The sequence below is a fragment of the Anomaloglossus baeobatrachus genome, chromosome 2, assembly GCF_048569485.1.
Source record: "Anomaloglossus baeobatrachus isolate aAnoBae1 chromosome 2, aAnoBae1.hap1, whole genome shotgun sequence".
In the NCBI taxonomy this organism is placed as follows: Eukaryota; Metazoa; Chordata; class Amphibia; order Anura; family Aromobatidae; genus Anomaloglossus; species Anomaloglossus baeobatrachus.
The window spans coordinates 785639960-785874024 of NC_134354.1; the positions used below are offsets into that span (position 1 = coordinate 785639960).

The 234065-nt window shown below is 48.1% G+C and overlaps 2 protein-coding genes across 7 annotated transcripts in view; one reads left to right on the top strand and one right to left on the bottom strand.

The window, feature by feature from the left end:
- The first annotated feature begins 74411 nt into the window (after positions 1-74411).
- PLEKHB1 (pleckstrin homology domain containing B1) lies at positions 74412-220472 on the top strand. 6 transcript variants are annotated; one of them, XM_075337622.1, is made up of 8 exons: positions 154338-154386; positions 154905-154959; positions 169380-169434; positions 169520-169672; positions 201701-201803; positions 208150-208189; positions 219281-219380; positions 219843-220471. In XM_075337622.1, exons 3-8 carry the CDS (start codon positions 169398-169400, stop codon positions 219974-219976), a joined length of 567 nt encoding a protein of 188 aa, XP_075193737.1. In that variant the 5' UTR covers positions 154338-154386; positions 154905-154959; positions 169380-169397; the 3' UTR covers positions 219977-220471. The 6 variants fall into 6 exon arrangements, with proteins under 6 accessions (XP_075193735.1, XP_075193734.1, XP_075193737.1 ...); XM_075337623.1 differs by lacking the exon at positions 154338-154386 and adding an exon at positions 167757-167798 and having other exon boundaries at positions 154756-154959; XM_075337620.1 differs by lacking the exons at positions 154338-154386; positions 154905-154959 and adding an exon at positions 74412-74536 and having other exon boundaries at positions 219843-220472.
- Positions 220473-230471: 9999 nt separating this feature from the next.
- The window catches only part of RAB6A (RAB6A, member RAS oncogene family), a 12561-nt gene continuing 8967 nt past the window's right edge, over positions 230472-234065 (bottom strand). The window contains exons 2-5 of the mRNA XM_075333989.1: positions 233759-233957; positions 233517-233610; positions 233093-233159; positions 230472-231868 (exon numbers count right to left, since the gene is read on the bottom strand). Coding sequence (XP_075190104.1) covers positions 231804-231868; positions 233093-233159; positions 233517-233610; positions 233759-233957 — 425 coding nt within the window. The 3' untranslated portion in view covers positions 230472-231803. The remainder of the gene's footprint in view (positions 231869-233092; positions 233160-233516; positions 233611-233758; positions 233958-234065) is intronic.

Here is a 234065-nt window from a genome sequence, read left to right on the forward strand (position 1 = left end):
TGCGGCATCCAATCCACCTGCAATCCTCCCGGCCAGCATTCCTCCTCACCGACGCCAGCGACCGTGCGCTAATCACCTGCACCGCCAGCCGCCACATCGTGTAAACAAGAGCCAGCACAATGGGGGGATAGAAGATGAAGACAATGCAAAGAGGGGGACAGGGGCGGACGTTGCCTCCTATGGATGCATATCAATATCCAAAAAGGACACCGAAATGAGGAATATACAAACACTTCCACCATAACTCCAACCGGACAAGGACCACCCTCTACGAGCGGCTCATCGAGGGTCTTATCCTGCAAAAATAAGGTCTTTCCAAAAGCACAATGGTTTTACTGTAAATATTAATGAGGCATCCTTGGAAAAGGTGATCAATATCTGATCGGTGAGGATCAGACAGCGGCCGACCGATCAGCGGGGAAACCAGCAGAGCGCCAGACAGCGGCCGACCGATCAGCGGGGAAACCAGCAGAGCGCCAGACAGCGGCCGACCGATCAGCGGGAAACCAGCAGAGCGCCAGACAGCGGCCGACCGATCAGCGGGAAACCAGCAGAGCGCCAGACAGCGGCCGACCGATCAGCGGGGAAACCAGCAGAGCGCCAGACAGCGGCCGACCGATCAGCGGGGAAACCAGCAGAGCGCCAGACAGCGGCCGACCGATCAGCGGGGAAACCAGCAGAGCGCCAGACAGCGGCCGACCGATCAGCGGGGAAACCAGCAGAGCGCCAGACAGCGGCCGACCGATCAGCGGGGAAACCAGCAGAGCGCCAGACAGCGGCCGACCGATCAGCGGGGAAACCAGCAGAGCGCCAGACAGCAGCCGACCGACCAGCGGGGAAACCAGCAGAGCGCCAGACAGATATATATATATATATATATATAAAAAATACATACATACATAAATAAATTGGCCTTTTAAAATATTTAAAAAATGTTGGTGGAGGTGGGCTCTTACACAATAATAATAATAATAATAATAAGCTACAAAAATCAAGATGCAGCCTAAAATATCAGGGTAAACCATGATTGAGCGTGAAGATTGTAAAGCTCCAGTGGAGAAAATGTATAATATATATATATATATATATATATATATATATATATAAAAAAAAAGCGGAGAATGGGAGAAAGGGCCGCCGGGCCCAGGGGAGAAGGGTAAAAAAGGTCCCAGTGTCAACTTTTGGGAGCAATCAGTTGATAAAACGAGTTCCCCTCTATTAGGGCAGTGGACAAATATCTTGAAGAGGTTGTCCAAGCAAAAAGATATACATTACCCAGGGGCTGGATAAGGCTGCTTTCACACATCCGGTTTTTGCTGAGTGACACAATACGGCGCTCTGCAGAAAAAACACAACCGTTTTGGGTTTTTTTGACGCCGGTTGCATTTTTTTTCTGCATAGACTTGCATTAGCGCCGTATTGTGTTGCATGGCCTTGTGTCCGGTTTTTGCCGGATGCGGCATATTTAGCCCATGCGGCAGCCAGATGGAACATTGCCTGGCACTTTTTTTGTGCGGCGAAAAAAAACGCATCGCTCCGGATCTGGCGCGATTTACAATGCAAGCCTATGGCCGCCGGATGAGGTTTTTTTGCACTGCACATGCTCTGTATCAAGCCGCATCCGTCAAAAAACAGACGGGCTGCATGGAAAAACTTATGCAACGGATCCGTTTTTTTCGCCGCATCCGTTGCATAGGTTTTTGAGCCGGATTGAGCCGCACTGCAAAAAACGGAGGTGTGAAAGCAGCCTTATGTGAAAGTAACAAAATCCGTCCCCCCGTCTCCTCCTGGATTCAGCGCAGGTCAGTCTGTGGCTTGCATCAGCTGTGATGACCGGGCCATACATCTGACCACAGGACCGCTGCAGAGGGTTTACTGAAGACGTGATTGAACTCACCGCTGCAGCCCATCACAAGAAGCAGCGGTCCTTTGGCTGGTTAAAAGGTGCAGTCACCGTAGATCATGGAGGGTGAGAGACAAGTAGTACTTATTCTTGTCATTTTACAGAATCCAACCGCTATATAAATGAGCTCAACAGCCCCTTTAAATCAAAAGGCCTTCAGGTCAGGAGACCCCCAGTGAGGCCATGAACCGCTGCTGTGTGCACGCAGCCCGAAAAGGAGGAACGTGATGGGAGAAGTCATATGACACTCAAGATGGTACTAAACCACAATCCTGTGCAGCTCGCCTAACACTATTGTAGCAGGAGGGAGAGCGCTGCCGTATATCACACCCAATTGTTTCACATGGTCTGAAACTTTCCAGGTCACAGGCGTCAGGAAGAATAATACTACACAACTGTTATCTATAGCGAAAAGCGAAACACTAGATGTATCAAGAAGGTCATAGGACCAAAAAGATATCAGCCTAGACTGGCACTACAGAAGAAGGGACGACTAGTGATGAGCGGGCACTACCATGCTCAGTACTGGCAACTAGTGATGAGCGGGCACTACCATGCTTAGTACTGGTAACTAGTGATGAGCGGGCACTACCATGCTCAGTACTGGCAACTAGTGATGAGCGGGCACTACCATGCTTAGTACTGGTAACTAGTGATGCTTTTTGAGTACCCGAGCATGGTAGTGCCCGCTCATCACTAGTTACCAGTACTGAGCACCCGAGCATGGTAGTGCCCGCTCATCACTAGTTACCAGTACTGAGCACCCGAGCATGGTAGTGCCCGCTCATCACTAGTTACCAGTACTGAGCACCTGAGCATGGTAGTGCCCGCTCATCACTAGTTACCAGTACTGAGCACCCGAGCATGGTAGTGCCCGCTCATCACTAGTTACCAGTACTGAGCTCCCGAGCATGGTAGTGCCCGCTCATCACTAGTTACCAGTACTGAGCACCCGAGCATGGTAGTGCCCGCTCATCACTAGTTACCAGTACTGAGCACCCGAGCATGGTAGTGCCCGCTCATCACTAGTTACGAGTACTGAGCACCCGAGCATGGTAGTGCCCGCTCATCACTAGTTACGAGTACTGAGCACCCGAGCATGGTAGTGCCCGCTCATCACTAGTTACGAGTACTGAGCACACGAGCATGGTAGTGCCCGCTCATCACTAGTTACCAGTACTGAGCACCCGAGCATGGTAGTGCCCGCTCATCACTAGTGAAGACATAAGACAAATCACAAGATGTGATATTTACATCTTTATTCCGGTGTTGATCTTGGAGGGTTGCTCTAGATTTATACCTTGCGCTGATCAGACACTTTAACAGAGACACCGATCCTTTCAGCATTTGAGCTTCTCGGTATGGAAATTAGACACACGATCACATACTGTAGCCGAAAATTAGGTCATCAGTTTCATGGCGAATGAGGAAATAGTGATCTGAGCGACTCAGAGCAAGACTTGGCATCAGAATAGATGAAACGAGGACTTCAAGAACTTCTCGTGATGCGGTGAGATTATATAGAGATTGGTGGGATCTAAGTAAATAAATTTTTTTTAAAAAAAAACAGCGAAGGAGGACACTGTAGATGTAAACGAGATTACCAAAAGGATCAGAGGAGAAAGTGAAGAATCGTTCTGAAGAACAGGTGATGTACGGTCAAGAAAATCTAGACTGGACACATTGCTGGCGTCCAAAAGAACAACTCATCCTTCCTTAGGTGGTAATGTTTAACCTGGTTCTCCGCTGTTATGGCTCAAGTCAGCTGGAGACATGGTCATCACATTTCAGCCATACATCTGTGACTCCATGAGGGGTTCCTTTTCAATACCGGAAAAATGAGATTCGGCTAATCCCCCCGTTCCTTGCCCCAAGACTGAGCCACAGACTTCAGTTGTCCTAATCATACAGCTTGGTCTTTCTTTGTCCCTATTAAGCCTCGATATCGGAACCATCTCCTGGTCAGATGAATCCAGATTTCTGTTACACCATGCTGCTTGGAAGGTCGGAATTTGGAGCAGGTGGCAAAAATTGGTGACCCCAGATTGGTGGGAATGGAGTAATGCTGAAGGGGGAAGATCTTCTCTTGGTGCACCCTGGCACCTCGAGGTCTTGTGGATGGATGTTTGGACACCAGTGATTACCTAAGCCTTGTAGCCGACCAAGTTCATCCCTTCATGGCAGCCATGTATCCTACGGCAGAAGGACAACACACCGCACCACGAGGGGCGAACATTTATAAATTGTTTCCAGGTACATGACAGAGTTTTCCCTAAATTGACAACATTTCCAGCCCCCAAAATGTTCGTCTTGTAGAGCATTTCTTGGACGTGGAAGAGCACATCGGTACCTCCACCTAATTATCCTGTCCGCATGGGTCAATATTCCCATTGGAAATTACTCATTGATGAATGCCAGCGGTTCTGAAGGCTAAAAAAGGTCCAACGTGCAACTTGAAGGACGTCTCTAAGGTCTGTGTGACGTCCGTTTTCACACATACCGGAGACCCATTAAATTCAGTGGGTTTGCGCACATGTCCATGTTTTCAGACGGACCATATGGGGCACAGGCATGTCTGTGTGCTCCACATAGAGACATGTCAGTTTTTTCCGGCAGCACGGGTGTCACACGGACCGCACACTGATGTGCTCCATGTGACACGTACCGGAGAAAATACGTGTCACAAAAATAAAGAATTTTTATATTTGCTAGTGTCATGTAGAGCTGTTGAAGGGACTTCATCCCCCTCTTCTTCACCAGCCACAGGTCGTCATGGCGATTATCTGATTGGCCTGGAAGCTTAAGGTATTTATGACTTTGGGTGATGGTAGAACCAAAGCCAAAAGCTGCAGAGAAAGACAATTCTTTGTAATTTTGGCGGGAAAACTCCCAAAGCAGGTTTTGAAGTGCGACTTTAATGCTAGAAAGATGAAAAACACATTGCCAGAATCCCTGCGTCGTGCGGAACCCAGCGCACCGTCTCACCTGACGAGGAGATCGACGGAATCACGACAAATTAGTATTGGCCAGTAAAATTGTGCTAGAGGCGTTGTGTTTGGTATCAATGTAACTGTAAAATCGAGATATTAAATATGACGCTAATATCTTTCACCTGTGTGACCCAGGGGCAAAGATATGAAAAACCCTAGAATTATGGAACTTTGTGACCATCTCAAGCCCAGCCCACAAGTGACTGTAAAATGATGTCACAGGCAAGGGGGGCTAGCAAGAGCATAAGAGACAGTTCCTGTCTTGGGGGGCTCAGTCAGCACGAGGAGGGCATCATGAAGGGTGATGCTGGCCGATTCTAACATCTCTTGGAGCCCCTCCCTCCATAAGCAGACGTCACTTCTATGGCAGAAGCTTAGTAAGTTTCACGTTTATACCTTTTATTTTAATGTAACTGTTATGCCGTAATGTGTATTGTTCCCTTTTGTAAATTCCTGTATATTCTTTAAACACTGCCTATTTTCGGATTAAATATATAAAAATTTAAGAGTTTCTTTCCTTATGCTTTATATACGAATCCAAAACCCCGAAGGGCCTTATGCTATCTGAAACGGGTTCCCAGCTACCTGTAGAAAGTCTGGGTGGTGGCAGCGTAATTGTTATTGCATAGAATTATTGGAGTGCTATCATTAAGGGTACCGAGGTATATAAATATTCCATTAGCAGGAATCAGAGATATACATTTACCCTTGCTGTGAGACCTCCAATATTTGGCATTATCAGCTCAGCAGCCTCATCTTATGCATTGTCCTGCAGTACCAAAAGTGGCCTGCAGACAAGGGGGGCGCTAGAGTAGTCGTGTGTAACAAATCAGTGAACAGCTGCGGATTTCTGAGGGACTTCCCCGCCTGTTCCTGACAAATTGGTGGCAAGCGGTGGGATATATAAAGCATTAGTGATCTGGTTTGAGCAATCATCCCTGTCACTAAAAACTTGCAAAAGTTTTGAGGATTGAACTCAGTGTTTAAATATACCTGGAACAATACTGTACGTGTAGCAGTTACCCCCTCCCCTTCTCTCTTGTTTTCTATCCTATCTTTTATTTGGCAATTATGGAGGCTGTGTCAGAAGCCTGGTACAATCAGCAGAAGAAGGAAGTTCTTGCTGCACTCTGCAGATCCAAGTTGATTGATGGCCATGGCAAAACGAGGCAAGACCTCATTAAAGAACTTTTACAATGGGACGCAGAGCACGTTCATTCCCCCAGTGCTGGAGAAGAGGAGGCAAGCCAAGCCCAGGATAGTGCTTCTGCAGAGTCCCCACCATCAACTGCAAGCCAGAGCAGTGACCGGGGCAACATGGACTCTTTCCTGAAGATGGCTCTACAACAATTCGCTGCAGATGACCGGCAGGGACGGCTAAGCCTCATTCAGCAATATCGAGAGGCTGAGAGAGCCGAGCGAGAGGCTGAGAGAGCCGAGCGAGAGGCTGAGAGAGCCGAGCGAGAGGCTGAGAGAGCCGAGCGAGAGGCTGAGAGAGCCGAGCGAGAGGCTGAGAGAGCCGAGCGAGAGGCTGAGAGAGCCGAGCGAGAGGCTGAGAGAGCCGAGCGAGAGGCTGAGAGAGCCGAGCGAGAGGCTGAGAGAGCCGAGCGAGAGGCTGAGAGAGCCGAGCGAGAGGCTGAGAGAGCCGAGCGAGAGGCTGAGAGAGCCGAGCGCCAGGCTCAGGCCGAGCGAGAGGCTGAGAGAGCCGAGCGAGAGGCTGAGAGAGCCGAGCGAGAGGCTGAGAGAGCCGAGCGAGAGGCTGAGAGAGCCGAGCGAGAGCGCCAAGCCCAGAGAGACCATGAATTGAATATCCTCAAAGCCCGGCAGCAGACATCTTCCTCACTAAACGGTGAGTCCAATAATGCCAGCAGCTTTAAGCCCCGACCGGAGCACTTTCTTGTGATGGACAAGGACGGGGATTTGGACACCTTTCTGAGGGGATTTGAAAAGACTTGCTTGCAGTACCAGTTGCCCTCATCACAATGGGCACAATACTTAACCCCAGGGCTGCGAGGCAAGGCCCTGGACGCGTTTGCCAGTCTCCCTCAAGAGCAGAGTGGAGACTATGGGGCCATAAAGCAGGCCCTAGTACGGAAGTATCAGCTGACTCCGGAGGTGTACCGAAAAAAATTCCGGACCCTCCAGCTCGGACCTCATGACAGCTACAGCGATTTGGAGGGTGGGCTCCAGCGCACCTTTGACCAGTGGATCCAAGGACTGTCCGTTACAACCTTTGAGGAGTTAAAGGACCTCATGGTGAAGGACCAACTCCTACATGTCTGTCCTGTGGAGGTTCGACAGTTTGTTATGGACCGAGAGCCCAAGGAGGCCTCAAAAGCAGCCCAGATTGCCGACGCCTATGTGGCCAACCGTGCATCGGAGGTGCGGAAGCCGTCCACCACTAGCTGGAAAGGGGGTAAGATGACAACTACAACCACCCCTGCCCCTACCAGCCGACCTCCCGTAGGTCCTGTTTCATCCACCAGTGCCCGGCCCACCTCTGACACTCGCAGGTGTTTTTCCTGCAACCTGCCTGGACACCTCAGCTCTGGTTGCCCAGAGAGGCAGAAGAGGAACCCCACATCCAAGGCCCAAGGGCCTACTGGAACTGTCCTGTTGGCAAGGAAGGCGGGTGGTAGGGCCTGCGAAAACCTACACCCCGTCACCGTAGGCGGAACCCCCACTGTGGGGCTCAAGGACACTGGGGCCGACAGAACACTGGTCCGCCCTGAACTGGTACCCCCTGAAAACTTTATCCCGGGAAAACTCCTGACTGTCGCCTTGGCGGGGGGTGTCCACCAATCCTTCCCAATGGCCCTGATTCCCCTCGACTGGGGTGCTGGGAGAGGGTTGAGGGAAGTGGGGGTGGATGAACATCTACCAACCAATGTTTTATTGGGGACTGATCTGGGGCGATTAGTTGCACAATTTCTCCCTGATGATCCTCCCGAATCCGAAAAGTCATGTGATACAAATGTTGTTGATAAGTCATGTGATGCAAATGTTAATGATAAGTCATGCGACCCGAATGCGGATACCCAGAACGTAATTACAAATGTTGTGCATGGTAATAAAGTGGAGGTTTGTACAGGGGAACTCAGCCATGCCACGCGGCAGGGTGACGTGGCTGAGAACGACCCCAAGGTAGCAAGTGTCTGTGCTGACAGAGATGGAGGCAGACATGAGAACCACGAGGACAGTGGTCAAATGCAGCTGAGCAGTGTCACAGCGGACAGTGACACAGCCAGTAGTACCTGTCAGGCTGATGGGGAAGAGTGGTTATTCCCCGGGGAGACAGCCTTCGTCGGTGCTGTCACCCGCAGTCAGAGTGCCCAGAACGCAAATGAAACCCTGCCTTCTGACACCTCTTCACCCCGAGGGATAACGGAACTGGTGATGGACCCAGAGCAGGTCCCAGAGGGTCCCGGTGAGGTTGGAACCTTAACGTCACTTTTGGCTGCCTCTAGCCAAGAGTTTCAGGTGGCTCTACGAACTGATGCCAGTCTAGAGACGTTAAGGGACCTCGCAGAGAAGCCCTCTTCCGAGACCGATAAGGAGAAGGTATTCTGGGACCAGGGAAAGTTGTACCGGGAGACAATTCCCTGTAACCCCCAACAAGAGTGGCTGAAGGAAAAACAGCTGGTGGTGCCTCACCGCTTTAGGAGTGAGTTGCTGCGGATTGCCCATGAGATCCCACTCGCCGGACACTTGGGGGTTAGCAAAACCAAGGCCCGGCTGTCTCACCACTTCTATTGGCCCAAAATGGGGACAGATGTTGCCAACTACTGCCGCTCCTGTATCACATGTCAAAGAGTGGGAAAGTCAGGGCCTGCTCCCAAAGCTCCCCTGATCTCTTTGCCGGTGATAGAGGAGCCTTTCCAGAGGGTCGCTGTGGACATTGTCGGGCCTCTGGCCGTCCCCAGCAGCTCTGGAAAACGGTTCGTCCTTACTGTGGTAGACTATGCTACCCGGTATCCGGAGGCAGTGGCTCTGTCCTCAGTTAGAGCCGATAAGGTGGCAGATGCCCTCTTGATCATATTCTCCCGAGTAGGATTTCCCAGGGAGATGCTTACCGACCAGGGGACTCAGTTCATGTCTCGTCTAATGGAGGCTCTCTGTAAGAAAATGCAGGTGCGGCATCTGATATCAAGCGCTTATCACCCACAGACCAATGGTTTGTGTGAGCGATTTAATGGTACACTTAAGCAGATGCTTAAGATGCTGGTTGAGTCACATGGACGCGACTGGGAGCGGTATCTCTCACACCTGCTGTTTGCCTACAGAGAGGTACCACAGGCCTCAACGGGGTTTTCCCCCTTCGAGCTCCTGTATGGCAGACGAGTCCGGGGGCCTCTTGGTCTGGTAAGGGAATCCTGGGAAGAGGAACTGAATTCCCCAGAAGTGTCCGTTGTGGAGTATGTCATTCGGCTCCGTGACAAAATGCAGTCAATGACGCAGATGGTGCATGAGAATATGGCGCAAGCCCAGGCCAGCCAGAAGCGATGGTACGACCAACACGCTCGAGAGCGGGTGTACGAAGTGGGTCAGAAGGTGTGGGTCCTAGTCCCAATGACCCAGAACAAGCTTCAGGCGGCCTGGGAGGGTCCATACCTGGTGCATCAGCGCCTCAATGATGTAAACTACGTGGTCACCATCGACCATGCCAGGAAGAGGCAAAAGGTCTTCCATGTCAACATGATGAAAGCTCATCATGACAGGGAAGCCTTTGCCCTTCCTGTGTGTAGTCTTCCTGAGGAAGGCGAAAGTGAAGTCTTGGTGGACTTGCTCGCCTCGGCCCGGGATGGAGGGTCGATCGAGGAGGCGGCATTCAACCCACAGCTATCCTTGGACCAAAAGTCCCAGCTGCGGGAGGTATTCCGGCCCTACCTGATGACCTTCACGAATGTCCCAGGGAAGACATCCCTAGCCACCCACCAGGTGGACACAGGGAGTCATTCCCCAGTTCGTCAACCCCCATACCGTGTCTCCCTAGAGGTACAAAAGGACATAAAAAGGGAGATCGATGAAATGCTAGTCCTGGGAGTGATCCAGAGGTCCAAAAGTGCATGGGCCTCGCCTGTAGTCTTGGTTCCCAAAAAGGACCGGACAACCCGGTTTTGTGTGGACTACAGGAGGCTAAATGCAATCACAGCACCCGATGCGTACCCAATGCCACGCATCGACGAGTTACTGGATTGCTTAGCCGGGGCCCAGTACCTGACCATCATGGACCTGAGTCGAGGGTACTGGCAGATTCCTATGTCCAAGGAAGCACAGGAAAGGTCCGCCTTCATCACCCCATTCGGGCTGTATGAATCCCTTGTCATGCCCTTTGGCATGAGAAATGCTCCTGCCACTTTCCAGCGATTGGTCGACCAGCTGCTCGAGGGACTAGGAGGGTTTGCAGTAGCTTACCTGGATGACATTGCCATCTTTAGTCCCACTTGGGAGGAACACCTGGGGCACCTGGAACAGGTGCTCAGGCGGATCCAAAGCGCTGGTCTGACTATAAAGCCAGGGAAGTGTCAGATCGGCATGACTGAGGTACAGTACCTTGGACACAGAGTGGGTGGCGGGACCCTGAAACCAGAGCCAGGGAAGGTTGATGCCATCACCTCCTGGCCTACCCCCAAGTCAAAGAAGCAGGTGATGTCCTTCTTGGGTACGGCAGGGTACTATAGGAAGTTCGTTCCTAACTATAGTGCTCTTGCTAAGCCGTTGACGGACCTCACCAAAAAGAAGCTACCGCAAGTAGTCACCTGGACAGATGACTGTGAACGGTCCTTCAGGGCACTAAAAGCTGCCCTCGCCAGTTCCCCAATCCTACAAGCTCCGGACTTCACCCGACGGTTCATAGTTCAGACAGATGCCAGTGCGTTTGGCCTTGGTGCAGTACTCAGCCAGGTAAATGGGAAGGGAGAAGAGCATCCGGTGATGTTTCTCAGCCGCAAGCTCTTATCCCGGGAAGTGGCCTACGCCACTGTGGAGAAGGAGTGCCTCTCTATAGTGTGGGCCCTGCGGAAACTGCAGCCCTACCTATATGGACGCAACTTCACCATAGTGACAGACCACAACCCTCTCAGCTGGCTACATCGGGTGGCCGGCGACAATGGTAAGCTACTGCGGTGGAGCTTGGCACTACAGCAGTATGACTTTACCATTCAACACAGGAAGGGTGTTGAGCATGGCAACGCTGATGGGCTGTCCCGGCAGGGGGATGCCAGCGAGGTAGGCTTAGGAGACGATTGGCAAATCAATCTCCCATGCTACCTCAAAAAGGGGGAGGTGTCATGTAGAGCTGTTGAAGGGACTTCATCCCCCTCTTCTTCACCAGCCACAGGTCGTCATGGCGATTATCTGATTGGCCTGGAAGCTTAAGGTATTTATGACTTTGGGTGATGGTAGAACCAAAGCCAAAAGCTGCAGAGAAAGACAATTCTTTGTAATATTGGCGGGAAAACTCCCAAAGCAGGTTTTGAAGTGCGACTTTAATGCTAGAAAGATGAAAAACACATTGCCAGAATCCCTGCGTCGTGCGGAACCAGCGCACCGTCTCACCTGACGAGGAGATCGACGGAATCACGACAAATTAGTATTGGCCAGTAAAATTGTGCTAGAGGCGTTGTGTTTGGTATCAATGTAACTGTAAAATCGAGATATTAAATATGACGCTAATATCTTTCACCTGTGTGACCCAGGGGCAAAGATATGAAAAACCCTAGAATTATGGAACTTTGTGACCATCTCAAGCCCAGCCCACAAGTGACTGTAAAATGATGTCACAGGCAAGGGGGGCTAGCAAGAGCATAAGAGACAGTTCCTGTCTTGGGGGGCTCAGTCAGCACGAGGAGGGCATCATGAAGGGTGATGCTGGCCGATTCTAACATCTCTTGGAGCCCCTCCCTCCATAAGCAGACGTCACTTCTATGGCAGAAGCTTAGTAAGTTTCACGTTTATACCTTTTATTTTAATGTAACTGTTATGCCGTAATGTGTATTGTTCCCTTTTGTAAATTCCTGTATATTCTTTAAACACTGCCTATTTTCGGATTAAATATATAAAAATTTAAGAGTTTCTTTCCTTATGCTTTATATACGAATCCAAAACCCCGAAGGGCCTTATGCTATCTGAAACGGGTTCCCAGCTACCTGTAGAAAGTCTGGGTGGTGGCAGCGTAATTGTTATTGCATAGAATTATTGGAGTGCTATCATTAAGGGTACCGAGGTATATAAATATTCCATTAGCAGGAATCAGAGATATACATTTACCCTTGCTGTGAGACCTCCAATATTTGGCATTATCAGCTCAGCAGCCTCATCTTATGCATTGTCCTGCAGTACCAAAAGTGGCCTGCAGACAAGGGGGGCGCTAGAGAGTAGTCGTGTGTAACAAATCAGTGAACAGCTGCGGATTTCTGAGGGACTTCCCCGCCTGTTCCTGACAGCTAGTCTCTGCTGTTGCTTCCGGGCCCGCTCATTATGCTCATCAGATTGCAGGAACCTGTGAGGACCCAAATTAGAATAATGTTGGCCCGGAAAACCATCTAATGTGTATGGGGCCTTCCAACACCCTCTAACAGGATTGGGCATGTTGATTTTTCAGGAAAAGAAGGGAGGTGCACAGAGGAGCCCGGCAGAGAGGTTGAAGGAGGTCCCGGACCAACGAAGGACGGAAAGGGAAAGGGAAGGAGGTCCCGGACCAACGAAGGACGGAAAGGGAAAGGGAAGGAGGTCCCGGAAAGGGAAAGGGAAAGGGAAGGAGGTCCCGGAAAGGGAAAGGGAAAGGGAAAGGGAAAGGAGGTCCCGGACCAACGAAGGACGGAAAGGGAAAGGGAAGGAGGTCCCGGACCAACGAAGGACGGAAAGGGAAAGGGAAGGAGGTCCGGAAAGGGAAAGGGAAAGGGAAGGAGGTCCCGGAAAGGGAAAGGGAAAGGGAAGGGAAGGAGGTCCCGGACCAACGAAGGACGGGAAGGAAAGGGAAGGGAAGGAGGTCCCGGACCAACGAAGGACGGGAAGGAAAAGGAAGGGAAGGAGGTCCCGGACCAACGAAGGACGGGAAGGAAAGGGAAGGGAAGGAGGTCCCGGACCAATGAAGGACGGGAAGGAAAGGGAAGGGAAGGAGGTCCCGGACCAATGAAGGACGGGAAGGAAAGGGAAGGGAAGGAGGTCCCGGACCAACGAAGGACGGGAAGGAAAGGGAAGGGAAGGAGGTCCCGGACCAACAAAGGACGGGAAGGGAAGGAAAGGGAAGGAGGTCCCGGACCAACAAATGACGGGAAGGGAAGGAAAGGGAAGGAGGTCCCGGACCAACGAAGGACGGGAAGGAAAGGGAAAGGAAGGATGTCCCGGACCAACGAAGGACGGAAGGGAAGGAAAGGGAAAGGGAAAGGAAGGAGGTCCCGGACCAACGAAGGACGGGAAGGAAAGGAAAGGGAAAGGAAGGGAAGGGAAGGGAAGGAGGTCCCGGACCAACGAAGGACGGGAAGGGAAGGGAAGGAGGTCCCGGACCAACGAAGGACGGGAAGGAAAGGGAAGGGAAGGAGGTCCCGGACCAACGAAGGACGGGAAGGGAAGGGAAGGGAAGGAGGTCCCGGACCAACGAAGGACGGGAAGGGAAGGGAAGGGAAGGAGGTCCCGGACCAACGAAGGACGGGAAGGAAAGGGAAGGGAAGGAGGTCCCGGACCAATGAAGGACGGGAAGGAAAGGGAAGGGAAGGAGGTCCCGGACCAATGAAGGACGGGAAGGAAAGGGAAGGGAAGGAGGTCCCGGACCAACGAAGGACGGGAAGGAAAGGGAAGGGAAGGAGGTCCCGGACCAACGAAGGACGGGAAGGAAAGGAAGGGAAGGAGGTCCCGGACCAACAAAGGACGGGAAGGGAAGGAAAGGGAAGGAGGTCCCGGACCAACAAATGACGGGAAGGGAAGGAAAGGGAAGGAGGTCCCGGACCAACGAAGGACGGGAAGGAAAGGGAAAGGAAGGATGTCCCGGACCAACGAAGGACGGGAAGGGAAGGAAAGGGAAAGGGAAAGGAAGGAGGTCCCGGACCAACGAAGGACGGGAAGGAAAGGAAAGGGAAAGGAAGGGAAGGGAAGGGAAGGAGGTCCCGGACCAACGAAGGACGGGAAGGGAAGGGAAGGAGGTCCCGGACCAACGAAGGACGGGAAGGAAAGGGAAGGGAAGGAGGTCCCGGACCAACGAAGGACGGGAAGGGAAGGGAAGGGAAGGAGGTCCCGGACCAACGAAGGACGGGAAGGGAAGGGAAGGGAAGGAGGTCCCGGACCAACGAAGGACGGGAAGGAAAGGGAAGGGAAGGAGGTCCCGGACCAACGAAGGACGGGAAGGAAAGGGAAGAGAAGGAGGTCCCGGACCAATGAAGGACGGGAAGGAAAGGGAAGAGAAGGAGGTCCCGGACCAACGAAGGACGGGAAGGGAAGGGAAGGGAAGGAGGTCCCGGACCAACGAAGGACAGGAAGGCAAGGCAAGGGAAGGAGGTCCCGGACCAACGAAGGGACGGGAAGGGAAGGGAAGGGAAGGGAAGGGAAGGAAAGGGAAAGGAAGGAAAGGGAAGGGAAGGAGGTCCCGGACCAACAAAGGACGGGAAGGGAAGGAAGGGAAGGAGGTCCCGGACCAACGAAGGACGGGAAGGAAAGGGAAGGGAAGGAGGTCCCGGACCAACGAAGGACGGGAAGGAAAGGGAAGAGAAGGAGGTCCCGGACCAATGAAGGACGGGAAGGAAAGGGAAGAGAAGGAGGTCCCGGACCAATGAAGGACGGGAAGGGAAGGGAAGGGAAGGGAAGGGAAGGGAAGGGAAGGAGGTCCCGGACCAACGAAGGACGGGAAGGGAAGGGAAGGAGGTCCCGGACCAACGAAGGACGGGAAGGGAAGGGAAGGAAAGGGAAAGGGAAAGGAAGGAAAGGGAAGGGAAGGAGGTCCCGGACCAACAAAGGACGGGAAGGAAAGGGAAGGAGGTCCCGGACCAACGAAGGACGGGAAGGGAAGGGAAGGGAAGGGGAGGTCCCGGACCAACGAAGGACGGGAAGGAAAGGGAAGGGAAGGAGGTCCCGGACCAACGAAGGACGGGAAGGAAAGGGAAGGGAAGGAGGTCCCGGACCAACGAAGGACGGGAAGGGAAGGGAAGGGAAGGAGGTCCCGGACCAACGAAGGACGGGAAGGAAAGGGAAGGGAAGGAGGTCCCGGACCAACGAAGGACGGGAAGGAAAGGGAAGAGAAGGAGGTCCCGGACCAATGAAGGACGGGAAGGAAAGGGAAGAGAAGGAGGTCCCGGACCAATGAAGGACGGGAAGGGAAGGGAAGGGAAGGGAAGGGAAGGGAAGGAGGTCCCGGACCAACGAAGGACAGGAAGGCAAGGCAAGGGAAGGAGGTCCCGGACCAACGAAGGACGGGAAGGGAAGGGAAGGGAAGGGAAGGGAAGGGAAGGAAAGGGAAAGGAAGGAAAGGGAAGGGAAGGAGGTCCCGGACCAACAAAGGACGGGAAGGGAAGGGAAGGGAAGGGAAGGGAAGGAGGTCCCGGACCAACGAAGGACGGGAAGGAAAGGGAAGGGAAGGAGGTCCCGGACCAACGAAGGACGGGAAGGAAAGGGAAGAGAAGGAGGTCCCGGACCAATGAAGGACGGGAAGGAAAGGGAAGAGAAGGAGGTCCCGGACCAATGAAGGACGGGAAGGGAAGGGAAGGGAAGGGAAGGGAAGGAGGTCCCGGACCAACGAAGGACGGGAAGGGAAGGGAAGGAGGTCCCGGACCAACGAAGGACGGGAAGGGAAGGGAAGGAAAGGGAAAGGGAAAGGAAGGAAAGGGAAGGGAAGGAGGTCCCGGACCAACAAAAGGACGGGAAGGGAAGGAAAGGGAAGGAGGTCCGGACCAACAAATGACGGGAAGGGAAGGAAAGGGAAGGAGGTCCCGGACCAACGAAGGACGGGAAGGAAAGGGAAAGGAAGGATGTCCCGGACCAACGAAGGAAGGGAAGGAAAGGGAAAGGGAAAGGAAGGAGGTCCCGGACCAACGAAGGATGGGAAGGAAAGGAAAGGGAAAGGAAGGGAAGGAAAGGGAAAGGGAAGGGAAGGGAAGGAGGTCCCGGACCAACGAAGGACGGGAAGGAAAGGAAAGGGAAAGGAAGGAAAGGAAAGGGAAAGGAAGGATGTCCCGGACCAACGAAGGACGGGAAGGGAAGGAAAGGGAAAGGGAAAGGAAGGAGGTCCCGGACCAACGAAGGATGGGAAGGAAAGGAAAGGGAAAGGAAGGGAAGGAAAGGGAAAGGGAAAGGGAAGGAGGTCCCGGACCAACGAAGGACGGGAAGGAAAGGGAAAGGAAGGAGGTCCCGGACCAACGAAGGACAGGAAGGGAAGGAAAGGGAAAGGAAGGAGGTCCCGGACCAACGAAGGACGGGAAGGAAAGGAAGGGAAGGAGGTCCCGGACCAACGAAGGACGGGAAGGGAAGGAAAGGGAAGGAGGTCCCGGACCAACGAAGGACGGGAAGGGAAGGGAAGGGAAGGAGGTCCCGGACCAACGAAGGACGGGAAGGGAAGGGAAGGAGGTCCCGGACCAACGAAGGACGGGAAGGAAAGGGAAGGGAAGGAGGTCCCGGACCAACGAAGGACGGGAAGGGAAGGGAAGGAGGTCCCGGACCAACGAAGGACGGGAAGGGAAGGGAAGGAGGTCCCGGACCAACGAAGGACGGGAAGGGAAGGGAAGGAGGTCCCGGACTAACTAAGGACGGGAAGGGAAGGGAAGGGAAGGAGGTCCCGGACCAACGAAGGACGGGAAGGAAAGGGAAGGGAAGGAGGTCCCGGACCAACGAAGGACGGGAAGGAAAGGGAAGGGAAGGAGGTCCCGGACCAACGAAGGACGGGAAGGAAAGGGAAGGGAAGGAGGTCCCGGACCAACGAAGGACGGGAAGGAAAGGGAAGGGAAGGAGGTCCCGGACCAACGAAGGACGGGAAGGGAAGGGAAGGGAAGGGAAGGAGGTCCCGGACCAACGAAGGACGGGAAGGGAAGGGAAGGGAAGGAGGTCCCGGACCAACGAAGGACGGGAAGGGAAGGGAAGGGAAGGAGGTCCCGGACCAACGAAGGACGGGAAGGAAAGGGAAAGGAGGGAGGTCCCGGACCAACGAAGGACGGGAAGGAAAGGTAAAGGAGGGAGGTCCCGGACCAACGAAGGACGGGAAGGAAAGGGAAAGGAGGGAGGTCCCGGACCAACGAAGGACGGGAAGGAAAGGGAAAGGAAGGGAAGGGAAGGAGGTCCCGGACCAACGAAGGACGGGAAGGGAAGGGAAGGAAAGGGAAAGGAAGGGAAGGAAAGGGGAAAGGAAGGATGTCCCGGACCAACGAAGGACGGGAAGGGAAGGAAAGGGAAGGGAAGGAGGTCCCGGACTAACGAAGGACGGGAAGGAAAGGGAGGGGAAGGAGGTCCCGGACCAACGAAGGACGGGAAGGGAAGGAAAGGGAAAGGAGGTCCCGGACCAACGAAGGACGGGGAGGGAAGGAAAGGGAAGGGAAGGAGGTCCCGAACCAACAAAGGACGGGAAGGGAAGGAAAGGGAAGGGAAGGAGGTTCCGGAGCAACGAAGGACGTGAAGGGAAGGAAAGGGAAGGGAAGGAGGTTCCGGAGCAACGAAGGACGGGAAGGGAAGGAAAGGGAAGGGAAGGAGGTTCCGGAGCAACGAAGGACGGGACGGGACGAGATGGGACGGGAAGGGAAGGGGGTCCCGGACCAACGAAGGACGGGAAGGGAAGGAAAGGGAAGGGAAGGAGGTCCCGAACCAACAAAGGACGGGAAGGGAAGGAAAGGGAAAGGGAAAGGAAGGAGGTCCCGGACCAACGAAGGATGGGAAGGAAAGGAAAGGGAAAGGAAGGGAAGGAAAGGGAAAGGGAAAGGGAAGGAGGTCCCGGACCAACGAAGGACGGGAAGGAAAGGGAAGGGAAGGAGGTCCCGGACCAACGAAGGACGGGAAGGGAAGGAAAGGGAAGGAGGTCCCGGACCAACGAAGGACGGGAAGGGAAGGGAAGGGAAGGAGGTCCCGGACCAACGAAGGAAGGGAAGGGAAGGGAAGGGAAGGGAAGGAGGTCCCGGACCAATGAAGGACGGGAAGGGAAGGCAAGGGAAGGGAAGGGAAGGAGGTCCCGGACCAACGAAGGACGGGAAGGAAAGGGAAGGGAAGGAGGTCCCGGACCAACGAAGGACGGGAAGGGAAGGGAAGGAGGTCCCGGACCAACGAAGGACGGGAAGGGAAGGGAAGGAGGTCCCGGACCAACGAAGGACGGGAAGGGAAGGGAAGGAGGTCCCGGACTAACTAAGGACGGGAAGGGAAGGGAAGGGAAGGAGGTCCCGGACCAACAAAGGACGGGAAGGAAAGGGAAGGGAAGGAGGTCCCGGACCAACGAAGGACGGGAAGGAAAGGGAAGGGAAGGAGGTCCCGGACCAACGAAGGACGGGAAGGAAAGGGAAGGGAAGGAGGTCCCGGACCAACGAAGGACGGGAAGGGAAGGGAAGGGAAGGGAAGGAGGTCCCGGACCAACGAAGGACGGGAAGGGAAGGGAAGGGAAGGGAAGGAGGTCCCGGACCAACGAAGGACGGGAAGGAAAGGGAAGGGAAGGAGGTCCCGGACCAACGAAGGACGGGAAGGAAAGGGAAAGGAGGGAGGTCCCGGACCAACGAAGGACGGGAAGGAAAGGGAAAGGAGGGAGGTCCCGGACCAACGAAGGACGGGAAGGAAAGGGAAAGGAAGGGAAGGGAAGGAGGTCCCGGACCAACGAAGGACGGGAAGGGAAGGGAAGGAAAAGGGAAAGGAAGGGAAGGAAAGGGGAAAGGAAGGATGTCCCGGACCAACGAAGGACGGGAAGGGAATGAAAGGGAAGGGAAGGAGGTCCCGGACTAACGAAGGACGGGAAGGAAAGGGAGGGGAAGGAGGTCCCGGACCAACGAAGGACGGGAAGGGAAGGAAAGGGAAAGGAGGTCCCGGACCAACGAAGGACGGGGAGGGAAGGAAAGGGAAGGGAAGGAGGTCCCGAACCAACAAAGGACGGGAAGGGAAGGAAAGGGAAGGGAAGGGAAGGAGGTTCCGGAGCAACGAAGGATGGGACGGGACGGGACGGGAAGGGACGAGATGGGACGGGAAGGGAAGGGAAGGGGGTCCCGGACCAACGAAGGACGGGAAGGGAAGGAAAGGGAAGGGAAGGAGGTCCCGAACCAACAAAGGACGGGAAGGGAAGGAAAGGGAAGGGAAGGAGGTCCCGAACCAACAAAGGACGGGAAGGGAAGGAAAGGGAAGGGAAGGAGGTCCCGAACCAACAAAGGACGGGAAGGGAAGGAAAGGGAAGGGAAGGAGGTCCCGAACCAACAAAGGACGGGAAGGGAAGGAAAGGGAAGGGAAGGAGGTCCCGAACCAACAAAGGACGGGAAGGGAAGGAAAGGGAAGGGAAGGAGGTCCCGAACCAACAAAGGACGGGAAGGGAAGGAAAGGGAAGGGAAGGAGGTCCCGAACCAACAAAGGACGGGAAGGGAAGGAAAGGGAAGGGAAGGAGGTCCCGAACCAACAAAGGACGGGAAGGGAAGGAAAGGGAAGGGAAGGAGGTCCCGAACCAACAAAGGACGGGAAGGGAAGGAAAGGGAAGGGAAGGAGGTCCCGAACCAACAAAGGACGGGAAGGGAAGGAAAGGGAAGGGAAGGAGGTCCCGAACCAACAAAGGACGGGAAGGGAAGGAAAGGGAAGGGAAGGAGGTTCCGGACCAACGAAGGACGGGAAGGGAAGGAAAGGGAAGGAAAGGGAAGGGAAGGGGGTTCCGGACCAACGAAGGACGGGACGGGACGGGACGGGACGGGACGGGACGGGACGGGGGTCCCGGACCAACGAAGGACGGGACGGGACGGGAAGGGAAGGGGGTCCCGGACCAACGAAGGACGGGAAGGAAAGGGAAGGGAAGGAGGTCCCGGACCAACGAAGGACGGGAAGGAAAGGGAAGGGAAGGAGGTCCCGGACCAACGAAGGACGGGAAGGAAAGGAAAAGGGAAGGAGGTCCCGGACCAACGAAGGACGTGAAGGGGGAAGGAGGTCCCGGGTCAACGACGGATAAGAGGGGAAGGAGATACCAGACAAACAACGGATGGGTGGGTAAGGAAGTCCTGGACCAAACGACGGATATAAGCTGAAGGAGACCAGACCAGCATTGAGAAGGGGCTCCTGCAGGAGTCAAAGACTGAGGAGCTTAGTGTAACAACGAGGGTGGAAGGAAAAGAAGAAAGGAGCAGCCTGGACGAGTGATGAGGCACGGATGAAAATGAAATTTACTGTGCAGACACATGAAAAACATCCCAACACTTATCTATATGAAGTGACAATGTCTGATAAATCACATTAGTCCCCTGCAGAAAGAGCACATCCGGAATCTGATTAATCAGCGGCGCTGCAGCCTTGTAGTAATCAAACACGAGTTGTGACAACTCCTCAACAAAATTCCATATATTCAATGCTGTGACCCAATTACCTTACATGAAGCTTAAAGTGGGCTGTCGAGCATTAGAAAAACCAGCGTCCAACACCTGTCTACGGGCTGTGGAGTGAATGCAGCTGCGTGGCGAGACCACACACCCGCCGAAAAGTGCGGCGCTGTTTTAGGAAGAGCACAACATATTTTTTTTTATTATTTATTTTTTTTTAATAAAACTGAACGGCCCCCTAAAGAGAGCGGATATGAAGTGTTCTTCATGTAAAGGGGTTGTCTTATAGGTCAGACCCACAGCTACACTAAAAAGGGGGTTTCTACAATAAGTGAACCTCTTTCACAGATTTTGCAAAAGGAGAAACCATAAGTGGCCATAAAAAAAGGGAATACTCTCCCTTTTATTGTATAAATAAGCCCATGGTGGTCTAAAAAGAAGATCTCCGTTTCCACCAAAGGTTTACTTGGTTCTGTACAAGTGAGGAATCAGGGCTTTGTGATGGCCACTCCAAAACATTGACTTTGTTCTCCTTAAGCCACTGTGTAACCAGTTTGGCAGTAGCTTCGGGTCACTGTCCATTTAGAAGACCCATTTCCGCCCAAGCTGCAAGTTCCTGGCTGCTGTCTTGAGATGTTCTTCAGTATTGCCAAATAATCTTTTTTCCTCATGATGCCATCTATTTTGTGAAGTCACCAGTCCCTCCTGCAGCAAAACAACCCCACAGCATGATTCTGCCGCCCCCGGGTGTCACAGTTGGGATGGGACTTTAGGCCTCAAAGCTTCTCCCTTTTTCCTCCAAACATAACGATGGTCATTACGGACAAACAGGTCAATATTAGTTCGGTCAGACCACAGGACATGTCTCCAGAAATTAAGGCCTTTGTTCCGGTGTGCCTTTGCAAACATTAATCTGTCTTTTTCCTGTTTCTTTTGGAGTAATGGCTTCTTCTTGGCAGAATGACCTTTCAGACCATGATGATACAGTACTTGTTTCACTGTGGATAATAAGACAATCTTACCAGCTTCCTCCAGCATCTTCACAAGGTCTTTTGCTTTTGTTCTTGGGTTGATCTGCACATGTCTGACCAAAGCACGTTCATCTCTGGTGCACAGAACCCGTCTCCTTCCTGAGCGGTGTGATGGCTGGACATTCTCATATCGTTTGTACTTACATATAATTGTTTGTACAGATGAACGAGGCATCTTCAGGTATCGGGAAATTGCCCCCAAGGATGAACCAGACTTGTGCAAGTCCACAATTCTCTTCCTGAGATCTTGGCTGATTTCTTTTGACTTTCCCATGATGTTACACAAAGAAGGAGTGTGCTTCAGGTGTGCATTAAATACATCCACAGGTGTGTCTCTAACTCAGATGTTGCCAATAAACCTATCAGAAGCTTCCAAAGACGTGACATCATATGGGCGGTCCCATATTGTTTAAAGGCACAGTACTCTTAGTGTATGGAAACTTGACTTCACTGAAAATAATAAAAATGCGTGAAAACATTCTCGCTCTCTTATTATTCTGGCATTTGGCAAATAGAAATAATTTTGGTTCCTAATTGACCGAAAACAGGAAAAGTTTATTCTGATTTCATGTCAGATAGTGAGAAAAACCTGCAGATGTGTCATTATAGAGAGTGGATGGAAAACCTGCAGATGTGTCTGTACAGAGAGCAGAGGGAAAAACCCGCCGATGTGTCTGTATAGAGAGCAGAGGGAAAAACCTGCCGATGTGTCTGTATAGAGAGCAGAGGGAAAAACCTGCCGATGTGTCTATATAGAGAGCGGAGGGAAAAACCTGCAGATGTGTCTGTATAGAGAGCAGAGGGAAAAACCTGCCGATGTGTCTGTATAGAGAGCAGAGGGAAAACCCTGCCGATGTGTCTTTATAGAGAACGGAGGGAAACTTCTGGTTTCAACTGTATATATTAGTGGACACCCCCTTTATTGCTATGGAGGCCACCCATGCTCAGCTTATTTTTTGGAGGCACCCAGGTAAAAAAGAAAAGCTGATTTTGCAAAGCGAGCAGCCATCTTGAGCAAAAAGGCCAGCAAAAAACATTTGCAAATATGAATATTGTGGCCATATCTTTGGATATCGGACTTCTCTTTAGCAGAATTCTTTTTTTCCATATTTCGGTGGATTTTATCTGCATGTGATGAGGAACCAGAAGGTGAAATGGGGGAAATCAGCCGCACCGGCGTCTCCTGCAGCACTAGGACAATGTGGAAGTCGCTCTGCCCAAAATAGTCCCGGGCTCGGCAGCAATCACAGGTTCATGTTCACGTCTGCTGCCCTTAGGGGGTAAAATGATGCAGAGAAGAACAGATGGCGCCGGCTTGTAAGCGAGTTGCACCTCTCCAGCCTGTGAGTGCATCATGGCGCGGCTCTCACCATGTGCACAATGCTGCGGCGCCGTCTTTTCATCTCCTGTACATTCAGCAAAAAAAAAAAAAAAAAACACCACGCAGCGGCTGGAACAATGCTAAATCATTTCGGACACGTGCGAGGATCCGGCGAGCGGAGACATCGCCTGTCAGTCTCATCAGCCGCAGATGCGGAATACCAAATGTGATTTTGTTTATCCGCGCACAGAGCATGATGGTTAATTATCCGCTACACTCCAGGTATCCGCGAGCTGCGTTACATTACACGCGGACGCTCCCGGGAGGGCGCACGTTCCAGATTTCCAAGTGTCCTTCAGAGCACAAAGAACCTGACGATTGCAATGTAGTTTATTGAAAGCACATTAAGGAAAAAAAAAAAAAAAAAAAAAAAAATGTGGCTGGTCGAGGAAGGGGGGACGGGGGGGGACGGGGATAAAGCGCACAATGGCGAGAGGTGCAAACACAGCTGTGGTGGAGCCAGAACAAAAGGGCCGGGCAGCGGTAATCGTCAGCCTCTGCAGCAATAGGCGCCATGCACCGTGCATGCTCCGGGGGCAGACATTTCCCACAGTGAGCACAGTGCAGCCTGCGGACGGCTCCGGGTCCAGTGCTGCGCACGCCTCATTAATAATGCACGCGCTTAACACAGATATCCTCCGCTCGGAAGTCAAACGCTTCCTTTCCTCCCGAAGACTCACAAGCATAAGCATTTCTTTCATGTGCCTAATGGAGGAAAACCAGGGTACTACACCTGCGCTCTGCCTGCTCTGAAAGCAGTCTATTGTTCCATGTTATCAGCCAAAGAGAAGCCAGCTGTAACACTGGGTTTGCAATAAAATCCCTGATCCTCTGAAATCAGACATAGCTGGTCCTGGGGAAGGGGCGGAAAATGTGCAACCGAGGGCCCAACAGGGGAGGTCAGGGGGGGAATGAGGTGTGTGAAGAGCTGAGCCCGGCCCCCCAATAACAGAAGGGGGCTGGCTTACCCATAGAGACGAGCGAGCAGCCAGCCCCCGCCACACACTGCCGACGTCGGGCTACATAGATAAACACAAGCCTCAGTACATACGACATGTCACCCGCCGGTCACATCTTCCCTCAAAAAGCACTACAGATGTGCGATACCGGTACCGCCAGGCCCATGCCACACCGGTACCGCCAGGCCCATGCCACACCGGTACCGCCAGGCCCATGCCACACCGGTACCGCCAGGCCCATGCCACACCGGTACCGCCAGGCCCATGCCACACCGGTACCGCCAGGCCCATGCCACACCGGTACCGCCAGGCCCATGCCACACCGGTACCGCCAGGCCCATGCCACACCGGTACCGCCAGGCCCATGCCACACCAAGAAGAGGCTACAGGACGGCCAAACCAGCGTAAGCATGGGTCCAGAGATAAGCGGCGCCATCTAGTGTAAGGACGATCTGACCAAAGTGACGCATACACACCACATCCGAGGTCACCTGGTGTGTAACAGTCTGTCCCTACAGCACCACGCATAGTATATACAGCTCACACCACGCCGCCATATAGTGCCAAATCCTACAAAATACACCACTGCCCAAATATCTCCCCACATACCGCTATACACAACCCCGCAACACACTGCAAACCGCTAGACCCAGCGCAATATCCCCCACACATCCCACCATATCATCAGCATACAGCCCCCCAATGCCCAGCGAGTCCCCTCTGGATACCGATGACGCAGCTTGTCCCCTTGTAATCCTCCATGCCCCCCATACATCCATCGTAGGCCTTGTACCCCTCCGTGTCCCCCCCAATCTCGCCATGCTCCCTCTCACGTACCCAGTATCTCCCTGTGTGCCCCGCACATCGCCATGTCCCCCTGGACATACCCCCCTCCCCCCCGTAGCTCACCGTGTGCCCCCATATCTCACTGTATTTTGCTATGCTCTCCCTGTAAGTCCCCTGCATCTCGCCATGTTCCCCTGTATGTACTTCATATCCTTCCGTTTGCACACTACATCTTGCAGTGTCCACCTGGTACATACCCCACATCTCACTGCATTCCCCCTCCCCCCCTTCATGTACCTACCCCGCATCTCGCCGTGTCCCCCCGTTTGGCCCTAACATGTCGCCATGCTCCCCTGTATGTACCCCATATCCTCCTGTACACACCCCACATCTCGCCATGCCCCCTCCATAAGTACCCCATATCTCGCCGTGTCCACCTGGTACATAACCCACATCCTCCCGTATCTCCCCGTGTTCCCCTGCATCTCTGCGTGTCCCCCCCATACGTACCTCGTATCCCCCAGCAGCCTGCCGTGTCTCCCCGTACATACCTCGTATCTCCCTGTGTTCCCACATATTTACTCCACATCTTGTCGTGTTCCACCATACATACCCAGTATCTCACCGTATCCCCCCCTGTATCTCACCGTATCCCCCCCTGTATCTCACCGTATCCCCCCCTGTATCTCACCGTATCCCCCCCGTATCTCACCGTATCCCCCCCTGTATCTCGCCACAGTACCCCATACGCAGCCTGCCTCTCGCCATCCCCCCGTCCCTACCCCGCATCTTGTTATGTCCCTCCGTACCTACCGAAATCCTTCTGCAGCTCGCCGTGTTCCCCCGCATGCACTGTGCAGCAATCAGTGTTCCACATATTTTGTTGTGTTCCACTGCATCTCTCCATGTTCCCCCCGTACATACCTGTATCTCCCCATATGTACCCCACATCTCGCCGTGTCCCCCGTATCTTAGCACATTCCCCTGTATGTACCCCGCATCTTGCCAGGTCCCCCCAAAGCTTCTTGTGAACCCCTGCATGTACCCCACATCCCAGTGTCCCTCCGTATCTCACCTTGTCCCTCCACATCTCCTCATGTCCCCCCGTAAATACTTCACATGCCACGTCCCCAATGTATGTACCCCATATACCACCGTGTCCCCCCGTACGCAACCCGCTGTGTCCCCCCGTAAGTAACCCGCATCCCGCCGTGTCCCCCCCGTAAGTAACCCGCATCCCGCCGTGTCCCCCCGTAAGTAACCCGCATCCCGCCGTGTCCCCCCCGTAAGTAACCCGCATCCCGCCGTGTCCCCCCCGTAAGTAACCCGCATCCCGCCGTGTCCCCCCCGTAAGTAACCCGCATCCCGCCGTGTCCCCCCCGTAAGTAACCCGCATCCCGCCGTGTCCCCCCCGTAAGTAACCCGCATCCCGCCGTGTCCCCCCCGTAAGTAACCCGCATCCCGCCGTGTCCCCCCCGTAAGTAACCCGCATCCCGCCGTGTCCCCCCCGTAAGTAACCCGCATCCCGCCGTGTCCCCCCCGTAAGTAACCCGCATCCCGCCGTGTCCCCCCCGTAAGTAACCCGCATCCCGCCGTGTCCCCCCCGTAAGTAACCCGCATCCCGCCGTGTCCCCCCCGTAAGTAACCCGCATCCCGCCGTGTCCCCCCCGTAAGTAACCCGCATCCCGCCGTGTCCCCCCCGTAAGTAACCCGCATCCCGCCGTGTCTCCCCCGTAAGTAACCCGCATCCCGCCGTGTCCCCCCCGTAAGTAACCCGCATCCCGCCGTGTCCCCCCGTAAGTAACCCGCATCCCGCCGTGTCCCCCCGTAAGTAACCCGCATCCCGCCGTGTCCCCCCGTAAGTAACCCGCATCCCGCCGTGTCCCCCCCGTAAGTAACCCGCATCCCGCCGTGTCCCCCCCGTAAGTAACCCGCATCCCGCCGTGTCCCCCCCGTAAGTAACCCGCATCCCGCCGTGTCCCCCCCGTAAGTAACCCGCATCCCGCCGTGTCCCCCCCGTAAGTAACCCGCATCCCGCCGTGTCCCCCCCGTAAGTAACCCGCATCCCGCCGTGTCCCCCCCGTAAGTAACCCGCATCCCGCCGTGTCCCCCCCGTAAGTAACCCGCATCCCGCCGTGTCTCCCCCGTAAGTAACCCGCATCCCGCCGTGTCCCCCCCGTAAGTAACCCGCATCCCGCCGTGTCCCCCCGTAAGTAACCCGCATCCCGCCGTGTCCCCCCGTAAGTAACCCGCATCCCGCCGTGTCCCCCCGTAAGTAACCCGCATCCCGCCGTGTCCCCCCGTAAGTAACCCGCATCCCGTGTCCCCCCGTACATACCCAGCATCCCGCCGTATCCCCCAGTACATCCCACCATAAGTAACCTGCATCCCACCGCATCCCCCAGTACGTCCCCAGCATCCCGCCGCGTCCCCCCTGTATGTCCCCAGCATCCCGCCGCGTCCCCCCTGTATGTCCCCAACATCCCGCCGCGTCCCCCCTGTATGTCCCCAGCATCCCGCCGCGTCCCCCCTGTATGTCCCCAGCATCCCGCCGCGTCCCCCCTGTATGTACCCAGCATCCCCCCTGTATGTACCCAGCATCCCGCCGCGTCCCCCCTGTATGTACCCAGTATCCCCCCTGTATGTACCCAGCATCCCGCCGCGTCCCCCCTGTATGTACCCAGCATCCTGCCGTGTCCCCCCTGTATGTACCTCGTATCCTGTCATGTCCCCCCTGTATGAACCCAGCATCCCGCCACGTCCCCCTTGTATGTACCCCATTTCTCACCGTGTCCCCCCTGTACATCCCCCATCCCCCCCGTGTATACCCTCATATGACCTCACACACAATCATAAACACCTTCCCCCTCCACAGCCCCCGGTCCCCTCTATCCTCGCAGCCCCCCGTGACTCCCGGCGCCCCTCCCCCATATTCGCCTCAGTCTCCCCCTCCCCCATCCGCACCCCCAGTCCCTCAAACACTGACCGGTGCGCCGTCCTCGGTGTGCCGGTTCTGTCCTCCGTGTCCCGGTTGTGCTGGTGTCGGCTCCGTCCTCTTCTATGTGTGAGGGATGAAGGAGGAGACGAGCGGGAGGCGGGAAGCTGCGGCCTGTCACCGTGACATCACCTCCGGGTGGGGGAGGAGGAGACCCCGGGGCCGCGGAGGGCTGAGCCTGAAGTGTGGTGGATGGCCCTGCCAGGCCCGAATCTGTGTGGGCCCCTGGTAGATCCCTACTGTATGGGCCCCTGGTAGATCCCTACTGTATGAGCCCCTGATAGAGCCTTACTGTATGGGCCCCTGGTAGATCCCTACTGTAGGAGCCCCTGATAGAGCCTTACTGTATGAGCCCCTGGTAGATCCCTACTGTATGAGCCCCTGGTAGATCCCCACTGTATGAGCCCCTGGTAGATCCCTACTGTATGGGCCCCTGGTAGATCCCTACTGTATGAGCCCCTGGTAGATCCCTACTGTATGGGCCCCTGGTAGATTCCTACTGTATGAGCCCCTGATAGAGCCTTACTGTGTGAGCCCCTGATAGAGCCTTACTGTGTGGGCCCCTGGTAGATCCCTACTGTATGAGCCCCTGATAGAGCCTTACTGTGTGGGCCCCTGGTAGATCCCTACTGTATGGGCCCCTGGTAGATCCCTACTGTATGAGCCCCTGGTAGATATCTACTGTATGGGCCCCTGGTAGATCCCTACTGTATGAGCCCCTGGTAGATCCCCACTGTATGGGCCCCTGGTAGATCCCTACTGTATGAGCCCCTGGTAGATCCCTACTGTATGGGCCCCTGGTAGATCCCTACTGTATGAGCCCCTGGTAGATCCCTACTGTATGGGCTCCTGGTAGATCCCTACTATATGAGCCCCTGGTAGATCCCTACTGTATGGGCCCCTGGTAGATCCCTACTGTATGAGCCCCTGGTAGATCCCCACTGTATGAGCCCCTGATAGAGCCTTACTGTGTGGGCCCCTGGTAGATCCCTACTGTATGAGCCCCTGGTAGATCCCTACTGTATGAGCCCCTGGTAGATCCCTACTGTATGGGCCCCTGGTAGATTCCTACTTATGAGCCCCTGGTAGATCCCCACTGTATGGGCCCCTGGTAGATCCCTACTGTATGAGCCCCTGGTAGATCCCTACTGTATGGGCCCCTGGTAGATCCCTACTGTATGAGCCCCTGGTAGATCCCTACTGTATGGGCTCCTGGTATATCCCTACTGTATGGGCTCCTGGTATATCCCTACTGTATGGGCCCCTGGTAGATCCCTACTGTATGAGCCCCTGGTAGATCCCCACTGTATGAGCCCTTGATAGAGCCTTACTGTGTGGGCCCCTGGTAGATCCCTACTGTATGAGCCCCTGGTAGATCCCTACTGTATGAGCCCCTGGTAGATCCTTATTGTATGGGCTGCTAGTAGATGCCAACCAACTGTATGAGCCCCTGGTAGATCCCTACTGTATGAGCCCCTGATAGAGCCTTACTGTATGGGCCCCTGTAAGATCCCTACTGTATGGGCCCCTGGTAGATCCCCACTGTATGAGCCCCTGATAGAGCCTTACTGTATGGGCTCCTGGTGGTAATAGTGAAGCCATGAGAATGTATGCGCTCTTGGTGGTATAAATTAGTAAAGATATCGGAATGTATGGGCTCCTGGTAGATCACCACTGTATGGGCTCCTGATAGATCCCTAATGTTTGGGCCCCTGATAGAGCCTTACTGTATGGACTCCTGGTAGATTCCCACTGTATGGGCCCCTGGTAGATCCCTACTGTATGGGCCCCTGGTAGATCCCTACTGTATGAGCCCCTGGTAGATCCCCATTGTATGAGCCCCTGATAGAGCCTTACTGTGTGGGCCCCTGGTAGATCCCTACTGTATGAGCCCCTGGTAGATCCCTACTGTATGGGCCCCTGGTAGATCCCTACTGTATGAGCCCCTGGTAGATCCCTACTGTATGGGCCCCTGGTAGATCCCTACTGTATGAGCCCCTGGTAGATCCCCACTGTATGGGCCCCTGGTAGATCCCTACTGTATGAGCCCCTGGTAGATCCCTACTGTATGGGTTCCTGGTAGATCCCTACTGTATGAGCCCCTGGTAGATCCCTACTGTATGGGCTCCTGGTAGATCCCTACTGTATGGGCCCCTGGTAGATCCCTACTGTATGAGCCCCTGGTAGATCCCCACTGTATGAGCCCCTGATAGAGCCTTACTGTGTGGGCCCCTGGTAGATCCCTACTGTATGAGCCCCTGGTAGATCCCTACTGTATGAGCCCCTGGTAAATCCTTATTGTATGGGCTGCTAGTAGATGCCAACCAACTGTATGAGCCCCTGGTAGATCCCTACTGTATGGGCTCCTGGTAGATCCCTACTGTATGGGCCCCTGGTAGATCCCTACTGTATGAGCCCCTGGTAGATCCCCACTGTATAAGCCCTTGATAGAGCTTTACTCTGTGGGCCCCTGGTAGATCCCTACTGTATGAGCCCCTGGTAGATCCCTACTGTATGAGCCCCTGGTAGATCCTTATTGTATGGGCTGCTAGTAGATGCCAACCAACTGTATGAGCCCCTGGAAGATCCCTACTGTATGAGCCCCTGATAGAGCCTTACTGTATGGGCCCCTGTAAGATCCCTACTGTATGGGCCCCTGGTAGATCCCCACTGTATGAGCCCCTGATAGAGCCTTACTGTATGGGCTCCTGGTGGTAATAGTGAAGCCATGATAATGTATGCGCTCTTGGTGGTATAAATTAGTAAAGATATCGGAATGTATGGGCTCCTGGTAGATCACCACTGTATGGGCTCCTGGTAGATCCCTAATGTTTGGGCCCCTGATAGAGCCTTACTGTATGGACTCCTGGTAGATTCCCACTGTATGGGCCCCTGGTAGATCCCTACTGTATGAGCCCCTGGTAGATCCCCATTGTATGAGCCCCTGATAGAGCCTTACTGTGTGGGCCCCTGGTAAATCCCTACTGTATGAGCCCCTGGTAGATCCCTACTGTATGGGCCCCTGGTAGATCCCTACTGTATGAGCCCCTGGTAGATCCCTACTGTATGGGCCCCTGGTAGATCCCTATTGTATGAGCCCCTGGTAGATCCCCACTGTATGGGCCCCTGGTAGATCCCTACTGTATGAGCCCCTGGTAGATCCCTACTGTATGGGTTCCTGGTAGATCCCTACTGTATGAGCCCCTGGTAGATCCCTACTGTATGGGCTCCTGGTAGATCCCTACTGTATGGGCCCCTGGTAGATCCCTACTGTATGAGCCCCTGGTAGATCCCCACTGTATGAGCCCCTGATAGAGCCTTACTGTGTGGGCCCCTGGTAGATCCCTACTGTATGAGCCCCTGGTAGATCCCTACTGTATGAGCCCCTGGTAGATCCTTATTGTATGGGCTGCTAGTAGATGCCAACCAACTGTGTGAGCCCCTGGTAGATCCCTACTGTATGAGCCCCTGATAGAGCCTTACTGTATGGGCCCCTGTAAGATCCCTACTGTATGGGCCCCTGGTAGATCCCCACTGTATGAGCCCCTGATAGAGCCTTACTGTATGGGCTCCTGGTGGTAATAGTGAAGCCATGAGAATGTATGCGCTCTTGGTGGTATAAATTAGTAAAGATATCGGAATGTATGGGCTCCTGGTAGATCACCACTGTATGGGCTCCTGGTAGATCCCTAATGTTTGGGCCCCTGATAGAGCCTTACTGTATGGACTCCTGGTAGATTCCAACTGTATGGGCCCCTGGTAGATCCCCACAGTGTGGGCCCCTGGTAGATCCATATTGTATAGGCTCCTAGTAGATCCCCACTGTATGGGCCCCTGGTATATCCCTACTGTATGGACTCCTGGTAGATCCCTGCTGTATGGGCTCCTGGTAGATCCCTACTGTATGACCCCCGGTAGATCCCTACTGTATGGGCCCCTGGTAGATCCCTACTGTATGGGCTCCTAGTAGATCCCCCACTGTATGAGCCCCTGGTGGATCCCTACTGTATTGGTCCTGGTAGATCACCGCTGTATGGGCTCCTGGTAGACCCCTAATGTTTTGGCCCCTGATAGAGCCTTACTGTATGGGCCCCTGGTAAATCCCTACTGCATGGGTCCTGGTAGATCCACTGTATGGGCTCCTGGTAGATCCCTAATGTTTGGGCCCCTGATAGAACCTTACTGTATGGGCCCCTGGTAGATCCCCACTGTATGGGCCCCTGGTAGATCCTTATTGTATGGGCTCCTAGTAGATCCCCACTGTATGGGCTCCTGGTAGATCCCTACTGTATGGGCTCCTGGTAGATCCCTGCTGTATGGGCCCCTGATAGAGCCTTACTGTATGGGCCCCTAGTAGATCCCTACTGTATAGGCCCCTGGTAGATCACTACTGCATGGGTCCTGGTAGATCACCACTGTATGGGCTCCTGGTAGATCCCTAATATTTGGGCCCCTGATAGAGCCTTGCTGTATTGGCTCCTGGTAGATCCCCACTGTATTGGCCCCTGATAGAGCCTTACTGTATAGGCCCCTGGTAGGTCCCTACTGTATGGGCTCCTGGTGGTATAAATTAGTAAAGATATCAGAATGTGTGGGCTCCTGGTAAATCACTACTGTATGGGCCCCTGGTAGATTCCCACTGCATGGGTCCTGGTAGATCCCTATTGTATGGGCTCCTAGTAGATCCCCACTGTATGGGCCACTGGTAGATTCCTACTTTATGGGCCCCTAGTGGTATAAAATAGTGAAGCCATCAGAATGTATGGGCTCCTGGTGGTATATATTAGGGAGGACATTATTATTATAGCATCATTTATTCCATGGCGCTTTACAAGTGTAAGGGGGTATACATAAAATCAAGTACAATCATGGAAAATACAAGGCACAGACAGGTACAGGAGGAGAGAGGACCCTGCCCGCGAGGGCTCACAGTCTACAGGGAATGGGTGAGGGTACAATAGGTGAGGACAGAGCTGGTTGCACAGTGGTGTACTGGACTGAGGGTTATTGTAGGCTTGTCGAAAGAGGTGGGGCTTCATGTTCCTCTTGAAGCTTTCCACGGTAGGAGAGAGTCTGATATGCTGGGGTAGAGCGTTCCAGAGTATGGGGGAGGCACGGGAGAAATCTTGTATGTGATTGGGGAAATAGGAGATAAGAGAGGAGCAGAGAAGGAGATCTTGTGAGGATCTGAGGTTGCGTGCAGGTAGGTACCGGGAGACTAGGTCACAGATGTAGGGAGGAGACAGGTTGTGCATGGCTTTGTAGGTCATGGTTAATGTTTTGAACTGGAGTCGTTGGCTGATGGGAAGCCAGTGAAGGGATTGGCAGAGTGGCGAAGCTGGGGAATAGCGGGGGGAGAGGTGGATTAAGCGGGCCGCAGAGTTTAGGATAGATTGGAGGGGTGCAAGAGTGTTAGAAGGGAGACCAGAGAGCAGGAGGTTGCAGTAGTCGAGGCGGGAGATGATGAGGACATGCACTAATGTTTTTGCTGATTCTTGGTTAAGGAAAGCACGGATCCGGGAGATATTTTTGAGTTGTAGTCTGCATGAGGTGAAGAGGGCTTGGATGTGTGGCTTGAAGGATAGAGCAGAGTCGAGGGTTACTCCGAGGCAACGAGCTTGTGAGATTGGGGAGAGTGAGCAACCATCAACCTTGATGGAAAGGCTTCTTGGAGATGTTGAGTGACTAGGAGGAAAAACAATGAATTCAGTTTTTGTCCATGCTCGGTATTAGAAATCTTGCAGAGAAGAAGGATGAAATAGCAGACAGACATTGTGGGATTCTGGTTAGTAGGGATGTGATGTCAGGTCCAGAGAGGTAGATCTGCGTATCATGAGCGTAGAGGTGATACTGAAAGCCGTGGGTCTCTATGAGCTGTCCCAGGCCGAAGGTGGAGATGGAGAACAGCAGGGGTCCAAGAACTGAACCTTGGGGAACACCGACAGATAGGGGGCGAGATGAGGAAGTGGTGTGAGAGTGGGAGACGCTGAAGGTCCGGTCTGTTACGTATGAAGAGATCCAAGATAGGGATAAGACTGTGATGCCCAGAGATGAGAGAATCTGTAGTAGAAGGGAATGGTCTACTGTGTCAAAGGCAGAGGACAGGTCCAGGAGGAGGAGGACAGAGTAGTGTAGAAGGCAGAGGACAGGTCCAGGAGGAGGAGGACAGAGTAGTGTCGCTTGGCTTTGGTGGTTAGTAGGTCGTTAGTGACTTTGGCTAGGGCAGTTTCAGTAGAGTGATGTGGTCAGAAGCCAGATTGTAACCGGTCAAAGAGGGAGCAGGATGAGAGGTATGAGGACAATTCAAGATGGACATGTTGTTCCAGTAGTTTTGAGGATAGGGGAGAAGGGATATGGGGTGCTAGCTAGACACAGAGGCTGGGTCAAGGGATCAGAATGTATGGGCTCCTGGGGGTATAAATTAGTGAAGCCATCAGAATGTATGGGCTCCTGGTGGTAAATATTAGTGAGAACATCAGAATGTATTGGCTCCTGGTGGTATATATTAGTGAGGACATCAGAATGTATTGGCTCCTGGTGGTATATATTAGTAATGACATCAGAATGTGTTGCCTCCTGGTGGTATAAATTAGTGAAGCCATCAGAATGTATGGGCTCCTAGTGGTATAAATTAGTGAAGCCATCAGAATGTATGGGCTCCTGGTGGTATAAATTAGTGAAGCCATCAGAATGTATGTGCTCCTTGTGGTATAAATTAGTGAAGCCATCAGAATGTATGTGCTCCTTGTGGTATAAATTAGTGAAGCCATCAGAATGTATGTGCTCCTTGTGGTAAAAATTAGTGAAGACATCAGAATGTTAGGGCTCCTGGTGGTATAAATTAGTAAGGATATCAAAATGTATGGGCTCCTGGTGGCATATATTAGTGAAGCCATCAGAATGTGTGGGCTCCTGGTAGGTCTTATCTGTTGCCCATACATTCTGTCAGTTCACTAGCGATGAGACGGTTCTCTATTGTATGAGCTGCTGTCACGTCATTGGACTCCTAGTAGGTACTCATTTTATGTGCTCCTACCTGTAGATCGGGGTGCACAACATATTTCATTGCAAGGGCCACATTGCATTACTGAACCAATCCCAAGGGTCGAAAAAACTTTAATGGGATACTTACATGAATACATCACCAGAACCACCATCAGTACATTAATACATCACCTGAACCAAGTTTTGAGTATTTGAGGAGGATTTGGAGAGTTTCTGCTCCAAACATATCAGTGTGAAGGACACGCTAACTTAAACTAAGTTTTTGGAGCAGAAACGCCCCAAATCCTCCTCATAATCTCAAATCTCTAAGTTTTGAGGATTTTTAAAGCCATAAAGCATATTATGGATTGCTGCATGTGTACAAAATCAGAACCATCGACAGCACATGAGTGCAGCACCAGAGTCACCATCAGTTCTTGAATGCAACACCAAAACCACCGTCAGTACATGAATGCAGTATCAGACCCACCATCAGTACGTGAGTGCAGCATCAGAACCAATGTCAGTACATGAATGCAGTGACAGAACCATCGTCAGAACATGAAGGCAGCATCAGAATCACCGTCCATACATAAAAGTATTACAAGAACCACCGTCAATACATGAATGAAGCATCCGAACTACCATCAGTACATTAATGCTGCACCAAACCCACCTTCAGTACATGAATGCAGCATCAGAACCACAGTCAGTATACACATGCAGCACCAGAATCATCATCAGTACATGAAGGCAGCACTAGAACCACAATCAGTATATGAATGCAGAGACAGGACCACCATCAGTACATGAATGCAGCGCTGGAACCACCATCAGTATATGAATGCAGAGACTAACCACCATCAGTAGAAGAATGCACCAGTAGAAACACTCAGTAGTAGGGATGAGTGGACCCATGGATGTTCGGGTTCCCTGGGTTTGGCCGGACTTTAGTTAAAAGTTCGGTTCAGTCCTCGAACGTGACCCCGAACCCCACACAAGTCAATGGAGACCTAAACTTCTGTTCTGTAAAATGGCTGTAAAATGGTCGGGGTGCTGCAAAAGGAAACAAAATTGGTGTTGGACAGTGCAAACAAATGTGGATAGGGATATGACTTAAAGGGGTGCTGTCACCATAGCAATCATTGTTACATAGGAAGTAAATAATTAAACTAAACATTTTATCAGTGCCCCCACAGAGACTAAGTTCAGAGTTCCCTTACAGAGCAACAATTGAAAAAAGGCCCCTACAGAGCCCACACAAAGCAAAAAATGTAAGAGTGCTGCCACAGAGCCTGTTTTCACGGTTCCCCCTAAAGTGCCTAAATTTCAGCTTCTGTGGCATACACTACAGCTGCTGCAGTTAAAAACCATATGGTCCGCCAGCTAGCCATGCTACCGCCAGTCTCAGCCCTGTCGCCTTTGGGCACCTCCCCAATACAGTTGATGGAGTGTCCCCTGGTCCCAAAGCGTTTAGTTAAAAAACTTAATGTTCAAAGCAGGCAGCCACAGCTGAATACTGCAGCTAGGAGTGATGGAAGAGGACTCCGTTTCTATTTTCTTTGTTGTCGGTACTTGGGTTATGATTAAGAGGGGGGCTGGTGGAAGCAGAAGCGAAGGAACTGGAAATAAATGGGGCAAACCCATCACCCATTTCGTAGAGACATGTGGACACATACTCTTCCACCATGTTGCTGAAACTCTGCCTTCTGCAAATACAGAACATATCAGATAGTGCTGCTGGATGATGTAGCATGCTGAGGAACGTCCTGTCACCTGCGTGCACCAGAGAAAGGTGTTTCAATACTGTTACACTGTAGCTGTTACAGTTCAAAAGCTGGTCATTGGATTTGGGATCAAGCTGGCGGGTCGCAGCTAGGCTTGGAAGAGTTCCCCCACAGAGCAGCAATTTTCAAAAAAGGCCCCTACATAGCCTGTTTTTAGAGTTAACCCCATAGCTAAGATTGGAAAAGTCCCCCCACAGAGCAACAATTTTAAAAAGGACCCTACATAGCCTGTTTTCACAAATGACTCACACAGCCAAGATTGGCAACAGTTGCTCTGCAGAGCCATAATTTTCAAAAGAGACCCCTAGAGAGCCAGTTTTCAGAGATGACCCACACAGCGAAGATTGTCATAGTTCCTCTACAGAGCAACTATTTAAAAAAGACTCCTTCATAGCCTGTTGTCAGAGGTGACCCACAGCGCCAAGATTGACAGAGTTCCCCCACAGAGCAACAATAAAAAAGGCTCCTACAGAGCCTGTTTTCCCAGTTGACTCACACAGCCAAGGATGACTGAGTTATCCCACAAAGCAGCAATTTTTAAAAAAGGTCCATAGAGAGCCTGTATTCCCAGGTGACCCATACAGCCAAGATTGGCAAAGTTCCCCCACAAAGCAACAATTTTTAAAAAGCCCCCTACATAGCCTGTTTTCCCAGTTAACCCACACAGCCAAGATTGGCAATGTTCCCCTACAGAGCAAGAACTTAAAAAAGCCCCTACATAGCCTATTTTCTTAATTGACCCACACAGTCAAGATTGGCATAGTTCCCCCACAGAGCAAGAACTTAAAAAAGGCCCATACATAGCCTATTTTCCAAGTTGACTCACACAGCCAAGATTGACAGAGTTCCCCCACAGAGTAACAATTTTCAAAAGGGACCGTACAGAGCCTGTTTTCCCAGTTGACCCATACAGTCAAGATTGGCATAGTTCCCCCATAGAGGAACAACTTAAAAAAGTCCCCTACATAGCCTATTTTCTTAGTTGACCCACACAGCCAAGACTGGCATAGTTCCCTCATGTAGCTGCAACGTAAAAAAAAATGCCCCTACATAGCCTATTTTCCAAGATGACCCACATAGCCAACATTGACAGAGTTCAAAACAGAGCAACAATTTTCAAAAAGGCCCCTAGATAGTCTATTTTCAAAGTTGACCCACATAGCCAAGATTGGAAGAGTTCCCTAACAAAGCAACAATTTTCAAAAAACCCATACAGAGCCTGTTTTCCCAGTTGACCTACACAGTCAAGATTGGCAGATTTCCCCCACAGAGCAACAATTTGCAAAAAGCCCCCTACATAACCTGTTTTCCCAGTTGACCCACACAGCCAAGATTTACATAGTTCCCCCATAGAACAACAACTTAAAAAAGGTCACTACATAGCCTATTTTCTTTGCTGACCCACACAGCCAAGACTGGCATAGTTCCGGGGGCAGAGCAGCAACTTAAAAAAGGCCCCTACATAGCCTATTTCCCTAGTTGACCCACACAGCCAAGATTGACAGAGTTCACTCACAGAGCACCAATTTAAAAAAAGGCCCCTACATAGCCTGTTTTCAAAGTTGACCCACACAGTCAAGATCAACAAAGTTCCCCCACACATCAACAATTTTTAAAAAAGACCCTACAGAGCCAGTGTGACGCACTGGCCGGGCCAGGTAGTCACAAATAGGCCCCTGCACTACACCTTTCCCTCACAGGTGACATCAGCCAACCTTCAAAACCCTAGTCACCCCCCTGGCTGGGTAGACACACCAGGGGGCGAAACCAGGTGGTTGGAAGAGGCCCACTAAGGAGTCTGGACAGCCCGGGGGCGGGAAAGTGAGCAGACAAGAGTCAGAATTCAAGTTGGAGAGGAGTGTGGGCTGGAGCTGGGTGCAGCTCCAGCAAAGGCGAATACCCCAAATTGAACGGTGCCAAGGTAGGAGCCCTGGTGCCAGTGGCTAGGAGGCAGACGGCGGTCTCCGTCTGCAGGAGCAGGAAAGACGGCTCGGTGGAACCAAGGTGGACCGGGACAGGGTAGTGGCCCGCCGGTACCGAACCGGGAAACCGACTCGGAAACCTGAGCACACAGGGGGGTACTCGGACCCTGAAGCCGGGACCAGAAGCGACTGGAACCAGTTAATTTACCGATTGAGGCCAGGACTAGAGGTCCTGTCCCACCCAAAGTCCCTTTTAGAAGACAACAGCCCACCGAGGGGGATAGAAGGCCACCGCCAGGGCTCAGAGATCCCACGGGCCAGCAACTGCGGGCAAGGGCTCCTTAGGCCACATCCAGCCGGGAGCGGACTCCTGAAGTTGGAAGCACAGGCAGTCCACCATCTTACAAAGGTGCAGGAGAAAGGCAGAGACCACCAGCAGGGTGGGGGACCAGAACGCAGCCGGCTGCGGGCACCGACCTCCATCACCTTGGTTTACTAGAGACTTGTGTGTTTCCTTCAATAGTGAGTACACCAGCACCCTGCGGTCGCACATCTCCCTGTACCAAAACCCCAACGGGTCCCGGGGCCACAATCCCTGCCCACTGAGGGGTAACAAATTGCTGCATAAAATCTCCGGGTGCCCCATAACTGCAGCGGTGGTGTCCAACCTCACCACGCACCGTGGGTGGCGTCACGAACTTAATACGGCTCAGTTCATACATATACGTCCTACATCCACCACCACTATAACCCCCCCCTTTTTGATTGAAGTGACCGCGAGACCCCCGGGTCCGGAGACCCTCGAGCCACCCACGGAAGGTCCGGATCCGAGCAGCTGGGCTGTTGAGAGCGGGGCGGTACACCTGTTTTCCCCGTTGACCCACATTGCCAAGATTGTCAATGTTCCCCCACAGAGTAACAATTTTCAAAATGGATCCTACAGAGCCTGTTTTCCCAGTTGACCCACACAGTCAAGATTGGATACACTTTTGATTGGTCTTTTGTTAATTGCTTATACTATTTGAACCTGGTCATTTGTATGTTGTATATACTTGATGAAGACCTATATCAGGATGAAACGCTGCTATGACAGAATAAAGTAAATGGATTGAATTTCTCACTCGTGGGGATGCTGTCCAGATTTTTGATTTTGGTATGTTATACTCAGAGTGGATTCCGTGGATTTGACGAGCATCCCTCCTTGCTGGATTATATGCAAGGTTCTACCTGAGGTCCTGCAATCATTGTATTTTTTCAACGGCCGAATATGATGTCCAACAAGAGCACAGTGACTCCATCTGCACCATAAGGCCGGGTTCCCCTGATCAGGGTTTGCAGCGTTTTGGATGCAGCGTATTTCCGCTGCGTCCAAAACGTTGTGTTGTACAGTACGAGCACAGTGGATGGATTTATACAAATTTTCTGCCCGCTGTTCTTCTTTTCTCAGCAGCATGAACTGACCTGCGGTGCAGCTTCTTGAGCAGCAGCATGTCAATTTATGTTGTGGAGGTATCTTCTCCACGTTCCCAGTGTTGGTGTATACTGGTCAGGTCTCTTCTCCACGTTCCCAGTGTTGGTGTATACTGGTCAGGTCTCTTCTCCACGTTCCTAGTGTTGGTGTATACTGGTCAGGTCTCTTCTCCATGTTCCCAGTGTTGGTGTATACTGGTCAGGTCTCTTCTCCATGTTCCCAGTGTTGGTGTATACTGGTCAGGTCTCTTCTCCACGTTTCCAGTGTTGGTGTATACTGGTCAGGTCTCTTCTCCACGTTCCTAGTGTTGGTGTATACTGGTCAGGTCTCTTCTCCATGTTCCCAGTGTTGGTGTATACTGGTCAGGTCTCTTCTCCACGTTCCCAGTGTTGGTGTATACTGGTCAGGTCTCTTCTCTACGTTCCTAGTGTTGGTGTATACTGGTCAGGTCTCTTCTCCACATTCCCAGTGTTGGTGTATACTGGTCAGGTCTCTTCTCCACGTTCCCAGTGTTGGTGTATACTGGTCAGGTCTCTTCTCCACGTTCCCAGTGTTGGTGTATACTGGTCAGGTCTCTTCACCATGTTCCCAGTGTTGGTGTATACTGGTCAGGTCTCTTCTCCACGTTCCCAGTGTTGGTGTATACTGGTCAGGTCTCTTCTCCATGTTCCCAGTGTTGGTGTATACTGGTCAGGTCTCTTCTCCTCGTTCCCAGTGTTGGTGTATACTGGTCAGGTCTCTTCTCCATGTTCCCAGTGTTGGTGTATACTGGTCAGGTCTCTTCTCCACGTTCCCAGTGTTGGTGTATACTGGTCAGGTCTCTTCTCTACGTTCCCAGTGTTGGTGAATACTGGTCAGGTCTCTTCTCTACGTTCCTAGTGTTGGTGTATACTGGTCAGGTCTCTTCTCCACGTTCCCAGTGTTGGAGAATACTGGTCAGGTCTCTTCTCTACGTTCCTAGTGTTGGTGTATACTGGTCAGGTCTCTTTTCCACGTTCCCAGTGTTCGTGTATACTGGTCAGGTCTCTTCTCCATGTTCCCAGTGTTGGTGTATACTGGTCAGGTCTCTTCTCCTTGTTCCCAGTGTTGGTGTATACTGGTCAGGTTTCTTCTCCACGTTCCCAGTGTTGGTGTATACTGGTCAGGTCTCTTCTTCACGTTCCTAGTGTTGGTGTATACTGGTCAGGTCTCTTCCCCACTTTCCCAGTGTTGGAGAATACTGGTCAGGTCTCTTCTCTACGTTCCTAGTGTTGGTGTATACTGGTCAGGTCTCTTCTCTACATTCCCATTGTTGGTATATATTGGTCAGGTCTCTTCTCCACGTTCCCAGTGTTGGTGTATACTGGTCAGGTCTCTTCTCCACGTTCCCAGTGTTGGTGTATACTGGTCAGGTCTCTTCTCCACGTTCCTAGTGTTGGTGTATACTGGTCAGGTCTCTTCTCCATGTTCCCAGTGTTGGTGTATACTGGTCAGGTCTCTTCTCCATGTTCCCAGTGTTGGTGTATACTGGTCAGGTCTCTTCTCCACGTTTCCAGTGTTGGTGTATACTGGTCAGGTCTCTTCTCCACGTTCCTAGTGTTGGTGTATACTGGTCAGGTCTCTTCTCTACGTTCCTAGTGTTGGTGTATACTGGTCAGGTCTCTTCTCCACATTCCCAGTGTTGGTGTATACTGGTCAGGTCTCTTCTCCACGTTCCCAGTGTTGGTGTATACTGGTCAGGTCTCTTCTCCACGTTCCCAGTGTTGGTGTATACTGGTCAGGTCTCTTCTCCATGTTCCCAGTGTTGGTGTATACTGGTCAGGTCTCTTCTCCACGTTCCCAGTGTTGGTGTATACTGGTCAGGTCTCTTCTCCATGTTCCCAGTGTTGGTGTATACTGGTCAGGTCTCTTCTCCTCGTTCCCAGTGTTGGTGTATACTGGTCAGGTCTCTTCTCCATGTTCCCAGTGTTGGTGTATACTGGTCAGGTCTCTTCTCCACGTTCCCAGTGTTGGTGTATACTGGTCAGGTCTCTTCTCTACGTTCCCAGTGTTGGTGAATACTGGTCAGGTCTCTTCTCTACGTTCCTAGTGTTGGTGTATACTGGTCAGGTCTCTTCTCCACGTTCCCAGTGTTGGAGAATACTGGTCAGGTCTCTTCTCTACGTTCCTAGTGTTGGTGTATACTGGTCAGGTCTCTTTTCCACGTTCCCAGTGTTCGTGTATACTGGTCAGGTCTCTTCTCCATGTTCCCAGTGTTGGTGTATACTGGTCAGGTCTCTTCTCCTTGTTCCCAGTGTTGGTGTATACTGGTCAGGTTTCTTCTCCACGTTCCCAGTGTTGGTGTATACTGGTCAGGTCTCTTCTTCACGTTCCTAGTGTTGGTGTATACTGGTCAGGTCTCTTCCCCACTTTCCCAGTGTTGGAGAATACTGGTCAGGTCTCTTCTCTACGTTCCTAGTGTTGGTGTATACTGGTCAGGTCTCTTCTCTACATTCCCATTGTTGGTATATATTGGTCAGGTCTCTTCTCCACGTTCCCAGTGTTGGTGTATACTGGTCAGGTCTCTTCTCCACGTTCCCAGTGTTGGTGTATACTGGTCAGGTCTCTTCTCCACGTTCCCAGTGCTGGTGTATACTGGTCAGGTCTCTTCTCCACGTTCCCAGTGTTGGTGTATACTGGTCAGGTCTCTTCTCCACGTTCCCAGTGTTGGTGTATACTGGTCAGGTCTCTTCTCCACGTTCCCAGTGTTGCTGTATACTGGTCAGGTCTCTTCTCCACGTTCCCAGTGTTGGTGTATACTGGTCAGGTCTCTTCTCCACGTTTCCAGTGTTGGTGTATACTGGTCAGGTCTCTTCTCCACGTTCCTAGTGTTGGTGTATACTGGTCAGGTCTCTTCTCTACGTTCCTAGTGTTGGTGTATACTGGTCAGGTCTCTTCTCCACATTCCCAGTGTTGGTGTACACTGGTCAGGTCTCTTCTCCACGTTCCCAGTGTTGGTGTATACTGGTCAGGTCTCTTCTCCACGTTCCTAGTGTTGGTGTATACTGGTCAGGTCTCTTCTCCACGTTCCCAGTGGTAGTGTATACTGGTCAGGTCTCTTCTCCACATTCCCAGTGTTGGTGTATACTGGTCAGGTCTCTTCTCCACGTTCCCAGTGTTGGTGTATACTGGTCAGGTCTCTTCTCCATGTTCCCAGTGTTGGTGTATACTGGTCAGGTCTCTTCTCCTCGTTCCCAGTGTTGGTGTATACTGGTCAGGTCTCTTCTCCATGTTCCCAGTGTTGGTGTATACTGGTCAGGTCTCTTCTCCACGTTCCCAGTGTTGGTGTATACTGGTCAGGTCTCTTCTCTACGTTCCCAGTGTTGGTGAATACTGGTCAGGTCTCTTCTCTACGTTCCTAGTGTTGGTGTATACTGGTCAGGTCTCTTCTCCACGTTCCCAGTGTTGGAGAATACTGGTCAGGTCTCTTCTCTACGTTCCCAGTGTTGGTGAATACTGGTCAGGTCTCTTCTCTACGTTCCTAGTGTTGGTGTATACTGGTCAGGTCTCTTCTCCCCGTTCCCAGTGTTGGTGTATACTGGTCAGGTCTCTTCTCCACATTCCCAGTGTTGGTGAATACTGGTCAGGTCTCTTCTCTACGTTCCTAGTGTTGGTGTAAACTGGTCAGGTCTCTTCTCCAAGTTCCCAGTGTTGGTGTATACTGGTCAAGTCTGTTCCCCACGTTCCCAGTGTTGGTATATACTGGTCAGGTCTCTTCTCTACGTTCCTAGTGTTGGTGTATACTGGTCAGGTCTCTTCTCCACATTCCCAGTGTTGGTGAATACTGGTCAGGTCTCTTCTCTACGTTCCTAGTGTTGGTGTATACTGGTCAGGTCTCTTCACGTTCCCAGTGTTGGTGTATACTGGTCACGTCTCTTCCCCACGTTCCCAGTGTTGGTATATACTGGTCAGGTCTCTTCCACACGTTCCCAGTGTTGGTGTATACTGGTCAGGTCTCTTCTCCACGTTACTAGTGTTGGTGTATACTGGTCAGGTCTCTTCTCCATGTTCCTAGTGTTGGTGTATACTGGTCAGGTCTCTTCTCCACGTTCCTAGTGTTGGTGTATACTGGTCAGGTCTCTTCTCCACGTTCCTAGTGTTGGTGTTTACTGGACAGGTGTCTTCTCCTTGTTCCCAGTGTTGGTGTATACTGGTCAGCTCTCTTCTCCACGTTCCCAATGTTGGTGTATACTGGTCAGGTCTCTTCCACACGTTCCCAGTGTTGGTGTATACTGGTCAGGTCTTTTCTCCACGTTCCTAGTGTTGGTGTATACTGGTCAGGTCTCTTCTCCATGTTCCCAGTGTTGGTATATACTGGTCAGGTCTCTTCTCCACGTTCCTAGTGTTGGTGTATACTGGTCAGGTCTCTTCTCCACATTCCCAGTGTTGGTATATACTGGTCAGGTCTCTTCTCCACGTTCCTAGTGTTGGTGTATACTGGTCAGGTCTCTTCCACACGTTCCCAGTGTTGGTGTATACTGGTCAGGTCTCTTCTCCACGTTACTAGTGTTGGTGTATACTGCTCAGGTCTCTTCTCCATGTTCCTAGTGTTGGTGTATACTGGTCAGGTCTCTTCTTCACATTCCCAGTGTTGGTGTATACTGGTCAGGTCTCTTCTCCACATTCCCAGTGTTGGTATATACTGGTCAGGTCTCTTCTCCACGTTCCTAGTGTTGGTGTATACTGGTCAGGTCTCTTCTCCACATTCCCAGTGTTGGTGTATACTGGTCAGGTCTCTTCTCCACGTTCCCAGTGTTGGTGTATACTGGTTAGGTCTCTTCTATACATTCCCAGTGTTGGTATATACTGGTCAGGTCTCTTCTCCACGTTCCTAGTGTTGGTGTATACTGGACAGGTGTCTTCTGCTTGTTCCCAGTGTTGGTGTATACTGGTCAGGTCTCTTCTCCACGTTCCCAATGTTGGTGTATACTGGTCAGGTCTCTTCTCCATGTTCCCAGTGTTGGTGTATACTGGTCAGGTCTCTTCTCCACGTTCCCAGTGTTGGTGTATACTTGTCAGGTCTCTTCTCCACGTTCCCAGTGTTGGTGATACTGGTCAGGTCTCTTCCCCACGTTCCCAGTGTTGGTGTATACTGGTCAGGTCTCTTCTCTACATTCCCAGTGTTGGTGTATACTGGTCAGGTCTCTTCCCCACGTTCCCAGTGTTGGTGTATACTGGTCAGGTCTCTTTCACACGTTCCCAGTGTTGGTGTATACTGGTCAGGTCTCTTCCACACGTTCCCAGTGTTGGTGTATACTGGTCAGGTCTCTTCTCCATGTTCCCAGTGTTGGGGTATACTGGTCAGGTCTCTTCTCCACATTCCCAGTGTTGGTGTATACTGGTCAGGTCTCTTCTCCACATTCCCAGTGTTGGTATATACTGGTCAGGTCTCTTCTCCACGTTCCTAGTGTTGGTGTTTACTGGTCAGGTCTCTTCTCCATGTTCCCAGTGTTGGTGTATACTGGTCAGGTCTCTTCTGTACATTCCCAGTGTTGGTATATATTGGTCAGGTCTCTTCTCCATGTTCCCAGTGTTGGTGTATACTGGTCACGTCTCTTCCCCACGTTCCCAGTGTTGGTATATACTGGTCAGGTCTCTTCCACACGTTCCCAGTGATGGTGTATACTGGTCAGGTCTCTTCTCCACGTTACTAGTGTTGGTGTATACTGGTCAGGTCTCTTCTCCATGTTCCCAGTGTTGGTGTATACTGGTCAGGTCTCTTCTCCACATTCCCAGTGTTGGTGTATACTGGTCAGGTCTCTTCTCCACATTCCCAGTTTTGGTATATACTGGTCAGGTCTCTTCTCCACGTTCCTAGTGTTGGTGTATACTGGTCAGGTCTCTTCTCCATGTTCCCAGTGTTGGTATATACTGGTCAGGTTTCTTCTCCACGTTCCTAGTGTTGGTGTATACTGGTCAGGTCTCTTCTCCACATTCCCAGTGTTGGTGTATACTGGTCAGGTCTCTTCTCCACGTTCCCAGTGTTGGTGTATACTGGTCAGGTCTCTTCTCCACGTTCCCAGTGTTGGTGTATACTGGTCAGGTCTCTTCTCCACGTTACCAGTGTTGGTGTATACTGGTCAGGTCTCTTCTCCACATTCCCAGTGTTGGTGTATACTGGTCAGGTCTCTTCTCCATGTTCCCAGTGTTGGTGTATACTGGTCAGGTCTCTTCTTCACATTCCCAGTGTTGGTGTATACTGGTCAGGTCTCTTCTCCACGTTCCCAGTGCTGGTGTATACTGGTCAGGTCTCTTCTCTACGTTCCCAGTGTTGGTGTATACTGGTCAGGTCTCTTCTCCACGTTCCCAGTGTTGGTGTATACTGGTCAGGTCTCTTCTCTACATTCCCATTGTTGGTGAATACTGGTCAGGTCTCTTCTCTACGTTCCTAGTGTTGGTGTATACTGGTCAGGTCTCTTCTCCATGTTCCCAGTGTTGGTGTATACTGGTCAGGTCTCTTCTCTACATTCCCATTGTTGGTGAATACTGGTCAGGTCTCTTCTCTACGTTCCTAGTGTTGGTGTATACTGGTCAGGTCTCTTCTCCATGTTCCCAGTGTTGGTGTATACTGGTCAGGTCTCTTCTCTACGTTCCCAGTGTTGGTGTATACTGGTCAGGTCTCTTCTCCACGTTCCCAGTGTTGGTGTATACTGGTCAGGTCTCTTCTCTACATTCCCATTGTTGGTGAATACTGGTCAGGTCTCTTCTCTACGTTCCTAGTGTTGGTGTATACTGGTCAGGTCTCTTCTCCATGTTCCCAGTGTTGGTGTATACTGGTCAGGTCTCTTCTCTACATTCCCATTGTTGGTGAATACTGGTCAGGTCTCTTCTCTACGTTCCTAGTGTTGGTGTATACTGGTCAGGTCTCTTCTCCATGTTCCCAGTGTTGGTGTATACTGGTCAGGTCTCTTCTCCATGTTCCCAGTGTTGGTAAATACTGGTAAGGTCTCTTCTCTACGTTCCTAGTGTTGGTGTATACTGGTCAGGTCTCTTCTCTACATTCCCAGTGTTGGTATATATTGGTCAGGTCTCTTCTCCACGTTCCCAGTGTTGGTGAATACTGGTCAGGTCTCTTCTCCACGTTCCTAGTGTTGGTGTATACTGGTCAGGTCTCTTCTCCATGTTCCCAGTGTTGGTGTATACTGGTCAGGTCTCTTCTCTACATTCCCAGTGTTGGTGTATACTGGTCAGGTCCCTTCTCTACGTTCCCAGTGTTGGTGTATACTGGTCAGATCTCTTCTACACGTTCCCAGTGTTGGTGTACACTGGTCAGGTTTCTTCTCCATGTTCCCAGTGTTGGTGTATACTGGTCAGGTCTCTTCTCCATGTTCCCAGTGTTGGTGTATACTGGTCAGCTCTCTTCTCCACGTTCCCAGTGTTGGTATATACTGGTCAGGTCTCTTCTCCACGTTCCCAGTGTTGGTATATACTGGTCAGGTCTCTTCTCCACGTTCCCAGTGTTGGTGTATACTGGTCAGGTCACTTCTCCATGTTCCCAGTGTTGGTGTATACTGGTCAGGTCTCTTCTCCACGTTCCTAGTGTTGGTATAAACTTGTCAGGTCTCTTCTCCACATTCCCAGTGTTGGTGTATACTGGTCAGGTCTCTTCCCCACGTTCCCAGTGTTGGTGTATACTGGTCAGGTGTCTTCTCTATATTCTCAGTCTTGATGTATACTGGTCAGGTCTGTTCTCAAGTGTTGGATTAGGTTGAGGTCTGGGGACTCTGGGGACAATCCAGCTCCTCTACTTCATTGTCATTGAACCATCTCTTCTCTAAGCTGTATGGTCGTTGTTCTGCTGGAACGCTATGTCGTCCTTTTCATAAGCATAGTACTTGAATGTATGAAGTATCTCGTCTTGTAGTATACTCACATATAGTTCAGCATTGAGACCACCATCTATCCTGGTCAAGTATCTAACGCCTTTGGCTGTAAACACCCCCGTATCATCAGGCTTCCTCCACAGAACTTGACAGTTCCTTCAGTTTCTCGATCCATTCGCCCTTTCTCCCTTCTTTCTTCCAGACCCATTTCCCCCCTCAGAGCCCTCTATTGACTTTCATCTCATCGCTCCAAATCTCCCGTTTCCAATCTTCTGCATTTCATATTTTTTCGCAAACTCGAGCTGACGCTTCTTATGATGATATTGAAGTCGCGGATTCTTCACCTTTTTTCGGGCCACCATTCCAGACTTGTGTAACGCGCGTCGCCGGTTCTTGCATAGACATCTCTGTCCTCACTATTATGGAGCAGACGAGCCGCCTCCAGTGGCGGGTGTCTCGAGAACTGATAGACCTTGTGATGAGCGACTTGTAGGCTTCGATATTGTGCTGGACGTCACCTCTTGGCTGCTGAATGGATGGATGGGCTTCATATCTTATTCTTCCAGTGATCATGGCCTCACGTGATGCAATTTGGCAGTTTTCTTGGCAGAGAGAGACCTCTATCGATGAGCTGAATGATGCGGTTTCTCATCACTGAGGCGCAGATCCCGAAAAATTAGAACGTTAGGGTTTCTAGGAAAATGGAGACAAAAGTTCATTTTTAATTTTCTGTTTTTGCAAACGTCTGAATTTCTTTTTCACCACATTTTTTTTTCCATCTATGTGGGTAGTGAGTACGGTATTTTGAAACTACAGGTGCCTCACAAAATTTTATATTTTAATGGTACATTTTTTTTTTTTAATTAGTTGTAAATTTGTCAGTTATGCAAGGGTTAATAAGTGAAACTGGACCCCACAATTTATTGCAATTTATTGCAAGTGTGCGGTATAAGTGATAGGGTGGCTTTATTGTTCGGGTCAGTGTGATTACAGTGATAGATTGATATGGGTTTTTTTATGTTTTGCTACACACTAAAAACAATTTTTATATAATAAATATTTTTTTGTTGCCATATTCTGAGAGCTGTAACTTGTTTGTGGACAAACACAACTGTATGAGGGCTTATTTTTTAAGTGTCAGGTTGGAGATTTTTTGGGTACATTTTTGGGGTAGATGATTTTTTTTATTACTTTTTTTCAGATTAAAAAACCTGGCAATTCACTTATTAATTCAAGGATAAACTACAAAAATCCTGTAAAAAAAACCGTATACCCTTTGGTAATAAAATGTCCAGCATAAATTAGACAGTACAAAGTATAATAAGACAAAAACAAAGACCATTCAAAGTCTTGAAGGCTGGGAATACAGAAATAGCATTACAGGAGTATAAAATTCTCAATAGGAAATATAAAATAGAAATCAAGCTATCAAAGATAGCTACTGTGAGGTAGCAGCGTTGCTTGGGCAAAAACGTGAGGCAGTGAGGCAGCAGCGTGTTCACACCAACAGTCTATTTATTGTTGCAGCATAAATAGATCCAATTTCCCACTGTCATAGTCTCTTCCGGATCACAGCCGGTGCATATAGACAAATTCTTTGCATCAAAAAGTCTTGTTCCCTTAGGACCCCGTTAACCGCAGGTTATCTGTGTAAGGTTCTCCTAGGCTCACACTCTTGGCCTGTGTTCACTCCACACAGAGCCAGCCCAGCTCACACGGCATGTGTTAGCTTCACCAAGCCTGGCTCTCAACTGAGACACACCCTGCTGTGCTCTGCATGATTTAAACGAAAATGCCGGACATGAGGATTGCTACAAAACCTGGACTAGGAGGAGGGATCTGTCTCCCTGTTACCCTTTGTGCTATACTCCCAGTAATAGCTATAGCAAACTCAGAGGGTTTCCAGACACATTCTGGGGGACACATAGCGGTCTTCAAATATTACCCCTGTCACTGCCTCACACTACTGAAACAAAAATCATGAAACACATTAAAATAAATCCACAAACATTTTATAAATGCATCAATGCAAAAAAAACAAAAAACAAAAATGGATGGTAATGATGATAATAAGATACATATAGAGGACAAAGCAAAGGCTGAGATAATAAACAGGAACTTTTCATCTATGTTCACCAAGGAACTGAGTGTTCCAAGAATCAGTTAACAAGGCAAAAATTAAACATTGCACCTGATATAACTAAATTAACACAAAAAGATGTACGTCCACGTCTGAGCAAATTAAGTATTGACAAAGCCACCTTGCTAGATGGAGGCAGCCATAGATATTGAGGCAATTGAGCTCAGTAATTGACAGACCGCTCTATCTCATCTTCTTAGATTCTCTTGTCACAAGGTTGGTATCTCAGGATTGGAGGATGGTTGACCTGGTACCAATATTTACGAGATGATGAATCTCGTAACTACCATCCGTTAAGTCTGACATGAGTAGCGTGCAAGGTTTTTGGGGGCATTTTAAGGGATGACATGCAACAATATATTAGAGCGAATAATATAATAACTGACAGACAGCATGGATTCATAAAAGATAAGTCGTGTCTAACCAACCTGTTGGGGTTCTATGAGGGGGTAAGTGCAAACCTGGATATTGGTAATGCAGCTGATGGGATTTATTTGGACTTTGCAAAGGCATTTGATACTGTACCACATAATAGCCTTATACTAAAGCTCCAGAAGCAAGGACTAGGGGAAACTACAGTCATGGCCAAAGGTTTTGAGAATGACACCAAAATGCTATTTTCACATGATCTGTTCCCTCTGGTGTTTAATTGTGTTTGTCTGATGTTTACATCACATACAGAAATATAATTGCAATCATATTATGAGACCAGAAGCTTCTATTGACAGTTAGAATGAGTTACTGCAGCAAGTCAATATTTGCAGTGTTGACCCTTCTTCTTCAGGACCTCTGCAATTCTCCCGGGCAGCTGTCAATCACCTTCTGGAGCAAATCCTGACTGATCGCTGTCCATTCTTGCATAAGCAATGCTTGCATTTTGCCAGAATTTGTTGGTTTTTGTTTATCCACCCGTCTCTTGATGATTGGCCACAAGTTCTCAATGGGGTTAAGATCTGGGGAGTTTCCAGGCCATGGACCCAAAATCTCTATGTTTTGTTCCATGAGCCATTTAGTGATCACCTTTGCTTTATGGCAAGGTGCTCCATCATGCTGGAAAAGGCATTGTTGGGCGCCAAACTGCTCTTGGACAGTTGGGAGAAGTTGCTCTTGGAGGACATTCTGGTGCCATTCTTTATTCATGGCTGTGTTTTTAGGCCAGACTGTGAGTGGTGCGATTCCCTTGGCTGAGAAGCAGCCCCACACATGAATGGTTTCAGGATGCTTAACAGTTGGCATGAGACAAGACTGGTGGTAGCGCTCACCTCTTCTTCTCCTAATAAGCTGTTTTCCAGATGTCCCAAACAATCGAAAAGGGGGTTCATCTGAGAAAATGACTTTCCCCCAGTCCTCAGCAGTCCACTCCCTGCACCTTCTGCAGAATATCAGTCGGTCCCTGATGTTTTTTTTGGAGAGAAGTGGCTTCTTTGCTGCCCTCCTTGAAACCAGGCCTTGCTCAGTCTCCGCCTCACAGTGCGTGCAGAAGTACTCACACCAGCCTGCTGCCATTGCTGCGCTAGCTCGGCACTGCTGGTAGTCCCATCCCGCAGCTGAAACAGTTTTAAGATACGGTCCTGGCGTTTGCTGGTCCTTCTTGGGCGCCCTGGAGCCTTTTTGGCAACCATGGAAGCTCTCTCCTTGAAGTTCTTGATGATGCGATAGATTGTTGACTGAGGTGCAATCTTTGTAGCTGCGATACTCTTCCCTGTTAGGCAATTTTTGTGCAGAGCAATGATGGCTGCACGTGTTTCTTTAGAGATAACCATGGTTAACTGAAGAGAAACAATGATACCAAGCACCAGCCTCCTTTTAAACTGTCCAGTGGTGTCATTCTTACTTAATCATGACTGATTGATCGCCAGCCCTGTCCTCATCAACACCCACACCTGTGTTACTGGAACAATCACTAAAACAATGTTAGCTGCTCCTTTTAAGGCAGGAATGCAATGATGTTGAAATGTGTTTTGGGGGTTGAAGTTCATTTTCTTAGCCAATATTGACTTTGCAAGTAATTGCTGTTAAGCTGATCACTCTTTATGACATTCTGGAGTATATGCAAATTGCCATTAGAAAAACTTAAGCAGTAGACTTTGTAAAAATTAATATGTGTAGCATTCTCAAAACTTTTGGCCATGACTGTATATGCAACTGGGTAAGGAATTGGCTAAAAGATAGGAACAAAGAGTAGTCATAAATGGTGCATTCTCTAATTGGGCTATAGTCAGCAGTGGGGACCGCAGGGATCTGTACTGGGAGTAGTGGGGACCGCAAGGATCTGTACTGGGAGCAGTGGAGACCGCAGGGATCTATATTGGGAGCACTGGGGACCGCAGGGATCTGCACTGGGAGCAGTGGTGACCGTAGGGATCTGTACTGGGAACAGTGGGGGCTGCAGGGATCTGTACTGGGAGCAGTAGGACCGCAGGGATCTGTACTGGGAGCAGTGGAGACCGCAGGGATCTATACTGGGAGCAGTGGGGACCGCATGGATCTGTACTGGGAGCAGTGGTGACCGTAGGGATTTGTCCTGGGATTAATTCTTTTTAATCTCTTTATTAATGACTTTGTGGATGGGATTGATAGTAAAGTGTCAGTCTTTGCCGATGACACCAAACTATGTAGGATATTAAAAACTGACCTAGTTAGTACAATATTACAAAAAGATCTGGATAAGATGTCAGAATGGGCAGACACTCGTCAAATGAGATTTAATGTTGATAAATGTAAGTAATGCACCTAGGACGGAGTAATCCTATAGCTGCGTATACATTAAATGGAAGTAAACTCGGGACTACAGAACAGGAGAAGGACTTGGGTATTCTCATTACAAATAAGCTGAGCAGCAGCATCAATGTCAGGCAGCAGCTGCTAAAGCAAACCAGATTTTAGGGTATAAAAAGAGAGATTAGATCCCGTGATCCCAACGTATTGTTACCCCTCTATAAATCACTTGTAAGGCCACAACTGGAATATGGGATTCAATTTTGGGCTCCACATTTTTAAAATAAGTTAGAATCAATTCAAAGGCGGCAACAAGATTATTACAAGGAATGGAGGCCGCCCGTATGATGAGAGAATGCAAAAGCCGGGCTTGTTTAGCTTACAAAAAGACGTCTCAGAGGAGATCTCATTTATATGTATAAATACATGTGTGGTCAATATAAAGGACTGGCACATGACTTATTTCTTCCAAAGACAGTACTAAGGACCAGGGGGCACTCACTGCGAGTGGAAGAAAAGCGATTCCGGCAGCTAAATAGGAAAGGGTTCTTTACAGTTGGAGCGGTCAGACTGTGGAATGCCGACCACAAGAGGTAGTAATGGCCGATACTATAACAGCTTTTATAAAATGGCTGGATGACTCCTCAGTGCACAACATTGTCGGTTATAAATAATTTTGTGACAAAATGTATAATTGGTGGAGGAAGGTTGAACTAGATGGACCGGGGGCTTTTCAACCCATGTAACTATGTAACTAAACGCTTCAGGTCTTTCATATTTGAAGGCGTCGTCTAGACCTCTCCACAAGTGTTGATGGGGTTTAGATCCGGACTCATTGTGGCCTCTTCAGAACTCTCCAGCGCTTTTTATCTATCTATCTATCTATCTAGCTATCCATTTTTGGGGCTTCTTGAAGTGTTAGGGGTCATTGTCCTGCTGGAAGACCCCTGACATAGGACTATACTCAGCTTTCTGACACTGGGTTCTACATTGCCACAGAAAATCATTGGTAATCTTCAGGTTTCATGATGTCTTGTACACAGTCACCGCACCCAATGCTAGAGGCAGCAAAACAACCAAACATCTCTGACCTCCACCTTGCGTGACTGTAGGTGCTGTGTTTTCTTTGTAGCCTTGTTCCGTTTTCAGTACAGAGCAGAATAATGTGCTTTATCAGAATAAAGCTCTATCTTGGTCTCATCTATCCAAGACGCTTTCCCGAAAGATTTTTGATTACTCACATACATTTTGACTAACTGCAGTTTAGTTTTTTTTGTCTCTGTGTCAGCAGTGGGGTCCTCCTGAGTCTCCCCATATGGTTTAATTTCCTTTCCTTTCGATATGGACGAACATTTTGCCCTGAAACTGATGCCCCTGACCCTGAAGGACGGCTTGACTTTCTTTGAACCTTGCAAAGATTCAGGCAACTTCTCCCCTTTTTATCTGGTTTCAGGTGTGATTTTCATATTGCCCACACCTGTTACTTGTCACAGGGGAGTTTGAACAAGCATCACATGCTGGAAACAAAGTTGTTTACCTGCGATTTTTGAAAGGTGCCCACTAGTGATCAGCGAACCTGAACAGTATAGTTCAGTGTCCGTACCAAACAGCAGATGTTCAGAGTCCCGGACCCAAACATAAACTTCTTTGGGAAGTCCATGTTACAGTTTGGGTTCAACCACCCGGATAATAATAATGAAAAAACAAGCAAAAGGGTTAAAGCAGGAGCAATATACTTACCGAGCCTCCCTGCGGCTTTAACGCTTCTTCCTGGTCCGCTCATCAGTGCTCATACATATTCACTGCTTTCCCAGACCACCTGCGGATCTGATTGGCTGCCGGTAGACCATGCCCCACCCACTCTAACAGCGCATGTGACCTGACAATGTCCCGCACTCCAGTATCAAAACCCTCCTGCCCCCGGCCGCCACTATCACTATTAAAGTGCGGGGCTGTGCCCCACACCCCTCCAGCCCTTTAACACTAACAGTGCCAGCCGGGGGTCGGGGAGTGCGAGGCTGCCCTGCACCCCCTCTACCTGGCCGACACTGTCACTGTTAAAGTGCGGGGCTGTGCTCAGAACCCCCACAGCCGTTTAACAGTGACAGTGCTGGCCAAGGATCAGGGAGTGCGGGGTAGGTCCTCACCCCCTTCTCCTGGTAAGCACTCTCACTGATAAAGTGCGGGGCCGTGCCTAAAACTGCCAGCCAAGGTTCTGGGAGTGCGAGGCAGCCCCAAACCCCCTTCCCCTGGCCAGTACTGTCACTGTTAAAGTGCGGGGCTGTGCCCAGCACCCCACCAGCCCTTTGACATTGATAGTGCCGGCCCAGGGAAAGGGAGTGCAAGACAACCCTGCACCCCCTTCCCCCGGCCATCATTGTCACTGTTACACTGCGGGGCACCAGCCCTAAAACATTGACAGTGCCGGCCCCGGGGAGGGGAGTGTAGGGCTGCCCCAAACTCCCTGCCTGCCACTGTGAGTGTTAAAGGGCTGGCGGGATGCGGGGCATGGCCCTGCACTTTAAGCCAGAGTGCAGTACTCAGGTCACCGAAGGTCATGCCGTGGGAACCTGGGTATGATCTCCGGTGAACTGAGTATCGTCACTGCTACCAGTCGGGTCCCGCTTATCTGTGTTTCCTGGAGCCTGGAGAGATCGGACATGTTCTCGGTCTGTCCAGACTCAGATGTAGCAGAGCCAGGACCATCGTGAGATGTCGTGTGGATTATGGCGGAACTTCAAGGGTCTTTTTGGGGTTAATAAAGATGGGAAAGAGGGTGCTGTATTTTATTTCAATAAAGGATTTTTCTCTGTGTTTATTTCTTTTTATTTATAGAATTAGTGATGGGGGTCTCATAGACCTCAACCCATCACTAATTTTGGTCTTGATGACAGTTGTGCTCTGTCATTAACCCCTTATTACCTAGATTGCCACCACACCAGGGCAATTGGAAAGATCCAGGTAAAGCACCGGTATTGTCGCCTCTAATGGATGCGTCCGTCCTGGGCAGCTGCGGGCTGCTATTCTTAGGCTGGGGGTCCCAATAATCATGGGCTTCTCCAGCCTGAGAATACCAGCCCCAGTTGTCAGGCTTTATCATGGCTGGGTATCAAAATTTGAGGGCACCGCATGCCGTTTTTTTAAATTATTTATTTACCTAACTAAACTAACCCGGCACATCACCTTGAAAATACCATCTCCACCGTCACGCATGGTGGTGGCAGAAACCTGCTGTGGGGAGGATTTTCTTCAGCAGGGGCAGGGAAGATGCTTAGAAATGATGGGAAGATGGATGGGTATAAATACGGTGCAATTCTGGAGGAAAACCTATTAGAGGCTACAGAAGACTTGAGACCGGGGCATAGGTTAACCTTCCAGCAGGACAACGACCCTAAACCTCCTGTGAGACCTTGAATGGAGGGTTTAGATCAGAGCATATTCCTGTATGTGAAGAGCCCAGTCACCGGCCAGACCTAAATCCACCAAAAATCTGTGACAACAGGTGAAAATTGCTGATCACAGACGTCTCCATCCAATCTCACTGAGCAAGAGCGCGTGTGTAAAGAAGGAGAAATGTCACCTCTACATGTGCAAAGCTGGAGAGACCCCAAAGACTCACAGCAGTAACTGCAGAGAAAGGTGGTGCTACAAAAATGTGTCTTTATAGAGAGCGGAGGGAAAAACCTGCAGATGTGTCTGTATAGAGAGCGGAGGGAAAAACCTACATATGTGTCTGTATAGAGAGCGGAGGGAAAAACCTGCAGATGTGTCTATATAGAGAGTGGAGAGAAAAACCTGCAGATCTGTCTTTATAGAAAGCGGAGGGAAAAACCTACATATGTGTCTGTATAGAGAGCTGAGGGAAAAACCTTCAGATGTGTCTGTATAGAGAGCGGAGAGAAAAACCTGCAGATGTGTCTGTATAGAGAGCGGAGAGAAAAACCTGCAGATGTGTCTATATAGAGAGCGGAGGGGAAAACCTGCAGATGTGTCTATATAGAGAGAGGCGGGAAACTGAGAGTTTCAACTGTATATCACATAAGACCCAAATAAAATACATTTAAGATTGTGGGTGTAACATGAAAAAAATGTGTAAAAGTTCATGGGGCATAAATATGACTTCAAGCCACTGCATGTATTAAGCATTATGAGGTTCTGCAGCAGCTGAGGCATGTATTATGGTTGTCTTATTAGCTTATCTCTATGGTTTTCTGTATAGAGAGCGGAGGGAAAAATCTGCAGATGTGTCTGTATAGAGAGCGGAGGGAAACCCTGCAGATGTGTCTGTATAGAGAGCGGAGGGAAAAACCTGCAGATGTGTCTGTATAGAGAGCAGAGGGAAAAACCTGCCGATGTGTCTGTATAGAGAGCGGAGGGAAAAATCTGCAGATGTGTCTGTATAGAGAGCGGAGGGAAAAATCTGCAGATGTGTCTGTATAGAGAGCGGAGGGAAAAATCTGCAGATGTGTCTGTATAGAGAGCGGAGGGAAAACCAGCAGATGTGTCTGTATAGAGAGCGGAGGGAAAACCAGCAGATGTGTCCGTATAGAGAGCGGAGGGAAAAACCTACATATGTGTCTGTATAGAGCGTGGAGGGAAAAACCCTGCAGATGTGTGTGTATAGAGAGCGGAGGGAAACCCTGCAGATGTGTCTGTATAGAGAGCGGAGGAAAAAATCTGCAGATGTGTCTGTATAGAGAGCGTAGAGAAAAATCTGCAGATGTGTCTGTATAGAGAGCGGAGGGAAAAATCTACAGATGTGTCTGTATAGAGAGCGGAGGGAAAAACCTGCAGATGTGTCTGTATAGAGAGCGGAGGGAAAAACCTGCAGATATGTCTGTATAGAGAGCGGAGGGAAAAATCTACAGATGTGTCTGTATAGAGAGCGGAGGGAAAAATCTGCAGATGTGTCTGTATAGAGAGCGGAGGGAAAACCAGCAGATGTGTCTGTATAGAGAGTGGAGGGAAAACCTGCAGATGTGTCTGTATGGAGAGCGGAGAGAAACCAGCAGATGTGTCCGTATAGAGAGCGGAGGGAAAAACCTACATATGTGTCTGTATAGAGCGTGGAGGGAAAAACCTGCAGATGTGTCTGTATAGAGAGTGGAGGGAAAACCTGCAGATGTGTCTGTATAGAGAGCGGAGGGAAAACCAGCAGATGTGTCCGTATAGAGAGCGGAGGGAAAAACCTACATATGTGTCTGTATAGAGCGTGGAGGGAAAAACCTGCAGATGTGTCTGTATAAAGAGCGGAAGGGAAAAACCTGCAGATGTGTCCGTATAGAGAGCGGAGGGAAAAACCTGCAGATGTGTCTTTATAGAGAGGAGGGAAAAACCTGCAGATGTGTCAGTATAGAGAGTAGAGAGAAAAACCTGCAGATGTGTGTGTATAGAGAGCGGAGGGAAAAACCTGCAGATGTGTCTTTATAGAGAGGAGGGAAAAACCTGCAGATGTGTCAGTATAGAGAGTAGAGAGAAAAACCTGCAGATGTGTGTGTATAGAGAGCGGAGGGAAAAACCTGCAGATGTGTCTATATAGAGAGCGGAGAGAAAAACCTGCAGATGTGTCTGTATAGAGAGCAGAGGGAAAAACCTGCAGATGTGTCTGGATAGAGAGCGGAGGGAAAAACCTGCAGATGTGTCTTTATAGAGAGTAGGGAAAAACCTGCAGATGTGTCTATATAAAGAGCGGAGGGAAAAACCTGCAAATGTGTCTGTATAGAGTGGAGGGAAAAACCTGCAAATGTGTCGATATAGAGAGCGGAAGGAAAAAACTGCAGATGTGTCTTTATAGAGAGGAGGGAAAAACCTGCAGCTGTGTCTATATAGAGAGCGGAGGGAAAAACCTGCAGATCTGTCTTTATAGAAAGCGGAGGGAAAAACCTACATATGTGCCTGTACAGAGAGCTGAGGGAAAAACCTGCAGATGTGTCTGTATAGAGAGCGGAGAGAAAAACCTGCAGATGTGTCTATATAGAGAGCGGAGGGGAAAACCTGCAGATGTGTCTATATAGAGAAAGGTGGGAAACTGAGGGTTTCAACTGTATATCACATAAGACCCAAATAAAATACATTTAAGATTGTGGGTGTAACATGAAAAAAATGTGGAAAATTTCATGGGACATAAATATGATTTCAAGCCACTGCATGTATTAAGCATTATGAGGTTCTGCAGCAGCTGAGGCATGTATTATGGTTGTCTTATTAGCTTATCTCTTTATGGTTTTCTGTATAGAGAGCGGAGGGAAAAATCTGCAGATGTGTCTGTATAGAGAGCGGAGGGAAAACCTGCAGATGTGTCTGTATAGAGAGCGGAGGGAAAACCTGCAGATGTGTCTGTATAGAGAGCGGAGGGAAAACCAGCAGATGTGTCCGTATAGAGAGCGGAGGGAAAAATTTACATATGTGTCTGTATAGAGCGTGGAGGGAAAAACCTGCAGATGTGTCTATATAAAGAGTGGAAGGGAAAAACCTGCAGATGTGTCCGTATAGAGAGCGGAGGGAAAAACCTGCAGATGTGTCTATATAGAGAGCGGAGAGAAAAACCTGCAGATGTGTCTGTATAGAGAGCAGAGGGAAAAACCTGCAGATGTGTCCGTATAGAGAGCGGAGGGAAAAACCTACATATGTGTCTGTATAGAGCGTGGAGGGAAAAACCTGCAGATGTGTCTGTATAAAGAGCGGAAGGGAAAAACCTGCAGATGTGTCCGTATAGAGAGTGGAGGGAAAAACCTGCAGATGTGTCTATATAGAGAGCGGAGAGAAAAACCTTCAGATGTGTCTGTATAGAGAGCAGAGGGAAAAACCTGCAGATGTGTCTTTATAGAGAGGAGGGAAAAACCTGCAGATGTGTCTATATAGAGAGCGGAGGGAAAAACCTGCAAATGTGTCTGTATAGAGCGGAGGGAAAAACCTGCAAATGTGTCGATATAGAGAGCGGAAGGAAAAAACTGCAGATGTGTCTTTATAGAAAGCAGAGGGAAAAACCTACATATGTGCCTGTACAGAGAGCTGAGGGAAAAACCTGCAGATGTGTCTGTATAGAGAGCGGAGAGAAAAACCTGCAGATGTGTCTATATAGAGAGCGGAGGGGAAAACCTGCAGATGTGTCTATATAGCGAAAGGCGGGAAACTGAGGGTTTCAACTGTATATCACATAAGACCCAAATAAAATACATTTAAGATTGTGGGTGTAACATGAAAAAAATGTGTAAAAGTTCATGGGGCATAAATATGATTTCAAGCCACTGCATGTATTAAGCATTATGAGGTTCTGCAGCAGCTGAGGCATGTATTATGGTTGTCTTATTAGCTTATCTCTTCATAGTTTTCTGGCTCTGACATCAGATTTACTTCTTTATTAGTCTCTTTATTACACTTATTGTCTGCACTGTGTGAACGCGGCCTGTAGAACTGTCGGCAGCGGACGTCACTCCCGGCCGTTGCTCGATGATCACACGGTTAGTTGCTCCGGATAAACAGCTCCAGCGTTTTAATTATCTTTTTGATTTACCGGTGGAATAAAAGCCCGGGCAGCGTCTCCTCGGGGACGGAGATACCGTTAGTAGGAAGCATTTGCTTTTTAATGCCCTCTGCTTTTTGCGGGACGAGGCCCACATGTCCTGTAACTGCGCGGAGCTCATAACTCAGATGATCAGTCCAGCGGGCGTGTGCCAGGAGCGCAGCCATATATATATATATATATATATATATATATATATATATATATATAGTGTAAACTTACATAGTGTTTGCTTGTTGTCAGTGAATGGAAACATTTTTATTTACATCTGAATGCTGCACTGCTTTTTTCCTACTGCAAAAATTGCAAAAAAAAAGATTTCCGCCTACATGTAAGAGTGTTTCTATTTCACAAAAGCAAGCAGAGATCTTGATAATGTAAATGCAGTATATAAAGCTACATGCTATTCAAGTCCTGCATTCGATATATACTCACAAGCTAGTCAAAAGATGGCGCACATCTCTTGACAGCATGGTTCTTATTGGAATGTGCACATTGCAGTTTCAGACTGGAGGAAGCAAAACCACAAAAGATACAGAAACAAACCAGAATATGTGTTACATCTTAGATGCCTCAAAGTGCCCCCCCTTTTACTCTGATGACAGCTTTACACTCCCTCAAGAAGCTTCACCACAAAGTCACCTGGAATTGCTTCCAATGAGCAGATGATTTAATCAAGAGCTCATGGGTGGAATCTCTGGGCTTCAGGAAGTTTTTTCAGGAGTGTTTTGCAGAGGCAGAGCGATGATATACAGCTCCATACAGTGCTCCATACAGTGCTGAGCTCAAATCTGCAAATGTTCTGAGCCAGAATATGTCAAGAAAGACTCAAGTAAGTAAAAAAAAAGGACAGTCCATCATTAGTTTAAGACATGAACCAGAAAATTGCTATAACCTTGAAGGTATCCGCAAAACCAGGCATAAAAATTATCAATTGATGTGATGAAATTTACTGTCATAAGGATCATCCCAGGAAAGGAAGATGAAGAATTACCTGTGCTGCAGAGGATAAGTTCATCACAGTTATCAGACTCAGAAACCACAAAATGACAGCACCTCAGATATCTTCTCTCATAAATGATGCACAGACATCGACTCGCATCTCAAACTCATCCGTCCATAGCCTTCATGGTCCACTAGTGAGGACTGCAAACAAGAAGAGCCTTGTATGGACCGAGCAACACAAGGAGAGGGTGTTAGATCAGTGGAGATCTGTACTTCCGTCTGATAAGGCAAAATTTGTGATTTTTTATATAAACCACAATGTATTTGTAAGATGCAGGAAAGGTGAGTGGATGGATTCTACGTGTGGTGCCCACTGTGAAGCATGGAGGCGGAGGTGTGATAATGGGGGAGAGCTTTACCAGTGACAGCATTGATGATTTATTCCAAATACAGGGCACACACAGCATTCTTTTCTGACAGTCAACACATCAGCTTTGCATTTGGTGGGAACAGGACTATGACCCAAACCACCTCCAGGATATGTAAGAACAATGTGACCAAGAAGGAGAGGGATGGAGGCTGCTTCAGAGGACATGGCCTCTACAACCACCAACCTAAACCCAATGAAATAGGAAATAAAGAGCAGGGAAGAAATAAAGAGACAACATGAGGATACCCACAGCACAAGAAGCAGCACGCAATATAATCACCAGCAACCTGGGACACAACAGCACACGGACCGGTTTAGCAAAAGCTATAGTCGGTGTGGGAATACAGATTCTACCATCTTAAAAAGGCGGGGAGTAATGATAGGTTTAATGCCTGCTAACTCGATAACTAATGAGCACATAGCTGGTTGACGCCTGAGCCGACATGTGTAACATAGAAACACCAGAGAAACCATAGTGTGGAGTGAAAGAGCCTCTAGTGTGAACAGCATCTGGCACCGCCATGACACTCGGCGAGTTTTGAGCCAAACACCTTGTGACAATACCACAGTAATGTTCCTCTGTTATTCCTCCTAGAAATCTTCAACCTGTTGAACTATAATTCCCAGCATGCTTTGACAGCTGTAAAATTTCAGAAGAGATAAAAACTGAGACTGAGATCTGAAGTGTAGACATTCCCACAGCAGCACAGAGTGTTTAAAGGGTTGCACTGATTCATGGTAATTACTGGTATATACAAGGTGGCAGCCCCGGACACCTTGAGCGAGTGCTTCGCCTTAGGCATCACTTCACAACAAGCTGCCTAAAGTTAATGCAGAATTCATGATTTCCGCTAATGACATGTCTGCCGCTGTGATCAAACGCTGCAGACAGAGGCTGGCTATGCAGAGCGCTGCCGGAGAGGTACAGGATGGGAATGGAAGGGAGAGAGTCACGGGCATTGTCTATGATGCCAGCAAGATAAATGATTCAGACAACACATGGGTTAAACAACAAGCTGGGTTAATTTAGAAGAGTCCGGGCCCATGGAGAAGAGTCCGGGCCCATGAAGAAGAGTCCGGGCCCATGAAGAAGAGACCGGGCCCATGGAGAAGAGTCCGGGCCCATGGAGAAGAGTCCGGGCCCATGGAGAAGAGTCCGGGCCCATGGAGAAGAGACCGGACCCATGGAGAAGAGACCGGACCCATGGAGAAGAGACCGGGCCCATGGAGAAGAGACCGGGCCCATGGAGAAGAGACCGGGCCCATGGAGAAGAGACCGGGCCCATGGAGAAGAGACCGGGCCCATGGAAAAGAGTCCGGGCCCATGGAGAAGAGACCGGGCCCATGGAGAAGAGACCGGGCCCATGGAGAAGAGACCGGGCCCATGGAAAAGAGTCCGGGCCCATGGAGAAGAGTCCGGGCCCATGGAGAAGAGTCCGGGCCCATGGAGAAGAGACCGGGCCCATGGAGAAGAGTTTGTGCACCTGGAAAAGAGTCTGTGCACCTGGAAAAGAGTCTGTGCACCTAGAAAAGAGTCCGTGCACCTGGAAAAGAGTCCGTGCACATGGAAAAGAGTCCGTGCACATGGAAAAGAGTCTGTGCACCTAGAAAAGAGTCCGTGCACCTGGAAAAGAGTCCGTGCACCTGGAAAAGAGTCCGTGCACATGGAAAAGAGTTTGTGCACATGGAAAAGAGTCCGTGCACATGGAAAAGAGTCCGTGTGGGGCACCCCAGTGTCCAGGAGCCACAGTAGTGTTGCCCTCCTCACAGAGGGTGATGCTATGCCTGGAAGCAAGAGGGGGGTCTCCTATGCGAGGTACACCAACAGCCAACAGTTTCCTAACGCCAGGCCAGATGGGGGAGCTCAAGACCTAGTTAGGGAAAGCTTCCCTGTGCATTCTGGCCTGGGGGAGGAGTTAGAGCACACAAGCTCACACAGAAAGTGAAACAAGACAGTTGGAGTGAGGAGAGCAGTGAAGACGGTCGCTGAGGAGGGCTGTAGGAAATAGCCCTCCTCAGGACCGAGCGCAGAGAGCAGGGTACAGAGCCCTAGGGTGTTTGGGTTCTCCAAGTCCCACCAGCAGAATCTGAAGGGCAGGAGACTGAAGGTCTTCTGGCCCACAGAGTGCTCGGAGCACAGCAGCATACTAGAGCCAGGAGCCGTAATAGAAGAAGCGGCACCAGTAAAGGACTCGCGCTGCCTGCCATACAGGTGAGAACCAGGACCAACATAAGGAAGAGGGTCACTGTGCGGCTCCAATCCACAGAGACTCACACACTTAGTGCAACAAGGAAGGCCTCCAACCCACCCGGCAAAGTGAACCCCCTCATTGCTTCCAGGCTGACCGGACCCTCATTATCCTCTGGACCAGACTCCCAGGCCTGTGGTCACATCTGCCAAGTAAAAGTAAAGGAAACTACAGCCCCTGTGTTGTCCTGTTTTTACCGGCATCCTCAGTCCTGCACCCCAACGATAAATCACCAAGACTACTACTCCCATCATCCCTGGGGCCTGAGCTGCACCAACCGAGCTGCGCTACCGTCTGCCCCGGAGGCTACCTCCCACAATGGCGGCTCCTATATTAGCCACAAACCACAGGTGGCGTCACAAATACAAACTCTTCTCCCCTGTAAATATTCCCTTCATCCATCTTTATTGACACCGGCGGGGTCACAGAACCAGGCCTGGCCGCTGTGACATCCCACCCCCTACACCAGCCCAGGGACGAGTAACCCCCCAGACCCCGTGGGCCCATCACGTGCACCTGGACAAGAGTCTGAGCACCTGGGCAAGAGTCCGAGCACCTGGGCAAGAGTCCGAGTACCTGGGCAAGAGTCCGGGCACCTGGAAAAGAGTCCGGGCTCCTGGAAAAGAGTCCGAGCACCTGGAGAAGAGTCCGAGCACCTGGACAAGAGTCCATGCACCTGGACAAGAGTCCAAGCACCTGGACAAGAGTCCATGTGTCGCGGGCGGAGGAGGGGACGCTGCGCTCTCCCACTGCTCGGATCCGGCTGCTGCTGCTCGGTGGTGGCTCGAGCGATGGGCCGGATCCCGGGGACTCGAGCGGCGTTCCTCGCCCGTGAGTGAAAAGGGGATTTTGATTGTGGGGATTTGGTTATTGTCCGTGACGCCACCCACGGTTGTGGTGATATTGGTGACACCACCGCTGCTCTGGACGGGGATCCCAGGGCCCGGTGATGGGGTAGGGGTGGATTGCAGGCGGGTTACGGGGCCTGGTGAGGTGCAGGGTCGCGGGGGCAGCGCTGTGCCGCACGGCACGGTGGTACTCACTCAGCCAATGATGAGGACACAGTTCTCGGTAAAACACACGGCTGGATGGACGGGTCCCACAGACGGCTGCGGTGTTGTTGCTCCCGGCAGGTTGATGGTGACTGCCTTTCCCTGCACCTGTGTACTGTAAACGGTTCCAATGGGTTCCCACCGGTAACCCGCTCCCCAGCTTGGATATGGGCTGGAGGAGCCCCTTTTGCCCGCAGGCTCTGGCCCTGGGAACTTTAGCCTTGGCGGTGACTGTGTTTCCCTCTCTCGGTTGGACGGTTGCCTTCTGTCGGGACTTGGCTGCTGGGAAACCCAGGAGGTTCCCTTCGCTAACGAATTTGGCAAATTCACGGCGACTCCTAGCCTTGCCGGGGTCCGCAAGCCCCTGCCAGATGGTGCTGGCTTTTCTTTGTGTACCGGTCCGTCCACGGTCCTTACAGTAGACTCGGATAGGCCACTCCTGCAGACGGTCACCACCGTCTGCCAACCTTGCTAATCTGTCCGGGCCACACACCCGGACCAACTTCAGTCTGCTCTACTACTTCTTTCCTTCCTCTCACTTCCACTCTCAAACTTAATCTCTTCACTTTTGCCGCCTCCAGGACTGTGAACTCCTCGGTGGGCGGGGCCAACCGGCTGGCCCACCCCCCTGGTGTGAACATCAGCCCCTGGAGGAAGGCAACAAGGGTTTTTGTCTGACTTCGGTGTGCCTGACTGGGAGTGTGGGGTGTGTGGGTGTTGTTCTCTGTGGCCCCTGGCTTGTCCAGGGCGCCACATTTCCCCTTAGTAAAATGCAGACCGTCCGCGGGCTGCCCGTCCATCACCGGTTTTATTTTCACAACTGAAAAAGATAACGGTAAACAGAATACAATCATAATAACATCTTCCCACATCGGGAGGTACTCTTACTTAAAACGTTGCAAATGGTAACAGCTTCCGCTCTCTCCCACCCAAGTAACCTGGCCCTGATGCTGCCCCTAAGCAAATGGGCAACACCCCTTGACCCCAGTCCAGCACAAGTTACCCGAGCGGGTTCTGTCCTTTTCAGGGGACCCACGTCCATGGGGAACCCCTGAAACCCCCAGAGGATCGCCACCGGTGGTGGCTGGGCCCCAGCCTGCTCCACTGCGGGCCCTTCCTCCAATCTGCCTCTCCGGAAGCGGTAACGGTATAGCCACAAAACAACATTTTTTATTTACAAGCCACAAGTTCATGGTTGCCCTGCTAGTTCTCAGGCTTGTCCATAAGGAGTCCCTTATGCAAAACTTGTAGACAGTCCCCACGGGGACCACAGTGCTTCGCAGCCAACGGGCTACCACAAACAAAACTGTAGGGTCCCAACGGAGACTTGCCGTAGGGTCCCGACGAGGACCATCAGCTGGGTCCCAGGGGCCATCCACAACACCTGGCTCCGGTACAACTTCCTCCGCAGCTTTCCCACAGTCCACCACCGAACAGCACGAGCCCCCAACGCCACCCACACACAAGGGTGACACTGTCCCACGGGACTCCATTTTCAGCTGCCGATGATGCTGGTACGACTGCCCCTCCAACCGGACTCCTTAGCCTTGAGGGCCGTCTGGAACGTCAGCAGAGTCCCAATGGGGACCGACAGCAAGGTAACCGGGAACCGCTACCATGCTTGAACATTTCTTACTTCAAGGCCGGCCATTTGCAGGACACTGACCCGCAAAATGCCCCCACTGCCGACAGTACCTGCAGCGCGCTATCCATGTGTCTCCGAAGGCGCGGGTGACGAGCGGGGCCTCATCTCCCGACAGGGACTCCGTATCTTCCCCTGAGCTACTTCCATCTGTCGTCTCCTGTCCCGAGCTGGCTCCACCTGGGTCTTCTGCGCCGCCCGCCATTCCAGTCACAGTCGGGCGGGTTGCCGGGGCAGACACCCTCCCCGCGGCAGGCGGGCCGCTGTCAGCTGCCGCGCGGGGAATTACTGCCGCATTCTCGGGGCCCGCGGCTCCTGCGACCGGAGCAGGGGCTGCAGCCATCTCACCATCCTTTGCCCCCGCGGGCGCCGCCGCTCCATCAGGCGGTTCGGGGCTAGCATCAGACCCGGGAGCCGACATCTTCCATCCCGTTCCCCCTTAGTCTCTTTCCGGCTCCTCCTCTACAGGGGCGGGGTTTTGGCCTTCGCGCCTCCACTACTCGAGGAGACGCTCAAGCGGGAATTCTTCGCGCCCAAGATGGCGGCTTTACAAATTTTTCGGCCGGACACCTCCGGCAGTTACACAAGGCGCACTTCCACCAGTTGGTAGAACGGTAGGATCCTGTTCGTGACGCCAAGTTGTCGCGGGCGGAGGAGGAGACGCTGCGCTCTCCCACTGCTCGGGTCCGGCTGCTGCTGCCGCTGCTGCTCGGTGGTGGCTCAAGCGGTGGGCCGGATCCCGGGGACTCGAGCGGCGTTCCTCGCCCGTGAGTGAAGATGGGATTTTGATTGTGGGGATTTGGTTATTGTCCGTGACGCCACCCACGGTTGTGGTGATATTGGTGACACCACCGCTGCTCTGGACGGGGATCCCGGGAGCGGTGACAGGGAGCAGCTTTGATGTTAGTTCTCCCCTCCGTGGGTAGGGGGTTGGTTGTCCCAGGGCCCGGTGATGGGGTAGTGGTGGATTGCAGGCGGGTTACGGGGCATGGTGAGGTGCAGGGTCGCGGGGGCAGCGCTGTGCCGCACGGCACGGTGGTACTCACTCAGCCAATGATGAGGACACAGTTCTCGGTAAAACACACGGCTGGATGGACGGGTCCCACAGACGGCTGCGGTGTTGTTGCTCCCGGCAGGTTGATGGTGACTGCCTTTCCCTGTACCTGTGTACTGTAAACGGTTCCAATGGGTTCCCACCGGTAACCCGCTCCCCAGCTTGGATATGGACTGGAGGAGCCCCTTTTGCCCGCAGGCTCTGGCCCTGGGAATGTTAGCCTTGGCGGTGACTGTGTTTCCCTCTCTCGGTTGGACGGTTGCCTTCTGTCGGGACTTGGCTGCTGGGAAACCCAGGAGGTTCCCTTCGCTAACGAATTTGGCAAATTCACGGCGACTCCTAGCCTTGCCGGGGTCCGCAAGCCCCTGCCAGATGGTGCTGGCTTCTCTTTGTGTACCGGTCCGGTACCGCCGGGCCGCTGCCCGTCCACGGTCCTTACGGTAGACTCGGATAGGCCACTCCTGCAGACGGTCACCACCGTCTGCCAACCTTGCTAATCTGTCCGGGCCACACACCCGGACCAACTTCAGTCTGCTTTACTACCACTTTCCTTCCTCTCACTCCCACTCTCAAACTTAATCTCTTCACTTTTCCCGCCTCCAGGACTGTGAACTCCTCAGTGGGCGGGGCCAACCGCCTGGCCCACCCCCTGGTGTGAACATCAGCCCCTGGAGGAAGGCAACAAGGGTTTTTGTCTGACTTCGGTGTGCCTGACCGGGAGTGTGGGGTGTGTGGGTGTTGTTCTCTGTGGCCCCTGGCTTGTCCAGGGCGCCACACATGCACCTGGACAAGAGTCCAAGCACCTGGACAAGAGTCCATGCACCTGGACAAGAGTCCATGCACCTGGACAAGAGTCCGGGCACCTGGACAAGAGTCCGGGCACCTGGACAAGAGTCCGGGCACCTGGAAAATAGTCTAAGCACCTGGACAAGAGTCCGAGCACCTGGACAAGAGTCCGAGCACCTGGACAAGAGTCCGGGCACCTGGAAAAGAGTCCGGGCACCTGGAAAAGAGTCTGGGCACCTGGACAAGTGATGAGTCTGGGCACATGGAAAAGAATCTGAGAACAGGAAATAGTTTGGACGCAGTGAGAAGAGTCCAGGCAAAGGGAGAAGAGTCTGGGCAAAGGGAGAAGGGTCCGTGTACTGGGAAGAGTCTGAACTCAGAGAGACGAGTTTGGGCACTGGAAAGAGCCTGGCCACAGACAGGAGAGCCTGGGCATAGTGAAAAGAGCCTGAGCACAGTGAGTAGAGCTTGGTTGGGCACAGGGAGAAGCGTTTGGGCACAGAGAGGAAAGTCCTGGTAGAAAGAGAAGAGCCTGGGCACATGGAGAAAAGTCCAGGTACTGGAAGAAGAGTCTGGGTGCAGGGAGAAGAGTCAAAGCACAGGGAGGAAAGTCCAGGAACAGGGAGGAAAGTCAGGGCACAATAACAGGAGCCAGGACACAGAGAGAAGAGACGGGACACAGGTAGAAGAGTCCTGGCACATGGAGAAGAGTCCGGGTGTAGTGAGAAGAATATAGTGGCATGCCACATGTGTTCAGGCACAGCCAGAAGAATGCAGGCACACAGAAAAGAAACTAGCCATAGGGAAAAGTCCAGGCTGAGGAGGAAAATAGTCCAGGCACAGAAGGAGAAGAGTCTAGGCACTGAAGGAGAAGAGTCCAGGCACAGGAGGAAAAGAGTCCAGGCACAGGAGGAGAAGAGTCCAGGCACAGAAGGAAAAGAGTCCAGGCACTGGAGGAGAAGAGTCCGGGCAGAGGAGGAAAATAGTCCAGGCACAGGAGGAGAAGAGTCCAGGCACAGAAGGAAAAGAGTCCGGGCAGAGGAGGAAAATAGTCCAGGCACAGAAGGAGAAGAGTCTAGGCACTGGAGGAGAAGTGTCCAGGCACAGGAGGAGAATAGTCCAGGCACAGGAGGAGAAGAGTCCAGGCACAGAAGGAGAAGAGTCCAGGCACAGAGGAAGAGACCAGGCACAGGAGGAGAAGAGTCCAGGCACAGAGGAAGAGACCAGGCACAGGAGGAGAAGAGTCCAGGCACAGGAGGAGAATAGTCCAGGTACAGGAGGAGAAGAGTCTAGGCACAGAAGGAGAAGAGTCCAGGCACAGGAGGAGAAGAGTCCAGGCACAGGAGGAGAAGAGTCCAGGCACAGGAGGAGAAGAGTCCAGGCACAGAGGAAGAGACCAGGCACAGGAGGAGAAGAGTCCAGGCACAGGAGGAGAAGAGTCCAGGCACAGGAGGAGAAGAGTCCAGGCACAGAGGAAGAGTCCAGGCTAAGAGCAAGGGACCAGACACAGGAGGAGAAGAGTCCAGGCACAGAGGAAGAGACCAGGCACAGGAGGAGAAGAGTCCAGGCACAGGAGGAGAAGAGTCTAGGCACAGAAGGAGAAGAGTCCAGGCACAGGAGGAGAAGAGTCCAGGCACAGGAGGAGAAGAGTCCAGGCACAGGAGGAGAAGAGTCCAGGCACAGAGGAAGAGTCCATCACAGGGGGAAGAGTCCAGGCACAGGAGGAGAAGAGTCCAGGCACAGGAGGAGAAGAGTCTAGGCACAGAAGGAGAAGAGTCCAGGCACAGGAGGAGAAGAGTCCAGGCACAGGAGGAGAAGAGTCCAGGCACAGGAGGAGAAGAGTCCAGGCACAGGAGGAGAAGAGTCCAGGCACAGAAGGAGAAGAGTCCAGGCACAGAAGGAGAAGAGTCCAGGCACAGGAGGAGAAGAGCCCAGGCACAGGAGGAGAAGAGCCCAGGCACAGGAGGAGAAGAGTCCAGGCACTGGAGGAGAAGTGTCCAGGCACAGAAGGAGAAGAGTCCAGGCAGAGGAGGAAAATAGTCCAGGCACAGAAGGAGAAGAGTCCAGGCACAGAGGAAGAGACCAGGCACAGGAGGAGAAGAGTCCAGGCACAGGAGGAGAAGAGTCCAGGCACAGAAGGAGAAGAGTCCAGGCACAGAGGAAGAGACCAGGCACAGGAGGAGAAGAGTCCAGGCACAGGAGGAGAAGAGTCCAGGCACAGAGGAAGAGACCAGGCACAGGAGGAGAAGAGTCCAGGCACAGGAGGAGAAGAGTCCAGGCACAGGAGGAGAAGAGTCCAGGCACAGAAGGAGAAGAGTCCAGGCACAGAGGAAGAGCCCAGGCACAGGAGGAGAAGAGTCCAGGCACAGGAGGAGAAGAGTCCAGGCACAGAGGAAGAGTCCAGGCACAGGAGGAGAAGAGTCCAGGCACAGAGGAAGAGACCAGGCACAGGAGGAGAAGAGTCCAGGCACAGGAGGAGAAGAGTCCAGGCACAGGAGGAGAAGAGTCCAGGCACAGGAGGAGAAGAGTCCAGGCACAGAGGAAGAGACCAGGCACAGTCGGAGAAGAGTCCAGGCACAGGAGGAGAAGAGTCCAGGCACAGAGGAAGAGACCAGGCACAGGAGGAGAAGAGTCTAGGCACAGAAGGAGAAGAGTCCAGGCACAGGAGGAGAAGAGTCCAGGCACAGAGGAAGAGATCAGGCACAGGAGGAGAAGAGTCCAGGCACAGGAGGAGAAGAGCCCAGGCACAGGAGGAGAAGAGTCAAGGCACAGGAGGAGAAGAGTCCAGGCACAGAGGATGAGACCAGGCACTGGAGGACAGGAGTCCAAGCACAGGAAGAGAAGAGTCCAGGCACAGAGGACAAGACCAGGCACAGGAGGAGAAGAGTCCAGGCACATGAGGAGAAGAGTCCATCACAGGGGGAAGAGTCCAGGCACAGGAGGAGAAGAGTCCAGGCACAGGAAGAGAAGAGTCCAGGCACAGGAGGAGAAGAGTCCAGGCACAGAGGATGAGACCAGGCACTGGAGGAGAGGAGTCCAGGCACAGGAAGAGAAGAGTCCAGGCACAGAGGACGAGACCAGGCACAGGAGGAGAAGAGTCCAGGCACATGAGGAGAAGAGTCCATCACAGGGGGAAGAGTCCAGGCACAGGAGGAGAAGAGTCCAGGCACAGGAGGAGAAGAGTCCAGGCACAGGAGGAGAAGAGTCCAGGCACAGGAGGAGAAGAGTCCAGGCACAGGAGGGGAAAAGTCGTCTAGACACAAAGCAGGGGGGGAGAGTCCAAGCATGGGATGGAGGGGGGGGAGAGTATAGGCGTGTAGGGAGAAAAGTTCAGAGGCACAGTGATAAAAGCAAAGAGTCCAATGGGGTTTCCCTTTGGTCTTTCCAAACCAAGTTCGATTGGATGCCAGTTCTTACCCATTTTGAGTTTAAATACCAGTCAAATAAACCAAGGAATGTGGATATCTGACCGCTGCTCCATGCATCCTCTATGGGGCGGCTTGAAAAAAACAAGCACACAGCTTGGCAGCCTCATAGCGATTGATTGAAGTGCTGGTCCAACATGCTGCGCCATAAAAAGGATAAAAGTCCCACGGTCTTCTCATCGGTATGGGTCCAAGCAGGCAGATACACACCAAATAACAAACTAGAGTCTGATTCCAGCAATGTGTTACTTACTGGGCTGTTTTGGTGTTTCCATAAAGTCAGTGTTTTATAAGCAGGAGATTTTCACTAGTGGACTAGCTGATCCATGTGGCCTGGTCCAGCTGCATCCCAACCACTGATTAGCAGCTTTCTGTCAATATACAGTGAAAAAAAGCTACCAATCAGTGGTGTGGGCAGGGGTTATACACAGCCCATCAATCCAAGCTTTGCTAGATCTTCAGCAGAGAAAATTGTGATCTTATCACAGCTGCTACACCCAGAAAACTAAGTGACACATCACTGGAATCAGGGTCTCTTTCCCTACATTGTGCTGCTGTCAGATTACATAGCAAAATCCTGCTGTCAGATTCCCCTTAATTACGACTCACAAATTAAATGCAGTCCGGTGACAGTGATATTGGATTAATTTATCTAGTCGATAACCTTTTCATAGTAATAACGTATGGTTTTTAGAGTAAGTGTACAGGTAATATAGTGATCACCGCTGACATTATACACAGTAGCTCTGTAGACAATTTATGGTTTAAGTGTACAGGTATTACAATGATCACCAGTGTCATTATACACAGTAGCTCTGTAAATAGTATATAGTTTAAGTGTACAGAATATACAATGATCACCCATTACATTATACACTGGAGCTCTATAGAAAGTATATAGTATAAATATACAGGTAATACAGTGATCACCAGTGTCATTATACACAGTAGCTCTGTATATAGTATATAGTGTAAGTGTACAGAATATACAATGATCACCCATTACATTATACACTGGAGCTCTATAGAAAGTATATAGTATAAATATACAGGTAATACAGTGATCACTAGTGACATTATACACAGGAGCTCTGTATATAGTATAAGTGCACAGATAATACAATGATCACTGTTGACATTATACATAGGCGCTCTGTAGTAAGTATATAGTGTAAGTATACAGGTAATACAGTGATCACTGTGATCTGATCCCAGGTATCTTTTACGCGTTACCAATGTTGGTGTATACTTGTCAATCACTTTGGGGATGTATACAGTTTTTTCTTCACCCACAAGTGTTGGATTGGGTTGAGGTCTGGGGACTGTGGGGAAAATCCAGCTCCTCTACTTCATTGTCATTGACCCATGTCTTCTCCAATCTAACCGTATGATTCGGGTCTTTCTCCTGCTGGAACACTATGTCGTCCTTTTCATACCCATAGTACTGGAGTGTATGAAGTAACTCGTGTTGTAGTATACTCACATATAGCTCAGCATTGAGACCACCATCCATCCTGGTCAAGTATCCAATGCCTTTGGCTGTAAACACCCCCATATCATCAGGCTTCCTTCACTGAACTTGACAGTTCCTTCAGTTTCTCGATCCAATCGTCCCTTTTTCCTCTTGTTTCTTCCAGATGCATTTCCACCATCAGAGCCCTCTATTGACTTTCATCTCATCGCTCCAAATCTCCCGTTTCCAATCTTCTACTGACCAAGTTTTGTACTTTTTTGTAATCTTGAGCCGACTCTTCTTATAACGATATTGAAGTCGCAGCTTCTTCACGTTTTTTCGGGCCACCATTCCAGACCTGTGTAACGCGCGTCGCTCGGGGCTTCATGGACGTCTGTGGTGTCACTATTATGGAGCAGACGAGCCGCCTCCACTGCCGGGGGTCACCAGAACTGATAGACCTTGTGATGAGCGACTTGTTGGCTCCGATATTTTCCCTGGACGTCACTTCTTGGCCTTTGAATGGATGGACGGACGTCATTTCTTATTCTTCCACCTCACCTTTCATGGCCTCACATGATGCAGTTTGGTAATTTTCTTGGCTGAGAGAGACCACTTTCGATGAGCCGAATTATGATGTGCCTCTTTTCTTCATGGCTGCTTCTCGATTCGATCCAGTGACTTTCACTTGGGAATCAAACTAATAATACACTGAGCTATTAGGGAATGTGAGAGCAGGTTGTGATTTGTAGTATACGGGAAGGAAAAAGAGCAAAACAGTAACAATGCAGCAACAGTACAAGAATTTGCAGAACTAATCAAATGCTAAATAGCTGCAAGTCACATTTATGTATGAGATAGCCAAGATGATTGTCTATGAGATGAAGGTCGTCTCACACTCAATGCTGTAGAGGACGGTGAGATATGGAGCCTGAAAGCCAAAAGTGCAAAACATTGTTACCCTTTTGATCATCAATATATTTAAATTAGCTCTTTGACTTTTCAATGGGGTGTTAGTTAACTAGAGTCGTCGGCCCTCCCTGTGGGTATGATAATATGATTTGCACACAGGCTTCGTCATTGCCAGCTCTCGGCAAATCTGTCACCAGTGTGTCACAGCCTGATATGATCTGGGATCAGAAGGTCACAGCATATTCTTCATCGCAGATCTGCTTTAACGCTTTCGAATTGGAGTGTATTTAATTCCATCCGGTATTGATGGGGTTAAGGCTCATTTCTATCTTGCAGTGATCTAACAGGTAGTTGTAATCTAAGCTGCAGCCACTCCCTTCTGCTATAAATATCCACAACTCACTCCACCCTAGGTCAGCTATAGCTCAAACCTTAGCTGTCCATGTTGAAGGAGCCTGTCTATGTAGAGCTGTGGTGTCGCTACAGTTGCAGCTGCAAAGCTCCTGCTGAAGAAGCCTTGGAGAACTCATTGTTGTGTCTTGCCCCTCCTGTTTGTCTTACCTCCCTCGCGTTGTTTTATTTGCAGTGGCGAGACTAGAGTCTCGCTGGACATCACTAGTCATAGTGAGCTCAGGACCAGCGAGGGTCTAGGCACGTGATGGACGATGGGGGGAAGGACCTGTATATGGACGCTATGGATCAGCCTCAGGTGAGTGTTAGGAGGTGACCCGCTCCTCTCCCCCTAGACCCAGGCCACTCCGTTGTATTGTTTCCACAGTGTACCCTGTGTATTGGCGCACTCTTTGGGAGTTTTTATATTTGTATATTTTTGGAAATCCCGATTTTAACTACTGTATATACAAAATGAAATTGTTTTTAGGAGTTTTTCCTTATTTTGCTTAGATTTAAAATGATTACCCCTTTATTATCATTTTTTGTTAACAATAGCTCCCAGTATCTACTAATCATTGTTAAAGACATACTGGGAGTTGTAACTGCTTGTGATAAAATTGTATATGGAGCTCACCTGACATTACAATTGATCACTGTACTAAGCTGGGTGCAATATTCATTTACTGATAGAGGGTCTGGTGATGTATTCATGTGTTTGCGATGGTTGTGATACTGTATTCCTTTACTAATGGATGTTTTAGTGATGTATTTGTTCACTGGTGGTTGTTATGATGTTGTATATCTGTTCTTTTGGTGGTTCTGCTAATGAAGTACTGTGTTTTTGGTGATCCTGGTGCTGTATTCATGTACTGCTGGTTACTCTGGTGATGTATTCGTGTACTGATGGTGGATGTGATGCTGTATTTCTGTAATGAAGGGAGTTCTAGTGATGTTTTCCTGTACTGATGGTGGCTCTGGTAATATATTTCTGTATTTAAATGTAAAGAATCGCACTCACCTTTGTATCGTGGTGATCCGCTGTAGTTCAGTTGGAGCCTTCCAGCCAATCCAACCAATTTATGGGTAATAAAAGTCCATAGAAAAAGAAAAAATAAACTGCATTCTACGTTAAAATATAACTTCTTTTATTCTTTGTAATCCATAAAATTGAATGACACACAGAGTGGCTGTTGACGCATTTCGACTCATCTGAGTCTTAGGCGGGCTTTATACGTTGCGACATCAATTGCTAGCGACACAATTGCTAGCGATCTCCAGCGCGATAGCACCCGCCCCCGTCGCACATGCGATATGTGGTGATTGCTGCCGTAGCAAACATTATCGCTACAGCAGCTTCACACGCACATACCTGCTCGGCGACGTCGCTGTGTCCTCCGAACAATCCCTTCTTCAAGGGGGAGGTGCGTTCGGCATCACAGCGACGTCACTGCGATGTCACTAATTGGCCAGTCAATAGAAGCGGAGGGGCGGAAATGAGTGGACATAACATCCCGCCCACCTTCTCCCTTCTGCATTGCCGTCGGGACGCAGGTAAGGAGATGTTTGTCGCCCCTGCGGGTTTACACACAGCGATGTGTGGAGCTGCAGGAACGACAAACAACATCGTACCTGCGGTCGACCCGACATTATGGAAATGAACGACGTGACACAGATCACTGATTTTCGACGCTTTTGCGATCGTTTACCGTCGCACCTAGGATTTATACGTTGCGATGTCGCTACCGGCGCCGGATGTGCGTCACTAACGACGTGACCCTGATAATATTTCGGAAGCGATGTCGCAAAAGGTAAAGCCCCCCATAGTCGCAGCTAACATTTAAAAAATGTGTTAAACTCCACCCTCCTGTGACATCATGTTTCTGATTAAATTACCAACATCTGTTGGAGGAAATATTTATTTGTATATTAAAATCATTACAAGGAACAAAGATAAATACATTCAAATGACAACTTTTTTAAGGCAATATATAATATAAAGGAAAAAATATGTTTTTTTTATTTCTTATATCAATAATGTATTCTGCTACCATTACTCACATTTTTTTATGTTAGTGCAGACTATGTGTAAAGGGTTGCATTATGTATATATTAAATGTGTACTATCACAATTAATTAAATTTTCTATCTGAAAACCTATGTGTTGTTACCTTAAAAGTCTTAGTTTTGTTGCATGCAAAAAAAATATATTTTTTTTAATGTATTTCTGTACTTTAGGTGGTTCTGGTGATGTATTTCTGTAGTGATAGTGGTTCTGGTGACGTATTCATGTTATGGTGGTTGTGATGCTGTATTTATGAAATGTTGGTGGTTCTGGTGCTGAATTCCTGTACTGAAGGTGGTTCTGGTGATGTATTCCTGTACTGATGCTGGTTCTGGTGATGGTTTCCTGTACTGTTGGTGGTTCTAGTGCTATGCTCATGTAGACATCTGTAACCTGTCAGATAATGTGATACAAGGCTATGATTAAAAAAAAAAAAGTATTGTTTTGTCTGACAAACTAAAGGGAATCTGTCATCTGATACATGCTGCCCAATTCATGGGCTGACAGTTTCCTATTAATGGTTACTATATCTGTATTTATGTTTTTTTACTTCAGCTGGCTAGGACTAGATGTTATTCAGTTCTCAGAAGAAGACCACCAGTTCTTTAAAAATGTATCGTTACTTAACAGCCACTTGATGACAAACATATACATGAGATAGCGGGTACTAACGTCTCGCAGGTTCTTATGCCCACACTGAGTATCTCCATACTCCTTCCATCTTAGCTGTTCCTGTCTTCACTAGTCCTGCTTGTTTCAACCCCACCCAGCTCAAAATCACAGTACAAGTTGTATTGCCAAGATGGCTGAACTTTAGTTTGACGCTTACTGAAGCCTCTGGAACGTCCTCTCGTTGCACCCACTTCATCTCACATTCTATTCCATCCAGGCCTGTCATCTTTAACTAGGTGTCCTGTCTCAAGACTCTTCTCCACTCAGTAATCTAGTCCTCTGGTCAGTGATCTGACCTGTCTTCAACAAAAACTCTGCAACTCTATTTCCTCTCAGTACTCGGGAACTTGCTATCTCTGGCTCCAGTCTCCTCTGCTTCAGGGACACCCACATCATGCGGCCTTATCGACTAATCAGTCCTTGGGTCTGACTCTGTCACACGCTAGGCCCTATCTGATATTGTAACAGGAAACTGTCACTGTCCCTGCATTCTAGCCCCTCCCACTCTGAGCTAGTCCCAACACTTAAGTCTCTTTTGCCCTACTGTCTGGCAAAACATATTCAACACTTATCACAATAATGTACGACATCATACACCTTATACATTACACAACCATAACACAATTGGTGTCTTCAAGGTGGAACGGGGCACTATGTCCATCTCCTTGCAACATGACGACTACTCAAACCACTTATGCTGTGAATAGTAGAGGCCACCAAACTGAATGTTTACAGTGAGTGCAGGAAAACCTAGATTTGTCTCTGCGCTAACCATAAGTGATGGTCAGTGTCATGGAAAAAGCCTGGGAAATCACGCAAAAATCCCACCGCCGTCATCAATTTGTAATGCTTGCAAGGCAAGCAAGGTTTAATTGGACCAAAGGCACCAATCACTGTCCTGGCTGGAGGAGCTTACCTGAATGTCTACCGAGTCTTAACTAAAGCCACTGGAGGTGGAGATAGGTAAACATGATGGTAGGTAGCCGACAAGGGCTGCCCCAGAAGATCACGGTGCCCCCACAGTTGGCACCATGGGTATATATACAAATAGTTTCTCATAGGAGGAGCAGCAGCAGCTGGTAATGTAGGTATGGCTGAAGTGGGTATTTGCGGCAACAGCGGCCAAGATAGGTAGTTGCAGCAGCAGCATCCAGTATCATAGGAGCAGCCGGTGTGGACAATTGCAGCAGGAGCAATAGTAGGTGTGGACAGTTGCAACACTGGAGAGGTCATGCACTGGAACATCAGTAATACAGCACACAGAGTAATAACAACAGCAGCACAAAGGGACCTGAGAACTTGCAATGTTAGGAACACTTTGCCCAGGCACCTCCCTTAAGGGGAGGGTGCCTTAAGTACCAGATCAGCAATAGGCTGAAAGGTACTTCCAGGTTAGGGTGTACTGGCCCTTTAAGAAAAGGGGCGTGTCCAAATGCACTCCCTAAGGACACTCCCAGGAGGCCTGTGCGGCATGTACAGGCCCTGGGAGACAGCAGGGTCCAGGAAAGGAGTAGTCACCGCTGGGTGACTGGGTAGGTGACAGTGCTGGCAGGTAGGACAGTGCGGGGACGCCTATATAGGCTTTACACAATTTGTCATGAACAGCACTCTGCTACAGCCAATCATCAGGACAACGCAAAATTGACCGACAATTGACAGACGAGACAGCGGCTGCTACTTTCACTACTAGGCAGATTATTGATGAACTCACAGCAAGCGTATAGTATACATACAACCGATTCTCACTAATGCAATATATATATGTATACCTCAGTAGTGTCACTGCCAAGCTCCACAATAACCCCAGAAAATGAAATCCTAGCTGCCACCACTATTTGTGTATACAGGCCGCTTGCATAGTCGTTACAGGTAGCGTATGGCTTCAGGGATGCAGAAATAGAGTAAGAGGAACAAAGCTTAAATGTTATATATGCATATATACATATAATATGTTATTAATCAGAAAGGTAGGCAGAGTTTATAAAAATATACAAGAGATGTTACAAAGGGGAATATAACTATACAGTATATACAATTACATAAAATAAAAGGAATAACAAAGGAAAAGTACTAAACTTGTGTCACGGAAACGGCTCAGAGCTAAGAGGACAGAAGAACTCCTTTTAGAAAATATGCAACAATCCTACACAGAAGTGCATCTTGTTAACAACATCTGAAGTAGAAAAGAGGGGAGCCGCAGGATAAACCTGAAACCGAAATCAAGGCACCCAAATAAATCACCAAGGACAAAAAATAGCAGGTAGTGACTCAAAAGCAATATAAACCTATAAAGATATGAGTCAAGAATCCACCAGAAAATTATATGCAAAAGTTTTAATTTATTGAACACATATATGATAAATAGTAAACAGTACAACTCAAGAAGCCCACGCGAAACGCGCATAGGGGTCTTGGAGGGACTTTGCATTGCTGGATCTTTAGGGGATTATGGGTAAGTGCTTTGTCACATTGACATTTTCAGCCCTCTAGCTATGTCACTATATCTGCACCTTACCTTTAGCGGTGGGCCTGGAATTTTCTGAACATATTGAATTTCAGTATTGTTATGCTGCTATTATGCACTTGCACTTTATACCCACCCTATTTATGTATCTTTATCCTGCAATGCCGTGCCCCTCCTCACTTGGTTTCCTTACTGAGCACCCATTTTTGTTGTGTTGTACTGTTTACTATTTATAATATGTGTCCAATAAATTAAACCTTTTGCATATAATTTTCTGGTTCATTCTTGACTCGTATTTCTATAGGTTTATAGAAGTGCATCTTCCAGCATTGAACAAGGCATCAAGTCAAACTTCTGTACTTGTTAAAGAACTGTCACTCCAACATACCATTCCCTCGGTGACCACAGATGAGGCTGGTCATGGAATGTTGATTCCGTCAATAGAAAATTATTGGATCTCATACTTTCAGGATATCTTTGCCCCGGATTGTCCCAGGTGGACGCTATAATGGTCATGTTTCCTATCACAATTTTACTTTTCTATAGAGATGAAACATGGCATGGATAGCAGCACCCATTTGCCTGATTTTAATTTGGAGCTCATAGGCAGGTCTCACCGTTATGTAACAAACATGCATGTCCTCCCCTTGGGATCACAATGCTGAAAATGTGTCTATAATTATTATGCCTGCTACAACCCAAATATTCATAACTGTATGCCGGTTCCACGGAGGCTACTTGATGTCCTTTCAAATTTAGCATAGCTGACTCCAGAAGTGACGCTTCCCAAGCTCTGTATATAAAAAACCCAGCCTGTTTGACTGCTTTACAGCAGATGTACCTAATTCAATTACCTGTCCACACCAGGGGGTCCTACTTCAAGGCTTAACAGGGGTCAGATATACTGTCCATTGCAAGGTCTTGGTTCATTTCCAAATCATATTGACGCCATGGTTTTTAAGACTCATACCATTACATTATGACAGTCAGGAAGGATTACTGCTGCCTAGCTTGTGCTTAAACTGGAAGCCCCTGGACACAAATGCAAAATATGAGATGCATCTGCTATCTCTGCACCGCTATAGCTACACCACAGTCCATACGAGTCCTGACTGGGGATATGGTTTGTGATACTGATGCATCCTCATGCAGGTTCACCAGTCCTATATGCTGAAGAATAGAGCTGTTGTTACTACTGCCCTCTAATGGTCACTGCTGGTAACTACATTGACATCTCCCAGCATGCTGAAAATTGCATGTATTCTTATCACAATTCACATTTGTAACATTCTGCTTCTTCTCGGTGTTAAGTAGACGCTATTCCCTGATCCGTACTCGGAGGCAGCTTTAGGCCAGGACACAACAACAGCAAAATATGGAATTCAAGGACCAACTGGGGCTAAAGCTAATTCCGACAGACAGCCTCGAGCAGATCCCGATTCTGGCCAAGCCGTTACGCCTCCTAAGGGAAGCATTTTATTAAGTGATTCCTCGGCAAAGCATCTGGTCCAGCTGTGATGACAGCGGCGGCTCCTACAGCCGAGGACGGTAATAGCGGATTTCTGCTCAGCGATAGGTGTTTACATGCGGCATCGAGATGGCGAAACCCCCTTTTATGTTGATAGATCAGACAGGTGTCGTCTGAGCGCCGGGAATATATCATGAAATAGGTGAAATAATCAAGCCTAAGGGATGAGCATAAAAAAAAAGAATCGCTTCCAAATTTATCTGTGCCGCTCAATAGAAAAAAGGGTCCACATCTGCGTCAGAGGCTCCAGCGGGCTCCCCGAAACCCGTCATATCTGCCGCATGCAACATGATGGGCAACACAATGCAATGGGCTCGCTATGGGGGTCTACGGAGCCACAGCCAAACCCATCATGTCAGGGACCCACGTACAGTAATTGTCCTTTTTAATAATGTTCCTTCAGTTACATTAGGAGTGTTGCGCACAAAGGGTGTTACAGATTTTTTAAGGATAAGCACACCTCTCGCTCTGCAGACTGTTGTTATGTCAAATTCCCTTCTGCTGAATAATGTGTTGTCTGGATCTCAAGGTTAATGTAGCATCATGACACCGCGCACAGAAAACATTCAGAGAGCGCAGCTTTTGTGGCGCCCTGGACAAGCCAGTACGTCACAGGTACTGCAACAACACACCCCACACCCCGGCTAGGCACATCAAAGTCAGACAAAAATCCTTGTTGCCTCCCTCCAGGGGCCGATGTCCACACCAGGGGGTGGAGCCAGGCGGTTGGCCCCGCCCACCGAGGAGTTCACAGTCCTGGAGGCAGGAAAAGGAAGGCAGTTCAGTTCAGTTTGGAGAGTTGAGGAGTGAAGTGGTAGTGGAGCAGACTGACCGTGTCCGGGTGTGTGGCCCGGGCACATACAGCAAGGTTGGCAGACGGTGGTGACCGTCTGCAGGAGGGGCTGATTGACGTGAACCGAAAGGACCGCGGACGGGCGGTGGCCCGCCGGTACCGGATCGGGGAGCGAAGAGAAGCCAGCACCATTCGGCAGGCCTACGGACCCCGACCAGGCTTGGAGTCGCCGTGGGGCCGGTCAAATCCGTTAGCGAAGGGAACCTCTGGGGTTTCCCAGCAGTCAAGACCCGATTGAAGGCAACCGCTCAACCGTGAAGGGAAATACAGCTACCGCCAAGGCTACAGTTCCCAGGGCCAGAGCCTGCGGGCAAAAGGGGCTCCCTCAGCATCCATCCAAGCTGGGGAGCGGGTTACCGGTGGGAAGCCACCAGAACCGAGAACATAACACAGGTGCAGGGAAAGGCAGTCACCGCCAACCTACCGGGAGAAGAACCACCGCAGCCGTCTGTGGGACCAGTCCATCCAGCCGTTTGTTTTACCGGAGACTTTGCATTCATCATTGGCTGAGTGAGTACCACTGTGCCGTGTGGCACCGCGCTGCCCCCCGCGACCCTGCACCTCACCAGGCCCCGTAACCCACCTGCCATTCCTCCCTCACCGGGCCCCGGGACAACCAACCCCCTACCCACGGAGCGGAAGAACAACATCTAAGCTGCTCCCTGTCATCGCTCCCGGGATCCCCGTGCAGAGCAGCGGTGGTGTCACAACCTCACCACAACTGTGGGAAGCATCACGGACAATAAATCCTAAAAACCATTCCCCTTTTCACTCACGGGCGAGGAGAGCCGCTCGAGTCCCCGGATCCGGCCCACCGCTCGAGCCACCGAGCAGCAAGCGAAGCAGCAGCAGTGCCGGACCCGAGCGTGGTGAGCGCAGCGTCCCCTCCCCGCCCGCGACACTTTCCTAAGGTTACAGCAGGTGATACATTCAGAGAGCGCAGCTTTCCAAAGGTTCCAGCAGGTGATACATTCAGAGAGCGCAGCTTTCCAAAGGTTCCGGCAGATGTTACATATAGAGAGCGCAGCTTTCCCAAGGTTCCGGCAGGACATACATTCAGAGAGCGCAGCTTTCCCAAAGTTCCGGCAGGAGATACATTCAGAGAGCACAGCTTTCCCAAGGTTCCGGCAGGAGAAATATTCAGAGAGCGCAGCTTTCCCAAGGTTCCAGCAGGAGATACATTCAGAGAGCGCAGCTTTCCCAAGGTTCCAGCAGGAGATACATTCAGAGAGCGCCGCTTTCCCAAGGTTCCAGCAGGAGATACATTCAGAGAGCGCAGCTTTCCCAAGGTTCCGGCAGGAAATACATTCAGAGAGCGCAGCTTTCCCAAGGTTCCGGCAGGAGAAACATTCAGAGAGCGCAGCCTTCCCAAGGTTCCAGCAGGAGATACATTCAGAGAGCGCCGCTTTCCCAAGGTTCCAGCAGGAAATACATTCAGAGAGCACAGCTTTCCCAAGGTTCCAGCAGGAAATACATTCAGAGAGCGCCGCTTTCCCAAGGTTCCAGCAGGAAATACATTCAGAGAGCAGCTTTCCCAAGGTTCCAGCAGGAGATACATTCAGAGAGCACAGCTTTCCCAAGGTTCCAGCAGGAGATACATTCAGAGAGCGCCGCTTTCCCAAGGTTCCAGCAGGAGAGACATTCAGAGAGCGCCGCTTTCCCAAGGTTCCAGCAGGAGATACATTCAGAGAGCGCAGATTTCCCAAGGTTCCAGCAGGAGAGACATTCAGAGAGCGCCACTTTCCTAAGGTTCTGGCAGGTGATACATTCAGAGAACGCCGCTTTCCCAAGGTTCTGGCAGGAGATACATTCAGAGAGTGCAGCTTTCCCAAGGGTTCAGCAGGAGATACATTCAGAGAGCGCCGCTTTCCCAAGGTTCCAGCAGGAGATACATTCAGAGAGCGCCGCTTTCCCAAGGTTCCAGCAGGAGATACATTCAGAGAGCGCAGCTTTCCCAAGGTTCCGGCAGGAAATACATTCAGAGAGCGCAGCTTTCCAAAGGTTCCGGCAGGAGAAACATTAAGAGAGTGCAGCCTTCCCAAGGTTCCAGCAGGAGATACATTCAGAGAGCGCCGCTTTCCCAAGGTTCCGGCAGGTGATACATTCAGAGAGCGCAGCTTTCCCAAGGTTCCGGCAGGAAATACATTCAGATAGCACAGCTTTCCCAAGGTTCCGGCAGGAGAAACATACAGAGAGCGCAGCCTTCCCAAGGTTCCAGCAGGAGATACATTCAGAGAGCGCAGCTTTCCCAAGGTTCCAGCAGGAGATACATTCAGAGAGCGCAGCTTTCCCAAGGTTCCAGCAGGAGAGACATTCAGAGAGCGCCACTTTCCTAAGGTTCTGGCAGGAGATACATTCAGAGAGCGCAGCTTTCCCAAGGTTCCAGCAGGAGAGACATTCAGAGAGCGCCGTTTTCCCAAGGTTCCAGCAGGAGATACATTCAGAGAGCGCAGATTTCCCAAGGTTCCAGCAGGAGAGACATTCAGAGAGCGCCACTTTCCTAAGGTTCTGGCAGGTGATAAATTCAGAGAGCGCCGCTTTCCCAAATTTCTGGCCGGAGATACATTCAGAGAGTGCAGCTTTCCCAAGGGTTCAGCAGGAGATACACCCAGAGAGCGCCGCTTTCCCAAGGTTCCGGCAGGTGATACATTCAGAGAGCGCAGCCTTCCCAAGGTTCCGGCAGGAGATACGTTGAGAGAGCGCAGCTTTCCCGAGGTTCCGGCAGGAGATACGTTCAGAGAGTGCAGCTTTCCCAAGGTTCCGGCAGGAGATACGTTCAGAGAGCGCAGCTTTCCCAAGGTTCCGGCAGGAGATACATTCAGAGAGCGCAGCATTCCCAAGGTTCCGGCAGGAGATACGTTCAGAGAGCGCAGCTTTCCCAAGGTTCCGGCAGGAAATACATTCAGAGAGCACAGCTTTCCCAAGGTTCCAGCAGGAGAGACATTCAGAGAGCGCCGTTTTCCCAAAGTTCCAGCAGGAGATACATTCAGAGAGCGCAGATTTCCCAAGGTTCCAGCAGGAGATACATTCAGAGAGCGCAGATTTCCCAAGGTTCCAGCAGGAGAGACATTCAGAGAGCGCCACTTTCCTAAGGTTCTGGCAGGTGATACATTCAGAGAACGCCGCTTTCCCAAGGTTCTGGCAGGAGATACATTCAGAGAGTGCAGCTTTCCCAAGGGTTCAGCAGGAGATACATTCAGAGAGCGCCGCTTTCCCAAGGTTCCAGCAGGAGATACATTCAGAGAGCGCCGCTTTCCCAAGGTTCCAGCAGGAGATACATTCAGAGAGCGCAGCTTTCCCAAGGTTCCGGCAGGAGAAACATTCAGAGAGTGCAGCCTTCCCAAGGTTCCAGCAGGAGATACATTCAGAGAGCGCCGCTTTCCCAAGGTTCCGGCAGGTGATACATTCAGAGAGCGCAGCTTTCCCAAGGTTCCGGCAGGAGAAACATACAGAGAGCGCAGCCTTCCCAAGGTTCCAGCAGGAGATACATTCAGAGAGCGCAGCTTTCCCAAGGTTCCAGCAGGAGATACATTCAGAGAGCGCAGCTTTCCCAAGGTTCCAGCAGGAGAGACATTCAGAGAACGCCGTTTTCCCAAGGTTCCAGCAGGAGATACATTCAGAGAGCGCAGATTTCCCAAGGTTCCAGCAGGAGAGACATTCAGAGAGCGCCACTTTCCTAAGGTTCTGGCAGGTGATAAATTCAGAGAGCGCCGCTTTCCCAAATTTCTGGCCGGAGATACATTCAGAGAGTGCAGCTTTCCCACGGGTTCAGCAGGAGATACACCTAGAGAGCGCCGCTTTCCCAAGGTTCCGGCAGGTGATACATTCAGAGAGCGCAGCCTTCCCAAGGTTCCGGCAGGAGATACGTTGAGAGAGCGCAGCTTTCCCGAGGTTCCGGCAGGAGATACGTTCAGAGAGTGCAGCTTTCCCAAGGTTCCGGCAGGAGATACGTTCAGAGAGCGCAGCTTTCCCAAGGTTCCGGCAGGAGATACATTCAGAGAGCGCAGCTTTCCCAAGGTTCCGGCAGGAAATACATTCAGAGAGCACAGCTTTCCCAAGGTTCCAGCAGGAGAGACATTCAGAGAGCGCCGTTTTCCCAAGGTTCCAGCAGGAGATACATTCAGAGAGCGCAGATTTCCCAAGGTTCCAGCAGGAGAGACATTCAGAGAGCGCCACTTTCCTAAGGTTCTGGCAAGTGATACATTCAGAGAGCGCCGCTTTCCCAAATTTCTGGCAGGAGATACATTCAGAGAGTGCAGCTTTCCCAAGGGTTCAGCAGGAGATACACCCAGAGAGCGCCGCTTTCCCAAGGTTCCGGCAGGTGATACATTCAGAGAGCGCAGCTTTCCCAAGGATTCGGCAGGAGATACGTTGAGAGAGCGCAGCTTTCCCGAGGTTCCGGCAGGAGATACGTTCAGAGAGCGCAGCTTTCCCAAGGTTCCGGCAGGAGATACGTTCAGAGAGCGCAGCTTTCCCAAGGTTCCGGCAGGAGATACATTCAGAGAGCGCAGCATTCCCAAGGTTCCGGCAGGAGATACGTTCAGAGAGCGCAGCTTTCCCAAGGTTCCGGCAGGAAATACATTCAGAGAGCACAGCTTTCCCAAGGTTCCGACAGGAGAAACATTCAGAGAGCGCAGCCTTCCCAAGATTCCAGCAGGAGATACATTCAGAGAGCGCCGCTTTCCCAAGGTTTCAGCAGGAGATACATTCAGAGAGCGCCGCTTTCCCAAAGTTCCGGCAGGCGATACATTTAGAGAGCGCAGCTTTCCCAAGGTTCCAGCAGGAGATACATTCAGAGAGCGCAGCTTTCCCAAGGTTCCAGCAGGAGAGACATTCAGAGAGCGCCGCTTTCCCAAGGTTCCAGCAGGAGATACATTCAGAGAGCGCAGATTTCCCAAGGTTCCAGCAGGAGAGACATTCAGAGAGCGCCACTTTCCTAAGGTTCTGGCAGGAGATACATTCAGAGAGTGCAGCTTTCCCAAGGTTCTGGCAGGAGATACATTCAGAGAGTGCAGCTTTCCCAAGGTTCCGGCAGGAGATACGTTCAGAGAGCGCAGCTTTCCCAAGGTTCCGGCAGGAGATACGTTCAGAGAGCGCAGCTTTCCCAAGGTTCCTGCAGGAGATACATTCAGAGAGCGCAGCATTCCCAAGGTTCCGGCAGGAGATACATTCAGAGAGCGCAGCTTTCCCAAGGTTCCAGCAGGAGAGACATTCAGAGAGCGCCACTTTCCCAAGGTTCCAGCAGGAGATACATTCAGAGAGCGCATATTTCCCAAGGTTCCAGCAGGAGAGACATTCAGAGAGCGCCACTTTCCTAAGGTTCTGGCAGGTGATACATTCAGAGAGCGCCGCTTTCCCAAATTTCTGGCAGGAGATACATTCAGAGAGTGCAGCTTTCCCAAGGGTTCAGCAGGAGATACACCCAGAGAGCGCCGCTTTCCCAAGGTTCCGGCAGGTGATACATTCAGAGAGCGCAGCTTTCCCAAGGTTCCGGCAGGAGATACGTTCAGAGAGCGCAGCTTTCCCGAGGTTCCGGCAGGAGATACGTTCAGAGAGCGCAGCTTTCCCAAGGTTCCGGCAGGAGATACGTTCAGAGAGCGCAGCTTTCCCAAGGTTCCGGCAGGAGATACATTCAGAGAGCGCAGCATTCCCAAGGTTCCGGCAGGAGATACGTTCAGAGAGCGCAGCTTTCCCAAGGTTCCGGCAGGTAATACATTCAGAGAGCACAGCTTTCCCAAGGTTCCGACAGGAGAAACATTCAGAGAGCGCAGCCTTCCCAAGATTCCAGCAGGAGATACATTCAGAGAGCGCCGCTTTCCCAAGGTTTCAGCAGGAGATACATTCAGAGAGCGCCGCTTTCCCAAAGTTCCGGCAGGCGATACATTTAGAGAGCGCAGCTTTCCCAAGGTTCCAGCAGGAGATACATTCAGAGAGCGCAGCTTTCCCAAGGTTCCAGCAGGAGAGACATTCAGAGAGCGCCGCTTTCCCAAGGTTCCAGCAGGAGATACATTCAGAGAGCGCAGATTTCCCAAGGTTCCAGCAGCAGAGACATTCAGAGAGCGCCACTTTCCTAAGGTTCTGGCAGGAGATACATTCAGAGAGTGCAGCTTTCCCAAGGTTCTGGCAGGAGATACATTCAGAGAGTGCAGCTTTCCCAAGGTTCCGGCAGGAGATACGTTCAGAGAGCGCAGCTTTCCCAAGGTTCCGGCAGGAGATACGTTCAGAGAGCGCAGCTTTCCCAAGGTTCCTGCAGGAGATACATTCAGAGAGCGCAGCATTCCCAAGGTTCCGGCAGGAGATACATTCAGAGAGCGCAGCTTTCCCAAGGTTCCTGCAGGAGATACATTCAGAGAGCGCAGCATTCCCAAGGTTCCAGCAGGAGATACATTCACAGAGCGCAGCTTTCCCAAGGTTCCAGCAGGAGAGACATTCAGAGAGCGCCGCTTTCCCAAGGTTCCAGCAGGAGATACATTCAGAGAGCGCAGATTTCCCAAGGTTCCAGCAGGAGAGACATTCAGAGAGCGCCACTTTCCTAAGGTTCTGGCAAGTGATACATACAGAGAGCGCCGCTTTCCCAAATTTCTGGCAGGAGATACATTCAGAGAGTGCAGCTTTCCCAAGGGTTCAGCAGGAGATACACCCAGAGAGCGCCGCTTTCCCAAGGTTCCGGCAGGTGATACATTCAGAGAGCGCAGCTTTCCCAAGGTTCCGGCAGGAGATACGTTGAGAGAGCGCAGCTTTCCCGAGGTTCCGGCACGAGATACGTTCAGAGAGCGCAGCTTTCCCAAGGTTCCGGCAGGAGATACGTTCAGAGAGCGCAGCTTTCCCAAGGTTCCGGCAGGAGATACATTCAGAGAGCGCAGCATTCCCAAGGTTCCGGCAGGAGATACATTCAGAGAGCGCAGCATTCCCAAGGTTCCGGCAGGAGATACGTTCAGAGAGCGCTGCTTTCCCAAGGTTCCGGCAGGAAATACATTCAGAGAGCACAGCTTTCCCAAGGTTCCGACAGGAGAAACATTCAGAGAGCGCAGCCTTCCCAAGATTCCAGCAGGAGATACATTCAGAGAGCGCCGCTTTCCCAAGGTTCCAGCAGGAGATACATTCAGAGAGCGCCGCTTTCCCAAAGTTCCGGCAGGCGATACATTTAGAGAGCGCAGCTTTCCCAAGGTTCCAGCAGGAGATACATTCAGAGAGCGCCACTTTCCTAAGGTTCTGGCAGGAGATACATTCAGAGAGTGCAGCTTTCCCAAGGTTCCAGCAGGAGATACATTCAGAGAGCGCCACTTTCCTAAGGTTCTGGCAGGAGATACATTCAGAGAGCGCAGCTTTCCCAAGGTTCCAGCAGGAGAGACATTCAGAGAGCGTCGCTTTCCCAAGGTTCCAGCAGGAGATACATTCAGAGAGCGCAGATTTACCAAGGTTCCAGCAGGAGAGACATTCAGAGAGCGCCACTTTCCTAAGGTTCTGGCAGGAGATACATTCAGAGAGTGCAGCTTTCCCAAGGTTCTGGCAGGAGATACATTCAGAGAGTGCAGCTTTCCCAAGGTTTCAGCAGGAGATACATCCAGGGAGCGCCGCTATCCCAAGGTTCCGGCAGGTGATACATTCAGAGAGCGCAGCTTTCCCAAGGTTCCGGCAGGAGATACGTTCAGAGAGCGCAGCTTTCCCAAGGTTCCGGCAGGAGATACGTTCAGAGAGCGCAGCTTTCCCAAGGTTCCTGCAGGAGATACATTCAGAGAGCGCAGCATTGCCAAGGTTCCGGCAGGAGATACGTTCAGAGAGCGCAGCTTTCCCAAGGTTCCGGCAGGAGATACATTCAGAGAGCGCAGCTTTCCCAAGGTTCCGGCAGGAGATACATTCAGAGAGCGCAGCTTTCCCAAGGTTCCAGCGGGAGATATGTGGCGCCCTGGACAAGCCAGGTCATCACAGAACTACACCAACACACCCCACACCCCGGTTAGGCACACCAAAGCCAAACACAAAATCCTTGTTGCCTTCCTCCAGGGGCTGATGTCCACACCAGGGGGTGGGCCAGGCGGTTGGTCCCGCCCACCGAGGAGTTTACAGTCCTGGAGGCGGGAAAAGGAGTGAGATCAGATTAGAGTTTGAAGTGGAAGTGAGAGGAAGTAAAGTGGTAGAGGAGCAGTCTGACGGCGTCCGGGTGTGTGGCCCGGACGGAACAGCAAGGTTGGCAGACGGTGGTGACCGTCTGAAGGAGAGGCCAATTAGAGTGAGCCGTAAGGACCGTGGACGGGCGGTGGCCGGGTGGTACCAGACCGGTGAACAAAGAGAAGCCAGCACCATCCGGCAGGGCTTACGGACCCCGACAAGGCTAGGAGTCGCCGTTGAAATTGTCAAATCTGTTAGTGAAGGGAACCTCCGGGGTTTCCCAGCAGTCAAGACCCGATTGAAGGCGACAGCTCAAACCGTAAAGGGAAACACAGTCACCGCCAAGGCTACAGTTCCCAGGGCCAGAGCCTGCGGGCAAAAGGGGCTCCCTCAGCCTCCATCCAAGCTGGTGAGCGGGTTACCGGTGGGAACCCATTGGAACCGTACACACTACACAGGTGCAGGGAAAGGCAGTCACCATCAACCTGCTGGGAGGAGAAACACCGCAGCCGTCTGTGGGACCCGTCCATCCAGCTGTTTGTTTTACCGGAGACTTTACATTCATCATTGGCTGAGTGAGTACCACCGTGCCGTGCGGCACAGCGCTGCCCCCGCGACCCTGCACCTCACCAGGCCTCGTAACCCGCCTGCCATCCATCCCTACCCCTCACCAGGCCCCGGGACAACCAACCCCCCTACCCACGGAGGGAAGAACCAACATCCAAGCTGCTCCCTGTCATCGCTCCCGGGATCCCAGTCCAGAGCAGCGGTGGTGTCACCAATCTCACCACAACCGTGGGTGGCGTCATGGACAATATCCCCAAACCAAACCACCCCCCCCCCTTTCACTCACGGGCGAGGAACGCCGCTCGAGTCCCCGGGATCCGGCCCACTGCTCGAGCCACCACCGAGCAGCAGCAGCAGAGCAGCCGGACCCGAGCAGTGGGTGGGCGCAGCGTCCCCTCCTCTGCCCGCGACAACTTGGCGTCACGAACAGGATCTTACCGCTCTGCCGTCTGGTAGAGGTGCGCCTTGTGATCGCCGGAGGTGTCCGGCCGAAAATTTTGAGAAGCCGCCATTTTGCATTTTGGGCGCGAAAAGTCCCCGCTCGAGCATCTCCTCGAGCAGTGGAGGCGCGAAATTCGAAACCCCGCTCCTGTAGAGGAGGAGCCGGAAAAAGACTAAGGGGGACGGAAACAAGATGTCTGCGCCCGACGGAGCCGCTGGAGGAGCGGTGGTCGCAGCCGCAGTGGCACCCGCGGATGGGAATGGGCCCGCCCAGGTCCCGGCCGCACTGGCGGGAGGTGCCATGGCCCCAGCTCTCGCTCAGGTGATGCCGTTCTCCTTGCCCTATGTGCCCGGAGCTACCTGGCTGCCGCAGTACGATGGGAAACCTTATGCCTTGCAGGTTTTCCGGAAGAAGCTTAGCCCGCTACTGGAACTGTACCCCTTAACTGATAAGCAACATGCAGCGGTAGTGCTGGGGCAGCTAACCGGCGCGGCTGAGCAGGCGGCGGAGACCTGGGCCGAGGGGGACCGGTCCTCTGTAGCCATCATCTTTGAGAAGCTACAGACTGCCTTTGAGACCCATACCGAAGCCGAGCTGCGGATGCAGTTTTACCAATGCCGGCAACGGCCCGTGGATAGCATTCGGGACTACGCCTTGCGTCTGCAAACCGCCCTCCGCACACTGAAGCGGGTAGACACCATCAACGATGCGGACAGCAACAAAATGCTAGTGGAGCAGTTTGTACAGGGGATGAGGTCCTCGGAGGACCGCAAGCAACTTCGGCTCTGGGCCCTAGAACACCCTGATGTGGGCTTTGCCGTGTTAAAGGAACGGGCCATTAAAGCTCTGCAGCCTCCAGCGTCGCAAGTCCCTGAGGTAGCCCCATGGCCAGCTGAGACGGCTCCCGTCGTGGTGGCCCCTGCCCTCCCAACACCTCCGGTACCTGCAACCCCAAGCGGCATGATGGAGGAACTGGCTGCCCAAGTCCGCCACATGGATGGGGACCTCGCCAAGATCCTTGCCGCGCTCCAGCCTCCGACCAGGTCCCAGCCCCCGGCGAAGATGCAGCTCGCCGACAGCCCCGAGGACGTCCCCTGGATGCAGCGGAGAAGGGCCAATGACTCACGGTATGGACCCCCGATTTGTTACAGGTGCAGCAAGCCCGGCCACTACTCCCGACGGTGTCCGTTAAACGAGCAACCCCTGGGGCCACGGGCCAATCCTCAGGAGTAGAACCCTATGGCCCCCCAGACTGGCGGGACCGGTACATCGGAGCGCGACCCATCATCCCCGTGGCAGTGGACGGTATCCCACTGATGGCTCTCCTGGACACTGGATCACAGGTAACCACCATACCATACACTCTCTATCAGCGGTATTGGGGAAAGGACGAACTAGCCCCTACAGACGCCAGTATGACACTGATTGCCGCTGATGGACTCCCATTGACCCAAGTAGGGTACAAACAAGTGGCCATGACTGTGGGACGAGCTGAACTGCAGCACCAGGGAATGATTGTGATAATGAATGAACCCAGTGATCATAACCCGAAAGTAGTGCTAGGGACTAATGTGATGGAGCACTGCATGAGTGACGTGCTGACCCTACTGCAACAGCTGGCCGCCACAGCGGCAGGGAGCCGACAGAGAGCTGTGCAGCATGAGATCCGGGCCCTGATGTATCGACAGCATGTGAACTCGACAGGAGGGGAGATTGGGGGAGTGAGAGTGATGGATGCGGCCCCTTTGATTGTGCCTCCCAGGAGCGAGATGATGATTTGGTGTAGGACCCCAGGGGCGTGACTACCCCGCCATGATAGAGCCCATGCACTCCGAACACTGGCCCACAGTAATGGCCGCCCGAGGGGTGGTAGACATAAAGAAAGGGAGAGTGCCCGTGAGGGTGCTGAACTGCGGGGAGGAAGAGGTCAGGCTTCCCCGGTACGCTACCCTTGCCAAGTTGCTCACTCTAGATCCCCACACCATCCACGAGGCCGTTCCCCCAATCTCACCGCCTACCGCCAGCACTCACCCATCCCAGGGGGAGTTAGACGAGTGGTGCCGAGAGCTACACGTAGGCACTGACGATACCCCTACACATCACAAAGAAGGGGTATACCGGGTGGTACGGGAGTATGAGCGAGTTTTTAGCAAACATCCTCTAGATTTTGGGCAGATTAAAGGGGTCCAACACCACATCCCCACCGGTGAACACCCCCCTATTAAAGAGAGGTACAGGCCTATTCCCCCTGCACACTATCAATGTGCCAAGGACATGTTGAGGAACATGAAGGAGGCAGGGGTTATTAGGGACAGCTGTAGTCCCTGGGCCGCCCCGTTGGTGCTGGTTAAGAAGAAGGATGGCACCATGCGGATGTGTGTGTATTACCGGAAGATTAACCAGATAACGCATAAGGACGCTTACCCTCTGCCCCGCATTGAAGAATCCCTGGCTGCACTGAGAACCGCTAACTACTTTTCCACCCTTGACCTCACCAGCGAGTACTGGCAGGTGGCTGTGGCGCCAGAAGACCGGGAGAAGACTGCATTCGCCACTCCTATGGGACTCTGCGAGTTCAACAGCATGCCGTTCGGGCTGTGCAATGCCCCCGGGACCTTCCAACGGCTGATGGAATGCTGTCTGGGACACCTAAATTTCGAGACAGTCTTGTTGTACTTGGATGATGTGATTGTGTACTCACCGACGTATGAAGCCCACCTGGAGCACCTAGCCGAGGTGTTCGCGTCACTTGCTAAGTATGGGATGAAGTTGAAGCCCTCCAAGTGTCATCTGCTGAAGCCCAGAGTGCAGTACCTTGGACATGTGGTGGGTGCGGAGGGTGTCGCCCCCGACCCCGAGAAAATCACCGCCATCCAGGACTGGCCGAGGCCGACCACGGTGAGGGAAGTGAGGCAGTTCCTGGGCCTGGTGGGGTATTACCGTCGCTTCATCAAGGGGTACACGAAGATGGCTGCCCCCATGCAAGACCTCCTCGTGGGACAGACCAAAGGTGGTAGACCCCTAGGAGCCCCACTGGTGTGGGAAGAAAGGCATGAAGAATCCTTCCGCCAGCTGAGAGCGGCCCTGACCGGAGAAGAAATCCTAGCGTACTCTGATTACAGCCACCCCTTCATCCTCTACACCGATGCCAGCAATGTGGGCTTGGGGGCAGTCCTATCCCAGGTCCAAGACGGAAAGGAAAAAGTGATTGCTTATGCTAGCCGAAAGCTCCGACCGACTGAGAGGAATCCTGAGAACTACAGCTCTTTCAAGCTTGAGCTCCTGGCACTGGTGTGGGCTATCACCGAGCAGTTCCGCCATTACCTGGCAGCAGCTAAGTTCACCGCTTTCACGGAGAATAACCCACTGACCCACCTGGACACAGCCAAGCTGGGCGCGTTGGAGCAGCGGTGGGTGGCCAGGCTAGCCAACTACGATTTCACCATCAAGTACAGGGCCGGCCGTGCCAACGTTAATGCCGATGCACTCTCTTGGATGCCCCACCTGTCGGAAGAGGGGCCCGAGGATGATGACCTCGAAGAGATTGAGTTACCTGCATTTCACCGTCCGTCCACCGAGAAGGTGCATGTCCATCAACAACGGGTGAACCTGGACCCGCTGCCTAGTCAGGAGTGGCAGGAAGCTCAGGGCCAGGCACCCGCTGTCCGCCTGGTCAAGATCCTGGTGGAACAGGGCGCTGCTGGGATAGACCCTGCCTCCCCTGCCGAAGCCCAACGCCTGTGGCGAGAACGGACCCGGCTGTACCTACACCAGGGGAAGTTGTATCGTGAGCTGATTAATCCAAAGACCCATGAGAAGATCCGCCAGCTGGTGATTCCCCAAGCTAACGTGCCCACCGTCCTGCAAGCGTACCAAGATGGTGCTGGGCACTTCGGGTGGAAGAAACTGGAAATGTTGTTAAGAGAGTGGTTCTATTGGAGTGGAATGCATGAATCTGTGGAGACCTGGTGCCGAGAATGTGGCTCTTGCGCGCTGAGAAGGAAAGACGAGGCCAGCCAGAAGGCACCCCTACACCCGATCATTACGCATCAACCGCTGGAGCTGGTTGCCCTGGACCATGTGAAGCTCACCCCCAGCTGAAGTGGGTACACCTACGCTCTAACTATTGTGGACCACTACTCAAGGTTCATGGTGGTTGTCCCAGTCAAAGACCTAACCGGCCGTACCGCCGCTAGAGCGTTCCAGGCTTACTTCTGCCGACCACATGGGTACCCTGAGAAGGTGCTTACCGAAAAAGGTCTGGCCTTTGAAGCGGAGGTATTCCAAGAATTCTGACAGTTGTACGGCTGTAAGAAAATCCGGACCACGGCTTACCATGCCCAAACCAATGGCATGTGTGAAAAGATGAACCACCTGGTCCTGGGCCTCCTTAAGACGTTGCCGCTAGAAGAGCGGAACCTGTGGCCGGAGAAGCTACCTGACTTGGTCGATATGTATAACAACATCCCTTCCAGCTCGACGAAATGCACTCCAGAATACTTGATGAGGGCTCGCCCCGGCAGGCTACCAGTGGATTTAGAAATGGGGTTGGAAGCCCCAGAAGCGCTCCCTTCGACAGCTGAATGGGACACTTGGCGGAGGGTGCAGTACCGACAGATCCAGGAATATGTTGAAAAGAACTTGTGTCGGAGTCGGGGATAACAGGAGCAGAGATTCAACAAGAAGGCGTCTGCTGGTCCCTTCCAGCCTGGAGATGTGGTGCTGAAGTGAAAAAGAAGGACCCACAAGCTGGATGATCAATGGGAACAAACCCCGTATGTAATACAGCCCACAGGATGGGAGAATGGGAAGGCTTACCAGATCAGCCGTGACCAAGGAGGAATTTTGGCCACGGTTTCCCGAGACCATCTAAAGAGGTGCCCACCAGCGTTGAGGGTAGCGGCTGAAACTCCAGTTCCCAGACCGGCGGAGAAAGAAAAGGAGGTAATCCATACCATGATGGGTGATTTTCCGGCAGACTGGCCTACGCAGAACGGCGCGGTGATTCTTCCAGTGATACTGTTCCCACAACCCGTGGATGAGGAAGTAATGGAAGTGATCAACCATGAGCCAGTGCCCAGGGATGAACCTGTACCCAGCTCCCCTACGCCTCCGCCTGTCCCATATGATAGCAGGGAGGAGGAACTGGTTGTTCCCCCTGCCCCATTGCCTGCCACCACTGATACCGGGCCCCAAAGGTCCACTCGTCCCAACCTAGGTAGACCCCCACTTCGGTACAGGGAAACTACTCTTTAGAGGGGGCTTTGTGTGTTGAGAATACCGTTAGAAAGTTTGTGAATGATAAGAATGATTAACCGAAAGTTCACCTGATTTACTACTTTGATTGAACCGGTCGTTGCCGGCAACTGTTGTCCCCGTGGGCACTGTCTATGAACTAATGCATAGAAACTGCTACGGACAAGCCAGAGAATGAGCAGGGCAACCACAAACTTGTGGTATGTAAATAAAAATGTTGGCTTGAAACCGTGACTGCCTCCGGAGAGGCTGATTTGGGAGGATGGGCCTGGAGGAAAGGGATGGCCCAGGCCCCCATTACCGTAACCGGTGACGATCCTCCGGGGGTTCAGGGGTTCCCCATGGACGTGGGTCCCCTGAAAGGGACAGAACCCGCTCGGGCAACTTGGTGCTGGACTGGGGTCAAGGGGTGCTGCCCATTTGCTTAGGGGCAGCATCAGGGCCAGGTTGCTTGGGTGGGAGAAGTGCGGAAGCCGTACCGTTAATAAAGACAACCGTTTAGTAACGTTTAAGAAATGTGCCTCCCGATGTGGGAAGAATGAAAAATGCTTGTGTTTTAAATGTTTTTACCGTTTTATCATTACAGTTAAAAATAAAACCGGTGATGGACGGGCAGCCCGCGGACGGTCTGCATTTTACTAAGGGGGAATGTGGCGCCCTGGACAAGCCAGGTCGTCACAGAACTACACCAACACACCCCACACCCCGGTTAGGCACACCAAAGCCAAACACAAAATCCTTCTTGCCTTCCTCCAGGGGCTGATGTCCACACCAGGGGGTGGGCCAGGCGGATGGTCCCGCCCACCGAGGAGTTCACAGTCCTGGAGGCGGGAAAAGGAGTGAGATCAGATTAGAGTTTGAAGTGGAAGTGAGAGGAAGTAAAGTGGTAGAGGAGCAGTCTGACGGCGTCCGGGTGTGTGGCCCGGACGGAACAGCAAGGTTGGCAGACGGTGGTGACCGTCTGCAGGAGAGGCCGATTAGAGTGAGCCGTAAGGACCGTGGACGGGCGGTGGCCCGGCGGTACCGGACCGGTGAACAAAGAGAAGCCAGCACCATCCGGCAGGGCTTACGGACCCCGACAAGGCTAGGAGTCGCCGTTGAAATTGTCAAATCCGTTAGCGAAGGGAACCTCTGGGGTTTCCCAGCAGTCAAGACCCGATTGAAGGCGACAGCTCAAACCGTAAAGGGAAACACAGTCACCGCCAAGGCTACAGTTCCCAGGGCCAGAGCCTGCGGGCAAAAGGGGCTCCCTCAGACTCCATCCAAGCTGGGGAGCGGGTTACCGGTGGGAACCCATTGGAACCGTACACACTACACAGGTGCAGGGAAAGGCAGTCACCATCAACCTGCCGGAGAAACACCGCAGCCGTCTGTGGGAGCCGTCCATCCAGCCGTTTGTTTTACCGGAGACTTTGCATTCATCATTGGCTGAGTGAGTACCACCGTGCCGTGCGGCACAGCGCTGCCCCCGCGACCCTGCACCTCACCAGGCCTCGTAACCCGCCTGCCATCCATCCCTACCCCTCACCGGGCCCCGGGACAACCAACCCCTCTACCCACGGAGGGAAGAACCAACATCCAAGCTGCTCCCTGTCATCGCTCCCGGGATCCCCGTCCAGAGCAGTGGTGGTGTCACCAATCTCACCACAACCGAATTGGGTGTTGGGATAGTTTATTGTCCGTGACGCCACCCACGGTGGTGGTGATTTGTGGACACCACCGCTGCTCTGTATGGGGATCCCGGGAAGGATGGTATGGAGCAGCCAGTTGTTGTGTTGCCCCTCCGTGGGTAGGGGTTGGTGCTCCCGGGGCCCAGTGGTGAGATGGGTGATGCAGGGCTTGGTGGGCGCAGGGACGCGGGGGCAGCGCTGTGCCTTGCGGCACTGTGGTACTCACTCAGCCTGAGACGATGACACAGTTCTCGGTAAAACACACGGCTGGAAAGACGGTTCCCACGGACGGCTGCACTTGCTTTCCCCAGTAGGTGACGGTGACGGTCCCTCTGTCCTGCACCTATGATGATAATGGTTGCGATGGGTTCCCACCGGTAACCCGCTCCCCGGCTTGGATATGTGCCGGAGGAGCCCTACTTTTGCCCGCAGGCGCTGGCCCTGGGAAACTGGTGCCCTGGCGGTGGCGGTGTCTCCCCTTCACGGTCGGACTGTTGCCTTCAATCGGGACTTGGTTGTTAGGAGACAGACGTCCCCTTCACTGACGGATTTGGCAAATTATGGCGACTCCTAGCCTTGCCGGGATCCGAAAGGCCCCTGCCCTGGTGCTGACTGTTCTTCGTATACTGCTCCAGACCACCGGGTCACCACCCGTCCGCGGTCCTTCCAGCAACCTCCGAGCAGTCCCCCTGCAGACTATCACCGCCGTCTGCTGACCTTGCTGTCACTGTCCGGGGCACACACCCGGACCAACTTCAGGCTTTACAACTGTCACTTTTTACTTGACTTCAGCTTCACTCCTCTACCACTTCACTGTTTACTCCTTCACTACCCTAGCTTAACTCAACTCCTCTAGCCCTCAGCTAGACTTCAACTTCAACTCCTTCCACTTCCTCCTCCAAACTCTATCTGCCTGGTTCTTCCCGCCTCCAGGGCTGTGAACTCCTCGGTGGGCGGAGCCAACCGCCTGGCCCACCCCCTGGTGTGAACATCAGCCCCTGGAGGAAGGCAACAAGGATTTTGGTAGCCTAGGTGTTCCTAACTGGGGTGTAGGGTGTGGTGGTGTTGTGACCTGTGACCCCTGGCTTTCCCAGGGCGTCACAGATACATTCAGGGAGCGCAGCTTTCCCAAGGTTCCAGCATGAGAGACATTCAGAGAGCGCAGCTTTCCCAAGGTTCCAGCAGGAGATACATTCAGAGAGCGCCACTTTCCCAAAGTTCCGGCAGGCGATACATTTAGAGAGCGCAGCTTTCCCAAGGTTCCAGCAGGATACATTCAGAGAGCGCCGCTTTCCCAAGGTTCCAGCAGGAGATACATTCAGAGAGCCCAGCTTTCCCAAGGTTCCGGCAGGAGATACATTCAGAGAGCGCAGCTTTCCCGAGGTTCCAGCAGGAGATACATTCAGAGAGCGCAGCTTTCCCGAGGTTCCAGCAGGAGATACATTCAGAGAGTGCAGCTTTCCCAAGGTTCCAGCAGGAGATACATTCAGAGAGCGCAGCTTTCCCAAGGTTCCGGCAGGAGATACATTCAGAGAGCGCAGCTTTCCCGAGGTTCCAGCAGGAGATACATTCAGAGAGTGCAGCTTTCCCAAGGTTCCAGCAGGAGATACATTCAGAGAGCGCAGCTTTCCCGAGGTTCCAGCAGGAGAGACATTCAGAGAGCGCCGCTTTCCCAAGGTTCCAGCAGGAGATACATTCAGAGAGTGCAGCTTTCCCAAGGTTCCAGCAGGAGATACATTCAGAGAGCGCAGCTTTCCCGAGGTTCCAGCAGGAGATACATTCAGAGAGCGCAGCTTTCCCGAGGTTCCAGCAGGAGATACATTCAGAGAGTGCAGCTTTCCCAAGGTTCCGGCAGGAGATACATTCAGAGAGCGCAGCTTTCCCAAGGTTCCGGCAGGAGATACATTCAGAGAGCGTAGGTGAAACGCCCACGCCGGGGCTTGCAGGGCTCGCACAGTCACCGGGCCGGTGGTATTCGGGGTCAGGCTGTGAGTGGCCCGACCCAGCTTCCGTGACCCCCGGCGGGTTTCAATAAAAAGGAAAGTCCGACCGTCAGTCCGGTGTTACAAGGGGGACGGAAGGAGGGTAACAGGGTCCCTGGGGGTGGGGGGCTTGCCATCGCTCTCCCCCAGGAAACGGTACGGGACGGGGACGGGGGATGCTTGCGTGGTCATTAAGGAGACAGGATGAGTCATGGACTCAGAACAAACTTCATGCTGCAAAAGCTATTAACTCCTTCCTGCCAGTGTGATGTTAGTGTGTGTTGTGGGGACTCTTCTTCCTCCTGCCCGGGAAAAATGGGGTAACATTTAATACACTGTAACGACCCGTTTACAGGGGCGTTACACTCCTCCAGACCAAAAACGCAACACTCCGGGGTTGCGACAACAAACAACACCGCAAAAAAAACACTTTTCATAGATAAACAAATTAACACGTCCCTTTTACCGGGACCCAATAAAGGATAGGAAGAGGCAGGAGGAAAAAGAAGAAGAAAGAGAAGAAAAGCATGGAAAAAGAAACATTTGCATATGTCAAAACATTTAAACTTTCGGGAACAGGCCTCCTTATGACGCTCCAGGGCCCTCCAGGTAATCAGGTTTAGGGGGAAAAACTCGGTAGTCCACATCCCGGTACGGGCTGCAGTGTCGGGCTCACCCCTCCGGCCACCACTCGCCAAAGCTCGCACCCGGGCAGTCCATATCATCTCCCCATCTTCTCCTGAGCCTGGGGAGGCAGGGTTCCTGGCTCCTAGCAATGTCCAACAAAGGGGCGGGCACGGATTTTCGCGCCCCGCTGCAGCCCCACCCACGAAGGGCGGGCAAGTCCAGTCCTTGTTGGTACGCATGGCGCCCATCCCATTCTCAATGGACGCCACTGTACAGTCCAAGTCCATCTGTCACATACCCGCAGCCGCAGGCACCAAAATAAATGTTAGACAATCCAATATTGCAGATGGTGTACACAAGGCACGCGTCACCCGGCGTTACCGGGTCTTGTCCGGACCCTGCTTGCAGCGCCAAGTTGAAACGCCCACGCCGGGGCTTGCAGGGCTCGCACGGTCACCGGGCCGGTGGTATTCGGGGTCAGGCTGTGAGTGGCCCGACCCGGCTTCCGTGACCCCCGGCGGGTTTCAATAAAAAGGAAAGTTCGACCGTCAGTCCGCCGGTGTTACAAGGGGGACGGAAGGAGGGTAACGGGGTCCCTGGGGGGGGCTTGCCATCGCTCTCCCCCAGGAAACGGTACGGGACGGGGACGGGGGATGCTTGCAGCGCCACCCGTGGTTTGCGGCCAGGTGTTCAGCCGCCGCTGCGCGGTCTCTCTCCGGGGCAGGTGTTACGGGCAGCCGGATGGAATCGCTCCCCACGGGTGGAGCGGGGGAGCCCCGGGAGGTTAATGAGACCCAGGGCAACAGTCCTCAGGGACACCGGGGGCACAGTGCGGCGGCATTACTCACAGCAGTCACGGTGTGCGGTTCCAGTTGTTCTTTATTTAAAGTCCGTTTCACATCGCACCCGGGTGCTGGTCCTCGCCGCCTGTAGCCTTTGGTCGGTCCCGGGCAGGTAGGAGGAAGGGGTGTCCGGTGAGGTGTTCTGGGGGTCTCTCCCTTTCGGTGCGTTAGTGCCGTCCCCGTGGCATAGAGCATCTTGGGAACTCGCCGCCTCTCTGTCTCTCTCATCCCCGGTAGCGGACCAACACAACCGCCACCGGGTACAACTTTCTCCAGGGAACCCCAGTCCTCAGCTCCATTCCCCTCCTCTAGGTGTTATCAGCCCTGGTCTCGTGGCATCTCCTCAACAGGAGCTGTTCTCTGGACGTCTGCACTTCCTTGCAGCCTCTGACGTTCTGCTTAAAACTTCCTTGTGCTCTGCACTAAACTCACTCCTTCAGGCCCCCCTCCTTGGTTGTCATGGGAACCTGCCTGTGTCCAGCCACCTGCTCATTAAGGAGACAGGATGAGTCATGGACTCAGAACAAACTTCATGCTGCAAATGCTGTTAACTCCTTCCTGCCAGTGTGATGTTAGTGTGTGTTGTGGGGACTCTTCTTCCTCCTGCCCGGGAAAAATGGGGTAACATTTAATACCCTGTAACGATCCGTTTACAGGGTCGTTACACAGCTTTCCCAAGGTTCCGGCAGGAGATACATTCAGAGAGCGCAGCTTTCCCAAGGTTCCGGCAGGAAATACATTCAGAGAGCGCAGCTTTCCCAAGGTTCCGGCAGGTGATACATTCAGAGAGCGCGGCTTTCCTAAGGTTCCGGCAGGAGATACATTCAGAGAGCGCAGCTTTCCCAAGGTTCCGGCAGGAGATACATTCAGAGAGCGCGGCTTTCCCAAGGTTCCGGCAGGAGATACATTCAGAGAGCGCAGCTTTCCCAAGGTTCCAGCAGGAGATACATTCAGAGAGCGCAGCTTTCCCAAGGTTCCGGCAGGTGATACATTCAGAGAGCGCGGCTTTCCCAAGGTTCCGGCAGGAGATACATTCAGAGAGCGCAGCTTTCCCAAGGTTCCAGCAGGAGATACATTCAGAGAGCGCGGCTTTCCCAAGGTTCCGGCAGGAGATACATTCAGAGAGCGCAGCTTTCCCAAGGTTCCAGCAGGAGATACATTCAGAGAGCGCAGCTTTCCCAAGGTTCCGGCAGGTGATACATTCAGAGAGCGCGGCTTTCCTAAGGTTCCGGCAGGAGATACATTCAGAGAGCGCAGCTTTCCCAAGGTTCCAGCAGGACATACATTCAGAGAGCGCAGCTTTCCCAAGGTTCCAGCAGGAGATACATTCAGAGAGCGCAGCTTTCCCAAGGTTCCGGCAGGAAATACATTCAGAGAGCGCAGCTTTCCCAAGGTTCCGGCAGGTGATACATTCAGAGAGCGCGGCTTTCCTAAGGTTCCGGCAGGAGATACATTCAGAGAGCGCAGCTTTCCCAAGGTTCCAGCAGGACATACATTCAGAGAGCACAGCTTTCCCAAGGTTCCAGCAGGAGATACATTCAGAGAGCGCAGCTTTCCCAAGGTTCCGGCAGGTGATACATTCAGAGAGCGCGGCTTTCCCAAGGTTCCAGCAGGAGATACATTCAGAGAGCGCGGCTTTCCCAAGGTTCCGGCAGGAGATACATTCAGAGAGCGCGGCTTTCCCAAGGTTCCGGCAGGAGATACATTCAGAGAGCGCAGCTTTCCCAAGGTTCCGGCAGGTGATACATTCAGAGAGCGCAGCTTTCCCAAGATTCCGGCAGGTGATACATTCAGAGAGCGTGGCTTTCCCAAGGTTCCGGCAGGAGATACATTCAGAGAGCGCAGCTTTCCCAAGGTTCCAGCAGGACATACATTCAGAGAGCGCAGTTTTACCAAGGTTCCGGCAGGACATACATTCAGAGAGCGCAGCTTTCCCAAGGTTCCGGCAGGTGATACATTCAGAGAGCGCAGCTTTCCCAAGGTTCCGGCAGGAGATGCATTCAGAGAACGCAGCTTACCCAAGGTTCCGGCAGGAGATTCATTCAGAAAGTGCAGCTTTCCCAAGGTACCGGCAGGAGATACATTCAGAGAGTGCAGCTTTCCCAAGGTTCCAGCAGGAGATACATTCAGAGAATGCAGCTTTCCCAAGGTTCCAGCAGGAGATACATTCAGAGAGTGCAGCTTTCCCAAGGTTCCAGCAGGTGATACATTCAGAGAGCGCAGCTTTCCCAAGGTTCCGGCAGGAGATACATTCAGAGAGTGCAGCTTTCCCAAGGTTCCGGCAGGAGATACATTCAGAGAGTGCAGCTTTCCCAAGGTTCCAGCAGGACATACATTCAGAGATCGCAGCTTTCCCAAGGTACCGGCAGGAAATACATTCAGAGAGCGCAGCTTTCCCAAGGTTCCAGCAGGACATACATTCAGAGAGCGCAGCTTTCCCAAGGTTCCAGCAGGAGATACATTCAGAGAGTGCAGCTTTCCCAAGGTTCCGGCAGGAAATACATTCAGAGAGCGCAGCTTTCCCAAGGTTCCGGCAGGTGATACATTCAGAGAGCGCGGCTTTCCTAAGGTTCCGGCAGGAGATACATTCAGAGAGCGCAGCTTTCCCAAGGTTCCAGCAGGAGATACATTCAGAGAGCGCAGCTTTCCCAAGGTTCCGGCAGGTGATACATTCAGAGAGCGCGGCTTTCCCAAGGTTCCAGCAGGAGATACATTCAGAGAGCGCGGCTTTCCCAAGGTTCCGGCAGGAGATACATTCAGAGAGCGCAGCTTTCCCAAGGTTCCAGCAGGAGAGACATTCAGAGAGCGCAGCTTTCCCAAGGTTCCGGCAGGTGATACATTCAGAGAGCGCAGCTTTCCCAAGATTCCGGCAGGTGATACATTCAGAGAGCGTGGCTTTCCCAAGGTTCCGGCAGGAGATACATTCAGAGAGCGCAGCTTTCCCAAGGTTCCAGCAGGACATACATTCAGAGAGCGCAGTTTTACCAAGGTTCCGGCAGGACATACATTCAGAGAGCGCAGCTTTCCCAAGGTTCCGGCAGGACATACATTCAGAGAGCGCAGCTTTCCCAAGGTCCTGGCAGGAGATGCATTCAGAGAACGCAGCTTACCCAAGGTTCCGGCAGGAGATTCATTCAGAAAGTGCAGCTTTCCCAAGGTACCGGCAGGAGATACATTCAGAGAGTGCAGCTTTCCCAAGGTTCCAGCAGGAGATACATTCAGAGAATGCAGCTTTCCCAAGGTTCCAGCAGGAGATACATTCAGAGAGTGCAGCTTTCCCAAGGTTCCAGCAGGTGATACATTCAGAGAGCGCAGCTTTCCCAAGGTTCCGGCAGGAGATACATTCAGAGAGTGCAGCTTTCCCAAGGTTCCAGCAGGAGATACATTCAGAGAGCGCAGCTTTCCCAAGGTTCTGGCAGGAGATACATTCAGAGAGCGCAGATTTCCCAAGGTACCGGCAGGAGATACATTCAGAGAGCGCAGATTTCCCAAGGTTTCAGCAGGTGATATATTCAGAGAGCGCAGCTTTCCCAAGGTTCCAGCAGGAGATACATTCAGAGAGCGCAGATTTCCCAAGGTTTCAGCAGGTGATATATTCAGAGAGCGCAGCTTTCCCAAGGTTCCAGCAGGAGATACATTCAGAGAGCGCAGCCTTCCCAAGGTACCGGCAGGAGATACATTCAGAGAGCGCAGATTTCCCAAGGTTCCGGCAGGAGATACATTCAGAGAGCGCAGCCTTCCCAAGGTACCGGCAGGAGATACATTCAGAGAGCGCAGATTTCCCAAGGTTCCAGCAGGAGATACATTCAGAGAGCGCAGCTTTCCCAAGGTTCCAGCAGGACATACATTCAGAGATCGCAGCTTTCCCAAGGTACCGGCAGGAGATACATTCAGAGAGCGCAGATTTCCCAAGGTTCCGGCAGGAGATACATTCAGAGAGTGCAGCTTTCCCAAGGTTCCAGCAGGAGATACATTCAGAGAGCGCAGCTTTCCCAAGGTACCGGCAGGTGATACATTCAGAAAGCGCAGCTTTCCCAAGGTTCCGGCAGGAGATACATTCAGAGAGCGCAGCTTTCCCAAGGTTTCAGCAGGTGATACATTCAGAGAGCGCAGCTTTCCCAAGGTTCCGGCAGGAGATACATTCAGAGAGTGCAGCTTTCCCAAGGTTCCGGCAGGAGATACATTCAGAGAGCACAGCTTTCCCAAGGTTCCAGCAGGACATACATTCAGAGAGCGCAGCTTTCCCAAGGTTACGGCAGGAGATATGTCGCGGGCAAGGAGGACGCCGCGGCTGCTGCGCTCTCGCTAATGCTGCTCGGTGGCTCGAGCGGTGGGCAGGATCCGGGGACTCGAGCGGCGCTCCTCGCCCGTGAGTGAAAGGGGTGTTTGGTTTAGGGGATTTAGTCCGTGACGCCTCCCACGGGTCGTGGTGAAGATGGGCACCACCGCTGCTGGTGACGGGGATCCCGGGAGCGATGGTAGGGAGCAGCTGGGATGTTGTTTTCCCCCCTCCGTGGGTAGGGGTCGGTGGTCCCGGGCCCGATGATGTGACGGGGAGGCAGGGTTGGTGAGGTGCAGGGACAGCGCGGCGCGGTGCCGGATGGCACGGGTGTACTCACTGAGCAAGAGATGCACAAAGTCCTCGGTAAACCAAACGGCTGGATTGACGGGTCCCGCAGCCGACTGCAGTGTCTCTCCCCGGACAGGTGATGGCGGCTGTCTTTCCCTGCATCTTGATGTACTTTGTTGACTACTATGGATCCCCAACGGTACTCCGCTCCCCGGTGTATGGGTACCGGAGGAGCCCATTTGCCCGCAGGCGCTGGCCCTTGGGTCTCTAGCCTTAGGCGGTAGGTGTATCCCCTCACGGTGTGAGCGGTTGCCTTCTATCGGGTCTTTGGTTGTTAGGAAACCCCTGGGGTTCCCGTCACACTCGGATTTGACTATTGTCGGTGGCTCAAAGCCTGGTCGGGGTCCGATGGCCCTACCTGTGTGTGCTGGCTTCACTTCGCTCCCCGGTCGGTACCGGCGGGCCAACGCCCGACCCTGGTCCTACGGTTCCGCGTCGATTCACCTCTCCTGCAGACGGCCACCACCATCTGCCAACCTTGCTGTCAGTGCCCGGGCCACAAACCCAGACACCCAAGTGTTTACTCCTCACACTTCGACCTCCTGAACTGAACTGTCACTTTTCCCGCCTCCAGGCCTGTGAACTCCTCGGTGGGTGGAACCAACTGCTTGGCTCCGCCCCCACCTGGTGTGGACATCAGACACTGGAGGGAGGCAACAAGGGTTTTGTGTTGGCTGGTGTCCCTGTCTAATGGGGGTGGGGTGTTTGAGTGTTATCTGTGACGACCTGATTAGGCCAGGGCGCCACAGATACATTCAGAGAGCGCAGCTTTCCCAAGGTTACGGCAGGAGATACATTCAGAGAGCGCAGCTTTCCCAAGGTTACGGCAGGAGATACATTCAGAGAGCGCAGCTTTCCCAAGGTTACGGCAGGAGATACATTCAGAGAGCGCAGCTTTCCCAAGGTTACGGCAGGAGATACATTCAGAGAGCGCAGCTTTCCCAAGGTTCCAGCAGGAGGGGGGGGGGAAGAGATCTATTTTGAATATTTGGGAAATTTATTGATTGTTCAGATCAAAAAATCTGTCAATTTAGTTTTTTTCTGTCTTTAACACGAAACTAAAAAACAGAAATGTCAATGCAAATATGAAAACAGCCTTACACCTTAACAGAGAGATATAAAGAGATATCTGTCATCACCCCTCCAAAATAAATATTTGACTGTCACTCGTCTTTCTATCTTCTGTAGATACACATTTTCTCCTGAAGGCAGAATTGTGATGCGTCATCGTGCACCTCCTCCTCCCCTCTCACAGCATGGAGTCTCACACACACAGAAAGAGAAGCTGCAGCTCAGTCCCCTTTTCCTCCCTTCCTGCACCTTTTTTAGCAGCCTTCAACTTATTGCTTATTGATTGTTGAATAACTAATTACATTTGTGAATATTTAAATGGAACGTGTCAGCAGAGAATGATGGGATACATACAGTTAGGTCCAGAAATATTTGGACAGTGACACAAGTTTTGTTATTTTAGCTGTTTACAAAAACATGTTCAGAAATACAATTCTATATATAATATGGGCTGAAAGTGCACACTCCCAGCTGCAATATGAGAGTTTTCACATCCAAATCGGAGAAAGGGTTTAGGAATCATGGCTCTGTAATGCATAGCCTCCTCTTTTTCAAGGGACCAAAAGTAATTGGACAAGGGACTCTAAGGGCTGCAATTAACTCTGAAGGCGTCTCCCTCGTTAACCTGTAATCAATGAAGTAGTTAAAAGGTCTGGGGTTGATTACAGGTGTGTGGTTTTGCATTTGGAAGCTGTTGCTGTGACCAGACAACATGCGGTCTAAGGAACTCTCAATTGAGGTGAAGCAGAACATCCTGAGGCTGACAAAAAAGAAAAAATCCATCAGAGAGATAGCAGACATGCTTGGAGTAGCAAAATCAACAGTCGGGTACATTCTGAGAAAAAAGGAATTGACTGGTGAGCTTGGGAACTCAAAAAGGCCTGGGCGTCCACGGATGACAACAGTGGTGGATGATCGCCGCATACTTTCTTTGGTGAAGAAGAACTCGTTCACAACATCAACTGAAGTCCAGAACACTCTCAGTGAAGTAGGTGTATCTGTCTCTAAGTCACCAGTAAAGAGAAGACTCCATGAAAGTAAATACAAAGGGTTCACATCTAGATGCAAACCATTCATCAATTCCAAAAATAGACAGGCCACAGTTACATTTGCTGAAAAACACCTCATGAAGCCAGCTCAGTTCTGGAAAAGTATTCTATGGACAGATGAGACAAAGATCAACCTGTACCAGAATGATGGGAAGAAAAAAGTTTAGAGAAGAAAGGGAACGGCACATGATCCAAGGCACACCACATCCTCTGTAAAACATGGTGGAGGCAACGTGATGGCATGGGCATGCATGGCTTTCAATGGCACTGGGTCACTTGTGTTTATTGATGACATAACAGCAGACAAGAGTAGCCGGATGAATTCTGAAGTGTACCGGGATATACTTTCAGCCCAGATTCAGCCAAATGCCGCAAAGTTGATCGGACGGCGCTTCATAGTACAGATGGACAATGACCCCAAGCATACAGCCAAAGCTACCCAGGAGTTCATGAGTGCAAAAAAGTGGAACATTCTGCAATGGCCAAGTCAATCACCAGATCTTAACCCAATTGAGCATGCATTTCACTTGCTCAAATCCAGACTTAAGACGGAAAGACCCACAAACAAGCAAGACCTGAAGGCTGCGGCTGTAAAGGCCTGGCAAAGCATTAAGAAGGAGGAAACCCAGCGTTTGGTGATGTCCATGGGTTCCAGACTTAAGGCAGTGATTGCCTCCAAAGGATTCGCAACAAAATATTGAAAATAAAAATATTTTGTTTGGGTTTGGTTTATTTGTCCAATTACTTTTGACCTCCTAAAATGTGGAGTGTTTGTAAAGAAATGTGACAATTCCTACAATTTCTATCAGATATTTTTGTTCAAACCTTCAAATTAAATGTTACAATCTGCACTTGAATTCTGTTGTAGAGGTTTCATTCCAAATCCAATGTGGTGGCATGCAGAGCCCAACTCGCCAAAATTGTGTCACTGGCCAAAGATTTCTGGACCTAACTGTACCATAAGGTGGAATATATAGAGTGACTGCAGACTTGCGTCCTGAGCCTGGACAACCCCTTTAAACGCATGTTCTTTCTGCAGGAGCACACAATTTCCCATCTCATGGTTTACTGATTTAAATGGGGCAGTGTTACACTGGAGCATACAGACACAGTGTGCGGCACAAACAGGGGTAAGAACAGTGATGGAGTAAATTAGAAGGAAGGCCCTGGCATTAGGGAGAGGGGAGAAGAGACACCTTCTGCCACTCACCTGAGTGTGTACCCTACACTCTCTAACGTCCCTATATGGGTCCTTGCCTCTGTTACTGATTATGTGTCTAGGCCCTCACCTACCCTGAACTCACCCTGGCTAGTGAGAAAGCCAGTGAGTGCACTAGCCTCACCACTGCAAAGTCAGCATAAGAATGATGAGATTCTATAACTGGCATCAGATGGTAAGACTTGTGATTTTTTATAGTGAAGGGGAGTGGTCAGAAGGAGCTGCACCTGAGATTAAAGGGGGCTTTACACGCTACAATATCGTTAATGAATTATTGTCTGGGTCACATTGTTTGTGACGCACATCCGGCGTCATTAACGATATCGCAGCATGTGACACGTATGTGCGACCTTAAGCGACCGCAAAAGTGGTGAAAATCGTTCACCATGGAGAGGTCGTCCTAAAACAAAAAATCGTTAATGGTTTATTATCGATGTTGTTCTTCGCTCTTGCGGCAGCACACATCGATATGTGTGACACCGCAGGAGCGACGAACGTCTCCTTACCTGCGTCCACCGGCAATGCGGAAGGAAGGAGGTGGGCATGATGTTACGTCCCGTTCATCTCCGCCCCTCCGCTTTGATTGGCCGGCCGCTTAGTGATGTCGCGGTGACGTCGTTGTGACGCCGAACGCACCTCACCCTTGAGGGAGGGATTGTTCGGCAGTCACAGCGACGCCACCGACCAGGTAAGTGCGTGTGACGCTGCCGTAGCGATAATGTTCACTACGGCAGCGATCACACGATATCGCATGCACGACGGGGGTGGATGCTTTCGCGCTCGACATTGCTAGCACATGCTAGAGATGTCGTAGCGTGTAAAGCCTGCTTAAGGCTACAAAAGATAGCCAGATAGGAAAAAAAAGCTGCACCTGGGATTAAGGCTACAAAAGATAGCCAGATAGGAAAAAAAGAGCTGCACCTGGGATAAAGGCTACAAAGAATAGCCAGATAGGAAAAAAAGAGCTGCACCTGGGATTAAGGCTACAAAAGATAGCCAGATAGGAAAAAAAGATCTGCACCTGGGATTAAGGCTACAAAGAATAGCCAGATAGGAAAAAAGGAGCTGCATCTGGGATTAAGGCTACAAAAGATAGCCAGATAGGAAAAAAAAAGCTGCACCTGGGATTAAGGGGTGCTTCACACACAGCGAGATCGCTACTGAGATCGCTGCTGAGACACATTTTTTGTGACCTCATTAGCGATCTCGCTGTGTGTGACACTGAGCAGCGATCTGGCCCCTGCTGTGAGATCGCTGCTCGTTACACACAGTGCTGGTTCGTTTTTTTATTGTTGCTCTCCCGCTGATAAGCACACATCGCTGTGTGTGACAGCGAGAGAGCAACAATCCTGAATGTGCAGGGAGCAGGAGCCGGCGTCTGACAGCTGCGGTAAGCTGTAACTAAGGTAAACATCGGGTAACCAAGGTGGTTACCCGATATTTACCTTCGTTACCAGCCTCCGCAGCTCTCATGCTGCCAGTGCAGGCTCCTGCTCCCTGCACACGCTAAGCGGTGTGCGCTGGTAACTAAGGTAAACATCGGGTAACCATACCCGATGTTTACCTTAGTTACCAGTGTCCACAGCTTCCAGACGCCGGCTCCGTGCAAGCGCAGCGTCGCTTGCACGTCGTTGCTGGCTGGGGGCTGGTCACTGGTCGCTGGTGAGATCTGCCTGTTTGACAGCTCACCAGCGACCATGTAGCGATGCAGCAGCGATCCTGACCAGATCGGATCGCTGCTGCATCGCTAAAGTGTGAAGGTACGCTAAGGCTACAAAGAATAGCCAGATAGGAAATAAAGAGCTGCACCTGGGATTAAGGCTACAAAGAATAGCCAGATAGGAAAAAAAGATCTGCACCTGGGATTAAGGCTACAAAGAATAGCCAGATAGGAAAAAAAAAAGCTGCACCTGGGATTAAGGCTACAAAGAATAGCCAGATAGGAAATAAAGAGCTGTACCTGGTATTAAAGCTGGGGTCACACTAAGCGACAGCGACAACGACGTCGCTGTTACGTCACCATTTTCTGTGACGTAGCAGCGACCTTGTATGTCGCTGTTATGATCGCTGCTTAGCTGTCAAACACAGCAGAAGCAGCGATCATAACGTCGCTGTGCTACATGTGCAGAGAGCAGGGAGCCGCGCTTAGCGCTGGCTCCTTGCTCTCCTAGGTACAGTACACATCGGGTTAATTAACCCGATGTGTGCTGCAGCTACATGTCACAGTGCAGAGAGCAGGGAGCCGCGCGCACTGCTTAGCGCTGGCTCCTGCTCTCCTTGCTACAGTATACATCGGGTTAATTACCCGATGCGTACTGCAGCCACATGTGCACAGAGCAGGAGCCGGCGCTGGCAGCAAGAGCGGAGGCTGGTAACGAAGGTAAATATCGGGTAACCAGGGAAAGGGCTTCCCTTGGTTACCCGATGTTTACGCTGGTTACAGCTTCGCAGCTGCCAGACGCCGGCTCCTGCTCCCTGTTCGCTTCATTTCGTCACTCTCTCGCTGTCACACACAGCGATGTGTGTGTCACAGCGGGAGAGTGACGACCAAAAAATGAAGCTGGACATTCAGCAACGACCGGCGACCTCACAGCAGGGGCCAGGTCGTTGCTGGACGTCACACACAGCGACAGCGACGGGACGTCGCTGCAACATCACAGAAAATGGTGACGTAGCAGCGACGTCGTTGTCGTTGTCGCTGTGTGTGACACCAGCTTAAGGCTCCAAAGAATAGCCAGATAGGAAAAAAGGAGCTGCATCTGGGATTAAGGCTACAAAGGACAGCCAGATAGGAAAAAAAGATCTGCACCTGGGATTAAGGCTACAAAAGATAGCCAGATAGGGATAAAAAAGAGCTGCGCCTGGGATTAAGGCTACAAAAGATAGCCAGATAGGGATAAAAAAGAGCTGCACCTGGGATTAAGGCTACAAAAGATAGCCAGATAGGGATAAAAAAGAGCTGCACCTGGGATTAAGGCTACAAAAGATAGCCAGATAGAAAAAAAAAGAGTTGCACCTGGGATTAAGGCTACAAAGAATAGGCAGATAGGAAAAAAAGAGCTGCACCTGGCATAAAGGCTACAAAGGACAGCCAGATAGGAAAAAAAAGAGCTGCACATGGCATAAAGGCTACAAAGGATAGTCAGATAGGAATAAAAGAGCTGCACCTGGCATTAGGCTACAAAAGATAGCCAGATAGGGAAAAAAAGAGCTGAACCTGGGATTAAGGCTACAAAGGACAGCCAGATAGGAAAGAGTCCTTAACCCTTACAGCACTAAAAGACAGTAGATTTCACTCAAACACAAGCTGCAGACCTGCATTTGACCTTCTGGTCCCAGACAAGTCATAGGTCTCCCCAGAGTCGGACACACCCATGATAGGCGGTGCATTGCTGAAGATTGACACGTGGCAATGTCTTGCTGTAATGAGCTGCAAGCAGAAGTGGCTTTACCTCTGCAGCAAGCACTGCGCTCCTTGCCTAGGAGACCGGCCATTGCTGAGAGTCGGCAGAGGTGGTCGGTAACCTGTAGGATTAAAACTCCCTCCGTAAAGTTCTGTTTTCACAAGATTTTTGCAGCTTTTCCCATTTAGCAAAATAAGACAACCCCTTTAATTCCCTTGAAGTCGCATTGCAGTATTCCGAGCTCCGAGGGATTAGCTGTGACAGGCTCCGCCGTCTGGGGCCGCGTCCCTCCGGGATCTTAATGAGAGTAAGGAGGCTGCAGGGAATCTTCTGAGTCTCTTGTAGCACTTTGTTTGCGCTCGGGAGGGTTCGCCTTCGCTTTTTTTGCTGGTGGGATTCACCGAGGACCACACACGACTGACATGTGGGAGCCGCATCTTCTATATACTCCCCGTAGCTATTTCACTGCCAAAACCCACCGTCACCGTCTTAGTTGGCAGCGCGGAGGCACACAGCCGCCTCTGGAGATGCCACCCTGTGCACGGAGACTGGCATGTGTTCTCATGCCCCGGAGAGATCTGATAACACAAGTCAGCGCTGGAGCAGAGCGCCCGTCTGCCACATTTACCGGATTACCGAGCCGCCTATGAGCACTGCCTTTATTGGGATGTGTCGGCGAAGACGGAATAATTCCCTGCGGTTTAAGATTATGCAAATACATTTTTAATCCTCCTCCATCATTGTCTTCCAAAAACCAAGAGGGCCTGTAATCCGGAGAAAAAGCATCCTCCTCCTGTGCAGCCATCAGCAAGCGGCTACATAAGAGGCAAGAACGTCAATACTATGACCCTGCACTGATCATCGTCTCATACACCGACTCCTGCAGAGCTTGTGCCGTCACCCCGCAGCCAGTCTGAAGAGGCCGAGCTGCAGTGTAAAGCATGGCGAGACAGAGACTCCACGCAAGACTCTGATAATGTCCTTGGTGAGAGTTTAACCCTGACATTGTAAGAAAAATGGCAAAAAAGCAATGTGAGCAAAATTTATCGGGAAATCTGCTGTGTGAAAAGTGGTTTAACCAAGAAATATCACTGACGTGGCTCAGATTCCTAATAATAGAGCTCTTTAACTGCCGATATCTATAAAATATACCAGGAAGAGGACATATATACCAGGAAGGGGACAGAAACCAGGATACAAACAGACTGTGCCCAGAAGGGAGCTATATATACCAGGAGGGGCCCAGGATGGGAACATATATACCAGGAGGAGGACATATATACCAGGAAAGGGACAGAAACCAGGATACGGACAGAATGTGCCCAGGAGGGTGCTATATATACCAGGAGGGGCCCAGGATGGGAACATATATACCAGGAGGACATATATACCAGGAAGGGGCCAGAAACCAGGATACGGACCGAATGTGCCCAGGAGGGTGCTATATATACCAGGAGGGGCCCTGGATGGGGACATATATACCAGGAGGAGGACATATATACCAGGAAAGGAACAAATAAACAAGGATGGGGACATATATACCAGGATGGGGACATATATACTAAGAAGGAGACATATATACCAGGAGGATGACATTAGGGTTAGGAGGGGGCCAGAATGAGGATATATGCCAGGAGGGAACATATATATATATATATATATATATATACATACTTGGCTGTTATTGATACAAAACATATGAGGTTCACAAAAGCAAAGGTTGAAGACCTACCTTTTATTGACTTACTGCCACATTACTTTTAGGTGAGGCTGTACAGCCAGGTATTGGGTGTCTTGGGATTATCCTTATCTCTGTGGACACTGCCTTGTTTATACACTTATTATTGTGCATTCTATTATCAGTGCCCTGATACTTCATTGGAGATATGTACAGGATTATTATGTCCATCCCCATATTTCATCCATTCTTTTTTTCTTGTCAATCATGTTTTCAACCTTTGTTTATGTCGGCCTTATATGTTTTGTATCAATAGAAGCCATGCTTATATATCAATAGCTGGGAGTGCACATTTTTACTATGCAGCTATATTCCTCTCATGTTACAGTTCATTTTTTGCATAGTTTTTGTTAGCACCCCTCCCTTTATTTATTACACTGTGGTGCCGACTACTTCTTTCTTAACAAAGTGTTGTGAGGATCAGTGTGTGGGGGGATAGTATACAGCGAGGTAGTGTGTGTGGGGCAATATACAGAGGGGCAGTGTGTGTGGGAGGATATTATAAAGAGGGGCAGCTTGAGTGGGGGGATCGTATACAGAGGGGCAGCGTATGTGAGGGATATTATACACAGGGGCATTGTGTGTGTGGGGATATTATGAAGAGTGGCCGTGTGTATGGGGCATATTATACAGAATGGCAGTGTGTATGTGGGAGGATATCATACACGGAGCAGTGTGGGAGAGATATTTTGGAGAGTGGCAGTGTAGAGGGTGTATTATGGAGAGGGTCGTTGTAGAGGGTGTGTTATGGAGAAGGGTGGTGTAGAAGGTTTATTAATTTTATGAGGGAAATACTTTATTTTCTGGAACAATTTCAAGGGTGCTAATACTTTTGAGCATGACTGTGACTGTGGAAGGTTTGAGAGGTGGAGACACACTTGGAGTAGAGCATGCGCGGAGTCTAAAGGGGGCCCAAAAATGTTGCCAGTATGGGGCCCTGAAATTCCTAGTGTCAACTTTGGGTCTGAGCACTGACAGGCAGGCCCCTTCCCCTGTAACCTCTGCAGTGTGTGGTGTATGGTCTGAGCACTGACAGTTGGACCCCCCACCCCTGTAACCTCTGCAGTGTGCAGTGTATGGTCTGAGCACTGACAGGCAGGCCCTTCCCCTGTAACCTCTGCAGTGTGCGGTGTATGGTCTGAGCACTGACAGGCGGACCCCCACCCCTGTAACCTCTGCAGTGTGTGGTGTATGGTCTGAGCACTGACAGGCGGACCCCCCACCCCTGTAACCTCTGCAGTGTGCAGTGTATGGTCTGAGCACTGACAGTTGGACCCCCATCCCTGTAACCTCTGCAGTGTGACGTATGGTCTGAGCAATGACAGGTGGACCCCCCACCCCTGTAACCTCTGCAGTGTGCGGTGTATGATCTGAGCACTGACAGGCGGACCCCCACCCCTGTAACCTCTGCAGTGTGCGGTGTATGATCTGAGCACTGACAGGCGGACCCCCACCCCTGTAACCTCTGCAGTGTGCGGTGTATGGTCTGAGCACTGACAGGCGGACCCCCCACCCCTGTAACCTCTGCAGTGTGCGGTGTATGGTCTGAGCACTGACAGGCGGACCCCCTACCCCTGTAACCTCTGCTGTGTGTGATGTATGGTCTGAGCACTGACAGGCGGATCCCCCACCCCTGTAACCTCTGCAGTGTGTGGCGTATGGTCTGAGCACTGACAGGCGGACCCCCCACCCCTGTAACCTCTGCAGTGTGCGGCGTATGGTCTGAGCAGTGACAGACGGACCCCCCACCCCTGTAACCTCTGCAGTGTGCGGTGTATGGTTTGAGCACTGACAGGTGGACCCCCACCCCTGTAACCTCTGCAGTGTGTGGTGTATGGTCTGAGCACTGACAGATGGACCCCCCACCCCTGTAACCTCTGCAGTGTGCGGCGTATGGTCTGAGCAGTGACAGACGGACCCCCCACCCCTGTAACCTCTGCAGTGTGCGGTGTATGGTTTGAGCACTGACAGGTGGACCCCCCACCCCTGTAACCTCTGCAGTGTGTGGTGTATGGTCTGAGCAGTGACAGGCGGACCCCCCACCCCTATAACCTCTGCAGTGTGCGGTGTATGGTCTGAGCACTGACAGGGGGAACCCCCACCCCTGTAACCTCTGCAATGTGCGGTGTATGGTCTGAGCACTGACAGGGGGAACCCCCACCCCTGTAACCTCTGCAATGTGCGGTGTATGGTCTGAGCACTGACAGGGGGAACCCCCACCCCTGTAACCTCTGCAATGTGCGGTGTATGGTCTGAGCACTGACAGGGGGAACCCCCACCCCTGTAACCTCTGCAATGTGCGGTGTATGGTCTGAGCACTGACAGGGGGAACCGCCACCCCTGTAACCTCTGCAATGTGCGGTGTATGGTCTGAGCACTGACAGGTGGACCCCCCCACCCCTGTAACCTCTGCAGTGTGTGGTGTATGGTCTGAGCACTGACAGGCGGCCCCCCCCCTGTAACCTCTGCAAAGAAGGGCAGTGAGCCCCATAGGGGTGAATGGACCCCATGACGATCGGGAGGGTGCAAGGTTAGGAAAGGGTTAATAGGTTTGCATGGGATGGGGGATGTGTGGGAGTACAGGATTGGTAGTAGGGAGCTGTAAGGGGATTGGGGGGGAGCAAGGAAGGGGTGGGGTGTTGGGAGAGGTATAAGAGAGGGGGGTGTGCTGTTTACCTCCCCTTTCGTCGATTGATCTTTGTGTCCCAGGACGTAGTGCTGCTGCTGCTTCCTGCCATGGCTGCCCTTGCTGAACTCCTGGAGATGGTGCGGGGGGCATCCGAGGTCGTGGGAGTGGATGCCCTGAGGCAGCAGCTGGCAGCGGTCTGTGGGGCTGGAGCGGCGCCGCCTGCTGTTCCAGCGCCCGGGCCGTGGCTACGTGCTCGGCGGGCGCGACCGCCGGAGCGCTACTCCCCCAGCTGGAGGGGGAGAATCAGATCAAGGAGCCCCTGCGGGGACCCTCCGGAGCAGCGGCGGAGCCCTCCAACTAACCTAGGGGAGCAGCCGGCCACCGGGAGGAATCCGCGACGGAGATCCCGTGGGTCGGGGGTGGGCGGAGCCTCTGCGAGGCCCACTTCCGGTCCGCGGCCTGCGCAGCACCAGACCGGAGCATGGATGACGGCAGCCCCCAGTGATGTGCCGGCTGGGGGTGGCGCTCGGCGTGCCGGATTGCCGGAGGAGACTCCCTGCAGGCCGCAGGGGAGAGCAACAGGACGGGGGACGGGAGCGGATGTGAGCGGCGAGGTCAGGAGATCGGAGGAGGGGTACGGTGGCCCGCAGGCACAGAGGAGATCGGTAGTCACGGTCCCCCCCGGCGAGGAGCGTGCTGGGGGTGGGTCCCGGCGAGGAGCAAGCTCGGCACGGCCTTCCGGCAGTCGGCAGGGAGGGAGCCCACTGAGGACGACAGGAGAAGGGGCGGCGCAGCAGGATATCACGATTACAGCGGGAAGAGACGGCGGCAGGGCGCCACGGCGGGAGAAAAGGAAGAGGTCAAGCAGGAGTCGCCCGGACGAGCGGGGTGCGGTGACCGTGGGGGTCGACGGCCGCCAGGTGCGGGCTGTCCCCTCGCTGGTCCCCCCTGAGGATTTCGGTAGCGCATCAGACTCCAGCGAGGAAGAAGGAGCAGCGGCAGCTCGGACGGAGCGGCAGCTGGAAGATCGTGGCACGGCTGTTCCGGCGTCGACTCAACGGCAGCCTGGTGAGCAGACAACAGAAATGTTACATGCTGTGGGTAGCGCGGGCGAGGGCGGGGGTTCCGTCGCGGGACGCGTTGCGCTGGGGGCGAGTGCGGTCGGGCAGTCTGGTTTACCGGGTCCAGAGTTTTGGGGGCAGCTTTTGGGGGTGTTGCAGGGGTTGTCTGCGGAACGGGGTAGTCGGACTGGGCCTGGGGCTCCGGTGGGGGCGTGGGTGGACCCCACGGAGGTGGTGCGGACAGAAGCGCCGGTGCGCGATGTTGCGGCTGGGGACACGACCTCGGCGGCAGGTACGGGACAGGAGGCTGGTGGGGCGGCTTCCGTGGGTGCGAGTAAGGAGGCGGAAAAGGAAAAAGAAAAGGAGGATGAGGTAGTGCGTTTGGATGATAGGGCACGGAGTGAAATTTATGTGTGCTTTGAAGGGCAGTTAGGGGTTCATTTAAAAAAGGAGGTGAGGGAAAAGATTTGGAAGGGGGAGTATGTGGAAATTTTTTCCCTGCTTCCCTTGGAAAAGTTTAATTTGGATAAGGTGAAACCTAGTGATACAAAAAAGGAGAAGGAGGATGAGGAAAAACGGCGGTATAGGTTGATCCCAAGGACGTTTACTAACTGGCTACAGGCCTTTGCTATCTTAGCCAGTGGGATCGGGGAAAAGGAGCCGGAGCATTGTTCCGCCCTGTGAGGCAAATCCTGGGATATGAAGAGGAATTGTGACTTCCAGTCATAATCGCTCTCATCACTCCATGGCCGTGCCCCCTCCCTTCTTGTTCTCAGATGTCCAGCATCTGTGAAGGCGTCACCTCCTAGCCACACATCCCAGGGCCATCTCCTGTGATATGGAAATTGGATGATTGGGGAACACTGGACACAGGATGACTCCCTGCCGTGACCCTGTGGTAGGGGCTGCTATCTAATTAGCAAGGCTATGGAAGTATCCAGACAGAACGACTCCAGTAAAAAATGGTTCATATCTCGCAAGCCATATTTCCGATAAATATGGCAACCATAAAAATGGTGTCTCCGCATGCGGACGATGCTGGCACACCCTTTTTATGGGAGCAGGACCTGGGGAAATACCCCAGGCGTGATATCAGCCAATGGGGAACTAGTAGGCAAGTCATGAGTCCTCTCGTTCTGTAGCTAAATTCATAGCTGTCACAATGAGAGCGTTGGCGTCCGCCTACGACGCTCCCAGGCAAAGTTATGGCCCATATTCCATGTTGGGATATTGTCCATAACTCAAGCCAGGGGTGGAGCAGTGCTCCCTCTGAGGTCACGAAGGTAGGAGGGGACCTGGATTTGCCCAGGTTGATAACCCTACTTCGGCCATTTTCCAGCGTTCTTTCGCTGGGGGTCACGTGTAGGAAACATCTGTGGGAAGGATCCTAGAAACCTGGCCTACAGCGCCCCCCTGTGGCCAGACGCACAAGGTAACTGCTGGAACTGTGTATGCCTGTTTGTAACCCATGCTTTGCTTGTAACTGTACTCTGACATAACTGTATATTCTGTAGATTCCCTATGGTATATATTGTAGTTCTAGTGTGCTTTAGGCTGATTAAATTATATAATTAATCTTGGGCTGTTCTGTTATCTCGATCTTGAATCCCACGTCTGTGTGTTCGGCTAATAGTTACCGTGAAGCGGTTGGTGGCAGCGAGTTGTGCCAAGGATTATTGTGGGGAGGCCAGTGAGATTCGGGGAGGTTTTATATATTCCGCCCGCGGAGGTCGGGGGAATATATACCCTACTCTCACCGGGGACCCTTCAATAATCGGCATAAGTAGTATAGCGGCCTCCTTGCTTATTGTCGGGCAATTCCATAATTGGCCTGACTATAAGAGGGGCGCTAGAGAGCGCGTCACGTGCTCTGTCTGTCGGTCGGGAGGTATAAAGGAGGGGTGACCCCCACTTGTTACCCCCCCGATTGTGACGTACTGGTAGCCAGCGCGGGGGATTTCTGAGTGACCCCCCCGGTGGTTCGTGACATATTGGTGGCAAGCGGTGGGATCGAGATAATAGTGTGTGTGAGTGTGAGACCCATACTCCCAGACACTAAAGACTGCCTGCAGCAGCTGTGGCTGCTGGGGTCTTCAGACCAGACCAACACTAGAGTGTCAGAGTGCAGATACTGTAAGGTGTGTGGAGGCATCAGGTGTCAGTTCTGTGTCAGTGACCAAAGTCTGCAACAATGGCTGAGAGCACCAGGAGCAAAGCCAAAGGAATGGCCGATGCTCAGGCCAGAGACGATGAGGAGGTTGTCCACGAGCCCTCCAAGAGCCCGACGCCAGAGAACCGCTCTGCAGAGGACATTGCACAACCTGGCGCTGCGGGACAAGATGAGGAGGAGCTCGCCCAAGGGTCCTCAACGAGCCGGATGCCAGTCCTCCGCTCTGAAATGGACAGTGAATCACCAGGCTCCGCAGCGGGCCGCAGATCACCACGTGCCATTCCACCGAGCCTGGGAGGCTCGGATAGCCTTCTTCAAATGGCTATGGCCCTTCTCCAGGCTGGAGACCAGGAGGGCTACAAGGAACTCCTGGCAGAGCGCAGGGCAGAGCGGCAGGCAGCGCGTGACGCTGAGGCTGCAGAGCGGCAAGCAGTGCGTGAGGCTGCGGAGCGGCAGGCAGCACGTGAAGAGCGACAGCAACAGGCCGAGCGTGACTACCAGCTGCAGCTAGCTCAGCTCCGGCCCTCATCAGCCACACGTGACCTTCAAGACACCAAACTTCCAAAGGTCCGTGTTGAGGACTTCCCCGTGCTGGAGAAGGATGGAGACTTGGACTCTTTCCTGACTGCTTTTGAACGGACTTGCTTGCAGCACCATCTGGACAAGGACCAGTGGGCCAAATACCTGACCCCCCGTTTAAGGGGTAAGGCCCTGGAAATCCTTGGGGACTTGCCTACTGAGGCAGATCAGGGCTACGACACCATCAAGCGGGCCCTGATCCAACAGTACAACCTCACTCCGGAGTCCTACCGCAAGAAGTTCCGGACCCTGCAGAAGGGACCAAAGGACTCCTGGGCTGACCACCGGCGGGCACTTGCCCGAGCTGCCGACCACTGGACCCAAGGCCTGCAGCTTTCCACCGGACCGGAGATCCTAGACTTGGTCATCACAGAGCAACTCTTGTGGAACTGCCCTGAGGATCTCCGCCAGTTCATCCGAGACCAGAAGCCAAAGGGGTCCACGGCTACAGCTGCCCTGGCCGATGACTACACCAACAATCGGGCTCCTGAGGCCAGGAGAGCAGCCACCAGCAGCACCTGGAGAGGGGGTAAGATGAACTCTGCGACTGCCCCACCTGCCCCTAGACTGCAGGGGGTGTCCCCCTCAACTCCCCTCTCCAGGCCCGTGGCAGAACCAAGACGGTGCCACCAGTGCAACCTACCTGGACACTTCAAGGCCATGTGCCCTCAGCGTCCCAAGGCCCCGGCTCCGTCCCCGTCCCAAGGGCCGCCCAAGGTGTATTGTGTGGGTGGGGGTGGTGGTAGGTCCCTGGACAGCTTCCAATCTGTCACCGTCGGCCGGTCTGTGACCATGGGACTGCGAGACAGCGCCTCGGAGGTGACTCTGGTGCGGCCTGAGATGGTGTCCCCCCAAGACTTGATCCCTGGAAAAACCCTCGCTGTCTCCGGGATTGGAGGCATTGACCCGGCGCTGCCTGTTGCTGACATTTATGTGGACTGGGGCGCAGGGCGAGGGGTGAGGGAGGTGGGGGTAACTGATCGGATCCCCGCAAACGTGCTACTTGGGACAGATTTGGGGCAGATAACCTCCCAGTTTGGGCCCCCCCCAAGGGCTGAACCTTCAGCCAGTACTGACGTGCCTCCGGACAATGTTAATGTGTATTCTATGAATGATGTGAGGGAGGGGGGAGTGAACTCTGATACTTCTGCTTGCATAGACACCATAGACACACACACAGCTGCAGCTGTGACAGGGGAGGGGGTCAGAGAAAGGTGTGACAATGCCTCTACAAGTAATCAGCCTGTGAGCTGGGATCTGTTGCCCTCTGCAGGGATAAGCAGAGAGCAGGGTGCTGCAGGGGGAGGACCAGTGTGTGGGGTGGGGGCTACCACAGCAAATGTGGGGTCCCCAGAGATTTCACAGCGGGGTTCTGTTGCTGCAGGAGGGGAACAGGCAGGTGAGATTGGGGCCGGTCCAGGAGCGGAAGTGCTCCCAGGTAAGATCTCGGTGCATGGTTCCCCCACAACCGGGGTGTCAGGAAGCCAGGTAGGTCTGCCTGAACCGGCGACTTGGTCAGGAACGGAGGAGGAGCAGGCACGACCCACGGTCGCAGCGGCTGTGGCCGCTGTCACCCGCAGTGGGAGTGCTGGAAGCCAAGGGGCCTCCCAGAGGTCCGATAGCTCTTCCCCTCCTGACCCAGTGGCAGCCGAGTCAGGTGGAGGCCAGGACACAGGTCCCGGGGTACTGACCGAAGATGTGACAGTCTCGTCGATTCTGGCCACATCTAGTCAGGGGTTTCAGGCAGCGTTAGAAGCTGACGACAGCCTGAAAGCTCTTAAGGAGCAGGCGGCACAGCCTCCCTCGGACTCGGACCCGGAGCGAGTGGTCTGGGACCAAGGACGGCTGTACCGGGCCACGGTCCAGCAGGGTTCACCGGAGGCGTGGCCCAGGGACCGACAGTTGGTGGTACCCTATCCGTTCCGGACGGAGTTGTTGCGGATCGCACATGAGATTCCGATGGCCGGACACCTAGGGATCGCTAAGACCAAGGCCAGGTTAAACCAGCATTTCTACTGGCCAAAAATGGGGGCCGATGTGGCTGCCTACTGCCGTTCGTGTGAAACCTGTCAGAGAGTGGGGAAGGCGGGGCCACACCCCAAAGCCCCACTAGTATCTCTGCCCATCATCGATGAGCCTTTCAGGAGGGTGGCTGTGGATCTGGTCGGCCCGCTGGCCATCCCCAGCAGCTCCGGGATCAAAATGCTGTGGAGAGAAAAGCGCACATAGGGTCTTATCTGGCAAACAATGCAGGCTTAGAAAATGAAAACAGGTGCTCACCTATGGAAGTTGTGACAGGCACAACTCCTATGTATGCAGAAAATGGTCAAGCAGCAGCCCCGATGATGCAACAGGGAATCATGAATGGATAAGAAAGTCGGGTTTAACACTGCGCTAAAACCATGAAGCCAAACGATGTGATGAATTCTTTGCTATATTTTCTTTATTTAGGCCAGGTCTACGCGTTTCAAAGGCATGTCCGCCTTCTTCATCAGGACAAAGGAAAAAACAGCATGATACCAATTGCTACTTGGGGATACATATATATTGAAAAAGAGGCTCCACACCTACACAGGTGATGTCAGTCAGGGAGTGGCTGAACATCACGTGTATGAATAACAGAAAGCAGTGGAGAAAAAAATGGAAGAAACAGAAAGAAGAAAAAAAAAAAAAAGGAATTGGAAGGGGTTAAAACAGAGGGGTGTACGCATATGTCTGTAAAAAATTTTTTGCTTTAATAAAAAAACAAATGTAAAAAAATGTGCTTTATTTATAAAGCTTGCGCCTAAAAATACATAAAAATATAATGTCAGGTCGCTGCCAAAACAATCAGCAAGAAGGTGCAAAAATATATCAGCAAGAAGGTGCGAAAATATATATATGTATATAATACTGGAGATGATCCAGCAGTAAAAAAAAAGGGGGGTTTATGCTTTAATAAAAACAAATGTGCTTTATTTGTAAAACTTGTGCCTAAAGATACATAAAAATATAGTGTCAGATCGCTGACAAAAACAATCAGCAAAAAAGTGCAAAAATATATATATGTATGATACTGGAGATGATCCAGCAGTGAAAAAAAGGGGGGTTTTTTTCGAGGTACAAAAATGTGAAAAAAAGGGGGGTTGGGACACACGGGTTTTTGCTTTAATAAAAAACAAATGTAAAGAAATGTGCTTTATTTGTAAAGCTTGCGCCTAAAAAATACATAAAAATATAGTGTCAGGTCGTTAACAAGACAATCAACAAAAAAGTGCAAAAATATATATATATGTATAATACTGGAGATGATCCAGCAATGAAAAAAAGAGGGTTTTGTGAGGTACAAGAATGTGAAAGAAAAATGGGACACACGGATTTTTGCTTTAATAGAAACAAATGTAAAAAAATGTGCTTTATTTGTAAAGCTTACGCCTAAAAATACATAAAAATATAGTGTCAGGTCGCTGACAAAACAATCAGCAAAAAGGTGCAAAAATATATGTATGTATGATACTGGAAATAATCCAGCAGTGAAAAAAAGGGGTTTTGTGAGGTACAAGAAAGTGAAAGAAAAATAGGACACACGGGCATAGGGAAAAAAAAAAAAAAAAAAAAAAAAAAAACTCCAACGTGCTATGTGAAGTGCTGAAAGGGGTGAAATGAGTTCAAAGCGTGGGAAAAAAAATTTTTTTTTCTGCGCATGCGTGCGCATGAAGGAGCAGGGTGAAAAGAATTCATGTCGGCATAGAGAACGGGCTGGAACAAAATACAGTGAGTGAAAAAAGGGGGTAGATCAAATATGAAAAGAATAAAGAAGATAGTTTCTGGAGAGTGAAACAAATATAAAGATCAAATTTTGTATTCATCCATCCAAGGGCAAAAAACAGTGTTTGATGGTATCACATTTAAATAAATACATACAATAGATATGAATATAATATAAAGAGTAAAAACCTTTAAGAAACACGCTGAAACCAAATAAAATAATTATCACAACCAACAGATAAAAGGATATATATGAAAAGTTGTATATAAAAACATACAATCCCACCTTATAATGAAAGCTGGGGAAGGGGGAAGGAATTTTTGGAGTATCTTAATAAAATGGGGAAAAATACATATATAAAAATTAAAATGTCCTTATTATATTAGGATAAAAAAACTGGGTGTATAAAAACTTCATGTTTATGCAGACCGCATTAGAAAATGTAAAAGAAATATATATAATATATATCCAAAAAATATTTGTTGGGAATTTATTTCACATAAAACATTAAAAAAATCCCAAAAAAAATTTTTAAAAATTTTTTTAATTTTTTTTTTTTTTTTTTTTTTTTTTTTTTTTTTTCTGCTGTCATAGCCTATAAGGGTTTAATACAAAAAGCCGTTGATAATAATATTTTGAATTCATCTGAAAAGAGATTTTTACAGATTGATAGTTTTAATGTAGCATTTTTTTACCATCTGCCTAAATTGCATAAAAATCCGGTAAACCCCCCTGGACGCCCTATCATCTCAGGCATCAATTCACTCACAGCAAATTTAGCGGCATATGTGGATCAATTACTGCAACCGTATGTGATGGATTTAGGGAGTTATCTGAGAGATTCCTCCCATCTCATAAACATAATCAAAGATATTCCTTGGAAACAATCGTATCTCTTTGTAACTGTTGATGTTTCCGCATTATATTCAAATATTGCCCATGATTTGGGTCTTTTCAGTCTATGGTTTTTTCTCACCAAAGATAACAGGTTTCCTGCAATCCAAAAGAGGTTCCTTTTGGAGGCTATGAGCTTCATTTTACATAACAATTTCTTCACGTTCCTAGATAAACTTTACCATCAATATCTGGGTACAGCGATGGGATCAAAAGCAGCTTGTTCGTATGCAAATTTATTTATGGGACTATTCGAGAACCTCCATATACTGGATGGTAGTCATGTAAACAGTATTGTTGTCTACAAAAGATTCATAGATGATCTGTTTTTTATATGGGATAATGAACAAAACAATATTGATTCCTTTCTTGCTTTGTTAAATGAAAATACTTGGGGTTTGAATTTTACATCAACTGTCCATGATAAGACAATTCATTTTTTAGATCTGACACTTTATCATCAAAACAGCCGTATTCTTACCAAGACTTATTTTAAACAGGTGGACACTAATAGCTATATAAATTTCAATAGCGAACACTATGATAAATGGTTGCTCAATATACCGGTAAATCAATATAAAAGGATAAGGAGAAATTGCACAACAGATGAGGATTTCTCTGATCAGGTTGCCATTTTAAAAGAGCGGTTCTTGGAGAAAAAATATCCCCGTAATTTAATCAAAAAAGCCTTCACTACCACAAGATCTTTAAAACAAAAGGATTTGCTTGTTTCTAGGAAAGTTTTCCAATCCGATAATAAAGCAGACGGCGCGAGCCCGATTGTTAATGATTTTGCCCTCAATTTTATTACTACTTACAGCAGTGACAATTTTAGGATTAAAAAAATTTTTTCAAAACACTGGGATATACTTTTAAATGACCCCATTTTAATGGGCATTTTACCCTCCCAACCGGGTTTTACTTTTAGGAGAGCTCCTACTATTAAGAATATTTTAGCTCCCAGTAGACTTAAAGATACTAGGAGCTCTAACACTACAACCCCTGTAATAGGGTCATTTAGATGTAATGCAAAAAACTGTCTCTGCTGCAAGATCATCGGTCATAATAAGATATCGTTTTGTTCGCACGTGGGTGCTGAGATTTTCCCTATTAAGGATTATATGACCTGCCAGACCGACCATGTCGTTTACTTATTGGATTGTATCTGTGGTAAGCAGTATGTGGGGAGGACTTGCCAGGCATTGCACAATAGGTTAAATTCTCACCGACATAACGTCAAGATTGGATATATGTTGCACAGTTTATCTAGACATTGTGCTTTATTTCACAATAAGATGATGTCCTGTACAATCACCCCTATTGAACATATTCCCTCAGATATACCAAATAGATTAGAATTATTAAGCAAAAAAGAGACCTTTTGGATCCATAAGCTCAGTACTCTAAAACCGCATGGGCTCAATGAATTGACCGATCTGTTTTATTAATCCTCGCTTATTATTTTAAAAAAAAAAAAAAAAAAAAAATATTAAAAAAATTTTTAAAAATTTTTTTTGGGATTTTTTTAATGTTTTATGTGAAATAAATTCCCAACAAATATTTTTTGGATATATATTATATATATTTCTTTTACATTTTCTAATGCGGTCTGCATAAACATGAAGTTTTTATACACCCAGTTTTTTTATCCTAATATAATAAGGACATTTTAATTTTTATATATGTATTTTTCCCCATTTTATTAAGATACTCCAAAAATTCCTTCCCCCTTCCCCAGCTTTCATTATAAGGTGGGATTGTATGTTTTTATATACAACTTTTCATATATATCCTTTTATCTGTTGGTTGTGATAATTATTTTATTTGGTTTCAGCGTGTTTCTTAAAGGTTTTTACTCTTTATATTATATTCATATCTATTGTATGTATTTATTTAAATGTGATACCATCAAACACTGTTTTTTGCCCTTGGATGGATGAATACAAAATTTGATCTTTATATTTGTTTCACTCTCCAGAAACTATCTTCTTTATTCTTTTCATATTTGATCTACCCCCTTTTTTCACTCACTGTATTTTGTTCCAGCCCGTTCTCTATGCCGACATGAATTCTTTTCACCCTGCTCCTTCATGCGCACGCATGCGCAGATAAAAATTTTTTCCCACGCTTTGAACTCATTTCACCCCTTTCAGCACTTCACATAGCACGTTGGAGTTTTTTTTTTTTTTTTTTTTTTTCCCTATGCCCGTGTGTCCTATTTTTCTTTCACTTTCTTGTACCTCACAAAACCCCTTTTTTTCACTGCTGGATTATTTCCAGTATCATACATACATATATTTTTGCACCTTTTTGCTGATTGTTTTGTCAGCGACCTGACACTATATTTTTATGTATTTTTAGGCGTAAGCTTTACAAATAAAGCACATTTTTTTACATTTGTTTCTATTAAAGCAAAAATCCGTGTGTCCCATTTTTCTTTCACATTCTTGTACCTCACAAAACCCTCTTTTTTTCATTGCTGGATCATCTCCAGTATTATACATATATATATATTTTTGCACTTTTTTGTTGATTGTCTTGTTAACGACCTGACACTATATTTTTATGTATTTTTTAGGCGCAAGCTTTACAAATAAAGCACATTTCTTTACATTTGTTTTTTATTAAAGCAAAAACCCGTGTGTCCCAACCCCCCTTTTTTTCACATTTTTGTACCTCGAAAAAAACCCCCCTTTTTTTCACTGCTGGATCATCTCCAGTATCATACATATATATATTTTTGCACTTTTTTGCTGATTGTTTTTGTCAGCGATCTGACACTATATTTTTATGTATCTTTAGGCACAAGTTTTACAAATAAAGCACATTTGTTTTTATTAAAGCATAAACCCCCCTTTTTTTTTACTGCTGGATCATCTCCAGTATTATATACATATATATATTTTCGCACCTTCTTGCTGATATATTTTTGCACCTTCTTGCTGATTGTTTTGGCAGCGACCTGACATTATATTTTTATGTATTTTTAGGCGCAAGCTTTATAAATAAAGCACATTTTTTTACATTTGTTTTTTTATTAAAGCAAAAAATTTTTTACAGACATATGCGTACACCCCTCTGTTTTAACCCCTTCCAATTCCTTTTTTTTTTTTTTTCTTCTTTCTGTTTCTTCCATTTTTTTCTCCACTGCTTTCTGTTATTCATACACGTGATGTTCAGCCACTCCCTGACTGACATCACCTGTGTAGGTGTGGAGCCTCTTTTTCAATATATATGTATCCCCAAGTAGCAATTGGTATCATGCTGTTTTTTCCTTTGTCCTGATGAAGAAGGCGGACATGCCTTTGAAACGCGTAGACCTGGCCTAAATAAAGAAAATATAGCAAAGAATTCATCACATCGTTTGGCTTCATGGTTTTAGCGCAGTGTTAAACCCGACTTTCTTATCCATTCATGATTCCCAGCAGCTCCGGGAAACGCTTCATACTGACGGTAGTGGACTATGCCACCCGGTACCCAGAAGCAGTGGCCTTGTCGTCCATTCGGGCTGACAAGGTGGCCACCGCATTGCTGGAGATTTTCTCCCGAGTGGGTTTTCCCCAGGAAATGCTCACTGACCGGGGGACCCAATTCATGTCCCAGCTGATGGAGGCCCTCTGTAAGCAAGTCCAGGTGCGACATCTGGTGGCCAGCCCGTACCATCCACAGACTAATGGCCTGTGCGAGCGGTTCAATGGCACCTTAAAGCAGATGCTTAAGATGTTGGTCGACTCCCACGGGCGTGACTGGGAGCGGTATCTCCCACACCTGTTATTTGCTTACCGGGAGGTTCCACAGGCCTCAACAGGATTCTCACCGTTTGAGCTCCTGTACGGGCGACGTGTGCGGGGCCCCCTGGCTCTGGTGAAAGAGGCTTGGGAAGGGGATTTGGCCACCCCTGGAGTGTCGGTTATCGAGTATGTCATGCGCTTCCGGGACAAAATGCAGGCCTTGACGCAACTGGTACACGACAATATGGCTCAAGCCCAGGCCGATCAGAAGCATTGGTACGACCAGAACGCTTGTGAGAGGACCTACCAAGTGGGTCAAAAGGTGTGGGTACTGGTCCCCGTACCACAGGACAAGCTTCAGGCAGCCTGGGAAGGCCCATACCTCGTGTACCAGCAGCTCAACCCTGTAACGTACCTGGTCACCCTGGACCCTGCCCGTGGAAGGCGGAAGCCCTTCCATGTGAACATGATGAAGGCACATCATGAGCGGGAGGCATGTGCGCTCCCCGTGTGCAACCTGCCCGAGGAGGGAGAAGCGGAGACCCTCTTGGATATGCTAGCCCAGGTTAGGGCAGGCGGATCCATTGAGGATGTGGAGGTTGGCCACCAGCTCTTGGAGGACCAACGGTCCCAGCTGTGGGCCACCCTACACCCCTTCCGGGGGTTGTTTACCAACCAGCCCGGAAGGACTGACTTGGCTGTCCATCACGTGGACACTGGGGATCATCCCCCGATCCGGCGTTCAGCATATCGGGTCTCCCTGGAGGTGCAGCAACACATGCGCCAGGAGATTGACGAGATGCTGAAGCTGGGGGTGATCCAGGCATCCAACAGCGCTTGGGCCTCGCCTGTAGTCCTCGTCCCTAAGAAGGACAGAACCACTCGGTTCTGCGTGGACTACAGGGGGCTCAATGCTGTCACGGTCGCCGATGCGTACCCAATGCCACGCATCGATGACCTGCTCGATCAGTTGGCCGGGGCTCAGTACCTGACCATCATGGACCTGAGCCGGGGATATTGGCAGATCCCCCTGACTCGCAAGGCCAGGGAACGCTCTGCCTTTATTACCCCATTTGGACTGTACGAGTCCACGGTGATGCCATTCGGGATGAGGAATGCCCCTGCCACCTTCCAGCGGATGGTCAACACCCTGCTCAAGGGACTTGAAGGGTACGCGGCCGCGTACCTGGATGACATTGCCGTCTTCAGTCCCACCTGGGAGGACCACCTAGAGCATCTAGCACAGGTGCTCAGGCGGATCCACCGGGCAGGTTTGACCATCAAGCCGGGAAAGTGTCAGCTGGCCATGAGCGAGGTCCAGTACCTCGGTCACCGGGTAGGTGGGAGAACACTGAAGCCCGAGCCTGAGAAAGTGGAGGCCATCGCATCCTGGCCCACCCCCAGGACCAAGAAGCAGGTGATGTCCTTCTTGGGGACCGCTGGGTACTATAGGAGGTTTGTTCCATGCTATAGTAGCCTGGCAAAGCCCTTGACGGACCTCACCAAGAAGAAGCTGCCCTCTGCAGTCGATTGGACAGTGGACTGCGAGACAGCCTTCCGGGCCCTAAAGGACGCCCTGTCCAGCCCGCCCGTGCTACAGGCAGCCGACTTCACGCGGCCGTTTGTAGTACAGACCGACGCCAGTGACTTCGGCCTCGGTGCGGTGCTCAGCCAGGTGGACTCTGCGAGCCAAGAGCACCCAGTCTTGTACCTGAGCAGGAAGCTGTTACCAAGGGAAGTGGCCTATTCCACGATGGAAAAGGAGTGCCTGGCCATAGTGTGGGCCCTGCAGCGTCTGCAACCCTATCTATACGGGCGCCACTTCATCGTGGAGACGGACCACAATCCCCTCAGCTGGTTGCACACCGTCTCTGGGACGAATGGGCGATTGTTGCGATGGAGCCTTGCGCTCCAGCAATACAACTTCACCATTCGCCACAAAAGGGGCCGTGACCACGGTAACGCAGACGGGCTGTCCCGACAAGGAGAGGTCGCGGACGGGCGCACGGGGGAACACCGGAGTGTGCTGCCCCCTAGCGCCCTCAAAAGGGGGGAGGTGTGAGGCAAATCCTGGGATATGAAGAGGAATTGTGACTTCCAGTCATAATCGCTCTCATCACTCCATGGCCGTGCCCCCTCCCTTCTTGTTCTCAGATGTCCAGCATCTGTGAAGGCGTCACCTCCTAGCCACACATCCCAGGGCCATCTCCTGTGATATGGAAATTGGATGATTGGGGAACACTGGACACAGGATGACTCCCTGCCGTGACCCTGTGGTAGGGGCTGCTATCTAATTAGCAAGGCTATGGAAGTATCCAGACAGAACGACTCCAGTAAAAAATGGTTCATATCTCGCAAGCCATATTTCCGATAAATATGGCAACCATAAAAATGGTGTCTCCGCATGCGGACGATGCTGGCACACCCTTTTTATGGGAGCAGGACCTGGGGAAATACCCCAGGCGTGATATCAGCCAATGGGGAACTAGTAGGCAAGTCATGAGTCCTCTCGTTCTGTAGCTAAATTCATAGCTGTCACAATGAGAGCGTTGGCGTCCGCCTACGACGCTCCCAGGCAAAGTTATGGCCCATATTCCATGTTGGGATATTGTCCATAACTCAAGCCAGGGGTGGAGCAGTGCTCCCTCTGAGGTCACGAAGGTAGGAGGGGACCTGGATTTGCCCAGGTTGATAACCCTACTTCGGCCATTTTCCAGCGTTCTTTCGCTGGGGGTCACGTGTAGGAAACATCTGTGGGAAGGATCCTAGAAACCTGGCCTACAGCGCCCCCCTGTGGCCAGACGCACAAGGTAACTGCTGGAACTGTGTATGCCTGTTTGTAACCCATGCTTTGCTTGTAACTGTACTCTGACATAACTGTATATTCTGTAGATTCCCTATTGTATATATTGTAGTTCTAGTGTGCTTTAGGCTGATTAAATTATATAATTAATCTTGGGCTGTTCTGTTATCTCGATCTTGAATCCCACGTCTGTGTGTTCGGCTAATAGTTACCGTGAAGCGGTTGGTGGCAGCGAGTTGTGCCAAGGATTATTGTGGGGAGGCCAGTGAGATTCGGGGAGGTTTTATATATTCCGCCCGCGGAGGTCGGGGGAATATATACCCTACTCTCACCGGGGACCCTTCAATAATCGGCATAAGTAGTATAGCGGCCTCCTTGCTTATTGTCGGGCAATTCCATAATTGGCCTGACTATAAGAGGGGCGCTAGAGAGCGCGTCACGTGCTCTGTCTGTCGGTCGGGAGGTATAAAGGAGGGGTGACCCCCACTTGTTACCCCCCCGATTGTGACGTACTGGTAGCCAGCGCGGGGGATTTCTGAGTGACCCCCCCGGTGGTTCGTGACACGCCCTATTTGGATATACGGTTTGGGGTGGTTGAGATATGATGAGCAGTTCCGGCAGCGGAAGGCTCTGCGGCCGGGAGTCCAGTGGGGCCACAAGGATATTTCTTTGTGGATGCGGTTAATGACGGCGCCGGCTCAGCCCTTTCGAGGGGGTGCCGGGAGCCCGGGTGCGAGTGGCGGGTCCTCGGCTGGACAGAAAAAGGGAGCTTGTTGGCAGTATAACGAGGGACAGTGTAAGTTCGGGGCCTCTTGTCGGTTCAGACACGAGTGTTCTGGATGTGGAGGGTCCCACCCTCTGGCCAGGTGCTTCAAGAAAGGCAAAGGAAAGGCGGGGGAGGGGTCTGGAAAAAGGGAGGACGCCAGTGAGGGTAGAGGCGATGCTTCCCTATTTAAGTAGATACCCGGATGTGCGGGCGGCGGAGTTGTTGGAACGTGGTTTTACAGAGGGCTTTCGGATTCCGTTTGAATCTGAGGCGCCGGTGTTTCGCCCGGGAAACTTGCGGTCCGCAAAAGAACATCCGGCGGTGGTGAAGGAAAAGCTGCAGAAGGAGGTGGAGTTGGGGAGGATGGCGGGCCCATTCCAGGACCCGCCATTCTCTAATTTACGGATTTCCCCCCTTGGGGTGGTACCTAAGAAGGAGCCGAACAAATTTCGGCTCATTCATCATTTATCTTATCCGGCGGGATTGTCGGTGAATGATGGGATATCACCGGAATTGTCGGCGGTATGTTATGTATCGTTCGATAGGGCCTTGGAGCTGGTAAGGGTAGCGGGGCGGGGGGCCCTGATGGCAAAGGCGGATGTGGAAGCAGCTTTTCGTTTACTCCCGGTGCATCCAGAGAGCTTTCATCTCTTAGGGTGTATGTGGGATGGTGAATACTATGTGGATCGCTGCCTGCCGATGGGCTGCTCCATTTCGTGTGCTTATTTTGAGGCATTCAGTACGTTTGTGGAATGGGTAGTCAAGGAGGTGGCAGGAGTCCATTCGGTGATTCACTATTTGGATGACTTCTTTTGCGTGGGTCCGGCGGGCTCTTCGGTTTGCTCCTTGTTGTTGTTTACGTTAGAGCGGATAGCGCGGAGCCTGGGTATTCCGTTGGCAAAAGACAAAACAGACGGGCCGGTGACGGTATTATGTTTCTTAGGTATCGAAATTGATACACTGGCAAGGGAATGCCGGTTGCCGGAGGGAAAGCTGTTGGATTTGAAGGCGTCGGTGCGGTTTTTGTCTCAGGCCAAGAAGGTGCGGTTGCGCGAGTTGCAGTCAGTTCTCGGAAAATTGAATTTCGCTTGTCGCATTATGCCGATGGGGCGGATATTTAATAGGAGACTGGCGAGCGCAACCGCAGGGGTAAAAGCTCCAAATCACTTTGTCAGAGTGACAAAAATGATGAAAGGGGATTTGTTGGTGTGGGAGGAGTTCTTGGACCGGTACAACGGTCGGACCCTTTGGATGAGCAAGGCGGTGTCCAATAGCCAGCTGGAATTGTACACGGATGCGGCTGGGGCGACAGGTTTTGGAGCAATTTTTCAAACGCGCTGGTGTGTGGGAAAGTGGCCGCGGCGGTGGGTGGAAGCAGGTTTGGTGAGGAATTTGGCGCTGTTGGAATTGTTTCCCATTATTGTGGCGGTGGAGTTGTGGGGCCCTGTTTTTGCTGGAAGAAGGGTTTGCATGCATTGTGACAACATGGCGGTGGTGCATTCCATCAACGCACTGTCGGCAAAATCCCCGCCGGTTGTGGGGTATTTAAGGCATCTAGTGTTGCGTTGTTTGGAGTTAAACATTTGCGTGGTGGCTCGGCATGTGCCTGGGATTCGCAACGAGGTGGCTGATGCGCTATCACGGTTTCAGTTTTGCAGGTTCAGGAAGCTGGTGCCGGAAGCGGACGCGGAGGGGGAACCTTGCCCGAACTGGCTGTGGGACCTGGCATCGGTGTAGCTTTTGAGGGAATTCGGAGATCGGTGTCTGAGGCTACTTGGTGCCGATATCAGGCGGTGTGGCAGGAATGGGCAGAGTTGGAAAGTAGGGAGTTCATGGAGTCGGGTTACCAGGGTCGAGTGTTGGGGGTACTGATGTTAATAAGTGGGGATTTTTTCGGAAGGCAGGTCTGTTTCGGTGATTGGTTGCAAGTTGGCAGCGTTGGCCTTTTTGTTCCAGATGCAAGGGGTTCGGGACGCGACTAAGGATTTTCTGGTGCGACAGGCGATGAAGGGTTTTCGAAAAGGGGCTCAGTCGCGTGACTGTAGGCGGCCGGTGTCATTGCCATTGTTGGTGCGTTTGGTGGGGTGTTTAGGGGAGTTGTGTTCGTCTCCTTATGAGCGGGTGTTGTTCTCGGTAGCTTTTGTACTGGCGTTTTTTGGGGCCTTTCGTATTGGCGAATTGGTCAGCCCGACTAAGCAAGCGATGGGTGGTTTGCTGTTGGGTGATGTGATGCTGGGGGAGGATAGAGTGGAATGTCGGCTTCGTTTTCTAAGACGGATCAGAGGGGCCGGGGGCGCTTAGTAGTGTTGTACGCTTTACCGGGGCACCAGTTGTGCCCAGTGTTACATGTGTCAGAGTTTTTAAAGGTGCGCGGCGGTTACCCTGGTGTTTTTCTTAGACATACGGACGGATTGGCTTTGTCGCGGTATCAATTCAATGCGGTGCTGAAGATGGCTCTAGCAAGGGTGGGGGAGGAGCCACGTGAGTACGGGTCTCACTCCTTCCGGATTGGGGCGGCAACGGAGGCCGCCAGGTGGGGTTTGAGTGAGGATTGTATCCGGCGGATTGGGAGGTGGGAGTCTTCCAGGTTCCGTTTGTACATTAGGCCTCACTTGGTAAGGTGATGGTCAGGGGTGGGGGATTCAAGGTTGGTGTTAGATGCCGGTTTGTGGGCAATTTCTTGTGCTGTTGCTGCTTTTATTCGTGGTCTTTGTATTTTATAGGTCCATGCCTTGTGTGGATCCTCGGGCACTCCTATGTGTATTGGGGAGCGTTACGGGCGGATGTGCGGCGTGACGGTCGGCAGCTCGGAGTGTCGGTGTCGGAAGCTCGAGTAAAGTGGCTCGGAATTCGGGGCATGACCTGGGGTAGGGTGCGCCCTGAGGTGGCTTATTATAGCCGTATGGATCGTGTCCCTGATGTGTTAATTTTGCATGTGGGAGGGAACGATTTGGGAGTAAGGTCGGCGAGGGAATTGAAAAGGGACATAAAGCTGGACCTGTTACATTTGTGGAGGGCGTTCCCGGGCATAGTTATCGTTTGGTCGGACATTATAGCTCGGACGCAGTGGCGTTTTGGGAGGTCGGTGGACCGTATTAATAGGGCTCGGAGCAAGCTGAACCGGGCTATTGGCAGGTTTGTGGCGAGAAATGGTGGGTTGGTGGTGCGGCATAGAGAATTGGAGGAGTCCACGGAGCAGTATCTAAGGAGAGATGGGGTTCACCTGACTGATGTGGGTCTGGATTTATGGATGTTGGGTTTGAGGGATGGCCTAGAGCAAGCACTGGGGGTGTGGGGGGCCCGGGCCAAGTAAGGGTGTCACTTGGCCGGCCTGTGGCGGGGTGATAGGTCCGTCTGAGAGGTTGGGAGTACCGACAGTCGGCTTGTTGGTACGAAGTCGCTCAAGGGGAGTGGCTTCGGAGTGGATGGGAACTTGTGGGCGGAGGTCCCGCAGGTTCTGGGTAGGGGTAATTAACGATGGAACGTTGTTACCCCTCACCTCGGGCCGGGTGGTCACGGCCGAGGTGGTCCTCTGGGCCGGTTTGGAGGTTACGGCCGGGGGTTAGGAATGATGGTTTGCCTCTCGGACGGATCTATCGGTGTTTCTGGTTATACGGGTATATATGTATAAGGTTAAGTTTAACAATTGAGTGGCATGTTGGGCCACAAGTTTGGTATACATATATACGGTAAAATAAAAACTGTGGCCATTCCTGCAATAAAGTCGTGGTTCTCGTCTTCATTTAGGTAGATATGGTACGGGGGGTGTGTTTTACAGGATAACCTGCTTATCCCTTATAGATGCGTCAAGAAGGGCAGTGAGCCCCATAGGGGTGAATGGACCCCATGACGATCGGGAGGGTGCAAGGTTAGGAAAGGGTTAATAGGTTTGCATGGGATGGGGGATGTGTGGGAGTACAGGATTGGTAGTAGGGAGCTGTAAGGGGATTGGGGGGGAGCAAGGAAGGGGTGGGGTGTTGGGAGAGGTATAAGAGAGGGGGGTGTGCTGTTTACCTCCCCTTTCGTCGATTGATCTTTGTGTCCCACCCGCCCGCCCTGATATATAATTATATGTATATGTTCAAAAAAAAAAAAAAAAAGTTAAAAAAAAAAAAAAAAAAAGAAAAAACAAATAAAAAGGTGAAAAGGTGATGGTTTTCAAAAAAAAAAAAAAAAAAAAAAAAAGAGGAATAAAGGAGAATACAAGGTTGAGTTGCTAATTTATTGTTGTCACAGCGGGGTGATAGGTCCGTCTGAGAGGTTGGGAGTACCGACAGTCGGCTTGTTGGTACGAAGTCGCTCAAGGGGAGTGGCTTCGGAGTGGATGGGAACTTGTGGGCGGAGGTCCCGCAGGTTCTGGGTAGGGGTAATTAACGATGGAACGTTGTTACCCCTCACCTCGGGCCGGGTGGTCACGGCCGAGGTGGTCCTCTGGGCCGGTTTGGAGGTTACGGCCGGGGGGTTAGGAATGATGGTTTGCCTCTCGGACGGATCTATCGGTGTTTCTGGTTATACGGGTATATATGTATAAGGTTAAGTTTAACAATTGAGTGGCATGTTGGGCCACAAGTTTGGTATACATATATACGGTAAAATAAAAACTGTGGCCATTCCTGCAATAAAGTCGTGGTTCTCGTCTTCATTTAGGTAGATATGGTACGGGGGGTGTGTTTTACAGGATAACCTGCTTATCCCTTATAGATGCGTCATGTGCGGTGTATGGTCTGAGCACTGACAGTTGGACCCCCCACCCCTGTAACATCTAGATCAGTTTGATTGATGTGTAATATGTGACTAATATTATCTAGAATATGACCATTTGGAGGGAAACTCAATTCAGAGATCATGTAAAGAATCTACTGCTGACAAGTTATTTACTTTACTCACTTAATAATCTAAAAATCCTAGAAGTAAAAATTTGGCAGCAGAAGAAGCTTAATTTTTGCTGATTTCCAGGCCATACATGTTATTCCTCCTTCGGTTCCCTGAAATTAGGGACACAGTTCCAGCTGCTATGTTTTATATATATATATATATATATGCACCAGGTATAGCTCCAATAGCTCTACTATGTTTGAAATTCTCAGCAGACTATTTAAATGATAACAATCCATAATTTCCATATAAATATGTAAGCTGATTTATAATAGGCAGGGCCAGATTAAGGTTGGTGGGGGCCCCTGGGCAGAAAATCTGGTGGGGGCCCCATAAACGTTAACATTTTTAGCCATAACAGTAGAGCACGAACTGCAGCATTTAGATATAAATCCAATGAACATGTATCTTACCCTGTTCTGCCACATTCAGATTTACAGCACTACAATACAGATACAGTCCAGGATCACTCACAGCCGTCACTTATACACACAGTACAATACAGACACAGTCCAGGATCACTCACAGCCGTCACTTATACACACAGTACAATACAGACACAGTCCAGGATCACTCACAGCCGTCACTTATACACACAGTACAATACAGACACAGTCCAGGATCACTCACAGCCGTCACTTATACACACAGTACAATACAGACACAGTCCAGGATCACTCACAGCAGTCACTTATACACACAGTACAATACAGATACAGTCCAGGATCACTCACAGCAGTCACTTATACACACAGTACAATACAGATACAGTCCAGGATCACTCATAGCAGTCACTTATACACACAGTACAATACAGACACAGTCCAGGATCACTCACAGCCGTCACTTATACACACAGTACAATACAGACACAGTCCAGGATCACTCACAGCCGTCACTTATACACACAGTACAATACAGATACAGTCCAGGATCACTCACAGCCGTCACTTATACACACAGTACAATACAGATACAGTCCAGGATACCTCACATCCGTCACTTATACACACAGTACAATACAGATACAGTCCAGGATCACTCACAGCCGTCACTTATACACACAGTACAATACAGATACAGTCCAGGATCACTCACAGCTGTCACTTATACACACAGTACAATACAGACACAGTCCAGGATCACTCACAGCCGTCACTTATACACATAGTACAATACAGACACAGTCCAGGATCACTCACAGCCGTCACTTATACACACAGTACAATACAGATACAGTCCAGGATACCTCACATCCGTCACTTATACACACAGTACAATACAGACACAGTCCAGGATCACTCACAGCCGTCACTTATACACACAGTACAATACAGACACAGTCCAGGATCACTCACAGCAGTCACTTATACACACAGTACAATACAGACACAATCCAGGATCACTCACAGCCGTCACTTATACACACAGTACAATACAGACACAGTCCAGGATCACTCACAGCAGTCACTTATACACACAGTACAATACAGACACAATCCAGGATCACTCACAGCCGTCACTTATACACACAGTACAATACAGACACAATCCAGGATCACTCACAGCAGTCACTTATACACACAGTACAATACAGACACAGTCCAGGATCACTCACAGCCGTCACTTATACACACAGTACAATACAGATACAGTCCAGGATACCTCACATCCGTCACTTATACACACAGTACAATACAGATACAGTCCAGGATCACTCACAGCAGTCACTTATACACACAGTACAATACAGACACAGTCCAGGATCACTCACAGCCGTCACTTATACACACAGTACAATACAGACACAGTCCAGGATCACTCACAGCAGTCACTTATACACACAGTACAATACAGACACAGTCCAGGATCACTCACAGCAGTCACTTATACACACAGTACAATACAGATACAGTCCAGGATACCTCACAGCCGTCACTTATACACACAGTACAATACAGACACAGTCCAGGATCACTCACAGCTGTCACTTATACACACAGTACAATACAGACACAGTCCAGGATCACTCACAGCCGTCACTTATACACACAGTACAATACAGATACAGTCCAGGATACCTCACATCCGTCACTTATACACACAGTACAATACAGACACAGTCCAGGATCACTCACAGCCGTCACTTATACACACAGTACAATACAGATACAGTCCAGGATCACTCACAGCTGTCACTTATATACACAGTACAATACAGACACAGTCCAGGATCACTCACAGCTGTCACTTATACACACAGTACAATACAGATACAGTCCAGGATACCTCACATCCGTCACTTATACACACAGTACAATACAGATACAGTCCAGGATACCTCACATCCGTCACTTATACACACAGTACAATACAGACACAGTCCAGGATCACTCACAGCAGTCACTTATACACACAGTACAATACAGATGTGGCGCCCTAGGACCTGGTCGCCACAACAGCATTGCCCTCCCAAAGGGTTAATGCTGAGCCTGGAGGTAATTGGGAGATCCATTGGCCAGCAGGTTTAACACCCAACACAGTTCTCCCTCCGGCCAGCAGGGGGAGCTCTGAACCTGGAATTCCAGGGAGCCTTCCTCTACCTGACCAGAGGGAGGAAGTGGAGTCAGTCTGAAGGGAGTAGTGAAAGTGAACAGACGCAGAGTGAGCTGTCCTGTGAATCTGGGGCCTAGAGCTGGAGCAGCTTGGCCCAGAGAAGCAGGAATAGCTGAGAGGCAGCAGAGAGACTCAGACATCGGAGTCTGTGGTTGCCAGGGTATAAAATCCGTCCCTGGTAGCCGAGTCCGAAGGGCAGGAGAGCTGCAAGCCCCTGGCCCAGAAACATCCAAGGTACAGCTGCAGCATCAGGGCCCGGTGTGGACTCCAGCGGAGAAGCACCAGAGAGAGGGTCTGCGCAGCCACCTACAGAAAGAAGGGACGTGCTATTGGTCCCAGCAGCGAAGAGGGCCATTGCTGGATTCAGAGAAGCAGGGTCCTATCATCACAAAGCAAAGTACAGGAGTAGGCCTCATACTCAGCTGGCCAGAAAGATCATCCCAAGTACTTCCAGGCCGACCGGATCCCCATTACCACCTGTAACGGTCTCCCAGGACTGGACTGTTCCCAGAGTAAAAGAGGAGAAGGTAAAGAGACTGTTGTTTGTGCCTGGTTCTTTCCTCGCCTGTCGGCCCTGCACCGTGTTAGCCACACAACACCATAGACTTTCACGGGCACCAACGGTATCCCGGGGCATCGCTCCACCTGTGGGGAGCAGTACCATCATAGCTGCCATAACATCACCCCGGAGTTCTCCCATAGCAGCGGCGGCTTAATAGCCGCATACCACAGGTGGCGTCACGAACATTAACTTTAACTCATCAGCCACATATTCAACTGACACCCACCAGGGCCACGGAGCCGGGCCCAGCCACCACTGACTACCACCGGACTAGTCCGGCCCGGCACCGGGTGTCCCATAGCCCTGGGGTGGGCGAGTCAACTTTGGCGTCACGAACAGGATTTCGTGCCCGGTCACACCGGGTACTGTGCGCCTGAAGAATTGCGCTTTAAAGACTGTATTACTGCGTGTTTCACTGTTTGAAAACTGCCGCCGCCATTAGCCTCACTGAGCGCAGGAAGAAGGGGGGCGTGCCTGACAAAGAGCGCGAAGGGAGCGCGCCATCAGAGCAGAGCGCTGTTAACCCCGCGCGACCCAGAAGGAAATTTGAAAAGTGAACGGAGCCTGGTAAGGTTCACTAAGGGGGAGGAAGATGTCCGACGCAGAGGGAGGGCAGGTGGCTGCCATAGCCCGAGACGCCGCAGCACCAGCCGAAGCGATCCCTGTCGCCGTCGCCCCATCCCCCGCTGTAGCGCCGGTAATGCCGATCACCATGCCGTACATACCGGGCGCAGAATGGCTTCCGCAGTACTCCGGGGAGTCCCATACCTTGAGCGACTTCAGAGAAAGCCTGCACAGCTTGTTCCGGGTGTATCCGCTGACTGAGAGCCAGAAGGTGGGCATATTAATGGGACAGCTAGCCGGCGCAGCCCAGCGTGAAGTGAAGTCCTGGCCTGATACAGATAAAGGGACAGTAACCCAGATACTGGCCAAGCTAAAGAGTACTTTTGACACCCGCACCGCAGCAGAGATAAAGATGAGATTCTTTGGGTGCAAGCAGCGGGCCACAGACAGCATAAGGGACTATGCCTTAAACCTGCAGGAGGCCCTGAAAGCGGTTAAACAAGTGGACCCAGAGAGTGTACGTGAGGAACACAAACTCCTAACTGAGCAGTTCATAGAGGGGCTCCTGTCAGATGCCCACAGGACCCAGCTGCGTATCATGGTCCTGCAGAACCCTGCTCTGGACTTTGCAAAGTTTAAGGACCAGGCCATCCGGGTACTGAGAGAATCTACACCGAATGACCCAGTACCCCTCCGGCCTCTTGCTATCACGTACCCCGGGGTGGTGCCTGCAACACGAGCCACTGCAGGGGCTGAGGCGCAGTCCCTGGATAAGGATCCCACTGCAGAGCTCAGACAGCAGGTCCAGGAGCTGACCAAGACTGTAGCTGCCCTTGCCAAGACCGTGCAGTCTCTACAAGTGACCCCATCGCCTGCAAGAATCGAGTTGGCCTCCAGCCCAGATGACGTCCCATGGATGCGACAGAGGAGGGTTCCGCCGACCCGAGGCAGAGACACAGACCGGTATGATTCAACGGGACAACCGATCTGCCGCCGCTGCAGCCAGGCGGGCCACATTGCACGATACTGTCCTTTAAATGGGCCGAGCCTGGGGCCAGGAGCCGACCCCCAGGTGTAAGGAAGCCCGGCTCAACACCCAGCCGCAGCAAGTATGTGGGAGGACGACCGGTCCTTCCTATTGTGCTGGATGGGATCCCTTTGAATGCCCTCCTGGATACGGGGTCCCAGGTAACAACCATCCCCTACAAACTGTACAAAAGATATTGGGCTGATTCAGACATTGACCATGGCCCAGATGATGATTTAACAATTGTGGCCAGTAATGGTCAGCCCTTACCTCAAATTGGGTACAAAGAAGTAACCATTAAAGTGGGGCGGGTAGAATTGCCATGTCAGGGGATGATAATTGTAGATATTGATCGCAAAGAATCTGACCCATTGGTAACCATTGGTACAAATGTGATAGAAAATTGTGTTGCCGAAGTGATAATTTTGTTGCAACAGGCGTCTGAAACTGCCAGCTCCGGGCAGCAGCGTGCCCTACAGAGGGAGATCAGAGCCCTGATGAGGAGGCAGCAGGTAGAGCTGGCCGGAGGAGAAATTGGCAGTGTGAGGGTAAGTGACCCCCTCCCCATTGCAATACCCCCAAGAAGTGAAATGTTGATATGGTGTCGGGCAGCAATAGGCCTCAAGGGTCAGGATTACCATGCCTTGGTAGAACCGGTGTATTCAGACAGCAGGCCTGGAGTCCTGATAGCCAGAGGGGTAGCAGACGTCCGCAAGGGGAGAGTGCCCATCCGTGTCCTGAATTGTGGGGAGGAGGAAGCCAAATTGCCCCGGTACGCCACTGTAGCAAAACTGTACACTGTCAGCAACAACACCATCAAAGCAGTGGAACCCTTGATCCCGTCCGACCAGGCGGAAGACAATGGCTCCAAGGGGCAGCTGGAAGACTGGTGCCAAAACTTACATGTGGGCACCGACTCCACCCCCTCACACCAAAAGCATGGGGTTTACCGGGTGGTACAGGAGTACGAGCGGGTCTTCAGCAAACACCCCCTAGATTTTGGGCAGGTGAAAGGGGTTAAACATCAAATCCCCACGGGTGATCATCCTCCCGTTAAAGAGAGATACCGCCCTGTACCCCCCGCACAGTATCAGCGTGCCAAAGAAATGTTACGGGAAATGAAGGAGGCTGGGGTTATCAGAGATAGTTGTAGCCCCTGGGCAGCTCCACTAGTGCTCGTAAAGAAAAAAGATGGTACAATGAGAATGTGTGTAGATTACAGGCAAATTAACCGCATTACACATAAAGATGCTTATCCACTACCCAGAATAGAGGAGTCACTAACAGCCTTAAAGTCAGCTAACTATTTCTCCACCTTGGATCTCACCAGTGGGTATTGGCAGGTTCCCGTGGCAGAGGCGGACAAGGAGAAGACTGCATTCACGACGCCAATGGGCCTCTGCGAGTTCAACTGTATGCCATTCGGGCTCTGCAACGCCCCAGGGACATTCCAACGGTTGATGGAGTGCTGCTTGGGCCACCACAACTTCGAAACCGTGCTGTTGTACCTGGATGACGTCATAGTCTACTCCAAGACTTATGAAGACCACCTGAAGCACTTAGCAGAAGTGTTTGAGTCTTTGTCAAAATATGGCCTGAAGATCAAGCCGTCCAAATGTCACCTCTTGAAGCCAAAGGTACAGTACCTGGGTCATGTGGTCAGCGCAGAAGGTGTGGCACCTGATCCGGAGAAAGTCACCGTAATCAAGGACTGGCCAAGACCCACCACGGTAAAGGAGGTGCGGCAGTTCCTTGGGCTGGTGGGCTACTACCGAAGGTTCATTGATGGTTTCACCAAGATAGCAGCGCCCCTTCAAGATCTCCTGGTGGGCCAGCCAAAGCAGGCTAAGAAGCAGAGCCCTCCCTTTGAATGGAGCAGCCAACTAGAAACATCCTTTGTCCAGCTGAAAGGGGCTCTCACGGGAGAAGAAATTCTGGCCTACCCTGACTACAGCCAGCCGTTTGTACTGTATACAGACGCCAGCAACGTGGGCCTGGGAGCCGTGTTGTCCCAGGTGCAGGGAGGCAGAGAGAAGGTGATAGCGTACGCCAGTAGGAAGCTTCGGCCCACAGAAAGGAATCCAGAAAACTACAGTTCCTTCAAGCTGGAGTTCCTCGCTATTGTTTGGGCAGTGACTGAACGCTTCAAGCACTATCTGGCGTCGGCCAAGTTCACCATCTTCACGGACAACAATCCGTTGACACACCTGGCAACAGCCAAGTTAGGTGCGTTGGAACAGCGGTGGATGGCCCGGCTGTCTAACTTTGACTTTACCATCAAGTATCGGGCTGGCAAGAAGAATAACAATGCTGATGCGCTGTCCAGAATGCCTCACTTACCCGAATCTGGAGAAGACCTGGATGAACTCGAAGAGATAGAGTTACCGGCTTTCCATCACCAAGGTGTGTCCCAGTGTGAGCATGCTGTGGGAGTGAAGCGCTCAAGCCAGCACGGGGTCTCGGTCAACCCCTTACTCCACCATAATTGGGAAGAAACACAGAACGGTGACCCGGCCGTGCGATTGGTCAAAGAGAAGCTAGCGCAAGCTGAGACCCATCTTGGCCCAGACGCTCCAGAGGAAGCCCAGCAGCTGTGGAAGGAGAGGGGACGACTGTTCACCTACCAAGGCAAGCTCTGCAAGAGATATGTCAACTATCGAACAAATGAACTTGTCTGGCAGATAGTGGTTCCGCAGAGAGATGCTCCAATGGTCCTAGCAGCGTATCATGATAACGCAGGACACTTCGGGTGGAAGAAGTTGGAGGCCCTACTCCGTGATCGGTTCTATTGGGTGCACATGAGAAAGATGATCGAGAAGTGGTGCCGAGACTGTGGCCCGTGTAACCTGAGGCGGAAAGACGATGCCAGCCAAAGGTCTCCCTTGCAGCCAATTGTCACAAAGCAGCCCCTGGAGTTGGTGGCCCTGGACCACGTGAAGTTAACACCAAGCCGGTCAGGCTATGTGTACGCCCTCACCATTGTGGACCATTACTCTCGTTTCCTGGTAGTAGTGCCTGTGAAGGACCAGACAGCCAGGACAGCAGCTAGAGCGTTCCAGGCATCCTTTTGCCGACCTCACGGCTATCCGGAAAGGGTACTGACTGATCAGGGTCCTGCATTCGAGGCTGAAGTGTTCCAAGAGTTCTGTAACATGTACGGTTGTAAGAAAATCCGAACCACACCGTACCACCCCCAAACCAATGGACTGTGCGAGAAAATGAACCATGTGGTTATTGATATGCTGAAGACCCTACCGCTGGAGGAAAGGAACCAATGGCCAGAAAAGTTGCCAGATCTGGTAGACCTGTACAACCACATCCCAGTGAATTCGACCAACTGCAGCCCCGCTTACCTGATGCGAGCCAGACCAGGCAAGTTGCCTGTAGACTTTGAGATGGGGACTGTGTCGCCTGAGGCGGTTCAAGAAATAGAGGATTGGGATACAGAACGGCAGCAGCGGTACCGTAAGGTCCAGGAGTGCGTAGAGAGGAGCCTGTCTCAAGCAAGAACGAGACAAGAACAGCATTACAATCAAACAGCCCCAGCAACTCCCTTAGCACCTGGAGAACAAGTCCTCAAGAAGAAGCGGAAGGCGCATAAATTGGATGATCAGTGGGAAAACGAGCCCTACACCATTATCCCCTCCAACTTTGACAACAGTAAGGTGTGCCTCATAAGCAAGGATGAAGGCAAGACTTGTCAAGCAGTATCCAGAGACCGCCTGAAGACGTGCCCTGAGCGGTGCAAAGTTCAAAAGGAAGTGGAGGAAGTTCGAGAAGAGGGGGAAGAGATGATACAAACAATCCTCGGCAAATTCCCCAAGACTTGGACCCGCATAAATGGTGCCGTAGTGGTACCGGTCCTGACGTTCCCACAGTTGGTCGAGCCAGAAACAGAACAGGCTCCGGATCCACCCAAAGAACCGTCCGCCCCGACACGAGGTGACACGCCAGCAGTGGAACAGGAGGATCAACCCCCTGTCAGTGGTGAACCTGTCATACCCTTGGCGACTCTTAGACCACATGGGCGATCATCATGCATACCTATTGGGGTTAGGCCTACCGGTAGTGCTGAGATAGGAGACACACTAAGTAGTCAGGGACAAACACCATAGCCTACGTTGGGGGTTTTATCGCGGCGGGTCCCCCATGGAGCAGTGTAATGGACACCCGGCAGGGAGCCACACTGGACTCTTATAGTACTGTTTGAATTTGTAACGTTAAAGAGAATGTGCCTCCCATATTGGGATGAAATGTATGACATGTTATGTTTTGTTTCCACAGTCCGGGAGTACTGAATTTAACTAAGGGGGAGTGTGGCGCCCTAGGACCTGGTCGCCACAACAGCATTGCCCTCCCAAAGGGTTAATGCTGAGCCTGGAGGTAATTGGGAGATCCATTGGCCAGCAGGTTTAACACCCAACACAGTTCTCCCTCCGGCCAGCAGGGGGAGCTCTGAACCTGGAATTCCAGGGAGCCTTCCTCTACCTGACCAGAGGGAGGAAGTGGAGTCAGTCTGAAGGGAGTAGTGGAAGTGAACAGACGCAGAGTGAGCTGTCCTGTGAATCTGGGGCCTAGAGCTGGAGCAGCTTGGCCCAGAGAAGCAGGAATAGCTGAGAGGCAGCAGAGAGACTCAGACATCGGAGTCTGTGGTTGCCAGGGTATAAAATCCGCCCCTGGTAGCCGAGTCCGAAGGGCAGGAGAGCTGCAAGCCCCTGGCCCAGAAACATCCAAGGTACAGCTGCAGCATCAGGGCCCGGTGTGGACTCCAGCGGAGAAGCACCAGAGAGAGGGTCTGCGCAGCCACCTACAGAAAGAAGGGACGTGCTATTGGTCCCAGCAGCGAAGAGGGCCATTGCTGGATTCAGAGAAGCAGGGTCCTATCATCACAAAGCAAAGTACAGGAGTAGGCCTCATACTCAGCTGGCCAGAAAGATCATCCCAAGTACTTCCAGGCCGACCGGATCCCCATTACCACCTGTAACGGTCTCCCAGGACTGGACTGTTCCCAGAGTAAAAGAGGAGAAGGTAAAGAGACTGTTGTTTGTGCCTGGTTCTTTCCTCGCCTGTCGGCCCTGCACCGTGTTAGCCACACAACACCATAGACTTTCACGGGCACCAACGGTATCCCGGGGCATCGCTCCACCTGTGGGGAGCAGTACCATCATAGCTGCCATAACATCACCCCGGAGTTCTCCCATAGCAGCGGCGGCTTAATAGCCGCATACCACAGGTGGCGTCACGAACATTAACTTTAACTCATCAGCCACATATTCAACTGACACCCACCAGGGCCACGGAGCCGGGCCCAGCCACCACTGACTACCACCGGACTAGTCCGGCCCGGCACCGGGTGTCCCATAGCCCTGGGGTGGGCGAGTCACAGACACAATCCAGGATCACTCACAGCAGTCACTTATACACACAGTACAATACAGACACAGTCCAGGATCACTCACAGCCGTCACTTATACACACAGTACAATACAGACACAGTCCAGGATCACTCACAGCCGTCACTTATACACACAGTACAATACAGACACAGTCCAGGATCACTCACAGCAGTCACTTATACACACAGTACAATACAGACACAATCCAGGATCACTCACAGCAGTCACTTATACACACAGTACAATACAGACACAGTCCAGGATCACTCACAGCCGTCACTTATACACACAGTACAATACAGACACAGTCCAGGATCACTCACAGCCGTCACTTATACACACAGTACAATACAGACACAGTCCAGGATCACTCACAGCAGTCACTTATACACACAGTACAATACAGATACAGTCCAGGATCACTCACAGCCGTCACTTATACACACAGTACAATACAGACACAGTCCAGGATCACTCACAGCCGTCACTTATACACACAGTACAATACAGACACAGTCCAGGATCACTCACAGCAGTCACTTATACACACAGTACAATACAGATACAGTCCAGGATCACTCACAGCCGTCACTTATACACACAGTACAATACAGACACAGTCCAGGATCACTCACAGCTGTCACATATACACACAGTACAATACAGATACAGCCCAGGATCACTCACAGCCGTCACTTATACACACAGTACAATACAGATACAGCCCAGGATCACTCACAGCCGTCACTTATACACACAGTACAATACAGATACAGCCCAGGATCACTCACAGCCGTCACTTATATACACAGTACAATACAGATACAGTCCAGGATCACTCACAGCCGTCACTTATACACACAGTACAATACAGATACAGTCCAGGATCACTCACAGCCGTCACTTATACATACACACAGTACAATACAGATACAGTCCAGGATCACTCACAGCCGTCACTTATACACACAGTACAATACAGATACAGTCCAGGATCACTCACAGCCGTCACTTATACATACACACAGTACAATACAGATACAGTCCAGGATCACTCACAGCCGTCACTTATACACACAGTACAATACAGATACAGTCCAGGATCACTCACAGCCGTCACTTATACATACACACAGTACAATACAGATACAGTCCAGGATCACTCACAGCCGTCACTTATACACAGTACAATACAGATACAGTCCAGGATCACTCACAGCAGTCACTTATACATACACACAGTACAATACAGATACAGTCCAGGATCACTCACAGCCGTCACTTATACACACACAGTACAATACAGATACAGCCCAGGATCACTCACAGCCGTCACTTATACACAGAAAGTAGAGTTACTCACACATTTTTAATTGATCCCAATGTTAGGGCAGTCAGGGTCGGCTCCAGGTTTTTGTGGTCCCCGGTTGAGTCTCAGTGGGCCCCATCCACACACAGACACGCACATACACGCATATGTACATATACATATTTGAAGACAAATTCACAAAAATACATTTAAACAGACAAATATATGCACAGTCATATACACTGACATACATGCAGACACAGATGCATTACAGGTGTTAATATGGAGAAGTCACAAGCAGCATCACTCACCTCCCCCGCTTGTTTCCAGCTCCTCCAGGACATGTGGCTGTGTTGCATGATGGCCATCAATAACAGACATGACTGCACACCATGCACACTGACACAGCACTGCTGTATATACATCACAGGAGGGGCTGGGGCCTACAATATATACATTATAGGAGGGGCAGGGGGCATAGACATTACTGGGGGGGGGGCATAGACGTTACTGGAGTGGCAAATAGCTCTGGTGGCGTACACATTACTGGGATGGGTGGCTTAGCGCTCTGGGGGACCCATATAGTTCTGGGGTGCCGCATAGACTGCTCTGATTCATATATACACACACACACACAGCTCTGCTTCGCACACACACACACACACACACACACACACACACACAGCTCTGCTTCACACACACAGCTCTGCTTCACACCACACATCTTTCTTCAGCTCTGCTTCACACACACACACACACAGCTCTGCTTCACACCACACATCTTTCTTCAGCTCTGCTTCACACACACAGCTCTGCTTCACACACACACACACACAGCTCTGCTTCACACACACACACACACACACAGCTCTGCTTCACACCACACATCTTTCTTCATCTCTGCTTCACACACACACACAGCTCTGCTTCTCACACACACAGCTCTGCTTTACACCACACATCTTTCTTCAGCTCTGCTTCACACACAGCTCTGCTTCTCACACACACACAGCTCTGCTTCACACACACACACACAGCTCTGCTTCACACACACACATCTTTCTTCAGCTCTGCTTCACACACACACACACAGACACACACAGCTCTGCTTCACACACAGCTCTGCTTCTCACACACACACAGCTCTGCTTCACACACACACACACAGCTCTGCTTCACACACACACATCTTTCTTCAGCTCTGCTTCACACACACACACACAGACACACACAGCTCTGCTTCACACACACACACACACACACAGCTCTGCTTCACACCACACATCTTTCTTCAGCTCTGCTTCACACACATACACAGCTCTGCTTCACACACACACAGCTCTGCTTCTCACACACACAGCTCTGCTTCACACACACACAGCTCTGCTTCACACACACAGCTCTGCTTCTCACACACAGCTCTGCTTCTCACACACACAGCTCTGCTTCTTACACACACACACAGCTCTGCTTCACACACACAGCTCTGCTTCACACACACACAGCTCTGCTTCAGCTCTGCTTCACACACACACACACACACGGCTCTGCTTCACACACACACACACACACACAGCTCTGCTTCACACCACACATCTTTCTTCAGCTCTGCTTCACACACACACACACACACACAGCTCTGCTTCACACACACACACACACAGCTCTGCTTCACACCACACATCTTTCTTCAGCTCTGCTTCACACACACAGCTCTGCTTCTCACACACACAGCTCTGCTTCTCACACACACAGCTCTGCTTCACACACACAGCTCTGCTTCACACACACACAGCTCTGCTTCACACACACACAGCTCTGCTTCACACACACACACACACATCTTTCTTCAGCTCTGCTTCACACACACACATACACACACACACAGCTCTGCATCACACCACACATCTTTCTTCAGCTCTGCCCCTACCTGCTCTGATGCCATCCTCCTGCTGCTCCGGTATAGGCCGCCATCCTCCTGCTGCTCCGGTATAGGCCGCCATCCTCCTGCTGCTCCGGTATAGGCCGCCATCTTCCTGCTGCTCCGGTATAGGCCGCCATCCTCCTGCTGCTGTTCCGGTGCCGCGGCCATCCTCCTGCTCCGGTTAGTCTTCTCCGCGGCCGAGCGCGTGGGTCTTTTCCTCCGCGGCCGCGCGCGTGGGTCTTCTCCTCCGCAGCCGCGCGCGTGGGTCTTCTCTTCCGCGGCCGCGTGCGTGGGTCTTCTCCTCCGCGGCGTCCTGCTGTGACGTCCGCGGCGTCCTGCTGTGACGTCCGCAGCATTGGACGCCGCAGCAGAGCAGGGAGCAGGCACACCTCTGACCCCGGAAGTACAGGCAATGGTACTTCCGAGGTCAATCAGCGTCCTGCGCCCGCTGTTTGTTTTTGCGTCTTAGAGAAGCAGATACAAATAAATGTAGGTGCTCCCCCCCCAAAACACAGCTGATTTAGACTGTCTTTACGGAGGGGGAGCGGGTGTGAAGAAAAGAAAAAAAATTGCTGACGGGTGGCAAGTATGGCCCTGGTGGTGGGGGCCCCCTTGGAAGCTCTTTTGGTGGGGGCCCCGGGGCTGAAGCCCCGCCTGCCCCGCCTATAATCCGGCCCTGATAATAGGGCACGTTTCTTGTACCCAAATATACAAGAATTTCAAGATATTTTATTTGCCCAATATGACATACACATAAGGACAAAAAGGGAGTGAATGGCATTGTGTTGGTGCCCATTGCGGTACCCAAAACTCACAAATACAATAAATTACCTGTCCAGAGTTCACTATGGACAAATCTTCCAGCTTTACAGATGAGGATTAGCTCAAGTTTTGTCAGTTTTCGCTGATATTATAATCCTTTACTAGTAGAATTTTTTCCTGGTTTCTATCACATGGAATGTTCACAAACATTTTAATGATTTTGGATTTGATAATTGCACAAAGAAGCATCACAAAAGGTCAAAAAAGCAAAGGAAGATGAAAAAAAAAGCCAAAAACATATTAACTACCAAACCCTGGAAATGTATGGTCAGAATGGTCTGAAGCGTTAAATCTTCTGTAAATAAACTGTAACCAATAGGTAATGAAACATCCTATATCTCTGCTTCCTGATACTGAATAGACTTTAGCATTACTGTAATGGTATTATTGCATGGACATTGTATGGCAGTAATATTTAGACATGTAATAGCAGTATAGTATGGGCTTTGTAGGACAGTAGTATTTGGAAATGTGAAGTATTGTGTGGACATTATATGCAGTAGTATTTGGACATATAGCAACATTATTGTGGACATTGTATGTATTATATATGTCATTTAGAAAAAAAAAAGCATTTGCATATTTGTTTTTTATATGTTGTTTTTTTTCTTTGTGTCTTCATCAGATTTCTTTCTTACCGCGATAAAGCAAATATCATATGAATGTAAATAATGACAAACAGCGTCAGGTGTCAGATCCACCGGGGAGTGTAAACAGGGAGTGTAAACAGGGAGTGCATCATGCTCTGCTGGAGATGGTGCTGCAGATAATCTGCAGCCGCCTATTAATATCCACCTATTACTGCACCAATGATTGAGTCTCACACACTGTAATCTCTGCTGTGCCTGAATGATTATCTCTGACCAAGACGCGAACTGGACATCAGCAGCCGCCACATCCCTAATGTAATGTGTGTACACAGCGACTGCACTGCACTGGTGGGCAGCACGGTGGCTCAGTGGTTAGCACTGCAGTCTTGTGGTGGCTCAGTGGTTAGCACTGCAGTCTTGCAGCGCTGGAGTCCTGGGTTCAAATCCCACCAAGGACACCATCCGCAGGAGTTTGTATGTTCTCCCCGTGTTTGCGTGAGTTTCCTCTGGGGTCTCCGGTTTCCTCCCACACTCCAAAGACATACAAATAGGGAATTTAGATTGTGAGCCCCAATGGGGACAGTGTTCCTGATATATGTAAAGTGCTGCGGAATATGTTAGTGCTATATAAAAATAAAGATTTGAATAGTGAGTGCAGCTCTGGAGTGTAATACAGGAGTTAACTCAGGATCAGTAATGTAATGTATGTACAGTGACGGCACCAGCAGAATAGTGAGTGCAGCTCTGGAGTATAATACAGGAGGTAACTCAGGATCAGTAATGTAATGTATGTACACAGTGACTGCACCAGCAGAATAGTGAGTGCAGCTCTGGAGTATAATACAGGAGGTAACTCAGGATCAGTAATGTAATGTATGTACACAGTGACTGCACCAGCAGAATAGTGAGTGCAGCTCTGGAGTATAATACAGGAGGTAACTCAGGATCAGTAATGTAATGTATGTACACAGTGACTGCACCAGCAGAATAGTGAGTGCAGCTCTGGGGTATAATACAGGAGGTAACTCAGGATCAGTAATGTAATGTATGTACACAGTGACTGCACCAGCAGAATAGTGAGTGCAGCTCTGGAGTATAATACAGGAGGTAACTCAGGATCAGTAATGTAATGTATGTACACAGTGACTGCACCAGCAGAATAGTGAGTGCAGCTCTGGAGTATAATGTAGGAGGTAACTCAGGATCAGTAATGTAATATATGTACACAGTGACTGCACCAGCAGAATAGTGAGTGCAGCTCTGGAGTATAATACAGGAGGTAACTCAGAATCAGTAATGTAATGTATGTACAGTGACGGCACCAGCAGAATAGTGAGTGCAGCTCTGGAGTATAATACAGGATTAGTAATGTAATGTATGCACACAGTGACTGCACCAGCAGAATAGTGAGTGCAGCTCTGGAGTGCTCCTTTCTAATTCTGTACTATAATTTTAGTATAAGGTGTACTGTATATTTTATGTTATTTTTAGCTGCAGTGTTCCTCATTATCTCTGTCACTCATTCTTTGAGCCACTAGCTGTAACATGCATGGTTTTAGTATGTGAGTCATGAGGGCATCCTGGTATTTTTAGTCCCACAACAGTCCCCTAAGTAAGTGTCACTTAGGTCTCCTGCTCTGCAGTAATCCCGCTCCCATTACACAGATTACACAATAAGAGGATCAGCTCCGCTCCCAGTATAGGCAACAAGTGCAGAACAGACCAGAACTGTGCCCCGCTGCATGCTGGGAGAGGTGGTCCGGAGGATGATACACGCCGTGTTCATCAGATTACCTGGATCAAGGTGGAGACTACAAATCCCATCATGCACCGCTTAATCCTACCTGAAGCCTCTAGTATTTATCTATCCTATACAGCCATAGTCCCAGAGAAGACAAGAGGCTGCAGAGCTCAGGTAGGGGCTCCCGGGGGTGATAGAAGGGGGGGTGATAGAAGGGGGGTGATATAAGGGGGGATGATATGAGGGGGGTGATATAAGGGGGGGTGATATAAGGGGGGGTGATATAAGGGGGGTGATATAAGGGGGGTGATAGAAGGGGGGATGATATGAGGGGGGTGATATAAGGGGGGGTGATATAAGGTGGGGTGACATAAGGGGGGGGTGATATAAAAGGGGGTGATATAAGGGGGGGTGATATAAGGGGGGTGTGATATAAGGGGGGTGATGATGTAAGGGGGTGATGATGTAAGGGAGTGATGATATAAGGGTCTGCTCTGTGTGGCTGACTCACACTACAGTTGCAGTCCTTCTATTTGTAATGTAGGCAAATACAATCTATTGTTCTCTGTTATCAGACACTCCATGATACTTCATATTACATATCATCAGTGCCTTCAGAACACTTTACATCCACTCCAGCACTGTTATATAATTCTGACCTGGGGTTACTGGCCCTTTAAATATATTTTCAGCACAAATCCATGAATAAGAAGTTCAAGGGAGAACAACAAGTCTCAGCACAGTCTGGTAAGAAGTTGCGACTGTGACTGTTTCATGTTTATTAATTTTTAAAGATTTCCGCAGTAACTTTATAAATTTTGCGTTTCAATTTTTCACCATTTCAAGAGTTTCGCTTTCTGGGGCAGAAAACAAGAATTCTTTACATCCAGAAAGTAAAAACCTGTACAGCAATCATAGGCTGTGTTCAGACGTCGCATTTTTGCTGTGTTTTTTTTCCTGCAGCAAAACCTGATTTCTTGACAGTAAAAAAGCTCAATTTGTTGCTGTATTTTTGCAGATTTTTTTTTAATGTATTTTGCTGCATCTTTTATGTGTTTTTGCTGCAGTTCTTGCTGATTATTTTTAAATGCATTTTTTACAGTTTTTTTTGTTTTGCTGACTTTTTAATGCATTTTTTTGCTGTGTTTTGCTGCAGTTTTACTGATTGTGGGGTTTTTTGCTACTTTTTATGCTGCATTTTTGCTGATTTTTCAGTTTACTGCATTTTTTGATGAATTTTTAATGCTTTTTTTTCTGCATTCTTTACAGATTTTTTTTAAATGCATTTTTGCTGTTTTTGTTGCTGCATTTTTTATGTGTTTTTGCTGCAATCCTTGCTGATTTATTTTTAAATGCTTTTTTTGTTTTGCTGATTTTTTTTAATGTTTTTTTTGCTGCATTTTTACTGATTGTGTGGTTTTTTGCTACTTTTTCTGCTAAATTTTTGCTGATTTCTTTTATTTTTTTTACTGCATTTTTTGCTGATTTCTTAATGCTTTTTGCAGCATTTCTTTACAGATTTTTTTTAAATGCATTGTTGCTGTTTTTTGCTGCATTTTTTTGTTTGCTGCAGGTCTTGCTGATTTTTTTAAATGCGTTTTTGCTGTTTTTTTGCTGCATTTTTTTGTTTGCTGCAGGTCTTGCTGATTTTTTTTAAATGCATTTTTTCTGTTTTTATTTGTTTACTGTGTTTTGCTGTTTTTTTAATGCTTTTTTTGCAGCATTTTTTGCTGTTTTGTTACTTTTTTTTTGCTGATTTTCTTTTAAATGCATTTTTGCTGGGGTTTTTTCTGCATTTCTTTGCTGTTTTGCTGATTTCTTTTGTAAATGATTTTTTGCTGCGTTTTTTTTGCTGTGTTTTGCTGCTTTATTACTGCAGCATTTGTATACATTACATTATTTTACTGCTCACTGTTGTATCAGACACATAAGGACAGTTGAGACATTTGTGAACCCGATTGTTTCGCTCACTGACAGCAAGCAGAGGTCTCAGAAATGGACATACTTACGAGGTTCTGTAACGTCGCTCTGTGATTGGCTCTCAATCACACGCTGTTTTGCTGTTCGCCGTCACACGTCCCTTTGCATGTTCTGCGACATGTGAGAGAGAAGTAAATAAAGCTGAAGGTTCAGGCTCTCGGGTTCCGGATTTGGCAGCTTTTATCTTCAGTTCAATCCTTAATTTCATTTTTTTATTAAAGTTTTTGCACCATTTGGCTTTCATAGATTCTTTGCTTCCCTGCACATTGCTGGCTGCAGGACGAGTTTACTGAGAATCTATCAGTGAGCTTGTTCTATTGGGAGAGTTTACATCTCTTTTTTTTCCTCTTTTTCTCAGCTAATTTCCGGCCATAAATTTCAGCTCAATTTGATGTGGTAAAAAATCAACACAGAAAAGCTCTGAAAAAACCAAGCAGATAAATACCCGAATTCCTGGAAAAAGGGTGCGGAAAATTGGTGATTGCACTAAATACTGATCTGACTGAAAGGAGAAAAATAAACTATTAAGTCTTCTATTTATGAAAGTTCTGACTTTACAGTATTTCCCCTACACCTGCCTATTACAGCCCTTCATCTCCTATCAGTAATGGATACATACGTAGAGGGGAACTGATGTTTCCAAAAATGCACATGTACATTAGCAGCACTAGAGTCTGACCCCATCTTTTTTTTATTAAGCATCTAATGAGCGTGTGCAAAGGTCATTGTACAGGAGGAGGTGAGCTGTGACATCACCTATTGTGAATGGTTCCTGTGTCATCTACTGTATATAGAGATGTTTTCAGTCATTCTACAGGAGGAGGAGGTGAGCTGTGACATCACCTATTGTGAATGGTGGATCCTGTGTTATGAGTCATTGCATAAGAGGAGGCGGTGAGCTGTGATATTAGCTACTGTGTATAGTGGATCGTGTGTTATCTATTGTATATAGAGGTGTTATCAGTCATTGTACAGGAGGAGGTGAGCTGTGACATCACCTATTGTGAATGGTGGATCGTGTGTTATCTACTTTATATAGAGGTGTTATCAGTCATTGTATAGGATTGGGGTGGGTGAGCTGTGACATCACCTATTATGAAAGATGGATTTTGTGTAATCTACTGTATATAGAGGTATTATCAGGCATAGTACAGGAGGAGGTGTGACATCACCTATTGTAAATGTCTGATTCTGTGTTTTCTACTGTATATGTACCGCCCCGCGGGCTCGGCTGCGACCACCGAGCCACTCGAATCCATGCTCGCACGGTGGGTGGTGGCTCGAGCTTCTCATGGACCCGGGGGTCACGTCGCTCTGTTAGGGGGTTGGCGCTACACACAGGGACTTGACGGGGAGGTTCCACAGCCGGGGCCGCGGTGGTTTGGATTGGGATGTAAGTTCGTGACGCCACCCACGGGTTGTGGTGAATAGATGGACACCACCGCTGCCGTTGACTAGGCCTCCCGGGGACGGTGTTGCGCAGCTTGGTGTTGACCCCTCCGTGGGTAGGGGATGATGGTCTCGGGGGCCCGAGGGAGGTGCTGAGGCGAGGGGATGGATGCGTGCTGGGTGCTGGTGCGGTGCGCGGCCCGAAGGCACTGGTGTACTCACTATGACACAATACACTGGAGTCTCGGGTAAACCAAACGGGGTGATGAACGGGGCCCGCAGCCGGCTGCAGCTTCTCCCTGAACGGGTTGGTGGTTTCCGCCTTTCTCCTGCACCTCTTTGTGTGAATGTTTTGACTCCTATGCCTAAGCAACGGTAGTCCGCTCCCCGGCTTGCTAGTTATCGGAAGAGCCCTGTTTGCTCGCACACGCTGGCCCTTTGGGTCTCTATGCCTTGGCGGTGGCTTTACCCTGTATGGTTGGGCTGTTGTCTTCTAACAGGTCTTGTGTGGGAAAGGTCCTTAAGTCCAGTACTCAGTCAGTTGATTTGACTCGGCCCTGTCGGTTCGGGGCTTCGTACTGGGTCTGAGTACCCCTTCTGGTGCTCCGGTTTCCAATCGGTTCCCCGGTTCGGCACTGGCGGGCCACCGCCCGAACCCGGTCCCTACGGTTCCACCGGCTGTAATCCCAGCTCCTGCAGACGGCCATCACCGTCTGCCTCCTTGCCAAAGGTGACTGGGCTCCGACCCAGCCACCTGAGTAGACTATTGGCAGGCCTGGTCACAGGTCTGCCCTTGAACTCGACCTCTCTCCTTCACTGTCAAGACTAATCTCTCCAGAACTTGTGTCTTTTTCCCGCCTCCAGGCCTGTGAACTCCTCGGTGGGTGGAGCCAACCACCTGGCTCCACCCCCCTGGTGTGGACATCAAACCTGGAGGGTGGTGAGAAGGTTATTAAGTTTGGCCGCTGTCACCTTTTTAGGGAGGGGGTGTGTGTGCATGGGACTACCTGGGACGACCTGACTAGTCCAGGGCGTCACATATACAGATGTGTTATTATGGATGTACAAACACGAATGGTAAAGTTTGGGGTTCATAACCGGACACCGGGTCCAGGGCTCAAACTCAAACATGTACTTTAAAAAAAAGTCAGTGTCCGACTTCAGAGTTTTGGTACACTTCGTATGTTAATAAAGTTTGTTGAAAGGCTGAAAAAAGCTTTATTACATTCGGAAGATCACTGTACACTGTGATGTGATCAGTAAAGATATTTTTGATAACCAGCACAGGTAAAGAAGACAGCTGGGGGCTGGTATTATCAGGCTGGAAGGGCTCATGGTTATTTGGCCCTTACCAGCCTAAAAGTAGTAGCCCACAGCCACCCCAGAAGTGTCGCTTTCATTATATGCTACAATTCTGGCACTTTGCCCATCTCTTCCCGAGTACCCTGGTGTGGTGACAGTCAGGGTAATACTTCTGTGGTTGATGTCAGCTGGCATCAAGCCTAGGGGTTAATAATGGAGAGGCATCTATCAGACACCCCCAATACCAACCTGGTAACTGTACAGTTAAAAACCACACACAGGAAAAAGAAGTGAGGCTCCACAGGTCACTCCTGGAAAGTACTAGAATTTCGAGCTTGCCGCTGACTGACAGTGACCTATGGGGCCTCCTTCGCAGAACAAAGCTCTATAGGAATCGATGGTGTCATGTGCCATTGCACTGTTGGATTATGTCGGAACTTCCAGGATTCTTTTTAATTATTAAATTGGTGAACGAGGGAGTGTGGAGGGAGTTCAAATAAACCATTTCTTCCCCTGTGTGTATTTTTTAACTCTTTACTTGCCGGGTTAGTAATGTGGAGATCTGATAGACGCCTCTCCATTACTAACCTCTGGGCTTGTTTCCAGCTGTCAATTCAAAGCTGACATTAACCCCTCATATGACCTCAATTGTCACTGCACCAGGGCAATCGGGGAGTGCCTGGTAAAGCACCAGAATTGTATCATCTAATGGATGCACCACTTCTGAGGTGGCTGTGGGCTGCTATTTTTAGGCTGGGAGGGGCCAAATAACCATGGACTTTCCCAGCCTGATAATACCAGCCCCTAGCTGCCTGCTTTAACTAGGCTGGTTAACAAAAATAGGGTTTTTTTTTAAGATTTATTCCCTATCAAAATTTGTTTGCAGGGAAATTGCCCGCATTTTGCTTCCCTTTTCCAGCGCCATAGCCCACTGCAACCATTTTACAGACGTATATGAGGTTCAGGATGTACACGATGTATGCAGAATACAGACTACATTACATGAAAGTCCTAATGTATATGAGGATACAGAGAAAATACAAATAGAGGGAGAACAGGCAAAAATAAAGCATCAGTGTAATACTCAAAATGATATCAACCCCTAAATAAAATCCGCCTCAGACCCGACCCTGAAAATAATTCAGACCCCAGAACAGACTCGTATAGAAATTCAGATCCCAGCAAAATTCTTAAGTTCAGAACCTGGAAAAAAAAACGCCCATAAAATAAATTCAGACACTTCCTGTTCCTGTCCTGGCTGAGGTGGAAGCTTAGAGGAGAGTCTCCTGCCACCCCTCACAGAAACCGACTAAAAACAGACCCCCCCCGGACGAGCCACCAAACAGAGAGCAGCACAGGAGGTTACCTAAAGCAGACAGCTATGGAACGGTACCTCCTGAGAAGCTCTGGGAGCAGTGAGTCAGCCTGGAGAAGCTTTGATATGGACAGGGGAGAAGATAAGATAATGGCGCCGAGCAGGATGGGGGAGGAGCCTGAACGCATGGTGAGAGACACAGAAAAGCAAATACAGAGCTGGAAGGGGAGAGATAAGGGAGATATGAGCGAGGAGACAGGAGATAAGGAAGATATGAGCGAGGAGTCACAGGAGGACACAGCAGGAGAGAGGTGGATGCAGGGGACTGATGACAGTGGATCGCAATGGGAGGATGAAGGAGATATGGAGGCAGAGGGGAGAGAAGATGCAGACAAAGCAGGGCAGCTCAGAGACACAGCAGTGTTGGAGGATGAAACTGACAAACAGCACAGGGAGATTAATCCCACTCAGACTCACAGGAAGTCAAATGCAAGAATTCATAGTACCCCTTCCAAAGGAAACAAAAAACAGCTTACTACACCAACATCACAAGCCTGCAAGCTATTGGGGGATGGAGGTGGTGGCCCAGTCCAGACAAAGAGAACTAAGAAAACAGCACCACCTGCAGGCCAAGACAAGTACACACAAAAGCTTAATGTGGACTATAAAAAACTGGCTGAAGAAGTGACATCACACTTGTCAAAAGAGGTTAAAGTGGCTATTGAGGCAGCCATACAAACATCATTAGCTAATATGCAAAAACAGATAAATGCCCATGCCTCTAGACTGGCAGAATCAGAGCAGAGAATATCTGACTCCGAGGAGACAATACTGGCTATGCAAGCACAAATAGCAGCTCTAGCAAAATCTAATGAATACTTGAAGGATAAAGCAGACGATTTGGAAAACAGATCGAGACGAAACAACCTACGTATAGTCGGGTTGCCAGAGTCTGTGTCGATTGGACAGTTGGATAATATATGCGAGTTGGAGCTACCGCAGGCCCTGGACATAAAGGCGAAATTCAGAGTTGAAAGAGCCCACAGAGTGGGTCCACTGAGACACCAGGAGGCGAATAAGGGAGAGGGCCAAAACTCAAACAAGAATACCCCGATAAGAGCCAGGCAGGTGATTGTCAAGTACCTTGATTATAAGCATAAGGAGGAAATATTGAGGGCTTTTAGAGAACGAAAGCGTCCACTACAATATCAAGGCAACAGACTGCTAATTTTTGGGGATTATTCAGCGGAAGTATCCAGAAGGAGAAAAGAATTTACCAAAATTTGCTCATTTCTGTACAACAAAAAAGTAAAGTGCCAGCTATTATACCCTGCTACACTGAAAGTTAGAAACCCCAATGGCTCGTTTGTATACTACAAGGACTACAAAGAAGCAGAAAACATTCTCATGGCAGAGCTCAACAAGACTAGGTCAGAAAGGCAAGAAAAAGGAGCTAGTGGAGAAGGGAATAATAGAAGAGGATCCCCCACAAGCTCAGGAAGAGATGTGGGACGTCGTGGGGGACAACAGCAAGTCGAGACCAGGGAGGAAAGGAGGCCAAGCCCGGGTCGACAGCATAATTCTCGCCTGGAACACAGGAACCAACCCTTGGAGAGAAACCATGATACCTGAACTGGAACTCACTCATTGTTTTTCCTTTTTTTGCCTGTTTTTTTTTTCTCTTCCCAAACAGGGAGAGGCGTTGAGGAGGAAGCATTACGGAGAGAGGGTTGGGGAGGTGAGAGGAGGAGGGGGAAGGGAGAAAAGAGAGGAAAACATCCCAAAGTCTGGGTCCTCTTCCCCCCCCCTCTCTTTTTTTTTTGTTCTTCTTCTTTCTTTTTCCATCTTCTCTCCCCTTGGTCTTTTTTTTCTTTTTCTCCTTTGTCCAGGAACATCATCCAAATTCAAATGAAGTGGGCCTGTTCTGGGCGGACTGATGGCTACCTGGAGTCAGAGATAAGTAGGACTGGAGAATCTTGCTGAGGTTTTGACATACTGTGCTAATTTTTGCATAATTTTCAAAGGCTTATTCAAGTTAGTCCGGGGATAGAACATATATTTTTTGGGGGGTGATTAGGGAGCTACATATTTTGGCTAGGAATAGGGGAGCTCACCAACGTGGCGGGAAGCGCCGTGGATTTCTCGGAAGGGAAAATATGTTTTACAGTTACATGCTTTTTGTTGTATTTGTTATATTTGCAAGGTGGGGAAAGGGAGTGTCGATTTTGTGGTACCAACTGTGATTCTAGTGTCGAACATCTCGTCTTCCTTGATGCAGGGGCCCATAGGGGAGGGAGTAGTAAAAGCAGAATACACAGGTTAACATGATACAGATAACTACGTGGAATGTTAAAGGGCTGAGATCACCTAACAAACGAGCAATGATATTGAGACATCTGAAAAGACTAAAGACAGACATTGCCTTATTACAGGAAACCCACTTGGGGGGGAGGACTTTTTCCGCATGAAGAAACATTGGGTGGGCACCGTTTACGGGGCAGCGGCACAAGGTAGAAAAGCGGGCACTATGATTCTAATAAATAAACAATTCAGTCATGAGGTAGTGGCACATGAGGCAGACGACCATGGAAGGTGGCAGCACTTAACAATCGTTAGTCCAGCGGGTAAACTCAGTATTTATAATGTCTATGGCCCAAATTCACAACAAATCACATTTCATGATGACATAAAGGCCATCATATTAGCAGATGGGGAGGCTAACATTATAGTGGGAGGCGATTTTAACACCGTCCCAGACTCAGCTGAAGATAGGAGGAGGGGCGAGGAGGGGACAGCTAATGTGGGCAGGAGTTTAGACAATAGGGATGTAACATTAGAAGACGTAGGACTGAAAGACATCTGGAGACTAACTCACCCACATGATAGAGAGTATACACACTTCTCTCACCCTCATGATAGCTGGTCACGTATTGATCAGTTCTGGATCTCGCAAGACTTACTGAGTGGAACGCAAGATTGTGTGATAGAGAATATGGTGATCTCTGATCATAGTCCGGTGAGATTGGGCATTAGAGAGAAATTCAGGAGAGGTACAGAGATCATATGGAGATTCCCATCGTTCCTTCTCAGGCAAGATAATTTCCATAAGGTGCTACAGGAGTGGTGGGGAGAATTCGCAGAGGACAATAAGGAACATAGAGAGTCCCCAGTGATATTTTGGGAAACGGCAAAAGCGGTCCTAAGGGGCCGTCTGGTGGGGTACGCAGCCATGATCAAACGGAAAACCAATGAGAATTATAATTTCCATAGTGAAGCAGTACGGGTAGCATATACAAATTATGTGACAAATAGATCTCCCATGACAAAAGGCAGATGGCTGGAGGCAAAAGAGGGATTTGACGAATGGGCCAAAAAAAAGGAACAACTATTCTGGTCGCACAAGGAGGTTGACTTACATAGGTTTGGCAACAAGGCGGGAAGGATGTTGGCCAATCTGGCAAGGGGCAGCAGAAAGATGACAGTGATCTCTAAACTGAAAACAAAGGGGGGAGAGGTGACTACGGATCCTAAGGACATTAATAAACTGTTGGGAGATTACTATAGAAAACTATATGGGTCAGGGAATAACGACATGACTGATGAGGCAGAGTGGCTAAGACAAGCCCAAATGCCTAGCTTGACGGAGGAAGATTTGAGTGCCTTAAACGCAGATATCACAGTAGAGGAGGTGACGAGAACAATTGGGGAGCTTAACACCAACAAGGCACCGGGACCTGACGGTTTCAATAGTGAATTCTATAAGGCTCTTAAGGATCTGATCTCGCCGGATCTAACCTCAGTCTTTAATGCTTTCCTGGGAGGGGCGGAAATACCCAAAAATTCCAACATAGCATATATTAAATTACTCCCCAAGGGAACCAAGGACCTGGATGATCCCTCTAGTTATAGACCTATATCGCTCATAAATCAGGATTTAAAAATTATGTCCAAGATCATGGCTAATAGACTGGCCGAGATCTTACCTAGGATCATTACGAATCACCAGGTGGGGTTTATTAAGGGGAGAAATGCCGTTACCAATATCCGAAAGACAATTCTAGTGGTAGACGCGGTTAGACTGGGTCTCACTGAGGGAGGGGCTAGACCTGCCCTAGTTACACTTGACGCAGAAAAAGCGTTTGATAATGTAAATTGGGGGTGGTTAGACAGGGTAATGGAGGCCATAGGGATTGTAGGCAAGATGAGACTTTACATTAGAAACCTTTATGCCAACTCGGGAGCTAGGGTACACACTCCGGGCTTTCTATCAGACGTGTTCCCTTTGATGAAGGGAACAAGACAGGGCTGCCCATTATCTCCTCTTTTATTCAACCTGGCAATTGAGCCGTTGTCAAGAATACTACAGGGACAAAATAGCTTTAAAGGAATCAAGATAAGGGGTTCAGAAGTAAAGACAGCGCTTTTTGCTGATGACATCATACTTTATATGGGGGACCCCGGTGCGGATTTGCCACAGACTCTTGCCTTGATTGAAAAATTTGGCTCATTCTCCGGTTTCAAACTGAACAAAAAAAAATGCGAGATCATGTTCCTAAAGGGGCATCATGGGACAATGGGGGGACAAATAAGGGATGGCTGTCTATGTGGAATTCCTATAGCACAATCTTCAATTAAATACCTGGGAGTGCATATAGGAAGATCGGTGGAAACAATCTATAACTTGAATTATGGACCGCTAATCAGGAAAATTATAGTTCAATTAAAGGGATGGAAAGGTCTGCCACTTCCATTACTGGCAAGATGCCACCTGATAAAAATGATGAGCTTTCCTAGGCTGCTGTATCCCTTCCAGACAATCCCGCTACTGCTAAAACTAAAGGATGTGAATAAGCTCAACTCCGCGTATACAGAATTTCTGTGGAGGGGAAGGAAACCCAGAATAAAGCTGCGTACGCTGATGAAGTCAGCAGAGGAGGGAGGTCTAAACTTTCCAGATGTCCAAGGGTATAATCTTGTATGTATCATGAGGCATGTAATTGATTGGGTGAGAGGAACGAGTAGACACTCAGATCATGCGATGGAAACTAAATATGCGTCACCGTGGGATCTGACGTCCATTCTGCACTCCCCACTATCCAGGGTTGAAGGGCACATAAGGAACTCAATTATATTCCGAGACACCATGCTAACATGGAAGTCGGTAAGGAAAAAACTGGGGCTCTCATGGAAAGTGTCCAAGTACTTGAACCCCTGGGCATTCCCAAATTTTCCCCTGGGACGAGAAAACAAGCTATTTACTAGATGGAAAGAGAGGGGAGTCAGGAGAATGATAGATGTTATGAATGTGGAGGACAGGAGGTGGATGACAGGTCGGGAAGTGTTGGATAAGTACAACCTTAATAGCTCACATGTCATCCAGTATGAACAATTGAAACATGGAATAATAGGAGACCTGGGTGTGGTTGGAAGAGAGCTGAACAGAAGTTCGATTGATGAGTTACTGGAATGTGATGTAACAAGTATAAATGTCTCTAAAATATATCGATCGCTAAGGGGGGTGCTTATCTCACGGGAGGATAGTCGGACTTTAAAAGCGTGGGGGAAACAATTGGGAAGGGAAGAAGTGGTGGATGATATACTGAGAGGATGGGTACAAGTGCGGAAACACATTACCAATGAGAGATGGAGAGACACTCAATTCAGAATTCTACATAGGGCCATTATAGGTTTCAACATACCAGGTAGGGATAGGTGGTGTCCTAAGTGTCAAAAAGAAAAAACGGATATGCTGCATGGGCTATGGGAATGTGAGACAATCGCTAGGTTCTGGAACCAAGTCAGACTATTTGCCCAGTCAACATGGGGAATTTTCAGCAAACTAGACTTAATGGTGTGGATTTTCCACTCCTTTGAGGGAGGAGTAGGAGGAGGACCGAGCACGCAGGAAAAGAGGAAATACGCAATAATGCATGACATAGCCATGATAGCTAAGCGTTGCATCTTAAAACACTGGATTCAAAGGGAGGGCCCATCCATAAAGGAGGTTGTGGGCGAATTACACAACCTTCTGAAGTGGGAAAAACTAGAAGCGGAGAGGGATAAAGATGGGTTGACAGCCAAGTTTTTTGTGAGATGGAGACATTTTATTGAAAGCCAATTCACACAGGGAGAAATAATTAACCTGATGGCACCTTTTGTTCACTCGGAGTGGTATATCCTGAGCGATATCCAGGACAGCCTGGGTAAACTGAGAATCACCTAGGAGGGGGCTCTGGCGGGAGGGGGAGACGAGACGGTTGGGAATACCAAGACACGCTAGCAAAATTGAAATCATTCAGGGACGACACAGAGATTTAACGAATTGTATTGCATATGTTATATTATATTTCATTACCTCTGTTTTGGTTTAATGTTACTGTATACTATCTTAAATCGAACAGCAACATGGAACTCCAAATTGGGGTATCACCCACCTCTATGTCACATTTTGTCAGACGAATGTTCTTTTTTTGCAATGATACTTGTCATGTTTTTACAAATTTGAAAAATCAATAAAAACGTTTTGGAAAAAAAGGGAAGAAACACAAAAAAAAAAAAAAAAAAAAAAATAAATAAATAAATTCAGACCCCGTTTCTAACCCTCGGTATAAACTCATATCTTGGACCAAAAATCTAAACATCCAATATACTACCAAAATTTACATTTCCAAAAAGTAGAGAGTAGTGAGGATGGGGGTGTACAGGGCTGGTTTCCTCGGTGTAAAATACTTAGGACCCCCAAATTTTAAAATCCAAACAAAAGCAGGAGATGTCACTAGTGCCACAGATGTGCCGCAGTGGGTGCATGTGATGTTTTCATCACTTTTTAACAAAAAAAAATTAAAAAAAAACAAAAAACAGCAACAAACAACAAAGCAACAGCAACAACAATAAAAACAGCAACAAAAAAAACAGCAATTTTGGCTTTTCGATCTGGTGGTTGCAGCAGGTGAGCCCCACTTTGATCTGTATCCTCTCTGCAGGCGAAGGGGGGGGGGTTATGGGGTTGGTTTCCTTGGTGCACAATTCTTAGGACCCCCAAATTTTAAAATACAAAAAAATCAAATGGCAGGAGGCCTCACTAGAGACAAAGATGCCCGGCAGTGGGGGCGTGTGAAGTTTTCATCACTTTTTTATGCATTTTTTTTTTGCAAGAAGTGGAGCAGCAAAAAAGCACCAGCAACAAGTAAAAAAAACAGCAACAAAGAAACAGCAAAAAAATCAACAAAAAAACAGCAACAACAGTAAAGTAGGAACCAAAAAACAGCAGTTTTGTCTTTTCAATCTAGTGGTTGCAGCAGGCGATCTGTATCCTCTCTGCTCTACTAATCTCTGTCTTGGCGGTATAATATATCAGTCCATCGCTGAGTCCTGGAGAGAAGGAGAATCAGTTACTTGGATTGTGGGCACTGAGGGTCATTAATACTTTCTGCACACTCGGGGCGTCGGTTGTTTTATGGGGCACACCGGAGGATGTATCAGCGCCGCTCTGCTTTGTTAATACCGCGTCCTGGTTATCTCAGATAATACAATTACATTTCTCATTATAAATCCTCAGGACGGATCACAGCGTGGTGCTGACCCCGGCCACCGCCGCCATGTAAGTGAATGACCCCTTCTGAAGATTCAGTATCAGACACATCATTTTCTGCAAGTGACATAATTAGCGACGTGTAAATCTGCGGCCGAACAACCAGATACAATCGGCTTTAAAATCTTCTGGTGCAGCAGTAGAGGAGATGCACATCAATCAGAAGAGCCATATTAACACGTTCCCGCCGCAAATCGCGCATGTGAGACCGCTGCCCAAAGTGCAGATGACGGCTGTATTATACAGCCTGCATCTGCCTCTATCAGCAGCAACCAGAGCTGCCACTGATCACTGCTGTTTCTCCACTTAAGGAAGAAGCATCATCAGAAAATAATCCTAGTGATCCTAATATATATATTTGTGTTTGCTGCAGTTCTTGCTGATTTTTTTTAAATATTTAAATGCATTGTTGCTGGTTTTTGTTTTTTGTTTTTTTTTTGCTGTGTTTTGCTGATTTTTGTAATGCTTTTTTTGCTGTTTTGTTGCATTTTTTGGCTGATTTTCTTTTAAATGCATTTTTGCTATGGTTATTTATCTGCATTTTTTTGTTGTTTTGTTTAAATGAGTTTTTGCTGTGGTTTTTTTTTTCTGCGTTTGCTGCAGTTCTTGCTGATTTTTTTTTAAATGCATTGTTGATGTTTTTTTGTTTTTTTTCTTTTTGCTGTGTTTTGCTGATTTTTTTAATACTTTTTTTGTTGCATTTTGTTGCTGTTTTGTTGCAATTTTTTTATGATTTTCTATTAAATGCGTTTTTGCTATATTTTTTTTTCTGGATTTTTTGCTGTCTTTTTGCTACATTTTTGCTGAGTTTTTTTTTTTTAAATGCGTTTTTGATGCTTTGTTTTTGCTGTGTTTTGCTGCATTTTTTTTTAAATGCGTTTTTGCTGCATTATTTTCTGCATTTTTTTGCTGTGTTTTGCTGCCTTTTTGCTGCAGCATTTAGATACATTACATTACTGCTCAATTTTTAGTCTTTATCTTCCTATTTTAGGTAATGCACATGTACATTAGTAGCAATGAACAGAACCTGCCCATATCTTTTGTATTGAAGCATCTAATGAGCGTGTGCAAGAGTCATTGTACAGAAGGAGCAGAGTTGTTCTTGGTGGATCCTGTGCGATCAGCTGTGTATAGAAGGGTTATAAGTCACTGTAATCCTGCCTCTGATGATAAGGAAACTGCTGAAAACTATTCTTAAAAGGACGGGAAGTCTTAGTCTAAAAAAACCACCTCCAGTGGTCAAAACAACTAATAAAAACACATGAGTGTTGGTGTGGAAGATTGGTCCAAAATCCCACCTGAGCAATGCCGGCGATTTTGACATTTTTTTTCAGTTTTTCTTTTTATTGATGGGATCAGCTGCACGCTTATACTTATTAATGCTCAGTTACATTCACTTCTATAGGAATACATTTGAAGTGAGTTGTAATACCAGGCACAGCCTCTACTAAAAGTGTGGCGCTGTTGCTGGTAAATTATAAAGGCAGTGAAGTTATACTTCTTTTTACAGCGGTCACTAAAAGGTAACATGCGGCGCCCTAGCGATAAGCCATATCCACTCATTGCCTCTTCTCTTGATGTCTATCGCAGGGTACCCCGCAGGTGGAGATGGCTTTGGTGAAGAGCGGGTGGCTCTGGAGGCAGAGTAAGTGCAGGCTCTTAGTGTAGCAATGCTTTTCCTTCTCCCATATTAATAGTCTGAGCTAAAAAGTCCCCACAATTGTCTCTAGGTTCGGTTTTGCGTCGATGGAAAAAGCACTGGTTTGACCTCTGGATGGACGGGAGACTCCTCTACTACCCCGATGAGAGCCGCCGGAGAATCGAGGAGAGCATCCTGCTGAGAAACAACTGCGCGAATGTCCGGTCCGGGCAAGAGTGTGGAGGTGAGCCCAGGTTATACCAGCGGGGTCCATATATCATTATATAGAGAGGTGCCCAGGTTATACCAGCGGGGTCCATATATCATTATATAGAGAGGTGCCCAGGTTATACCAGCTGTACATATATAATTATATACAGGAGATGTCCAGGTTATACCAGCTGTACATATATAATTATATACAGGAGATGCCCAGGTTATACCGGCTGTACATATATAATTATATACAGGAGATGCCCAGGTTATACCGGATGTACATATATAATTATATACAGGAGATGCCCAGGTTATACCGGCTGTACATATATAATTATATACAGGAGATGTCCAGGTTATACCAGCTGTACATATATAATTATATACATGAGATGCCCGGGTTATACCGGCTGTACATATATAATTATATACAGGAGATGCCCAGGTTATACCGGCTGTACATATATAATTATATACAGAAGATGCCCAGGTTATACCAGCTGTACATATATAATTATATACAGAAGATGCCCAGGTTATACCAGCTGTACATATATAATTATATACAGGAGATGCCCAGGTTATACCGGCTGTACATATGTAATTATATACAGGAGATGCCCGGGTTATACCGGCTGTACATATATAATTATATACAGGAGATGCCCGGGTTATACCAGCTGTAGATATATAATTATACACAGGAGATGCCCAGGTTATACCGGCTGTACATAAATAATTATATACAGGAGATGCCCAGGTTATACCGGCTGTACATATATAATTATATACAGGAGATGATGCCCAGGTTATACCGGCTGTACATATATAATTATATACAGTAGATACCCAGGTTATACGGCTGTACATATATAATTATCTACAGGAGATGCCCAGGTTAAACCGGCTGTACATATATAATTATATACAGTAGATACCCAGGTTATACCGGCTGTACATATATAATTATATACAGTAGATACCCAGGTTATACCAGCTGTACATAAATAATTATATACAGGAGATGCCCAGGTTATACCGGCTGTACATATATAATTATATACAGGAGATGATGCCCAGGTTATACCGGCTGTACATATATAATTATATACAGTAGATACCCAGGTTATACGGCTGTACATATATAATTATCTACAGGAGATGCCCAGGTTAAACCGGCTGTACATATATAATTATATACAGTAGATACCCAGGTTATACCGGCTGTACATATATAATTATATACAGTAGATACCCAGGTTATACCAGCTGTACATATATAATTATATACAGGAGATGCCCAGGTTATACCGGCTGTACATATATAATTATATACAGTAGATACCCAGGTTATACCGGCTGTACATATATAATTATATACAGAAGATGCCCAGGTTATACCAGCTGTACATATATAATTATATACAGAAGATGCCCAGGTTATACCAGCTGTACATATATAATTATATACAGGAGATGCCCAGGTTATACCGGCTGTACATATGTAATTATATACAGGAGATGCCCGGGTTATACCGGCTGTATATATATAATTATATACAGGAGATGCCCGGGTTATACCGGCTGTACATATATAATTATATACAGGAGATGCCCGGGTTATACCGGCTGTATATATATAATTATATACAGGAGATGCCCGGGTTATACCGGCTGTACATATATAATTATATACAGGAGATGCCCAGGTTATACCGGCTGTACATATATAATTATATACAGGGGATGCCCAGGTTATACCGGCTGTACATATATAATTATATACAGGAGATGCCCGGGTTATACCGGCTGTACATATATAATTATATACAGGAGATGCCCAGGTTATACCGGCTGTACATATATAATTATATACAGGAGATGCCCAGGTTATACCGGCCGTACATATATAATTATATACAGGAGATGCCCGGGTTATACCGGCTGTATATATATAATTATATACAGGAGATGGCCAGGTTATACTGGCTGTACATATATAATTATATACAGGAGATGCCCGGGTTATACCGGCTGTACATATATAATTATATACAGGAGATGCCCGGGTTATACCGGCTGTATATATATAATTATATACAGGAGATGCCCAGGTTATACCAGCTGTACATATATAATTATATACAGGAGATGCCCAGGTTATAACGGCTGTACATATATAATTATATACAGGAGATGCCCGGGTTATACCGGCTGTATATATATAATTATATACAGGAGATGCTCGGGTTATACCGGCTGTATATATATAATTATATACAGGAGATGTCAGGGTTATACCGGCTGTACATATATAATTATATACAGGAGATGCCCAGGTTATACCGGCTGTACATAAATAATTATATACAGGGGATGCCCAGGTTATACCGGCTGTACATATATAATTATATACAGGAGATGCCCGGGTTACACCGGCTGTACATATATAATTATATACAGGAGATGTCCGGGTTATACCGGCTGTACATATATAATTATATACAAGAGATGCCCAGGTTATACCGGCTGTACATATATAATTATATACAGGAGATGCCCAGGTTATACCGGCTGTACATATATAATTATATACAGGAGATGCCCGTTTTATACCGGCTGTATATATATAATTATATACAGGAGATGCCCGGGTTATACCGGCTGTACAAATATAATTATATACAGGAGATGCCCGGGTTATACCGGCTGTATATATATAATTATATACAGGAGATGCCCGGGTTATACCGGCTGTACATATATAATTATATACAGGAGATGCCCAGGTTATACCGGCTGTACATATAAAATTATATACAGGGGATGCCCAGGTTATACCGGCTGTACATATATAATTATATACAGGAGATGCTCGGGTTATACCGGCTGTACATATATAATTATATACAGGAGATGCCCAGGTTATACCGGCTGTACATATATAATTATATACAGGAGATGATGCCCAGGTTATACCGGCTGTACATATATAATTATATACAGGAGATGCCCAGGTTATACCAGCTGTACATATATAATTATATACAGGAGATGCCCAGGTTATACCAGCTGTACATATATAATTATATACAGGAGATGCCCAGGTTATAACGGCTGTACATATATAATTATATACAGGAGATGCCTGGGTTATACCGGCTGTACATATATAATTATATACAGGAGATGCCCAGGTTATTCCAGCTGTACATATATAATTATATACAGGAGATGCCCAGGTTATACCGGCTGTACATATATAATTATATACAGGAGATGCCCGGGTTATACCGGCTGTACATATATAATTATATACAGGAGATGCCCGGGTTATACCGGCTGTACATATATAATTATATACAGGAGATGATGCCCAGGTTATACCGGCTGTACATATATAATTATATACAGGAGATGATGCCCAGGTTATACCGGCTGTACATATATAATTATATACAGGAGATGCCCGGGTTATACCGGCTGTACATATATAATTATATACAGGAGATGCCCAGGTTATACCAGCTGTACATATATAATTATATACAGGAGATGCCCAGGTTATACCAGCTGTACATATATAATTATATACAGGAGATGCCCAGGTTATAACGGCTGTACATATATAATTATATACAGGAGATGCCCGGGTTATACCGGCTGTATATGTATAATTATATACAGGAGATGCCCGGGTTATACCGGCTGTATATATATATAATTATATACAGGAGATGCCCAGGTTATACCAGCTGTACATATATAATTATATACAGGAGATGCCCAGGTTATAACGGCTGTACATATATAATTATATACAGGAGATGCCCGGGTTATACCGGCTGTATATATATAATTATATACAGGAGATGCTCGGGTTATACCGGCTGTATATATATAATTATATACAGGAGATGTCAGGGTTATACCGGCTGTACATATATAATTATATACAGGAGATGCCCAGGTTATACCGGCTGTACATAAATAATTATATACAGGGGATGCCCAGGTTATACCGGCTGTACATATATAATTATATACAGGAGATGCCCGGGTTACACCGGCTGTACATATATAATTATATACAGGAGATGTCCGGGTTATACCGGCTGTACATATATAATTATATACAGGAGATGCCCAGGTTATACCGGCTGTACATATATAATTATATACAGGAGATGCCCAGGTTATACCGGCTGTACATATATAATTATATACAGGAGATGCCCGTTTTATACCGGCTGTATATATATAATTATATACAGGAGATGCCCGGGTTATACCGGCTGTACATATATAATTATATACAGGAGATGCCCGGGTTATACCGGCTGTATATATATAATTATATACAGGAGATGCCCGGGTTATACCGGCTGTACATATATAATTATATACAGGAGATGCCCAGGTTATACCGGCTGTACATATAAAATTATATACAGGGGATGCCCAGGTTATACCGGCTGTACATATATAATTATATACAGGAGATGCTCGGGTTATACCGGCTGTACATATATAATTATATACAGGAGATGCCCAGGTTATACCGGCTGTACATATATAATTATATACAGGAGATGATGCCCAGGTTATACCGGCTGTACATATATAATTATATACAGGAGATGCCCAGGTTATACCAGCTGTACATATATAATTATATACAGGAGATGCCCAGGTTATACCAGCTGTACATATATAATTATATACAGGAGATGCCCAGGTTATAACGGCTGTACATATATAATTATATACAGGAGATGCCTGGGTTATACCGGCTGTACATATATAATTATATACAGAAGATGCCCAGGTTATACCAGCTGTACATATATAATTATATACAGGAGATGCCCAGGTTATACCGGCTGTACATATATAATTATATACAGGAGATGCCCGGGTTATACCGGCTGTACATATATAATTATATACAGGAGATGCCCGGGTTATACCGGCTGTACATATATAATTATATACAGGAGATGATGCCCAGGTTATACCGGCTGTACATATATAATTATATACAGGAGATGATGCCCAGGTTATACCGGCTGTACATATATAATTATATACAGGAGATGCCCGGGTTATACCGGCTGTACATATATAATTATATACAGGAGATGCCCAGGTTATACCAGCTGTACATATATAATTATATACAGGAGATGCCCAGGTTATACCAGCTGTACATATATAATTATATACAGGAGATGCCCAGGTTATAACGGCTGTACATATATAATTATATACAGGAGATGCCCGGGTTATACCGGCTGTATATGTATAATTATATACAGGAGATGCCCGGGTTATACCGGCTGTATATATATATAATTATATACAGGAGATGCCCGGGTTATACCGGCTGTACATATATAATTATATACAGGAGATGCCCAGGTTATACCGGCTGTACATATATAATTATATACAGGGGATGCCCAGGTTATACCGGCTGTACATATATAATTATATACAGGAGATGCCCGGGTTACACCGGCTGTACATATATAATTATATACAGGAGATGCCCAGGTTATACCGGCTGTACATATATAATTATATACAGGAGATGCCCGGGTTATACCGGCTGTACATAAATAATTATATACAGGGGATGCCCAGGTTATACCGGCTGTACATATATAATTATATACAGGAGATGCCAGGGTTACACCGGCTGTACATATATAATTATATACAGGAGATGTCCGGGTTATACCGGCTGTACATATATAATTATATACAGGAGATGCCCAGGTTATACCGGCTGTACATATATAATTATATACAGGAGATGCCCGGGTTATACCGGCTGTATATATATAATTATATACAGGAGATGCCCGGGTTATACCGGCTGTACATATATAATTATATACAGGAGATGCCCAGGTTATACCGGCTGTACATATAAAATTATATACAGGGGATGCCCAGGTTATACCGGCTGTACATATATAATTATATACAGGAGATGCTCGGGTTATACCGGCTGTACATATATAATTATATACAGGAGATGCCCAGGTTATACCGGCTGTACATATATAATTATATACAGGAGATGATGCCCAGGTTATACCGGCTGTACATATATAATTATATACAGGAGATGCCCAGGTTATACCAGCTGTACATATATAATTATATACAGGAGATGCCCAGGTTATACCAGCTGTACATATATAATTATATACAGGAGATGCCCAGGTTATAACGGCTGTACATATATAATTATATACAGGAGATGCCTGGGTTATACCGGCTGTACATATATAATTATATACAGGAGATGCCCAGGTTATACCAGCTGTACATATATAATTATATACAGGAGATGCCCAGGTTATACCGGCTGTACATATATAATTATATACAGGAGATGCCCGGGTTATACCGGCTGTACATATATAATTATATACAGGAGATGCCCGGGTTATACCGGCTGTACATATATAATTATATACAGGAGATGATGCCCAGGTTATACCGGCTGTACATATATAATTATATACAGGAGATGATGCCCAGGTTATACCGGCTGTACATATATAATTATATACAGGAGATGCCCGGGTTATACCGGCTGTACATATATAATTATATACAGGAGATGCCCAGGTTATACCAGCTGTACATATATAATTATATACAGGAGATGCCCAGGTTATACCAGCTGTACATATATAATTATATACAGGAGATGCCCAGGTTATAACGGCTGCACATATATAATTATATACAGGAGATGCCCGGGTTATACCGGCTGTATATGTATAATTATATACAGGAGATGCCCGGGTTATACCGGCTGTATATATATATAATTATATACAGGAGATGCCCGGGTTATACCGGCTGTACATATATAATTATATACAGGAGATGCCCAGGTTATACCGGCTGTACATATATAATTATATACAGGGGATGCCCAGGTTATACCGGCTGTACATATATAATTATATACAGGAGATGCCCGGGTTACACCGGCTGTACATATATAATTATATACAGGAGATGCCCAGGTTATACCGGCTGTACATATATAATTATATACAGGAGATGCCCGGGTTATACCGGCTGTACATATATAATTATATACAGGAGATGCCCGGGTTATACCGGCTGTACATATATAATTATATGCAGGAGATGATGCCCAGGTTATACCGGCTGTACATATATAATTATATACAGGAGATGCCCGGGTTATACCGGCTGTACATATATAATTATATACAGGAGATATCCAGGTTATACCAGCTGTACATATATAATTATATACAGGAGATGCCCAGGTTATACCGGCTGTACATATATAATTATATACAGGAGATGCCCAGGTTATACCGGCTGTACATATATAATTATATACAGGAGATGCCCGGGTTATACCGGCTGTACATATATAATTATATACAGGAGATGATGCCCAGGTTATACCGGCTGTACATATATAATTATATGCAGGAGATGATGCCCAGGTTATACCGGCTGTACATATATAATTATATACAGGAGATGCCCGGGTTATACCGGCTGTACATATATAATTATATACAGGAGATACCCAGGTTATACCAGCTGTACATATATAATTATATACAGGAGATGCCCAGGTTATACCAGCTGTACATATATAATTATATACAGGAGATGCCCAGGTTATACCAGCTGTACATATATAATTATATACAGGAGATGCCCGGGTTATACTGGCTGTACATATATAATTATATACAGGAGATGCCCAGGTTATACCGGCTGTACATATGTAATTATATACAGGAGATGCCCGGGTTATACCGGCTGTACATATATAATTATATACAGGAGATGCCCAGGTTATACCGGCTGTACAGATATAATTATATACAGGAGATGCCCAGGTTATACCGGCTGTAGATATATAATTATATACAGGAGATGATGCCCAGGTTATACCGGCTGTACATATATAATTATATACAGGAGATGCCCGGGTTATACCGGCTGTACATATATAATTATATACAGGAGATGCCCAGGTTATACCGGCTGTACATATATAATTATATACAGGAGATGATGCCCAGGTTATACCGGCTGTACATATATAATTATATACAGGAGATGCCCGGGTTATACCGGCTGTATATATATAATTATATACAGGAGATGCCCGGGTTATACCAGCTGTACATATATAATTATATACAGGAGATGCCCAGGTTATACCGGCTGTACATATATAATTATATACAGGAGATGCCCGGGTTATACCGGCTGTACATATATAAATAAATACAGGAGATGCCCGGGTTATACCGGCTGTACATATATAATTATATACAGGAGATGATGTCCAGGTTATACCGGCTGTACATATATAATTATATGCAGGAGATGATGCCCAGGTTATACCGGCTGTATATATATAATTATATACAGGAGATGCCCGGTTTATACCGGCTGTACATATATAATTATATACAGGAGATACCCAGGTTATACCAGCTGTACATATATAATTATATACAGGAGATACCCAGGTTATACCGGCTGTACATATATAATTATATACAGGAGATGCCCAGGTTATACCGGCTGTACATATATAATTATATACAGGAGATGCCCGGGTTATACCGGCTGTACATATATAATTATATACAGGAGATGATGCCCAGGTTATACCGGCTGTACATATATAATTATATGCAGGAGATGATGCCCAGGTTATACCGGCTGTACATATATAATTATATACAGGAGATGCCCGGGTTATACCGGCTGTACATATATAATTATATACAGGAGATGCCCAGGTTATACCAGCTGTACATATATAATTATATACAGGAGATGCCCAGGTTATACCAGCTGTACATATATAATTATATACAGGAGATGCCCAGGTTATACCAGCTGTACATATATAATTATATACAGGAGATGCCCGGGTTATACTGGCTGTACATATATAATTATATACAGGAGATGCCCAGGTTATACCAGCTGTACATATATAATTATATACAGGAGATGTCCAGGTTATACCGGCTGTACATATATAATTATATACAGGAGATGCCCAGGTTATACCGGCTGTACATATATAATTATATACAGGAGATGCCCAGGTTATACCGGCTGTACATATATAATTATATACAGGAGATGCCCGGGTTATACCGGCTGTATATACGGTATATAATTATATACAGGAGATGCCCGGGTTATACCGGCTGTACATATATAATTATATACAGGAGATGCCCGGGTTATACCGGCTGTATATATATAATTATATACAGGAGATGCCCGGGTTATACCGGCTGTATATTTATAATTATATACAGGAGATGCCCAGGTTATACCGGCTGTACATATATAATTATATACAGGAGATGCCCGGGTTATACCGGCTGTACATATATAATTATATACAGGAGATGCCCGGGTTATACCGGCTGTATATATATAATTATATACAGGAGATGCCCGGGTTATACCGGCTGTACATATATAATTATATACAGGAGATGCCCAGGTTATACCAGCTGTACATATATAATTATATACAGGAGATGCCCAGGTTATACCGGCTGTACATATATAATTATATACAGGAGATGCCCGGGTTATACCGGCTGTACATATATAAATAAATACAGGAGATGCCCGGGTTATACCGGCTGTACATATATAATTATATACAGGAGATGATGTCCAGGTTATACCGGCTGTACATATATAATTATATGCAGGAGATGATGCCCAGGTTATACCGGCTGTATATATATAATTATATACAGGAGATGCCCGGTTTATACCGGCTGTACATATATAATTATATACAGGAGATACCCAGGTTATACCAGCTGTACATATATAATTATATACAGGAGATACCCAGGTTATACCGGCTGTACATATATAATTATATACAGGAGATGCCCAGGTTATACCGGCTGTACATATATAATTATATACAGGAGATGCCCGGGTTATACCGGCTGTACATATATAATTATATACAGGAGATGATGCCCAGGTTATACCGGCTGTACATATATAATTATATGCAGGAGATGATGCCCAGGTTATACCGGCTGTACATATATAATTATATACAGGAGATGCCCGGGTTATACCGGCTGTACATATATAATTATATACAGGAGATGCCCAGGTTATACCAGCTGTACATATATAATTATATACAGGAGATGCCCAGGTTATACCAGCTGTACATATATAATTATATACAGGAGATGCCCAGGTTATACCAGCTGTACATATATAATTATATACAGGAGATGCCCGGGTTATACTGGCTGTACATATATAATTATATACAGGAGATGCCCAGGTTATACCAGCTGTACATATATAATTATATACAGGAGATGTCCAGGTTATACCGGCTGTACATATATAATTATATACAGGAGATGCCCAGGTTATACCGGCTGTACATATATAATTATATACAGGAGATGCCCAGGTTATACCGGCTGTACATATATAATTATATACAGGAGATGCCCGGGTTATACCGGCTGTATATACGGTATATAATTATATACAGGAGATGCCCGGGTTATACCGGCTGTACATATATAATTATATACAGGAGATGCCCGGGTTATACCGGCTGTATATATATAATTATATACAGGAGATGCCCGGGTTATACCGGCTGTATATTTATAATTATATACAGGAGATGCCCAGGTTATACCGGCTGTACATATATAATTATATACAGGAGATGCCCGGGTTATACCGGCTGTACATATATAATTATATACAGGAGATGCCCGGGTTATACCGGCTGTATATATATAATTATATACAGGAGATGCCCGGGTTATACCGGCTGTACATATATAATTATATACAGGAGATGCCCAGGTTATACCAGCTGTACATATATAATTATATACAGGAGATGCCCAGGTTATACCGGCTGTACATATATAATTATATACAGGAGATGCCCGGGTTATACCGGCTGTACATATATAATTATATACAGGAGATGCCCAGGTTATACCAGCTGTACATATATAATTATATACAGGAGATGCCCAGGTTATACCAGCTGTACATATATAATTATATACAGGAGATGCCCAGGTTATACCAGCTGTACATATATAATTATATACAGGAGATGCCCGGTTATACTGGCTGTACATATATAATTATATACAGGAGATGCCCAGGTTATACCAGCTGTACATATATAATTATATACAGGAGATGTCCAGGTTATACCGGCTGTACATATATAATTATATACAGGAGATGCCCAGGTTATACCGGCTGTACATATATAATTAAATACAGGAGATGCCCAGGTTATACCGGCTGTACATATATAATTATATACAGGAGATGCCCGGGTTATACCGGCTGTATATACGGTATATAATTATATACAGGAGATGCCCGGGTTATACCTGCTGTACATATATAATTATATACAGGAGATGCCCGGGTTATACCGGCTGTATATATATAATTATATACAGGAGATGCCCGGGTTATACCGGCTGTACATATATAATTATATACAGGAGATGCCCAGGTTATACCGGCTGTACATATATAATTATATACAGGGGATGCCCAGGTTATACCGGCTGTACATATATAATTATATACAGGAGATGCCCGGGTTATACCGGCTGTACATATATAATTATATACAGGAGATGCCCAGGTTATACCGGCTGTACATATATAATTATATACAGGAGATGCCCAGGTTATACCGGCTGTACATATATAATTATATACAGGAGATGCCCGGGTTATACCGGCTGTATATATATAATTATATACAGGAGATGGCCAGGTTATACCGGCTGTACATATATAATTATATACAGGAGATGCCCGGGTTATACCGGCTGTACATATATAATTATATACAGGAGATGCCCGGGTTATACCGGCTGTATATATATAATTATATACAGGAGATGCCCAAGTTATACCAGCTGTACATATATAATTATATACAGGAGATGCCCAGGTTATAACGGCTGTACATATATAATTATATACAGGAGATGCCCGGGTTATACCGGCTGTATATATATAATTATATACAGGAGATGCCCGGGTTATACCGGCTGTATATATATAATTATATACAGGAGATGCCCGGGTTATACCGGCTGTACATATATAATTATATACAGGAGATGCCCAGGTTATACCGGCTGTACATATATAATTATATACAGGGGATGCCCAGGTTATACCGGCTGTACATATATAATTATATACAGGATATGCCCGGGTTACACCGGCTGTACATATATAATTATATACAGGAGATGCCCAGGTTATACCGGCTGTACAGATATAATTATATACAGGAGATGCCCAGGTTATACCGGCTGTACATATATAATTATATACAGGAGATGATGCCCAGGTTATACCAGCTGTACATATATAATTATATACAGGAGATGCCCGGGTTATACCGGCTGTACATATATAATTATATACAGTAGATACCCAGGTTATACCGGCTGTACATATATAATTATATACAGGAGATGATGCCCAGGTTATACCGGCTGTACATATATAATTATATACAGGAGATGCCCGGGTTATACCGGCTGTACATATATAATTATATACAGGAGATGCCCAGGTTATACCAGCTGTACATATATAATTATATACAGGAGATGCCCAGGTTATACCGGCTGTACATATATAATTATATACAGGAGATGCCCGGGTTATACCGGCTGTACATATATAATTATATACAGGAGATGCCCAGGTTATACCGGCTGTACATATATAATTATATGCAGGAGATGATGCCCAGGTTATACCGGCTGTACATATATAATTATATACAGGAGATGCCCGGGTTATACCGGCTGTACATATATAATTATATACAGGAGATACCCAGGTTATACCAGCTGTACATATATAATTATATACAGGAGATGCCCAGGTTATACCGGCTGTACATATATAATTATATACAGGAGATGCCCAGGTTATACCGGCTGTACATATATAATTATATACAGGAGATGCCCGGGTTATACCGGCTGTACATATATAATTATATACAGGAGATGATGCCCAGGTTATACCGGCTGTACATATATAATTATAAGCAGGAGATGATGCCCAGGTTATACCGGCTGTACATATATAATTATATACAGGAGATGCCCGGGTTATACCGGCTGTACATATATAATTATATACAGGAGATACCCAGGTTATACCAGCTGTACATATATAATTATATACAGGAGATGCCCAGGTTATACCAGCTGTACATATATAATTATATACAGGAGATGCCCAGGTTATACCAGCTGTACATATATAATTATATACAGGAGATGCCCGGGTTATACTGGCTGTACATATATAATTATATACAGGAGATGCCCAGGTTATACCAGCTGTACATATATAATTATATACAGGAGATGTCCAGGTTATACCGGCTGTACATATATAATTATATACAGGAGATGCCCAGGTTATACCGGCTGTACATATATAATTATATACAGGAGATGCCCAGGTTATACCGGCTGTACATATATAATTATATACAGGAGATGCCCGGGTTATACCGGCTGTATATATATAATTATATACAGGAGATGCCCGGGTTATACCGGCTGTATATATATAATTATATACAGGAGATGCCCGGGTTATACCGGCTGTATATATATAATTATATACAGGAGATGCCCGGGTTATACCGGCTGTACATATATAATTATATACAGGAGATGCCCAGGTTATACCGGCTGTACATATATAATTATATACAGGAGATGCCCAGGTTATACCAGCTGTACATATATAATTATATACAAGAGATGCCCAGGTTATACCGGCTGTACATATATAATTATATACAGGAGATGCCCGGGTTATACCGGCTATACATATATAATTATATACAGGAGATGCCCGGGTTATACCGGCTGTACATATATAATTATATACAGGAGATGATGCGCAGGTTATACCGGCTGTACATATATAATTATATACAGGAGATGATGCCCAGGTTATACCGGCTGTACATATATAATTATATACAGGAGATGCCCGGGTTATACCGGCTGTACATATATAATTATATACAGGAGATGCCCAGGTTATACCAGCTGTACATATATAATTATATACAGGAGATGCCCAGGTTATACCAGCTGTACATATATAATTATATACAGGAGATGCCCAGGTTATAACGGCTGTACATATATAATTATATACAGGAGATGCCCGGGTTATACCGGCTGTATATGTATAATTATATACAGGAGATGCCCGGGTTATACCGGCTGTATATATATATAATTATATACAGGAGATGCCCGGGTTATACCGGCTGTACATAAATAATTATATACAGGGGATGCCCAGGTTATACCGGCTGTACATATATAATTATATACAGGAGATGCCCGGGTTACACCGGCTGTACATATATAATTATATACAGGAGATGTCCGGGTTATACCGGCTGTACATATATAATTATATACAGGAGATGCCCAGGTTATACCGGCTGTACATATATAATTATATACAGGAGATGCCCAGGTTATACCGGCTGTACATATATAATTATATACAGGAGATGCCCGTTTTATACCGGCTGTATATATATAATTATATACAGGAGATGCCCGGGTTATACCGGCTGTACATATATAATTATATACAGGAGATGCCCGGGTTATACCGGCTGTATATATATAATTATATACAGGAGATGCCCGGGTTATACCGGCTGTACATATATAATTATATACAGGAGATGCCCAGGTTATACCGGCTGTACATATAAAATTATATACAGGGGATGCCCAGGTTATACCGGCTGTACATATATAATTATATACAGGAGATGCTCGGGTTATACCGGCTGTACATATATAATTATATACAGGAGATGCCCAGGTTATACCGGCTGTACATATATAATTATATACAGGAGATGATGCCCAGGTTATACCGGCTGTACATATATAATTATATACAGGAGATGCCCAGGTTATACCAGCTGTACATATATAATTATATACAGGAGATGCCCAGGTTATACCAGCTGTACATATATAATTATATACAGGAGATGCCCAGGTTATAACGGCTGTACATATATAATTATATACAGGAGATGCCTGGGTTATACCGGCTGTACATATATAATTATATACAGAAGATGCCCAGGTTATACCAGCTGTACATATATAATTATATACAGGAGATGCCCAGGTTATACCGGCTGTACATATATAATTATATACAGGAGATGCCCGGGTTATACCGGCTGTACATATATAATTATATACAGGAGATGCCCGGGTTATACCGGCTGTACATATATAATTATATACAGGAGATGATGCCCAGGTTATACCGGCTGTACATATATAATTATATACAGGAGATGATGCCCAGGTTATACCGGCTGTACATATATAATTATATACAGGAGATGCCCGGGTTATACCGGCTGTACATATATAATTATATACAGGAGATGCCCAGGTTATACCAGCTGTACATATATAATTATATACAGGAGATGCCCAGGTTATACCAGCTGTACATATATAATTATATACAGGAGATGCCCAGGTTATATCGGCTGTACATATATAATTATATACAGGAGATGCCCGGGTTATACCGGCTGTATATGTATAATTATATACAGGAGATGCCCGGGTTATACCGGCTGTATATATATATAATTATATACAGGAGATGCCCGGGTTATACCGGCTGTACATATATAATTATATACAGGAGATGCCCAGGTTATACCGGCTGTACATATATAATTATATACAGGGGATGCCCAGGTTATACCGGCTGTACATATATAATTATATACAGGAGATGCCCGGGTTACACCGGCTGTACATATATAATTATATACAGGAGATGCCCAGGTTATACCGGCTGTACATATATAATTATATACAGGAGATGCCCGGGTTATACCGGCTGTACATAAATAATTATATACAGGGGATGCCCAGGTTATACCGGCTGTACATATATAATTATATACAGGAGATGCCAGGGTTACACCGGCTGTACATATATAATTATATACAGGAGATGTCCGGGTTATACCGGCTGTACATATATAATTATATACAGGAGATGCCCAGGTTATACCGGCTGTACATATATAATTATATACAGGAGATGCCCAGGTTATACCGGCTGTACATATATAATTATATACAGGAGATGCCCGTTTTATACCGGCTGTATATATAATTATATACAGGAGATGCCCGGGTTATACCGGCTGTACATATATAATTATATACAGGAGATGCCCGGGTTATACCGGCTGTATATATATAATTATATACAGGAGATGCCCGGGTTATACCGGCTGTACATATATAATTATATACAGGAGATGCCCAGGTTATACCGGCTGTACATATAAAATTATATACAGGGGATGCCCAGGTTATACCGGCTGTACATATATAATTATATACAGGAGATGCTCGGGTTATACCGGCTGTACATATATAATTATATACAGGAGATGCCCAGGTTATACCGGCTGTACATATATAATTATATACAGGAGATGATGCCCAGGTTATACCGGCTGTACATATATAATTATATACAGGAGATGCCCAGGTTATACCAGCTGTACATATATAATTATATACAGGAGATGCCCAGGTTATACCAGCTGTACATATATAATTATATACAGGAGATGCCCAGGTTATAACGGCTGTACATATATAATTATATACAGGAGATGCCTGGGTTATACCGGCTGTACATATATAATTATATACAGGAGATGCCCAGGTTATACCAGCTGTACATATATAATTATATACAGGAGATGCCCAGGTTATACCGGCTGTACATATATAATTATATACAGGAGATGCCCGGGTTATACCGGCTGTACATATATAATTATATACAGGAGATGCCCGGGTTATACCGGCTGTACATATATAATTATATACAGGAGATGATGCCCAGGTTATACCGGCTGTACATATATAATTATATACAGGAGATGATGCCCAGGTTATACCGGCTGTACATATATAATTATATACAGGAGATGCCCGGGTTATACCGGCTGTACATATATAATTATATACAGGAGATGCCCAGGTTATACCAGCTGTACATATATAATTATATACAGGAGATGCCCAGGTTATACCAGCTGTACATATATAATTATATACAGGAGATGCCCAGGTTATAACGGCTGCACATATATAATTATATACAGGAGATGCCCGGGTTATACCGGCTGTATATGTATAATTATATACAGGAGATGCCCGGGTTATACCGGCTGTATATATATATAATTATATACAGGAGATGCCCGGGTTATACCGGCTGTACATATATAATTATATACAGGAGATGCCCAGGTTATACCGGCTGTACATATATAATTATATACAGGGGATGCCCAGGTTATACCGGCTGTACATATATAATTATATACAGGAGATGCCCGGGTTACACCGGCTGTACATATATAATTATATACAGGAGATGCCCAGGTTATACCGGCTGTACATATATAATTATATACAGGAGATGCCCGGGTTATACCGGCTGTACATATATAATTATATACAGGAGATGCCCGGGTTATACCGGCTGTACATATATAATTATATGCAGGAGATGATGCCCAGGTTATACCGGCTGTACATATATAATTATATACAGGAGATGCCCGGGTTATACCGGCTGTACATATATAATTATATACAGGAGATATCCAGGTTATACCAGCTGTACATATATAATTATATACAGGAGATGCCCAGGTTATACCGGCTGTACATATATAATTATATACAGGAGATGCCCAGGTTATACCGGCTGTACATATATAATTATATACAGGAGATGCCCGGGTTATACCGGCTGTACATATATAATTATATACAGGAGATGATGCCCAGGTTATACCGGCTGTACATATATAATTATATGCAGGAGATGATGCCCAGGTTATACCGGCTGTACATATATAATTATATACAGGAGATGCCCGGGTTATACCGGCTGTACATATATAATTATATACAGGAGATACCCAGGTTATACCAGCTGTACATATATAATTATATACAGGAGATGCCCAGGTTATACCAGCTGTACATATATAATTATATACAGGAGATGCCCAGGTTATACCAGCTGTACATATATAATTATATACAGGAGATGCCCGGGTTATACTGGCTGTACATATATAATTATATACAGGAGATGCCCAGGTTATACCGGCTGTACATATGTAATTATATACAGGAGATGCCCGGGTTATACCGGCTGTACATATATAATTATATACAGGAGATGCCCAGGTTATACCGGCTGTACAGATATAATTATATACAGGAGATGCCCAGGTTATACCGGCTGTAGATATATAATTATATACAGGAGATGATGCCCAGGTTATACCGGCTGTACATATATAATTATATACAGGAGATGCCCGGGTTATACCGGCTGTACATATATAATTATATACAGGAGATGCCCAGGTTATACCGGCTGTACATATATAATTATATACAGGAGATGATGCCCAGGTTATACCGGCTGTACATATATAATTATATACAGGAGATGCCCGGGTTATACCGGCTTTACATATATAATTATATACAGGAGATGCCCAGGTTATACCAGCTGTACATATATAATTATATACAGGAGATGCCCAGGTTATACCGGCTGTACATATATAATTATATACAGGAGATGCCCGGGTTATACCGGCTGTACATATATAAATAAATACAGGAGATGCCCGGGTTATACCGGCTGTACATATATAATTATATACAGGAGATGATGTCCAGGTTATACCGGCTGTACATATATAATTATATGCAGGAGATGATGCCCAGGTTATACCGGCTGTATATATATAATTATATACAGGAGATGCCCGGTTTATACCGGCTGTACATATATAATTATATACAAGAGATACCCAGGTTATACCAGCTGTACATATATAATTATATACAGGAGATGCCCAGGTTATACCGGCTGTACATATATAATTATATACAGGAGATGCCCAGGTTATACCGGCTGTACATATATAATTATATACAGGAGATGCCCGGGTTATACCGGCTGTACATATATAATTATATACAGGAGATGATGCCCAGGTTATACCGGCTGTACATATATAATTATATGCAGGAGATGATGCCCAGGTTATACCGGCTGTACATATATAATTATATACAGGAGATGCCCAGGTTATACCAGCTGTACATATATAATTATATACAGGAGATGCCCAGGTTATACCAGCTGTACATATATAATTATATACAGGAGATGCCCAGGTTATACCAGCTGTACATATATAATTATATACAGGAGATGCCCGGGTTATACTGGCTGTACATATATAATTATATACAGGAGATGCCCAGGTTATACCAGCTGTACATATATAATTATATACAGGAGATGTCCAGGTTATACCGGCTGTACATATATAATTATATACAGGAGATGCCCAGGTTATACCGGCTGTACATATATAATTATATACAGGAGATGCCCAGGTTATACCGGCTGTACATATATAATTATATACAGGAGATGCCCGGGTTATACCGGCTGTATATACGGTATATAATTATATACAGGAGATGCCCGGGTTATACCGGCTGTACATATATAATTATATACAGGAGATGCCCGGGTTATACCGGCTGTATATATATAATTATATACAGGAGATGCCCGGGTTATACCGGCTGTATATATATAATTATATACAGGAGATGCCCAGGTTATACCGGCTGTACATATATAATTATATACAGGAGATGCCCGGGTTATACCGGCTGTATATATATAATTATATACAGGAGATGCCCGGGTTATACCGGCTGTACATATATAATTATATACAGGAGATGCCCAGGTTATACCAGCTGTACATATATAATTATATACAGGAGATGCCCAGGTTATACCGGCTGTACATATATAATTATATACAGGAGATGCCCGGGTTATACCGGCTGTACATATATAATTATATACAGGAGATGCCCAGGTTATACCAGCTGTACATATATAATTATATACAGGAGATGCCCAGGTTATACCAGCTGTACATATATAATTATATACAGGAGATGCCCAGGTTATACCAGCTGTACATATATAATTATATACAGGAGATGCCCGGGTTATACTGGCTGTACATATATAATTATATACAGGAGATGCCCAGGTTATACCAGCTGTACATATATAATTATATACAGGAGATGTCCAGGTTATACCGGCTGTACATATATAATTATATACAGGAGATGCCCGGGTTATACCGGCTGTATATACGGTATATAATTATATACAGGAGATGCCCGGGTTATACCGGCTGTACATATATAATTATATACAGGAGATGCCCGGGTTATACCGGCTGTATATACGGTATATAATTATATACAGGAGATGCCCGGGTTATACCGGCTGTACATATATAATTATATACAGGAGATGCCCGGGTTATACCGGCTGTATATATATAATTATATACAGGAGATGCCCGGGTTATACCGGCTGTATATATATAATTATATACAGGAGATGCCCAGGTTATACCGGCTGTACATATATAATTATATACAGGAGATGCCCGGGTTATACCGGCTGTATATATATAATTATATACAGGAGATGCCCGGGTTATACCGGCTGTACATATATAATTATATACAGGAGATGCCCAGGTTATACCAGCTGTACATATATAATTATATACAGGAGATGCCCAGGTTATACCGGCTGTACATATATAATTATATACAGGAGATGCCCGGGTTATACCGGCTGTACATATATAATTATATACAGGAGATGCCCAGGTTATACCAGCTGTACATATATAATTATATACAGGAGATGCCCAGGTTATACCAGCTGTACATATATAATTATATACAGGAGATGCCCAGGTTATACCAGCTGTACATATATAATTATATACAGGAGATGCCCGGGTTATACTGGCTGTACATATATAATTATATACAGGAGATGCCCAGGTTATACCAGCTGTACATATATAATTATATACAGGAGATGTCCAGGTTATACCGGCTGTACATATATAATTATATACAGGAGATGCCCAGGTTATACCGGCTGTACATATATAATTATATACAGGAGATGCCCAGGTTATACCGGCTGTACATATATAATTATATACAGGAGATGCCCGGGTTATACCGGCTGTATATACGGTATATAATTATATACAGGAGATGCCCGGGTTATACCGGCTGTACATATATAATTATATACAGGAGATGCCCGGGTTATACCGGCTGTATATATATAATTATATACAGGAGATGCCCGGGTTATACCGGCTGTACATATATAATTATATACAGGAGATGCCCAGGTTATACCGGCTGTACATATATAATTATATACAGGGGATGCCCAGGTTATACCGGCTGTACATATATAATTATATACAGGAGATGCCCGGGTTATACCGGCTGTACATATATAATTATATACAGGAGATGCCCAGGTTATACCGGCTGTACATATATAATTATATACAGGAGATGCCCAGGTTATACCGGCTGTACATATATAATTATATACAGGAGATGCCCGGGTTATACCGGCTGTATATATATAATTATATACAGGAGATGGCCAGGTTATACCGGCTGTACATATATAATTATATACAGGAGATGCCCGGGTTATACCGGCTGTACATATATAATTATATACAGGAGATGCCCGGGTTATACCGGCTGTATATATATAATTATATACAGGAGATGCCCAAGTTATACCAGCTGTACATATATAATTATATACAGGAGATGCCCAGGTTATAACGGCTGTACATATATAATTATATACAGGAGATGCCCGGGTTATACCGGCTGTATATATATAATTATATACAGGAGATGCCCGGGTTATACCGGCTGTATATATATAATTATATACAGGAGATGCCCGGGTTATACCGGCTGTACATATATAATTATATACAGGAGATGCCCAGGTTATACCGGCTGTACATATATAATTATATACAGGGGATGCCCAGGTTATACCGGCTGTACATATATAATTATATACAGGATATGCCCGGGTTACACCGGCTGTACATATATAATTATATACAGGAGATGCCCAGGTTATACCGGCTGTACAGATATAATTATATACAGGAGATGCCCAGGTTATACCGGCTGTACATATATAATTATATACAGGAGATGATGCCCAGGTTATACCAGCTGTACATATATAATTATATACAGGAGATGCCCGGGTTATACCGGCTGTACATATATAATTATATACAGTAGATACCCAGGTTATACCGGCTGTACATATATAATTATATACAGGAGATGATGCCCAGGTTATACCGGCTGTACATATATAATTATATACAGGAGATGCCCGGGTTATACCGGCTGTACATATATAATTATATACAGGAGATGCCCAGGTTATACCAGCTGTACATATATAATTATATACAGGAGATGCCCAGGTTATACCGGCTGTACATATATAATTATATACAGGAGATGCCCGGGTTATACCGGCTGTACATATATAATTATATACAGGAGATGCCCAGGTTATACCGGCTGTACATATATAATTATATGCAGGAGATGATGCCCAGGTTATACCGGCTGTACATATATAATTATATACAGGAGATGCCCGGGTTATACCGGCTGTACATATATAATTATATACAGGAGATACCCAGGTTATACCAGCTGTACATATATAATTATATACAGGAGATGCCCAGGTTATACCGGCTGTACATATATAATTATATACAGGAGATGCCCAGGTTATACCGGCTGTACATATATAATTATATACAGGAGATGCCCGGGTTATACCGGCTGTACATATATAATTATATACAGGAGATGATGCCCAGGTTATACCGGCTGTACATATATAATTATAAGCAGGAGATGATGCCCAGGTTATACCGGCTGTACATATATAATTATATACAGGAGATGCCCGGGTTATACCGGCTGTACATATATAATTATATACAGGAGATACCCAGGTTATACCAGCTGTACATATATAATTATATACAGGAGATGCCCAGGTTATACCAGCTGTACATATATAATTATATACAGGAGATGCCCAGGTTATACCAGCTGTACATATATAATTATATACAGGAGATGCCCGGGTTATACTGGCTGTACATATATAATTATATACAGGAGATGCCCAGGTTATACCAGCTGTACATATATAATTATATACAGGAGATGTCCAGGTTATACCGGCTGTACATATATAATTATATACAGGAGATGCCCAGGTTATACCGGCTGTACATATATAATTATATACAGGAGATGCCCAGGTTATACCGGCTGTACATATATAATTATATACAGGAGATGCCCGGGTTATACCGGCTGTATATATATAATTATATACAGGAGATGCCCGGGTTATACCGGCTGTATATATATAATTATATACAGGAGATGCCCGGGTTATACCGGCTGTACATATATAATTATATACAGGAGATGCCCGGGTTATACCGGCTGTATATATATAATTATATACAGGAGATGCCCGGGTTATACCGGCTGTACATATATAATTATATACAGGAGATGCCCAGGTTATACCGGCTGTACATATATAATTATATACAGGAGATGCCCAGGTTATACCAGCTGTACATATATAATTATATACAAGAGATGCCCAGGTTATACCGGCTGTACATATATAATTATATACAGGAGATGCCCGGGTTATACCGGCTATACATATATAATTATATACAGGAGATGCCCGGGTTATACCGGCTGTACATATATAATTATATACAGGAGATGATGCGCAGGTTATACCGGCTGTACATATATAATTATATACAGGAGATGATGCCCAGGTTATACCGGCTGTACATATATAATTATATACAGGAGATGCCCGGGTTATACCGGCTGTACATATATAATTATATACAGGAGATGCCCAGGTTATACCAGCTGTACATATATAATTATATACAGGAGATGCCCAGGTTATACCAGCTGTACATATATAATTATATACAGGAGATGCCCAGGTTATAACGGCTGTACATATATAATTATATACAGGAGATGCCCGGGTTATACCGGCTGTATATGTATAATTATATACAGGAGATGCCCGGGTTATACCGGCTGTATATATATATAATTATATACAGGAGATGCCCGGGTTATACCGGCTGTACATATATAATTATATACAGGAGATGCCCAGGTTATACCGGCTGTACATATATAATTATATACAGGGGATGCCCAGGTTATACCGGCTGTACATATATAATTATATACAGGAGATGCCCGGGTTACACCGGCTGTACATATATAATTATATACAGGAGATGCCCAGGTTATACCGGCTGTACATATATAATTATATACAGGAGATGCCCGGGTTATACCGGCTGTACATATATAATTATATACAGGAGATGCCCAGGTTATACCAGCTGTACATATATAATTATATACAGGAGATGCCCAGGTTATACCGGCTGTACATATATAATTATATACAGGAGATGCCCGGGTTATACCGGCTGTACATATATAATTATATACAGGAGATGCCCGGGTTATACCGGCTGTACTTATATAATTATATACAGGAGATGATGCCCAGGTTATACCGGCTGTACATATATAATTATATGCAGGAGATGATGCCCAGGTTATACCGGCTGTACATATATAATTATATACAGGAGATGCCCTGGTTATACCGGCTGTACATATATAATTATATACAGGAGATACCCAGGTTATACCAGCTGTACATATATAATTATATACAGGAGATGCCCAGGTTATACCGGCTGTACATATATAATTATATACAGGAGATGCCCAGGTTATACCGGCTGTACATATATAATTATATACAGGAGATGCCCGGGTTATACCGGCTGTACATATATAATTATATACAGGAGATGATGCCCAGGTTATACCGGCTGTACATATATAATTATATGCAGGAGATGATGCCCAGGTTATACCGGCTGTACATATATAATTATATACAGGAGATGCCCGGGTTATACCGGCTGTACATATATAATTATATACAGGAGATACCCAGGTTATACCAGCTGTACATATATAATTATATACAGGAGATGCCCAGGTTATACCAGCTGTACATATATAATTATATACAGGAGATGCCCAGGTTATACCAGCTGTACATATATAATTATATATAGGAGATGCCCGGGTTATACTGGCTGTACATATATAATTATATACAGGAGATTCCCAGGTTATACCGGCTGTACATATGTAATTATATACAGGAGATGCCCGGGTTATACCGGCTGTACATATATAATTATATACAGGAGATGCCCAGGTTATACCGGCTGTACAGATATAATTATATACAGGAGATGCCCAGGTTATACCGGCTGTAGATATATAATTATATACAGGAGATGATGCCCAGGTTATACCGGCTGTACATATATAATTATATACAGGAGATGCCCGGGTTATACCGGCTGTACATATATAATTATATACAGGAGATGCCCAGGTTATACCGGCTGTACATATATAATTATATACAGGAGATGATGCCCAGGTAATACCGGCTGTACATATATAATTATATACAGGAGATGCCCGGGTTATACCGGCTGTACATATATAATTATATACAGGAGATGCCCAGGTTATACCAGCTGTACATATATAATTATATACAGGAGATGCCCAGGTTATACCGGCTGTACATATATAATTATATACAGGAGATGCCCGGGTTATACCGGCTGTACATATATAAATAAATACAGGAGATGCCCGGGTTATACCGGCTGTACATATATAATTATATACAGAAGATGATGTCCAGGTTATACCGGCTGTACATATATAATTATATGCAGGAGATGATGCCCAGGTTATACCGGCTGTATATATATAATTATATACAGGAGATGCCCGGTTTATACCGGCTGTACATATATAATTATATACAGGAGATACCCAGGTTATACCAGCTGTACATATATAATTATATACAGGAGATGCCCAGGTTATACCGGCTGTACATATATAATTATATACAGGAGATGCCCAGGTTATACCGACTGTACATATATAATTATATACAGGAGATGCCCGGGTTATACCGGCTGTACATATATAATTATATACAGGAGATGATGCCCAGGTTATACCGGCTGTACATATATAATTATATGCAGGAGATGATGCCCAGGTTATACCGGCTGTACATATATAATTATATACAGGAGATGCCCGGGTTATACCGGCTGTACATATATAATTATATACAGGAGATGCCCAAGTTATACCAGCTGTACATATATAATTATATACAGGAGATGCCCAGGTTATACCAGCTGTACATATATAATTATATACAGGAGATGCCCAGGTTATACCAGCTGTACATATATAATTATATACAGGAGATGCCCGGGTTATACTGGCTGTACATATATAATTATATACAGGAGATGCCCAGGTTATACCAGCTGTACATATATAATTATATACAGGAGATGCCCAGGTTATACCGGCTGTACATATATAATTATATACAGGAGATGCCCAGGTTATACCGGCTGTACATATATAATTATATACAGGAGATGCCCGGGTTATACCGGCTGTATATACGGTATATAATTATATACAGGAGATGCCCGGGTTATACCGGCTGTACATATATAATTATATACAGGAGATGCCCGGGTTATACCGGCTGTATATATATAATTATATACAGGAGATGCCCGGGTTATACCGGCTGTACATATATAATTATATACAGGAGATGCCCAGGTTATACCGGCTGTATATATATAATTATATACAGGAGATGCCCGGGTTATACCGGCTGTATATATATAATTATATACAGGAGATGCCCGGGTTATACCGGCTGTACATATATAATTATATACAGGAGATGCCCAGGTTATACCGGCTGTACATATATAATTATATACAGGAGATGCCCGGGTTATACCGGCCGTATATATATAATTATATACAGGAGATGCCTGGGTTATACCGGCTGTACATATATAATTATATACAGGAGATGCCCAGGTTATACCGGCTGTACATATATAATTATATACAGGGGATGCCCAGGTTATACCGGCTGTACATATATAATTTTATACAGGAGATGCCCGGGTTATACCGGCTGTACATATATAATTATATACAGGAGATGCCCAGGTTATACCGGCTGTACATATATAATTATATACAGGAGATGCCCAGGTTATACCGGCTGTACATATATAATTATATGCAGGAGATGCCCAGGTTATACCAGCTGTACATATATAATTATATACAGGAGATACCCAGGTTATACCAGCTGTACATATATAATTATATACAGGAGATGCCCAGGTTATACCGGCTGTACATATATAATTATATGCAGGAGATGTCCAGGTTATACCAGCTGTACATATATAATTATATACAGGAGATACCCAGGTTATACCGGCTGTACATATATAATTATATACAGGAGATGCCCAGGTTATACCAGCTGTACATATATAATTATATACAGGAGATGCCCAGGTTATACCGGCTGTACATATATAATTATATACAGGAGATGCCCGGGTTATACCGGCTGTACATATATAATTATATACAGGAGATGATGCCCAGGTTATACCGGCTGTACATATATAATTATATGCAGGAGATGATGCCCAGGTTATACCGGCTGTACATATATAATTATATACAGGAGATGCCCAGGTTATACCGGCTGTATATATATAATTATATACAGGAGATGCCCAGGTTATACCAGCTGTACATATATAATTATATACAGGAGATGCCCGGGTTATACCGGCTGTATATATATAATTATATACAGGAGATGCCCGGGTTATACCGGCTGTACATATATAATTATATACAGGAGATGCCCAGGTTATACCGGCTGTACATATATAATTATATACAGGAGATGCCCGGGTTATACCGGCTGTATATATATAATTATATACAGGAGATGCCTGGGTTATACCGGCTGTACATATATAATTATATACAGGAGATGCCCGGGTTATACCGGCTGTACATATATAATTATATACAGGGGATGCCCAGGTTATACCGGCTGTACATATATAATTATATACAGGAGATGCCCGGGTTATACCGGCTGTACATATATAATTATATACAGGAGATGCCCAGGTTATACCGGCTGTACATATATAATTATATACAGGAGATGCCCAGGTTATACCGGCTGTACATATATAATTATTTACAGGGGATGCCCAGGTTATACCGGCTGTACATATATAATTATATACAGGAAATGCCCAGGTTATACCGGCTGTATATATATAATTATATACAGGAGATGCCCAGGTTATACCGGCTGTACATATATAATTATATACAGGAGATGCCCGGGTTATACCGGCTGTACATATATAATTATATACAGGAGATGCCCGGGTTATACCGGCTGTACATATATAATTATATACAGGAGATGCCCAGGTTATACCGGCTGTACATATATAATTATATACAGGAGATGCCCGGGTTATACCGGCTGTACATATATAATTATATACAGGAGATGCCCGGGTTATACCGGCTGTACATATATAATTATATACAGGAGATGCCCGGGTTATACCGGCTGTATATATATAATTATATACAGGGGATGCCCAGGTTATACCGGCTGTATATATATAATTATATACAGGAGATACTCGGGTTATATCTGCTGTAGATATATAATTATATACAGGAGATGCCCGGGTTATACCGGCTGTATATATATAATTATATACAGGGGATGCCCAGGTTATACCGGCTGTATATATATAATTATATACAGGAGATACCCGGGTTATATCAGCTGTAGATATATAATTATATACAGGAGATGCCCGGGTTATACCGGCTGTACATATATAATTATATACAGGAGATGCCCGGGTTATATCAGCTGTAGATATATAATTATATACAGGAGATGCCCGGGTTATATCAGCTGTAGATATATAATTATATACAGGAGATGCCCGGGTTATACCGGCTGTATATATATAATTATATACAGGAGATACCCGGGTTATATCAGCTGTAGATATATAATTATATACAGGAGATGCCCGGGTTATACCGGCTGTACATATATAATTATATACAGGAGATGCCCGGGTTATACCGGCTGTACATATATAAATATTTACAGGAGATGCCCGGGTTATACCGGCTGTACATATATAATTATATACAGGAGATGCCCGGGTTATACCGGCTGTACATATATAATTATATACAGGAGATGCCCGGGTTATACCGGCTGTACATATATAATTATATACAGGAGATGCCCGGGTTATACTGGCTGTACATATATAATTATATACAGGAGATGCCCGGGTTATACCGGCTGTACATATATAATTATATACAGGAGATGCCCGGGTTATACCGGCTGTACATATATAATTATATACAGGAGATGCCCAGGTTATACCAGCTATACATACATAATTATATACAGGAGATGCCCAGGTTATACCGGCTGTACATATATAATTATATACAGGAGATGGCCAGGTTATACCGGCTATACATATATAATTATATACAGGAGATGCCCAGGTTATACCGGCTATACATACATAATTATATACAGGAGATGGCCAGGTTATACCGGCTGTACATATATAATTATATACAGGAGATGGCCAGGTTATACCGGCTATACATACATAATTATATACAGGAGATGCCCAGGTTATACCAGCTGTACATATATAATTATATACAGGAGATGTCCAGGTTATACCAGCTATACATACATAATTATATACAGGAGATGCCCAGGTTATACCGGCTGTACATATATAATTATATACAGGAGATGCCCAGGTTATACCGGCTGTACATATATAATTATATACAGGAGATGCCCAGGTTATACCAGCTGTATATATATAATTATATACAGGAGATGCCCGGGTTATACCGGCTGTACATATATAATTATATACAGGAGATGCCCAGGTTATACCGGCTGTACATATATAATTATATACAGGAGATGCCCAGGTTATACCAGCTGTATATATATAATTATATACAGGAGATGCCCAGGTTATACCGGCTGTACATATATAATTATATACAGGAGATGCCCAGGTTATACCAGCTGTATATATATAATTATATACAGGAGATGCCCGGGTTATACCAGCTGTACATATATAATTATATACAGGAGATGCCCAGGTTATACCGGCTGTACATATATAATTATATACAGGAGATGCCCGGGTTATACCGGCTGTACATATATAATTATATACAGGAGATGCCCGGGTTATACCAGCTGTATATATATAATTATATACAGGAGATGCCCAGGTTATACCGGCTGTACATATATAATTATATACAGGAGATGCCCAGGTTATACCAGCTGTATATATATAATTATATACAGGAGATGCCCGGGTTATACCGGCTGTACATATATAATTATATACAGGAGATGCCCAGGTTATACCGGCTGTACATATATAATTATATACAGGAGATGCCCAGGTTATACCGGCTGTACATATATAATTATATACAGGAGATACCCAGATTATACCGGCTGTACATATATAATTATATACTGGAGATGCCCAGGTTATACCGGCTGTACATATATAATTATATACAGGAGATGCCCGGGTTATACCGGCTGTACATATATAATTATATACAGGAGATGCCCAGGTTATACCGGCTGTACATATATAATTATATACAGGAGATGCCCAGGTTATACCAGCTGTATATATATAATTATATACAGGAGATGCCCAGGTTATACCGGCTGTACATATATAATTATATACAGGAGATGCCCAGGTTATACCAGCTGTATATATATAATTATATACAGGAGATGCCCGGGTTATACCAGCTGTACATATATAATTATATACAGGAGATGCCCAGGTTACACCGGCTGTACATATATAATTATATACAGGAGATGCCCAGGTTATACTGGCTGTACATATATAATTATATACAGGAGATGCCCAGGTTATACCAGCTGTACATATATAATTATATACAGGAGATGCCCGGGTTATACCGGCTGTATATATAATTATATACAGGAGATGCCCGGGTTATACCGGCTGTACATATAGAATTATATACAGGAGATGTCCAGGTTATACCGGCTGTACATATATAATTATATACAGGAGATGCCCAGGTTATACCGGCTGTACATATATAATTATATACAGGAGGTGCCCAGGTTATACCGGCTGTACATATATAATTATATACAGGAGATGATGCCCAGGTTATACCGGCTGTACATATATAATTATATACAGGAGATGCCCGGGTTATACCGGCTGTATATATAATTATATACAGGAGATGCCCGGGTTATACCGGCTGTATATATAATTATATACAGGAGATGCCCGGGTTATACCGGCTGTACATATATAATTATATACAGTAGATACCCAAGTTATACCGGCTGTACATATATAATTATATACAGGAGATGCCCGGGTTATACCGGCTGTACATATATAATTATATACAGGAGATGCCCGGGTTATACCGGCTGTATATATAATTATATACAGGAGATGCCCGGGTTATACCGGCTGTATATATAATTATATACAGGAGATGCCCGGGTTATACCGGCATACTATACTATACAGTGTTATGCTGCGGTATCGTGTAAGATTCTTCTATCGCGGCTGTGATATGTCAGTGTCTTGTCTTCCCTGCAGATATTCCGCCTCCGGGGGGAAGTAACCAGGAATCATTGCTAACAATAGATATGAGGGATCACTCCAGGCTGTTGCTGTGCGCAGAGAGCGAGGACGACGCTGTGTGAGTATCTGGGGCGAGATACAGGCAAAACGCTGCTACTCACAGAACGGGGATCGTATTAACCATTTTTTTCTTTGAAAGTTTCCTTATCATTCCTTCTGTAACTAGAATTTTATTTTGTACTGATAAAGATCGTTATTAAAACTTTTATAATACCCCAGAGCTGCACTCACTATTCTGCTGGTGTAGTCACTGTGTACATACATTACATTACTGATCCTGAGTTACCTCCTGTATTATACTCCAGAGCTGCACTCACTATTCTGCTGGTGCAGTCACTGTGTACATACATTACATTACTGATCCTGAGTTACCTCCTGTATTATACTCCAGAGCTGCACTCACTATTCTGCTGGTGCAGTCACTGTGTACATACATTACATTACTGATCCTGAGTTACCTCCTGTATTATACTCCAGAGCTGCACTCACTATTCTGCTGGTGCAGTCACTGTGTACATACATTACATTACTGATCCTGAGTTACCTCCTGTATTATACTCCAGAGCTGCACTCACTATTCTGCTGGTGCAGTCACTGTGTACATACATTACATTAATGATCCTGAGTTACCTCCTGTATTATCCTCCAGAGCTGCACTCACTATTCTGTTGGTGCAGTCACTGTGCACATACATTACATTACTGATCCTGAGTTACCTCCTGTATTATACTCCAGAGTTGCACTCACTATTCTGCTGGTGCAGTCACTGTGTACATACATTACATTAATGATCCTGAGTTACCTCCTGTATTATACTCCAGAGCTGCACTCACTATTCTGCCGGTGCAGTCAGTGTGTACAGACATTACATTACTGATCCTGAGTTACCTCCTGTATTATACTCCAGAGCTGCACTCACTATTCTGCTGGTGCAGTCAGTGTGTACAGACATTACATTACTGATCCTGAGTTACCTCCTGTATTATACTCCAGAGCTGTACTCACTATTCTGCTGGTGCAGTCAGTGTGTACATACATTACATTACTGATCCTGAGTTACCTCCTGTATTATACTATAGAGCTGCACTCACTATTCTGCTGGTGCAATCACTGTGTACATACATTACATTACTGATCCTGAGTTACCTACTGTATTATACTCCAGAGCTGCACTCACTATTCTGCTGGTGCAGTCACTGTGTACATACATTACATTAATGATCCTGAGTTACCTCCTGTATTATACTCCAGAGCTGCACTCACTATTCTGCTGGTGCAGTCAGTGTGTACAGACATTACATTACTGATCCTGAGTTACCTCCTGTATTATACTCCAGAGCTGTACTCACTATTCTGCTGGTGCAGTCAGTGTGTACATACATTACATTACTGATCCTGAGTTACCTCCTGTATTATACTATAGAGCTGCACTCACTATTCTGCTGGTGCAATCACTGTGTACATACATTACATTACTGATCCTGAGTTACCTACTGTATTATACTCCAGAGCTGCACTCACTATTCTGCTGGTGCAGTCACTGTGTACATACATTACATTAATGATCCTGAGTTACCTCCTGTATTATACTCCAGAGCTGCACTCACTATTCTGCTGGTGCAGTCAGTGTGTACATACATTACATTAATGATCCTGAGTTACCTCCTGTATTATACTCCAGAGCTGCACTCACTATTCTGCCGGTGCAGTCAGTGTGTACAGACATTACATTACTGATCCTGAGTTACCTCCTGTATTATACTCCAGAGCTGTACTCACTATTCTGCTGGTGCAGTCAGTGTGTACAGACATTACATTACTGATCCTGAGTTACCTCCTGTATTATACTCCAGAGCTGCACTCACTATTCTGCCGGTGCAGTCAGTGTGTACAGACATTACATTACTGATCCTGAGTTACCTCCTGTATTATACTCCAGAGCTGCACTCACTATTCTGCTGGTGCAGTCACTGTGTACATACATTATATTACTGATCCTGAGTTACCCCCTGTATTATACTCCAGAGCTGCACGCACTATTCTGCTGGTGCAGTCACTGTGTGCATACATTATATTACTGATCCTGAGTTACCCCCTGTATTATACTCCAGAGCTGCACTCACTATTCTGCTGGTGCAGTCACTGTGTACATACATTACATTACTGATCCTGAGTTACCTCCTGTATTATACTCCAGAGCTGCACTCACTATTCTGCTGGTGCAGTCACTGTGTACATACATTACATTACTGATCCTGAGTTACCCCCTGTATTATACTCCAGAGCTGCACGCACTATTCTGCTGGTGCAGTCACTGTGTGCATACATTATATTACTGATCCTGAGTTACCCCCTGTATTATACTCCAGAGCTGCACTCACTATTCTGCTGGTGCAGTCACTGTGTACATACATTACATTACTGATCCTGAGTTACCTCCTGTATTATACTCCAGAGCTGCACTCACTATTCTGCTGGTGCAGTCACTGTGTACATACATTACATTACTGATCCTGAGTTACCCCCTGTATTATACTCCAGAGCTGCACTCACTATTCTGCTGGTGCAGTCACTGTGTACATACATTACATTACTGATCCTGAGTTACCTCCTGTATTATACTCCAGAGCTGCACTCACTATTCTGCTGGTGCAGTCACTGTGTACATACATTACATTACTGATCCTGAGTTACCTCCTGTATTATACTCTAGAGCTGCACTCACTATTCTGCTGGTGCAGTCAGTGTGTACAGACATTACATTACTGACCCTGAGTTACCTCCTGTATTATACTCCAGAGCTGCACTCACTATTCTGCTGGTGCAGTCACTGTGTACATACATTACATTACTGATCCTGAGTTACCTCCTGTATTATACTCCAGAGCTGCACTCACTATTCTGCTGGTGCAGTCACTATGTACATACATTACATTACTGATCCTGAGTTACCTCCTGTATTATACTCCAGAGCTGCACTCACTATTCTGCTGGTGCAGTCACTGTGTACATACATTACTGATCCTGAGTTACCTCCTGTATTATACTCCAGAGCTGCACTCACTATTCTGCTGGTGCAGTCACTGTGTACATACATTACATTACTGATCCTGAGTTACCTCCTGTATTATACTCCAGAGCTGCACTCACTATTCTGCTGGTGCAGTCACTGTGTACATACATTACATTACTGATCCTGAGTTACCTCCTGTATTATACTCCAGAGCTGCACTCACTATTCTGCTGGTGCAGTCACTGTGTACATACATTACTGATCCTGAGTTACCTCCTGTATTATACTCCAGAGCTGCACTCACTATTCTGCTGGTGCAGTCACTGTGTACATACATTACATTACTGATCCTGAGTTACCTCCTGTATTATACTCAGGAGCTGCACTCACTATTCTGCTGTTGGTGGCAGCGTTCTCCATGCTTGTGGATTGATATACCCTTACGTACCTTGAGCTTCTAAGATGCAGTCATCTGCTCCTATGAAATGATTGCTTAGTGCAGATTATGTGCAGGCAGCGAACAAGCAGCCAATGTCAGGAGATTTCAGCTCTAGAGTTTGCAGAATTATATTTGGAGGTGTGGATTGGCAGCATTTAGCATCAGTTAGGCTATGTGCGCACTAGTGCGTTTTACCCGCGGATTTGCCGCGGAAATTTCTTGAGAAATGTGAGCAATCTTTGTGCAGACATTTCCCAGCAAATCCTATGAGAAAAAAAAATAGCTGCGCACTGTGCGGATTTTTCTCAAGAAATTTCCTTGAAGATTTTCTTGAGAAAATTTCTTGAGAAAATGAGCATGTCCATTCTTTTCCGCAGGTACCTGCGGATTTCTGCAGTACAGCCTGCAAAATCCGCAGAGAACAACCTGCGGGAAAATCGCGGCAAATCCGCATGCGGATTTACCGTGGATTTGGTGTGGATTTTTTACGGAGGTCCGGAAATCTTCCACTCCCAGAAGTTTCTCAAGAAATTTTCTTGAGAAACTTCACATTTCTAGTGCGCACATAGCCTAAGGCTACTTTCACCCATCCGGTTTGAGCAGTGCGGCTCAATCCGGCTGTGAAACCAATGCAACGGATGCGGCGAAAACACTGCATCCTTTGCATAAGTTTTTACATGCGGCCCGTCCGTTTTTTTCCGGTTGCGGCACGCTACTGAGCATGCGCAGTGGAAGAAACCGCATGCGGCGGCCGGATGCGCATTTTTCCGCATCGCGCCGCATCCGGCGTCCACAGGCATGCATTGAAAAATGCGCCGCAGCGGCCGGATGCGGCGCGATGCGGTTTTTTTTGCCGGAGCAAAAAACGTTCCAGGCAACGTTCCATCCGGCCGCGGCATCGGCTAAATCTGCCGCATGCGGCAAAAACCGGACCGAACGCAAGCCCATGCAGCACAATACGGCACTAATGTAAGTCTATGCAAAAAAAACCCGCAACCGGCGGCAAAAAAAACGGTTGCGGTTTTTCTGCAGAGCGCCGTATTGTGCCGCAGAGCAAAAACCGGAGGTGTGAAAGTAGCCTAACTCTTGCCTCTGCAGCGGCGCTCCCTCTATACCGCCACGTGCTGTGCGATCTGCAGGATTCGCCATCTGGAGGGGTCACCCAGGTCAGAGATCACCCTGGGGTGTTTGATAACGAGGCTTATAGTCTGGACCATCTGTCAGAATTTACCCATAATTCCGCAGTGCACCTACTATAGAAGGGGCTCCATTCGCTCCCCAATCTCGTGGGCAGGGTCGGAGGCAGAGACCCCACATGACCACATGATAACACTTCCTGTTTGGACAGCTCTATCATAGGGGCATGGTGTGGATTCTACGGTCAAAGACACAAGTACAAAAGTGAGTACACCCCTCACATATTGTAAATATTTGATTGTATCTGTAACTGCAGAGGTTCCAGGGGTGGGGGGTCCGCCTGTCAGTGCTCAGACCATACACCACACACTGCAGAGGTTACAGGGGTGGGGGGTCCGCCTGTCAGTGCTGAGACCATACTCCACACACTGCAGAGGTTACAGGGGTGGGGGATCCGCCTGTCAGTGCTGAGACCATACACCACACACTGCAGAGGTTACAGGGGTGGGGGGTCCGCCTGTCAGTGCTGAGACCATACTCCACACACTGCAGAGGTTACAGGGGTGGGGGGTCCGCCTGTCAGTGCTGAGACCATACTCCACACACTGCAGAGGTTACAGGGGTGGGGGGTCCGCCTGTCAGTGCTGAGACCATACTCCACACACTGCAGAGGTTACAGGGGTGGGGGGTCCGCCTGTCAGTGCTGAGACCATACTCCACACACTGCAGAGGTTACAGGGGTGGGGGGTCCGCCTGTCAGTGCTCAGACCATACACCACACACTGCAGAGGTTACAGAGGTGGGGGGTCCGCCTGTCAGTGCTCAGACCATACACCACACACTGCAGAGGTTACAGGGGTGGGGGGTCCGCCTGTCAGTGCTCAGACCATACACCACACACTGCAGAGGTTACAGGGGTGGGGGTCCGCCTGTCAGTGCTTACACCATACACCACACACTGCAGAGGTTACAGGGGTGGGGGGTCCGCCTGTCAGTGCTTACACCATACACCACACACTGCAGAGGTTACAGGGGTGGGGGTCCGCCTGTCAGTGCTCAGACCATACATCACACTGCAGAGGTTACAGGGGTGGGGGATCCGCCTGTCAGTGCTGAGACCATACTCCACATACTGCAGAGGTTACAGGGGTGGGGGTCCGCCTGTCAGTGCTCAGACCATACACCACACACTGCAGAGGTTACAGGGGTGGGGGGTCCACCTGTCAGTGCTCAGACCATACACCGCACACTGCAGAGGTTACAGGGGTGGGGGGTCCACCTGTCAGTGCTCAGACCATACACCACACACTGCAGAGGTTACAGGGGTGGGGGGTCCACCTGTCAGTGCTCAGATCATACACCGCACACTGCAGAGGTTACAGGGGTGGGGGGTCCGCCTGTCAGTGCTCAGATCATACACCGCACACTGCAGAGGTTACAGGGGTGGGGGGTCGCCTGTCAGTGCTCACACATTGGGTCTGCCAATCATATACATATATACAGAACCACAATAATATAAACATAAATGCCATCACCATAAGAAATACAATAGTAAATAGTATCACCATACTGCACACCAAAATATTGCTGCCATACTGTGTATATATATATATATATATATATATATATATATGGTACCACTATGCCTCAAACATAAATACTCACAATGTGTACACAAATTGTATCACTATAAAATAGTTCCGACATCTCTACATGTAAAATGTACCCTCATAATATGTATATTAATAGTTGTATGATATTGTGCACATGAACAGTATTAGTCTCGTACAAGTGATATTTTCTGCTTTTTTCCAGCGCTTGGAAATTTGCATTACAGGACGCCAGGTCCCAGCCGGTGAGAGCATCTTCTGATCTTACTGCGGAATAGTATCATGTAATATTATTCTTTGCGATATAAACATTGCCAGAGATCTAAAGAGAAGTCTAAAACAAGTATGTGCAGCTTGTAGAGGCAGTCTACTGTACAGCTCAGGCAGTGAAATACAGAACTGTCTCCAACCTCTTCAATGCCCTGCACAGACACTGAGCTGCTGCTGCCATCAGCCACCACTAGAGGGAGCTGACTGCTAATATTAAGCTCAGTAATAACACTGTATGCAGTGAGCTCCCTCTAGTGGTGACTGTATAAATCTGTATGTAGTGAGCTCCCTCTAGTGGTGGCTGTATAAATCTGTATGTAGTGAGCTCCCTCTAGTGGTGGCAGTATAAATCTGTATGTAGTGAGCTCCCTCTAGTGGTGGCTGCAGGATGCATAGAGCTCAGTAATAACACTGTATGCAGTGAGCTCCCTCTAGTGGTGACTGGAGGATTCATAGAGCTCAGTAATAACTGTATGCAGTGAGCTCCCTCTAGTGGTGGCTGCAGGTTGCACAGAGCTCAGTAATAACTGTATGCAGTGAGCTCCTTCTAGTGGTGGCTGCAGGTTGCACAGAGCTCAGTAATAACACTGTATGCAGTGAGCTCCCTCTAGTGGTAGCTGCAGGATGCATAGAGCTCAGTAATAACACTGTATGCAGTGAGCTCCCTCTAGTGGTGGCTGCAGGTTGCACATAGCTCAGTAATAACACTGTATGCAGTGAGCTCCCTCTAGTGGTAGCTGCAGAATGCATAGAGCTCAGTAATAACACTGTATGCAGTGAGCTCCCTCTAGTGGTGGCTGCAGGTTGCACAGAGCTCAGTAATAACACTGTATGCAGTGAGCTCCCTCTAGTGGTGGCTGCAGGTTGCACAGAGCTCAGTAATAACACTGTATGCAGTGAGCTCCCTCTAGTGGTAGCTGCAGGATGCATAGAGGTCAGTAATAACACTGTATGAAGTGAGCTCCCTCTAGTGGTGGCTGCAGGATGCATAGAGCTCAGTAATAACTCTGTATGTAGTGAGCTCCCTCTAGTGGTGACTGTATAAATCTGTATGCAGTGAGCTCCCTCTAGTGGTGACTGATAATCTGTATGTAGTGAGCTCCCTCTAGTGGTGGCTGTATAAATCTGCATGTAGTGAGCTCCCTCTAGTGGTGACTGATAATCTGTATGTAGTGAGCTCCCTCTAATGGTGGCTGTATAAATCTGTATGTAGTGAGCTCCCTCTAGTGGTGACTGATAATCTGTATGTAGTGAGCTTCCTCTAGTGGTGACTGATAATCTGTATGTAGTGAGCTCCCTCTAGTGGTGGCTGTATAAATCTGTATGTAGTGAGCTCCCTCTAGTGGTGACTGATAATCTGTATGTAGTGAGCTCCCTCTAGTGGTGGCTGTATAAATCTGTATGTAGTGAGCTCCCTCTAGTGGTGACTGATAATCTGTATGTAGTGGGCTCCCTCTAGTGGTGGCTGTATAAATCTGTATGTAGTGAGCTCCCTCTAGTGGTGGCTGTATAAATCTGTATGTAGTGAGCTCCCTCTAGTGGTGGCTGTATAAATCTGTATGTAGTGAGCTCCCTCTAATGGTGACTGTATAAATCTGTATGTAGTGAGCTCCCTCTAGTGGTGACTGTATAAATCTGTATGTAGTGAGCTCCCCCTAGTGGTGACTGTATAAATCTGTATGTAGTGGGCTCCCTCTAGTGGTGGCTGTATAAATCTGTATGTAGTGAGCTCCCTCTAGTGGTGGCAGTATAAATCTGTATGTAGTGAGCTCCCTCTAGTGGTGACTGTATAAATCTGTATGTAGTGAGCTCCCTCTAGTGGTGGCTGTATAAATCTGTATGCAATGAGCTCCCTCTAGTGGTGACTGTATAAATCTGTATGTAGTGAGCTCCCTCTAGTGGTGGCTGTATAAATCTGTATGTAGTGAGCTCCCTCTATTGGTGGCAGTATAAATCTGTATGTAGTGAGCTCCCTCTATTGATGGCTGCAGGATGCATAAAGGTCAGTAATAACACTGTATACAGTGAGCTCCCTCTAGTGGTGGCTGCAGGATGCATAGAGGTCAGTAATTACACTGTATGTAGTGAGCTCCCTCTAGTGGTGGCTGTATAAATCTGTATGTAGTGAGCTCCCTCTATTGGTGGCAGTATAAATCTGTATGTAGTGAGCTCCCTCTAGTGATGGCTGCAGGATGCATAAAGGTCAGTAATAACACTGTATACAGTGAGCTCCCTCTAGTGGTGGCTGCAGGATGCATAGAGCTCAGTAATTACACTGTATGTAGTGAGCTCCCTCTAGTGGTGGCTACAGGATTCATAGAGGTCAGTAATAACACTGTGTGAAGTGAGCTCCCTCTAGTGGTGACTGGAGGATTCATAGAGGTCAGTAATTACACTGTATGTAGTGAGCTCCCTCTAGTGATGGCTGCAGGATGCATAGAGCTCAGTAATAACACTGTATTCACTGAGTTCCCTCTAGTGGTAGCTGCAGGATGCATAGAGCTCAGTAATTACACTGTATGTAGTGAGCTCCCTCTAGTGGTGGCTGAAGGATGCATAGAGCTCAGTAATAACACTGTGTGAAGTGAGCTCCCTCTAGTGGTGACTGGAGGATTCATAGAGCTCAGTAATAACACTGTATGCAGTGAGCTCCCTCTAGTGGTGGCTGCACAGAGCTCAGTAATAACACTGTATGCAGTGAGCTCCCTCTAGTGGTGACTGTATAAATCTGTATGTAGTGAGCTCCCTCTAGTGGTGGCAGTATAAATCTGTATGTAGTGAGCTCCCTCTAGTGGTGGCTGCAGGATGCATAGAGCTCAGTAATAACACTGTATGCAGTGAGCTCCCTCTAGTGGTGACTGGAGGATTCATAGAGCTCAGTAATAACTGTATGCAGTGAGCTCCCTCTAGTGGTGGCTGCAGGTTGCACAGAGCTCAGTAATAACACTGTATGCAGTGAGCTCCCTCTAGTGGTAGCTGCAGGTTGCACAGAGCTCAGTAATAACACTGTATGCAGTGAGCTCCCTCTAGTGGTAGCTGCAGGATGCATAGAGCTCAGTAATAACACTGTATGCAGTGAGCTCCCTCTAGTGGTGGCTGCAGGTTGCACAGAGCTCAGTAATAACACTGTATGCAGTGAGCTCCCTCTAGTGGTAGCTGCAGGATGCATAGAGGTCAGTAATAACACTGTATGAAGTGAGCTCCCTCTAGTGGTGGCTGCAGGATGCATAGAGCTCAGTAATACCTCTGTATGTAGTGAGCTCCCTCTAGTGGTGACTGTATAAATCTGTATGCAGTGAGCTCCCTCTAGTGGTGACTGATAATCTGTATGTAGTGAGCTCCCTCTAGTGGTGGCTGTATAAATCTGTATGCAGTGAGCTCCCTCTAGTGGTGACTGTATATATCTGTATGTAGTGAGCTCCCCCTAGTGGTGGCTGTATAAATCTGTATGTAGTGAGCTCCCTCTAGTGGTGGCTGTATAAATCTGTATGTAGTGAGCGCCCTCTAGTGGTGGCTGTATAAATCTGTATGTAGTGAGGTCCCTCTAGTGGTGGCTGTATAAATCTGTATGTAGTGAGCTCCCCCTAGTGGTGGCTGTATAAATCTGCATGTAGTGAGCTCCCTCTAATGGTGACTGTATAAATCTGTATGTAGTGAGCTCCCTCTAGTGGTGACTGTATAAATCTGTATGCAGTGAGCTCCCTCTAGTGTTGACTGATAATCTGTATGTAGTGAGCTCCCTCTAGTGGTAGCTGCAGGATGCATAGAGCTCAGTAATAACACTGTATGCAGTGAGCTCCCTCTAGTGGTAGCTGCAGGATGCATAGAGCTCAGTAATAACACTGTATGCAGTGAGCTCCCTCTAGTGGTGGCTGCAGGTTGCACAGAGCTCAGTAGTAACACTGTATGCAGTGAGCTCCCTCTAGTGGTGGCTGCAGGTTGCACAGAGCTCAGTAATAACACTGTATGTAGTGAGCTCCCTCTAGTGGTGGCTGCAGGATGCACAGAGCTCAGTAATAACACTGTATGTAGTGAGCTCCCTCTAGTGGTGGCTGCAGGATGCACAGAGCTCAGTAATAACACTGTATGTAGTGAGCTCCCTCTAGTGGTGGCTGCAGGTTGCACAGAGCTCAGTAATAACACTGTATGTAGTGAGCTCCCTCTAGTGGTGGCTGCAGGATGCACAGAGCTCAGTAATAATACTGTATGCAGTGAGCTCCCTCTAGTGGTGGCTGCAGGTTGCACAGAGCTCAGTAATAACACTGTATGCAGTGAGCTCCCTCTAGTGGTGGCTGCAGGTTGCACAGAGCTCAGTAATAACACTGTATGTAGTGAGCTCCCTCTAGTGGTGGCTGCAGGATGCACAGAGCTCAGTAATAACACTGTATGTAGTGAGCTCCCTCTAGTGGTGGCAGTATAAATCTGTATGTAGTGAGCTCCCTCTAGTGGTGGCTGCAGGATGCATAGAGCTCAGTAATAACACTGTATGCAGTGAGCTCCCTCTAGTGGTGACTGGAGGATTCATAGAGCTCAGTAATAACTGTATGCAGTGAGCTCCTTCTAGTGGTGGCTGCAGGTTGCACAGAGCTCAGTAATAACACTGTATGCAGTGAGCTCCCTCTAGTGGTAGCTGCAGGATGCATAGAGCTCAGTAATAACACTGTATGCAGTGAGCTCCCTCTAGTGGTGGCTGCAGGTTGCACATAGCTCAGTAATAACACTGTATGCAGTGAGCTCCCTCTAGTGGTAGCTGCAGAATGCATAGAGCTCAGTAATAACACTGTATGCAGTGAGCTCCCTCTAGTGGTGGCTGCAGGTTGCACAGAGCTCAGTAATAACACTGTATGCAGTGAGCTCCCTCTAGTGGTGGCTGCAGGTTGCACAGAGCTCAGTAATAACACTGTATGCAGTGAGCTCCCTCTAGTGGTAGCTGCAGGATGCATAGAGGTCAGTAATAACACTGTATGAAGTGAGCTCCCTCTAGTGGTGGCTGCAGGATGCATAGAGCTCAGTAATAACTCTGTATGTAGTGAGCTCCCTCTAGTGGTGACTGTATAAATCTGTATGCAGTGAGCTCCCTCTAGTGGTGACTGATAATCTGTATGTAGTGAGCTCCCTCTAGTGGTGGCTGTATAAATCTGCATGTAGTGAGCTCCCTCTAGTGGTGACTGATAATCTGTATGTAGTGAGCTCCCTCTAGTGGTGGCTGTATAAATCTGTATGTAGTGAGCTCCCTCTAGTGGTGACTGATAATCTGTATGTAGTGAGCTTCCTCTAGTGGTGACTGATAATCTGTATGTAGTGAGCTCCCTCTAGTGGTGGCTGTATAAATCTGTATGTAGTGAGCTCCCTCTAGTGGTGACTGATAATCTGTATGTAGTGAGCTCCCTCTAGTGGTGGCTGTATAAATCTGTATGTAGTGAGCTCCCTCTAATGGTGACTGTATAAATCTGTATGTAGTGAGCTCCCTCTAGTGGTGACTGTATAAATCTGTATGTAGTGAGCTCCCCCTAGTGGTGACTGTATAAATCTGTATGTAGTGGGCTCCCTCTAGTGGTGGCTGTATAAATCTGTATGTAGTGAGCTCCCTCTAGTGGTGGCAGTATAAATCTGTATGTAGTGAGCTCCCTCTAGTGGTGACTGTATAAATCTGTATGTAGTGAGCTCCCTCTAGTGGTGGCTGTATAAATCTGTATGCAATGAGCTCCCTCTAGTGGTGACTGTATAAATCTGTATGTAGTGAGCTCCCTCTAGTGGTGGCAGTATAAATCTGTATGTAGTGAGCTCCCTCTATTGATGGCTGCAGGATGCATAAAGGTCAGTAATAACACTGTATACAGTGAGCTCCCTCTAGTGGTGGCTGCAGGATGCATAGAGGTCAGTAATTACACTGTATGTAGTGAGCTCCCTCTAGTGGTGGCTGTATAAATCTGTATGTAGTGAGCTCCCTCTATTGGTGGCAGTATAAATCTGTATGTAGTGAGCTCCCTCTAGTGATGGCTGCAGGATGCATAAAGGTCAGTAATAACACTGTATACAGTGAGCTCCCTCTAGTGGTGGCTGCAGGATGCATAGAGCTCAGTAATTACACTGTATGTAGTGAGCTCCCTCTAGTGGTGGCTACAGGATTCATAGAGGTCAGTAATAACACTGTGTGAAGTGAGCTCCCTCTAGTGGTGACTGGAGGATTCATAGAGGTCAGTAATTACACTGTATGTAGTGAGCTCCCTCTAGTGATGGCTGCAGGATGCATAGAGCTCAGTAATAACACTGTATTCACTGAGTTCCCTCTAGTGGTAGCTGCAGGATGCATAGAGCTCAGTAATTACACTGTATGTAGTGAGCTCCCTCTAGTGATGGCTGAAGGATGCATAGAGCTCAGTAATAACACTGTGTGAAGTGAGCTCCCTCTAGTGGTGACTGGAGGATTCATAGAGCTCAGTAATAACACTGTATGCAGTGAGCTCCCTCTAGTGGTGGCTGCACAGAGCTCAGTAATAACACTGTATGCAGTGAGCTCCCTCTAGTGGTGACTGTATAAATCTGTATGTAGTGAGCTCCCTCTAGTGGTGGCAGTATAAATCTGTATGTAGTGAGCTCCCTCTAGTGGTGGCTGCAGGATGCATAGAGCTCAGTAATAACACTGTATGCAGTGAGCTCCCTCTAGTGGTGACTGGAGGATTCATAGAGCTCAGTAATAACTGTATGCAGTGAGCTCCCTCTATTGGTGGCTGCAGGTTGCACAGAGCTCAGTAATAACACTGTATGCAGTGAGCTCCCTCTAGTGGTAGCTGCAGGTTGCACAGAGCTCAGTAATAACACTGTATGCAGTGAGCTCCCTCTAGTGGTAGCTGCAGGATGCATAGAGCTCAGTAATAACACTGTATGCAGTGAGCTCCCTCTAGTGGTGGCTGCAGGTTGCACAGAGCTCAGTAATAACACTGTATGCAGTGAGCTCCCTCTAGTGGTAGCTGCAGGATGCATAGAGGTCAGTAATAACACTGTATGAAGTGAGCTCCCTCTAGTGGTGGCTGCAGGATGCATAGAGCTCAGTAATAACTCTGTATGTAGTGAGCTCCCTCTAGTGGTGACTGTATAAATCTGTATGCAGTGAGCTCCCTCTAGTGGTGACTGATAATCTGTATGTAGTGAGCTCCCTCTAGTGGTGGCTGTATAAATCTGCATGTAGTGAGCTCCCTCTAGTGGTGACTGATAATCTGTATGTAGTGAGCTCCCTCTAGTGGTGGCTGTATAAATCTGTATGTAGTGAGCTCCCTCTAGTGGTGACTGATAATCTGTATGTAGTGAGCTTCCTCTAGTGGTGACTGATAATCTGTATGTAGTGAGCTCCCTCTAGTGGTGGCTGTATAAATCTGTATGTAGTGAGCTCCCTCTAGTGGTGACTGATAATCTGTATGTAGTGAGCTCCCTCTAGTGGTGGCTGTATAAATCTGTATGTAGTGAGCTCCCTCTAATGGTGACTGTATAAATCTGTATGTAGTGAGCTCCCTCTAGTGGTGACTGTATAAATCTGTATGTAGTGAGCTCCCCCTAGTGGTGACTGTATAAATCTGTATGTAGTGGGCTCCCTCTAGTGGTGGCTGTATAAATCTGTATGTAGTGAGCTCCCTCTAGTGGTGGCAGTATAAATCTGTATGTAGTGAGCTCCCTCTAGTGGTGACTGTATAAATCTGTATGTAGTGAGCTCCCTCTAGTGGTGGCTGTATAAATCTGTATGCAATGAGCTCCCTCTAGTGGTGACTGTATAAATCTGTATGTAGTGAGCTCCCTCTAGTGGTGGCTGTATAAATCTGTATGTAGTGAGCTCCCTCTATTGGTGGCAGTATAAATCTGTATGTAGTGAGCTCCCTCTATTGATGGCTGCAGGATGCATAAAGGTCAGTAATAACACTGTATACAGTGAGCTCCCTCTAGTGGTGGCTGCAGGATGCATAGAGGTCAGTAATTACACTGTATGTAGTGAGCTCCCTCTAGTGGTGGCTGTATAAATCTGTATGTAGTGAGCTCCCTCTATTGGTGGCAGTATAAATCTGTATGTAGTGAGCTCCCTCTAGTGATGGCTGCAGGATGCATAAAGGTCAGTAATAACACTGTATACAGTGAGCTCCCTCTAGTGGTGGCTGCAGGATGCATAGAGCTCAGTAATTACACTGTATGTAGTGAGCTCCCTCTAGTGGTGGCTACAGGATTCATAGAGGTCAGTAATAACACTGTGTGAAGTGAGCTCCCTCTAGTGGTGACTGGAGGATTCATAGAGGTCAGTAATTACACTGTATGTAGTGAGCTCCCTCTAGTGATGGCTGCAGGATGCATAGAGCTCAGTAATAACACTGTATTCACTGAGTTCCCTCTAGTGGTAGCTGCAGGATGCATAGAGCTCAGTAATTACACTGTATGTAGTGAGCTCCCTCTAGTGATGGCTGAAGGATGCATAGAGCTCAGTAATAACACTGTGTGAAGTGAGCTCCCTCTAGTGGTGACTGGAGGATTCATAGAGCTCAGTAATAACACTGTATGCAGTGAGCTCCCTCTAGTGGTGGCTGCACAGAGCTCAGTAATAACACTGTATGCAGTGAGCTCCCTCTAGTGGTGACTGTATAAATCTGTATGTAGTGAGCTCCCTCTAGTGGTGGCAGTATAAATCTGTATGTAGTGAGCTCCCTCTAGTGGTGGCTGCAGGATGCATAGAGCTCAGTAATAACACTGTATGCAGTGAGCTCCCTCTAGTGGTGACTGGAGGATTCATAGAGCTCAGTAATAACTGTATGCAGTGAGCTCCCTCTAGTGGTGGCTGCAGGTTGCACAGAGCTCAGTAATAACACTGTATGCAGTGAGCTCCCTCTAGTGGTAGCTGCAGGTTGCACAGAGCTCAGTAATAACACTGTATGCAGTGAGCTCCCTCTAGTGGTAGCTGCAGGATGCATAGAGCTCAGTAATAACACTGTATGCAGTGAGCTCCCTCTAGTGGTGGCTGCAGGTTGCACAGAGCTCAGTAATAACACTGTATGCAGTGAGCTCCCTCTAGTGGTAGCTGCAGGATGCATAGAGGTCAGTAATAACACTGTATGAAGTGAGCTCCCTCTAGTGGTGGCTGCAGGATGCATAGAGCTCAGTAATACCTCTGTATGTAGTGAGCTCCCTCTAGTGGTGACTGTATAAATCTGTATGCAGTGAGCTCCCTCTAGTGGTGACTGATAATCTGTATGTAGTGAGCTCCCTCTAGTGGTGGCTGTATAAATCTGTATGCAGTGAGCTCCCTCTAGTGGTGACTGTATATATCTGTATGTAGTGAGCTCCCCCTAGTGGTGGCTGTATAAATCTGTATGTAGTGAGCTCCCTCTAGTGGTGGCTGTATAAATCTGTATGTAGTGAGCGCCCTCTAGTGGTGGCTGTATAAATCTGTATGTAGTGAGGTCCCTCTAGTGGTGGCTGTATAAATCTGTATGTAGTGAGCTCCCCCTAGTGGTGGCTGTATAAATCTGCATGTAGTGAGCTCCCTCTAATGGTGACTGTATAAATCTGTATGTAGTGAGCTCCCTCTAGTGGTGACTGTATAAATCTGTATGCAGTGAGCTCCCTCTAGTGTTGACTGATAATCTGTATGTAGTGAGCTCCCTCTAGTGGTAGCTGCAGGATGCATAGAGCTCAGTAATAACACTGTATGCAGTGAGCTCCCTCTAGTGGTGGCTGCAGGTTGCACAGAGCTCAGTAGTAACACTGTATGCAGTGAGCTCCCTCTAGTGGTGGCTGCAGGTTGCACAGAGCTCAGTAATAACACTGTATGTAGTGAGCTCCCTCTAGTGGTGGCTGCAGGATGCACAGAGCTCAGTAATAACACTGTATGTAGTGAGCTCCCTCTAGTGGTGGCTGCAGGATGCACAGAGCTCAGTAATAACACTGTATGTAGTGAGCTCCCTCTAGTGGTGGCTGCAGGTTGCACAGAGCTCAGTAATAACACTGTATGTAGTGAGCTCCCTCTAGTGGTGGCTGCAGGATGCACAGAGCTCAGTAATAATACTGTATGCAGTGAGCTCCCTCTAGTGGTGGCTGCAGGTTGCACAGAGCTCAGTAATAACACTGTATGCAGTGAGCTCCCTCTAGTGGTGGCTGCAGGTTGCACAGAGCTCAGTAATAACACTGTATGTAGTGAGCTCCCTCTAGTGGTGGCTGCAGGATGCACAGAGCTCAGTAATAACACTGTATGTAGTGAGCTCCCTCTAGTGGTGGCTGCAGGTTGCACAGAGCTCAGTAATAACACTGTATGTAGTGAGCTCCCTCTAGTGGTGGCTGCAGGATGCACAGAGCTCAGTAATAACACTGTATGCAGTGAGCTCCCTCTAGTGGTGGCTGCAGGCTTTATAGAGCTCAGTAATAACACTGTATGCAGTGAGCTTCCCCTAGTGGTGGCTGCAGGATGCACAGAGCTCAGTAATAATACTGTATGCAGTGAGCTCCCTCTAGTGGTGGCTGCAGGATGCACAGAGCTCAGTAATAATACTGTATGCAGTGAGCTCCCTCTAGTGGTGGCTGCAGGATGCATAGAGCTCAGTAATAATACTGTATGCAGTGAGCTCCCTCTAGTGGTGGCTGCAGGATGCACAGAGCTCAGTAATAACACTGTATGTAGTGAGCTCCCTCTAGTGGTGGCTGCAGGTTGCACAGAGCTCAGTAATAACACTGTATGTAGTGAGCTCCCTCTAGTGGTGGCTGCAGGATGCACAGAGCTCAGTAATAACACTGTATGCAGTGAGCTCCCTCTAGTGGTGGCTGCAGGCTTTATAGAGCTCAGTAATAACACTGTATGCAGTGAGCTTCCCCTAGTGGTGGCTGTCAGGAGACAAGTTCCTCCTTTTAATCTATGTCTATGCAGGGGATTTAGAAAATTGTATCAGAAAATAACTTTGACCAATATATTAATAAAGAATTCAAGTCAGAAATTCGAGTGACATGATGATAAAAAGTGGAGATTCCCTCTAAGAAGCTATAGTCTACATGACTAGACTGGATTGATGTATGACGGTGATATCTGTCTTGCTCTCCCCCAGGTGTACATATATAATCCATATGATGACAACTATCAAACGGTTCCGGTAAACTCCCATCAGGCCGTGTATGTCGATCACGGCTGCTACGGCCCCGGCTACGGTACGTCTCCTCTCAGAATCCGATTCTGATCCATCTGTTATTTACTGAGCCCAATAATGCAGAATAATCAAAATTGCTGCTTTCTGGAAACAGTCAACAAGCAGGTTACCTTTTATTCCATAAAAACATGGAAATTCAACAGCTTTGCGGTCTTCCTTTTATTTTCTCGTTTTGTGTATGCAGCTCCTATGCAGACTTATAATTTAACAGTAGGCGACAGACAGAAGTGAGTGTGAATGCTGGAGGCATGGGAGCTGCATACACAAAACGGCAGATCCTTAGATTTCTTGCAGCAACTTCATTTTTTTCTCTATTTTTGTTATGCTGCCATCTAGTGGTCACATTACAGTATTACAACAGTAACAGTAGGAAGGGGCAGAATTTTTTTTTTTAATTTTTTTTATTTATTTATTTTTTGCCTCTGAATCTTAACCTGCTGATGATTTTTATTTCTCATCCTAGGTCCCGGGGTGGCTCATGTTATCATCAGAGACGAACGCAGAACATTCGGGGACAATATGGCGGTGGCCTTGATGACTGGGGCCCTGGCCACCTCTGCCCTCAGCTCCTTCGTTTGGATGCCGTGCTGGTTTTAGGGCCCCGGCTAGGAGAGAACACGCGGCTGGTCATGAGAGCCGGGTAGCCCAGTATATAATGCCACCATATAGTGTATCCCACCTCCACTATAGGTCACTTTGCACAATCTGCATTAATTAACTCTTTATTGCACTCTGCGCAGCTTTGTACTACAGTAATTTATTTCCTGTTTGATATAATGAACTTTAGATTATGAATCGTTTACGTATCGCAATGTTGGAGAATAAAAGTTCACTACAGCTTTAAGAGGCATTTAAAGGGACAGTACCAAGATTGGTTTGAAAATGATAAATCAAACTCTTTAATTGTGAAATAAAAGAAATTGATATCACAAGTGCGAGATGATGAAGTGTGAGGATTGTAGTGGCTGGTATAAATATGTCCACTGGTGGCAGTATTGCTTCCAAGTTCCAAGGGAGCTCCCCCTAGTGGTGGCTGCAGACAGGATCTTATCATGTCTCTCTGTATACAGGGAGCTCCCCCTAGTGGAGGCTGCAGACAGGATCTTATCATGTATCTCTGTATACAGGGAGCTCCCCCTAGTGGTGGCTGCAGACAGGATCTTATCATGTATCTCTGTATACAGGGAGCTCCCCCTAGTGGTGGCTGCAGACAGGATCTTATCATGTATCTCTGTATACAGGGAGCTCCCCCTAGTGGTGGCTGCAGACAGGATCTTATCATGTATCTCTGTATACAGGGAGCTCCCCCTAGTGGTGGCTGCAGACAGGATCTTATCATGTATCTCTGTATACAGGGAGCTCCCCCTAGTGGTGGCTGCAGACAGGATCTTATCATGTGTCTCTGTATACAGGGAGCTCCCCCTAGTGGTGACTGCAGACAGGATCTTATCATGTATCTCTGTATACAGGGAGCTCCCCCTAGTGGTGGCTGCAGACAGGATCTTATCATGTATCTCTGTATACAGGGAGCTCCCCCTAGTGGTGATTGCAGACATGATCTTATCATGTATCTCTGTATACAGGGAGCTCCCCCTAGTGGTGACTGCAGACAGGATCTTATCATGTATCTCTGTATACAGGGAGCTCCCCCTAGTGGTGGCTGCAGACAGGATCTTATCATGTATCTGTATACAGGGAGCTCCCCCTAGTGGTGGCTGCAGACAGGATCTTATCATGTATCTCTGTATACAGGGAGCTCCCCCTAGTGGTGGCTGCAGACAGGATCTTATCATGTATCTCTGTATACAGGGAGCTCCCCCTAGTGGTGACTGCAGACAGGATCTTATCATGTATCTCTGTATACAGGGAGCTCCCTCTAGTGGTGGCTGCAGACAGAATCTTATCATGTATCTCTGTATACAGGGAGCTCCCCCTAGTGGTGGATGCAGACAAGATCTTATCATGTGTCTCTGTATACAGGAAGTTCCCCCTAGTGGTGACTGCAGACAGGATCTTATCATGTATCTCTGTATACAGGGAGCTCCCCCTAGTGGTGGCTGCAGACAGGATCTTATCATGTATCTCTGTATACAGGGAGCTCCCCCTAGTGGTGACTGCAGACAGGATCTTATCATGTATCTCTGTATACAGGGAGCTCCCCCTAGTGGTGGCTGCAGACAGGATCTTATCATGTATCTCTGTATACAGGGAGCTCCCCCTAGTGGTGACTGCAAACAGGAACTTATCATGTATCTCTGTATACAGGGAGCTCCCCCTAGTGGTGACTGCAGACAGGATCTTATCATGTATCTCTGTATACAGGGAGCTCCCCCTAGTGGTGGCTGCAGACAGGATCTTATCATGTGTCTCTGTATACAGGGAGCTCCCCCTAGTGGTGGCTGCAGACAGGATCTTATCATGTACCTCTGTATACAGGGAGCTCCCCCTAGTGGTAACTGCAGACAGAACCTTATCATGTATCTCTGTATACAGGGAGCTCCCCCTAGTGGAGGCTGCAGACAGGATCTTATCATGTAGCTCTGTATACAGGGAGCTCCCCCTAGTGGTGGCTGCAGACAGGATCTTATCATGTATCTCTGTATACAGGGAGCTCCCCCTAGTGGTGACTGCAAACAGGATCTTATCATGTATCTCTGTATACAGGGAGCTCCCCCTAGTGGTGACTGCAGACAGGATCTTATCATGTATCTCTGTATACAGGGAGCTCCCCCTAGTGGTGGCTGCAGACAGGATCTTATCATGTGTCTCTGTATACAGGGAGCTCCCCCTAGTGGTGGCTGCAGACAGGATCTTATCATGTACCTCTGTATACAGGGAGCTCCCCCTAGTGGTGGCTGCAGACAGGATCGTATCATGTACCTCTGTATACAGGGAGCTCCCCCTAGTGGTAACTGCAGACAGAACCTTATCATGTATCTCTGTATACAGGGAGCTCCCCCTAGTGGAGGCTGCAGACAGGATCTTATCATGTAGCTCTGTATACAGGGAGCTCCCCCTAGTGGTGAGTGCAGACAGGATCTTATGTATCTCTGTATACGGGGATCTCCCCCTAGTGGTGGCTGCAGACAGGATCTTACCGTGTATCTCTGTATACAGGGAGCTCCCCCTAGTGGTGACTGCAGACAGGATCTTATCATGTATCTCTGTATACAGGGAGCTCCCCCTAGTGGTGGCTGCAGACAGGATCTTATCATGTATCTCTGTATACAGGAAGCTCCCCCTAGTGGTGGCTGCAGACAGGATCTTATGTATCTCTGTATACAGGGAGCTCCCCCTAGTGGTGGTTGCAGACAGGATCTTATCTTGTATCTCTGTATAGAGGGAGCTCCCCCTAGTGGTGGTTGCAGACAGGATCTTAGCATGTATCTCTGTATACAGGGAGCTCCCCCTAGTGGTGGCTGCAGACAGGATCTTATGTATCTCTGTATACAGGAAGCTCCCCCTAGTGGTGGCTGCAGACAGGATCTTATGTATCTCTGTATACAGGAAGCTCCCCCTAGTGGTGGCTGCAGACAGGATCTTATGTATCTCTGTATACAGGGAGCTCCCCCTAGTGGTGGCTGCAGACAGGATCTTATCATGTATCTCTGTATACAGGGAGCTCCCCCTAGTGGTGGCTGCAGACAGGATCTTATGTATCTCTGTATACAGGGAGCTCCCCCTAGTGGTGGCTGCAGACAGGATCTTATCCTGTATCTCTGTATACAGGGAGCTCCCCCTAGTGGTGACTGCAGACAGGTTCTTATCATGTATCTCTGTATACAGAGAGCTCCCCCTAGTGGTGACTGCAGACAGAACCTTATCATGTATCTCTGTATACAGGGAGCTCCCCCTAGTGGTAACTGCAGACAGAACCTTATCATGTATCTCTGTATACAGGGAGCTCCCCCTAGTGGAGGCTGCAGACAGGATCTTATCATGTATCTCTGTATACAGGGAGCTCCCCCTAGTGGTGGCTGCAGACAGGATCTTATGTATCTCTGTATACAGGGAGCTCCCCCTAGTGGTGGCTGCAGACAGGATCTTATCCTGTATCTCTGTATACAGGGAGCTCCCCCTAGTGGTGACTGCAGACAGGTTCTTATCATGTATCTCTGTATACAGAGAGCTCCCCCTAGTGGTGACTGCAGACAGGATCTTATCATGTATCTCTGTATACAGGGAGCTCTCCCTAGTGGTGGCTGCAGACAGGATCTTATGTGTCTCTGTATACAGGGAGCTCCCCCTAGTGGTGGCTGCAGACAGAATCTTATCATGTATCTCTGTATACAGGGAGCTCCTCCTAGTCGTGGCTGCAGACAAAATCTTATCATGTATCTCTGTATACAGGGAGCTCCCCCTACTGGTGGCTGCAGACAGGATCTTATCATGTATCTCTGTATACAAGGAGCTCCCCCTAGTGGTGACTGCAGACAGGATCTTATCATGTATCTCTGTATACAGGGAGCTCCCCCTAGTGGTGACTGCAGACAGAATCTTATCATGTATCTCTGTATACGGGGAGCTCCCCCTAGTGGTGACTGCAGACAGGATCTTATCATGTGTCTCTGTATACAGTGAGCTCCCCCTAGTGGTGACTGCAGACAGGATCTTATCATGTGTCTCTGTATACAGTGAGCTCCCCCTAGTGGTGACTGCAGACAGGATCTTATGTATCTCTGTATACAGGGAGCTCCCCCTAGTGGTGACTGCAGACAGGATCTTATCATGTATCTCTGTATACAGGGAGCTCCCCCTAGTGGTGGCTGCAGACAGGATCTTATCATGTATCTCTGTATACAGGGAGCTCCCCCTAGTGGTGACTGCAAACAGGATCTTATCATGTATCTCTGTATACAGGGAGCTCCCCCTAGTGGTGACTGCAGACAGGATCTTATCATGTATCTCTGTATACAGGGAGCTCCCCCTAGTGGTGGCTGCAGACAGGATCTTATCATGTGTCTCTGTATACAGGGAGCTCCCCCTAGTGGTGGCTGCAGACAGGATCTTATCATGTATCTCTGTATACAGGGAGCTCCCCCTAGTGGTAACTGCAGACAGAACCTTATCATGTATCTCTGTATACAGGGAGCTCCCCCTAGTGGAGGCTGCAGACAGGATCTTATCATGTAGCTCTGTATACAGGGAGCTCCCCCTAGTGGTGAGTGCAGACAGGATCTTATGTATCTCTGTATACGGGGATCTCCCCCTAGTGGTGGCTGCAGACAGGATCTTATGTATCTCTGTATACAGGGAGCTCCCCCTAGTGGTGGCTGCAGACAGGATCTTATCATGTATCTCTGTATACAGGGAGCTCCCCCTAGTGGTGAGTGCAGACAGGATCTTATGTATCTCTGTATACAGGGAGCTCCCCCTAGTGGTGGCTGCAGACAGGATCTTATCATGTATCTCTGTATACAGGGAGCTCCCTCTAGTGGTGGCTGCAGACAGGATCTTATCATGTATCTCTGTATACAGGGAGCTCCCCCTAGTGGTGAGTGCAGACAGGATCTTATGTATCTCTGTATACGGGGATCTCCCCCTAGTGGTGGCTGCAGACAGGATCTTACCGTGTATCTCTGTATACAGGGAGCTCCCCCTAGTGGTGACTGCAGACAGGATCTTATCATGTATCTCTGTATACAGGGAGCTCCCCCTAGTGGTGGCTGCAGACAGGATCTTATCATGTATCTCTGTATACAGGAAGCTCCCCCTAGTGGTGGCTGCAGACAGGATCTTATCATGTATCTCTGTATACAGGGAGCTCCCCCTAGTGGTGGTTGCAGACAGAATCTTAGCATGTATCTCTGTATACAGGGAGCTCCCCCTAGTGGTGGCTGCAGACAGGATCTTATGTATCTCTGTATACAGGAAGCTCCCCCTAGTGGTGGCTGCAGACAGGATCTTATGTATCTCTGTATACAGGGAGCTTCCCCTAGTGGTGGCTGCAGACAGGATCTTATGTATCTCTGTATACAGGAAGCTCCCCCTAGTGGTGGCTGCAGACAGGATCTTATGTATCTCTGTATACAGGGAGCTCCCCCTAGTGGTGGCTGCAGACAGGATCCTATCATGTATCTCTGTATACAGGGAGCTCCCCCTAGTGGTGGCTGCAGACAGGATCTTATCCTGTATCTCTGTATACAGGGAGCTCCCCCTAGTGGTGACTGCAGACAGGTTCTTATCATGTATCTCTGTATACAGAGAGCTCCCCCTAGTGGTGACTGCAGACAGGATCTTATCATGTATCTCTGTATACAGGGAGCTCTCCCTAGTGGTGGCTGCAGACAGGATCTTATGTGTCTCTGTATACAGGGAGCTCCCCCTAGTGGTGGCTGCAGACAGAATCTTATCATGTATCTCTGTATACAGGGAGCTCCTCCTAGTCGTGGCTGCAGACAAAATCTTATCATGTATCTCTGTATACAGGGAGCTCCCCCTACTGGTGGCTGCAGACAGGATCTTATCATGTATCTCTGTATACAAGGAGCTCCCCCTAGTGGTGACTGCAGACAGGATCTTATCATGTATCTCTGTATACAGGGAGCTCCCCCTAGTGGTGACTGCAGACAGAATCTTTATCATGTATCTCTGTATACGGGGAGCTCCCCCTAGTGGTGACTGCAGACAGGATCTTATCATGTGTCTCTGTATACAGTGAGCTCCCCCTAGTGGTGACTGCAGACAGGATCTTATGTATCTCTGTATACAGGGAGCTCCCCCTAGTGGTGGCTGCAGACAGAATCTTAGCATGTATCTCTGTATACAGGGAGCTCCCCCTAGTGGTGGCTGCAGACAGAATCTTAGCATGTATCTCTGTATACAGGGAGCTCCCCCTAGTGGTGGCTGCAGACAGGATCTTATCATGTATCTCTGTATACAGAGAGCTCCCTCTAGTGGTGGCTGCAGACAGAATCTTAGCATGTATCTCTGTATACAGCATTCTGACTTTACCTGAGCATTTTGTATGACGTCCAGACAATCCTGAGTATGAGATTCTAGTTACTGTATATTTTGCCTGCACTGATACATTGTAACAAAAATGGTGAATGGAACTAAATGTAAAAACGTTATTATATTTCTCACATTTGAGGGTGTGTTGTAATTTTATCAGTGTGGATAGTTTTCTGTGCCTTTAAGGTTTTCAGACACCCTCAACTGTGTGATTTACCTGCAGAGAGTAGAAGGGGGAAGGTTTCTGCTGCTGCAGCCCGCCACCAAGGAGATGAAACAAGACCAAACATGTTATTTCACAAGCGTCGCTACTGGAGGGAGAAGATGGGGTAATACCAGCATCATGAATGGTAGATGGGGGGGAAGGGGGGGGGGTGTAGAAGATTTGGGGACCAGAAGTTTGATGTCATATAAGCTTGTATCAAATGAACCCCAAACAAATAATGTAGATGTGATATTTCTGCATTACCTTGTACTAGCAGCAGAGGGCAGCAGATCTATTTCCATGCAGACTATGCAGCACTTTGCCACGTCAACTAAATCGTAAGGACGATATCGCAGTGATAAGAAAAGAACAAGGAGTCGCAGCCGTAACGAGTGACAGGCACCGGAGATGCCACAAACAAGTCCGTTATAATTAAGTAACCGAGGAGGATCAGAAAAAACACAATAACTCGGAAACCCAAAAAATAACCAGAGTGGCTGGAACCTTAACGGACTTCAGACCTAATCCTGACACACAACTAGAAGTAGCCGTGGGACGAGCCTACGATGACCTAGTCGTCTCGACACAGCCGGAGAACTAAATATTCTTACAGAGAGAAATATTATAAAAGCTAATCTGCCTCGGAGCAATCCCCAAAGACATAGATATCACCGTAGTCTTTACATGTGGGGGGCTAAGAAAACACAATGCATAGCTAGAAAACAGATTCGCAAAGTTGAGGCCCAAACTATCTGCATAGGAAAGAGCACTGACTGCAGCCGTAAAAACCCTAATAAATCTCAGCATGCCTGATATGGAAAAATATTGAGCCTACACGGGCTCTCCCCCACTATATCAGTACTCTGGTGTTACTTGGATCCAAGAAAAACACTGCTATAGAGGAAGGACTGAATTTTGTACCAAGCATGACAAAACACAATACATAGCAGGACATGGAGCAAGGTACACAGACATTCCCAGCAGGGAATGATCCAACTCCACCAAGAACGCTACACAGGCAAAATAACAAGAAAGTGAAAACCATAAGCAGAGGTACAAAGACCAAATTATCTGAGAAAAGTTCTGGTAGACACAGAGAATAGAGCTGGTTTCAGAATGTCCTTAGCACACAGGAGATACATTGAGCACCGGCAAGGAACAAGAGAACACTACTCGGATATCTAGGCCCAATCCGAATGGCCCGAGTGCCAATCCTCGTCAGCTGGCTGGTTCCCATTCAGCAAGTCAACTGCACTACCAGCACTGCCCACAAGAGGGAGCACCAAACTGGAATCTAATTCAAATGTATTCACAACACATTTCTCCGTATCAGGCTTACTCCGAATACATACTTCACAACCATCCTGGATCCAGCAGAACATTCCCAGAATCTTTTCAGGGGGGTGTACTGATCTTACCTGCATCCTCAGTACGCAAATACAGTAGAATATAGTGGTGGAGCTGAGAAATGTCAGGTCGCAGAGCACAGGATCCTATATGGTGTATGAAGGGCTGTGGGGACACCATACTGTGTGGGGCTATATGGGGCCCACATCCTGTGTGCGGACCTATATGGAGCCATCACAATGCGTGTGGGGCTATAAGGGGTCATCATACTGTGTGTGGGGCTATAGGGAGCCATCAGTGTATGGGAGCATCATACTGTGTTTTGAGAGCTGTGGACATCATAGTTTATGTATAGAATTGTAGGGGCCATTACGCTCTGTGAGGGTCCATGGGGGCATCATACTGCGTGGTGGTCCCTTTTTGGTTAACCTAAACCACATTCCACTGATGATTCCAGGTTTTCTTTATTTCTCACCACAAGGTCACCGGCTCTCACCGGCTCTCTCTCTATATCTAACCATATTATAATAGAAGAGAATAAACTGTGCCAACAGGTCTGTCCTCTCCACCGGCTCTGCCCCCTATGTGCTCCTCCAAACATCTATCCTCTCCAGACCTCTCTGTCCTCCATCCCCCAAGACCCCTACACTCTTCCAGCCTTCTCCGGAGCTTTCTGCCCCTTCCAGACCCCTCTGTGCTCCAGATTTGTTGTTTTCCAAACTCTTTTGTCCCCTCAGCCTCCTTTCTCTAACTTCCTCTGTCCTCTTCTATACATCCCTGACCCCATCAAGCTTTTGTCAGTCTACAGACTCCTTTGTCTCCTCCGGAGGCCTCTTTTTTTCCATCTCTAGACCCCTGTTCTCCCTTTTTCAAATCTTTTGTCTCCTTCCAGACCCCTAATTCTCCTCAAGATTGGTCAATCTTCAGACCCCTACTCGCCTCTAGATTGGTCAATCTTCAGACCCCTACTCGCCTCTAGATTGGTCAATCTTCAGACCCCTACTCGCCTCTAGATTGGTCAATCTTCAGACCCCTACTCGCCTCTAGATTGGTCAATCTTCAGACCCCTACTCGCCTCTAGATTGGTCAATCTTCAGACCCCTACTCGCCTCTAGATTGGTCAATCTTCAGATCCCTACTCGCCTCTAGATTTGTTGATCTCCAAATTCTTTGGTGCCCTCCAGCCTCCTCTTCTCCAACCTCCTGTGTCCTCTTCCATACATCCCTGACCCCCATCATCTCGTCATTCTTCAAACTTCCGTCTCCTCCAGACCGCTGTCCTTTCCAGACGCCTGTTCTTCAGACCATTCTCTTCCCCTTCTAGAACCCTGTTCTCCAGATTTGCCAAATTCTTTTGTTCCCTCCAGCCACCTCTTCTCTAACTTTCTCTGTCCTCTTCCATACATCCCTGACCCCATAAAACTTTTGTCGTTCTAAAGACTTCTTTGTCTCTGGAGGTCTCTTTTCTCCATCTCTAGACCCCTGTTCTCCCCTTTTTCACATCTTTCGTCCTCTTCCAAACCCCTATATTCTCTAGATTTGTCGATCTTCAGACCCTTGTCCTCCTCTACATTTGTCAATCTTCAGACCCCTGCCCTCCTCTAGATTTGTCAATCTTCAGACCCCTGCTCTCCTCTAGATTTGTCAATCTTCAGACCCCTGCCTTCCTCTAGATTTGTCAATCTTCAGACCCCTGCCCTGCTCTAGATTTGTCGATCTTCAGACCCCTGCCCTGCTCTAGATTTGTCGATCTTCAGACCCCTGCCCTGCTCTAGATTTGTCGATCTTCAGACCCCTGCCCTGCTCTAGATTTGTCGATCTTCAAACCCCTGCCCTGCTCTAGATTTGTCGATCTTCAGACCCCTGCCCTGCTCTAGATTTGTCGATCTTCAGACCCCTGCCCTCCTCTAGATTTGTCGATCTTCAGACCCCTGCCCTCCTCTAGATTTGTCCATCTTCAGAGCCCTTGCTCTCCTCTAGATTTGGCCATCTTCAGAGCCCCAGCTCTCCTCTAGATTTGTCGTTCAGAGCCCTGGCTCTCCTCTAGATTTCTTGACCTCCAAACTCTTTTGTGCCGTGCAGCCTCCTCTTCGCCAACCTCTCGTGTCCTCTTCCTTACATCCCTGACTCACAATCTCTTGCCATTCTCCAGACTCCTCGGTCTCCTCTAGCTTCCTCCTCTTCTTCAGACCATTTTTCCACTTCGACCCGTTCTTCTCTTGATTTGTCGATCTCCAGCCTCTTTTGTGCCCTCCAGCCTCCTTTTTTCTTCCGTACATTCCTGACCCCCATCATTCTCTTGTCAGTCTCCAGACTTCCCCGTCTCCTCCAGATTATCACGCCCCAGGTTCCTCTCCAGACATTTCTGGCCTCCCTCAGTTCACCACCTATATTAAGCTGAGATTGCAAACGTCTAGTCTGCATGTGACCACATGTATGCAAAGTGCAGTGTAAAGAATGGTGGTTATATAGAAGATAACATGTTTCAACCACCATGCTTTACACTGCAGTTCACATACAAGTATACATATATGTAAATTATGCATTGTCCTGTAATCGGCACCAGGAAGAGATTGGTCGTAATCATTTACCCATGGAAAAAACTGCACTTTTATTAATACCAAGAGAAATAACATAGTAAGTGGTGCCCCATCATACGACAGACAGAAGACATTGTACTGCGCCAATCCCGTGCCGGCGACATACCGCTGCGATAATGAAAGGGGTGTAAACTGTTCTGTAAATAAAGCTGAATTAACTATATACATAAAAATCAATTTAGCTACTTTTGCTCCATTGTTCTTTACTCCGGATGCAGCCTGCAGTGTAAAGCATGGAGGTTTCCATTGTGGTTGCCCCGGCTGCATCCAACAATCTCTAATATCCTTGAACGGATCTCCATGCTCCCAACTCGTTACACATGTAATATGAAGTGTATACATATAACCAGATTGAAATCCTCCATGCTTTACACTGCAGGTTTATAGAGAATAATAAATTAAAAAGCTGTAATATGTGAAACAAAATAAAAAAAAAAAAGTAAAATTCTCCTAATACGCTTCAGGTAGAGAAAGTTTAAGCCCCCTGCAATGCAGGATGGTGGATTTTCCCCCCAGTCAGTAGATGGTGGTACATGGCAGTTTGTCGGCACCTCGCTCCTCCGCCACTCGGCGCAGCACGGTTCTTAGTGATTCTGCTCAGCGACATTACAAAGTGCATTATTTATATTTTATTTTAATTAAAAAAAAAATAAACACAAAAAACAAACAAAAAAAAATGTTAATAAAAACAAAAAACTATCGAAAAGCAGCAATTCACACCTCGGAAGCAGGGACATGCTGCGGTATAAGACAATGGCGAGTATGATCACCCTACCCCCTCCCAAACCTTGTGCACGGTGGAAGCTGCCATTTTGTGGGACGGACCATTATTTTATAGGGGGTGAGCCTGTTACATTAGTGTGTAGGTGCCTTTACCGAGGTGCGGGGCTGCTGGTGCCTCATACCTCGGGGGGAGGGGGGTCGTCACTGGCCGGCCCATAAAATGGAAGCGTCCGCAGCACGCACATGACATATCCCATGGATGCGGGTCTTCGTGGCCTCGTCCGGCACATACGTGCGGGCGTCCTGTAATACCGCCACTCACCAGCGACGGTGTGAACTTGAACAGGCAGATTGTTTTTCTTGATGCCATTAGTTTCATTTACATAATGAAGACACTGTATAGATTTATATATAATATATCATTAATGATCCTCGTGGAGCCAGCGATGGACAGGTGAGAAGGCCGAGCCCGGATTCACTCTGCGGTTAATGAAGAGTTAATGGGGGGGGAGGAGGGGGTCAGGGAGGAGCAGGAGAAGTAGTGATGGTTCCGGATGGAGGAAGAGGAGGAGACGGACGCGGAGGAACCGGGAGATTAACAGGAGCAGCCGCCTTCGCTGACCGGAGCTTCTTGTGGCTTATCCAGTCTGACGTCGATCACTGAGGAGGAAAGGGTTAAAGAAAATGCAACGAAAGAGTAATCTGCCCCCCCCCAAAAAAAAATAAAAAGACCGCCAATCAAAATCAAAGTTGATCACGAGATCAGCAGATCACTACCTAAAAAGTATTGCAACAGCACCACCTGCTGGCAAAGAGGTGCAAGACGGTATTACACAGACCAATGTTATTAATACCGCCATCTCATGTTCTGTAGCAGCCGATAAGCTCAGTTTTTTTTCCCCCTCCACATTTCTCCCAAATCGTTCTGCAGATTTATTCCATTACATGAACGAGAGAAGAAAAAAAAAAGAAGAAGAAAGGAAACTAATCTCCAGACAGAACAATCAGTGATCTCCAGACAGAAAGGCTCAATCACAGCCCAGAGCTCACCCCAATTACTGCCGCAAAACGAGCGCCGCACAAGTGACAAGAGCGTCATCATCAGAGGGAAAAACAGACGAAATCTGTATCTCCACCCACAGCGGCCATTACAGTTATATTCCTGTACATAGGAGCAGTATTATAGTAGGTATATTCTTGTACATAGGAGCAGTATTATAGTAGTTATATTCTTGTACATAGGGACAGTATTATAGTAGTTATATTCTTGTACATAGGAGCAGTATTATAGTAGTTATATTCTTGTACATAGGGGCAGTATTATAGTAGTTATATTCTTGCACATAGGGGGCAGTATTATAGTAGTTATATTCTTGTACATAGGGAGTAGTATTATAGTAGTTATATTCTTGTATATAGGGGCAGTATTATAGTAGGTATATTCTTGTACATAGGAGCAGTATTATAGTAGGTATATTCTTGTACATAAAGGGCAGTATTATAGTAGGTATATTCTTGTACATAGGGGCAGTATTATAGTAGGTATATTCTTGTACATAGGGGGCAGTATTATAGTAGTTATATTCTTGTACATAGGAGCAGTATTATAGTAGTTATATTCTTGTATATAGGAACAGTATTATAGTAGTTATATTCTTGTACATAGGGGGCAGTGTTATAGTAGTTATATTCTTGTACATAGGGGCAGTATTATAGTAGTTATATTCTTTTACATAGGGAGCAGTATTATAGTAGTTATATTCTTGTACATAGGGAGCAGTATTATAGTAGTTATATTCTTGTACATAGGGGCAGTATTATAGTAGTTATATTCTTGTACATAGGGGGCAGTATTATGAAGGGTATAAATGAATAAAAGGATACTGTCCTCTTTGCTCTTGTCCTGTGAGCTTTCCATACCAGGCAGAGCGGCTGCAACACGTCTGAAAAGCTGAAAGAAACGTGAACAGTCGGAGGTGAGAATCACATGAACAGCTTAACATGGAGAAATGACCAGGTCACCTAGACGTTGCGTGCACCAGTAGTGAATGGCTGGTGCATCTGGTGGAGGAATTCTCTAAATCTAAATCACACTCTATGGTGGTCTCTGCTGGGAGTGTAATCGATGACGTCCCATCCATACACCCACCTAAACTGTTTGGGCATTCACAGAGTGAAGAGTCCGGTGATGGATGGATGGATGGAAGGTCATCACTTTGGTGGGATGCGATTAAGCTATGACATAACCCGCCCCTCATCTGAGGCCGCCGTAGGCACAGGCCTCGTCTCTCTGGCGGCAGCTCCTCACCTGTTTTACATTATATCCGGCTTTTGCGCTGGTCTCTATAAACATTACATTCAGCTCCTTGGCTTTCCTCTCGCCTTCCTCGATGGACACTTGCCTGCAGAGTGAGCAGAAGACATAGCGGATTACCAGAGATCACTTGCAGCCTGATGATCCACCAGGAGCTGAGTTATTGGCTGATATCGCAGAATCCCGTAGACGACACGGGAGCTGCGTACCCCTCGCCATCATGGGCGGCGTGTTACCTTTTGTCAGCGAGGTCGGTTTTATTCCCCACGAGCATGATGATCACGTCGCTCCCCCGCTCCGTCCGGACGTCATCGATCCATTTTGTCGTTTGTTGGAATGAGTTCACATCTGACGGAAACAGCAGGGTACAGGGTAAAGCGCAGAACCCGGGAGTGGACGGGGCGAGCCCCAAAAGTGCGGGACGTGCCAAGGAATAATATCAAGGAGTGAAAGAGGAACCCTGAAAAAGGAGTCAGATCGTGCTACATCCCGCCTTACACCTCAGAGGTGCACTCACAATTCAGCTGCTTGTGGAGAAGGTTC

What these genes read in the sequence shown, in the direction of transcription:
- PLEKHB1 (XM_075337618.1), top strand. Translation starts at nt 160,265, where the DNA reads ATGGAACGGTACCTCCTGAGAAGCTCTGGGAGCAGTGAGTCAGCCTGG. An exon ending in CGGGTGGCTCTGGAGGCAGA is followed by an intron (nt 169,435 to 169,519) that starts GTAAGTGCAGGC and finishes AATTGTCTCTAG; the next exon opens with GTTCGGTTTTGCGTCGATGG. An exon ending in AGGACGCCAGGTCCCAGCCG is followed by an intron (nt 208,190 to 219,280) that starts GTGAGAGCATCT and finishes GCTCTCCCCCAG; the next exon opens with GTGTACATATATAATCCATA.